Source organism: Stegostoma tigrinum, chromosome 7, assembly GCF_030684315.1.
Source record: "Stegostoma tigrinum isolate sSteTig4 chromosome 7, sSteTig4.hap1, whole genome shotgun sequence".
Lineage (NCBI taxonomy): Eukaryota > Metazoa > Chordata > Chondrichthyes > Orectolobiformes > Stegostomatidae > Stegostoma > Stegostoma tigrinum.
Window position 1 is genome coordinate 30,469,191 of NC_081360.1, and position 288,358 is coordinate 30,757,548.

Below are 288,358 nucleotides of genomic sequence, written 5' to 3' on the forward strand. Positions count from 1 at the left end.
TCATTGAAGCACGACTTAATGTGAGATCATGCTTTTTTAAAAAAAAAAGCAAATGCTTTCTGAAACCTCAACCGGTTTAAAATATTCCTTTCAAAAAAATATATACCGAAATGTTGTATCGAAACGGTATGACCAATACAATAACATTCACGCCGGGAGTTTAGCTCTTCTGTACTGTAACCAGGTTACAGCTTGTATTTTAAATACTTGAAATATATTTAAGAGCGTCCGCTCTGAGACACCTTTTGAATGGGTTGTCGCCGATAAACGGGATGGATCGTTTTCCATAGTCGGGTTTCCGACACAACACAAACCGGCAAACCGGATGGTTTCCACAGTCAGTTGTTTCCTTTTGGTTGTAATTTGTATTTTCTTGCAATCTGTAGTATTTATTGATCCTGTTCATTTAATGCGCGGTGACATAGTTGGATCCACAAAAGCGAATTTACTGTTTTTTTCCCCCCAATCGAACATTCTGTTTCTAATGTACCAAGAGTTTTTTTTTGTTTTGTGTCCATTCCGTTGCTCACGGAGAAGTAACATGGACATTTCAGGGGAATGCCTGTTATATCGTTTCAGGGCCATTTCTATCGAGTCCCGGGCAATGACATCTTTCTGATTTTGTTTCGTTCACTGTGCCACAAGTGGGAAGGTGAACGACCCGCCAAAGAAGTTTTCGTTTGTGAATCAACAGTTTTATAATGGGAGCCTGTCGCTTTTCATGCTAGTCATTAGGCTAGTGCCTTGATGAACATAGAAAAGGTTGCATCGATATTTCCCTGTGCAGGCGATAACGCGGTAATGTTTGAGAGTATTACTGAATCCTAACTCTCCTCTCTGGACATAAATAAACCCATTGCAGTGTCCCAGTCAGTATTTATAAAAATAAGTAGCAGGTCGGTAATATTTTTATGGCATATCATTAAGTTTAAATTCCGTGTTATTGGTCGTTGATATAAATAACCTCAGTCATTTAGTGAGTATCGTGTGATTCATTAAAGTTACTAAAAACAATAATCGCTCACCGGCTAAACTCCATTCGGCAAAAGTGACCTCTTTGCTATTTTGTGTGTGTGTGTGTGTGTGTGTGTGTGAGACAACTCAACTTTGCAGGATCGTATTAATAATTTAAACATCTCCTCCCCTCACAGGTTTCGCCACGGGGACGCATCTTCACCGAAAACATTAAACGTTGTTTGAAAGTAACGCTATTTGTCGAAGAGATGCTTCATTCTGTCAGAAACATACACTGACTCCAATGATGTTCTGTGCACATTCGCTGGTCAAAAAGATATGGCGAATAAAGATAACCTCCGGGCATATCATTGTCTTCACGGGCTTGATTACAAAAAAAGTAAAATTCCAAACAGAAACAAAAAGAATTAATTTGAAGCTCAGACTTTGTACAATGGTCAGAAAATACTTCGTTTATAAAACGCGCAATTGAATGGCATGGGGTGTCAGTGGATGGATACTTAATGGGGAAATGGAATTGAATTTCTTGGAGTAATGTGCTTATATACTGTATATATACTTGGATAGGTGGACAGATATAAACAGATATTAAGTAGAAAGATTAATCGATATAGAAATACTGACCCTGCCAAATGCTAGAAGAACATATACAGAGCAGAATGTCGTCGGTTAAAGAGTACGATTGTCCCATGTGTCACGTATAAACGAGAAAAGAGTGATTCCGATCAGCGCTTTTTCCTAAGCATGGTCAAATACTGGTGTTTTGTTTTGACATTCGGCGGATGTGTCGCTTCCTCTAAGATTGTGCGGCTTTAGGCCTCAATTATAGTCTGACGGGTTTTGTTGTGGTTTGATGGTGATATAGAGGGACGCTGGCTAATCTGTGCACACCGCACTACCCCGACTATCCAAACTGCGTGGAACTCCTTCGGTCTCTGCCATGGATACAGGCCAGTCTTTACCGTCCCGAAGGCAGGGGCTGTTGGTAACTCGTCGATTGCGAACGAAAAGGATCCATTCGCATTGTGAATAATTTACTGTAACAAGAGGATCGACTTGGTGCGAAAAAAGGATCTGAAAATCATTTGAATGGCTTTAAAGGAACGTGTTATTTTAAAAAGCATTTGCATTATTGTGTATGTAACATACAAATGCATTGGGTTAATAGACTACTGCTTTGTCATTCACTGTGACTGTTGAGTTTTACAAAAAATGAAACCTTGAGTCAATGAAGGTCGCATTTTAACTTTATCGTAAGTGAAAATCCCTTTTTTTTCAAAGTTCCATATAACATTTTAAGGATATTCTGTGGTTTTACAGAACATGCCCTAAAGTGTAATAATTTGTACAAGCAATGATTTGGAACTACCTTAACTGGCCTTCTTTAAAGAAAGATCATATTTTACAACCTTAGCCAGGCTTGTTGACAGCTCTCCCACGCCCGGGAAAGCTGCGCGCCACATTTTATACAGGCCTATTTAGACAGAAACACTTTCGTTAGGTTGAGTGGAATGATTTAAAACAACACAATGGTTTCCTTTTGGTATGATTTGTGCTTTATTTGAAGTGTTTCTGACATCATTAGTAAAGGTGGTGTATTTACGGTATGGTCCACTGGATGGCGCAGAGAGTAACACTCAGCGATAACGACTGCAACATCTTGGGACTGTCAGCAGAAGGAAGCTCAAACTGGGCACAGTGCTCAAAGGGACTCTCAGACCTGAATACTGCGCTTCTGCACAGACTTCTACCGAATGTGCTGATTTTAGTCGGGCTTTTTAACAGTTCAATAGTTAATTCTCATTGAGCTTCAACGATGGAACATCCAGGACGCAGAATTATTTCGTTATTTTTTTCAAAATAACAATATTGATGCGTACTGGGGAACCCAATACACTATTAAAACCATCTTCCCACATTATTAGTTCCGGGCACTGTTCTCGAAATGGACTTAGGCAAACGATTTTGCCTTTGTCCATATCAAAGAAAGCGATTAAACTAAAAAAAGTGATAAAGCTGGCGTTAAAAAATACTCGTTTACACTAATTTATTGGATATTTTGAAGCAACCAAATTAAAGTTCAAATGTGCGAGGGGCTGGGGAGGTGTGTGGAAGTGGTGGGGTGTGGGGGGAGACGGAGTGGAATGCCTTGTATTATGATCCGCATTCTGCAAAGTGTAGGCAAACAAGCTGTAGTGGAACTGAAGCGTGCGGGGTCCCGATCGCCCTGATAGTTTGATCGTGTCTTTGCACGTTTTGTGGCATGTGCCCGAGTTTGTTATGACAGGTCCAGCAGACGGAGCCAAGGCCACCGGCTGAGATGATGGGCGGGGGTGGGTGTGGGGGTGGGAGCGAAGTGAAGCTTCCCTTCCAGTTCTCTAAGATAATCTGCGCACCGTATCTCCAACTTTAAGGAAGATACTGGTAACAAATCGCCATAGGCCGCGACTAAAAGGAGCTCCCATCCCTCAAAATAACCGCAAACTCAGTTCTGGAGGCACTTAGAGTCACGCCAGAAATTTTAAAGAAAACGGATTTATTAGCTTCGTGAGCTGAAGGCTTTAGGTATTGAGTTGGTTCCAGTGCGCCTCGGAGCATTCCGAAATTGATATTAAGTCAACTGGTCACAGCGTGAGCTTAACACATTCTAATGCAAAAGTTAATAAATAATTTTATAGGCCATTTCTGCAGCTTTAAGTTCTGTGCATGACCGCCGATTTAATTAAGCGTATTATTCGATACAGTATTAACAAAATTCAACGGAACCTGTTGATCTGAGAGCTTTCCAGATGGATTAAATGACCCGCTGGAGCTGACTGTGAACGCCAGACTCTCTTTAAGGTACTAATTTCAAACAATCCCAAGAACATGTTGAGAATTGTCATCTTTTTTCTTTGTATTTCTTTTTAATGGTAAAAAAACCAGTAACTAAATTATACACTGAATGTTAAAAGTAACAACAGAGGCTGTAGAAGCGATTCTTAAACACGGAATAAATGTGTGCAACTTTGTCAGATACAGCAGTGAAGACTCGACTAATGTTACTAAAGCAACTATGATTCACGGTAGATTTAAACATACTATATAATATACATTATCACCGAAATGTAGATATTTATCCACGTGAATTATGTCTCCACTTATGAATAAATACTACGAAGCTGAGTAGATTTAAGCAGATTCATATATATTATGTAGCGTCTATTATTCCATACCTCCAAGGTAAGCACTATTTTCACAGCAGACAGACCGCCCGTTTACCTCTCATTTAACACAAGTTGAGTATTACCCCCCACCTCCTCTTCCCCCGTTCACCGCCCCACTTTATGTAGACACTATTCTGGACAGTTAATACACATGTTAGGCCTTTGCAAATTGAGGACAAAGATCCACTATAAGAGAGTCCATTTATAGCCAATCTCACGGCCCGGTCTGTTTGTACTAGAAGTCACTGGATAACGACAGCTTCATTTGGAACAGCAAGTTCCCTACAAACAAACCGAACCAAAAGGCTTCCAGCGATCTAGGGGTGATGTCCCGGTTTTGTTTTCCTTTACCAGTTTGATATTAAGTGTCGCGCGACGGAGAGAGACAATTTAGCATGATCTGAACTTCACATCCAGGTGAATTCTTCAAACCCTTTTTTGCTGTTGTAATGCCAACGATAAATGTGAGGTGACACAGATTTAACGTTGAATAAACCTGGTCTTATTAGGGAGGGGGTGTGTGAAAACGAAATGGACCACAGATTCTAAACACTGATTGCAACATCAAAATAAAACGAGAGAGAATTCCCGGGCCTACCGCTCTATCAAAAGAGCACCTATTGAAAAACGATTTAGGAGTCTTCTACATTTCAGGGGCCTGGTAACAAGTCGGTCACCACTCAGCCCTCAGTCATTCCAAGCACCTTTCCATTCCCGAAGTCGACCAAACGGGCCTTCAATTTACAGAGACAGTAAGAACTGCATAGTATATCTGAACCTGCCTAAATCTAACGAGGTGGGGACGTTAGGATTTGCTGCACAGGCCTTGCCCCTAAGACACTTCATGGGTTTGTGTTTTGCCAGCATGTTTTCTCTGCTAATTAGACTTGCCCTCGAAAGGCTGCAACATCACTTCTCCTCGGCGAGATCTCATCTCCAGCAACCGCCCAAATCAAACTGGCCAGTGCCTTCGCAGATTGCCCCGAGACAAGGTTAAATAATTGTTTGAAAACCTTTCCTGATACTCTTTCAAAATTTCTTTCGTGCGGGTACATGCGGAAAATGCCTGCATTTTGTAACTTGCGGCAGTGTGATTTACAATAAAACGTTTCTTTGTTTTAAAAGAGATAAATCGCGCGGTATGTACGACAAAAAAAAACACGAGGCGGCGGGTGTATTTCAATCTCTTGGTAGGTTTTGGCCCGTCCCGAGTTCTGATAGTTTTTTTTTAACAATACAGCGCAGCACAGGCCCTTCGGCCCTCGATGTTGCGCCGACCTGTGAAACCAATCTGAAGCCCATTTAACCTACACTATTCCATTATCATCCATACGTTTATCCAATGTCCATTTAAATGCCCTTAAAGTTGGTGAGTCTACTACTGTTGCAGGCAGTAATAGTGGACAAACTGTTAATCGGAGGGACCCGAAAAGGGAAGAGAAGTGTAGCTTTCCTTACAATTGTCATCTTTGTCTCTCTCCAATGAAAGATCTATTTTCAAAACTGATACATCAAGTCTGACACAAAATAGTCATGTTATGCTTTTCTTAAAAAAACATAAACGTACAGTCCACTCCGATGCAATTCACTCGCCTGATTTCTCAAGTATTATCGACTGTCAAGAGATAAGTTTAGGATAATTTGAAAGGAAGTATCTCAGCGATTTCACAAACATTCAGTGAACTGGGTCTTCACTTGCGACAGGCCTTAGGCAAGGAATCAAAGTCTCTGCACATATGTGTCTCAGTGAGTTGGAATAGATTTTAGTCTAAATTGTTGCTCCTTTTTGCAATGGGGCGGGGAACAGACAATTGAGGTAGATCTCACTTTCCTAATGTCTGCCCTTCTGGAAGTGGCAAACGCAGAGCGAGTTTCACTTTAGCTGAACAACACAGCCCAGTTAAAGCAAGGGAAGCTGATGCTGGTTTGGGGAGTCGGTGGTGGGGCCGGCGGGGAGGGGTAGGGGTGATAATGTGGTGAACCGAATCTGTCCCGGTTTCGGGGGTCGTGTGGGTGGGGAGAAATAGAGAAATCCCACTTTTCTGTCACGATCTGGGGACATGTCAGTTTCAACGACTTTTCTGGATCGTCAAACTTCCGCCACTTCACACGCCAAAGAAACGTCTGTGATTAATCGTCGGCCGTATGAAGACAGCCGTCATAACTGATGCATTTAAACGGTTAATACATGATACTGTACGTGAGATAAACATTCCGGCTTGCACTCCCGACTTTATATAAAGGAAGAGCGTGCGGGTTGGGGGGCTGGGTGGAAGGGGAGGGGGGGATGAAGAGAGAATGCAAATCACAGTGAGTTTCATTGGAAACTACTCAATATCCAGTCAATGTGCCGGCAGATGCAATCCGATGGCATTAGGCGGCAGATCTATAAATAAAACCAATTAGAATGTATGAATATCGACCGAGACCGGATTAAAGGCAAACAAACTTATCATTTCGGAGATAGATATTATCAGGCTATTGGTGTGTACTTTTCTGAGCGCTTTACTCACTGACTTGTTCAGGGGTTGAGGCCGGGCCACTTCACACAACTCTCCGGGACTCGCTGATACTCATTTTTGGAGGATCCTCGCTTGCTTGCAAGTTTTCTCTGTTTTTCTCTCTCTCTCTCCCTCGGTCCTGCGTTTGTTCCAGCTGGATCGTCCTTTTCCGAGAGGTAAATGCTTGCTCTTTCTGCTTCTTTTGTGCGTGTGTGTGTGTGTGTGTGTGTGTGTGTTTATGTCACCCCCACTCTCTTTCTTATCAACGCCCCGGTTGGCTCGACTTTTATTTTATTTTCGAGGTGATGAGGGGCGACTGATATGCGAATGGGGTGGTCAGGTCAGGCCAAAGCAAGCAGCAATTTCGAGTTGCTGCTGCGATCTGGTTACGCTTTGCACTGCTGTGTGGCACAGTGGCGCCACCGTAAGGGCGGCCCTCTCTCCTTTCCCTCCCTTTAAGGAGGAATGGTGCTTCAGGATCTGGGGCAGGGAGGAAAGGCTCATTAATGATCACCTTTTAATTGAGCAAAAACTGCAACGGGCCAAGGCTGGAGGAGAATGATAACAGCGAGCACTCACCGACATACACAGAAAAAAAAGCTTCAGTCTAGCCCCAGGGGAAGGGAGTATTGTCTTGCTTTCTCTTGAGATAGTCACTTTGCAGCTTTACCTAGGCACAGCTGCAGTGTTACTGTGTGCAAGATGAACCAAAGTTAATAGATAACACATTTTGTCGGATTTCTTTCCGTATCCCGAATCATGGCGGTGCGAAAGAATGTGACTAGGTGATTAAGAAGCCCCAGCGTTATAGTTGGAAAGCTTCTCACAGACAGACACTGAGGCTGAGCCCATCGCGATTATTGATCTTCTTCGAAATTGGTGCTTAGCCTGAGGCAAACAGAAAAAAATCCAGCCTAACCTCCAAACCCCGTGTCCCCCTCCCCCAGGTTAGTCTTGAAGATAGAAATGGCTTTAACCCTTTACATCCTGACAAACACTTGTTCAATAAACCGTTTGGGAAGGAGTTACTCAATGTGGTCGCAGCCGTTTGGGGGTCTTTAGTTGTTTTAATGGGGATTTGTTGTGGCTTTTCTGGTACTTTCTGAAATGAGGCATATTTGGTTTTCCGGGCGTATGAACCACCTTAAAACGGTGCGCTGTGGATGGTACAGCATTAACGCCAGCAAAGTTTGGCTATTTGATTAGGGCGAGTGTCGCGACGTTAGATCGGCTCCAGCCCCAAGTTGCACAATGTGTGCCTCAGGTATCCCCCGTGGTAGATCACGGTTCGGGAATAAGACTGGGATGTTCAGAAATGTCTACCTCTGTCCCCACTTCCGGAGGATTTTCTGCACTGGCTGTTAAGAGGACAGAGCCAGCTCAGTTTGAGGGCAGTGTGAGAAAGCGAAGAAGCACCGAGAGCTGGAGAGCACCCCGCTCCCATTTGCCCTGCAACCGAGCTCTTGGAGCGGGCGGGCAAAGGCCAGAGACCCCTGGTGCTCTCCTGGTACATTCTAGCCAACCCCTTAACCTCCTGACCACGTTGACATAACCAGAATCCTGTTTCTAGATATTGGAGCTCAAATTGGCACGAAACGTAGAAAGACGGGCAGTGAGGAGAGAGAAGGAGGGAGGGAGGAAGAACTGTTGACTTTATTAAATATTCAGCAGAGGCTCCTGGACAAATTTACGTTCGCTCTCATAAATTATTAAATGCCGAAAGCATCTGTCTATCAAGAACGCAGTTTATTATTAACTCATTTTACATGACAAGGCACTACTTGCTTTACTTTTACAGCGCCGCTCTGAAAATATTTTTTTTCTAAAAAAATAGTGAGATGAGTATGATTGTTCATTAACTCCCCAGAGGACAGACTCAGTGCAATAAAGGCTTCCTCCCTTTCACTGGGACTTCCAATGTGCGTGTGTACAATATAATATCTGTTGCGATTTCACACTCTGGATTTGCAAGGAGTGTGTCATTCAGCATAATATGTATCTCTGTGTGTGTGTCTGCGAGACAACACATGTATAGCTGGTTGGTGTATCTCTGTATGTTTGTGTGTGCGTGTGCTTCTGGGTGTTGTGTGAAGATTTAGCGGGTTGCGTGCAGCTATTCAAAGGGTTCGGCCAGGCATCTGATCATGTGGCCTTATTATCTGTAATAAATGCGAACCGTCTTATAGTAATCAAGCTGATTAAAAATTCTTGCGCGCCAAGGAACGGAAAGGGGGAGTGTGTGTGTGCGTGTGTGGGTGCTGAGGGAGGGATAGGGGGCTCTTCAGCTGAGCGCTATCCGCAGCAACACGGAGCTGCCTCACCCCCACCCCCCACCCCCTTCACTCCGTCCCTCCCTCACCTTCGAAGTTCGATCACTCTTCCCGTTGAATGCGAGAGAGAGCAAAAAAAAGTCTCTCCCCGGACCAGGAACGGAAGCGAGCAGTGATATGAAGAAAGGACACCCCCGAGGAGTGCTGATGAGTCAACGCAAATAATAATTTCTCTCTCACTCTGTCGCTGTCAGCCCCGGCGTTTCGACTGTGGCCAGAATGTGATCAAAGTGACACGCGTTATCCTCCCCCCCTCCTCCTTTATTAGTGCGGCAGCTCCCCTGGAAGGTTTTTTTTGTCCCGAAATTTCTTATGATACGGGATCTACGAAGTGATAGCCTTCACCTATTTTCTCTGTTTTTAAAGGCAGTAGATTTTTTTCCCTTTGGCTTGAAATTATCGATTTGTGACAAGGGGTGACCGCCTGAAAGAGAAACGCCGGGAGTTGAGTGTATGTGAGTTCCACTTTCTTTCGCCAACCCCACCTCCCTCTCCGTCCAACCTCACAACCCCTTCACCACCCCACGTTCCCACCCACCCCCCCCCACCTAACCCCCATCCCCCTCCCCAACTGCGGGCATTAGGTTACAGCCTCAGCACCCCAGCGGAAGACTCGGAGTGTCTGAGTGGGTGACCACAGCCGAATTTCCTGGCTTAGACCTCCGCTCCTGACACACGGCTCGAGACAGTTCTTCTGCACATCCAGTTGTCAGGCACATCCTGGGCAGTGAGGACACAGAGCGGAGAAATTCTCCTCGAAACTGCTGGATAGAGAGAGGGAGACGGGCTACAGCGCCAACTGCTCCTGCTATAGCAAAACAGAACAGTTGTTAAAAGTTGGATGTGAACTAAGGGAGATAGTGACAGAAACATAAGATATGGTTACGATGTCACATTAAAAAACACACTTTAATCTTTCCGAGCGGGCTATGTATGACCAGGGCATGATGCAGCCCAATGGTGTTAATCCCGCAAGTTTAGCAGAAAACAAAAACTGCCCCTCGTCAGAGCTAAGTGACCAGACAGTTGTTGGAAGCGTTGTAAAGTTCGTTTAAGTGAAAGGTTTAACATTGCGGCAAAATGTTCGAATCTCACAGCCCATTGCATATTTAACGTGTGTTTAAGTCGATAAAGTGTTATGTATCCTCATCACATTGGCAGCATGTGAAATCATTAAGTGCAGATTTGTGAAGATATGCAGTTATAGAAACGGCCGCGGCTAGGGCTAATCGATACGTGTTCCTTGGGCATGTTTTAAGTATGAGTTGTGAGAATAGCTTCAACGCCGCTTCTACGTTTTATTACCGCTGTTCACAACTTTATTTGAAGGTCCCACTGGATAACGGGCATCACGCCTATGTGTGTGTGTGTGTGTGTGTGTGTGTGATGCAGTGTGTGTGATCATCCGGGGAGACACTAGCAACGACAGGTCGGGCGCTGTCATTGTAACAAACTTGACACATGCTCTTGTTCTGCTGACTCTCTCTCCCTCTCTCTCTGTCTGTCTGTCTCTCCCCAGGTCTATGCACTCTCCACGGTGACCTGTATGCAGGAGCTCCCACGACAAGCTGCTGGTGGAGAATGGAAACGAGAAGCGCGAGCCCTCGTCCCTACCCCCGGGACAGCCCGGAAAGAAAGAACAACAGCCCCGAAGGCCAGGGTCCACCTCCCGGTAAGAAGGCCAGGCTGGAACCGAACGGGAGCCCGACGGACGGAGGCAGGGGGAGATCCAACGGCTCCCCGGTCAAGGCGCTGGGAGGTAGGATGCCCTGTTCGGCGAACTGACAGCGCTGTCCCCCCCCCCCCCCCCCCCCCGACGCACACACACAGGGAGCCAGGGTTCATGTTGATTAAACTTTCTGTGTGCTTGGTGTAGGATTACAGGAAGGAGCTCGGCAGATTTCCAGCTCATTGATGCCCTGCCCAGCATGAGTAGTACCTATCACCACCCCCACCACACATACACACCCGCCCCTTGTTCACTAGTCGGCAGAAAACGCCAGGCTTTCCCCGGAGGGCCGACCGCCTGATCCGTCTAATAGGCTCTCAGCAACTTCCTTTGCATCGACACAGCTTCAGATCCAAGCTGTCTTGCCCCGTCTCCTCGGCTTTCTGTTCATTTTTAGTTAAAAAAAAGACGCAGCAGAAGTGATTGGCTCAGAACGTGCTCAGGCTGAGAGAGAGTGTCGGAGTGCAGCAGATGAGAGCCAAATCCAGCTTTGTTACAGCGGCGCTGAGGGGCAGAAAGGACGGGGGCTACGGTAAAAAAGAAACGAAAGGTGTTTGCAAAGTACAAGTGCGGCCTCGTGCCTGCCGAAGTTGTACAACCTGTCCTGAGCTTGTAGCTGGGAGCAGGGAGCAGATCAAAAGCAGGACACAGGCTCCCGTTTGGCTTTGCAACATTTACACCCCACTCTCCAAACCAGGACAGTTACCGAATGCATAGATTAGTTACATTATCCAGGTACTGATGTGACTATCTTGTCACCACAACTTCTCCATTTAGCCTTCCGTCAATATCCTTCAAAACACATTGTCGGGTATAAGCAGCTATTTAGAACACCTTACAGTTCTCAATGAGCACAGATAGTTGAGTTGAGCAGTCCCAGCCCCTCTCCTCCCCTCCATCCTACCCGTTACTGTTCAATACAGAGTGAAATGTCTAATGACTGGCCTACTATCCTTGTGTATCCGATGTGCCCAGGAATGTAGGTGCGAACATTATTTATTTATTGGGTGGAATCGTTTGTATATATATATTATAGCAGATCAGCAGGTATTTCATCCCCATATTTAGAAGTCGAAAAGTAGATTTTACTAAAAGCTGTCATTTGAGTCATGAAGTTACGTTCACTGTGCAAAACTATATCGAGAACACGAAGTAATTTAAAAGTGAACATTACTTCTGCTGGTCCTGGTCACTGAATAATTGATGCCATCTGAACGCAAAACTCAAAATGTCATATAAAGAAGCCACCGGGTCGTTACTGTAACATCCTGCCAACGGCCCCGTCTGGCCTTAAAAGCTGCCTAAAATATTATTCCTGCGCGTGTAATATTGTTCTTTGTGAATGTGATCAAGGAAGTTACTAAATCTCCTGTTTGCATGAGTTGTCATTAGGGAGTTTATTTGTTAACAGTTCCTTTATATCTCAACATATCCTTGATAATCCAGGATATTCAGATGTCTGCGCTGCTGGGTGGCTTTCTTAATTTAACTGTCGTCCCGGTCAGATGTCTCTACAAGTGAGATGTTGATTTGATCCCACAGTAATGATAGGTTCAAACCATAACTTATTAGAGCAACGAAAAGATTACCATCCTGTTGCTCTTAACATTACTCATGTTAAAAGGAAGAGGAAATAACCTTCATATTCTTAAAGAATCAAGGTGATTACGGGAAAGAAAGTTACATGCCAAGGTGACAATTTGATCATCAGACTTGGCGAAGACTAGGTGTATAGATGGCTAGGGACTCCCGGATAAAGGAGCTGTTGTGTCTGATGACTGTGCTGTTAAGAAGTTTGAACTGGTACACTTGTAATGAAAGCATTGACACCGCTGTTGTGAGTTGGGCCTGCGCGGTATGGATTGTCCTTGCACTTGCTGAGAGGACACGCTTTGTTTTGCGTTGTAAAGTGTTATGGATATTAAAAATGAGCACTTGCAAAATCGGCAATAAATATTCACGAGGGACAAAGTGCATGTAAAACCGAGACTCTGTAATCGAAGCCCATTTGTCACTAAAGCGTGGTATCACCGACATAGGTCAACCCAGATCGTCATCTGGCACAAAGCGTAACATAATGGCAAACCAACAAGCCTGGCGGATTACCAAATTGTTAACGTTTTACTAATCAAACGTCGGGGTTTGTCTACTGTCACGCTACTGTGAAGTTTGGTTTAAATACAAGTTTATATTTATAGTGGGACCTACCCGCAGAAGGCATTTATTACCTTCCAACCTGCAACATTGCCTGCGCCTTCCCCAGTCGGAATAGAATGGAAAAAAAAGAGAATGATTGGAAACCAAAGAACGAAAAAAGGTCTTTTGCTATATTAAAGTTCATCCCCTTCTAACACTTCCACTCCATAACTAAGGGATCTCTTTGTATTTTGTATCTCAGTGAAGACTAATTTATGGAACAGGGAAACTGTATTGAGCACTTGTAAATTTATTTGCTGAGGATAAAACATTTATTTGATGAAAATACAGCCCCACTCATTGATTGAATGGAGCACCCTCTGCAAACTGAGCGTGGCCAGGAGCAATAAGTAATACCGACCTGACTAGGATTACCTATTGCCTCTGATCCGATTTCACTGCAAGTTTTCGTAACTGGCATTTTAAATTGAGTCGATATTTAGAGAAGACTGACCAATCCTTAAAAATCAGACAGACAAAGAAGAACATTTACAGTTTAAATTCATCTTGCCTTTCGTCACTGTCTGTTCGGTAATTTTTTTGTACATTGTTTTCTGAGCAGTGAACAATCTTGAAAGGATGTGAGCTTGTAGGTTAATGAGTCCGACACCGTGCGAGAGCAGTGCGAACATAGGTTAAAGATACTGTCAGAAGGTCAGCCTACGAAACACTTAACGCCTTGATTCAGTTTCCGGTACAGACCAGTAAAATCAATAATACCACAAACCAAATCCTACTCCCAAGCCCCCTAGCAAATTCTATTGTTGCAAAGAGACGTTGTTTAAAACAAAAAGATACAGGAGTAAACTGACTGAGAAGACTTTGCAACTGTTTGATTTTCTTTTAAAACGAGGAAACAACCCTGATCACTTCACATTAGAAAAACAATTCCTCTAAGCTTGAATTTCTGGGAAGTGTAACGCGATTTTTTTTGTTTTGTTTGCAGCGGAATCTATCGGGTTTCTGCTTGCTGGAGGATGTTTACATTTCCAGGTCCGTTCTGAGACCGTATGCACCTCATGTGCTTGTTTGTGCGCGCTGACAAAGTTATAGACGAAATTGAAAGAGTTTTTACTTTTGGTAGTAGGAGAACGAAAAGGTATTTAAGGCGATCCCCCCAGTGACTTTTTCGAACTTTCAACGGGGCTAGGCAAAAGATAATAGCGGTGGTGCTTAGAGCTGTGGTAGACAATAGATACAGACTTTTTGAGTTCTGATGCGTGGACTGTTTACCAAACCCAAACGGTGTACAGTCAGCATGAATAAACAAGTCAACGAGTAAAATCTAGGTGCTGTCAAACAGCATTACCAGTGGCTGGGCTCTGATCAAGTCTGACTGTTGTCGAAACAAAACTCCGTGTATTATTTGGATTTTCTCTTGTCTCCTCGTTCAGGATCAACTCTGCCAGTGTTTTGTGTGGTGGAGCAGTCGGACAATCCTATGGAATGCGAAGGCAAAGAAGAGCATGCAGAGTTTGTGCTGATCCGCAAAGACGTGCTGTTTAATCAGCTCATCGAGACAGCCCTTTTATCCCTTGGATATTCCCACAGTTCTGCAGCACAGGCTCAAGGTAGGATCCAGTTTTCTGCATTTGTCTTCTGATTTGGAGGGAGAGGGAAAAGAAAGAATCACCCTTATAACCCAGAGTCAGAAACTTGCTGTGCACTTAAAGGCAGAAATTGCAAAAGGGTTGGACAGTCGGTTTGCATTGCGATGTAAAAATGTCCCAACAATGAGAGTTTGGTCACTGTTTCTGTGAAGTGTAACCTCACAATGGTAACATTCCACAGAACTCATATCAATAGGACCTCAAATGGTTTGGGGATGACAATGTTGTAATCGTTACAATACTATTATGTTTTATGGCATCAGAAATCATCTGTTAGTAATTTGATGTGCAAGAGTTACTAATTTTATACTTTTAGGTTGGGAAATAAATGTGCAGTATCACGAACAGCAAGTTATCATGACATTTCACTGAGGCATTTTTGTTTCCCAAAACTTGTGAAATTAAGCAATTTTTTTATTGGTGGTGCATGCGATGTACAGGAAGGTGCTATGAAGTGTCTGCAACCATACAATGATTCATGTTTTGGAAATAGTCGGTGAGGGCTTTCTGAGAATCCTAAACTCAATGGTGCTGCAGGGCAGGTCAGAATATTTGCACTCATTATTCTTTTCCACCACCTTCACATGGCCTTGAACTGGAGTGTCAGTGTTGTGGCCTGAAGTCATAGTGTGAATAAAATCTGAATGGAGGTTTAGTATTCAACTAATGCAGGAGCAAAAACCCCGTACTTTGGAATTATTTGGGGTCTTAAAAACCAATATATGTAGCACAGATTTGACAGCTGTGGGAAGTCAGACTTTGTTTCAATAGTCTAAACACATTTAAAGATGTATTGTAATATTTTGTGCATTTTGTTTTGTTTTTAATCATCTAACTAAAAATCAAATTTTCCAATTCATTGTTACCAGGCTTAATCACCATTGGTGTAAGAATTTAGCATTTAGAAATCAATTAAATGCATTAAAATGGGCTCACAGAGATCAGTCTGTCTACAGAAATACATGCTTTGCTCCTTCACTATGAGAATTTAAACTGGGCAGGATTGTGTGGGGTGGTCATTTCATGTACAAATTGTGTTTTTTGCTATGGATGGAGACACAACTATGCCATTTGTAACAATTTGCATTAATAGATTGGAAAGCAAAAATAAAAACATTCACAACAGTCCCAATATTTTGGTGGTTGAGGACCTGAAGAGAATTAAAGAACTTCAGTGTATTTGTCTCTGAAAGACCATGTAATTATTTGAACTGCAATAGGATTTGAGGTGACCTGTAACTCCAGCAATGATATTTTGGGTGAGCTGATGGACTTTTTGCTGGTCGTGCTGTCTTATGCTCAATAAAGTACTGATCTGCCATTTTCAGGGCCTGAAATCCAGTCTGGACCCCAATCCAGTTCATCTTAATGAAAGAGTTTCAGGGATTTCACCTGGGTTTCCAGATGGAGTTTTCGTCTGGTGTTAGGCTCTCCAGTTTGATGGGAGGAAACCCCAAATGTGGTGAGTCACAGGCTGTAGAAGCTGGTGTTCAATGGGTGATGACATCAGCTACATAGATTTCCACAGCCTCTGTAGTCTGTAGTAAATACTTCCCATTTGTGTAGCAGCTTTAATTAAGTAAATTCACCCAAGGGTCTTCAAGAGAGCATAATCATTGATAAAAATTAACACAGAGCCAAAGAGAAAATGTTAGCACGGTGCTTGAAAGCTTGGTTAAAGAGGTAGCATTCCCTCTTGTAAGAACTGTGAAACCCAACAGTAATAAGGGATAAGGAAGATAAATGGGGAAAGATTTTAAAAAAGGGTTCGTGGCCCTGTGCTCGTAAAAGAGATCCACTAGTAAGGTTGGGTTCCAAGAAGAATCCATCCATTTCCAACCCCATTCCATTCCATCCTAGATATTGGAAGGTCATTTGCTTTTAGAAGATCACATGGAAGAGTATTGGTCATCTTGGGGAGTGAGGAGTTTTGCCTGGAAGGGTACCACATGCATGGGTTTTGTCTGAAATCTGCATCTCCTCGAGGCCTCTGACCTGCTAGGCTTGCCTGGTCCTGACTCAGTTCCTGACTTTGCTGACATTGGGAACAGTCCACATGGACCAGTTATCTGCAGTGTATTAGTCCAAGAGCTTGGTCTGCCTGGACTGAGCAATGCTTTCAGCTGGATCTTGTTATTGTATTTGCATCCACCTAGATTCCCTGGCTGGATCAGGGTCCTGTTCCAGTTACCTGTGTTTCTCTGCAAATGTGGTGAAAACACAGAATACATGTAATCAAGAGTTGGAATAAAGAGTATAAGGGAACAAGCTTGCGTTTCTAAATCTAGTCAGTTTGAAACTTTGATTCCTGCCGGTCTCTATATATTAGCCTTATGAAACTGATGTCACACTGAACCAGCTTTGTTAAGTCAACCACTGGATCTTATACTATGTGATAGTTTTTCAACTTTATATTGCAGCGTGGGGTCACCCTTTCTGTTGAGCAGTAGCTCAAACATTCGGGTGTGTACTTCACATTTTCCCAAGTGTTAATTAATGTTTGGAGAATTGTGAACAGCACATGTGCAAACTGCCAATATGTACTTCCAGTGGACAGGCCATTAAGGTCAGGGACAAGCGCCAAGACGTATCATCCTGTGAGCTTTATTAAATATGAACTATATTGAGTCAGAGGACAGGCAGAACCAGTCCTGGCGTCCTACGGCTGGTGCTCCGTAACCACTGAGCTTTCATATGGTTGACACATCATCTATTGTGTAGAGCAAAATCCTTGCTTTCTGCGTCTTCTCCAAGCAGTGTACCCTTATCACTAACTGGTAGCCCCCACATCTTGACTACTGTCTCAGGGTGAACCAGCCTGTTTACAATCTCAGCAGTCTACTCAACACAGAACTTGTAGATAATTTCATATTCGGTTTGTCACAACGCTGTTTAGATCTACCTCAGCTTAATTCTAATGCAAACCATCATCCATTTCTGACCTTCAGACTTGATTATTTTAATGCTGTCAATTCACCCAAAATTTTGCTGCTTACATCCTATCAGACATTAAGCCTCCGTCATTCATTTATTCTATCCTTGCTGACCTGTATTAGTCCCTGATTCTACAACATCTCAAACTTACATTTTCATTGCCCTGTTTGCATCTCTTTGTGGTGTTGTTCTCCTTAACACCCACCAATACCCATCCAGAACTCAGTGTTTCTCCGTATGTTGCCTGTTGTACAGCCTCCATTCCATGGTCCTAGCATTAGTGGTGATGCCCCCCATTGCCTAGGTCTCATGATCAGGAATTTTCTGTCTAAAACCCTTTCCTTCCCTCTTCATTTTATGACACTCCTTGAAACGACTTTTAGATTTACTTTTTCACACCACTGTTAATATATCTTTTATTGGTTTGGTATTTAAAAACAAATCATATCTGTACAAACCTCTTTGAAACATTTTTCTACAGTAAAGAAAATATTGAAATCAACTATTTTTAAGATATGTGATTATCTAATGATACTCCTTTACCCTGATTTTCACCCTGAATATTTATTTTGAACAAATAAGTGCTAAAGCAGAGTTTAGAAATGGGGTTGGAAATGGATGGATTCTTCTTGGAAGTTTTAAGAGTCGTCTTTTATTGAAGGAACTTTGTAGCTATATGTAGCTGTTGCCTTGTTTTAAGATTAATTTACATAAAGCCTGGCTGCAGTCAATGTGTTGAAACCTGTGAGGTGTCTTCTTCTGTAAATGCATGATTCACTGTATATCAATATGCTTGTGGTGGCACTTGTAGACAAGTCAGGGTTTGGAAATAAAACAAGTAGTGTTATGTACGTGATGAGCAGTTTTGATTGCCTTCAAAATTATATTCACATTTGGGGGGAATTTCTTTTCAGACTGCCTCACATGCTGCTGCTTCCCAGGCTGCCAATCAAAGGATAGCGTGACATGTTGGGGGATGTTAATAAATGTCTCAATTTCCCCTGGTGGTGTGAGAGGGCCTCAACGTACGAAGTAGACTGTATGGCTCCTTGAGCTAGCTTTGCCATTCAATAGGATCATGGTTGATTTGATTATTCCACATTCCCATCCACCCCCAAAAACTTTTCAGCCCCTTGTTCATCAAGAATCTATCTATCTTGGTATAAAATGTTCAGAAACTCTGCTTTCCCCTCACATTAAAGTGCTAAATGGAAGTCAAACCATATAAAATATTTGGGAAGATGAATGAGGCAAGAAACTGGGCGATTATTGGTAGGATGGTGTAGAGAACATAGAACATAGAACATTACAGCACAGTACAGGCCCTTCGGCCCTCGATGTTGTGCCGACCCGTCATACCGATCTCAAGCCTGTCTAACCTACACTATTCCATGTACATCCATATGCTTGTCCAATGACGACTTAAATGTACCTAAAGTTGGCGAATCTACTACCGTTGCAGAAAGAGCGTTCCATTCCCTTACTACTCTCTGAGTAAAGAAACTACCTCTGACATCTGTCCTATATCTTTCACCCCTCAGTTTAAAGCTATGCCCCCTCTTGCTCGGCTTCAGATCGATATGACAGGTCGGCACAACATCGAGGGCCGAAGGGCCTGTACTGTGCTGTAATGTTCTATGTTCTATGTTCTATTAAGGTGTAGAGCTCCAAAGATGCTCAATCTACTGAGTTAAAGACATCTCCTAATCTTTGTTTTAAGTGGGTCAGACATTACTTTAAACAATGACCTCTAGTTCTAGATTCTCCCAAAACAGGAAACATCTTTTCTACATTCAACCTGGCAAGATTCTTCAAGATCTTATATGTTTCATTCAAGCCACCTCCAACCCTTCTATTCTCCAGCAGATACAAGCCTGGCTTGTCCAAATGTTCCTCGCAAAATCTTTCTCCGAACTGCTTCCAGTACATTTACAACCTTCTCTAAATAAAGAGACTAACACTGTACACAGTACATTTCCTTACCCTATCTATATTTGTAACTTCTTTGTGTCTTTTTTCACAGCTTGCTTTCTTCCAAATCTTTGCATTATCAGCAAATTTAATAGCCATACGTTCCATCCCTTCATCCAAGTGGTTTATATAAATTGTAATAAATTGAGGTGCCAGTGCTGATCCCTGTGGCACACCACCCATTATACCTTGCCAGCCGGAAAAAAATAACAATTTGGGCCTAATTTGTTTCTTGTTAGCTAGATATTCTTCTATTAACTCTGATATGTTACCCTCTATCGCATGGGCTTTCATTTTCTTTTTTGTGATGCTCTATCAAATGTCTTTTGGAAATTCAAGCTCAGTGCATTTGCTGATCCCCCTTTCTCCACAGCATGTGTTACTTCCTCAAGAATTCCAAAAAGTTCATTAAACTATGCCAACCTGCCCATTTACCTTAAATTTTTCTCAGTGTCCTGCTATAGCTTCTTTAATAATAGATTGTAACATCTTCCCTATGACAGACGTTAAGCTAACTGGCCTGCAGTTTCTGGCTTTTCATCTCCCTCCGTTTTTAAACAAATGACTTGGGTTTGTTATTTTCCATTCTATTTGGACCTTTCCAAATCTAAAGGATTTTGGAAAATTAAAATCATTGCGTCAGGACCCAGGACTTGTCAGCCCACTAATTAATCTACAATTAACTCAGTACCACTCCCCTAGTGATTGTAATTTCCTGCAAGTCCTCCCTTCCATTTCCTGGTTTACAGATATTTTTGGGATGTTCGCTATATCCACGAAAGTGAAGAACAACTTATTGTTGTCTCCTCACCAGCAAGTTAGCCCCTTAACATTTAGCTGCTCAATGCTTCCACCTTGGTAGAGGCTAATATTCAAGCCTTGACTCTGATCCTCAAAATGCTTGCAACCTCATTTGATGATGTAATCACATCCTCAAACCAGCATTATGGGAGCTGCCCTGCAACATTGGCAAGTTTCTTTTTCATGGCATGAGCCCAGCGGGAACATGCAATGCATTTGGAGTGGGCACCAATCCAGGAAATTTGATCAAGATAAAGGTGTTAGAGAGGAGTTGGCTGAAGTGCCATCCCATTGGATTTCTGACCCAAAGAGCAGAATTGCAGCAAGCCATATAGAATGTACAGTACAATAACAGACCATCAACTGCAAGTAACAATTTTGTGATTCTAAACTGATTGGAGTTAGTTGTTGTGCTCTATATGAGACTACTTCTATGTTATCTAACCCCATAATAATTTCTTCTTGATCCTTTCCTCCTTATGTACTTACCTAGCATCCATTTAACCAGATCCATGATATTTGTCTCATTCATTCATGCCTTTGCATGTTCCACATTCTAACCATTCAATTTCTCCCTTACACTCCCCAACTTAAATGCATGATTCTACAAATATTTGCCAATTAAAAATGTACCCATTAAATAATAATTTTAAACAAATAGCACTCTCATTACAGTTTGCAGCCAGCCTCATCATTTTCAATTACCTTGCCAATTTTTGTGTTGTCTGCGAAATTTCAACTTATGCTCCCCACATGTGGGCCTAAATAATTAATATATATTGCATTCAGCAAGGGACCCAAAACCTGTGGAACACTACTTGAAACCACCTTCTATTCACAAAAACATTCTGGCCATCACCCTATGTTTCCCATCACTGAGGCAATTTTGGATCCAACTCATCACATTCCCCTGCATCCTATGAACTTTAAGTTTACATAGCAATCTGCCATTTTGGACCTTGTCAAATGCCTTACTAAAATCCAGGGAGACAGTGTCTACTGGACTATCCTCATCAATCCTCCTTGTTAATAACTCAAAAGATTCTGTTAAATTAGTAAAACATGACATTCCTTTAACAGCTATTCATATTATCCTTGATTAATCCACGCCTTTGCAAGTAACAGATAATCCTGTCTCTCAATATTGATTTCAGCAACTTGCCTACCACTGAGGTCAGACTGACCGGCCTATAATTATTTGGACTATCCCTTGCTCCCTTTTTGAATAATGATGCAACATTTACAGACCTCCAATCCTATGGTACCTCGATTGTATCTAGTGAAGATTAGGAAATGATCCTCAGAGCATCTCTTATTCCCTAGCTGGCTTCCTTTAACGGCTTAGCATAAAATTCATCCAGGCCTGGTTCTTCCATTGATGCCAGACTCTCCAGTGCTTCCCTTGTTATTTTGCTTCTTTTATTGAATATTTCATACTCTTCCTCTTTACCTGGAATCTTCCCACCATTCTTCTCCTTTGCGAAGGCAAGAGACAAAATATTTATTTTGAACAGAAACTGCTGCAGAAACTCGAAAGGTCTGGCGGCATCTGTGGAGAGAAATCAGAGTTAACTTATTGAGTCCAGTGACCTGTCTGAAGATGTTTCTCCACTGCTGAGTTTCTCCAGCAATTTTTGATTTTTGTTTTAGATCTTTAGCATCTGTAGTTCTTAGTTTTATTTATTTTGAATGCTGCTCTCATCTTCTGTGCCATGTGCAAGTTATCATGTACATATTTAACACTCCTAATCATTTTTAAAAAGTCATCTCTTTCTCTAAATGCACTGATTAAGCATCTTTGGGTATTGTTTATTTTGACCTGTCAATTTGTTTTATATCTTCTTGCTTATTTTGAGGCTATCATAAGTTCTGATTTCTGGTTTATCTTACCCTGTATGCATTGACATAAGCAGGGGACAGGGGATTCTAGATTTGGTAGGACCACCTTTTTTTTGGTGTCAGGTCTACACAGTGCCAGTGCCAGAATCTCACTTCTGAATGTGTCTTTTTGATTCGACATTGAGTTTTTTTCAAGAATCTGTAACAAGTCCACTTTTGCCAGATCATCTCTCACTTTGTAAAGTTTGCTTTCCTTCAATTTAGAACTTTTATTTCAATTCCATCTTTGTCCCTTTTCATAGTGATGCTGAATCTGGCTGTTATGATCGCTGTCTGCAAAATGGGAACCCACTGCTACCACATCCTCCTTACCAGCTTCATTCGTTTTGATTAAATCTAGAATTGCACCTTCTGCCATTGCACCTTCTTTCACACTGGCTTAAAAAGTTTTCTTGAAATCAGTTCAAGAATTTTGTGGCCCCTGTGCCTTTTACACAGAATGTATCTGAGCTGATGCTTGAATGGTTGAAGCCCCAACTACTATTCTGCTGTTCAGAGAAGTGCCCTTGCATTTGCTCCTGTGGGTCTATAATAGACACTTCGCAGTATGGCTGCCCCTATTTTGTTTCTGACCTCAACCCATATGACCTCATTTAATGGTTTATTTAGTTTAATATGCTTCCTCACAGCTATAATTTATGATTAGCCAATAATGATACACCATAATGAGGGGGCTGTTATGGTGCAGTGGTACTACCCATGCCTCTGAGCCAGGAGGTCCTGGTTCAAGTCCCACCTGCTCCAGACGTGTGTAGCAATGTTCCTGAACAGGTTGATACACCCCCACTTTATTATCCCTTTCAGTATCCTGCCTGGAAACTCTTATGCAGGGTACTGAGTTGCCATCCTTGCCAGCTTGAAGCTAAGTTTCCTTCTCACAATGATATCATGCTGCCATGTATCTATCTGTGCTCTCAGCTTATTGGCTTTACTCACAGTACTCATTACATTTCCATATGTACTTTTTAGTGCTGCCACTTGTCTGTGCTGTCCCTTTTTTAACTTCTGCATTATCTGCCTTTCGGAGTTATTCATTGAGTTTCTGAATGCTGTTCCCTGCTCGACATTTATTCTCAGGTTCCCATCTTTTTGCCAATTTTGTTTTCCCCAACAGCTGTTGCAAATTTCCCTGCAAGGATATATTATCCCAGTCCCAGCATCCCTAGAACAGGTTCCAAAGTCCCAGAAATCTGATACTCACCTCTGCCTTCAATCACTGTTAGAACTGCAGGTCCCTTTGAGGGTCAAGAAGAACAGATCCAAAGTGAGAACAAGTGATGTGCATTAGATTTTGTTTAAGGGCAGGGCTCAAGGCCTCTTGTGGTGCAGTGATGGGTTCAGGTCTCAAATGTTCAAGAGCTGTGGTTGTTTAACAAGTTTAATAAAAAAAGAGCAGAACTCACTTGGCCTGGCCAAAGCTACCATGAACAGATTCAGACAGTGGGCTATGGAGGGGATTATTGTTTCCCCACTGCCTTCCCATCTTCCATATCTACAATTGCAACTGGGTGTCCTTGGAAATGGTGAATGAAGTGTCCACCTACATTGTTGAAGACATTTGAGAGAGGTAGACAACATGGGGCTAGAATGCCTTATTTCCCCTCCAACTCTATTTCAATTTTGTCTCCTCCCTCTCTCCCTACCTTTCTCTCACTTATGTTGTCGTTGCATTGCCTCTTTGTGTTGTGGAGTTTGTGCTAAACTGTAGATTTAAAATAAAATCCTTGTAAGTCTCTGAAAGCCTTTTGCTGCCTAATTCAACTTGCTGCCTATTAAAACACTTTACAGCTTTCAATTTCTCAGTTCTTCTGTTTCTATGCTGAGAAGCGTATGGAGCTGACAGTAATCCTGAGATGACTGACATGTAAGTTCTGCCTTTCAATCTCCTACCCCACTCCCTGAAATTTGCTTTCAGGACCTCATTCCCATTTTGACTTAAGTCACGACCTCTGGATGCCTGTCCTTTCCCAGAAGAATTTCCTGTAGCTACTTTGTAAAATGCTTCACCCTAGGGAGGAAGCAAATCTGCCTTGGGTCACATTGACAGTCACAGAACAGTCTGCCTGATCCCCTGACGATGGAATCTTCTATCTCAATTGCTCTCCAATCTTTTTGCATTTGCCCATACAGATCTGCCATCTGGAGTGCCACTGACTTGGCACTTGCTGCATGCTCCTGAGAAATTATCATCCTTACTGTTTTCCAGAATGGAATACCAATTATCAAGCACAATAAAATCAGGAGACTCCTGTGCTGTCTCCCCAGCCCACTGAGTCTGGCTGGTGGTTTCCTGTTTCCTCATTGCCTGTATGCATCTAACCTGAGGTTTGACTGCCTTGCTAAATGTGCTACCCACGTAAGGCTCTGCCTCACTGATGTACAATAGTGACTCGAGCTGCTGTTCAAGTTCCCAAACTTGAAGATTCAGCTTTTGCAGCTAGTGACACTTCTTGCAGATGTGCATCTGGGGCACATGGTGTGATCAAGACTTTACATGCACCGCTGCATGTACACTCCACTTGGCTGTGCTGACCTGCCATAAATAAAACTATTTATTACAGTTAGAATAGTAGAAACATTTAGCAGCACTCACAAGTCAGCTTCTTCTCCGTCTTGGGGTCCTCACCTTGCCCACTCTTCCACGTGATGCTGACTGCTTGCAATGCATCCTCACCTTCCCCACTCCTTAGGCTCTTCATTTCTGACTGTGCAAACTGTGGCTATTATTGTTGCCTACTGTGGACTTGACTCTTCCATAGAAACATACAGTATACTGATAACATCAGCAGGGTCACAGTCTCTAATTCATTTGTCTCTACAGCAACCCTTATGCAAATTTCAGCAACACTTTAGCCTGTGGTACTTCAGTGGATTGCTCAATGCAAGGCGGGAACTGAATTTTATTTGTTTTCCATATTTAGTCACACCATTGTGGAGTAGCGTATACTCAGAAGTAGAAGCTAGCTTTGGCTTTGAGATATGAATAAGGAGCAGGAGTGACGATCCCTCTGAATGGCCATGCATTATTTCAAGTATTTCATGCTGATTAGCATGCTGACTTTGTGCGGATGCATTCACTTCTGGTTTCTGCACTTTTGCTGTGCAAAAACATCATTGTTGCGGCTAGAGAAATTAGGAGGAATGTAAAACAGAAGTATGCCATTCAGCCCTTAAATCATGCAATAAGATTGAGGCTGATCTGATTGTAATCACAAATTAATCTCTCCTACCCTGATATGCTTTGCGTCCTTGTTTAACAAGAATAGCTCTCTGCCTTAAAAATATTCAAGAACTCTGCTTCCACCACCTTTCAGGAAGAGAGCTCTAAAGACTCACTACTCTCTGTGGTTGACTATATTGTTGGGTGACCCAATTTTTAGTCATTTTTAGATGTTTGATGCCTCATTTTTAAATAGTGACTCCCAGCTCTAGATGCTCCTATAGAAATCAGCTTTCTGTTTAATCATTCTGCCAAGCAGAAGGAGAATGGAATGCAGTCTTACCTGCCAAATATGATTCACCTTTGAATCAGCTAATTACACGTCATCAGCATTGGAAATTACAAATGCTAAAGGGGAAAAAAATAGTGTAGTAGTGATGTGGACTGCAAGGGGCACCTATTCTAGTTAACCAAAAAAAGTGGGATATGTTTACCCCACTAGGAAAATAAATCTATGCACCCTGTCTTGCAGAGGCACAAGTAATATATAAATGGAAACAATCAATTCAACCAGATGGACAATTTGTAAACCAGAGTTATTAAATTATTGTCTCTGGACAACACATGCTCTGTTCATTGTGGTAACATTGGTAGATGTTCCATGTTCCTTCTCTGGGACCAGTCACATGAACTGGATCACAGAGGGGATGCAGGCAGTCAGGACCCATCTCCCTGTTGAGCACTCCCATCCTGGGAAAATTGCCATCTTTGCCAGTTAGAGAAGTCACAAGAAGCCTCTGCCAACAGTTCATGCCACTTTGCGCTGATAAGGGTGTAGAGCTAAGGGATGAACTTGCAACATAGCTCCATGATTAAAAATAAAATCTGGGCCTCATTTGAAAGTACGACTGGTACCCAGGGAGTCTGTCCCTAGTCCGAGGAGGAAAGGTTGGCTGATTGCATCTTCCTGTGTGATTGTATTTAATTCAGTACCTTTCAGATGATTAAAAGAAAAACATACAAAATAACTAAGTTCTCTATGCAATATTTTTGGCAATGGGATAGAAACTGGTGTCAGGAACACAGCCAGGCTAAGTTACTTGTCAATGTGCACATGGACTGGCAATGTTAATGACTTATTCATTTTATTTACTTCCACTCAACTTTTGTTGGGGCTTTTTTGGAAATCTAACCTGTTGATTAGCTTGGATTAGGAACTGCAGACAATATGATTCGCAGTATCAGGGTTTGCTATAAAACATGTTAGTATGGAATCTGTAAAGGAACTATGGCCAGTGACAATCAAGAAATGGTGAAGTCATGTTCATCTTTCTAACAAACTAGACTCATTCTGTGCATGAAGTACTTTGACTGTGTATCTATTTTCACCATGTTTTGGTCAAATAGCTGGTTTTACTTACAGGAATGCATTGAACTCTTGAAAATAGTCCTTGAAATTGAAAAAAAAACTCGGTAGTCATTCCATGAACAAAGTCTGCACTTTACAAGGGTCAAAGTTGATGAGTCGGAACAAGGAGTCAAAACTGCGGTGTTCAACACATTGGTTTCAGTATTGTCTGGAAAATTATCTGGATGCTGTACAACACAGAGTTTTGGTGGTTAACTTCATTCTGTCACAACTGGGACACCTAGGGCTGAGTTTCACCAATCTGGATACAAATTAATCGAAGCATATGTTGATAAATGAAATTAATTAAATAGAGTGAGAGGAGCATCACATGGGACATAAACATTGGAACAGAATGGCTGTCCTTAATAGCCTATATCTATGCTGTAAGTTCTATATGATTCAATTTAACTCAATGAAGGCCATTGATCATATCATACAGCATTTTGGTCTTTCCCTTACAATGCTGTGAATTGGTATACAATAAAATAATTCATTTTTGTCACAAGTTGTTTGGGAAAACAATCAGTTGACTTCATATCTTTGAATTCTTGATAGGTTCCAGACAATGATGGTCTTTTATTTTTAAAAATTAGAAATGAGAGTCACTTTAAAGCTGTAGCCGTGGCAACTTTGGAGTCACTAGGAGTAACATTAATGGCAGGAAAGGTATATAAAGAAGCCATTGTTTGTGGAGATGGGTGTCTGAATTCCATGTGAACTTCTTCTTGCTCTTGCTGGGGAATGAATGGCACTGTGCCAAGGCAGTGGTATATGCAAGTTTTGTTGATACCAACATGAGGACTGTTTCCTTCTGGAAAATGAGACATCTTCACATATCAGAAACCGAATTTAGCTGATGGTGTTGAGACTCATTACAAAAACCATTTGATTTACTTGCCCATTCTTATCAATAGGCTGATAACCCATGTGACCTACAGGTCTGGTCCTTTATACTGCAGTGAGAATTTGAAAATGATTGCGTCCCTTCCTAACCCACTTTGTGTCATCATTAAATATACTTCATGACTAGGTATAGCACTAGTTAGGAATAGAGACAAGCTGCAGTTCAATTGCAAACTGAATGATGCTGACGATGTGAGATACAACTATTTGAATGTGAATTTGGACAAGATAAAGATATTGCCTTTGCCCATCACCCATTTCCTTCCGGGAATCAACTGTGATGGAAATGGTAACCCCAGCACCAGTGGAATTAAACACAATTGGCCTACTTTAAATCAGTGTTGACCAAAATAAAGGCACTACTGGACCATATGGTTACTCCCTCATTAAAGAGAGACAGTTGATGGTGTTTTAACCTAAGGGTCAGCACACCTCAGGCAATGGCAGAGTTGAGCAGGTGGGTAACCTCAGCCAGTACAGGATTTGCAAAAGGGAGGGGCAACAAAAAGTCTGAAAACTTCCTTCCCATGTTTTCAACTTAACATAAAACAATCTTCATAAAAGAATCAAGTCAGTTCCATTCCTGTGTTACTTCTGTAACCTTGCATGATTGTTTCTCTCACGTGCCCATCCAATTCATGTGCAGAAGACCCACAGGATCAGTAGGATCACCAGTTTCAAACTCGTCAAGTGCTACAATGCATTGACTTACTTGGATGAAAAATCAGGGGATTGATCCTGTCAATTTCCTGACAGATGAATTAATCTACAGTCACATCCCTGCCCAACTTGAATGGTATGGTTGACAGGGACATTATTCCCTTAGAGAATCTGACCTCTTGATAAAAATCCTAAGACAGGTTTAAAAAGGTGTCCTGCATCCTAGTTGTTATGGAAACAAGCTTCCCTTCCTTTGTTTGCTGTTGGAGCCTTTTTTAAAATTATGTACATGTTGTGGCAAAATTATGTTTTGTTTTATACTAGTGTTACATCACAGAAAGAGGACTCTGCTGCTGCTGGAGGTGAGATGACAAACACATGACTCATCATTATGCAAACACTAAAAGCAGACTTAATTTAGAAGTTAGAATATTTAATATGTTAGTAATTGTATGGTGGATAAATACAGCTTCTGTCAGGTCTCAGTTCAGCACGGTGAATTGTAACTCTTCTCAATGTTAATTTGAGAATGAAAACATGTCTGGATGTGACCAACGTGCATACTGGTGGTGGAACACTGTGTTCTGTAATGAGGGATAAGGCGGGTAGTATTTAGTCCAATGAATGTCCCTGAGAAGCCACAGTCTTAAGTTGAAGTGGTGTCTTTGCTGTTTATAGAACAAGGTAGTGCACAGCAAAAATAGAGGTCAACTTCTCAGGGACTGTCTACAACTGACAGACGGAACAGTTGGAAGGAGTACAACTGCCCAATCATTCATGAGAAGACCCTCTCCAAAGAAATTATATAATTAGAATTAAATTACAGAAGTAGATTGTGTTGTCCTATATGTCTATAGCAACTCCTTGAAAGGACTGTCCAGTTACTCCTCACCATTGCTCTTTTCTCACAGCCAGACAAATTATTCTTTTTCTTAACTCCATATCCAATTTCTTTTGGTCAGTTTTTACTGAATTGGCTCTCATCAACATTTTAGGCAGTGCCCGCCATATCATAGTAACACACAGTATTAAAAAAAATTGAGATGCTACATTAATATAAAGGGTAAACAGAAAACCGAAGGACTGTGGATATTGAAAAACAGAAAAAAAATTCAGGAATTGCTGGAAAAGCTTAGCAGGTCTGGCAGCATCTGTGGAGAGAAAGCAGAAATAATGCTTTAGGTCCAGTGAAGGGGCAGTGGACCTGAACCATTACTTCTGCTTCCTCTCCACGGATGCTGCCAGATCTGCTAAGCTTTTCCAGCAATTTCTGATTTTGTTTAACATAATGGGCCCTTTACTGATGTTCCAACATGGACATTTTCTCCATAATCTTACAGGTATAAGTTAAACATGGTTTTAGTTAGCATCAGGATATTATTCAAACATTTAACATTCAAAGAGACTTGACATGATAGATGTTGGGAGGATAATCCCCATCATGGGGAGGATGTAAAACTAGGTTTCACAGTTTTAAGGATAAGGGCTCTCTCCTTTAACAAGGAGATGAGGATCACTTTCCCCACTCAGAAGGTCATTACTTTGAACTGGCAAAAGGCAAGGAGCATTCATTCCATACAAGTACCAGGCAATGATTATCACAGAATTGTTATGGTGCAGAAGGAGGCCATTTGGCCCACAATGCCTGCACTGGCTTTTCAAAAGAACTTCATTACCTAGTGCCAATCTCCACATAATCATTCAATGCCATCGTGAATGCGTCAATTGAACATGCCTCCACCACATTTCCGGGCAGTGTCCCCTTATGCTAACTACTCATTGTGTGAAATCACATTACTCCTGCTTTTTTTGCACTTCACTTTAAATCTACATCCTCTCATCTTGCTTATTTCATGAGTGGAAGCAGCTTCTCTCTGTCCACTCTACTCTGTCCAACACGCTCATGATTTTGCAAACCTATATCTTCTGATCTTCTAAGATAATAAAATGTGAGGCTGGATGAACACAGCAGGCCAAGCAGCATCTCAGGAGCACAAAAGCTGACGTTTCGGGCCTAGACCCTTCATCAGAGAGGATCTTCTGATCTTCTCTCAGCTTTGTTCTCTCTAAGGAGAAAAATTGCAACTTTTGCAATTTATCCAACAAGAGAGAATCTAACCATCATTCCCTTTGACATTTAATGGCATTACCATCACTGAATCTCCTGTGATGAACATCCTGGAGGTCACCATTGACCAAACTGAACTGAATTAGCCATACAGATGGCTACAAGAGCAGTTCAGAGGCTAGGAATTCTGCAGCCAGTAACTCACTTTCTGACTCCACAGAGCTTGTCCACCATATACAAGACATAAGTCAGGAATGTGGTGGAATACTCCCCCCTTGCCCAGATGAGTACAGCTCCCATGACACTCAAAGAACTTGACGCAATTCAGGACAAAGTGGCTTGATTGATTGGCATCACAGTAACAACTATTAACTCATGAACCCACATCCTGTGAGTAGATAAATTAAATCATTAGCCTTTGAAATTTTCTTCCACAGAGAATATTAGAGTTTGGGTCATTGTACATCATCGAGGATGAGTTGGACAGATTTTTGATTGACAGGAGAGGTGAGAGATATAGAAGGACAAGCCAGAAAGTAGAGTAAAGCCACGATTAGTTTTTTGCCTATTGAATTGTACAGCAGCCTGCAGGAGGTTGCCTGGCCTACTCCCACTCCTTATGATCTTAAAGTGCTTTGATATGGATGCTTCAAACTTGAGCCAATCCAATGCTGTCTTCTTTAAAGTTCTATAATATTAAAATGTAAGAAATAGGACAGTTCATCCAGTGTTTCATAATTAGCATGAAATGTTCCCCTTTAACATCATATGTTAATGTTTTGAGTCTGAAGCTCTGAATGAAAGCCATATCAGACTTGAGACGTTAATAGCTTCTCTCTGCCGAGATGGTGCCAGAACCTGCTCAGCTTTGCTAGCATTCTCTATATTTGTTTCTTAATCCCAAAATTGGCTGGAAAACAATAGTCAGATGTTGGGAAAACAATAAGGCAAACTGGAAAATATTTAGGGAAGAACGGCCGAACTAGTGGAATGAACAGACTAGTAGAAGGTATAATTTAATGTGAGATAGTACCATTGCAGGGTAAAAGGAAGAGAACTGTGAGTTTCTACTCAATATAAGATGAGTGGATGAATAGAGAGATCTAAGTGCTTAAATATTTAATTCCTTGACATGCAAATTCAGATAAAGTAAGCACATCATGATTAGTAGAGTTCAATGTCTTATAGCCAGATAAAAGGTAACATTAAGTAAGAAGTTTGATTAGGCCATAGTTGGAATACTGAGTGCAGCTTTGGGCATCTTGTTCTGGGAAGGACATTAAAGCCATCAAGTAGAATCTTCTGATTTTTGATCTGGGGTGTGGTGGCAGGGGTAAAATCAGACAGAATATCCATCAGCAGTGTCAACTGCAAAACAGTTCGGATAATGTACCGATCAGGCATGTAAGTGGTTACCCATTGGGCCTTCTGCCAGGACCACTCACTAGGACAGTGATGTCCACTCCCACTTGAAGCTGCTTGATAATCAGAGGCAAAGCCATTGTGGAGCCACCGTACTCCATCAGAAGTTGGAGCTGCTGGTGGCACTGTATACTGGAAATCCAGGAACAGTTGGCATGAGAGGTACTTTACTCTGGGGGCAGCGGTGAGGGTCGTGGCTCCCAGTCATGCTGCTGATGTCCTAAATCGAGGCAGATCTAGGACGCAGTTTGCTAACTGGCTGGGAATAGAGCCAGTCATGGCCTTGGTGTGTAATGTTCCTAAATTAGTTGTTAATTCACAACCTACTGGTCTCAATTGGTGGAAGAAGGCTTCGCTGTTCAAAAAGTAATTCCTATTGTGGTGGCAAAGTGGTAGAGGATCTCCCTGAAAACCACTCATCTGATTATCTTTGATTATCTCTGTGACTCCCTTGTCTGCTCCACACTCCCCTCCAGCCCCACCACACACGGCACTTTTCCCTGCAACCGCAGGGAGTGCTACACCTGCCCCCACACGTCTCCCCTCACCCCCATCCCAGGCCCCAAGAAGACTTTCCACATCAAGCAGATGTTCACCTGCACATCCACCAATGTGGTATACTGCATCTGCTGTTCCTGTTGTGGCCTCCTCTACATCGGGGAAAGCAAGCGGAGGCTTGGGGACCACTTTGTGGTACATCTATGCTCGGTTCGCAACAAATGACTGCACCTCCCAGTCGCTTTTCGAATCCCCCTCCCACTCCTCAGACAACATGTCCATCCTGGGCCTCCTGCATTGCCACAAAGACGCCACCCAAAAGATGCAGGAACAGCATCTCATATTTCACTTGGGAACCCTGCAGCCCAAGGGTATCAATGTGGACTTCACAAGCTTCAAAATCTACCCTCCCCCGACTGCATCCCAAAACCAGCCCAGCAAGTCCCCACCCCTCTAACAATTCCTCCCACCTCAAGCCCCATCCCATCTCCTACCCAATAACCTCATCCTGCCTCCTTGATCTGTCTGCCCTAGAGTGACCTATCCCTTCCCTAATTCTCCACCTACATTCACCTTTACTCGCTCCAACCCCACCTCTTTGACCTGTCTGTCTCCTCCCTACCTATCCTCTCCTTTATCCATCTTATATCCACCTCCTCCTCTCTACCTATTTATTTCAGAACCCCCTTCCCCTCTCCCATTCCTGAAGAAGGGTCTCGACCCGAAAAGTCTGTTTTCCTGCTCCTCTGATGCTGCTTGGCCTGCTGTGTTCATCCAGCTCTACACCTTGTTATCTCAGATTCTCCAGCATCGGTAGTTCCTACTATCTCTGATTATCTTTCTATCCTGCCATCATCCCTGAGTATCTCAGTTGGGAAGATTCCATTGATAGTTGGTATTCGACATTGATTCACCAGGATGGGGCCTGGATAGGACACTGTAGTTATGAAGAGAGATAAATGATAGGATTCCTAAACCCATTTAAGGAGAAGAAATTTAATAGAGGTTTTCATAAGTAATTTGTTGTTTTAGAAGTTTAGTAGCGAAAGTTATTTCCTTCAATTTGGGTGTCAGTAAAGACAGGGTTTAAGTGAAGTTTCTCCAGACAAAGTTTGGTACAACATTGAAGACCTTATCACAGAGAACAGTTAAAGCAAAGGTTTGAAGTTTATTTATGGGAAGATTGGACACATATTTGAAGTTGAATAAGATACATGGTTAAAAGCAGAGATTGAGTGCTGAACTAGTTTCACATTTCTTTAGCAAAGAGCTGACACAGAACCAGTTGGCCAAATGGCTTCCAGTTTTACTGAAAATGCAGTCATTTTAGAATAAGTTAATCAACTCCACCCCCCCCCCACCCCACCAACTCCCTGAGTTTGGTTACAAATACCGGCTAAATTAGAGGTTTTTTTAAGCTTTTAAAGGGTGGAATTCTGAGGGTTACTTGAGAATTTTCTGGCAACACCTTGATAATGTTGCTGAAGATCGAACTGAGCTCACCCATTCCCACCCCAGCCAGTAAATGGGTGGACCTAAGAAATAGAGCAGAATCCTGATGGAACCGGCTTGCACATCATTTTCCACACACTGATCTGAAGCTCAACAGGCTTTTCCTATTGGCTACGACTCATATGTTGGGTTCTATCTCTCTCTCAGTTAAAATTATTTAAATTTGGGTTGCCTCTGGCTGATAATTGCAATTGAAATCTGATTTCTAACCATTCTAAGGGCACACTGTAAGAAGTGAAATGCTTCTTTCTCCTGTTTGTGATCAAGTGTTTGGCAATCTTTTCATCAATTGAAGGAAGAAAAGGTAAAGCTGCTCCCATAGATACACATCGTTTCACCAGAATAGGATCATTACCATATGGCAAACTCCTAGAGTTCAACATGGTTCACATCTGTGTGAAGTGTGTTTCCTGACGTACACAAGCTTCGCTAAAGAGTCTTTCCTTAGGATAAGAGACCTTTTAGACATTTGTGATGCAGACCTATCCTGTGACAGAAGTGCTCCGTGTGTTATTATTCCAAACTGTGATGAATAGAGAAAATTTTAAAAACTGCCAAAGTCCCATAGTGAACATCCAATTCACATGTTGGGCACCCAGAAATCTCATGCCTGGGAATGGTTACTCGTTAATTCATAAGATCCAAAGTTGGAGAATACCATACAATTGATGATCAATAGAATGCTGATTGATTTTGCAATTTGTAATATCTCATATAAACCAGTGTCTTCAAGCCAAGAACTGAATGGAGTGCGTGGTTCTGTTCTGTACTGTTATTATTTGTGGATAGCCAACTCCACAGAGCAGTGTAGAACTGACAGCTGTCCTCTTACAAACACCAATTGTCCAGCACTTACTTGACTACAAGTGATACAATTATAGCCAGAGATTGGTTGGAATGAGTGGTTAAAGTGAATAGTTTAAGAAGAAGCTAGTCAAGGGGGAAAGGATATAAATTTATGCTAATTAGGTTAAATGAGTTAGGAATGTTGGTATGCAGCATGAAGACTGGCATAGATCTGATGGGTCAAATGTAATGCTTCTGTGATGTAGATTCTGTGTCACTGTATTTACATTCAATGGCATCACAAAATACATTTCCTGACTGCATAAATCATCAGATGTTTAAAAATGTATGACATACTACAAACATTTTCACCAGTCTCCGGGAGGTGTTTCCTTTCTTCTACCAATCTACCCACGTAGATTGGATTCAGGTGGCTGACTGCTTTATAGAACTTTATGGCAAGGACAGCTTTACAGAACAGTATCTGGTTATCTCATTCAGCAAGGAAGAACAGAAGGAAATTAGTGGCTTTCTGTATTTTAAAGGACGTTTAATATTTGCAAGTAATTTGCGCAGTATCCCCGTTTCCTCTTTGAACTTGTAACGATTTGGGAACCCTGTGTTTTTCTGGTTCTGGTTCATCATGCCTCTCTGATTTCCTTCTCTTCACCATTGGCAGCCATGCTTTCGCCTGTCTGGAATGTCCACAATTTTAACCCCAAAGCTCTCTCTCTCTCCTTCTTTGAGAGGCCCTTTGAAACCTACTTTTTTAATCAAGCATTTGATTGGCTGCCTTACAATAGTCATTTTTGCCTGAATACAAATTTTTGTTTACAAATGCTCCCATGAAATGTCTTGGGATAGTAGTGAAAGTAAGAAAGAGGTAGCTTTCATCACACACCCAGCTTCCCTATGTCCATTCCTCCAACTGTGCACAAATCAATCGGAGGCTGAGGAGCTTAGAGACTGTCACATATCTCCTTCTGGAATGTGACTTTGAAGTCTGGAGACAGATGCCGTAGATATGTTGAGGTTCATTCCAAGCAGCTCCGTAATGTCAGACTTTGTGTTCTTGGTCTGTTCTGTGGGACACACCCCAAGACAGGTTTCGCCTGCACCTGGGGGGCCATCAAATCAGTGAAAGATTCTTGGTCTGCCTGAAACTTGTTGGTCTTCAAGAGCAAGGAGTTGACTTGGACTGAGCGTTGCGGACTGGCACATTTCAAGGTCCAGGACCATGTGCTGAGCACACCCTGAAGCTTGGGGCAGCTGCTGCCAAGGTGAACTGGGGAAAGACCACCATCTAATGTCTTTCTGTCAAAGTAACAAAGGGATTCGTTCAGTTATCGGACCCTCCTGATGGCTCAAATATATTTAAATAGTATCTTGCATGAGTAAAAATGCCTTTGAGTTTGTTGGGAACTGTTGGGAGAGTCAAACTCCCATATTTGTTTGTTCTCCAAATGCAAAGGATGTTCAGAACCAAACTGTTCTAGTATCAATGTATATATATAAAGATTTTTTAATGAGTAAAGTACATTTTTAGAATTAAAAATATCCCACAACTGATAGCCTGCCTGCACCAATTTGCTGGACAGGTAGGCTGCCTTGTTTGTTGGCCTGCCTGAAGCTGAGATAATTGCAGCTGAGGTGGGAATTAGCTTCAAAGTGGTCATTCATTGACTTGGTCCCAATTGGAAATAGGGTGGATGGACTGAGTCTGGGCCAGGATTGAATTCTGGTGGAGGCAGGAAGATGGCAAGGCTCTGAGATGCTACTAGTGCAGTGAATTAAGTTGTCTTCCTGAAGATTCCAACCCCCAATCTTCTGTGCATCTATTGTCATATCATTTTGATCTGGTTCTGTGGCAATAAACTCGCAAAGGGCATCTGCTCCTGGAAGTGTATTGGGAAGAGCAAAGAGAAGTAACGAAATTGAGTCACCAAATTGGTAGGTAATAAAGTAATTAATTTGTTTAATGTGGTAAAAGAAATTGTTGAATTCAGACTAATTTAAACTTACATATGTACATACGGCCTCGAAGCAAACTAATGGCCAGTGCTTTGGATGTGTGGGTCACTCAGCCTTGATTGTTTGAATTATTTTGTTCAATGCATAGAATATGAAAGGATAGAAAACGCTATTGTTGTGACTGTACAGCTATCTGACAGATAACTGCTTGGGAGAGGGAAGCTGATGACCATGTGATAAATGTCTGTCAGGTCACGTGGTGGGGTGATTTGCATTTGTATTGACTAATAACCCAGAGACCGTCAGTCCTCAATGACAGTTTTGAATATTTGAATTCATTGTTTTCTTTTAGAAAAGCTCACTCTGCAGTGGATGTGAGTATGTCATTTACCTGGCCATCAAAATTCCTCCATTTCGTTTCCATCCTTTAGGGCCACCCTTAAAGCCTACTTCTTTGGACAAGCCTTCGGTCATCTGTCCTAATATCTCCTTATGTGGCTCAGCGTCAAATCTTACTGGCCTGATTCCGGGGATGACGTGACTGTTGTATGAGGAGAGTTTGAATCAGTTGGGATTTTATTTGTTGGAGTGCAGAAAATGAGGGCAGTCTCAGAGAAAGCTATAAAATTGCCCTCTAGGGGCAGGCGATGGCCTAGTGGTATTATCGCTTGCTTATTAATCCAGAAATCCAGTTAATGTTCTGGGAACCCGGGTTCGAATTCTACCACAGCAGATGGTGGAACGTGAGTTCAATAAAAATACGTCTGGAATTAAGAATCTACTGATCACCGTGAAATCATTGCTGACTGTTGGGAAAACCCATCTGCTTCACTTAATGTCCTTCAGGGAAGGAAAATCTGCCATCCTCACCTGGTCTGGTCTGCATGCGCCTCCAGACCCACAGCAATGTGGTTGACTCTCAACTGCCCTCTGAAATTGTCAAGCGAGCCACTCAGTTGTACCAATCGCTATAATGTCTCAAAGAAATGAAACCGGACAGATCTCCTGACATCAACCTAGGCACTGGAAAAGACAATCACAACAACAGCCCTGTTGACCCTGCAGAGTCCTCCTCACTAACATCTGGGGGGTAGTTTCAAAACTGGGACAGCTGTCTCTCGGTCAAGTCAAGTAACAGCCTGACATAGTCCGACTCACAGACTCATACCTTACAGACACTGTCCCAGACACCCCCTGCACCATCCCTGGATATGTCCTGACTCATCAGAACAGACCAGCAGAGGTGGCGGCACAGTGATATACAGTCGGGAGGGAGTTGCTCTGGGGTACTCAACATTGACTCCAGACCCCATAAAGTCTCATGACTTCAGGTTAAACATGGGCAAGGAAACCTCCTGCTGATTACCACCTACCGTCCTCCCTCCGCTGATGAATCAGTACTCCGCAATGTTGAACAACACTTGGAGGAAACACTGAGGATGGCAAGAGCACAAAATTTACTCTGGGTGGGGGATTTCAATGACAAGTGGCAAGTGACATTCACACCACACAAATGCCAGGCTGTGACCATCATCAATAAGAGACAATCTAACCACTGTCCCTTGACTTTCAATGGTGTTGCCATCACTGAAACCTCACTATCAACATCCTGGGAGTTATCATTGATCAGAAACTCAACTGGACTCACCACAGTAACACAATGACTACAAGAGCAGTTCAGAAGCTAGGAATACTCCTGACTCCTCAAAGCCTGTCCACCATCTACAAGGCACAAGCCAGGAGTGTGATGGAATACTCCCCACTTGCCTGGATGAGTGCAGCCCCAATAACACTCAAGAAACTTGACACCATCCAGCACCAAATACCCCACTTGATTGGCACTGCATCCACAAACATCCACTCCCTCCACCACTGACACTCAGTAGCAACAGTGTGTACTGTCAACAAGATGCAACTGCAGAAATTCACCAAAGGTCCACAGACAGCACCTTCCAAACCCATGGCCACTTCCATCTAGAAGGGCAAGGGCAGCAGATACATGGAAACACCACCACCTTCAAGTTCCCCTCCAAGTCATTCACCATCCAATATATCACTGCTCCTTCACTGTCGTGGGGTCACAATCCTGGAATTCCCTCCCTAAGGACATTGTGGATCAGCCCATAGCAGGTCAACTGCAGCAGTTCAAGAAGGCAGCTCACCATCACCTTCTCAAGAGCAACTAGGAATGGACAAGAAATGCTGGTCAACAGTGACGCCGCACCCCACAAATGAATAGAAAAATAAATTTGAACAGTAAAAGGCAGGATAGATGTAGGAAGGATATTCCCAAGAGCAGTAGCATTCAAAACCAGGCATTACAGTCTGAGGAAATGGGGTAAACCATTTAGGACTGAGATGAGAAGAAATTTCTTTGCTCATACAGTAGTAGTCTGGAACATTTATTTTTACAAAAAGAAGTCAAGGCCAAAACATTGGTATGATTTCAAGAACGAGTTGGATATAGCACTTGGAGCTAAGGGGATCAAAGGATATGGCAGGGAACCGATTTGGATGACCAGCCCTTATCATATTGAATGGTGGAGCAGACTCAAAGGGCTGAGGGCTCAAAGGCCTACTGCTCCCATTTTCTATGCTTCCATTGTTTGCAGTGGTCCTGTAAAATACCATACCATGCATTACCCTGTTAAAGGTACTGTATAAAAGTAAATTATTGATGTACAATAGATAATGATGCACGTCCATATGATGGATGTGAATGTACTTATAATGCTTATATAATGGGAAATGGTGTGTGCCCCTCAGATGGGTTGGTATCACGTCATGCAGCGTAACTGTGAGAATGTTATGACAAGGTTCAATGTTTTAAACTTATTGCCAGTGTGGTAGAGTTTTAGAAGAAAACAATACTTCTAATCATTGTGACTGGATATTGACAGTTGCCAAAGAGGTCATTCGAAGGGTTAGACTATTGTTATTAGAACAAAATAAAAACTGAAAGAACTGTGGATGCTGTAAATCAGAAACAAAAACAGAAGTTGTTGGGAGAGCTCAACTGGTCAGGGAGTGTCCCTGAGGAGAAGTCAAAGTGAATGGTTTGGGTCTGGTGACCCTTCTTCAGTTCTAAAACATTAACTCTGATTTCTCTGCACAGCTGCTGCTAGATCTGCTGAGCTTTTCCAGCAACTTCTGCTTTTGTTGCTATTAGAACCAGTCTGACTGCTTTGATGTTAGGAGTGGAGCTATTGGAATTTATCACAACATTACTTTCTCTTTATGTTGGCTGCATTTTAATTTGAACCAGAAAGCTTTTTCGATGAGTTAAAGATTTCTGAGAATTGTAGTTACAAGTGCATTTCGTTAGTATTAGCCTCTGGTTACTTGTAGACAGCAGATGCGCTCTCAAAATTTAGATATCCAAAAAAACATTTTCCTTTCCTGAAAGGAGCCTTTGGCTGATGTCCTTGCAGTTGTTTATTTGAAGTTTTGTTTTAAAGATTTGTTGTATCCTCTTTTTTGGGAGAAAGTGGATATTCTCTGGTATGAATGCAGGCACAGGTATTATGCAAGCCCTATATTGCATACAGAGTTGCCAGTGTTTGGAGCCATAATAAACAGCAGGTTTGGACTGGTGATGAGTTTTACTCACTTTAAGAAAAACAATGAGAAACTAAGGTTCCCATTAGATTAGATGACAGTGTGCTAATATGCTGAATGATAAACATCAGTGACTTGCTTATGGTGTGGGAGGTGGGGGTGAAGCTTTTGTGTTTTGGATACATTACTTAACTCTGCAAGGAATTTTGATTTCCTAACACATGCTGTCTTGCAAGAGAGAAGGCCTAGAAGGCCTAGAACCAGAGAGGATACATAACAACAATTCACAATGTATTATATGAAAGATGCCTTTTGAATGTCCCAAGGTACTTTACAGAGGCATTGTAAAACTGAATAGAACAGCAACTTATGTACAGCATTATTGGGGTGTATAACCAAGAGATTGGTCAAAGAGGTAACTTTTAAAGAAGAAAGAGAGAGATAGAGAAGTTTAGGAAATGAATTCCAGAGAGATTAGGCCCATGGCACTTAAAATTACAGCCATCAATGATTGAGCAATTGAAATTAGGGTTGGTAAGTTAGGGATGCTTAAAAGGCCAGAACAGAGGAATGCAGATATCTCAGAGGGATGTAAGTCTGGAGGAGATTTTGTAGATAAGGGCTTTCAAACGAATGGAAGGACTTGGAAGTAACAATAATGTTAAAATCAAGGTGGTGTTTAAGTGAGAGCCAATAGACAATAGACAATAGGTGCAGGAGTAGGCCATTCGGCCCTTCGAGCCAGCACCACCTTCATTATGATCATGGCTGATCATCCACAATCAGTATCCTGTTCCTGCCTTATCCCCATAACCCTTGATTGCACTATCTTTAAGAGCTCTATCTATCTCTTTCTTGAAAGTATCCAGAGAGTTGTCCTCCACTGCCTGTAGAGCCAGTATAGATTTGCAAACACATGGGCACGGCTAAGACACAAGTAGCAGTTTCTGAAGTTCTCAAGTTTAGAGAGGGTGGAACATGGGATGACAACCAGAGGTGTTTTGGAATAATCAAGTCTGAAGGAAGCAGTGGCATGACGGAAGGGGTTCAGCAACCAGAGTGCTAAGGTAGGGGGCAGAGTTGGACAATTTTATGGAGGTGGAAATTTTCACATTGACATGGTTTGCAAGGACATTTTGGTGTCAGTGGCAGCCCAATGTTGTGAATAGTCTGATCCAGCTGCAAACAGTTGTCAGGGAAATGGCTGGAGCTGGTGCTGAGGGAGTTGGGCTTGTGTCAGGAATCAAACTCAAAGGCTTTCAGTCTTCACAACATTTAACTGGGGGAAAAAAAATGTTCATCCTGTATTTGATGTCAGTTGTGCTTCCTGACAATTTAGAGACAGTGCAGTGGTAGAGAAAGGTGGTGAGGAGCAGTTGGATGGCTTTAACATACATGTGGAAACTGACATTGTGTTCTCAGCTGATGTCACCACAGGGCAACATGTGAATGAGAAATAGGATGGGTTCAAGAGTAGATACTTGGGAGAGACCAGAGAATGTTGCAGAAATGGGAAAATAAGTCATCGCTGGCTACAATTAGATAAGAATGGAACCAGGTGAGTCCTGTCCCATCCAGATGGATGATGGTGGGGAGGCATTGGATAAGGATGGTGTGGCCATCGGTGCTAAAGGCTGCAGGCAAGTTGAGGAGGGCAAAGAAGGAAAGTCAATCTTTGTCACTATGTAGTTTTTGAATTTAATAAGAGCCACTTTGGTTCCCAGCGGGAAAGAAACCTATTTGGAGGTATTGAAACATGAAATTCTGGAAAAAGTATGTATGAAGTTGGGGGAAGTTGAAAGCACATTCAAAGACTTTGGAGAGTAAAAGAGCTTAGAAATAGGACAGTAGCTGGCAAGGATGAGGGTTTCCTGGGTTGATCTTCAAGGGATAATGAGACAGAATGACAGAGAAACATTAACGATGCCGAGTAACACTGGAGCCAGGACGTGAAGTTGAGAAGTTGACAGCTTCATATGAATAGGGTCAGGACAGTTGGGGATGGGTCATGAGCGTGCGCGCACACGTGTGTGTGTGTATGTGTGTGTGTGTGTGTGTGTGTGCGCGCGCATGTGTGTGTGTGAGACGACAAGATAAAGTCAGACTGACTTTTGACAGTCAGACAAACAGTGTAAGCTCTACAGGGATGCACTGATAACAGTGGACAGACACTTCAAACATTCGTGTCAAATTCATCTGATTGCATCTTAAAAGTGTCACAAGCCCATCTATTTTAAGCAGTTTAATACCTCACTTTAAGGTGTAGGTAAAGGAATGCCACACAAAGCTATTTAGCTTCATTCATTATTGTCATTACCAGTAGTATCTAGTCTCGTGTGTATTAATGTTTTGAAAACAAAATATGTCTGAAATGCAGAACAGATTGATTAGCATCTAAAAGATAAAAGGACAGGTTAATTTTTGGGTGTGTTCCTTCATTGCATGGTAACTCTAATATTTTGTTTGGATTATAATAACTCACCATTATCCTTCTTGAAGCTGGTCAAAAATATTTTTGTTCCATTTCTTCACGACCTCGATCTATTTGCAGCGGGACTTTGGATAGCTACAGAAGAGAAAACAAACTCCTTTTGACTTACAAATGAAGGCTCACCCGTCATGTGCTGAGATTACTTTGGGGATATTTCAGACAAGACCTCACAAGTCAACATGATGGGGATCAGAATTCATCAGGGATTCTATTTGTCAGATACTTAAACTCTGGTGCACGTCGCTGCCATTTTTGAGAGTTTGCTCTTCACCCTGTCTTCCTTGCATAGACCCAGGGGGCAGACCCAGCAATTGTGACTTGCACTGCAGGAAGTTGTCATTCTAATAACTCACTGGGGACAGGGAATATGAGTGGAGGTTGGTTCCTCGGAGCTGTGAGGAATGTCAACCTCTGCATCAGTGAATGTGGATGTCTGTGCCTGAGTGCTTGAAGCCTTAGGAAAATTATTATTCTCTTCTCTTCGAAGCTCCCCATGTCACCAGTGTCAGCAAGTGTGATCCAGCACTCATTTTGGATGTTCCTGTGTTAATGTTGAAGGGCCCAGCTTGCTTGATGGTAAGCTGGCTGGCTCAGCCAGGCATGCCTGATGAACTGGCCTTTTCGTTGTATGCAGATCGTGGATTTCCCTGCGCTTGTAATCAAACCAGTCCCCGTTCATCTTAGTGCTGGATCTGATGAACTGTTGGAAGTTCTTTTTTGTCATGGGACGTGGGTGTCACTGGCTAGACCAGCATTTATTGTCCATCCCTCAATGCCCTGGAGAAGGTGGTGGTGAACTGCCTTCTTGGACTGCTGCATTCTATTTCTCGTACATAGACAAAAAAATGTCAATTAGGAGGGAGCTGCAGGATTTTGACCCAGCATGGTGATATATTTCCAAGTTGCGATGATGGGTGGCATGGCAGGGATCTTGCATGTGCATCTGCTGCTTGTGTCCTTCTAGGTGTTTGAAGTTGTGGGTTTGGAAGATGAGGTTTACTGGGCGTTGACTTAAAATTTATCTGCTGGGTTGCTCCTCGGTCTGTTCTTGGGCTTAGGCTTGTAATTAAACTGAAGGTGAATAGTCTGATGGTCTGTAATGCAGTCATCATAGCACACTTACGGAACAGAAAGAGGCTATTCAACATTATGTTTGCACCAGCTGAGCAAACTCGCTGCCCATTCCAAACATGTTTTCCAGAACATAGTCTTGGTATGTACGACATCCTTTCATCCTCAGCTGATGCACCAAGATGTAGTTCTATCAAGTGCTAGATACAGCAGCAGGGATATGTCTAGATAGCCTCAAAGTTATCTTTTTTGTTGAAAGAACATGTTGTTTGTAGTATACATGTCCAGTTTCTGAGCATTCCGTTCCCTGCTAGATTGTCTTGACCGGCTATTGTGTTGAAATCGTCAAGGGTGTGTCCTTAGAAGGGTCATTCTGGAAGAGTGCACGGAGATCTGTGCAGAGCTTATCATTGTTCAGCTGAGTTAACCTTCCAGTTTGGAGAAGCAATGCTGATGGGACTTGAACACTGCAGGTCTTGGAAGGAGAAACACATTGACATGATTCGTTCGGAATAGCTGATTAGCAGGCTTTAGGCGATCATGTGCCTTGCTATAGTGCTGATGCGGAAGAGGCCTTGTTCATCTTGACAGGTATAGCTAGTGTTGTGTTCTGTCAGATTGCGTTGCTGCAGGAAGCAGGTCTCACTCCAGGTTGTTATATTAATATCTAGCCTGGCTAGCTCATGGAACACCAGGGCTAAGGGTACCAAGGTAACTGTTGTTTACAAAGTTGTGGATGGCTCCCCTCTCAAGCAGGCAAGTGTCAGGATTTTTCTTCTGTTCTCAACTTTTGAAATGAGGTTAGTGGATTGTGTTTTCTTCTCTGGTGCAATAAGAGATGCTTGACTCAGACAAGTCAACTGATGGTGGAGCGATAATATTTGTTGAGAGCACCATTTCTAGGCAATCTTCTGATTCAGAGCAAGCAGGATGTCCTTCAAAAAGACTGCTTGGTCACTCTGCTTGTTCTGCAGAAGAGTCATTGATTTTTCTTTCTTCAGATGCTGCCGTACCTGCTGAGTTTCCTGTGCATTTTCTGTTTTTATTCAATTCAACATTTCTATGAAAAGCACGATCGCAAAAGTTTGAGAAAAACGGATAGTTCTTATTTCGAATAGAAAATATGAGGTTTAAAATGCAGGTAATACAAAGTAATGGTTGTAAAAATAGAAGGATATAATCAAAAATGAAAGTTACTTTAATCCTTAAATGTGAAACTTGTGGGCATCAAAACAAATCTAAAACTAGGTTTGAATATGTGGCGTTGTGTTTTTACATTGATAGTTGTTTCCTTAATTTATAATGAGACCAGTGCTTTCAATTTTGCACAGTTGGTGAGAGAGCAACGCATTACAATGAAGATATCTGTTCAATTCTATGAAATGTTTATTTTGATCTGTTCTTAAAAAGTGAGACCTTATGAAACAATTATGTTGGTCAGTGCTTGTGGTCCTTACTTGGAGTAAATTTTAAATGAGGTAAAAAGACTTGGGGCCTAATATTCTTCTGCCTGATAATGATTTTAATGATCAGGGCTTGCATTATATGTTTATGAGCGAGTGCAAGAGAGAGAACCATTGACTACTGATTGTTGGGTTGTGTATTTTCTTATCAGTAAATTCACATTGTTGTGAAGGGAGTCAACCAAATTATGTTTTGCAAGCAAGTTTGGATCCTTGTTTTTAAAAAATGTTCCTCTGTGAATTTTACAGAAAAGTAATTTTCTAATGTGATATTCTCGTGGTGTACAATACCATTTGACCCTTATTCCTTTACAGCCCTAATTCAACAAAAATAAAGTAACCAATTATCCAAAGAAACTGAAGCTATTGTAGCAAAATGTATTTAGATTAGATTCCCTACAGTGTGGAAACAGGCCCTTTGGCCCAACAAGTCCACACCGCCCCTTGGAGCATCCCACCCAGACCCAACCCCATCCCCCTATAACCCACACAGCCCTGAACACTACAGGCAATTTAGCATGGCCAATCCACCTAGCCTGCACATCTTTGGACTATGGGAGGAAACTGGAGCACCCGGAGGAAACCCACACAGACACGGGGAGAATGTGCAAACTCCACACAGACAGTTACCCGAGGCTGGAATGGAACCCGGGTCCCTGGTGCTGTGAGACTGCAGTGCTAACCACTGAGCCACCGTGCCGCTTATGTTAGTTTGCAAAGAAATGATCAGCTAATAATTGTTTACAAATAGTCACGTAAGAATAAAATGTAGAGCTCAAAAGTCTCAAGATGCTGTGCTCAAGGTTAGTGGTGGTTAGCTAAGTCGACAGACTGATTTCAGGGCGGGGCCAGAGGTTCTCGGGGACCCGAGCTTGTGAACCTAGCTCTGGTGAAACATTTGTTGCTTACTGCATTTGTACCAATATTTCAGGTTAGATGTCAACTGATGGCTTTTTGAGTCTGTCTGCTAGCCCATGGGCAACAATCTGCCTAGTTCTGGTCCCACCCTTTAGCACAATTTCTGGTTAAACCTCTCAACAATAATCTCTGTTCCACTTCTTGAAATATCTTCCTGTACTTCCCTACCGTGTCATATGTGATGTGGGGAGGGAGAGATGCTAATCTGAAATGGAAACAAGGCAGGAATGCCACTTTAAACAAGAGGGGAAGCACCCAATGGGAGCCAGGATAAGCTTGGTGGACAGGGATATTTAATTCCAGGGAGAATGGTGGGAGGGGTGAAAGATTAGCATCTGAACAATCTAATACATAGCTACATCTGTAACAACATTAATATCCCCTTGGGGAATAAAGGGAAAATCCTTCTTAATTGTTGAGGTGTCTTTACAGAATATGAAGCAGAGAATGTGGATTACAGAATGTGTCAAATTTCACTTTCACCAAGAATAAGGGAGTACTTCCAACTTTGGCAGATGTGAAACTGCCAGTGGTGAGCTGGCTGTCTGTTCTATACCATGCTTACTGATTGTAACAGAACAGAACATTGGATGGCCTGTTTAACAGGTGGCAGATCTTTTAGTGCCATTGTTACACCCACGCTGAAGTTAGACTTCATTCTTAATCTACCATAGTCCTACGAAGGCTCTCAGGCTGTTTGATTTGCTTTTTTGAAGCAGTTGGACAAACTTTTGCTTGTTTTCTATTTGGGCAAGATGTCCATTGTGACAAATGTATTCTGGAAACATTTCTCAAATCAAACTGATTTTCTGTTTTTTAATTACATGTTTTTCAATGGCTCACCGACAAGCATGCATCACACAAGCTCTACAAAGTACAGTAGGGAATGTGGACCTAATAAAAACAAACCGATAAATATGAATGATTTGAAGTTTACTTAAGGGTCTAAAATATTCTGAGTAACTTTAATGTTCAGAGTGTTCGATTAAAAGGATTATAAGCAGTATAATAAACTGAAAGTACCTTTATTGCCTTGTTCAATGAGAATATGCACCTATCTGGTATGACTGAGATACAATTGATAAAGCAAAGAATGTGTTAACTGTGAAGCATTTCTCTTGGGAAGGGATCTGGAAGATGGTTAAATTATTTTATTTTGTCATTCCTTTGTGCTGACTCACACCTATTGATGACCTTTATAAGACCTTTGTTATAAATCAATGCAGGGATGATCAAGGTTGGGAAGTGGAGTCCGCTGCCCCTGAATTATCTCACGGAAGCACCAGATGCCACAGTAGCTGACATGTTACAAGATGTCCATCATGTTGTGACACTGAAAATTCAATTACAAAGGTGGGTGCTTTCCAAACATCTGTCAATTGTTTCAGCCAGTGACACTGTGTGAAATGACTTTGTAGCTGTACAGAATCCGGAGGATCAGTGCATTTCCCTGATATTTTTCGGTTCCCTTCAGAAAGCAAAGAAGTTTTCGAGTGAAGCAAAGTAATTTTAGAACGAGCTTGGAGTGGGAGAAGCTCATCAACCTAAAACGGGAGGGCTTAAGCAAACAAAGTATGATGCAATCTGACAGCTTGAGCCTGCCCCATTGTGCTTCTGGCTGGTTTTGTGATCTGTAACAGACTGTGGAAGATGTATATCCTCTGCATTTCCAGGCCAATAGCTTGGTGTGGGTGCGGATTTGTTGTTTTTTATTTCTCACCCCCTCAAAAAAAATCCTTTCCTGTTTTGTGTTTCACAGCTGTGCAAAGTTTGAGGACCTTCCGGCAGAGCAGTGGAATCACGCCACTGTCAGGAACGCATTGAAGGAGCTGCTTAAAGAGATGAACCAGAGCACACTGGCCAAAGAATGCCCTCTCTCCCAGGTTGAACTTCCAGATTTAAAACTGTGTTATTTAACGGTACAACTGCAAAATAGTGCAAATCTGAAACCAAAACCAGAAAGGGGAATGCTGGAAACTCTCAGCTGGTCAGGCAGCGCCCATGAAAGTGAGAGAAGCAGAGTTAACGTTTCAGGTCGGTCATCGAGTTGTATAGCAAAGAAACAGACCCTTCGGTCCAACTCATCCAAGCTGACCAGATATCCCAAAATACTGAGGGGGGAGGCAATGGCCTCGTGGTGTTATCACCAGACTGTTAACCCAGAGACATCAGTAATGTTCTGGGGACCCAGGTTCAAATCCTGCCATGGCAGATGGTGGAATTTGAATTTAATAAATATCTGGATTTAACAGTCAAATGATAACTGTGAATCCATTGCCAATTGACAGGAAGAACTGACCTGGTTCACTTATGTCCTTTAGGGAAGGAAATCTGCCAACCTTACCTGGTCTGGCCTACATGTGACTCCAGACCCACAGCAAAGTGGCTGCCTCTGGGCAATTAGGGACAGGCAATAAATGCTGCCTGCCCAGCATCCTGTGAGTGAATAAAGGGAAAAAATGTCTAGTCCCATTTGGTCCATAGCCATCCAAATGTCTTTTAAATGTTGTAATTGTACCAGCCTCCACCACTTCCTCTGGCAGCTTGTTCCATACATGCACCACTCTCTGCGTGAAAATGTTGTCCTTCCAGTCCCTTTTAAATCTTTCCCCTCTCACCTTAAACCTGTGCCCTCAAGTTTTGGATTCCCCGACCCTGGGGAAAAGACCTTGGCTATTCACCCTATTCATGCAGCTTGTAGGAGAAGGCAGAGCCAGGGAGAAGGCAGTAGCAAAAGAACATCAGGGATATATTTGTGAAAAGATGGAGGGCAGGGTGCTTCACTGACACAGGGGATGATGGTGCAAGGCTGGAGGAAGTGATAACAGAATACATGCAGGAACAAAAGATGAGCCTCGAGAACACAATATGTTGATAATGCCAATTGCTCCAACTCTATTTATCTGGAGCATGCTCCAGTTTGAGGACCTGCAACTATCAACTGCAATGATTTAATCTGAGAGAGAAAAACAATATTTTAACCAGGCACAAGGTACTGCCAGAATTTTAGTATTGGATGAAAAATTCATTCAGGTGGGCGAATTTCATGTAGGCAATGAGAGTCTCACCTACTGGCTGGAGAGGTGGTGAAAGTCCTGCACTGCCACTCTTTAGGAAAGTTTGCTCCATTTAGTGCCGATCAAGTTCTCCGCTGGACAATGGTGGGCTTTTGCCTGGGGCCATAAGTCTTGCCAGCCACGAGCTGCTGGCTTGCGACAGATCAGGGGTTGGAAGCTCTTCTTTGATCAGCAGTGCCACTTGACTGTGATGGCTGCTGCTGGTACTGCACCTACCCAAGGTTCAGGATTGCCAAGGGATCAGCCACACCTGTGTGATTGATAGTGGGAGGGAGTTTGGGAGGTGAGATTTGTGGAGGGCGGTGGTTAGCTATCAGTCGGACCCCTCTGGATGCTTTCAAATAAGAGGCAACCTGCAATTCCCCTTGCCTCTCCCCACTGCAAATCCAACAAGCTTTGCTTCTCAGGCTTCAGGCATCATGCATCTTGCTGCTGGGTCACTATAAACCGTAGGAGGGATAGACTCCATAAGCAGGCATTCACAGTCCACTGAAGGGCCATAATTGCTGGGAGGAGGAGAAGGCAATTCCACCATGGACTGAGTTGAGGTAGAGGCTGGAAGTTGGAGGAACCCTCAGCATGGGACTCCCCACCCACCCCCAACACAATTAAATGCACCTCCTCAGCCAATAAGCTTACCACAGAGGAAGGCATTTAATTCCAGTTAAGGACAAGCAGGTAATGCCATTTATCAGCTTTTCCAAACTCACTCATGCAGTTTCTTATCGACAGAAAGGTCAGTTTTGATCATTTGCAGATCCAGCTACTTCAAAGTCCTAATAACAAAATTCGATTACCATCTCTTGATGTTGCTCGGGATTTTGTAATACCTTGACGCTGAATATGTTTCTCAGCTTTCAGACTAAGCTTGTCGGATCTGACTAACTTAATGCTTGTCACCATTCTAACCATGGGTGCGCCAGCTACAGAATTGGCTTCACTGAAGCAAGACTGCTCATTCGGTTCTGTAATGGCTAATGCAGCGTGGGCTGTAGCTGGACAGCGTAGATGCTACCACTACGTAGTTAGGAATAGTCACTGCTAACATTCGGGCACAAGCTGATGAGGGAACTAAATGCGATATTGTCCAAGTTTGCAGACAAAGCGGAGTGGGAGGATGATGCAGAGAGACAAGCTGATTGAATGGGCAAATTCATGACATATGAAATGCAATGTGGATAACTGTGAGATTATCCATTTTGGTCGCAAAAGCAGGAAGGCAGTTTATTATTTGAATGGTGGTAAATTGGGAAATGGGAGGTGCAGTAAGACCTTGTACACTGGTTGCTGAAAGTAAGTGTGCAGGTCCAGCAGGTGGTGAAGAAGTGAAATGCCATGCTGGCCTTCATAATGAATGGATTTGAGTACAGGAGTAGGCATTTCTTGCTGCTACTAACAGCATCTTGGTGAGACCACACTTGGAGCACTGTAAACAGTTTTGGTCTCCTAATGTGAGGAAGGATGTTCCGGCTATGGAAGGGAGTGCAACGAAGAATTACCAGATTAATGCCTGGGTTGGCAGGACTGAGGTATGAAGAGAGACTGGATCAGTTAGAATTACGTTCGCTAGAGTTCGGAAGAACGAGGAGGAATCTCATGGAAATGTACAAAATTTGAACAGGACTAGTGAGGGTTAATGCAGAAAGGATGTTCCTGAGGACTGGGGAGTTTGGAACCAGGGGTCACAGTCTGAAGTTCAGATGTAGGTCAGTTAGGGTTGAGATGAGGAGAAATTTCTTCAGCCAGAGAGTGGTGCCACAGAAAGCAGTTGAGGTCTTTGAATGTTTTCACAAAGGTAATAGACATAATTCTTGGAGCTGAAGGGATCAAAGGGTGTGGGGTGAAAGTGGAAACAAGATTCAGTGTTGAATGATCAGCCTTGATCATATTGAATGGTGGACTGATCTTGAAGGGCTGAATGGCCTATTCCTCTTATTTTCTCTGTTTCTAAGTTAATCTTAGCTCCTGCAATTGAGCATTGGCTGCTGGCAGCTGAACTCATGTGCATAATTGAACACTGTTGTCTGCTCGTGCTGTCTGATCTCAAACACAATTGCCTGTTCTGCAAAGATTTATCCTTATGAGATTGAATTTGCAATATGTGAATTTCCCTCCATCTCTCATGAAAATATCATCTTCACCTTCCATCCTTCAAGAGAATCTTTCATTCTTGGTGTGCAGCCGAATCTATGAAACTGAGACTTTCTCTTCAGTGGAAATGATTTATTTGACTCAGTTTATCAGCAGCAATAAAACAATGACATTGAGCTAACTTAGACCAGGTGTTACCAGGTTACACCATAGATTTTAAATGCTATTCTTTCAATATTATGGGTAATGCTGGCTAAAATAGTATTTACTGCCCATCCCTAATTGTCTGGAGCAGGTTGTGGCGTTGAGCCACTGCAGTCTTTGGAATGTAGGAACTTGCTGTTCAGAAATGAAGTTTAAGGATTTTGACTCAAACTAAAGTATAGCATATGAATTGAAAGAGAACTTGCATGTGGCATTGTTCCCATATATCTGCTGCCTTCACCATTCTTGGTGTGAGATGTTATGAGTTTAGAAGGTGCTGTCAAAGAGACTGGGTGGGTTGCTGCAATGTACCTTGTAGATAGTACAACTGTTGCCACTGTGTGAAAGTGCTGGAGGGAGTAAATGTTTAAAGTGGTAGTTGATATGTTAATCAAGCGGACTGCTTTGCCTTGGCTGGAGCTTCATGAGTGTTGGAGCTGCACTCATCCAGGCAAGTCAGGAGTATTCCATCATGATCCCTTGGACGGACAGGTTTTGGGGGATCAGGAAGTGTGTTACTCTCTGCTGAATACTCAACTTCTGACCTCATCTTGAAGCCGTTGTATTTATATAGCTAGCCCAGTTCAGTTTCTGGGAAATGGTAACCACCGCTGTTGTCAGTAGTTGTTTCAACGATAGCAATGCCATTGAATGTCAATAAGAGATGGTTAGATTCCATCTTGTTGGAGATGGTCAATACCTGGCATTTGTGTGGTGCAAATGCCACATGCCACTTATCAGCACAAGCCTGAATAATGTTCAGGTCTTTCTGCATTAGGTCATGGATTGCTTCGGTATCTGAAGAGTTATAAATGGCGCTGAGCTTTGCACAATTATCGGCAAACATCCCCAATTCTATCTTATGATGGAGGAAAGGTCATTGATGAAGCAGCTGAAGACACTACCCCGAGGAACTCCTGCTGAGGTGTCCTGAGACTGCGGCAGTAATTTGTCTGTTTGGATTTGTTCTACGTTTAGCAGACAGGACATACCTGGACAGTTTTCCATGTTGCTGGGCAGATGCCAATATTTGTGACTGTTCTTAGCTAGAGGGATGACTAGTTCTGGAACACAAAACCTTACAGTCATACAGCCAGAATATTGTCAGGATCTAAAGCGTTTGCGGCATCCAGCCCCTTCAGCCGTTTCTTAATATCACATGGAACGAACCAAATTGGCTGAAGTCTGGCATCCACGAGGCTGGAGACCGAAGGACAAGATTGAGATAGATCAACCACTTGACACATCTGGTTGCAAATGCTTCTGCCATGTCTTTTGTACCACACATCTGACATGTTGAGTGCAATATGTCCTTTTCCAGTAATTTATTGAACTCTCCATCGCCATTCACAACTGAATATAATAGGCCCACAGGACTTTTGTCTGATTTGTTCATTGTGGGACCACAAGGCTCTGTGCTTAGCTTGCAGCTTCTGCTGCTCAACATGCATCCACTCCTCTGTTGTACCTTTTATCAGTTTGTCACCTCAGTTTTTGTACACTCAGTGCTGCTCCTGACATGTTTCCTGATACAGCTCATGGAACCTGGGTCATTAGCCGGAAGCACAGTCTGGCAAACTGTACTACACCACTTAAACAGCTTAGTCTGCATCGCTGCTGCTGAACCACTCTTGGTGACGGATATTGAAGACCCCCACTCAGTGCAGAGCCTCCATTCCTGCTATTGTTCGTGTTTCTTTCAAATGGTGTTCACTGTAAAGCAACGCAGACTCATTGGCCAAGAGGTGATGGGAGACAGAGTGCAGGGTGGGTGATAATCAGCAGGTCTCCTTGCTTACGTTTGACCTGATGTTATGAGATGGCATCAGGTCTGGGGACAATGTTGGTGACATCCAGTGCAACTCTCTCCTGACTGTATTCCACTGCGCTGATACCTCTGGTGAGTCTGTCCCATTGATGAGTCAGGTCGCACTGTGGGGTAGCAATGGAGGAGTCTTTGATGTTGAACGTTTCTGTGATTATGATCAGGCTGTTGTTTGTCTGTGCAGATCAAGCTGAGGCAGGTACTAATAAAACACTCCTCCATTAGACAGAATCTTCCAATTTGGCATAAGCTTTTACCAACACAAAATCATAGTTTAAAAAGACATTTTTTTAGCAACTTGTTTGGCTATTTAGTCTCATGATGAACATTATACTGCAAAGCTTTACTCAATTGTCACTCAATAGTCTTTGGATTCTTTCATTCTCCATGCAAAAGAAATGCTGCTTTTTCTCCCCCCGCCTTCAGATAATACTCGTTAGATCATGAACTGTTTCTTTTCCACTTGTGACAAACCACCAAAACAGGAGCAAACCAACCAAATATTATGTTCGAGTAGATTTGGTAATGGATAATATTAACTCTAAAGCAATATTATGGATTTTCTGCAAACCTAAAATAAAACAGTAAATGCTGCAAACAGTGATAATGGGAACTGCAGATACTAGAGAATCCAAGATAATAAAATGTGAGGCTGGATGAACACAGCAGGCCAAGCAGCATCCCAGGAGCACAAAAGCTGATGTTTCGGGCCTAGACCCTTCAACAGAGAGGGGGATGGGGTGAGGGTTCTGGAACAAATAGGGAGAAAGGGGGAGGCGGACCGAAGAGGGAGAGAAAAGAAGATAGGTGGAGTGAGTATAGGTGGGGAGGTAGGGAGGGGATAAGTCAGTCCAGGGAAGACGGACAGGTCAAGTAGGTGGGATGAGGTTAGTAGGTAGGAGATGGAGGTGCGGCTTGGGGTGGGAGGAAGGGATGGGTGAGAGGAAGGACAGGTTAGGGAGGCAGAGACAGGTTGGACTGGTTTTGGGATGCAGTGGATGGAGGGGAAGAGCTGGGCTGGTTGTGTGGTGCAGTGGGGGGAGGGGACGAATTGGGCTGGTTTTGGGATGCCGTGGGGGAAGGGGAGATTTTGAAGCTGGTGAAGTCCACATTGATACGATTGGGCTGCAGGGTTCCCAAGCGGAATATGAGTTGCTGTTCCTGCAACCTTCAGGTGGCATCATTGTGGCACTGCAGGAGGCCCATGATGGACATGTCATCTAAAGAATGGGAGGGGGAGTGGAAATGGTTTGCGACTGGGAGGTGCAGTTGTTTATTGCGAACCGAGCGGAGGTGTTCTGCAAAGCGATCCCCAAGCCTCCGCTTGGTTTCCCCAAATGGGTCACCTCCCCCCACTGCACCACACAACCAGCCCGGCTCTTCCCCTTAAATTAAATAAAGTGAATTATCAATCAATTAGCACCCTTTTCTCGTACAATATAAACTGTTACTCACATTGAAAATTGGCACTCTTGCATTTGTCCTGTTCAGTGCACTTTTCATTTCTTTCAGCAGCAATAACGTTCGTAAACTTCTACTGCTCATGGAGTAAGCTGAGGTTTGACACCCACAGGCCAGAAACAGTACCCACTTCTGCTTAGTTAGCTATTCCCTTGCTTAAGCTGTTATCTGCAATCAGTAACATTGATGCTGCAATTCAATGAAGACTTTAGTTGAATCCTCCTCCTCTTTGTTGACATCTCTGTATTTGAAAGTGATGGTGATACCTTTCCAACTGAGAAAAAGTCTGGAAAGTGCATTTAATGATTATGGATTTAATTTAAAATATTTCTATTGCATATATGGCAAACTATTCTTTAATTATGAAGCAACTTATGAGAGAGGGTTTGAAATAAAGGGCAGGCCAAGAGAGGTAAGGAGCTAGGTATTCCCATCCCAAGTTTGAATGGAATGGAAACAGGATGGCAAAAATAATAGCTCTTACAGCTGGCTCATCAGATCTACCCCCTCTTTCCATTCCCAACTCTCCTTTCCCGGGTAATCCAGCAAGTCACTTTGTTTCATGGACATGAACAATAGTCATTCATGTCTGTGTTAGAAATGCAGGTCCCTTTGGAGGGTTGAACGGAATAGCTGCAAAGTGGTTTGAGATCATATGATGCTGATTGGACTTTGCCATTGGAGCTTTGGACGTCTTGTGGCAGAGTAGTATTGCCCCTGCCCCTGGAGCAAGAAGACCCAGGTTCAAGTCTCACCCGTTCTAGAGGTGTGCAGTAACATCCCTGATAGGTTGATGAGGAAACTTAGGTTAAACTTTAAAAAGGAGGTGGAATTTTGCACACGCGTCATTGAGCTCAGATGTTTAGAGTGTGATGTTAATCACAGCTCCACTGACCAATTCAGTGCTGGCTTTATTTATGTTGGAGAAAGAAAAAGCTGTCCTCTTCCCCATTGTGGGGTTGGCTACTGGACAGGGAAAGGTGGAACTAAGTGTTTATGCTAAGTTGTCGATTTACAATAAAACCCTTGTAAATCTCTGAAAGCCTATTGCTTCCTAATTCAACATTTGGATGTCAGTCTCTTTACGAATTCATTCCCTGACAATTCTCTCTTGCCAGCTACTCATTTTCCATGCATCCCACTATGTTCAAATCAAGACCCAATGGCTTCAACTTCTGCTCAGACATACTGAGCTGCATCTTTCGAGGAATGGCGATCACAGTCAGGTTGCTGTTCTACTCTAATTTACTTACCACCAGAGCTCCCCGTCTGAGCCATTCCAGAAACGTGGAGCACTCCTGTTCAGAAAGCCTTTCTGCGTAGCACCGGATCAGGACTAGAGGGCAAACTATGCCCCCTTGTTACTGTGGGAACTGTAGTATTCTAGGGTTCAATGGTTCCAAAGGCACTTCAACCAAGCTGTGGAGAGAAGGTAAGAGTGGACTGTAAGTAGTTGAGGAGAGAGTAGTTGCAGGACAGTGGGTGAGGGGTTAGGTTCGAACCTAAGTGAGTGAGGGGGTAGGAGAGTAAATGGGGGTTAGGTGCCAGATGGATAATCAGAGGTCCATCTGATAGGCCAGTGAAATGATCGGGTGACAGGTCTGTTGATGTGGGAGAGATAATGGGAACTGCAGATGCTGGAGAATCCAAGATAACAAAATGTGAAGCTGGATGAACACAGCAGGCCAAAAGCATCTCAGGAGCACAAAAGCTGATGTTTCGGGCCTAGACCCTTCCTCAGAGAGGGGGATGGGGAAAGGGTTCTGGAATAAATAGGGAGAGAGGGGGAGGTGGACCGAAGATGGAGAGAAAAGAAGATAGGTGGGGAGGTAGGGAGGGGATAGGTCAGTCCAGGGAAGACAGACAGGTCAAGGAGGTGGGATGAGGTTAGTATGTAGGGAATGGAGGTGCGGCTTGAGGTGGGAGGAAGGGATGGGTGAGAGGAAGAACAGGTTAGGGAGGCAGAGACAGGTTGGGCTGGTTTTGGGATGCAGTGGGGGGAGGGGACGAGCTGGGCTGGTTGTGTGTTGCAGTGGGGGGAGGGGACGAACTGGGCTGGTTTTGGGATGCAGTGGGGGAAGGGGAGATTTTGAAGCTTGTGAAGTCCACATTGATACCATTGGGCTGCAGGGTTTCCACATTGATACCATTGGGCTGCAGGGTTTCCACATTGATACCACTGGGCTGCAAGGTTGTGGCAAGTTGATGTGGGAGGGTATAGGGTTTCAATGGGTATGGAGGCTGAGTGTGAGGGGGATATAGCTGGCAGGTAAGTGGATGATGGGTAAGATGGGTCAACAGCAGTGGAGGTTATGGGTCAAGATACACAGTCAAGAGTTGGATGGGGGCAGTTGGGTCTTAGCAGGTGCTCAGGTTATTTGGTGGGTCAACAGTCAGGAGGGTGGTTGGGAGTAAGGTGGTCCAAAGGTAATAGGTGTCATGCATCAGACAGAGAGGGTTAGGGAGTTGGAGTGGTCGAGATGGGGAGGTGGGTTATTGCAAGGAGTGAATTAAGCATTGGGAGTTCTCAGGGTGAAAGATTTGGGGTGTAAGTTTGAGAGATTGCAGAGTAGCCAGGAGTAAGAGCAGGTTTTAATTCCTCTCCATCTTCTGGGTAACTATTCAAGTGAGTAAGTCAGAGCCTGTTGCGATTGCAATGAGGTCAGCCAGGTGGACCTCATAGAATATGAGCTCCCTGACTGGGCCTGTTAACCTCATCCAATCGGGGAGCCTTGGTTGACAGATACAAAGAAGAGTGTCAGGACATCCTGTTTGCTCTGAGAGATGACTCTGAGGGAGTTGGATCAGTGTGTAAATAAGAGGTGGCTCAGTGATGGGAGACCAGTCTCTGAGGAGTCATGTCAGAGATCTCTGTAGGTTTTGACTCAAGCCTCAAGCTGGCAATGTTTTTGATGGTTGGTCATTGCCTCGAGGTCAGCCTAACGTCCTGAGCAATTCTCATGCAGTCACTGCTTCAAGACCTTTGAGTGGTTCTGTAGCGCAACCTGCAGGGTATGCCTGGTCTCCATATATCTGGATTTTAGATGACCTGGGCCAACCTTTCCCAAAACAGCAGTATGTAGGAGAAAAGACTGTGATTAAAAAGCACGCTGAGGGTGCTGCTTTTTCACAGCAGTGACCCTTTCTTCTTCCTCCCACTAGACAGTGTGGGAACTTTTATTTCAGGCATGTCAAATAAGTTTGTTGCTGTGGACTGTCTGTCTACACCTCCAAGCTCTCTTCGTGGTGTCAACAAATATTTTGGATAGTCCTTTTGTTATAGACCTTCTGGAACATTCTATTGCTGACTTTTGAGGTGGTATGGTAAATCTGATCTCCCCACTTCCCCCGTTTTGAGGAAAGGATGGTGCAATTAGGCCAGATTTCAACTTCTATTTTTATGTATACTATCGGCTAAATCAAGCAGAGCATTGCCCATGACTGTAATTTATGTGTCTACAATTTTACAACTGAACATGCAATAAAGTATGAAGAATATGAAGAATTAATCATACATAAAACTTTCTCTCTGAAATTACAGACAACCCACTGTTAATCAGATGGGTGGTCTGAAATGTGTTTTATTTTTACCCATCTAAAAGGATTTGAGCCTTTGCTTCTCTGTGCTTGTAGTGGTTAGAGAGGGCAGAATGCAATTGCATTTATTTATGTCTCCTTCTCTTGCTAATTTTCTCTGATTTCTGCTTCTCCTGCAGGGCATTGTCTGTCACTTGGTTATAATTCCAAGTGGCCGGTAATGATCCTTGAGCCTTGACAGTGATTGGTTAGATTACTTGGACACTGCAAATATCAAAGCCGACTGTGAGTTTGAGCTGAACTAAGATTCAGTCATCCGTCCTTTAATAACAGCCAAGAGGAGACAGCCCTTGTCTGATTTCCCTCGGTCTCTGACCCAGGGTTGCATAGGACAATTTATTCTTTCATGGGACGTGGGTATCACTGGCAAGTCCAGCATGAACTATCCCATCACTAACCAGCCTTGAACCGAGTGGTTTGTTGTTTCACAGGGTGATTAAAAGTAAACTACATTGCTGTGGGGCTGGAGTCACATGTGAACCAGACCTGGTAAGGACGGCAGATTTTCTTCACTAAAGTGAATCAGTTGGGTTTTTGCACCAGTTGCTGGTAGTTTTATGGTCACCATTACTGCGACCAGTTTTATGTTGCAGAATTAAAGAATTCAATTAAAATTCCAACAGTTGCTTTCGGGTTATTTGAAACAGTGCCCCAGAGCCATTGGTCCAGGCCTCTGGATTACTAGCCCCGTGACATTACCTTTATGTCACTGCCTCCCGAATTATCACACTCCCAATATCACCCAAACTGAGATAGACTAGCGTACACAGTCAGCGAGTGAATGAAACGCACTCCTAGTCAGCTATGAGTTGAACAGTAAGAGGGTGTTAGCATTTATTGTGAAAGATTTGCTCACTTACACCAGGCCTATGCCGCTATCTGCAAAACACAAACAGACACAGAGACATAAACACGTGTGCAGATAAATGCAGACATAAAGACAGACATGCACATGCACATAGATTCAGCCAAAGCACAGACACTGAAACATGCACAACATTAACAAATGTGGCAAACAAAGGAAGCACCTCAACATAAGATATACCCACAAAACCAAGACAAAAACACACACAAAATGAGCTTCTCCACGCACAAATACACATGTACATACTTAATGTGCAGCTCCCTCAGTACTAAATATTTTAGAAAACTGTAATTAGATCTTTAATTGTGTTATTTAATCCTATTTGCTGCTGATTTTTTTTTAGTCAAACCTTAAAACACACATTTGTGAGAGGGATTTTTGGATTAGAACATTTAACTTCTTCAAATTCTATCTGTGAAATTACTGACACACTAGTTGGAAGATTTGTATTGTAAATGAGTTCTGATACAAAAATTGTTCAGGAATTTTGTTAGTTTGGCCACTCCTTCACTCAGATGATTGATAACTGGCATCACAAGCTGCCATCTTGTAGAAAAAAGAAAAATCAGTATTTGTTGGAATTACTCACTCAACCTATGAATGCCACCACTATTCAAATAACTGCCTGTAACGAATACTGTCAGCACGAGTAACATTCAGAGCTTCCAGTTCTTTTCCTCAGCATTTTAACAGGGACTGAGATTAAAAGCTAATCGTCTACAAGTCTTGATATCCTGGTTGATTGCACGCTCAGAAAAAGTGCTTGAAGGTTGGTTGAGGGACGGGTTTCAAATTCACTTCTTTTCCCAAGGCTATACGGGTTAAAACACTTATTGCATTTTCAAGTTTGTGTATACTGGGGATGAGGAGAAGGCAGGCCCACACAGCATGTGTTTGTGGTTGATTGACATTCAGGGAGAACAGTTCCTCTGTGTCCTCTTTGCAATAAAGTAGTAGGCTCATCAATAAAGAGCAGCATTACGATTTTGTCATGCTAAGAAGATCATTACACTCCCCCCACTTCCCAAACCCATATGATAACATAAACAGCAATTATTACCTTCTCAAAAAGGTCTCCAAGTGTTTTGCCAGAGCCTATCAAGGAAAAACTATATGTTGTGTTTTAACATGTTCCTCAAGTATCATTTGTTAAGATTGGATTTTGTAATTAAAATAAATAAGGGAATCTTGGTACCAAGACTGTAATTAATCATAACTAGGCAGGAGCTCGTAACAAAAACATAGGGGAAGATCATACTTAAAAGGTTTCAGTTTATATGAGGATACAATTCTCTTCCCAAATACATTTGCGCAATTAGGATATTGATCTCTCTTGCCTATTGAGATTTTAACTTGTTGCTACTAATTCATTGTGCTCAGGACGTTTCTCGTTTTTAATCCTTTTGTGTGTCACTCTCATTTGTTGATTTATTTTTGGGCTCTATCTAATTTACAATTTTCCCTCTTTTCACTTTCTGCACCAGAGCATGATTTCCTCCATCGTGAACAGCACTTATTATGCTAATGTATCATCTGCCAAATGCCAGGAGTTCGGAAGGTGGTACAAAAAATACAAAAAGATTAAAGGTAATTCAATTTGATACAGCTGCAATTTTTTTCTTATGTTCAATAATAATAGAATTGCACTTAGAAACATGCCACCTGCTCATTCTGTGGCGCAAATGTTGGCCTCATTCACAAGAATTAGTCACATTTTATTTACATATCCATGTGAGTCACAAGGACAATTGAAATAGTTCCTTTACAACCCATGTGCTGTCATGAAATTCTGGTTCAGTTCAATATTTAAACAATAAAAGACCACGCAGGTAAATTTTGACAAATTAATGACAGGTGAATTGTTGACAAACCAGATCTTTGTTCTTGCCTGTCAATCTTGTCACCTCTCTAGAACTTAGTTAGACTTGTTGCTAGGTCCTGCTGTTGCTACTATTCAATTGTGCCACAAAGATTTTTCATTTAGGCTTTCAACTCCTGTTATTGATCATTTTGCTGTTAACACACTTTGCCCTAATATATCATCAAAGTATTCTTCCTCAATCTCAAATCATTCCCATTAACAATCAGATTTCTTCAGTCAGTGAACAGGGCTGTTAAGAAGGTGTACAGTGTTTTAGCTTTTATTAATAGAGGGATCGAGTTCCGGAACCAAGAGGTGATGATGAAGCTGTACAAAACTCTGGTGCGGCCACACTTGGAGTATTGTGTACATTTCTGGTCAGCGCATTATAAGAAGGATGTGGAAGCTTTGGAAAGGGTGCAGAGGAGATTTACTAGGATGTTGCCTGGTATGGAGGGAAGGTCTTACGAGGAAAGGCTGAGGGACTTGAGGCTGTTTTCATTGGAGGGAGGAAGGTTGAGAGGTGACGTAATTGAAACAAATGAAATAATCAGAGGGTTAGATAGGGTGGATAGGGAGAGCCTTTTTCCTAGGATGGTGACGGCGAGCACGAGGGGGCATAGCTTTAAATTGAGGGGGGAAAGATACAGGACAGATGTCAGAGGTAGTTTCTTTACTCAGAGAATAGTAAGGGAATGGAACGCTTTGCCTGCAACGGTAGTAGATTCGCCAACTTTAGGTACATTTAAGTCGTCATTGGACAAGCATATGGACGTACATGGAATAGTGTAGGTTAGATGGGCTTGAGATCGGTATGACAGGTCGGCACAACATCGAGGGCCGAAGGGCCTGTACTGTTCTATGTTCTATGTTCTATGATGTCTGCTACAGTCTAAAGCAACTTCTGGATTTTTAATGACAGTACTGCCTGTAGGAGCGAAATTTGGAAATGTACGCAGTTGAATCTGACTGATATATGCTATGTTACAGCCCGAGTATACATAAAATGACATGTCCACATTATTTGTCTCATAGCAGGTTTATGCTACAAGCAGGGTTGCTGTATTTAGGTAAAAGGTTACTGATCAGAGTGTTTGTAAATTTCTATGGCCAATGGTGAGGCCATCAGAGTTCCCATCAGATATAGCCCCCTAGAAGAATGTCATACACTTGCACTTTACAAGTAGCTAAGTTGCAACGTAATCAGTATAAAAAGTGAGACGTTGACAAGTTCATGCCAGCTTACACAATGAAGTGCAGACATTTCCAATATTCACAAGGCTTCCTCTCCCCAGACGCTAAGTCCAGATCCTTGGTACATTTCAGCATCCTGTTTGACCTAAATTTGTGCTGTTAGGTACGTTGTTGGATGGACAGAAACCTACAGGAGTGGATCGCATTCAGAAATCACCAACTTTCCAGGCCTCTTCACTATGCAGATTCACTTTCATGTTGTAAGCCCAGTGAAAATTAGATATTTTGTGACAGAGATATGAAATCCCAGTATTGTTCCACATTTGCTGCAACGCTGAACATCTTCAATATCTTAGTCACAATATGATGTGCTCAGCAGACTACAATGAAAAGAAACTGCCTCCTAAATCTTTTCTGGTAGATCAGCCTAGAACAGACTACAAAGTGCGGATGTCAGGCACCACAGTGTCTCCTTTTTTTGGGGAAATGCAACAAAAGACCCTGAATTCAATTAAAAATAGTGTACTTCGCTTGATACTCAGCAGCTACAAGAGGTTTCCAGGTTTTGGGACCAAATCTCCAAGGGATTTGTCTCAAATTTCCATGTGTCCCAAGTTCACTGGCACTACACACACCATCGGCTGTGTAAATGACATCCTTCCGATTGATGTTAATTATGGATTGGAAGGATGTCTTGTGGTGCACTGGCCAATTGCTTTCTGTCTCTGAGCTGGAAGCTCCAGGTTTAGGGTTCCTGCCACCCCTCAACCAGAACTTAATGGCCACAGATAGTGCAGCATTGATTATCAAACGGAAAATCCTTTCAGTATGGCTGTGTCACACAGTAAGAGTGGGAGAGTGTCCGAATTAGCCAGAATCCCATGTGTGGTAGCTGCATGTCTCCTCACATTAAAGAGCTTCGTGCACAGGTTCTCACCACAAGTGGCCTACATGGCAAGTACCTTCCTCATGCCGACAGATTACCAGAACAATTAGAATATTCAATTGAATGCCTGTTAACTGCAAATTGAAGTGGAGTCAATCACTGCCTTCCCTTCACATCAGAACCACAAAGCAATTGCATGTGTTTGATTCTTGTTCAATGACTACATTGAATTACCAGAACTCAATAGAATAACAGATGTTAGCAGCAATAATAACCTCAAAGCAAAAATACCCAATAATGATACAATATTAATATGATATAAATGCATTAATTTTTACTGCGGATTTTCGATGAGCCGATGTGAACAGAACAAATTTTAACTTAAAAAAATCTATTGTCATTTACTGCAGAAATGTATTAAAACAAGTCATGTAAATAATTTAAACCAGCTCCTGTGGATTCCTAAAACTACTTTGAATCACTTATTCCCAGATTTTTTATGAATTCTTTTATTTGCTTTATATTATTTCCTTCACAGATATAAACAATATTTCTTTTTTCCCATTTTCATTAAATATTGAAAGTGCTTTATTTAATTTTACCTCAAATAATAAGTATTAGTCATAACTAATATCATGAATTATTTAGATAATGTAGCAGGTGATGGCTTCACATCTAAACCAAATGTCTTTACCATGACCATCTCTTTAAGAATTTATTCTGAAAACATTGTCAATATTTGATAAACAATTAATATTTTTGTAATCTTGCCTTATCAATGACAAGTGGATTAGACTTGAACTGTGAGAACTAAATCTACCACTGAGGCAGAATGTTCTATGATTTTTTTTGATAGAAACTAATTTGTAGTATTTATCGTCTTTCTCTTTTACTCTCCCAGAATCAGCACAAGACTGGGTTCCCTCAGTGTTTCAATCAAACAGACTATTCAAAGGTATACTGGTCCCTTCTCCCACTGTCTGCACCCACATCCCCACCCCCCACGACCTTATCAGTATCCATTTGTATTCTGCAGAAAATTCTGCTCTTCAAATTGTTTTTCTACGGTTTTTAAGATGTAACAGGTATGGACATTTAATGAACACCACACTTAACTTATCCCTATTATATAGCGGCTACAGGTGACTGCATACTCTGAATCAATCATTCCAAACAGCAACATGCCAATGACCCCTGGCTTAAGAAGTACGGTGGTTGTGACATTGATGGCTACTCTGAGATGCAATTCTGTACTCAGTCTTCTTTTAGAGCCTGCTCTGTGTAATTGTGCTGCTAGTTCTGGACAGTGTTTTTGCAGGCAAAACACTCCCCTAACTTTTTTTTGTGAACATATTTTATAGTAAAATGGGAGAGAAATTCACAGAAAGATCGAAGTCAGTGAATAATTTCTGTGGGCTTTGACCCCTCTGGTTGGTGATGCTTCTTGTTTATTTTATCAATTTCAACATGCAAGCAAGACATGTATCTCCTTTAGTTTGTACAAAAGCATCTGCAGATTATGTCTAACAGTATTGGCATCAGGACTGACTCTTTTAATTTCCAAAAAAGTGGCAAAAAGATGAAACAGACACACACGCGCACACACACACACACACACACACACACACACACACACACACACACACACACACACACACACACACACACACACACACACACACACACACACACACCCCGGTCTGGTTGCCAGTGGGTGTGGCTTGAAGATATGGTAGCTCCAATAAAATAGCTTGCTGAGAAAAACAATAAGGATGTGGTGGTACAGTGGTTAATACTGCCGCCTCATACTGCGAGGAACCTGGGTTCAATTTCAGCCTTAGGTGACTGTCATGGTAATTTGCATATAGTGTCCCAGGGTGGGGAGACAGGTGGATTAACCATGAGAAATGTGGGGATTTGGAGAGTTGGTATGGACTGAATGGCCTGCTTCCATAGTGTAGGGCTTCTATGATTTTCTATCTGAGTCAAAGAAATGGAGGAGTCACATACATAATCCCAAGGTTGTAAGGAGCATTGCTTTACCCCTGGCCCATCCAGATTCCATTCCCACCCCCACCCTTCATTTTCAGAAGGACATAGATGACAATATAAACAACTTCAAGTACTTGTAATCCTGCCCTCATGGGCTCATGCTTTTTTTATCCTTGTTCCCTTGTAAAACTGGCAGCAATTTAAGTTGCAGCCATGCCAGCTGAGCAACCGAACAATATTCCTTTCTCTACACATTTATTAAATGGTTATAGCCAGTACCATATAAATGCACAGGCAGTCAGCACCCAGCACACACTATTCACCTTGTCACCTTTAGGAAATACATTAGGAACTATCGCAGGAAACAAATGCCCTATTAGTGTCCTCCTACAGGCAAGAAAAGTGCATTTATAAAGGGAAAATATACATTTACCTTCACTGCTGGCTTCCATACTCAGCTGGTATTGAAGAGAAATGTTCCTCATAGGATCCTGATTGAGGAGCCCAGGGTCACGCACATGAAAACCACTAACTTCACCTGTGCTGAGGTAGCAGGCCTTTGGGTGACTGTTTTTATTTGGACCCTTTAAATATACAAGGAGTCCCACTGCCAATCTGTAAAAATGAACACTATGAAACATTTTCATTTCTGAAGTATATTTCCAGAAGTGCAACAATAAACTTGTTTGGACTCTCTCTTTAATGCAGCAGATTATTTACAATTACCTTCCAGGTAAAGTTATTTGGAGTAATAGTGCCTTTATTTTTTTCTGAAATAGTTTAGGCTTGCACTGAAATCCATTTTTTTATTTGTATGGTGTTGATAACAGTCACTGAGACCACTGCATGTTCACCATTTCTGTTTCTCAATTTTAGTCGAAAGAGAAAATCTAGCCGAGTACTGTGTCCTAGGGCAACGGCCATCACACCTGACGAGCATCAATCAACTGGCAAACTTAGCAAAGAGCAGTGAGCAACCTCCTCACAGCCAGCTCCATCACAGCCCTCCCATCAGAAGTCAAGTGCCAACACTACAGCCGATCATGAGCCCGAGCCTACTGTCGCCGCAGTTGAGCCCTCAGTTGGTGAGGCAGCAGCTTGCGATGGCCCACCTGATCAACCAGCAGATTGCCGTCAGCAGATTGCTGGCACACCAGCACCCCCAATCGATTAACCAACAGTTCCTCAATCACCCACCTATCCCCAGGCCTGTAAAACCTTCGGAGCCTTCCAGCTCGTCAGTTGAGGTCGCTCCAGAAATCTACCAGCAAGTTCGGGATGAGCTAAAGAGAGCCAGCGTATCGCAAGCGGTGTTTGCACGAGTTGCCTTCAATCGTACACAGGTGCTTGTTTCCTCTTTGCCTTTGCCACAGAAACAAAAGTAAGGGAAGTGTCAGTCGGATGGGGAACGAACAACTATCGTGTCTGTTGAGTAAATTAGCTGAACAGGCTAGGATGAGCTCACTCAGTACAAGCTCCGTAAATACTCTGCCTGCCAAAATAATAATCTAACAAATGTTGAGTTTGATTGTTAACAAGCTCCCCCACAATAAATGATGCAGTGTAAGCCGACATTGCCTGTGAGGGACATGGTTCCCATATATTGGAATTGTGCAATTTCATCGTCGCATAGGATCATGTAGAAAGTTCATGAAATTGGAAAACATGCGGAAATGAAGGAGTGAAACTGGATGAAGTGCTTTTATCCTAATTTTTCTTTCCATTAAAGCTGCATTCATCAGGACAAATAGGGAATCTCACAAAGGGGTCAAATCATTTATTTAAAGATCTCATCCTTTAGAGAAAACCAAGATCTTTTTAATAAAACAGCAAGTATTTTAAGAACATAAGAAACAAGAGCGGGAGTAGGCCATTTGGCCCCTCAAGCCTCCCCTGTCAAGTCCTCTTTTGTACCTTCTCAGCATAGCCATCAACTCCCTGTTGTTTGAAAAATCTTCTCTTTATGTACTTTCAGTGATCTAGCCTCCACATCACTGGGGTACTTAATTCCAGAGATTCAGTATCCTGTGGGAGAAGAACTTTCTTCATATCTCAGTTTTAAGTAACTATCTTTCTACTGTGTAACGATGTCCCTTAGTGCAAGACTCCCACACCAGTGGAAACACCGACACTGTCAAGCCGCTCAGAAACTTAAATGTTTCAATGAGAGCAGCCCCATTCTTCTCCATTCTAATGGGTAAAGACCTAAACGATTTAGCTGTTCTTGATAAGTCAACCCCTTCATCCAAGGAATCAGCCTGGTGAATCTCTATTGAACTGCCTCCAAAGCCAGTATTTACTTTATTAAAATTATGGTGAGGAAAACTATACGCAGTACACACATGCACACTACTGCCTCAGTTGTAACAAGACTGCCCCATTTTTAGACTCTAACTCCCTAACAATAAAAGTGAAATTTCCCTTTGCTTACTTAGTTCCTTGCTGCACTAGCATGCTAACAGTTTGTTTCATGCTCAAGAACACTTAGCTCCCTCTGTGCTGCACCTTTTTGGAGTCTTGTTCCATTTAAATAAAAGTCTGCTTTTGTTCTTCACAAAGTGCATGACTCCACACATTGACCCTCCATACTGAACTCCATCAGCCATGTTTTTGCCCACTCATTCAAACTGTCTCTATTCCCTTGCAGATTCCTTATTTCCTCATTCACAAAATATTTTTATGTTGTTCGCAAATCTGAATACATTACATTCTCCCTTTCCTCCAAGTCATTAATACATAGTAAATAATTGGGGTCCAAGGACTGATTTTTGTGGCACGCTACTAGTTACATCTTTCCAGCCTGGAAAAAAAGTCTTTATTCCCTGTCTTCAGTGTGTTAACCAATTCTCAATCCAAATTAATATATTAGTTTAGAACATAGAACATTACAGCACAGTACAGGCCCTTCGGCCCTCGATGTTGTGCCGACCTGTCATACCGATCTCAAGTCCATCTAACCTACACTATTCCATGTACGTCCATGTGCTTGTCCAATGACGACTTAAATGAACCTAAAATTGGCGAATCTACTACCGTTGCAGGCAAAGCGTTCCATTCCCCTACTACTCTCTGAGTAAAGAAACTACCTCTGACATCTGTCCTATATCTTTCACCCCTCAATTTAAAGCTATGCCCCCTTGTGCTCGCCGTCACCATCCTAGGAAAAAGGCTCTCCCTATCCACCCTATCTAACCCTCTGATTATTTCATTTGTTTCAATTACGTCACCTCTCAACCTTCTTCTCTCTAATGAAAACAGCCTCAAGTCCCTCAGCCTTTCCTCGTAAGACCTTCCCTCCATACCAGGCAACATCCTAGTAAATCTCCTCTGCACCCTTTCCAAAGCTTCCACATCCTTCTTATAATGCGGTGTCCAGAACTGTACACAATACTCCAAGTGCGGCCGCACCAGAGTTTTGTACAGCTCCATCATCACCTCTTGGTTCCGGAACTCGATCCCTCTATTAATAAAAGCTAAAACACTGTATGCCTTCTTAACAGCCTTGTCAACCTGGGTGGCAACTTTCAAGGATCTGTGCCCATGGACACCAAGATCTCTCTGCTCATCTACACTGCTAAGAATCTTACCATTAGCCCAGTACTTTGCCTTCCGGTTACTCCTACCAAAGTGCATCACCTCACACTTGTCTGCATTAAACTCCATTTGCCACCTCTCAGCCCAGCTCTGCAGCTCATCTATGTCTCTCTGCAACCTACAGCATCCTTCGTCACTATCCACAACTCCACCGTCCTTAGTGTTGTCTGCAAATTTACTAACACATCCTTCTACGCCCTCATCCAGGTCATTTATAAACATGACAAACAGCAGTGGACCCACACCGACCTTTGCGGTACACCACTAGTAACTGGTCTCCAGGATGAACACTTCCCATCAACTACCACCCTCTGTCTTCTTTCAGCAAGCCAATTTCCGATCCAAACTGCTATATCTCCCACAATTCCATTCCTTCCATTACCATTAACTAACTAAATTCAGCAGGATGATACCCAATTATTCTCTATCATCTGCAGTTTGTCTTCTGAATCTGAATGCCATTGCAAACCCAGAAGTACAGATCTGATTCTATCAATGGGATGAGGGAATTATGTAAGAACAGAGAGCTGGCCCTGTCTTTCCTGCCAGTAGAACTTGGAATAAAATTATAGCCCAGTGCCTGTAAAGACAAGCTCCTTAGGCTAAATGCAAATGTGAGAATGTGACACTCAAGTGTCTCCTTCTTGAAATAGGATCAAGTTAAAATATAGAGATAAATGGGCTCAAAAGATCTCTCCCCTACCTCCCACCCATCACCTCCCTCAGGCAAAATGGTTAAGAGTATGTTGCAGCTATTTTAAGGGACATGTTTCTAATTATGCTCAGTTATGGTGGGATTCAGTACATCCTAATGCTTCAAATACATATGTTACCAACTCTTTACCATCCTACAATTTAAGATCTTTTTGTCCATTGAACCAAGCCTTTCTTTTGGGAGTTACCCTCATTGCCTCTTGATGCCTTTCAGAAACTCTGTTTACTTATGGGCTTAATATCTAAATCAGTTCAACAGTGGAGTTTGTACTGAGATTGTCAATGAATTGATGAGTAGCCTGTTTTAGAAAAAGGATGACAGTCTTGCTGAGAATATCTGTCCACCTATCTACAGTATCAAAACTAGATAGCTAAGTCTAAAACACAACTGTATAAGTCTCCTCTAACTGATAGACGTGTAGATAGTGGATAGGAAAGATCTGATGTCATTAAATCATGTCTGAGCAGTTCGGATTTGTAGTTAGTCACACAACTGAGTCTCCAGCATCTGCAGTTCCCACTATCACTGTGTTATAACCTCACCAGTTATCTGTTAGTAACCTACTTCCTAATTTGCTTTCCAATTGCATCTTCTTCCTAATCTGGTTTAATGACTCCAGTCAATGTAGATCCTGTGCAATCTTTATTAAATGCTTCTGGTTTAAAGAGAAATTTTCACCAAAAGCATGTTATTAAATAATAATACCTGCAGAGATACAAGAGAATGTCAACATCTTTTTACACATACTTCTACCTTAAATATTCTTCAAATCATCAGGTTGTTGACCTAAAGTGTTGAGTGAGCTGGTGTTACAAGCACATGTAAAAGGAGCAGTAATAGACTATTTGGCCCTTCAAGCCTACTGTGATATTCATTGGCATCATGCTTGAAATCTGTCAGTGTTTCAAAATCCTCATTCCCATCTATTCCCAATAACCTTAGATTCCCTGTCTAACAAGAAACGTACACACCTTTGCATTAAAACATTTCAATTATCCTGCTTTTGGCAACTTCTGAGGCAAAGAGTTCCAAAGTTGCACAATCCTCAGAGAAAAATAAGTCTCCTCTTGTCTGTCCAGAAAGGGTGATCCTTAGTTTTAAAACCATGCTGTTTCATTCTGGACTAGTCCACAAGAGGGAAGATCCTGTCCATATCTGACTGATTAAGATCATTCAGGAACTCATGCACTTCAATCAAATTTCATCCCCCCAAACACCTCACTGATCTGAACTTCAGCGGAAACAGCCTAACTTGTTCCAAACTTCCCTCATAAAATTATTTATTCCAGGTATCAAGCGAGAATCATCTTCTGAATCAGCGTCAACACATTCATGTTCTTAAATAAGAAGACCAAAATTGCATGGAGTGTCCTAGATGTGGTTATACCAGTGCCCTGTATAACTGAAGCGCATAATTCCTTACCTTAATGTTCAATTTCTCTTCTAATAAAGGAAAGTGCTCTATTAGCCTCCCCGAACATGCTGGATCTGCATATTCCTGTTTTGTAACTCATACACTAGCTCACCTCAATGGGTCTGCATCTCGGAATTCCATAGTCATCTGTACTTAAGTAACACTTTGCTTTTTAATCCTTCTTGCCAGAGAGAACAACTTCATGTTTTTCACTTTATGCAACATTCATCAAATTTTTGCCCATTCCTTCAACTTATCTGAATCAGTCTGTAAAATCCTTTTGTCTTCTTAATGTTACCATTTTATTATCTGTGAATTTAGCTACCATATCTTCATTCTCCTCATCAAAGTTTAAGATGTAAGTTGTAAAAGGTTGAAGCCGGAGCACAGACTTCCCATGAGATTCCATTCATCACATGTTGCCCATCAAACAAAGACCCTTTTTATGCATACTCTTGATTTTCTGCCAGCCGGCCAATCTTCAGTTTGTGCTAATATGGTATCCACCACACCATGAGATTGTACTTTCTATGGTAAACAATGATGTGGCACTTTATCAAATACCTTACTAATCTACAAATAGTATGTCTACAGGCTCTCCTTTATTCAAAGCACAGGCTGTGCCTTTGAAGAAGGCAAAACATGATTTCTTTTTCATGAAATAATGCTGATTATCTGCTTCCCTCTATTCTTGAATTGAGGCGTCATACATTCTCCTTTTCAGCCTGATTAAATCTTTCCTGAACACAGGGAATTTTACAAAATTAACACCACTGTATCTACTATGTTATTAGCAACCTCCTTTCAGACCCTAGGACGAAGTCTATCCAACCTGGAGATTTGTCAGCCTGTAAGTGTATCAGCTGCTTAGATACCACTTCCCTCATGATTTGCAAATGCATCCAGTCTCCCTAGCCCTTCTGCCTCTGGATTTACAGCCAATGCTTGAAAGTATTTTTGTAGCTTCCACGATGAAGACAAAGGCAAATTATTTGTTCAATTTATTTGCCATTTTCTTATTATTTGCTATTAACTCACAATTCTTGCTCTGTCTAGAGCACCAACGCTTACTCTACATAATCTTTTGCTTTTTAGATACTGTAGAACCTCCTGCTATCTGTTTTTACATTCCCAGCTAGCTTCCTTTCACACTGTCCTGATTAACCAGTTCATCTTCCTGTAACCTCTTTGTCATTCTCAGCTTTTTTTTATATTTTAACCAATCATCTGACCTGCCACTTTGCGGAGTGATACGCTTTTTGCTTGTGTTTGATGCTAATGTTTGAACCTTTTTAGTTAATTGCAGATGGTGGATCCTCCCTTTAGAATTTGTTTTGATAGCACAGCCATACTTATTCTAAGTATTCTGAAATACCCACTTAAATGTCTGTCACTGTGACTCGATTAATTGATCCCTGAGCTATGTGTGACAGTTCACTTCTGCTATCTCAGCTTTCATGCCCGTATAGTTGCCCTTATGTAAGTTTAAAAAAATAGTTTTATATCCAGTGTTGTGAGGGGAATTAATTGAAATACATGAGATCAGTAACTGTACAGATTCAATAGCTGTTCTGAACCAGCTTCCTGATTTGCCATTAATAAAGTTATGGGGCCTTTTGGCCCATTGAAAATTCACCATTTGGACAGAAAAGAAAATTGAAGCTAATAAATATAAATGCAGGAATATAAAGCTAGTTACAAAGAAATTCATCAGGTGGCAGATCAGCTGCCTCAATATCCTTAATGTGTATTTTTAAATCTACGCCCATGTGTCATTTGCTACAAGGTTTCACCAGGAGGCTTCATTTAAGCAACATTTTCATGAGTTGATAACTCTAACTCATTACAAAGGAAGGGCAGAAATTACTTACTAAAGGTGTAGCAGCAACTCTTGGCTCAGGGGACACAAGTGACCTCTTAAAGAGCCCCAATAATTAGCCCCAATTATTGACTAAGCAGTAGCACCGGGAGTTACTGAGAGTCAAAGCCATCTGCTAAATATTGTATTAAATTTTAGTCCTCCAATATGGTTTCAAACTATCCCATATTCTTCAGTCATTGATTCTTACATGACTATGTTAAGACTTGTTAAGATCTGATTTAGTCCTGTTTATTCAGCTATATGAGTAGGTGTTCTCTGATTAATAATTTCCTGTGTAAAGTGAAGGTAAGTTTATCTTTTTAATCTTCGTTTAGTCTTGTACCTGTCTTAGCCTTTTCTTTAGTTGTTTCTGAACCCTGGCCTACCTCACAAGTTTATTCCCTTCAGGAAACTTCTCTTTTTTACACCATAGGAGTTTGATCCCTAGATTTTAGTCGTTGCTCTCCTGCTCTTATTTTGCTGCCCCTTGCCGGCCTTTTATTACTGCCCGTGTTTATTATTTCCTGGTCTTATGTGCAAATATACGTTATACTTCTAGATATAATCAACTACACAAACAAAAGTTGCTCACCTCTGGTTTACACACGGGCAGACAAACATATTCAAGGAAGTATGATAGTCATTTTGCTGAGATACAATTATATCCTCAGTTATTTGACCCTTATACCTAGATTTGCAATTTAAGGTGCATTGACCTGGTGGTCTGTTGTCCTTCTCTATATTCAGGCCAAGATTTATTAAAAAAATTAAGTTCTATTTTTTCAAAAAATTGCCGCTAAGGAAAGGGAAGAAACTGAATGCCAACATCTGCAAGTTTGGGATCAGAAATCCACTTCACAGAATTTCCTGAACACGTACTTGATACAAGTCCAGACTATTACCAATTCGTACATTCATAAAATTAAATCTTTTATCTCCCATTTCCTTATTACATTACCTACCCTCCTCACCCCCCCCCCCCCCAACCATGTTTTCTTTCTGATCAATGCCTTTTCCTGGCTATCAGCTCTGCATTAAAGTTTTCTGCCTCCTTCCATGATAGACAGGTGGCAGAGTTTGTTTTGTTTGTGGTACTTCTGACACTTCCATTCCTGGAGAAGGAGAGGGGCACAAGCAAAGGAGCACGAGCAGTCTGCCCAGTCTGGAGGCTGGCAGTACCAGATTCTTAGGGAAGCGCCGAAACAAAGATTTCCAACAGCAGACAGCTGCTGGAGAATTAGAAACAACATCTCGCAGGCACAGATGTTCCTCAATAACCTCAGCATCGCGTGAAATGATTGCAGCAACACGAGGTCAACGCCTACAAAAGACAAAGCCTGTGACAATTAACTTGTGTCTAAGTTTGAAACTGACTAATTCCATAAGTATATGGTGTTTTTTATATACAAGTACTTAATATTCCAGGAGTGGCAGTTGGCTGGTAGAGGAGTCACTGACGTTTGCCATTTATTTTGTAGGCCAGGCTGTTGCTAATGTAAACTATACAAGGCACCAATGCACCATGCACCTGGCTATTTAAAACTAAATTGCACCTCATTAAATCAGAATTAAATGGAATCCTGATTTTTTGAAAAAAAAAGCCACGTGAGTTGTTTTGCATATTGAAATCCTAATATTTTCCAGGTGAATAAAGGCTGTGTATTTATTTATCCAGATGTAATATACTTAAAATGAGCTTAATTTATTTCCTACTGGACGCAGCACCAGGCTGAGTTATGCCTTTTTTTTACAAATACAGACAACAAAGTAACTAATTTCCAGATGAGTTAGTTGCAGTGGATTTTTTTGTTGTTACGCAGTTTGACCCTGTGTGTACCAACTTACTTTCGCCTAGGAAGAGAGGACAAGCCATTATTGAGTGATGGTCCTTGCATATGTCGAATGAACAGTACTACCAGCACACTTGGAAGTGAAAATGATTGCGTCTAATAGGGTTAACACTCAATGTCAATCCATTAAACTGCTTTAATTGTGAAAGTTTTGAAGCTGATTTATGAGTTTATTTTGCTGTTGTCAACACGACACTTGGCTGCAACAGACTGAAAGCAAATTCAGAATTTGAGCAGGGGCTCTCTGCCTACTCCCTAAAGAATTAATGTCCTGACTCTTAGCTGCTTCTATTGTGCTTCAAAATACCAAAAGCATTACTGCATGGAAATATTGGATTGTAACGTGGGGCATGTTGGGGACAGGGGCATTCACACTTGAATTTTTTTAATGACATTGGGTGCCTTCTACACCAGGGCTTGCTATCAGAGATCCTCCGCAAAGAGGAAGATCCTAGAACAGCATCCCAGTCACTCCTTGTAAATCTAAGAGCCATGCAGAACTTCCTGAACCTTCCAGAGGCAGAACGTGACCGAATCTACCAGGAGGAGAGAGAACGAAGTATGAACCCTAACATCTCCATGGTCTCGCCTTCAGCAGGCAGCCCAGGGTCTTCTCGAGCCTCGCAGGTACTCAAAAAGCAAGCTTTGTTTTTATTGATGTAGAAACTAAAAGCAGACTTGCATACTTTTTAAAATGAAGATGGCAGAATACATAAATGTAATTCGGCATCAAGGAAATTAAACCATCAAATCAGCTGCATTTCTTTCAGTGTTCCATGAAATTTACAAGTTTTCATTTACAGTGATTTCCTATGTGAAATTATCAACATCCATGGCCAGCATAATAATGATAATGATGGTATACAGTACGTACCGGGTTGACATATGTAATGTGTTAATAAAAGATGAGCTAGACTTTTGGGAGCACATTAAATTGAGTAATAATTTATTATTTCGGGGTCTCTACCCATTTATTCCTTCCTTTTCTCTCAGAGAATTAAATCTTCCTCACGAAGGCAATTTTGTTTTATCTTTTCATCTGTGCACTGCTTTATCAGGTTTCTTTCTCTCTCCTCGCAATGAAATGTTTATTATTTCTGGGCATGATTTGCACAGCCTACCTTAGTGATTTGGTAAACAGCATGAAAAGTGCTTTACTGTGTTTGCATGTCCTATAGGAATGCTCTGTTCCTGAACAGCAATTATTTCTAATCACAATTAACCTGATTAGAATAATGGACAGGAAGTGTCCTCCATAGCTAATGCAGTTTGGCATCAGCTGACTGAAATCCACTGATGATTTGTGCACAGATGGCTGGCTGAAAGCAGGTTTTATTTTAATTTTTTTTAATGTTCTCTCTCTCTCTCTCTGTCTCCCTCCCTCTCCCTCTCCCTCTCTCGATAGGCCAAGAATTCTGCGTCAACATCAGATCTCCTGGTTAAGGTGGAGAGCACGAATCTGAATATCACATCAGCTATTTACGATGACATCCAGCAAGAGATGAAACGAGCCAAAGTGTCTCAGGCATTGTTTGCAAAAGTGGCAGCAAATAAAAGTCAGGTGAGAGGACGATGAACCACATTGCTCTTAACAAACCTTGTCATTGACATAAAAAGATACTGTTCCTTCTCTGCCAACTGATCTCTGTATGTTGACTAGTTTTGGTAAATGTTAGTTTGTACATAACATCAGTTTATCCCAGTTATATTATGGAAAGTACCATCTGTGTCACACAAAGCAAGGTAAAATCCCTTCACAGGATTTCAGCTCACTTCTTTGCTGCAGCCACAGTTGTCAAAGTCCGTATCAAAAGCATTTGCTGCACGTTTCTGAAGGAAGTCAATGCAAGATCCTTGGGCCTTGCATGGTTTCTGAAATCTGGTGTGGTGCAACAATCTCAATCTCTAATTTTTACAGTCCACCTGCTTGTTCAGCTTAAGTTGTGTGTGTGTGTGGTGTGTTGGTTACAAAAAGGATAAACTCATATCATAAGGAAAAGAACTGTTGGGATTATCGATTTCAGAAATGTAAACACGAGGGAAGATTTGTTTAAACTTTTGATCTGGCTAAGTGATGCTGCACGGTACACCGTGATGTTGTCCAAAACTGTTAATAGTGCTGTGGTAAGGCCACAAATCTTGTACCTTCTTCCAAACAGTGCAATGTATGCAAATAAAGAACATAGGGCTGTACAGCACTGTAACAGGCTCTTTAGCCCATGATGTTACGCTGAACACGGTAGCAAATTAAACTAGTCCCTCCTGTCTGGCCTTGGTCCATATCCCCCCATTTCTTGCATATTCATGTGCTTATCTAAAAGTCCCATAAATGCCCCTATTGTTTCTGCCTCCACCACCATCCCTGGCAGCGCGTTCCAGGCTCCTACCACTCTTTGCGTAAAAAGCTTACCCCTCACATCTTTTTTGAACTTTCCCTATCTCACCCTAAATGTATGCCCCCAGTATTTGACATGTGAATTCTGGAAAAGAGGTGCTGACTATCAACCCTATCTATGTATCTCATAGTTTCATAGGCTTCTGTCAGGTCTCCCCTCAGCTTTCGTTGCTCCAGGGAAAATAACAAACTGCTACATTACTCCAAACTGGGGAGGCAATGACCTAGTGGTATTATTGCTACACCATTAATGTTCAGGGGACCATGAATGTGAATTCAATTAAAATCTGGAGTCAAGAGTCTAATGATGACCATTAAGCCATTGTCGATAGTTGGAAAAACCATCTGGCTCACTCATGTCCTTCACAGAAGCATGTCTATCATGCTTACCTGGTCTAGCCGACATGTGACTCCAGACCCACAGCAATGTTGACTCTTAACTGTCTTCTGGCAATTAGGCACAGGCAATAAATGCTGGCCTGGCCAGAGATGGCTACATCCCATGAGTGAATGAAAAGTCTGTTGATTGACTGTGCAGTCAAGAGCCACTTTGCTGTCAAATATCATCAGTAATCTGGGTTTGACACCTCCCTGTTGTGATTTTGGCCTCATTGTTCCCATTGTGAAGTATATTTATTGGAGAAATTCTAAGATAAATACATATCAAATGGGAAAAATTCTATGAAGATTGACTTTGAATAACAACACAGCATTCACTTTCAATATGCATATCAACATCCATCAACAGCACAGTTTATACTCACGATGATCGCGTAACTGAACTAATCCACTTAAAGAATTTGAAATATGTATTATTTTAAAGAAATTACAATCATCTTTTATTCTGAATTCAGATAACAATTATAAACTGCTTCAGCTGCATATTTTGTGGCATTTGACATAAACCAAATGCCTTGAATATATTACCAACTTGTAATCATTTTGAGATATCTCTTCTTTGCTATTTATACCACAAATGTATTCTGTAAAGTGATGTTTTATTCAAGCTATGTTATTGCACCAGTACAACTATATTCAATGCTTTGGCTTGAATATTATACAAACATATAAGTTATAGTATGGTCCATTGTCATATCTCACTACTATTGACTGTATTACTTGTGCAGAACCCTTTCACACACCTTATCGGACTCTGATGCTCTCAAAACTCATGCCACGGAAGCTACGGTGAAGTCAATTTAACTAAATCCATTCACTGCCAAACTGCTGATAGCAGACAGGCAGTCCTACATCAGATAGTCCATCCATCCCGTCCAGATTTAGATATATCCATTTGATTCATGTTATTTAAGCCTAATATGAATTTACTGGGTGTGTAAAATGAATATAGACAACATTGAGATAATTTATGAAGTATATGTGTGAATTGGGAAGATGCATATATTGAACTTTTGGTAAATTGAGTGGCTGTGTAAAATAAATGTGAGATAAATTGGGAAAGTTTATAAATTGAGCCCAGTGTGATTTGAGTGGATGTGTAAATTGAGTGGCGTGTTACTTTGGGGGAGAAGTGGGGATGCTGTGCAAATCAAGTGCCTTTTGGAAGTTATCACGTCACCATCATTACACTTGTCAAGTCTCTCCACTACCTCTGTCAGAAAATTTCCAGCACATTAGTTAGCATGGATTTGTCAACGACAGGTCATGTTTGGCTTTCCTTAATTAATCTGTATTTGCCTTATTAGTTTCAACTACATCCAGTACCATCTCCTTATCAATTGCAAACTTCTTGACTGATAATATTGCCTACTATTTCCACCATGATCTACGTAGCATCTTCTTCCTTGCTAAAGCTAAATATAAAACATTAATTGAATACCTTTGCCGTGCTCACTGCCTCCATGCATATATCCACTTTTTGATCAATAATTGGCTTCAATCCTCTCTTTACCACTTTGTTACTATTCATACACCTATGGAAGATTGTTGAATCCTCTTTTTATACTCATTGTCAATCTCTTTCTTACTCTCTTTTTTTCTTCTGTCACATGCTTTATCACTTTCTCCGTGGTTGTCAGTCGTGTTGCCCCCAAAATTATTCACAGGCAGTTTTTGTTCCTTGTTTTAATCTTTTGCTTGCATTCCACTTTGTGGGAATGTATAATGGTTGTGATTGAATTATGCTTAACCTGGAGGTAGCCCATTGTGCAGATATGGCTTGGTCTGCTAGCCTTTGGCATTTGTCCAGATCAATTGCAATTATTCTCACCCTACACTGAAGTTGACTTTCCCCTTGTTAATCATTCTTACTGTGGATTGTCTCTTGTTCTTTCCATATCAAACCTAAATCTTATAAAATGACAAACAGAGACATGCCAGGGATTTCAGAGAGACCTGGCATTCCAGCCGCAACTTTGTCAACAAACACATTGAACTGGACCCGATATACAAACCACTGAAGAACAAATCTGGAAGTAATATCAACCATCCCAGCAAACTGAGGCATATAAATAACAAGTGGGACAGGACACCAGAAGCGCATTGATGATGTTACCGAGCAGGGTGACAAAACGTCTGCAATCAAACTCACTGGCTCGGCGAACAAGTTCACAACCTCATCCACAATCTGAGCTACAAATCTTCACAAAAATTTTAATATCAATTGAGTACAGTGTAAATATGGAGAGTGTATAAATTGAGCATGATGCAAATCAAGTAAATAGGGAAGGTATATAATTTCAGTGTGATGCAAATTGTAATAGTGTGAATATTGAGCGTTTTAAATTGGAAGGGGTTTAAATTGAGAGTAGTGCAAATTCAGATGGTGTAGCAAATGATACATTGGACGGGTGTGTGAGCTGAAGATCATGTAAATTGGGAGCATATATTATTGGATGTGGCGTATGTTGGGTTGGTATGTAATAAATCCGGTGTGGTGGAATTTAAGTTGATTGCAAAGATAGCACAAGGTCATTTGAATTGAGCATGTTGAACATTGTTAGGGATAAAAAAATCTATAGATGCTGGAATCCAAGGTAGACAAACAGGAGGCTGGAAAAATACAGCAAGCCAGGTAGCATCTGGAGGAGAAGTCAACGTTTTGGGTATTACCCTTCTTCAGAACATTTGTGTCTGCTGTTCAGAAGTGTCTATATCAGAGTATCTATATCAGTAAATGTGGTGTAAATTGTGAGGGTTGTGCAAGTTTGAGTGAAGGGTATATTTCACATATGTCCTATTTGATTGTGGTGTAAATCGGTTCATTTGTGAATTGATCCTGATGTAAATTAGTTAATGCATTAATCAACAATTGTATGAACTGGAAGATGTGTAAATTGAGTGTGATTGGGTAGTGTGTGTATTATGGGGAGGTTATAATTTGGAAATGTGTGTTTTGTGCAAATTGAGAAGATGTAAAACCATTGAGAGACTGTGCAAAACAAGTGTGGTCTAAATTGGGAGTGAATGTAAGTCAGGCATGCGGTCAGTGTGTAAATCAAGTGTGAATTAAAATGGTTGTGTATGAATCAAGTGTGGGTTAAATTAGAATGATGTTTAATTGATGATGTTGTGAACTGGGAGTCTGTCGTGAGAGCGTAATATATGTTCAGAGTGTCTGTGAATCAAATATGTTTTTAATTGATAGGTGCATGTTTTGAGAGTGCTGTAAATTATTAGGGCTTGTACATTGGGCATGGCATTATTTGCTTGAATGTGGTGTAAACAGAGAGCTGCGTAAATTCAGTAAAGTATAAACTGAAAGGACCCATACATAGATCAAGGGATAAAGTGAGAAGATGTGTCGATCAATTGTTGTGAATTACTAAAGCGTTTAAATCAACAATAGTCTAAATTAGGCAGATGTATAAATTGAACCTGATTTAAATTTGTGTTGCTGAGCTTCTTGCTTGTGGTGTAAGTTGAGAGTTTGTAATAATCTACTGTGATGGAAATTGTGAGTATGTGGAGTAATTTGCCTGAATGTGTTACTCAATGATGTAAATTAGATGATGATGTAACGTGAGTTATTCAAATTTAAATTGGGCAGGAGAGCAAACTGCATATGAGGTAAATAGAGAAGGTGGGTAGTGTATCAATTGGAATGGTGTATACGTCACCTTTGGTATAATGTGGCATTGTGTGTAAAACAAGCTTGGGGATCATTTGTAACTTGGAAAGGTGTGCAAATTGAGTCTGTTGAAATTAAATAGAAGGTGGCGTAAGTTGTGAGTGTCATTTATTTGAATAGCTTGTAAAATGGATAGCTGTATAAAGTGGGAGGATGTTTTATTCAAACAACGTTTAAATTGAGAGTGTAAATTATTCAAGTCTACAGTGAACTGTGAGTATGTATAAATCAAGAATAGTGTAACTTGGAAGACTGCATAAATCCACTGTTGGGGTAACTGGAAGGATGTTTAATGGAGTTTGTCCCTAGAGCATGGTGTGAATTGGAGTGTGTGTAAATTGAAGGTTATGTACATTAAATGTGCTGTAAATAGGAATAGTGGGCAGAATCTGAAAGGGATCTGATCATGGGCTATGGTGAAATTCAGAGCAGAATCAGATTAGAAGTTCAGTGAAGCTGATCTCAAGGTCAGAACAATTTGCTCCATCTTTTATGATTTTGACAAACAATGTGGCGAGTTTCTTGCTAGGCAGCAGAGAGCTGCCAGTTAAAAGGGATTATTGTTTGCTAAAAGTCTTGTTAATAATGCAGTTCATGTCATCAGTGTTCAGCTTTCTCGGCAAACAAATTAGCCGTTGAGAAATCTTGACATGGAAATCAGGGCGTGTACCTGGCAAATTCAGCTCGCTATTTGCCCACCAACATCTCAGCGCACATTCCGCAGGCACTGGCTATGAGTCCACACGTCCAGAGAGGTTGGCATCCAATTAGTGCCAGCCCCTCACCATCATGCCACATCTCTGTTCACTTACAGTATGCTCTTTCACTTCAATGCTGCACCTCAGACTGCAGTGGCAGGTTTCATTGTAACACTGCCCCAAGGACACTCTGCTCTCAAGGACACACACCTAGTTCATTGAGCGGACCAGATCCATCTCTCAGCCGCTTTGCTCACTGACATTGTGCTCATAAAATCTGAGCTCACCTGGATGTTCACGACATCCTGCCTTGCCTTGCCTCTTGGTGTCTTGCCCCCTCAGCACGAGACGTTAGAATCACATTACTTGTGCCGTGCCTTACTGTTTAGCGCAGACACAAAGGCAGGAAGCTTGTCATGGTTGCCAGCTGTTCATAGTCAAATCAAGCAGGGTAGTGTTCACTCGGTCAGTCCTGACACAGTAAGTCAGGGGTAGCTTTTGATAGCAGCCACTTCAGCAGTCAGAGACACGATGGTCTCCAGATAAGCCCACCTCCTGTCTTGACTCACCCTCCCTGATTGTGGGCTGTTTCTCTTCTGGAATGAGACAGAGGCAGGTATGATGAGAGATAGAAATGGGTGGTACAGCTATTTCTGTTGGTACGGGTGGGAAGGCTCCCGAGTGAGTGGTTAGGCAGTGCAGAGGGCATGCGTGGTTAGCAATGTTGGGTTTTTGGGTTGAAAATGAGGAAAATAAGATGTTGCATGTAACAGTAAGAGCATTTGCCTTGGTGGGAGATGGGTAGCATGGCAGAGAGAGATTGAATGTGAGGTTTTGGAGAAAAGATGATGGCGCAGTGCTGAAAGGAATTGGCATGCTCTGCAGTGATGGGCGTTCCTCCAAGATGGTTCAGACTGCTTTAACTTGAGAAGCAACCTCAGACCAGGTAGGCATGGACTGGTGTGTCCTCCACTGCCAGTACTGGGAAAGGAGAAAGTCCCACCTGTACACCACCCCATCTGGACCCAGTGATCCTTCTTCAGGAATAATCAGCATCCTCAGTAATCACAATCATTTTGTTAAATTTAAAATGACCATAAAGAAGAAAGACATGAACCTCCTACACACAATTGTATTTAGATGAGCAAAGAAAACAAATATAAGTTAGTAAATAGTAAGTATAAAAAGCTGACGCAGCTTTTCTATACAGAAAAGGCTATCAGCTTGAACACACTCTCCATAGAGTGATGAAGCTATTGCTGTTGTTGGTTTTGAACACTGTCATCGAAACTCTAGTAAAGACAGTTATAGGAGATGCTTTGAGATATTATACTAAAGTGCAAAATTTTATGAAATGAAACAGTTCAGTGTTAAATCATCTAGTTGACACATTACAGCACCACATTAGAATCCGTTATATTTTCCCCTATTTGGTAGCTCCTGGATTCCTGGAAACTTAAAGTTAGATAATCCATCTTCATTTGCGTCAAATTAAATCCCATAAGTTTTCCTGGTTACCCGTTTGCTGAGAATTCCTTTGGGAAAAGGTTTCAAACTGATCTCTTCCCATTGTGGTTCATTGTCCCTCACTGTCTCACTTTGCAGACCCTTTCCCCGATCCCCTGAATTTTGCCTTGTTCCATCTCTCTCACTCTAAATACCTTCCACCACCTTGCAGGCACTCCATTCCTTTTGCAGCTCCTGTCTCCTGTGTCTGCAAACTCACATCCTCCCTGACCCACCTCCATCCTTCAGCCTTGGATTCACCAGCCTCACTTCCCTTTCCCTCAACTCTCTGGCCTCCTGGCCTCACTGTCACCATCCTGGAAGCCTTACTGTAGCCCATCTCCCCCTCACTTCATCCTGTGCCGGCAGTCTTGCTATTGTCAGCCCAGCAGCCTTGCTCCCTTGCCAACCTTGTTTCCTATTCTCCACCCCATCACCCTCCCATTACCTGCAGCCTTGCTGACTGTAAGTGTGTACGTTAAACATGCTGTAAATTATGGTGGCGTGTAAATCACTTGTGTAGTAAGTTGGGAGGCTGTGCAATTTGAGTGTGGTGTAGATTGTGGAGATATGTTGTCCAAATGGTGTGTAAATCAGGAGTGTTATAAATCACTAAGGCAGCATGGTGGCTTAGTGGTTAGCACTGCTACCCCACAGTGCCAGGGATCCGGGTTCGATTCCAGCCTTGGGTAACTGTGTATGTGTAGTTTATGTATTCTCCCCGTGTGTTTCTTCCCACAGTCCAAACATGTGGAGGTTAGGTGGATTGGCCATCGTAAATTTCCCTGTTGTGTCCAGGGATGCACAGGCTAGGTGGCTTAGCTCTGGGAAATGCAGCATTACAAGGACAGGGTGGATTTGGGTGGATTGTTCTTTGGATCGTCAGTTTATACTCAATTGGCTGAATGGCCTCTTTCTGCACTGTAGGGATTCTATGCGTATCAAGTGAGTTGTGAATTGGGAAACAGCATTATTCCAGTTTGGTGTAAATTGGATGGGTGTATAAATCAAATGCTGGGAAGGAGCATAATATGAACTGCGGAAAACCTGAGAGGTTGTGTCAGACATGTTTATTGGAAATGAATGTTATGTGAGTATTATGTTGCATGTGATGTACATTATGAAGGTGTCTACGGCAAGTTTGGCCTAACTTGGGGGTGAGGCATTAATGCAGTATGGTGCAAGTTGGAAGGATGGGTATTTGATTGTGATGTGAACTGGAGATTTGTTTTATTTGACTCTGGTGTAACTTGGGAGTATGAATAAATTCAAAGTGGTGAGAAAAGGAAGGATGTTTGTTATGAGATTGGTACAAACTGGTCTGGTGTGCATTTCACTCTGCTGCACAGTGGGTAAGTTATTTCAGAGCGATGCAAATTGTAAGGGTGTATAATCAAGTGTGGGCTAAATTGGGAGGGTGTGTAAGGCATTTTGCAAATTGGTCAGGGGTGTAAATTGAGCATGGTGCAAATTTTGAGAATCTTTTGGATGCAACTTGGTGTATTGAGCATGGTGTTAATGGGAGGTCATTATTCAAACGAGCCTGTGAATTTGAATGATGTATAACTTGAACTTGCTTTAAATTGGGAGCGTGAGTAAACTAAACGTGGTGAAAGTGAGTAGTTTGAGAAAACTGAATGTGCCACAAAACAGAGAGTATATTTTCAGCGCTTGATGATAATCAGGATGGTGTCTAGTTCAAACATGGTGTTAAATGGAAGAAAATGTAAATTGAGCATGGGCCAAATTGGGAGAGTTTATAAACTGAACTAGTTTATAACAAGCAGGTGTGTAAATTGAGTGTATTGATCATGTGGAGGTTATATTAATCAAGCCTTGTGTAAATTGGGAATGTACGTAAATTGACTGCTGTAAATTAGGTGGGTGCTTTACTTATTAATGAGTAGAGTGTAAATTGGGACATGGTGTAAATTGGAAGGAGGGTGGTAAAAATAGAAAGAGTCTATTTAGTCATGCATGGTGTCAATAGCGAGGATATGTAATTTGAGGGTGTGTAAATTGCGATGGTGTACTAAATGGGAAGGCAATGTTCAAATGGTATTATTATCATCAGACTATTAATCCAGAAACTCAGCTACTGTGCTGGACATTCAGATTTGAATCCTGCCGTGGCAGATAAAAATTCAATAAAAATCTGGGATTAATCACCTAGCTGTTGTTTATCAGGGGAACACTCCATCTGGTTCACTGATGTGCTTTTCCTTTTGAGGGAAGGAAACTGTCCTTACCTGGTCTGGCCTAGGTGACTCTTGACTGCTCTCTGGGCAATTAGGGATGGGCCATAAATGTTAGCCCAGCTAGTGACATTGTGCAAGATTCAAAAGAAAAAGTTGTAAGTTGAGAGGCTGCTTTGGTGTAAATTGAAAAAATGTAGTATCTCAGCATAATGTAAATTACTCAAATATGTTGAACGGCATTCCACTATAATTCCATGAGGAAGCATCCAAACCCAGTGGGATTGAAAATCTTGAAGATTCACAACACTTTGAGTGAAGACATTTTTCTTCATCACAGTTTTAAATGATCAATTCCTTATCTCAAGACTTAGCCCCATTTTCTAGGTTCACAGCCAGGGGAAATAGCCTCTCACGTTCAATCCTGCCAACCTCCTTCAAAATTTTGGACATATCAATAAGATTACCTTTTCACCCTTCCAAACTTCACAGAATGTAGGTCATATTTATTCACCCCATCATTGTAGCATATCCCTCGTCTGTCAGGATCAACAAAGGGACGCTTCACAGCATTGTCTCCAATACAAGCATATTGTACTTTATATTTGGAAACCCAAGCTAGATATAGTTTTCCAAGTGCAGACTCAGCAGATTGCTGTAAAATTTAACAACACGTCTTTACTTTTGTTCTCCAAGTGTCTCACATTAAAGGCCTACATGCCATCTCTCTTCATAATTGGTTTTTATACTTGTATGATCATTTTCTGCACACCTTGTAGAGGCACACTTAAATTTCTCGGAACATTAACATTTGCAACTTCCAAAAGTACTCCACTTTTCTATCTTGTGATCAGAATTAATAACCTTACGTTTCCCTACATTATACCCCATCTGTCATCTTGTTGTTCACTCACTTAATGTGTCTAGATTGTTTTGCAGTGTCTCAGTGTCCTTCTCATAGCTTACGTTTCCAAATAGCTCTGTAGCTTCAGCAAACCTAAATAAATTATCCTGTTTCTCCAAGGACAGCCAACCTGAAAATGACCTATTTATACCTACTCTGTTTCTAGTTCATTACCCAGTCCTGTATCCATGCTGATATAAATTGCCCTCAACTTGGTTTGCCCTTCTCTCACCGATTATCTTTAGTGCACCATGTTGTAGAATGCCTTTTGGAAAATCCGGTATTCAATTTTTGCTGGTTCCCATTTAACTAACCCACTGGTTCCATATACAAGAAGCATAATTATTTTTGTCAAACACAATTTCCCTTTTGTCAAACGATGTTGAATTTGATGAAAATAGGAGTTTCTACATTTGTTAAGCATCCTTAATGATAGATTCCAAGGTGTGATGTAAAATGGGAACATATGTAAATCATCTACGGTGTAAACTGAGAGTTTGTCAATGTCAACTGTGATGTAAATTGAGTGTGTAAATCAAGTTGTGGCTAAATTGTATCAACGTGTAAATCAAACAGGATTGGATGATTGGGCAAATCAAGTTTGGTGTAAATACAGAGGGTGCATAAATCAAACCTGGGTTAAATTTTGGAGGGTGCCTAATTTAATCCTGGTGTAAATTAGGAGGGTAAGTGAACGAGTACATAAAGCAGATGTGCGCGTTTTGAGCGTAGCAAAATTGGAAAGATTAGATTAGATTCCCTAAAGGGTCGAAACAGGCCCTTTGGCCCAGCAAGTCCACACCGCCCCTTGGAGCATCCCACCCAGACCCATTCCCCTATAACCCACACACCCCTGAACACTATGGGCAATTTAGCATGGCCGATCCACCTAGCCTGCATATCTTTGAACACAGAGGAAACCCACGCAGACACTGGGAGAATGTGCAAACTCCACATAAACAGTTACCCGAGGCTGGAATCGAACTCGGGTCCCTGGCACTGTGAAGCTGTAGTGCTAACCACTGAGCCACTGTGCCACATTATTTGCATTATTTGTGTGTGGCGTAAGTTGACAATGAGCATTTTACGAGCATGATGTAAATTGAAATATTGCAAACTGGGAAGGAATATTTTTCAGAATGGTATAAATTTAGAGGGTGTGTAAATCAAGCATCGTGTAAAGTAGTCAGTTGCTTGAGCATGTTGTAAAGTGTAACGTGAGTTACTTGAACATGGTGAAAATTGAGTGGTTGATATTCAGCATTTATGTCATACAGGGGTTATGTTAATTGAGTCCAGTGTAAATTTCTGGGTGTAGGCCGTATTTTCTAATTACCAGTTCAGAGATGCTATTGGAGTAGGTGGAACTTGAACTCAGACCCCCGGGTTCAGAGGCACGGGCAATACCACTGCACCTCAACAGCACCTCAATTCATTTGGCAGGCACATGTTTCAAAGTAGCAGAGATGTGGACCATCATTTATGGTGTAAATTGTCAGCCCATGTTATTTGGGATAGAAGTTAATCAAGTGTGGTCTAAATTAGGAGTGTGTGTTATGTATAGATGGTGTAAATTGAGAGGATGCGTAAATTGTTCATTGGGTGAATTGTGAATGGGTGTAATTTTGAGTGTGGTATAAATTGGGTTGGTCCATTTCTTAATTGTAGGAAAATGTGTTTTTGCAATGACTTGAAACCGTGTGCTTTCGAGTGGAATTCCATGTAAATTGAACCAAAAGCGAAATTGCTGCCAAAACTCAGTAGGTCTAGCAGCAAAAGTGGAGAGAAAGCAGATTAATGTTTTGAGTCCGGTGATTGTTCAATTCTGTTTCTATTCAGCAATTTTGTTTCTGTTTCTGATCTCCAGCATCCACAATTCTTTGTTTGAATTTATTGCGTAAATTTAGTTTAATATAAATTAGCCTATGGAAATTGCTCAGTGTAAACTGAAAGAATGTTATCCGAGCCCCATATAAATCAGCAGTTTTTCTAACTGACTGCGTGTAAATATGCTAGGTTTTCTTCAAACGTAGTGTGATTTTGTTTGGGTGTGGGTCTGTTTTGAGTCAGATATAAATTAGGTAGTTGTATTATTTGGGTATGGTGTAAATTAATCATATTATTTCAGTGTGGTGTAGGTATTTTTAATCAACCTCTCCAGACATGTTATGACACAGCTCTGAAATAGGTAGGCTTTGAACCTAGATCCTTCAGTGTGCTGTATGTTGGGCAAATGTTTAACCTGAGTGTAGTGTAAATTAGATAAGGGTATTTTTAATTGTGTCAGTTTTAATTAAATCATCTTTAATTGTTAAAGAAAGTTCTTTTACCGGGGTATTGAATTTGGAAGGGTATATTCGTCAAGTGTGGTTAATTTGGGAAGATGCAATTTTTTTTACGTATCAACCTGTTCAGAGATGTTATGAGACATCTGTGGAGTAGGCAGGACTTGAACCTGGGCCTCCTAGTTCAGAGGTGGGGACAATATCAATGTGCCACAAGAGGGTTTTGGTTAACTGCATTTGATTATATGTGGAAATTGCGAGCAGGTGTGTAAATCAAGTGTGGCGCAGACTGGGAGCGTGGCTTATTTTTGGAAGGTTGTATCAATTGAGCATGGTGTAAATTTGGTATAGATTTAAGTACGCTGTAAATTGGGAAGGGGTGCAAAATTGTACATGATGAAAATTAGCTGGTTGCATTATTCAAATAGGTGCCAAGTTGGCAATGTGTCTGCTATTTAATTGTGGAGTATGTTGAATGGGTGTCTGAACTGAGCACAGTATAATTTAGGAGCATGCACTTTTCAGCATCTGAAAATTGGGAGTTTGTGTAGGTTGAGCAAGTCGGCTGATGTGTTTAAGCTGGGCTTTGCCTAAATTGGGACAGTTTTTTTATTGGAATAGAGCGCAAATAGTCTATATGTGTGGAATGTGGTCTAAATTAGGAGCTCTTGGATGTCAAGGATGTTGGAAATTGGTTTTTTGTATAAATTTAACGTGTTTCAAACTGGGAGGGTGTGTAGATCAAGAATATTATGGGCAGAATAGGGGCCTGAAAGAGATGAGGTATGGCAAAAAATCTGGGAGAGACATGTGAGAATATGATTTAGGCCTTTCTCAACATTGGTGCAACTTGTATTTTCAGAGTTCCAGACTTTGAAATGAGATTCTTGCGAGGCAACAGTCAAATACCTACTAAAATCAATTATCTCTTATTCCTGCCTTATTAACTGCCAATATCACCTCATTAATATGTCAGTTCTTATCCTGGCATTGCTGCTGGGCAACTAGATATCGGCCATTTCCAACTGTAGTCATTGTAATGAGGTCCAGGTGGACCTTTATAGAATATGAGCTCCATGAGTGAAGCTGTTAATCCGATACAATCAGGGAGCCCTCAATGACAGGTATAAACAGGACTGTCAGACATCCTATTCACTCTGTGAGCTGGCTCTGTGGGAGCTGGATCAGTGTCAAGGACTCTCCCTGAGTAAACAAAGGGTGAGTTGTTGATGGGATACTGGCCTCTGAGGAGTTATTTCACTGGTATGAAGGTCAGAGTGGATACTTGGCAGTTCCAGCTCCCTGCCTATTCCTCTGGACTGCCATCTTGGACTCCTGGCACCAACATCTTGGAGCACCTTACAGGGCAACCATCTCATCCACACATGCCCACGAATGCTGCAACGCAACACTTGCCATCTTCTCAGGAACTTCACGACAGCTTTACAATCCACTTACAGGATGCTTCTGCACTTTTGGAGTGCACCAGCAATGGGTATCATATGGCTGCTGCAAGGAGCCAGGGGCAGGGGCCCCCAGTTGACAGATTGGACAAGGCTTCATCTCAGGCCTGCTCATTTGCTCTATTAGCAATCACACACCTTGAGACAACGTGGACACTCTCAGCATCCCTGCCGTGCCTTGCCAAAGCTAACAAATCACACTACTTCTGTCTTGCCTTGCCATTTAGTACAGAGATAAAGTCAGAAAGCTTGTCATGATTGTTAGCAGTCCTCAATCAAGTCAATAGATATACCCTTCCCTTGGGTTGGGGGAGGTCCTGTCACAGTAAATGGAGAGCATCCTCTGATATCTGTCCAGAAGCTTGGGCATAGTTAGTCATCCACTCGGGGTGGTCAGGGTGAAAACCCACTCTGCATAGGGCTGAAGAACTGAATATTAGGTGCCCCATCACTGCTCTTTCCATCCTTTTGTGGGCTGTTTTCCTCCTGGAATGAGAGAAGGGGAGGGATTGAGTGAGATGAAAGCGAGTGCCACAGCTATTTAGGATAGGTCAGACAGGGATAACGTGGTAAGGTGTCCCAAAGTGACTGAATAGGCATGGTAGAGGGCATGCAGGGTTAATAGTGGGGCAAGAGGTGGATGAATGCAGCTAAATATGTTTGGAACATCATAGGCATTAAGTGGGAGGAGAAATAGATATTGAGATGGACTTGAAACATTCCTCATCAGGGCTTAACTAAGACGAGTGGACTTTACAGTATGAGCAATGATAAAACCCCTAAGGCAGTCATGCATTCACAACTTACACTTGGATTCAAAGATGATGTAAACGTGATATCTTTGCCATGGACTGGGAGAAAAATGCACAAATAAGTGACAATGCTAGAAGTACAGGTCCATCTAAGAGTAAACTGTGGCAACTCCAGAGATAATTGAAAGCAGATCATGCTTATTGGGCCTTGTATTTGAGAGCAAGATTAATTTTTCTCTCCAAAAGAATTGTTGGCTTTTGGACAGGGAAAGGATCCAGTAGGGAAAAATATAAACTGGTGATAAAATATAGATTTACAGTAAAACCCTTGCAAATTGCTGCCTGATTCGACATATGGATTTCATTCTAATAAATGGAAATAACTGCCTGCAGAATAATCTCAAGTCATGGCATGTACCTTTTGAACAACCAAGACTGTAGATAGCTAGGGCCAGAATACAAATTAGAAGGCTAGGCAGCCCCAGTAAAATCAGACATTTCATCCTTGGGCCCCTGGCCTGTAATTGGTCTCCACTACCACATTAGAAGCGCATAGCATCGTCCACCATGCAGTGAAAAATGATCATCTTTGATAACACTGGATACTGATGACAACATTTAAGTTTGGACAGTGTGTAAATTGAGAGGATGTGTAAATTGAGCACTGTATAAATTGGAAAATGACTTTATTAGAACATGTAGGAAGGTGGATTATTCAACTATGGTGTAAATTGGGAAAGTGAGTGAATCAAATGTAATGCAAATTCAGAATGATGCTATGCAGGTGTATTGTAACTGTGAAGGTGTGCAAATCTAGCATGCTATCAGTTGCAGTGTTTTCAAGTGTGATGTCAAATAGGAGGGAATATTTGTGGTGTGCTTTGAGGATGTTTTATTTGTGGTGTCATTGAGGTGAATCTTTGCTTTTCAAAGTTGTTGTAAATTTGGAGAGCGGGTTCAATGATCATTGGTGTAAATTGGGGGGATGGGGTAAACAAATCAATTTTCCCTTTTTTTGTTTATTCTTTCATGCTATGAGTGTCACTGGCTAGATCAGTAACTACTATCTATCCTTAATTCCACGGAAAAGGTATTGGTAAGAAGCCTTCTTGACCCACTGCAGCCCATGTGCTGCTAGGGGGGAGTTCTAGAACTTTGACCCAGTGACTGAAGGAATAGTAATATAGTTCCGAATCAAGATGGAATTATGGTTTGGAGGAGAACTTGTAGGTGAGGCTGTTCCCATGCATGTACTGCAGTTATCCTTCTAGATGGTGGAGGCTGTGGATTGGACAGTGCTGCCAGAGAAGCCTTGGTATGATGTTTTAGTGTACCTAGTGGATGATACACATTGCAGTGACTATGCATTGGAGGTGAAGACAGTGAATGTCGAAGGTGCTGGATAAGGTGCCATCTAGTTGTCTGCCTCATCCTGCAAGGTGTTGAGCTGCTTGAATGTTGTTGGAGCTGCACCCATCCAGTCAAGTGGAAGGTATTCCATGACTTTCCTGACGAGTACCTTGTAAATGGAGGCTTTATTGAGTCAGTAAGCGAGTAACTTGCTGCAAAATGCACAGGGTCTAAACTATTCTTGTAGCCACAGTATTTAAATGATTGGTCTAGTTGAGTTTCTACTCAATGCTAACCGCAGATGTTTGAAAGCAGAGATTCAGTGATAGTATTGCCATTGACTATTATTAATACCATAATATGTTATTAGACTTTCTTCGTTTGAAGAAAGTTATTGTCTGGCACTTACATGGCACAAATGTGACTTGCCACACATCAGGCGAAGTCTGGATGTTGATATTTAATGGCAAGGGCTGAGTTAGTATCTGTAGAGTTGAAAATAGTGCTGAACATTGTGCAATGATCAGTGAGCAGCACCACCTCTGACTGAGTGACTAATGGAGGGAAACTCATTGACGAAGCAGCTGAAGATGGGAAGCCCTCAGAAACTACCCTGAGGAATCCCTGCAGCAATGTCTAGGGACTGAGATGATTGACCTTGAACAATAACAATCCTCGTCATTTGTGCTAGGTGCGATTCCAGCAATGGAAGAATTTTCCCCCTGATTTCCATTGACTCTCTTGATTCCGCATTCTGAGTCTAACTCTTTTGTTCATGTTTGGACCAAGACTGTAATGAGTTCAGGAGCTGAGTGGCAGTGATAGCCCAAAATATGTAGGCTATTGCTGTTTAAACGTCACTGGAAAGCACTGTCAATGATACTTTGCTGATGATTGAGAGTAGACTGATGGGGTGGTCATTGACTTGGTGATGTGTCCTTTTTTTATGGACAGGACATGTCTGGACAAATTTCCTTGTTGCTGGGTAGATTACAGTGTTGTTACTGTGCTGGAACACTTTGCCCATGGGTGTGGATAGTTCTGGAGCACAAGTCTTCAGTGCTATTGCTTGAATGTTGAAAGAGCACATCCATTGCTACCTGCAATTTCTCAATTTTGAATTGAATTGACAGAAGAGTGGGACCTGTGATGAAGCTGAGATGGATTGTCAGTTGGCACTTCTGGCTGAAGATAGTTGTTAAAGATGGTGTGAATTTTGTTGGTATGTCTTTCAACTGAGATGTAATTTGGGACGGTAAGTTGAGTGTGTTATTGATTGGTGCAGAAACCTATGTACTCCTGTCAGATGTTTCCGAATGGAGCACCTTTTCAATTTCTTAGAATAGCCTTTAAATGGACAATTATTTTGAGTTTGGTGAAAATACAACAGATTGGAGGAATGGTAGGGATAACGTTTCAAAGTTGTGGTGAAAGAGATTTTCCATTCCTGATCCTGCTTCTACATCAGGCAACCTGATCTCTGTTCCCACCAGAGTGAATCCTGCCTGGCCTCTTCATCAAGACCTCACACCTTTCCCCATCAGGCTGGTTGACAGCTCTTAGAGGCAGGACATTCAATCGAGTGTTAATGTCTGTTACCCCTGCGAACTCACCAGAAATGTGTTCCACACTCTCTCCTCCATAAACCGCAGAACATGTAATCTTTCTGCTAGCAATATGTGTACCTTAAAAATAGGGTAAAATGAAAGTGTTTGTAAATTGTTTGATCGTAAATGTTGGAAATAACGTTTTTTGAAAAGAGTTCAAATCTAACATGGTGATTACTGAGTGACAGTGTGAAGACAGCAAGGTTTGAATTGCAAATCTGTATAAATTAAGCATGGTATAAATTTTTACATGATGGTGATATAACCTGGCTGTTTGTATAATTTATAAGACAGATGAGTGTGCTATTTGATTTATTATTGTCATATGTACCAAGATACAGTGAAAAGTATTGTATTGCATGTTATTCAGACAAATTATACCTTACACAAGCACATCAGGGTAATAGAACAGAATGCAGAATATAGTGTTGTAGTTACAGAGAAGGTGCAGAGAAAGATCAACTCTAATATATGAGAGGTCTGTTCATATGTTTGGTAACAGTGGGGAAGAAGCTGTTCTGATGGTGGTTCAAGTTAGATGTGAGTGTTCATAGAGGTATAGAGTCATAAAGATTTACAACACAGAAAAAAAGCCTTTCAGCCTATTGAATCTCTGCAGTCATCGAAAACAACCACCTAACTATTCTAATCCCAGTTTTCAGCCCTGGCCCATAGCCTTGTACGTCTTGGCATTGCAAGTATACATTGAAATATTTAAATGTTTTGAGGGTTTCTGCCTCTTCCTCCCACACAGGCAGTGAGTTCCAGATTCCCATCACCCTTTCGGTGACAAAGCTTTTCCTCACATCCCCTGTAGGCTTTCTGCCCTTACCTTAAATCTAAGCCCTCTCAGAATTGATCCTTCCACCAAGGGGAAATGTTTCTTCCTGTCTATCCCATCTATATCCCTCATCATTTCATACTTCTTAATCATATCCGCCTCAGTCTCCTCTGTTCCAAGGGAAACAAACCCAACCTGTCCAATCTCTCTTCATAATTACAGTTCTCCATCCCAGGCAACAGCCTGATAAATCTGTTTCAGAGATTGTAGGAACTGCAGATGCCGGAGAATCTGAGATAAAGGTCCGAAGAAGGGTCTAGGCCTGAAAAGTCAGCTCTCCTGCTCCTATGATGCTGCTCGGCCTGCTATGTCCATCCAGCTGTACACCTTGTTATCTTAGCCTGATAAATCTCATCTCCAGTGCAATCACAGCCCACTTGTAATATGAATTGCAGTACTGCACTTCAGTTGAGGCCTAACCAATTTTTATACAGTTCAAGCATAACCTTCCTGCAGTTAAACTCCAATTTCCTAGCTAATAAAGGAACATATCCCATATGCCTTCTTAACCACCTTGTTTACTTAACTCCTACTATTCCAACCTTGCCGTTTTTGTTCTGCCCAAGTGCATCGCCTCAGACTTATCTGTTCTTTCATGATGGAGTAAATTAAGCATGATGCACTTTTGGAGTACGTTCTAAATTGACTAACAGGCAAATTGGGGAACATGATCTTTGAATGAGTTACAAATTAGGTGTCATTCATGCATTGTCAATTGGGAAGATGTGTTATGGACTACGAGGTATGTTGGGAGGGAGTGCAAATTGAGAGATTTGTAAATTCAGAGTATTTAAGTTGAGGGTGTGTATTTTGTGTATTTTGAGTGGGGTATAAATTGGGAGGATGTGTAATTTGATTGTGAACTAAATTGGATGAGGGTGCAAGTCAAGGGAGAGCTGAACTGGGTTGGGGTGTGTATTAAGTGTAGTGTAAATTGGAAGAATATTTTATTTCTAGCAGAATATTAATTGGAATAGTGTGTGAAGTGAAATTGCAATGAACAGATTGAATATAAAATGAGAGTGCAGAGTTGACTAAGAGGAGCCAACTCAGATGGAGGATAAAGGGGACAGGAAATAACATGGGCAAGAGTGCAAATGGACAAAGCAATTTGACATAAAGATTGCAAAAGATCAGTGGATAAAGTGTAAGAATGGATGACATGTAAAGAAGACAGGGCAGTGTCAATAGGATGATCCAGCCTAAATGGCATATTGCTATGTGATTTTGAGTAATGTTAGCCCTCACCTCTCTTTACTGTGTTGAAGTGTCACAAGAATTCACCCAGCAACTATGAGTTGTGGAGCATAAAAGTCTCCTGTGATTGGTCTGTTACAATGCCAGAAATCGACAAAGTTCATTCACTAATTTGTGACTTAGAAGAAAAACTATCATTTGATTGTTCATTCCTCATCAAATCACCACCCTCATTGGCATTAGAGGTTACATGGGGCTCAAATAAAGCAATTAATTGATTCGGAGCTTCAAAACATTTCCCAGCTGGAGCTGCAGATACCAGCTCCAATAGATGAATGAAAAAGGACATGAAGACTTTATTATTATGGTAAACTGCAGTGATAAGTAACACAGAACGCCACGTATTACAATGCTACAAATTCTCCAAAGCATACGGCATTTTCCATAAACTGTTAAAAGGGTTTTTATATTTTAGTGGAAAGTTATTAGGTTCGTAGTTTGCGCCTTTAACTGGAACTGAACTGTAGAGAGAGAATCTTAAGGGAAATAGCTCAATAAACTCCAACGTAGTTAACACAAGGCTATGCGACTCATATGAAGAGTAGAAAATAAATCACAAATGGGAGATGACTCAGATTTTAAAACACAAAAACTGTTCAATGAGGAGAAAATTAAGTTACTGCCCAAAGCATGGCATTTGACCAGCTAGAAGCCAATCCTTTTTCAGTTGAGCTGCCTGATCCAGCAACAGATCAAAAATATGCACTCCACATACAGCTTTAATCATGGTGGGTAATTGATGGACATTTGTTTATCAGGTGATATGTCAATAAGGAGTCTTTTACCGTCTGACTCTCCATATCATTTTAATCTGTCTCATTTGGACAGACCTACACAGGCAGGCAGATGTAGTCCTCAACTTAAAGAGCCAAGCTGTGATTATTTAGTTAAGTAACCAAGCAAGCAGTCATTTATAAAGATCTGTATCAGTATTATTACCTTGTATCCGGTGTCTTTATCAACCATTTTTCAGCTATTGGGTAACACCAATCAAGTAAAATTTACTTCAGAACAAGTTAGCTTTTGTTCTGGCGAATCTGTGGAGAAATCTCCATCATTTTGCTGAGCAATTCACTTCTGTTGAGATTGTGTACTGAAATTTGGAATACATTAATGGATGGGGGCAGAGGAAATGGGTGGCCAAAATGGCAGCGGTTAACAAACTCACAGATTTACCTTTGTACTGGTTAAAATGAACTTGTATGGAAGGAGAATCTTTCCTTTTACTTTTGTTTTCTCATTTTCTCCACTCTTTTCTCCTAAAGACATGCCATGTGTGGGAATATGGTCCTGCACTACCCTGGCACATCCCTGCCATCTAGTCCAATGGACCTTTCTTTGTATGTGTGAACATAAGAGATTGAAGGGTGGATTTTAACCCAATATGTTTCAGCTTGAATGGGGCCAGTAGCCTGTCAAAATCACCAGTGCAGCAGGAGCTACTGGAGGGAATTCTTGTGCCTGCTTTTATAATCCATCTCAAAACAGTCACTGGATTGCTACTTTACATACAAAAGTCTTTGCTCAATGATGTGATTGGTGCTGTGACACAACTAAAGCTCAGAATATTAGGAAAAGCCCAGCTCCCAAACCATGGCAAGAACCAGTTGGCTGGAAGAGGCAGGTTATTTAATTATATTTGAGTTTTATGAGCGTTTTTTGCATCTGGAGAAGCACTTTTGCTCTTGATGAGCTTCAAGGTAATATTGAAACACCCCAGCTTTGGCCTTACCTCTTTTTAGCATCAGAAGCTCCTTTCAGATCAAATATACATGAGCTTTGTTCTGAGGATTCTTCCCTGAAGTCCCACATAGCTTCAGACTGTGAATTCCTACTGTTACCCACTGCCTTTGGCTTTATTCCTACGGGTTTTGGCTTTTGACAAATATGTTCTTTATTGTATTCTTTCATATGATGTAAATATCACTAACAAATCCCATGCCTAATTTCCCATAAGACATTGGTAATGAGCCGCCTTTTAGTGGTACATCCACAATGCTGTTAGGGATGGACCTCCAGGGCTTTCGTACAATCGTAGAATTCCTACAGTGAAGACGGAGAATGTTCAGCCCATCAAGGCTGTACCGGCCACCTGACGAGCATCCCACCCAGACCCATCCTGTCCCTGTAGCCCCACACTTACCATGGCTAACCCAACTAGCCTGCACACTATGAGGCAATTTAACATGGCCACATCTAATGTGCACACCTTTGGTCTATGGGAGGAAACTCATGCAGACGTGGGAGAATGTGCAAACTCCAAACAGACTCAAGGCTAGAATCAAACTGAGGAGCTGTGAGGCAACAGTACCAACCGCTGAGCCACCGTGCAGCCCTACAAATTTTGACCCAGCATCAGTGACAGAGCTATAAGGTAAATCCAAGTCAGGATGATGTGTGACTTGGAGATGGACTTGCAGGGCATTCATGCACAAATGATCTTATGCATTTACTGCCCTTATCCTTCCCGACATTGTGGGTTTGGAGGGTGCTGTCCAAGGAGCAATCAAGGTAGATTGTTACAGTGCAGTTTCCAGCGATAAAGGAGTTCATTTTCCTGTAGGGTTTCCCTCTCACTCCACATTTCACTTTACTCACTCTAATATAAGAACCAAAAATAAACACTGGAAAAACTAAACAGGTCAGGCAGAATCTGTAGAGAGAGATAGTGTGACACCTCAGGTCAATGACACCAGTCATTTCTGTCATCCTGATCATTCCCAAATGTAAAATTGATCTCTTAATGTCAATACCTAATTGATAAAGAAGATTAAGACCATCATTTTGGCTGCCTATGCTACAATGTACACCAACTTACATTTCTAGATATTTTTGATAGATATGTTACGATACATCTGGACTAAATGGGACATGAATCCAGATGTGCTGGCCTAGAGGCAGGGTCACTACCACTGTGTCATAGTACCTTGCATGTTATAAAATATCACAAGCTGTTTCACATGCTCCTGCTCCCACAGCTCTCTTCTGTTGTTCAGGTCAGTGATGGGCACACCCTGACCTGTTTCCACACAACCGATCCGGTCAAAGCAGATGGCATTTTTTCCTGCCCTTGCACCACGATCTCTGCAGAACCCCGTGGATCTACCCTTGTCTCCCCCCACCCTTTTATTCCTCATCTACATGCTGTCTGTTGGAAACAGCATCAGAAACACACCAGCTTACCCTGAGTTCACCCAGCTCATCACGATCTCTCTCATCCTTACCACTGTTGCCTGTCCAGTATTTAGCTTTTGATGAGCTGCAGTTTGCTCCAATTCAACATCAGGAAGACAGAGTGTATTGATCCTGCCACAAATCCAGACTATAGTCACTGAAAGCAACTGCCCGCTCTGCAAGCCACACTGCCCACCTCCCACCGGCCACCCTGTGCCCCTTGACCGGTGGTTGATACCATGACATGGGAGAAAAGTACTGAGACAGGCAGGAGATCAGAGGTGAAAGGAGGAAGTGCTGGAGAAACTGAACAGATCTGATGGCATCTGTGAAGAGAGAAACAAAGTTAAAATTTCAAATTGTCGCTTCTCTACAGCAATGCCCACCTTCTGTTCACTCCCATCAAATTTCTGTTTGAATCTTTCACCTTGTTCATCTTCATTGCTTTGCATTTCTCTTAGCATGATAACTTTGAAGACTCTCTCATAACCTATTTGAAACTGTGCTGATCTTTATTTAAATTATTGTTTGCAGGAACTTGCTGTGTGCAAATTCATAGAATCATTGGATCCCTAACCGTGTCCTGTGACTCAGGGTCTTTATCATTTCAGCCCATCAAGTCCACACTGACCCTCCAAAGAGCATCCCATCCAGATCCACCCCATCCCTGTTACCTTGCATTTCCCATGGCCAATCCACCGAACATGCACATCTTTGGACTCTGGGAGGAAACTGCAGCACCCGGAAGACATCCAAGCAGACAATGCTGTCAACTTATATTCCCATCATCACAAGGACAACCAACTTTTGCCTCTACTGTTTTGCATGTCCAACCACCTGCCATTAAAATGCTCATCCATGCTTTTGTTACTCCCAGGCTTGATGATTTCAGTGCTCTCCTGTCTGGCCTTCCATCTTGCGCTATCTATAAACTTGAAGTCATCAAAGCATCTGTTCCCCATATATTCAAGTCTTATTCACCACTCAATCCTGCGCTCTATGAACTAAGTGACACCCTGCCCATAACATCTCAATTTTAAAAATTCAAATCCTTGTATCATAATTCTCTGATAGCTTTAACTGACTAAATTTCTCTGACCTGTTACAGACCTCCAAGACTTATACATTCCTCCATTCTGCCCTCTATGCATCCACATTAGTGATCACACTTGCAAACTCCTTAGCCATAACAAATGGAATTTCATTCCTCAACATCGCTGCCTCATCAGCGTTTCTCCTTCTTCTTAGAACCTCCCGAATAGTTATCACTTTGACCAAGTGCTCAGTTGTACCTCCTTGAACCTGTAAAGCACAGGAGGTCAGATGTTTGTGCGTAGGCAAAATGATGGAGAGTGAATCTTGCACTCCCTCACAGGGAGGAAGTCCTCCCTGGCCCTGGCCACTCAAACTGGAGGACAGCTCCCAGATGGATGGAAGTTTCAGGGAGTCTAGAGCAAGCTAAGCTGGCGGATCTTTCAGCAACTCATCAGGGCACTGGTGAAGGGAGTGGCAGAGTAGGTTTTGAAGTATAGATGGTTAGGAAGGTGGAGGCTATTATCATTCTCAGTGTAGGTGTGTAGTGGGTGTTCCCATTGATCATTTTAAACACTTTGTAAAAAGTTGAACCGCCTGCTGTTAACAAACTCAGTGGATCTTCCTTTTTTGTGTTTCCAGTTGATGTCAGTTTCAGAACCTGTGTAATGTGGTGATCTCAGAGTGGATGGGAAGTGGGTGAAAGCTACATATGGCAGGAGCATGTAAGATCCAGCCTTGCATCTCCTCCTGTGGCACACGCGCTTTATCATGTTTCCAGTGAGGTGCTTTGATGACATTTTTCTACACCTTGATACCTGTTGTCAGCTTTGGCTTAGCGATAATGCTCTCACTTCTGAGTCAGAGGTTTGTGATTTCGAGTCCAACTGGGGTCCTCATGTATCTCATTCTCCATTGCGGTACTCAGGCGTTGTAAAATCATTGATAACAAGGTGTGGAGCTGGATGAACACAGCAGGCCAAGCAACATCAGAGGACCGGGAAAGCTGACGTTTCGGGCCTCCACCCTTCTTCAGAAATGAAGAGGGGTCTAGGCCAAAAACATCAGCTTTCCTGCTCCTCTGATGCTGCTTGGCCTGCTGTGTTCATCCAGCTCTACACCTTGTTATCTCAGATTCTCCAGCATCTGCAGTTCCTACTATCACTGTAAAATCATTGTCCTGTTGGCTGCCCCTGGAGGAATGCAAAAGATGCCATGGCACTGTCGAAGAGAAGGGGAGTTTTTCCTGATGGCTTTGTCAATATTTGCCCCTCAACCATTACCACAACAAAACAGGTTCCTTGTTCATTATCTCATTGCTGCTTTTAGAGACCGTGCTGTGTGTACGCTTAATCACCTTTAATTCCTTTTGAGAAACACTGAAACTGTGAACAGGACTATAAAAATGTATGTCTTTTAAAAGGCAATATATTCCTTCAAAACTTAAAAATTACTGCTGAAAGGGTTAACACACAAGCACAGTGAAATCCTAATATTTCAAACATTTTAGCTACGTCGATGGGTGTCTGAATCACTGGTATCTTTGATACAATGGCACTAAATATTCCTGCTAGGTTTTATTCTGTAGGTGACAGCAATCATTCACACCACTAAGAGAAGTATTTCACACCAGTGAAAATGGCAAACATTCAATCACAGGTGTGAAATGCCATTATACTGTTCTGCATGAGCCACCTAGCAACACCATCGGGTGCTTATTCAGAACACCCCATAGACTAAACAGAGTGACTCATCCAGAGCGATTAAATATGCCACTCTTTGATGCGCAGTAAAGATCTGCATATTGTGCTTGTGCCCACAGCCCTGAGGGGTTAAGGCTCAGTCCCATCTATAAATGAGGTAGCACCATTCAGCATGCTGTGGTGAGCTTTCGGCTGCACAGCTTGTCTCTTGTTCCTAGACTGTCGACTTATTCAGGAATGCCTCTGCTTGCAAAGCATTTTTAATTATTTTTGAAAATGAAAAAATAAAGCAGATCAGTAAATTAATACAGGTGATTAGAACACCAGCTGGATACACAGAGCGCAATATGTCAGAGTCAATGCTTTGTCACAAATTTCACCAGGTCTGCTGGGAAGGGCATGTTGTTGAAATGTAGATCCTTTAATCGGATCAGTCATGCAAATACTTTAGGGGAAAACAGGATTAATAATTCTCTAATTACTGTGAATCCACTTCACCTTGAATATTAGACTTCTCAAAAAGATGCCATTAGGCTTCCCTGTAGGGAATTCCTTGGATATCATGATGTCATTGAATCTGGATCCTGGCTGGCGCCTCTTGCCAGAAATTAATTTTGTTTACACACGTCTGCACACATGGTCACACTCGCACATAATCTGCCTCCTAATAGCTCCAAGGTCAGGACCTGTCATGTTGGGGACAAATTGAACACTTTCTTACTTAAAAGTCAGTTGAGAGAAGACACGCAGTACATAACGAGACCTGCAACAAATTCTATTAAAGAGGCATTAACGAACACAGATTGCAGCCAGTTTATCGCAGATTTAGCAGTGAATGTTAAATTAAACATGCAACCTTTTCACAACGGCGTCAGCAGAGGCCCGCTGTGAGATCTTCTCCTTCTCCACCCCTGATGACCTCCACAATGGATAAATCTCACAATGCATCTGATCCTTCAGTCAGATTCTGGCGCACTTCCCACCTTGTGTGTTGCACCTGGTGTCATTGGTTCAGGAGAGAAACTTCTGAAGTAGCCACGCAACATTTGGACTAATGTGGATCTGCCCTTTCAAAGGATGTATTGACCACTGGAGAATGGAAAGTAAGAATTGAAAGAGCGATTGACTAATGCACTGGTTTGCTTGCGCCAAACCCCACACAGGTTCCAGGGCAGGGAGAGGAGGGGGAGGGTTAGGAAGAAGAAGGAAGAATAAAGTACCGTGGTAATTTGTTGGTTTCAGGTTGTTAACGGCGATTGTTTCCTTGCCCCGTTCTTTACCGAAAAGAGAGAGAGAGAGGTTCAGGTTTGTGTGAATCTGGCCTGTGCATGTAAAAACAAGGCAGTGTTGTATTACAGATTAGTTTATAAATCCCCAGTGGCTTCACAGTTCAGTGCCTACAGCTGCTGCAGATGGAACAAGGTTTTGTCTCTTCGACGTGCTGCAGCCGGCAGTTGAAGGAGAAAATGGAATGATCAGGTTATTAACATGTAGGCTTTGAGGATGAGGCTGCACAATGAGAACAGCTGGTGTTGCTATCTTGGCCGCTGCAGTGGAGATAATCAAATCTCTGTATTCCTGGTGTAGGGAGAAACAAGAACAAGTCAAACAAAAAAAAGGAGGGGGGGGGGAACCTGCTGATGCTGGGATTAGTACTGATATTCCATAAGTTTTTTTTGTCACACTGTATCACAGCCGCACAGTCTCTCACATAAATGGCCACTCTGTTCTCCACGCTGCCCAAGCCCACCCCCAAACCCCATACAACATTATGCAATGGTAGACAGGGCACCGTGGGCAGAGTTTCTGGGACCTGGCGGCTGTGGAAATTGAACTGGTAGCAGCGTAAGTTGGCATTGCCACCTGGCGTGTTGGTTTGCCAGCACCATCGAGCTCCAGAGCCACTCTTGGAGGCTGGACTGAGAGCAGAACTGTTTCCCACCCACAAGTATCAGGTAACTTGTTAACTTAATTAACAGGCCAGCTTTAGGCCCCGTCCACCCACACCCCCTTGGGGTTGAGGACATAAGCATGGTGACCTACTCTTGCTGGAGGAGAAGGTGTAGAAATGAAGCGGCGTGGACAATCACACAGCTAGGGTGGGCATGATGCCGGGGGAGCTCAGAGAGGCCATACCGGTCTCAAAATATTATCTTTTTCTCTCTCCACAGATACTGCCAGAAGTGCTGAGTTTCTCCATCATTCTGGCAGCATTTTGCTTTTATTTAAGTGCAGGCAGCAGGGTGGGACGGTGCATGTGCATTCTGCACATGTGTCAAGGATCAAAAATATGTGACAAATAGCATTCCAACAGCATGACTGCTGCCTCACATATGGGACAGTCCTGTAAAGCGAGGTATTCCCATGGGGGCTGCCTGGGAGGGCTCCGACTGCAGAATGGCTTTGGGCATCTACATCAGCACCCCCATCCTCCTGCCCCGCTCCCCCCGCCAAACCAATCACCCATTTTCTCCAAGTTTACGTTGCTTTACCTGTGACTAAAGGCAAATCTGCGGACCGTTTCCATTTCATGCAGTTGTAACTGTTTGTCATTTTAAGTACTCCAAAACACAGGGGCGCCATGTAGAGGTGATGAAATGTGAGTGCAAGATTAACACGTGTTAACGTGGGAAATTGGTGCACATGAGGGAGGAGGCATTGCTTTTAATACCAGGAACAAAAACAGAAGTTGCTGGAAGCTCAGCAGGTCTGGCAGCATCTGTGAAGAAAAAAAATCAGAGTTAATGTTTCAGTTCCTCTTCCTCAGAACCGGACCTGAAACATTAACTCCCAATTGTTTCTTCACAGATGCTGCCAGACCTGCTGAGCTTTTCCAGCAACCTCTGTTTTTGTTCCTGATTTACAGCAAAGTTTACAGTTTTCAAAGGTGTTCAGATCTGTCTTTGGTTGGTTGTATCTCTCTAAATAGAGGCAGTGTTAAACTATTGCTGGTTAGTTATAGGTATTACATTACATTTTTGCTTAACTAGTTTGACTAGTTAATATAGTTCTGATCTTACGTTGTGATATTGCCAAATTCAAAGTTTAACTAGTTAAAGTTAAAGATATCAGGGCAGGTGATGTTTTGCAGCTGCAGTATGTAGGAGCTGGTAGTTAGCAGTGTATTCCGCTGCAACCTCACCTGCAGTAAATATCTGCCACCAAAGAAACTTTGGCTCAGAATTGATGAGTTATAGTCTGAGCTTCAGACATCGTGATTTATCAGGGAAGAAGAAAGTTACTTGGAAACTTAGGTTCCTTTGATTGAGGTCCCCATTGCAGGGAGGCAATGGCCTAATGGTATTATCATTGGACTATTAATCCAGAGACCCAGGTAGTATCTTGGGGACTTGGGTTCAAATCCTGCCATAGGCAGATGGTGGAATTTGAATTTGATAAAATACCTGGAATTAAGAATCTAATGGTGACTGTGAATCCATCGTCGACTGTTGGAAAAGCCCATCTGGTTCACTAATGCCCATTCGGGAAGGAAACTGCCATCCTTACCTGGTATGGCCTACATGTGACTCCAAACCTACAGCAATGTGGTTGACTCTTAACTGCCCCTTGAGCAATTAGGGATGGGCCTCATCCCGTGAATGAATGAATGAATAAAAGAAAAGTACTAAAGGTTTGGTCTGTGCTATGGGACAGGCAGGTCTAACTGCAAGTGAGACAGACTTGAGGTCTGAAACGGCAATAATAAAGGAGGTTCAGCCCCTGCAGTTGATAAACAGAAGAAAGAGGTCCTGCTGAGGAGGTACGAGCTGTAGGGGCTAAATTAAAAGCAGAACCACAAATGTAATAATCTCTGTTTACTACCTGAACCATGAGCAAATTGGCACGGGTGAACAAGGCCAAAGAATTGAATGTTTGGTTCAAAGATGCTGAGAGAGAAAATGGTTTCAATTCATGGGGCACTGACAGAACTGGACCATCAATACTGTTTTCACCTGAAACCCAGGTCCTACCTTGCCATTCAATAGGGATGTGTAGAAGGCATTAAACTAAATTAGTAGTGGCAGGAAGGTTCTGTTGAGATTTGGACATTTAAAAAGAAAGGAAGAGGCAATAGGATAGCAATATAGAGAATAAATTCTAAAGTGTGACAGGAAGGAAGTGAGATTACAGACACATGAGTGCATCTACTAATGGTCAGATTAGGGAAATGTGGCTTTAACCTAACAGAGGGGGTAGTAAGGTACAAGTGAAGGGAGATTAATAAATGCAAAGATAAATGGTGATTTGATAGAAAAGTGTAACAATGTGGGAAAGACAAACTGAATGAAGTAGAAAGGGACAGTGCACAAGAGACTAAGGAGTGTGAAGGGAATAGTCGTAAATAAAAATTGAACTCACTTTATCTGAATGGGTAGAATGTTGGTAGTATTATAAATGAGCTAATGGCACAATTGAGATAAATGGGTTAGATCTGATTGCAATTTCAGAGACATGGTTGCAAGTTGACCAAGGTTAAGAAATAAGTATTCCAGGGTACATAATATTTCAAAATTCAGTCAGAATGCAAAAGAAGAATGAAGTAGAACTGATATGAAAGAACAACATAAGGGCAAAGATGAGAAAAGATCTTAGTTTAAAGAATCAACAAGTAGAATTGGTGCGGGTGAAGATCAGGAATGACAAGAGTCAGAAAATGCTGGGGGAGTAGTTTAAAGGTCCCCTAACATTGTTATACCATTTGGATAGAGCAATAAACAATAACTTGTTGGACCTTGTAACAAAGTCAATGTAGTAATTGTGGCAATTTTAACCTTCATAAAGGCTGTACGAATAAAATTGGCAAACATGGCCTGGAAGATAAGTTTGTAGAATACTTTTACAGTGGATTCCTGAATCAATATCGTGTGGAACCAACTGGACATATTAACTGTTTTAGATCTAGTATTGTCAAGTAAAGCAGGATTAATTGGTAATTTTGTAATAAAAAAATCCTTGGGAAATAGTAATAATAATACAATTGAATTCCACTTTTGTTTTGAAAATTACATAATATTAAAACCACCAGAAAAATCTTAAATTTTGATAATATGGACAGCAGTGGAACGCTGGGTGAGTGTGACTGGATAAATAAACAGAATGGTATGGTAGTGGATAAATAGTTCGGAAACATTTAAAGAAAAATTCAAAATGATAAAAAAAATTCCATTGAACAAAATTATAGCAAGAAAAGTCCTCTCATTTTACTACAAAAGTTAAGGACAGTATTAGATTGAAAGAGGGGAATTATAATATTGCAAAGCATAAAAGTATGTCAAAGCATTGGGAATATTTTAGAAGCCAGCAAAGGGGAATCAATGTGTTCAGTAAAAAAGGAACAAAGTAGAATATGAGAGTAAACTATACTAGAATGCATGTAGATTGTAAGAGTTTTTATAAATGTAAAATGGGGAAGAGAGCAGCTAAAGTAAATGTTGGTTCCTGAGAAGCAGACAAGAGGAAATTATCATGGGGAATGAAAGAAATGGCAGATACATTGAACAAATATTTTGTGTTTGCCTTCACAGTGGAAGACAAAAGCTACATAACAGAAGTAGAGAATATCCTTGGGGCTAATAAGTATGTGGGTGTTAAGATAATGGATATCTGCAGAGAAAATATTGAAGAAATTTAAGGGATGACTGTCTTCTAAATTCTGATTACTTGTATCCCTTAGCTCCTAAAAATGATAGCTTCTGAGTCATTGGATCCATCAGTTATGATGTTCTATTCTGGAACTCCTGGCAAATTGAAAATTAACAAATGGAACACTGATAGTCATTTTGGTAGAACACAACTTGAGTATTGCTGAAAAGGAAAGACATACTTTGCCAAAGCTTTTCATTTTGCAATCATCAGGACATTCTGCAAGAATACCAATTCAAGGCAAATGCCAATATTTCTGCTGCATGAGAGGATAGTGCTGACTGGCTAGCAAGTGGTCTCAGATTGGTAAAGACACTGCCATGAAAAATGCACCAATTAATGATGATTTATGGGTTAACTCCAGGCTTTATTAAAAATTTACACCAAACTTGTCTTCAGTTGCTCAGGACAATGCCCTGAGAAATGAACAAATGAATGGCTGGCACATATTTGCTTGAGTAGAAACAGGCACGTTGTGTGTACCTGCTCTTTCTTTCTTTCTACAAAGTGTAGAGATCTGTGTATTAATGCACATAGCTACCAGTGCACACAAATGCACCTTACTGCAAACCCAGTATTAGCACAATGCATTCAGAAAGGATTGTCAGTCATCTCCACAATCCCATCCACCAAGACATTCATATCTCTGCCCACAAAGTGGGAAGTGAGCTTTATTTTCTTCTCTGCCTTGTGTTTGGTGAGAACAGTCAAGCACCATTGTGTGAGGATGCATTCTGGGCTTGTATCATTGGAAGTGGGCCTTACATGTCACTGATGTGTATGACTGCTGAATGCTCCTGAAAGTGGTGAGCACTTCCAGCTCTCTGCACCTGTGATTCCTGGATAAATGTGCCCAAACACCTAGCTGCATCATTCAAGGAGTTGAAGAACAGACAATTGCATGAGGAAATTGCTCCAAGCCATGATGGACCAGGCTCAAAAATCTCACTCACTAAAACACTAACTGAAAATGGGAAAATTCCAGCCAAAAATGTAGCATGCAGGTACAGCAGGCAAATAGGAAAACCAATGGCATATTGGTCTTTATTGTAAGAAGATTGGATGAATAGAATAGGAAACCTTGCTATATTTGTATAATGCCTTAAAGAGACTACACCTGGAATAATGTGTGCAGGTTTGCTCTCAAAATTTGAGGAAGGGACATACTTGAATTGGAGGTAGTACAGTGAGGGTTCACTAGATTGATCTCTGGATGAAAGGATTGCCTAGGAAAAGCTGTTTAAATTGTCACTGTATTTCTTGGTACTTTGAAGATTGGGAGGTGATCTCATTGAGGCATTCAAGATTATGAAAGGTGCTTATTAGGATGGGTACTGAGAGTACAGTCTCAGAATAAAGGCCTGGTCATCTTGGAGATGAGGAGAAATTTCTTCACACAAGTGGTTGCAAATCTTTGGAATTCTGTCTCCCACAGAGTTGTAGATGCACCATTGTCGAATATGTTTAAGGTTGGGTTAGATGGATTTTTGGAGTCTGAGGGAATTGAGCGATATGGAACGCATGTGAGAAAGGGGAATCAAAGTCCAAGATCAGCCAATATCATGTTGAATGATGGAGCATACTCGATGAGCTATATGGTCTTCTCTTGTTCCTATTCCTTATATTCTTATGCTGAAAACGTGTTTGTTTTCATCCTTACCAGCAATAGTAGACTCCAGTCCAGTCTATGACAAAGACCTGTCTATTGACTCTCCAGCTTCAATGCTATTGATGGCTCACTGGGGACCTTTGAGAACAATGTGTCGACTGAACAAAGTTGTCTCCTAAATCAATTAGATTTAATAATTGAGAAATAAACACCATAAGGGCTATAAGAGATCCAATTAATATTTGAGAATTCAATGTCAAATCAAAAATGGACAAGAGAGGAAAGAGGGAAAACGAGATTGCGAGATGGACACAAATTTAAAGTATGGAAAACTCTAAGTCTAAAATTTAAAATTTGGAGAAATCTCCTGCAGAAATTCACAATCTGGGTGAGTGAGATTCCATGTACGTATTTTAGGCAAGAGAAGTTGATTGGTAGTTTTTAAACACAGTTAATTACTATACACTTCAGGAGAAGAATTTGATCAGACTTCAAACATTAATTATGTTTCCAGCTCCACAGATGCTGAGTTTTTTCCAGGATTTTGTGTTTGTTTCAGATTTCCTGTGTCTACAGTATTTTGCTTTCGTCCAATTGGAGGCTAGTTGCTGATAGACTACTGTATTGTTGGAGATCACAGTAGCCTGTTTTCACAAGGTTTTTTTAAAATATGTCTTTTTAAACCAATTAGAAGTGAGTTTTTTGTGTGTAGAAAAGCTCTCTGTACATTGGAAATAATTATATTTCCCTCCCCTTTTCACATTTAATTTTAAAATCTTACGCAGAAATTGGCACATGTAACAGTGTGAAATTTGACATGTGAGGGACACATGTGGGAACATTTACACAATAGGTAATCTCCCTTGGTATTGTACGTTGGGGATTCCAAAGCAACTGTCCTCCAGATGAAGCAAGTTTAGTGAGCACAGATAATTTGATCACTGCATGGACACATAATTGAGTTTCCAACGTAAATTCACATATTTTGCCTTTAATGACACCATAAATTCCTATTTCTACATGAATAATGTGAACTACTTGTCTGAAGTTGTCACATTGCTTGCTGGGAATGTTGTCACAGTGTGACCATTGTGTATAGACAGTTACTTTTATGAATGTATATGTGGAAGTTTATAATGGAGATAGTTGACTATATGCGTACATCACTAGCATCTGGACTCATTTTGCATGTTGCTAAAACATACATCAAAATAATTGTCACATTTTTATCATTCGCAAAACAATTTCCATACAAGAAGTAAACAGCTCTTTAACTCCAATTCAGAGAATGCCGGCTTCTGATCAACTATGCTGAATTTTCCCAGCACAATTGGCACAGAATTGGTTAAGCCATTGCAAAAGTTTCAACTCAAGTTATGTCCAGCACATCTCTGGTGTCTGTAATCTCTGGAGCTAGTTTAGAAACAATTGTACTGGAAGATGGCCTGCCCAGAACACTAGACATGCGCTGTGGCTGAAAATTAGGAAGACAATTTTCTGCTCATTGTGGCTTTGTGGAGTCTCTCATAATTGATTTGTTTTAAGTATAAATCTACTAATGGATACCTTTTTAAAAATAAAGAAGATTTACTTTACTCAGAAACTGACTGCTGTATGGCAATGAAGCTAGTTAATATGAAACAAAGAAACCTACAGCACAGGAACAGGCCCTTCGGCCCTCCAAGCCTGCGCCGATCAAGATCCACTGTCTAACCTGTCATCTATTTTCTAACGGTCTGTGTCCATTTGCTCCCTGCCCATCCATGTACCTGTCCAAATATAACTTAAAAGACGCTAACGTGTCTGCGTCTACCACCTCCGCTGGCAACACGTTCCAGGCGCCCACCACCCTCTGTGTAAAGAACTTTCCACGCATATCTCCCTTAAAATTTCCTCCTCTCACTTTGAACTCATGACCCCTAGTAATTGAGTCCCCCACTCTGGGAAAAAGCTTTTTGCTATCCACCCTGTCTATACCCCTCATGATTTTGTAGACCTCAATCAGGTCCCCCCTCAATTTCCGTCTTTTTAATGAAAATAATCCTAATCTATTCAACCTCTCTTCCATACCAGGCAACATCCTGGTGAACCTCCTCTGCACCCTCTCCAAAGCATCCACATCCTTTTGGTAATGTGGCGACCAGAACTGCACACCGTACTCCAAATGTGGCCGAAACCAAAGTCCTATACAACTGCAACATGACCTGCCAACTCTTGTACTCAATACCTCGCCCAATGACGGAAAGCATGCCATATGCCTTCTTGACCACCCTATTGACCTGCGTTGTCACCTTCAGGGAACAATGGACCTGAACACCCACGTCTCTCTGTTCATCAATTTTCCTTAGGACTTTTCCATTTACTGTATAGTTTGCCCTTGAATTTGATCTTCCATATTTCAGTATTTTATAGTCATTTTTCAGTTATTTAAAGTCAAGTTATTCACAGCTTGTGGGCTACACTTGAATAAAAATGTAGTTTATTCCCGGTGATAAACGCATTTTTGGCAGTATGAACAAAGCTGCAATAGGTTAGTACTCTAGTACATCAAGGAATATTTTAAAGCAGGGAAATAAACAGTTTGAAGCACTGGCCAATTGCACTGGTTCATGGGACCCTTTTACATTTGTAAATATATGAATGATTTGTGTGGAAACTTGAACCACAATTTCCCTTTACAAAACTAGTGCAATTTTGAGTATAATTTGCCCTCAGATCGCCAATTGCACTCATTGCAGATACTCTTGATCCCTGTGTATTTCTTTCTAGGTTATTATATCAGTGGCACCTAATTGAGAGGGGTAAGTTCAGTAATAAAAATGTAATCCATGGAAGAGATTCTGCATCTTGATAAAATTCTATCCAAATATTTTTGTAATCCTGGCAATTTTAAATCTCGAGGCAAGAACTGTGCAGTACATTCATGCGCATAGAATCCATCTGTTGGAATAATTCACTTGGGGAGTATGGGGAACTCCACAAATAACTAATTACATGAAGGTTCCACTAACAATCAGCAATTTAACTTAAAACTAAGGTTCATTCATTTCAGCAAGCATGGCTAATTTGTCTAATAGACCTCATAATATTCCTTTTTTAAGCCCTCCCATTTCTTATTTAGTTCTTCTTTGTGATCTCTCTGTCGTAATCTATTTGTTCTTCTTTGTCCTATTTCACCTCTTGCTCTGCAGGTGCCTTGATTATGAACATATACTGTTCTTCTGATGAACTATTGCTTCTCAAAGAGAAAAGCATCTCTGCTGCTTTTAGTTCAGTACAGTCCCTGAGTCCCCCACAGCAGAGATGAGTTAGTTTGTGACAAATCTGGATGTTGGCCTACTTTGCGTGTTAACTGAATGCAAAATTTACTTATTTGGGACATGGTTTACTTATTCAATGCCTTCTTCATTAAGAGAAATTGAAGAAACTGTAAAAAAACTTCTATCTTAAGAACGAAGAATCACTTTTGAATTATTTCATACCAGTCCACTTGTTAGTGCCACTAGGAAGTAAAGAAATAGAAAGATTTGAATTTATATGGCTTGTTTTACAACCTCATGATGTTCCAATATATTTTATGCCAATGAAGTAATGTGGATGTGTATTCGCTGTTGTATTGAAGGAAATGCAGTGACCTTTTTGTGTACAGCAAATTTCCACAAGTAGCAAGATCATAATAAGTAAATAACCTGCTTTAAGATATGGATTGTTGAATAAATATTGACCAGGGCATTGAGAGAATTTCTGAGCTTTCCAGCATAGCCTGATGCAAACTTTTACATTTACTTGAAAGGGAAGATTCCGGTTTAATATCTGTTATAAATGAGGCTGGAAATGTGCTCTGAAACTACTATGTCTCACTACTTTGTGGTCCCAACACAAAATAAAAATACTTTTATCTAGTTACCAAGACATCCAATTAAATACCGTATTTATATCAGATTTTAAACAAGATAATCTATCAACCAGGTTTGTTAATAAATATGATTAATAGTTTATTATCAAAACAAAACTTATTTAATAAAGGTACAATAATTGATTAACATAGTGAAGTATAAATGCTTATCCTTCTAATATCACACACACACACACACACACACACACACACACACAAGCAATTTGCTTTCTGGAATAAAAACACTTTGGCCAATGGGTTATTCATGAAGTTAAAAGAATAAAGTTTAGTATGTTCCCAAATCTGATGTTATACACCCTGTGGTCAGGTCACTAAACATGCCCAGTTGCCTCTGAAGTCTTGTGGATACAGCTTGCTCACGAAATATGATCTTGAGATGTTCTTTCAATCACTTTTTCAAAAGAACAGTTGAGTTTAAGGCTCAACTGATAGTTGATTTTATTACCTGATAAGGGAGAGATCAGCCAGGTACCTTGACCATAGCAAGTTTCCTCCAACTCAGTTTGTTCTTTTGCAGGCTTGCTGCAACTTTACCAGATACAGCTAGAACATCTCCAACAAAAACAAAGTTGCTGGAAAAGCTCAGCAGGTCTGGCAGCATCTGTGGAGGAGAAAACAGAGTTAACGTTAACATAAGCTGAAGTTCTGAAGAAGGGTCACCGGACCCAAAACGTTAACTCTGTTTTCTCCTCCACAGATGCTACCAGACTTGCTGAGCTTTTCCAGCAACTTTGGTTTTGTTCCTGATTTACAGCATCCGCAGTTCTTTTGGATTTTATTATAGAACATCTCCAAACCAGGTATACAACAAAACATGCAGTTATCACCAGTCCTATGATTACTAGGAGCCTTGTTTTTTTTAAAAAATCCCCATAGTCTGCAGTGAATGTTCAATCATGCTTCTTCAAGGAATGTCTTCAGGCTTGTCCACAAGCACGAAATACATTCCCTTTTCCACAATACTTTGAAATGTCAGTCCTTCAGGCAAATTTAGTATGAAGTATTTTGATAATACATTTCATTCAAAAACAGTACGTTTGACAATGCAGCATTCCATTAGGATTGCACTGGAGCATCAGCCTAAAATGTTGCCTTCTGTCTTTCGAACAGAATTTGGACTCTCAACTTTCTGAAGCAGAGGTAAGTGTGCTACCAATTAAACCCCACTGGAATTTGCCAAAGAGTTTTCCTACCTAGTCCTGTTGCCCCTTTCACAGTGAGAACTGTTTGGATTCTAGTCAGCATTTCCAGGATTAGACCAGAAGTTAAGCATCTCTTGTTCACTGACCCATTGAATATACTGCTGATTCATTTTGACTTTGAATACACTGCACAGCTCCTGAAAAACTGACCTGGTTTCAGATCCAAGATCTAATTGTGACACATTTTGAAATAATAGCTCAAAAAAGCCTTCCCTTCTTTTTGCATAAACTACAAACCCACGTTCAAACCCAAGTGTAAGATAACAAAGTGTGAAGCTGGATGAACACAGCAGGCCAAGCAGCATCTCAGAAGCACAAAAGCTGACGTTTCAGGCCTAGACCCTTCATCAGAGAGGGGGATGGGGTGAGGGTTCTGGAATAAATAGGGAGAGAGGGGGAGGCGGACCGAAGGTGGAGAGAAAAGAAGATTGGTGGAGAGGAGAGTATAGGTGGGGAGGTAGGGAGGGGATAGGTCAGCCCAGGGAAGACGGACAGGTCAAGGAGGTGGGATGAGGTTAGTAGGTAGGAGATGGAGGTGCGGCTTGGGGTGAGAGGAAGGGATGGGTGAGAGGAAGAACAGGTTAGGGAGGCAGAGACAGGCTGGGCTGGTTTTGTGATGCACTGGGGGGAGGGAACGAACTGGGCTGGGTTTGGGATGCGGTGGGGGAAGGGGAGATGTTGAAGCTGGTGAAGTCCACATTGATACCATATGGCTGCAGGGTTCCCAAGCGGAATATGAGTTGCTGTTCCTGCAACCTTCGGGTGGCATCATTGTGGCACTGCAGGAGGCCCATGATGGACATGTCATCTAAAGAATGGGAGGGGGAGTTAAAATGGTTCGCGACTGGGAGGTGCAGTTGTTTATTGCGGACCGAGCGGAGATGTTCTGCAAAGTGGTCCCCAAGCCTCCGCTTGGTTTCCCCAATGTAGAGGAAGCCACACAGGGTACAATGGATACAGTATACCACATTGGCAGATGTGCAGGTGAACATCTGCTTAATATGGAAAGTAATCTTGGGGCCTGGGATGGGGGTGAGGGAGGAGGTGTGGGGACAAGTGTAGCACTTCCTGCGGTTGCAGGGGAAGGTGCCGGGTGTGGTGGGGTTGGAGGGCAGTGTGGAGCGAACAAGGGAGTCACGGAGAGAGTGGTCTCTCCGGAAAGCAGACAAGGGTGTGGATGGAAAAATGTCTTGGGTGGTGGGGTTGGATTGTAGATGGCGGAAGTGTCAGAGGATGATGCGTTGTATCCGGAGGTTGGTGTGGTGGTGTCTGAGAACGAGGGGGATCCTCTTTGGGCGGTTGCGGCGGGGGCGGGGTGTGAGGGATGTGTTGCAGGAAATGCGGGAGACGCGGTCAAGGGCGTTCTCGACCACTGTGGGGGGAAAGTTGCGGTCCTTGTAGAACTAGGACATCTGGGATGTGCGGGAGTGGAAAGCCTCATCATGGGAGCAGATGCGGCAGAGGTGGAGGAATTGGGAATAGGGGATGGAATTTTTGCAGGAGGGTGGGTGGGAGGAGGTGTATTTCTAGGTAGCTGTGGGAGTCGGTGGGCTTGAAATGGACATCAGTTACAAGCTGGTTGCCTGAGATGGAGACTGAGAGGTCCAGGAAGGTGAGGGATGTGCTGGAGATGGCCCAGGTGAACTGAAGTTTGGGGTGGAAGGTGTTGGTGAAGTGAATGAACTGTTCGAGCTCCTCTGGGGAGCAAGAGGCGGCGCCGACAGTCATCAATGTAACGGAGGAAGAGGTGGGGTTTGGGGCCTGTGTAGGTGTGGAAGAGGGACTGTTCCACGTAACCTACAAAGAGGCAGGCATAGCTGGGGCCCATGCGGGTGCCCATGGCCACCACCTTAGTCTGTAGGAAGTGGGAGGAGTCAAAAGAGAAGTTGTTGAGGGTGACACCTCTTCCCTCACCCCATCCCAGGCCACAAGATTACTTTCCATATTAAGCAGAGGTTCACCTGCACATCTGCCAATGTGGTATACTGTATCCATTGTACCCTGTGTGGCTTCCTCTACATTGGGGAAACCAAGCGGAGGCTTGGGGACCGCTTTGCAGAACACCTTCGCTCAGTTCGCAATAAACAACTGCACCTCCGAGTCGCGAACCATTTCAACGCCCCCTCCCATTCTTTAGATGACATGTCCATCATGGGCCTCCTGCAGTGCCACAATGATGCCACCCGAAGGTTGCAGGAACAGCAACTCATATTCCGCTTGGGAACCCTGCAGCCCAATGGTATCAATGTGGACTTCACAAGCTTCAACATCTCCCCTTCCCCCACCGCATCCCAAAACCAGCCCAGTTCGTCCCCTTCCCCCACTGCATCCCAAAACCAGCCCAGCTCGTCCCCTCCACCCACTGCATCCCAAAACCAGTCCAGCCTGTCTCTGCCTCCATAACCTGTTCTTCCTCTCACCCATCCTTTCCTCCCACCCCAAGCCGCACCTCCATTTCTTACCTACTAACCTCATCCCACCTCCTTGACCTGTTTGTCTTCCATGGACTGACCTATCCCCTCCCTACCTCCCCACCTATACTCTCCTCTCCACCTATCTTCTTTTCTCTCCATCTTCGGTCCGCCTCCCATCTCTTCCTATTTATTCCAGAACCCTCTCCCCATCCCCCTCTCTGATGAAGGGTCTAGGCCCGAAACGTCAACTTTTGTGCTCCTAAGATGCTGCTTGGCCTGCTGTGTTCATCCAGCTTCACACTTTATTATCTTGGATTCTCCAGCATCTGCAGTTCCCATTATCCTTCAAACCCAAGTGGACTGCCACCATTGTAACTTGTTGTGTTCAGACTTGAAGGCATTCTGAGTTATAGTCAGAATTGTCTGTGCAGCAGCACTGAAACTTTCCCATATTCGTTTGATTTTTTTTCACTTTTAATCAATGTGTTGAACATTTCTAAACTAATATGTCAAACCAGGATTTCCAGGCTACAAAACCAAAACTGAATGCAAAACTCAAACAGTAAATGATATAAAATGTTACCTGAAGACAAATTGATGTTATGTGAGTTAGACTTTATCAGACTTCAAGCATTATGCTAATTATATGAAATATCTAAATATTTTGGAATATTTTAAATCAAATGTAGTTTTCAGGATAAACACTTCTCTCTTGACCATCATCAGTGATGCAATGTGGGACTGGTATAACCACCAAAGTTAATTATGTAAAAAGCTTGTATACATTGATATGAAATTTGCCTAATGGGACAAAAACAATTTCTCTTCTTGGCTTGTTCCCAATATCTAGGATATTGTGCAGGTGAACTTGTTTCCTCCAGTGCACAGGATCACAGTAAATTTTCACAAACCACAGAATGTTATTCTTATTTTTGAAGATATTTTAGTTTGGGCTCATCAACTTAAACCTATGTTTTATGCTGATATATTCAAATTTCAAAATTAACTTTGTGCTTGAAAATTTCAAGATGTTTTCAAATGGAATTTTTTTTCCATGGTACTTATGAGAATTACTTTTCCTGTTGGAGCTGGGACCATATATACCATTTGAATAATTTTTTTTCCCAGCTGTTCTCTAATTGAATTGCTGAGATTAAGCCTTTGAAGTGACAATATATTCACAGTGTCTCCAATGTAATACGTTTTTTCTCATTTTGGACACTCTTGCTACAGGTTTAGAAGAACCCAGAAGTTTGCAGCCTTGGGCTGTACAAAATAATACTATCACAAAACATATTATGTAGTACCTAAATATCACATAATGAAAATCTGAAATGCAGTTTAAATTCATAACTGCACATTTGGAAGAGAAACTGGCAAATCCACGCACACATTATCACAAAAGCAGCAAATCTACCTTCATGTCGTGGATCTGAATAAATTGTTGCCATGTCTAATTTTGGTTTGTATGCAGTCTGTTACATAAATGTTTAGTCAAAGCATTTATGAGCATTTTCAGTTATCAGCGGAGATACAACTCTGAATATAGTTTTTCTAGTACAGCAGAGCTGCTTAGATTATTATTCCTGAACGTTTTATGGATAATGGTCATCCTCACTAATCCCTTGAAAACTGAGAATGCAAACAGGAAGTTCTTCATATTCCTTCCCTTCTCTGTTTCCTTACTATGTTGAAATTGAGCATCATTTCATTACTTTGCTTTTTTTCCCAGGATTTGAAAACTTCGAAACATCTTAAATTGTGGTAGGTAGTAAGACAGAAATACTGTCTTTTAAACCCAAATTTACTGTCATTCAAGAGAGTTGGTTAGCTCAGTTAGCTGGATGGCTGGTTTCTTATGCAGAGTGATGCCAATGGTGTTGGTTTAATTTCTGTACTGGCTAAGGAAGCAATGAAGGGCTATCATGGCCTTTCCCCTCACCCGAGGTGTGGCAACCCTCAAGTTAAACCACGATCAGTTGCCTGTGTCAAATAAGAAACAGCCCTATGGTCCTGTAGGATGATGGTGACTCTATCTTTCACTGCATTTTCTTGATATACTTAATTTTTCTTATCTTCTACATCATTTATGTTCTGCACAATGATGCTGGTCCTTCATGAAAATTCTCATTGAGAAAGAAAAGAGCTGTGAGCCAGTTATAATGAGAGAGATTGATTTTGCTCTTAGGAAGATGATAAAATTAGTTATTTTTATAGTTACTCAATGTCTCAGTCATTATTAATCCAATGTTATCTGATACAATCTTGCTTCCAGACAATTAAAAGAAAAGATTATTCTCCTCTCAGTTGACATCTGTAAAGTTATCTGAGGACTTTGCTCAGTAACCATCTGAGAAAACACTGATGTCCAGTTGCAACAGTGGATCCTGCAGTGTAACCTTTTATTGCTAAGTTGAATTGAGAACGTGAGCCAACTTGGAGGGAATAAAGTTAATTAAGAGGGAACATATCTGTCCATTCCTTCATAAATGCACCCAAAATGCACTACTTATTTGCCTGGCATGTGAACAGTGCTTGGTCATATTTCTTCACCTCTCATTGATCATATTGCAATCATATCATTTGTTACCAAATGTTGAGAGTCTATCCAATTTTGTGTTTGTTTACAGAAAATGAAGGATCTCAAGAAAGGCTAGTTATCTCATTCCTGTCTGCACACTGTGCTGCACAATGGTTCACCCTGCATTTCCTAAATTGCTGCAAGCATAAAATGGAAGTTTATTGATGCTGGCATTGAAACAAGTTACCTGTTTGTTGAAGAAGTGGTCAGGGGGTGGCCATGGTGGTACGTGGGTTAAGTAATACTCTAAAGGGGCAAACTGCATCTCAGAAAGGAGCTCATAGGCCAGCAATTAGTCTTGTGAATTTTGGAGTTGTGGAGCACACCATTTTCAAATCCATGGCACTGCTGCAAGATTTGTTCTGAATCTTCTGATCAGTGATAACATTGTGCACATTGCCGCCGCCCAGAAAGATTTTCCCGACTGGACGTTACTACCCATTTCTTATGGGATTTTTCAAATCCTGACTTCAGCAGAAATCAGCGGTATAACATTTCTTGGGGAACTTCATCAGATTGCATTAAAGTCAGGGGAAGAAAGGACAGGATCCCTATTTATGGCACTAGCTGCCGTAGTCAAGTAAGTTTAAAGGTCCCAAAGCAGGTGTCACTGGAAAAGCTCAGCAGGTTTGGCAGCTTCCGTGAAGGAAAATCAGAGAACAGTGTTTCAGGTTTGGTGACCTGAAGAACTCAGTTCTGAAGAAAGGTCACAGGACCCAAAACATTAACTCTGATTTTTCATCACAGATGCGGCCAGACCGGCTGAGCTTTTCCAGTCACTTTGTTTTTGTTCCTGATTTACAGCATCCACAGTTCCATCTGATTTTATTTAATTTTAAACGTCCAGTTCATAACTGAATGGGCATTTGTTTGAGAGTCCAAGTGAGTAGCTGGTGAAGTTCTGATTGAGCCAGTGGATCAGTTAGGTAGGTGGGCAGTTGGATGGGTGAGTGAGTGACTCAATGAGTGTGTGGGTGTTGAGGGGGGTGATTAAGGAGATGGGTTGGTGAGTAGGTCAGGTTGTCAGGGAAATTAGTTATTTGGAGAGATAGTTAGTTGGCTGGAAGGCATGTGGTGATTGTGGATTTTACACCCGATTTTAAACTGCCTAATATTTTCCTGGATATCTATCAAGGTAAATTGTGTGGGTCTGTCCCAAGTGGGGCAGGTGGTGGGTTGTTGGTAATGTCCCTGGAGTAGTATTCCTGAACCCCAGGCAAATGTTTTGGTAGTTGATGGTGAAACACGAGATTTATAAAGCCTGGAATTAAAAGATGAAAGATGGCGACTGTGTCTACTGTTGTAAAATCCCATCTGGTTCACCAGTTTTCTGTAGGAAAAGAAAGCTTCAGTTCCTACCTAGTCCGTCTGACATGTGATCTTTGACCTACAACAATGTGAGTTGAATGAACTGCCTCTGGGTAATAAGTGCTGATCCTGTCATCCTGAGAATGAAGAATAAATGAAAGCGTTCCAATGTAGCTCAGAATTGGAGCCTTATACAGAGGGTTCCAGGCACATAGGAAGTTTAAACTTCCCAAGAAATTCCAATGTATGTCCCAGTATCAATGCCCTCTAGTTTTGGACTGCACCACAGGGATTTGGTGCACATCTTCCAACATAAGTCCGATCTCTGACAATAACAAAGTGTGAAGCTGGATGAATACAGCAGGCCAAGCAGCATCTCAGGAGCACAAAAGCTGACGTTTTGGGCCTAGACCCTTCATCATCGGATGAAGGGTCTAGGCCAGAAATGTCAGCTTTTGTGCTCCTGAGATGCTGCTTGGCCTGCAGTATTCATCCAGCTTCACACTTTGTTATCTTGGATTCTCCAGCATCTGCAGTTCCCTTTATCTCCGATCTCTGACAGTCTGATGACAGGAAGATTTGAACCAATATGCAGGCATTCAACATGTTAGCTTTGCTGAATTCCAAGTTCAAAACAAGGCAGCTTGCATTGTCCTTTGCAGTGTTACAAAGCCACCCGCAAAATTTCCTAGAGAGATTTGACAGGTTGCTGATCCTTTGTTGTTTTCGGGTCCAGCTGAAGACAACATTATTGAGAGCTCCTATGCATATATAACGCATTGGAAAGAATATCATAAAGACTCAAAACCTTTACAGCAATTTTAATAAGTCCACCCAGTAAGGCCTTTGCTTCACGGCTTATCTCAACAAATTTAACAGCAATTTGCTAATATTCTGCTAGATGAGTTGGTAAACAGTATCTACAGTGTTAGCAAGTTGTAAATTCTGTAACTTGGCTACAATGAAGAATCTTATGGGTGCTAAAGAATAATGAAGACATAGTTACGAATGTAACCTATTTATGTTCTTACATAAATTAAGAATTTACGTTGTTTGGCTCCATTCTCTTGTTTTTTTTCCTGCAATGTCTGTAATATGGTTTTACATGGGCTGGTATTCCTCCAGTATTTCACCTAGATGGCCAGATTTTATCAGTTTAAGTAATGCATTACTTTTCACCAAAGATCACTGGATAGCAGTCAGAAATAGGGTGCTGCTTGATTTTCTCCTTCCCTAACCAAGCCCCTGGTCCATTTCTAATACACCATTTCCTAACTTGGATGACCTAGAGGCATAGAGATGTACAGGACAGAAACGGACCCTTTGGTCCAAATCGTCCATGCTGACCAGATATCCTATATAAATCTAGTTCCATGTGCCAGCATTTGGCTCATATCCCTCTAAAGCCTTTGTATTCATTTAACCGTACACATGCCTTTTAATTGTACCAACCACCATCACTTCTTCTGGCAGTTCATCCCATATACGCACTACCCTCTATGTGAAAAAGTTGCCCCTTAGGTCCCTTTTAAATTCTTCCCCCCTCACCTTAAATCAATGCCCTCTAGTTTTGGACTGCACCACCCCAAGGAAAAGATCTTTTCTATTTACTCTATCTATAACCATCTTGATTTTATAAACCTCTGTAGGTTACCCCTCAGCATCCAATGCTCCAAGAAAAATAGCCCCTCTCTATAGCACAAACCCTCTAATCCTGATAATGTCCTTGTAAATTTTTTCTGAAACCTTTCTAGTTTCACAATATCCATCCTATAACAGGGAGAGCAGAATTGCACTCAGTATTCCAAAAGTGGCTGAATCAATGTCCTGTACAGCCTCAACATGATCTCCCAACTCCTATAGTCAATGCTAATAGACTAGTAAAGGCAGGCATACCAAAAGCCTTCTTCACGATCCCATCTACCTGTGACTCCACTTTCAAGAAACTATGAACCTGCATTTCAGGTCTCTTTGTTCAGCAACACACCCCAGGACCTTACCATCAAGTGTATAAGTCCTACCTTGATTTGCCTTTCTAAAATGCAGTTTATCTAAGTTGAACTCCATCTGCCCCTCCTTTGCCCATTGACCCATCTGATCAAGACCCTGTTATACCCTGAGGTAACCTTCTTCACTGTCTGCCGCACCTCCAATTTTAGTGTCATCAGCAAATTAACTAACCATACCTCCTATGCTCATATCCAAATCATTTATATAAATGACAAAAAGCAGTGGACCCAACACTGATCCTTGGGGCACAACACTGGTCATAGGCCTCCGGACTGGAAAGCAACCCTCCACCACCACCCTGTGTCTTCTACGTTTGAGCCAGTTCTGAGTGCAAATGGCTAGTTCTCCCTGTGTTCCACGTGATCTAACCTACTAACCAATCTACCATGAGGAATCTTGTCAAACATCATACTGAAATCCATGTAGATAACATCCACCAGGTTTCCCTAATCAATCCTCTTCGTTACTTGTTCAAAAAACTCAATCATATTAATGACACACAATTTTCCATGCAGAAAGCTATGTTGACTATCCTGAATCAGTTCTTTCCTTTCCAAATACATGTGAATCCAGTCCGTCGGGATTTCCTCCAACAACTTGTCCACCACTGATGTCAGGCTCACCAGTCTATAGTTCCCTGGCTTTTCCTTACCACCTTTCTTAAATTATGGCACCACAGTAGCCAACCTCCAGTCTCTTGCACGTCAGCAAGGGGTTCAGCAATCTCTTTCCTAGCTTCCCACAGAGTCCTGACCTCACTCAACAAAGATGGGAAATCTGGAGTAGATTTTACTGGCCTCCATTGGTAGACTAGACTGCAGGGTGTTTGGGGAGGGGGTGGCTTGAAAAATGTCCCTGGTTAATTTCCTTCTGCGCTAATCTGTCCACAATTTTACAAGGTTGTTGAGGCCTAGGGAAGTCTGCCTACCCTTTTGCCATTAGATGCCTTAATTGGCCAATTAGAGGTCGCTAAGCACTGTTTCCCACTGTACCCTCAAGTGTGACGCGTTTTAGGGATTTTTTGAGGAAAATTTCCAGCATGCTGCTTGTTCATTACTTCTCTGTTATTGGCTCCCTTTCAAAATCAAGTGCCCCAGATGTTTTCTTCCTGCCCAGCCTCCAGATCAAAGCCATGCAGGCCCATCATAGCTAAGTGAAACAAAACATCAGCTTTTCTGCTCCTAAGATGCTGCTTGGCCTGCTGTGTTCATCCAGCTTCACACTTTGTTATCTCGGATTCTCCAGCATCTGCAGTTCCCATTATCTCAGACCCATCATAGCCATCTGTTCTTGCCATAAGGTTCCTAATATCTTTGTGTTCTGGGGTTATGGCACTTTTGAGTTAGGGAGACAGCTTATACTGTCTTAATGGCCATCTGTCCCACGGGCACTGCCTGGAAAACAGAAATGCTGACCAATCAGATTGGCCGGTAGTGTTCTAAGGCAGGACGTGTACCAAAGTGGAGACGGAAGGCTCATCTCCAGCCAAGTCCCCTTGGAGCGTTAAACAGCTGTGGGCCACCTGTGATGTCTCCATAGGTAAAGGGGTAGGGAGGAAAACTAGGATTCTGCCCCAGGACTTTCCTGGTCCATATGACTGCACGTTCAATTGTGTGGTGTATTTTATGCTGCATGATGCATTTCATAGAAGTATTTCATTGGGAAAAGTTACCTTTCATTTTAACCTTTCAAGTTATTTGAGGGGATCATCAGACTCAGCTGCATTATTCATAATGGTTATATAACTGGCAATATGACACTGCCTTAGGTTATTCCAAAGCTTTTGGAAGGCAATCCAAACAGGGTTACCTTCCTCCACCAGACAGCAAAATGGGTGCCAACTCGTATCTCTCAGCCACGTCATTTGGAATTGTATGGCACAACACGAATAGCAATTCCTTGCTCACAATTTTTGAAACGGCGTGTGGCTACATTTAAATATGGTGATCATAGCATGAACTCCAGACAGTCCCGGCACCAGTGAGCGCTTCCACTGCTCCTGAGCACAGGGCTGTGTGAGAACGGCCTCCTGGGCTCACGGAGTCAACCCTTCCAATGAAACTCATTATTGACATTGTCAAAATATGGAAAATCCAGCCTGCAGAAAGTATTTGCATTTGTAGTGAATGCAGGACAATACTAAAATTAGATCTGAGCTCTTTAAATGGGAAAAGAAAACACTTTTTCCACATGAAGTGTAATGAAAATTTGGAACGCTTTCTCCAATATTCAAAGAATATGGATTCTTGGTGAAAGCTCCATGACAAATTAGATACATTTTATTTCGTATGTATATCATAGGACATGGGTCAAAGGTATGGAATTGAGGTAACATCAAGTATGATCTAACTGGATGGTAGAATAGTTTCAAGGGATGAATGGCCTCTTCTTGTCCCTACATTCCTAAACAACAGAAATATGACTATCCCTTCACATAACTTCACATAATGAGTGTGATTGTGCTTGGAACAAATCTTTCAGTGATCTCTGAAAAGCAGTCCTAAAATCTAATCCTATCTCCTGGTCCAGGGCTACTCTATAACAAATATTGTTGAAGCTCTGCTGTACAGTTAACAATAATTTGTGGGTTACTAAAACTTACAGTCATTACTCGCAAGTTTGCAAGCAAACGTATTTTTAAAGCCTCGTAATCATATTCTCAGTCTAAAAATAGGCAGATTAACCAGGGAGGTGCTTTACAACCATAGCCAGCATGGAATTAAAATAAAAAGGTTAACCTTCATAAGCCTGAATCCTGGTTGGGAATGATTAAATGTGCAGTGGTTAAGATGATTACAATATTGTGACAACTCTTTCTTCTAACAGAAAGAATACATACAGTTTATCACAGCATACAAATCAATGTAGTACCAATGAGAGCTGAGCAACAAAATCACCTAATATTATGAACAGAAGACTGTAATGACAAAAAAAAGAAAATTTGTTCTCTGTCTGACTGATAAGCATTTTGGATGGTTTATGTATGGAAGCAATGTGATAATTGAGGAAAGAAGTTTTATCATCTTGGAAACCTATCATGTGAGCCAGAAACTATGTAGGCCTGGGTACTGCAATAATTGCATCTTTTTGAAACAGCTCGTAAATACAGTTATTATGAAAATTACAACAGACTCAATGGCCACCACCATGTTGGATTCCCTCCAAAGGCCTTCTGCCCTTTCCATCTTGCTAGAATCATGCTTTAAACTGATGCAACCCCATTATAATTTATATTTCAATTTTGTCTTGCTATCTCCAAAGCATATCTATCCAATTGTCAAAAAATGAATGCTTTCATTGTTTTAAGACTGATTGGGGAGTATGCCCTATCAATATTAAGCTATTGAAGAAAGCATATATCTTGGATCAAAAACAGTTGATTTATCTTCAACCAGACAGACTTCGATGTATTTCTGAACTGAAATATTTCCATAACACTAAAATTACAATTTAGCCATTTACCTATCTGGAACCTGTAAATGGTGAGATGCAGAGCAAGACTTTGTTTAATTTTTTCACAAAGCAGATTGAAATGTTTTTTCATTTTTGTGAAAGCGAAGCATTATAATTTCCCAACTCAGCCTTGACTTTGTCTGTCTTTCTTCCTGCTACAGGGATGGTTGTGTGAGCTGCTACGTTGGAAAGAAAACCCAACGCCAGAGAACAGGACCTTGTGGGAAAATTTGTGCACTATCCTGCGCTTTTTGAGCCTTCCTCAGGCTGAAAGGGATATTGTCTATGAGGAAGAATCTCGGCACCATCACAATGAACGTTTGCAACATGTTGTTCAACTGTCGCCAGAACCTATCCAGGTAGGATGAATTTTTTTTGTTGCTTTAACACTCATTAATTCTTTGCAAGAACACCTCAAGGAACTTGAAGCAACACAAGAAATAAGCTGATGTGGTTAACGGATAACCTTCCCTACAAATGATGCCACTGATGGGTTACCTGCAGTGTTGACAAATGGGAATGTAAGTTATCCTAGCATCAATGATGCAGGTGACTCTCGGTGTGTTATGAAGTCACTGTGATGTGTACATCAAAAATCTCCCATTGGAGAAAAGGAATTTTACAGTAAGATTAGGCATGATCTTTCTCCTCTGAGCCATGGCATTCCGATGGGGTGAGAGATTTGTCTGCAGCTTCCGTAGATTTTATGTTAAATTAGTTGAGTCTGCCTTATTCCACTGTGCCTTCTGGGTAAAAGCTAATAGCACACCCATGCGATTACTCTATATCAAGCTGCTCTTTGCCTGATGTTGCAATAAAGTTCCTGAGGTGACAGAGATTCATTCTCCTCCACTAATATTCCCTCTGACCATCAAACAGAAAAAGAAGCAAGAAAAAATGTCTTCCATTTTTCATCAAATTTCTTTGAGTAGAAATTTGCCTTGGATGGTTGCAATAAATGGACATTATTGGCATCAGCTGCCTGTTAGACGGCCTGGCCAATATTCAATTCTGTTTAAGCCACTGGAACTGAACATGGAGCAACGACTGTAGCACACAACTGATACGACATCCCTCAGTCTGTGTGACTGACTGAGATAAGTTTCTGTCCCTACGTCCCCACAAAGGTTTATTTTCACAGAAGCATCAATCACCCTGTTTTGTTTTCTCAATCAGAAGATATAATAATGAGGCAAGGTCACAGTGTTACCAAGTCTATGTGTGGCCATCATTTGTCTGAAAAAGTACTGTACTTTACTTTGAAGAAAAATACCACAAGTAAAAATAATTCTTATGTGGTATAATTTAGAAAGCTGAGTCAGATGGTGGAAGAAATTTGTGGTCGTGTTTCAATGTAAATCTTCTTTCTCAAACCGTATTCCATTTAGTGAGCCATTATATTTGTTACACCAATCCTGAAATTAGTGATAAATGAGATGGTGAAACAGAGTTAAAGTGTGGAATTTAATGGGGTCTCAGGAGAGGCAGTGTGGACTGCTCCCACACCTACGCTCCTACCCCAACTATCAAAGGAGAGTCATTGACAGAATAATATGAAGTCAGCCAAATATGCTGTGGGTGGGCTACATTGGTGTGGAGTGGAATTTCCATCCCTCAGTGGAAGGGAGTCCCCCCTTCTAGAGCTATCAGCCAATCTGGTTGTCTGGCACCTCTAAACAGCACCAAGGGCTCAGAGGTGGTTCTGAGACAAAGCCACCAATGGATTCCTGGACAGAGGCTATTCCAGACAATTGGGCTGGGAGGATTCATACATGTTATGATTGGGGGTGGGTGCGAGGAGTTTGAGAGGCAGAGAGGAAGGCAGGAAGATACCCATCGGGTTGTCCTGATCCAGTGGTCAGAGGGTTGCCCCTGAAAGTTGTGCCGGCTGTCTTCAAATCATTGTCAAAGCGTACGAGAATCAGACTGCCACTCCTGCCCACCTACTTAGACCAACCAGATTATGGTATGGGCAGGAGAATGGTGAAGCCAACTGAATTTTAACAAGCTCAATTGACCCTTGATTATTTATTTTAATATGCTGATTTGGACAACCACTCACCCCCTGTATTATGGGGATAGGCTTGGCTGTAGTTGGGAAGGTGGATGCCTAGGGAGCTGCCCTATTTTGTCTGCTGCCCCTCACCGCTCCAGCTGCAAACACACCCAGTCAAAAGATGCTATTTCCATGTCTTCATACAGAATCTCACAGGAGCTGCTGCTGGTCTGTAATGTGAATATTTAACAATGAAGAAGTCACTGCCATTCTGTGACCCAGAAAGGTGTAGCATGCAGTCTGATATTGGACCAGTTATACAAAGCCTAGAAAGTTGAACAATGGAAACTGAGATTATTTATTGGTGAAAACTTTGGTTAAGTACTGCACACTCTGTTAGTAAAACTTCCTGTGTATATGATGAGAGATGTAGATTTATTGTTCAGTGACAAATGCAGGAGGGCATGTCTGGAACAGCAGTCTGCACTCCCAAAGCAGTGGTGTCAATGTGGTGAGGCTGCGGCACCGGGCTGGATGCATGCTAAACAGCAGAGGCAGCTTGCTTTGGCTGAGCTACATAATGTCACAAACAGCTCTGAGTCCTGCTGCATCTAACCATCAGTGATATTGGACAATTAAATAACTATTGGGGAGAACAGCCTTTGCAAACTCATCATGTGATGGGGGCCCCCGTCAGTGTAAAAGACCAGGCTGAAGCGTTTGCCTCAATCTTCAGCCAGAAGTGCTAAATGGATGACCCATCTCAACCTCCCCCTGAGGCGTCAAACAATATCAGTCTAGACTCAATTCAGTTCACTCTGCATAATATCAAGAAACAGCTCAGACGTTAAATACTGAAAAGACAATGGGCCATGACAACATTCGGCATTACTGAAGATGCATGCTCCAGAATTTGCCGCAAACCAATTCAATGTGGAGCTGGAGGAGCGCAGCAGACCAGGCAGTATCAGAGGAACAAGAAAGGTGATGTTTCGGGTTGGGACCCTCTTTCCCGATCTGAAACGTCAGCTTTCCTGCTCTTCTGATGCTGCCTTGCCTGCTGTGTTCATCCGGCTCTACACTGTGTTATCACTGATTCCAGCATCGGCAGTTCTAACATTCTCACAAACCAATTCAAGGTGTTCCAGTGCAGTTACAATTCTGGAAAATACCTGACAATGTGGAAAATGGCCCAGCTAAGTCCTGAAATTCAAAGGCCGTAGAAACCACGCCAGCCAATTATTACCCCATCAATCTACTCCTAATCATCAGAAAAGTGACAGAAGGTATCATTGATAGTGCTATCAAGAAGCACTTGCTCAGCAATAACTGATCATTGACTGTCAGTTTGGGTTCTGCTAGGTCCACCTCAGGTCCTGCAGCTTTCATTCAAGCATGGACAAATGAGCTGCATTTCACGGATAACTTGAGAGTGTCTTCCCACCACATCAAGGCAGTATTTGACTGTGTATGGCATTAAGGAATCCTAAAGTCAATGGAAATTGGGAATAAAACTCTCCACTGGTCGGAGTTTACCTAGCACAAGGAAAATGATTGCTGGGAGCTAATCATCTCAGTTCCAGGACCTGTGAAGCAGGTTGAGCCTGAACCCTGATCTCCTGTCTGAGGTAAGGACACCACCACTGCAAAACCAGAACCCTTTGTTCCTCAGGGTAATATCCAATCATCATGAACTGCTTCATCATTGACCTTCACTCCATCATAAGGTCAGAAGGAGGAAGTTTTCTGATGTTTGCATGGTGGTCGGCCCCATTAGTAACACTTATGATACTGAACCAGGCACATCCGTATGCAGCAAAGCCCGGACAACATTCCTGTTCAGATTGATAAACAGTCAGTAGCATTTACATGCCCAAAGTGCCAGACGTTACCCATCTGCAAAAAAAGAAGAACGTAACCATCACCTTTTGAAGTTCTGAGGCATTAATATAGCTGAATCCGCACTGTCAACATCCTGGAGTCAAATCAAATAGATGAAATTCCATTTTGATTAAGACATTGCAGATTCAAAATAGTTATGGTGCTAGTGGTATTCATATTCTGTTGAATTGGTCATTTATGAATTTAAAATCTACCTGAATAGTCGCCTTCACCATTCAGGCCATTAAATACATTAACTGACCGCTATTTGAGTGCCAACTCCAACCAATTCAGAGGGCTCTTGTGGTGATGTGGCAGTGCCCCTACTTCTGGACCGGGAGCCCTAGGTTCATGTGCCATCTGCTCCAGAGGCGTGAGGTAATATCTTTGAACAGACTAACTGGAAGATTTTTTTAAAAAATGTGATTGGATTACTGGAGAAGCCAAACAATTGGCACAGTGGTAGTTTTATTCTCCTGCACATGGGATATGCCAAAGTCATTGAAGTTTAAACCGTTGCCCAACATTGTACAGACCATTGTTGCAAACTTTCTCTGCTTTATCCTGAACAGTTAGTTTTCCAGAAGCTGGCTGGGTGTCTGGAAGACTTGACAGTGTGAGTGGGATGATAGGGAGGGGTGTGTTAATGCAGGAAACTATGGAGGAAGAAGGGAGGCCAGCAGGGAAGGTACTGATTTATGGGACTTACCGGGGGTAATGTATAGGAGGTAACTCACGTGGGAGCTGCGAGAGAATCAGCCTCAGGAAGCCATCAGAAGTCTCACCGCAAACCACAATTGAAGAGACAGCAAGAACTGCAGATGCTGGAGTCAGAGACAATACAGTGTGGAGCTGGAGGAACACAGCAGGTCAGGCAGCATCAGAGGAGCAGGAGAGTCAACGTCTCAGGTTTACAGTCCTGATGTAGGGCGTAAACCCGCAACATCAGCCTTCCTGCTCCCCGATGCTGCCTGACCTGCTGTGTTCCTCCAGCTCCCACACTGTGTTGACCCACAATTGAAGAGGTAGCTGATGGCACCCATTGATAAGCCACCAATCAGCATTGAGCCAAGTTCATTTGAGCTGAGGCATGTTCAAACAAACGTCTCATTAAACAGTTGCCCACATTTTTGCCTGTGGCTCTGGGTGCAAACAAAATCTTGAGATATATTTGCTGGTTTAAAATCCAGTTTCTTGCTGAAAAAAATAAGCAAGACTTTAAAATAAAGATTTGTTTTTCCGTTGCACATCCTACTGTAAAGGCAAAGTGGAATGCAAGATTCTGGTTTAGACTTCATTCATTTCTTTCAAGAAAATGAGGCAGAAGTGTTAGTGAAACAAAAGTGTGTGGCTTGCAAATCCTGCCTTCAATAATTTGATGTCTTGTTATGTTCGCCATTGTTCTGGCTGGAGATATTCTGGGAGGCATCAGCACATGTCCTTCAGCTGTTGCTTCTTTGACTTTTGCAGTCAGCCAACATTTCAATCACTTTTTTTCATTTATATGGTGTGGGCTTTGCTGGTTAGGCCAGAATTTATTGCCATCTCTAATTGCCCTGTTGAATGGGATAGTGAGCAGCCTTTTTGAACTACTGCAGTCACTAGGGTCTCTATACATCTGCAGTGTTGTGGCATATGGGGTTATGGGGATGGGGTGTGTAAAAGGTATTGAAGTGCTCAATCAGCCATGATCTTATTAAATGGCTAGGCAGCATTGATGGGCTGAATTGCCTGTTCCTATTCCTGTGTTTCTACGTTAGGAAGGGAGATCCCGGATTTATTGAAGCAACAATGGTATAGTTCCAAACCAGGATCATGTGAGATGTGGAGGGAAACTTGCTAGTGGTGGCACTTCTGTTGCATATGCTGCCCTTGCCCATCTAGGGTGGTAGAGGTAGTTGGTTTAGAAGCTGCTTTCAAAGGAGCCTTGGTGACTGAATGACATGCCCCTTGAAAATGTTATGCACTGCTGCCACTGTACGTCGGTGGTGAGGGGAGTGAATGTTGAAGTGGGTTGAAAGGATTCCTATCAGGAAGCTACTTTGCCCTGAGTGGTGTAAAGTGTTGTTGTTCTTAACAAAGCCCCATATTTCCAAAGCTTTTCAATGTGTCTTGTTTTGACATTTGAAGGCTTAGTCGCCTTACAGCAAGGTGCTGTCTGTCATCATCACAAAAGACCATATGATGCTGTTCTAAGATGATTAGATGAATTATCCTGATATTCTGGTTAAAATCCTACCCCCTCAACAAACACCTAAAAAAGGACAATTGACGTATTGCATTGTTGTTTACGGGAGGTGACTGCGCAGAACTTAGCTGTTGCATTTACTGCACACAACAGTGTTTACACTTCAATAGTACTTCATTGTTTGTTAAGTGCTTTTGGCCTTCTTAAGATGGTGAAAGATACAATAGAAATTCAAGTCTTTTAAAAACAAATTGACTGGCAGTAAGACAAGTATCCCGAGATAGTCATACTCTCTCTCACCCAGGAGTAGTGAGGCAGTTAGTTATATTGCCTCTCTTTACCATCATAGTCTTTGACTGAGCAAGATTTGAACCTGGGCGCTTCAGATTCAGTGCAGTTTAGCCAGGGACTGAAAGTGAAGCTGCTGGTCTAAAGTCGCAAGCACTATGTGGAAATTTCCAGAGGAAGTGTGAGGGTTTACTCTGGGATGACTGCATCAGTACTGAAAAGCATTTTGATGCTCAGTGACAGAGGACTATGTTTGAACAGAGCTGGTAGTATAAACAAAACTTTAGTGTAAGGATTCCAGGTTTGAACACCATGCCTCATAAGAGATGGTTAAAATCAGAAAACTATATTGTTTACATGAGCCACAGCTGGTATCCAGCCCATTGACTAATGTCATATACCAATAAATCCTGGTAGAGACTTGACCCAGTACTTCAGGCCTGGAGGTAAAGATACTACCACAAAGCCACAATAATAAATGAATTAACAACAGTCAAAATATTTAGTAATCTGCAATGCCCAATGGCCATGTTACCTCTTTGCTTTTTTCCATTGCTATATTGAAATGATTTTCCAGTTCCAGAATCTCCTCCCAGCAGCTGGTTAGACAGAACTTTCACAAAGCCCTGAGAGTAGATTACTTCCCATTCCCTCCTTTTTCATGGTGTTGAGTGTTTGGCAGAAATAAAAAAAACATATTTTTAATAACGACAGGGAGGGGTTCATTCAGAAACAATTTTAAAAGTGCCTCAATTGATATTTTATTGCAGCCACTTTGAAACTTGCATAGTTAGACTTAAATGCTAAGTATTTAATGAAGAATTGTTAAGTCCTACTTGGCTGCTAAGGAATTTTTTTCATATTTATTTCTTGGTTAAATGTTACTTAAATAGTCTTGAAACCCATCCTTCCAAATTGTGGTTCTTGAGAATTTACTTCAGATAAATGATACTTCAAAGAGCAAAATCATTCTGCAGAATAGGCCCAATGATCATAGTATGTGCTGTATTTTCTATACTTTTTGTTCAAATGCATAAGTCCTTTAATTTACAGCAAGACATTATGTTGTTCAGAAACCACATATAAGGAACACATGTTAAAACCCATTGAGATCAGACTATAAACAGCCAAATGGTTGAAGTCTTGCATGCATCAGAGAATGTAATAAGATTGAAAAGTGTCTTTACAGGGCAAAGTAGTATTAGCATCGCAGCCTGTCCAATTGGTGTTTCTGCTTACTGTTTTGCCCAGTTGGAATTTATATGGCACATATTCTGTGACTGTTGCTGACATAGCTCACAACAGGGTGATGTGAATCAAAATGTCTAAAGATTCATTCTGTCAGTGAGCAACATTTTCAGTGCAGAGCACCATCTTGAACTTATTTTGTTAAGATCTACAACTTTATAACCGTTATTGGCATTTTTAAATTTCAAGATGAGTGGCAATTTGCAAGTAATTCCCAAAGCTTATGGTACAATGATCCCAGTCTTCTAAGTATTCCCCCACTGACACTTGATCTACTTAGCTTACCTCATTTCCGAGAACCAGGTCCAACATTGCATCCTTTCTTGTTGGACTGGCCAAATACTGCTGTAAGAAACTTTCCTGACACAGTCTGTGAATGTTTGCCCCTCTCTGCTTTTAACGCTGTCACTATCCCAGCTTCCACCTGGGTACTTAAAACCTCCTATTATAACTGCTTGAGAATTTTGGCATCCTTCTGTAATCTTTATGCAGATTTGTTCCTCTACAAGCTTCCCGTTGGCAAGTGATCTATAGATTATGGCAAGCAATGCAATTGCACCCTCATTCTTTCCCTTAGCTCCAACCAGATTGATTCTGCCCTTGAATCCTTTGAGACATTCTCTTTCTCTAGCAATGTAATGATCCCCTTAACCAATACTGCCACGCATCTTTCTTTCCTTCCTTTCCTACCTGTTCCAAACACTGTCTTCTTTGGAATATTTAACACCAGTCCTGCCCTTCCTTGAGCCATGTCTCTGTTAAACTGCATCATATTTCTGCACAGGCAATCAGTGCCTGAAACTCCCCTATGCTATTTTCTATACAGTATGCAAGTAACCCTGATTGAGACTTAATTGCTATTTCCCTTTCACCAAGTTCATCCGTATATTTTCTGTTCTCCATAATGGTGACATTTGTCTCAAGCATTTTGTGCACCCTGGTATTCCTTTCTTATGTCCGGACTTCGTTCCCACACCCCTGCAAAATTAGTTTAAAGTTCGCTCAATCAAAAATAGGAAGTTGAAGTTGTGTTGGTGAAGTAGAGATTAGTCAATGAGGTTTTTGAAGTGGGTGAATAGTGTCCTAACACAGCTTTGTTTGTGGACATTGGGATGATCGCTTTGGTAATTGAGGATTCCATACCTGCAACACACCTGAATTTCGCAAAAAGGAGGAAGAGCACCCATACAGGGTCTTCAATATCAATGGATACCCCACTAACTTCATTCACAGATGTCTTCTAGGTAGACAACACCAACAGGACACCATAGGACCTAATGCACTGGCCACATTTCCATCTGTCGGAACTGACAACCCGACTCCTACTAGGAATCAGGATAGTGTACAAACCCACAGCCACACTACAACAAACACTTACAGGGAACAAAGACCCAATACCCACGACATGCAGGATCAACATGGTGTAAAAAATGCCGTGCAAGGACAGCACAGTGGCTCAGTGATTAGCACTGCTGCCTCACAGCAGCAGGAATCTGGGATCAATTCCACCCATAGAAACATTTGGGCAACTGGCTGTGTGGAGTTTGCACATTCTCCCCGTGTCTGCGTGGGCTTGCCCCGGGTGCTGCAGTTTCCTCCATCAGTCCAAGGATGTGCAGGCTAGGTGGATTGGCCATGCTAAATTGCCCATGGTGTTCAGGGATGTGTAGGTTAGACGGCTTATAGGGCAGGGTCTGGGTGGGATGCTCTGAGGGTCAGTGTGAACTTGTTGGGCTGAAGGGCCTGTTTGTACACTGTAAGAAATCTACGATCTATCTATGGTTACATTGGCCAAACAGGATGGAAACTCGCCATCAGGTTACACAAATGCCAGCTAGCAGCAAAACATCATGACAAATTTTCCTTCATTTCAGTACACTCAGACAACAAAGGCCATCAATTTAACTGGGATGACGTGACCATCCTAGCCCAAGCCAACTGTAGACATGCACAGGAATTCCTAGAGGCCTGGTTCTCCACCCACAATGCTATCAATAAACATGTGGAATTAGAGCCCACATACAAACCTTGGCAAAAAAGAATCTGGAAATGACACAAAACACTAGACTAGACTGGATCATGTAAATACTAAGCGGAATAGAGCTTCATTGGAGGCTGTACTGATGATGTTACCGAGCTTGGCGACGAAACATCTGAAATACAACTAGCCAGCTTGGTGAGCAAGTCAACAACCTCAGCCACAACTCAAGCTACAGATCTTCACAAGAACCTTAAATCAGTCAATGTTCAGAAGCTACTATAGTGAGATATGAACATATTGCCATCATTATCTTGTAGCAAGGCATAGTTCTTGTTTTGACAGAAAGGTCTTATGCTGTTTAGAAACACCTATTCTGAGTGTTATGAAGATTTAAAATATGTCCTTATTATCTGAGAACTTGGGTAATAATGTAATGGTAATTTTTGTTTGGTTTTTTGGTTCTATGAAGGTGACTTTAAGAGTCAGAAGCTAACTTTTTAACCATTGACTTAAAAAGGCTTTTCCAATAAATAGTATGATTTAAGCTGGATAGATGGGGAAGCTGCCTGATGAGATAATTACTGAAATATTTATTAAGTTTAGATTTATGACCCAGAACAAGACCCAATGGAGAGGGCCTGAAGCAAGTCCAGTTCAGAAGAAAAAGCTCACGTTAGCAAAAGAGTTGTTTAGTTTGGCAGTCTCCAGGCCATCAGAACTGGAAAGGGGTCTTAAGCATTTTTTTTACCAGTCCAAGTGGACAGGAGCTGGGGCAAATGAGATTGTTTTCTTGAATTCAGTGAGTTAGGTTGTGTCTGTTTCTCTCTTGGAAAGGTTAACATGGAGAGATCACGTGGTGAATGTGTAGAAATTCACCAAAAAGAAAACTTTGTGAGTTGAGTAAGAAAGTAAAGAGTGAAGATAGGAGTGATACTTTCTTGAGCTTGAGTTTCTGTAGAAGATATTGCTGGGACAAAAGGTTGAACTTTTCTTTTTGCTGTTTATGATGTAATCTTTCTTAGATACAGCTGTGATTCTACTTTTATGTAATAACCTTATATATTGTTAAAAGTCCACTGGCAGCCTCTTGTGAACAGTTTGATTACTTATAACCATGGTAACCAAAATAAAAAAGTAAAACGTATGCTCTTTAAACCAGATTTCATGCTGGAATTTGACTTGTGTTGTATTAGCATCAGCTGGGATCATAAAATGAGGTACAGGGCTATTTTCAGTAAAGAAATGCTTATGGCAAACTACATATCTATTACTGTACAAGTCTACAGCTGACTGGAGCTCCTTACAGTGAAAGACAATTGTATAAATATCCAAAATCTTCTCCAGAAGTCTATTCATTTCTGGTTGCATAGAAATATCTGTAATGAAGTGCAGATTTATAGTTTTGGTAAACAATTATATTAAGGTTCAGGCCTGTTGCTGTATAGAAATACTTGTGGTGTACGGATTAATAATCAAACAAAGTTAGTTATAGTATAGCACAGGTATATAAACATATTAAACCCTCAACACAGAGGGATGAGTCTTAAGCTGTGCAGAAACGCTTAAACAATATGTCTGATTGTGATGCAGAGGTCAACAAGAGCAAATCATGATTGTTTTGTGTGTGTGGGAGTTATTACAGGACAACTCCATTTACATATGTATCACCAGACTGTACTAATTTTACAGGAAAGCTACCTGCCTATTGATGAGGCTTCTAATGTAAAGATTAAACCTCAGTCTCCTTGTTTCTGGAATTGCTTATCACCGAAGAATTTTTCCATTGTCAGTATTTAACATTAGGCAATAGTTTAGAAGGAAGCTTCAATTGTTTAACCAGCAACATTGATGCTTGCTAATATAAGTGCTCAGAGATAGTTCTTGCAGTATTTGCCCACTAAACAGATTATTCATGTCACTTTTGCCTGTTCTGTTTAAAATTTCTGCTCTGATTATAAGGATCCACCAAAGTTGCGCAGAGTTCCAACATTAACTGGCATCTCCCCTTTTTTTATTTGAATGTATAAAGTACTCACATAGATAGCATTATGTACATGGTGTAACTGATTTAAATTGGCAAAGAGTCCCTTGGTTGTGGGCCATTAATAGTGCAAAACTTTAAAATTAGAATTTCTAGTTGCTAAATAAACTTGGCTTGTTTAAAGTTCTTCTATGTGCTTTGGTTTAATGCAATCCTATTTGACAGCATTTTAATTAAAGTGCCCTTTGCTGTTCAATTAATTTTAAACTTTTGGAGCCATTTTACAATCTGTTCAGCAACTGTTCTAATGGAGCTGTAGGACTTTTTTTCCCTGACAAATTTATCTGCATTTCACTTTGTAAACTGTTTATTAGATTAAACTGAGATATTGCTTTTGTGGAGTCTATGAGGAAATGCCACATTCTTGGAATTGCTCCCCATTACACTTTCTTTAACTCTTTGACTCCCAAACTTCCTTAGCAGTGAGCAGCACAGGCAAGTCTTTACCATGTCTCAGATCGGTGAATCTGTGTCAGGTCACTCTGTTTAACACAAGAATCAGAGGCGATGCAAAACGGGATGTAACGTTGAGCATGGAGTTAATTGTTAGATTCTAATGATTAAAAATAAATGCCAGTGATGCAGTTTTTAAAGCAAAATGTATATATAAAGTATTCAAGATGATTGTGAGAATCTGCTGAAAATTTCTCAAATCTTGGCTTTCACAAAAGGTCACTTATCAGAAATAAATGAAGGGAAAAATGTAGGATGAGGCTGAAGAATTGACATAATGCCAATCTCATGGAGCTCAAAAATGTATGTTTTTTTAATGAAAGCTTGTACAGTGGATTTTTTCATCCAGTTTTTCTAAGCACTATCGGAGTACATCAGCAGAACAGATATCAAGAAAAGCTGCCTTGCCTATGTTAATGTTTGCATTTTGGTATGTTTAATCCAAGTGATCTTGGCCAAATAAATTTACATTTTGAAGTTAGACGACTAAACGTCTATTGGCATCTTACAATGACCATTTGGAACAGGATGAACCCAATGCTGTTGTAATGCCAAATGAGTTAATATCTTTTCTATAACACACCCTTGTTAGTAATTACTAGTTTTGCTCTGTATACTTCAGTCATGAAATTGAGTTTTCTTTTAATCTTTCGACTCTGTTTGATCAATGCGATGCATCCTTTCTGCCTGCAAATCAGATACCTGGACCACTGTGTCCTGATATGTTTGCATTGTGTTGACTATTACATAAAACACGTAAATAGCTGAGCTGGAACAGTTGCATTTAATTCTGAATTTGTGAGTTTATTTTGGTTGCATGTACACACTTGAAGATTTAAGACTTCACATTAATTGTTTCCTCTTTTGTATGTTCTTTGCACCATTGATATTGCTCCACATTCAACACAAATGGCTTTTTAGAACAAAATAAATTCCATGTTTTTTTTGTATGTGGTTTACACAGCCCCATTGGCTTGTCCAAATCCTGTTATTATGCAGACTGGTGGCTTTTAAGTAAGATTTGGAAAACATGCTGAGAATAGCTTTATTGGGGAGAATTTGTTTCTCACTAACCAGACTAGTCTACAATGACACAATTCCCTGAGTGCCTAAACAGAGCCTTTGTTAAGAGTTAATTCCAAACATTTAATTGCCATAAACCAAAGAATGTTGAGTAATATCAAGCTAATTGAATGCAATCTTAACAATACATGGGGCTGTAATGAATCATATAGTCTGTTAGGATTTGCTGTTGACACCATGTTGGAAGCAAGCTACTTCATTGCACTAATTACTTGATGCCACTAATCAAATAGCCGCACCCAAATTCTTTGGGATTCTTATCTAAATTCAATTTCTGAAATTAAAGATTATTTTTGTTTATATATTGTTAGTGTCTGAATGTAGTGTGTTAACTTAGAATGGGCAGGGGAACTAAGAGCGAAGGCAAAAATAGGGTGGTGTAGGCTCGATTTCAGCACAGCATCTGTACATTGACTCAGTTGGTTAAGATGAGTGTTATGGTTGCACCTTTTAGACAGGCTTTATATGCCAGCCACTGCTGTTAATGTTAAATTTACATTTGTAACTGATAGATTTCAATAGTTTATTCACAAATTACGGTATATGGCAACATTTGGAAGCATGTCCTTATATTACGAGGACATAGTTAATAATTCGCCACCTTCTTCCTTATCCAGAGGAAACAGAGCGTATTAAATTCAGCAATGAGCAGAGAATAGGTATGATGGTTAGGTACTTCAATGAACAGGTTGTGACGAGTACTGTCCCAGCAGAATCTGCTTTGAGGTTTCGACTATTCACCATACATACTATTGACATAGATTGAAGTTTACCAGTATGACAAAAAACAGGAGTCATTGCAAGCAGTATAGATGGAAGCATGAAATTACAGGTAAGTATTATAAGCTGAAGCAAATAGGTACAACTGTGTTAATCGGACGTCAATATAGGCAAATGTGAGATTGTCCAATTAAAAATCACAGAACAGGGTATTTTCTACATGAGAAACAATCTAAGTCTAGCAAGACAACGAAATGTGAGGCTGGATGAACACAGCTGGCCCAGCAGCATCTCAGGAGCACAAAAGCTGACATTTCGGGCCTAGACCCTTCATCAGAGAGGGGGATGGGGTGAGGGTTCTGGAATAAATCGGGAGAGAGGGGGAGGCGGACCGAAGATGGAGAGAAAAGAAGATAGGTGGAGAGGAGAGTATAGGTGGGGAGGTAGGGAGGGGATACGTCAGTCCAGGGAAGACGGACAGGTCAAGGAGGTGGGATGAGGTTAATAGGTAGGAGATGGAGGTGCGGCTTGGGGTGGGAGGAAGGGATGGGTGAGAGGAAGAACAGGTTAGGGAGGCAGAGGCAGGTTGGACTGGTTTTGGGATGCAGTGGGTGGAGGGGAAGACCTGGGCTGGTTGTGTGGTGCAGTGGGGGGAGGGGACGAACTGGGCTGGTTTTGGGATGCGGTGGGGGAAGGGGAGATTTTGAAGCTGGTGAAGTCCACATTGATACCATTGGGCTGCAGGGTTCCCAAGTGGAATATGAGTTGCTGTTCCTGCAACCTTCGGGTGGCATCATTGTGGCACTGCAGGAGGCCCATGATGGACATGTCATCTAAAGAATGGGAGGGGGAGTGGAAATGGTTTGCGACTGGGAGGTGCAGTTGTTTATTGCGAACCGAGCGGAGGTGTTCTGCAATGCGGTCCCCAAGCCTCCGCTTGGTTTCCCCAATGTAGAGGAAGCCACAGCGGGTACAGTGGATGCTGTCTAGCAAGACTTTGGTTCAAATGCACTTAAATCATTAAGATGTCTTAGGCAGCAACAATAAATATGAAAAATAAGGCCAATGGAACGCTGACTTATATCAAGGGGTCTGGAATAAAAGAAGATACAAGTTGTATTATAATTGTGTAAGGCCCTGCTTAGACCACACTTGGACTACTGTGTCTAGCTTTGGGCATCATACTTCAGAAAAGATGTATTGGCCTGGGAGGCAGTGCAGTGTCAATGTATCAGAATGATACTTGGAGTCCAAAGATTAACTTAAAGACAGATTACACAAATGAAGCTTGTACTCATTAGAATTTAGAAGCTCAGTGAGTGATTGGACCAATTCTTTAAAAATAGTAAGAATGATTATAATAGGAATAAAGTATTTCTGCTAGTTGGAGGGTCGAGAGCAAGGGAACAAATTTGAAAAATGAGAGACAGATCCTCAAGGAGTAAAGTTGAGAGATTTCTACTTTTAAAGGTTATTTGAAACTTGGAACTCTCTTCGACAAACTGCAATTCTTGCTATATCAATTGTTCATTTTAAATCTGAATTTGTTTTTTATGCTAATGGTATTTAATGACACATTAAATTGTGAAGGATGCTTTAGGGGCTTAATGGCATTTTCTAGTCTTATGTTCCTATGCACAGCATCCCCCAAAGTTAAAAATGGCCCCATTGTTTACAAGAGCATGGCGTCTGATTGTTGAAGTTTCATTCAAAGCTCATAAATAGCTCCTAAGAAGTTCTGTTTTGTACTGTTTTACACCAACATTCTTTCATTTAAAATGCATGACTTAATTACTGCTTGTAAAATGCAACACAGAGATATCCAGTGTATTTGTATGTGAGCATTGACGATCCAAGAATATAACCTGCATTAAAATTCTGTTTTGTGTCTAACCACAACCTGCAGAAACTTAATATGCTATACGCACAGCCATTCTGTCCTAAATTTTAGTGAAAACATAGAAGTAAGAGGTAATGTAAATATAATTGCAAAATGCTCTGCATATCCCTGTGTCTGAAAAGAAATGGATGGATATTTAGTTTAGAAATATAGAGCTAACCTGCTTTTGTTGCATACTTGATGGAGTCATTAAAGGCACTAGGAGAATGGTATAAGTTGAAAGGTTGGATTTGATTCACAGCTAGGTGCAATGTTAGTGAGTTTCTAGAACAGGAAAACTTATTAGCACAATAATAAGACAAATGAATTATACTGAACAGTTTGATGCAATGGCTCAGGAGGCTGAAATGCATTTCTTAAATTAACTGGAGTTCGTGAAAAGCAAAAATAGGTGAACCATCAGAGAAAAGGAACATGTCGCCTTGCACATTTTCATTTCTATTTTAATTAATGTCAATACTGAGTAGCTTTATCATGCCCACAGTCAGTTTTGCACTTAGAGTTGGGACCTGGCCAGCCAGGTAACACATGGCGCAGCAGAGAATGGAATATTTGCTGTAGGAATGTGGAGGGAAATGTTTGTGGTAAAAGGAAGAAAAACCTGGAATTTGTACACTTGTGTTCATGTCCTGAGGGCATCCCAAAAATGTTCCAGTGAAGTACATTTTTGAAATTCTGTCATGGCTAATTTTTCTTAATACCTTTTGCTATTTACCAGATGTTTTCACATGACTGTCATTGTCGGGGTGTTTTCCCATGTGGTTAAATGTGCCACAAAATGACCTTGTAGCAGTACCAGTAGTCAATGTTCTTGCTAGGTTTCAGTCACCCATACCGACTCAGAGGATAGAACATAGAACATTAGAACATTACATTACAGCACAGTACAGGCCCTTCGGCCCTCGATGTTGTGCCAACCTGTCAAACCGATCTGAAGCCCATCTAACCTACGCTATTGCATGTATGTCCATATGCTTGTCCAATGATGACTTAAATGTACCGAAAGTTGGTGAATCTACTACCGTTGCAGGCAAAGCGTTCCATTCCCTTACTACACTCTGAGTAAGGTGTTAGAAAGGATTCTGAGGGATAAGATTTATGACCATCTGGAAGAGCATGGCTTGATCAAATACAGTCAACACGGCTTTGTGAGGGGTAGGTCATGCCTTACAAACCTTATCGAGTTTTTTGAGGATGTGACTAGTAAGGTTGATGAGGGTCAAGCTGTGGATGTGGTGTATATGGACTTCAGTAAGGCATTTGATAAGGTTCCCCATGGAAGGCTCATTCAGAAGGTCAGGAGGAATGGGATACAGGGGAACTTAGCTGCTTGGATACAGAATTGGCTGGCCAACAGAAGACAGCGAGTGGTAGTAGAAGGAAAATATTCTGCCTGGAAGTCAGTGGTGAGTGGGGTTCCACAGGGCTCTGTCCTTGGGCCTCTACTGTTTGTAATTTTTATTAATGACTTGGACGAGGGAATTGAAGGATGGGTCAGCAAGTTTGCAGACGACACAAAGGTCGGAGGTGTCGTTGACAGTGTAGAGGGCTGTTGTAGGCTGCAGCGGGACATTGACAGGATGCAGAGATGGGCTGAGAGGTGGCAGATGGAGTTCAACCTGGATAAATGCGAGGTGATGCATTTTGGAAGGTCGAATTTGAAAGCTGAGTACAGGATTAAGGATAGGATTCTTGGCAGCGTGGAGGAACAGAGGGATCTTGGTGTGCAGATACATAGATCCCTTAAAATGGCCACCCAAGTGGACAGGGTTGTTAAGAAAGCATATGGTGTTTTGGCTTTCATTAACAGGGGGATTGAGTTTAAGAGTCGTGAGATCTTGTTGCAGCTCTATAAAACTTTGGTTAGACCGCACTTGGAATACTGCGTCCAGTTCTGGGCGCCCTATTATAGGAAAGATGTGGATGCTTTGGAGAGGGTTCAGAGGAGGTTTACCAGGATGCTGCCTGGACTGGAGGGCTTATCTTATGAAGAGAGGTTGACTGAGCTCGGTCTCTTTTCATTGGAGAAAAGGAGGAGGAGAGGGGACCTAATTGAGGTATACAAGATAATGAGAGGCATAGATAGAGTCGATAGCCAGAGACTATTTCCCAGGGCAGAAATGGCTAGCACGAGGGGTCATAGTTTTAAGCTGGTTGGTGGAAAGTATAGAGGGGATGTCAGAGGCAGGTTCTTTACGCAGAGAGTTGTGAGAGCATGGAATGCGTTGCCAGCAGCAGTTGTGGAAGCAAGGTCATTGGGGTCATTTAAGAGACTGCTGGACATGCATATGGTCACAGAAATTTGAGGGTGCATCCATGAGGATCAATGGTCGGCACAACATTGTGGGCTGAAGGGCCTGTTCTGTGCTGTACTGTTCTATGTTCTATGTTCTATGTTCTACACTCTGAGTAACGAAACTACCTCTGACATCTGTCCTATATCTTTCACTCCTCAACTTAAAGCTATGCCCCCTTGTGCTCGCCGTCACCATCCTAGGAAAAAGGCTCTCCCTATCCACCCTATCTAACCCTCTGATTATTTTATATGTCTCAATTAAGTCACCTCTCAACCTTCTTCTCTCTAACGAAAACAGCCTCAAGTCCCTCAGCCTTTCCTCGTAAGACCTTTCCTCCATACCAGGCAACATCCTAATAAATTTCCTCTGCACCCTTTCCAAAGCTTCCATATCCTTCTTATAATGCGGTGACCAGAACTGTACACAATATTCCAAGTGCGGCCGCACCAGAGTTTTGTACAGCTGTAGCATAACCTCTTGGTTCCAGAACTCGATCCCTCTATTAATAAAAGCTAAAACACTGTATGCCTTCTTAACAACCTTGTCGACCTGGGTGGCAACTTTCAAGGATCTGTGCCCATGGACACCGAGATCTCTCTGCTCATCCACACTACCAAGAGTCTTACCATTAGCCCAGTACTTTGCCTTCCGGTTACTCCTACTAAAGTGCTTCACCTCACACTTGTCTGCATTAAACTCCATTTGCCAGCTCTCAGCCCAGCTCTGCAGCTTATCTATGTCTCTCTGCAACCCACAGCATCCTTCGTCACTATCCACAACTCCGTCGACCTTAGTGTCGTCTGCAAATTTACTAACTCATCCTTCTACACCCTCATCCATGTCATTTATAAAAATGACAAACAGCAGTGGACCCAACACCGACCCTTGCGGTACACCACTAGTAACTGGTCTCCAGGATGAACATTTCCCATCAACTACCACCCTCTGTCTTCTTTCAGCAAGCCAATTTCCGATCCAAACTGCTATATCTCCCACAATTCCATTCCTCTGCATTTTGTACAATAGCCTACTGTGGGGAACCTTATCGAACGCCTTGCTGAAATCCATATACACCGCATCAACCAATTTACTCTCATCTACCTGATCCCAACTGTTACAACTGAACAGAGGATAGACAAGATACACCACCAGGCAATGTACGGCATCTGTGTCCAACTAGCAATTGGAAACCTTACAATCGGGACACGCCCAGCATTGCAGCTATGTGCTTCAGGTAGAGTGTGATCAATTCTGTGTGTGTATGTGCACTTGTACGATAGAGAGGAAGTGAGCTAACAAACAAAGCTGAGGAAAGAATGTAAAACTCTATAATTCATATGTATTGTTAAATAGACAAAGCTAAGAGTAAGGACAATAGTTAAGTTGATGCACTTTCCGAGAAGTCATGGTTAGATGACACTATCATTGGTATTTCTGAATGATTGCAGCTGTTTTGAAGCTGTGCTTCTGAAGGTCAAAGGTGATGAAGCAAAGGTGACATGAGAAAATACTTCACACAATGAGTAGTACTGATATGGAATACACTGCCTGGAAATGCAGTGGAGGCAGGTTCAACTGAGGCATTTAGGAAAACATTGGATAATTGCTTAGAAATACTGTGCAGAGATATGGGGGAAGGGCAGGAGATTGACACTAGGTAATAGAATCAGTGTTGGCATAATGGGCCAAATGGTCTCTTTCTGCATCGTAACAATGCTGTGACTCTCTGGGGGTATTGTATCTATCTTTGGTTTATAAAGGAACAGCAGGAAACTAATGAAGTTTTACAGTCATGGTTTTAGGGGTTTCTTATTCAAGGCCAAAGTAATTAAAGGATTGAAAAAGAGAGACAGTGTAGATCTGAAGAAACATTTAAATGTAACTGGGAAGAAGAAAGTGAAACAGGATAGATTTTTTTAAAAAAGGAGCAAGTTCCAGAGATTCTCATATTCCATCAACAAAAATCAGTGTGCTGTTTAAACATGTATCAATATATGGTCATGCTGCCCAGTAATGTGCTGGTTAATCGATTTGTATATCACCTTTCCCAGCTCCACCACATCTCCTTTTCACACATCTCCTTTTCACGCAATTCACAGCTAGTATATATTTTTTAAAACATGCCATCCTATTGATAAAGTACTACATAATAGACTCGTTCACAAATTTAAAGTGCATCTATGAATAAAAGAATAATGCTAGGGCAGATACAAGGTCAACCAAGGGACAGAGAGCAGACCACGAGGAGAATGGTTGTTTTTCCCAGTGAAAGTAAGTTTACAGCAATGATCCCAAGAGTGAATAAATAGGGCCACTGTTGCTTTTGATATATATTTGTGATTTAGATTTAATTGCATGGGGCACTATTTTAAAATTTGCATATTTTCCGGATTTGTTGTAAGTTTTATGTGCTTAGACAATGAAGAGTTTAGTAGTAGAATTCAGGTGAGTATTGAGGACTGAGTGAAACAGGCACACACGTGACAGATAATATTTAATGCAGAGATGTATGAAGTTTTACACTTTAGCAGGAAAATCTTGGAACATAGAAACCTTTGAAGCGATAAGTTGAGAAAGATCATAGAATCCCGACAGTGTGGAAGTAGACTATTTAACCCATTGAGTCCACACCAACTCTCCGAAAAGCATCCCACACACACCACACCACCTCCCCCCTCCAACAGCCCCATCTCTGTAACCTGGCATTTACCATCACTAAGACTCCTGGCTGCACATCCTTGGACACTATGGTTAATTTAGCTTGGCCAATCCACCGAACCTGCACATCTTTAGACTGTGGGAGGAAACGAGTGCACTGAGCACAAACTCACACAGACACACAGAGTGTGCAAACTTCATTCAGACAGTTTCCTAAGGCTGAAATCGAACCTGGGCCCCTGGCATTGTGAGGCAGCAGTGCTGACCACTGAGCTGCCATGCTGCCCCCAGATGGGGAAAGAATTGAAGTCTTTGGTTTTAATAATAGAGGTATAGCGTACAAAACCAAGGATGTTAGTAAAATGTTTCTAAAACATCCACTCTTTACTGTGCTTTCAGTATACCTTTGAGCTTCCCTTTTCTGGCCCCTAATGGACAAAAACGAGCAAAGTTTCAGATTTTTATTCCTCAAACTCAATTAATTTCGAGCTCAGAGTGGTTCGGATTTTTTTTTTCTTCTGCCACTTTTATCTCCATTTCTTTGATCAGGACAGTGGATCCTCTCTCCTGTCCTCAGAATTCCCATTTCAGCAGGTCCCCTGTCAACATTAAGAACCTGTTCTGAGATCATAGAATCATAGAATCCCTGCAGTGTGGCAATGAAAGGGAACTTGAAATAGAAGGGGCAGCAGTGAGATGTCACAGTCTACATTTGTACCAACGACATAGGTACAGTGAGAAAACAAAGTTCTGCTAAGGAATAATGAGTAGCTTGTGGGTAAATTAGAAACCAGAACCATAAAGGTAGTAGTGACTGGATTACCACCTGAACCATGAGCAAATTGGCATTGCATAACTAAGATCTGTGTAGAATTTGTAGCTTAGAAGCTGGTATGGAAATAAATGGGATTTGATTTGTGGGTTACTCACATCAACATGGGAGAAAAGAGAGAGCTGTACATAATGGCTTTCACCTAAATTGCTCTGGGACCAGAGTCCTCATGAATTATATAACTGGGGTTTTATAAAGGACTTTAAATTTAATGCTGAAATGGAGAATCTTGGAGGGGAGGTTTACCAAGTTAAGAAGGAAGGTTAAGGCAATAGTGCAGTGTAACAATATGAGTAATGGCATCCAGAGTGTGACAGCAAGAGAATTTTAGAAATACAGTAGCAAACAAAATCAGAGCTGCAAAGTTAGTAAATAGACGGAATTCAAGGCTTTTAATTAGAATACCCTCAACATTCATAACAAGGTGGATGAGTCAATAACAAAAATATTCATAATTTAGTATGATAGGATGTCCTTTACAGAGACATGGTAGCAAAAGTTACCAAAGTTAAAGACTGAATATTCATGGGTATTTGATGGTCATCAAGGTCAGAAGAAAAAGCAAAGAGGTCGAGAAGCTCTATTAAAGAAGAATGAGATCAGTCTGTTACTGAGAGATGGTCTTGGCTCAGAGATCAAATGAATCAGATTGGGATGGAATGAGAAGATAGCAAGAGAAAGAAATCACTGGTGGGAGTAATTTGTAAACCCCCTATTAAGGAGGTACACTGCAGGGCAGAGTAGATATCAAGGACAACTAGGATGGGCAATGAATGCTGGCCAGCCACTGAGACCCACGTTCCACCAATCAATCCAAAACAGAAAGGGAGAATGTAAGAAAAGTACTGAAAAAAAGTTGAGAGCAATTTTAATCCAATAGATTGGACAAATCACAATGACAAAGGTTGCCTTGGGGATGAATTCATAGATTGTATTTGGGTTAGTTTCTTAGAATATTACATTCTGGAACCAACCATGGAAGAGGTTTTAGAGCTGGCATTCTCTGTGGAGGAGATTAATTAATTGTTTAATTATAAAGGATGCTCCAGGCATCACTAAATGGCCAGGAGGGCAATTTTCACACCACAGATGTAATTGGGGCAGATGTGGGACGGTAGCAGGATCCCTACATGCCACCTTGCCATCAAATAAATTGGCCTCCCACTGGCAAACACGCTTTGGGATGGGGTGGGTGGTCTTTAAATTCCTCCCATAGAGCCTTCAAAGGGATATAGATAGATTAAATGTGTGGGCATAGATTTGGCAGATGGTGTGTAATGTGGGAAGATGCGAGGCGGTTAATTTGGTGTGAAGAATGGAAAAGCAGAATATTGTTTAAATGGAGAGAGACTGCAGAATACTGGCATACAAAGGGATCTGAGTGTGATTGTACATAAATCACAAAAAGTAGTGATGCGTCTGTAGCAAGTAATATGAAAAGCAAATGCAATTTAATACAAAGGTAATAGAGTATAGAGGTAGAGAAGTTACATAAGTCTTATTACGCTGTACAGAGAAGTGAAGAGGCCACAGATGGAGCGCTGCACAAAATTTCATCATCTTTCATTGTCTGAATGAAGGAAGGTCTGACCTGCAGCTCCATGATGTCCGCTCTGGGAAGGGATGGAAGCAGGTCTCAAATCCATCATAACTGGAACAGGGAGTGAACACTATGCTGTTGGCACCTATCTGACCCATCTTGCTTGTTTACACCTAACTGATCATTTTTTGCAAGCACAATCTAGTCCAGGAACTATGAGTAGTGATTATAGAGACTTCAGCTTCCTTCCCATCATATATTTGTTGATCAGGGTTATCTTGTAATCTTTACATTTGGCAATAATGAATGTTGCAAGATTTTTCAGTGGGTTTGACCATGTTATGAATGTATCTTTCTTGCCCGTCAACTACTGGAAAGGAATTGAGCTAGAAGCTACTGGCAAAAAGGCAGCGATGCTATGTACTTCACCATGAGATCTTCTGTATGTAGTTCGGATCTCTTCATTTAAGAAGGGTTATATTTGCACCAGAGACAATTCAAGGCAGACTCAAGTGGTTGTTGTATGACAAAAGACTAAATAGCTTGGTTCTATTTTCTGTTGAGTTTGGAAGAATGACAGCTGCTCTTATTGCAATGTATAACATTCTGAGGCACTTTGACAGGGTAGATGCTAAGAGGTTCTAGCGACCCGTGAATACAGTGGTGTCTCAGTGGACTGCAAGAATTGATAGGCCCATTGGCACTCCAGGTGAGCCATCTGTACAGAAGGGAAGAATGAAGAGTAAAAGAGCAGTAATGACAGAGGATTCATTAATCAGGGGAACAGGCTGGTGATTCTCTGGCCACAGATGATACTCCTGGGTGGTATTATGAAATTGGCTCCAGGGATGAGACATTTCAGTTACTACAAAAGATTGGAGAAGTTGGGACTGTTTACTTTGGAGCGAGTAAAGCTAAAGGGAGATTTGATAGAAATTTTCAAGTTTATGAGGAGTCTGACACAAGTGATAAGGAGAAGCTGTTCACACTCTCACTGGATTTTCCAAGCAGCGTTAAAGGGTCTTGCAAAAGAAGCAAATATGAAGTGACAAAAAAAAGACTTTCCTCTACTAAGTGGTTAAAGCCTGGAATACACTGTCTAAAGGTTTGGTGGAGGCAGGAACAATCAAGGTATTCAAAAGAGTATTGGGGGATTATTTAAACCGAAATAATGTGCAAGGTTACAGATAAAAGGCAGGAGATTGACACTAAGTTAAAATGTGCAAAAAACCACAATGAGCTAAAGGGTCTCCTTCTGCACATTAATAATTGTGATTCTGAGAAATTTCTGGGACACTGGGCCTGGTACTGGGGAGATTCTGTGGAAGTCAAATGCACCTGAACTAAGCCAGGGCTAACTTCTTTTTCGGTCTTTGTCTAGTGCGGCTGGGAGCCTTTAAACTAGCTTAGGTCCAGGAAGCAGCAGGGAATATCAGTGTGAAGCATTAAAGTGCATAAAAACACTGGAGGAGGCAAAAAGCACAAAAATAGTGAATAGTAATTTAATCACTGACTTCTGAGTACGGGAGAAATTAAAACTTTCTAAATCAGGATCATGCTGCATATATATGAATGCATGGAGTATAGTTAGTAAGATTGGGGAGTTACGGGTGCAGATTACCACGTAGAAATACAATGTTGTGGTGATGGCGGAGTCCTTTCCAAAGGAAAGCCAGAACGAAATGTTAAATATTATTGGGTAAAAGGTGTTCAGGAAAGGAAAGAAAGAAGAGGTGATAATATTGGTTAAGGAAGGCGTTGCAGTGCTGGAGATGGGGGAAACTACAGGGTTCAGGGACGGAGTCAGTTTGGCTGTAAATAAGGGTCACGGAGGAATTGATCTTTTGATCAGACGTTTTACACCTCTCTGGACTCGGCATTGAGTTCGACAACTTCAGATCATGGTGACTGTTCCCATTTATTCAGTCAGTTGTTGCCTGTACTGATGCAGGTATTATTAAATACAACTCAGCTGGACCCATTTTATGTCCCTTATTAATTACAGTTATACCTTTTTGACTTGTACCAATCATCCCTTTTGACAATTAGTCACTCTCTATTCTGCCCTATTAGAGACGTTCCCTTCCTTTCTCTCCTTCTCTCTTCTTTCCCTCTCTCTGCACTTGTTTAAGACTGCTCCAGCTTTTAACTTAAGCGGTTTTTCTGAAAGGTCGCTGAGCTGAAAGTTTGACTGTTTCTTGTTCCCGAGTTACTGTGGGATCAATAGCATATTAATGGGCGTTTCCTGTCTTGTCTTCAAGTTTCCAGCCATTTGTGGCAATTGTTTTGGTTGTTCATAAATTTCTGATTTGGCCTAAGATGGTTAATTGTGCACAATTCTGAAATGCCAGTCTTTGGGAAGGATGTTAACATTTTGGAGATACCACAAAGAAATGTACTAGAATGGTACCATAGGCAATGGAAAAGCTAGAAAAACTCAGCATGTTCTCATTAGAACAGAGAAGGCTAAGAGTAGCTTCAATGAAGATGTTCAAAATTGTGAAGGATTTTGATGAGCGAATGAGGAGAAACTTTCCTGTGGCTGAAAAATCGGTAAACAAAGGAAACAGATTTAATATGGTTGACAAAAGAAGAAGAAGTGGCATAAGAAGACCTTTGTTTTCACAGCAAGTTCTTGTAATCTGGAATGTAAGAGCGGTGGAAGCAAATTTAATAGTAACTTCAAAAGCAAATTCACGACATATATGAATGGAAGCGATTTGCACGGTGAGTGGGGAATAGGGTCATTTGGATAGCTCAGCATCAAAATACTACAGTAGTTGAAAGACTATCCTCTGTGCTGTATGATTACAGAAAACACAGCAATCAATCAGTGCTTAGAAAAGTCTCACTAACAGCAGTGCAATAAATGCCTACCTAATCTGTTTTGATACGTTTGGTTGAGGGATGAACATTGGTCAGTACTCCTCTCCAGTCTTGCAAATATCCATCTGTGACACACTGGTTGGACCTCGAATAAACATAGTGTCCTCTGAAGGACTGCATCTCTGTCAGTGCAGAACTGTTCCAGTACTATCAGTACTGCACTGATTGTATCTTCAGCCCTAAGAAATGAACAACCTCTTGATTCAGTAGTGAGAGTGCTACTATTGCTGAGTCAAAGCTGACTGTTTGACCTCTGCAGCATTAGTTTAGTGTTTGCACAGCTTAACAAATGCAGCCTTTGGAAAGGATCTGTCTAGGTGTGATATGCTGATTTGTCGCAGAAGTTCTAAGTCTTGCTAACTCTTGGCACACTACCAACATATTTTAACTGGAATTTTTAAGGTATAAGCTGTTTAATGGCTTTTTAATGCTAATATTCCTTTAGGCTCAATTGTTTGAAGGTGTTTAAGCCTTGAAATTATTGCTTGCGGTGCAATTTAACCTTAATAATGCCAAATCAATGGAAATATATAATTATTAGTTAAACTGAGAGGCAAACTTTTCCATTTGATGGTGTTACTGTGGGATACTTTGTGTTGAAAACTTACTCCTGTACAGATAACAGTTGCAACCATCTCTGGGACAGCTGAGGATGTGCATTGCTGCTATAAACCAGACAACGTGATAACTAATGACACCATGCGCGACACATAAATTACCAATGACTTGACTCTGTACAGTCAAATAACTAATTGCAAATTCTTAAAGTTCAGAAGGATAAAACATGTTCTTCATTAAAACTATCTGACTATGTGTAGAAGTGTAACATTTTGAATTTTATTATTAGACTTTCTTTAGTCTCCCTGCTGTAAATGACCTGTTTATGATCAGCCACTGGACTTTCACATCGTAAATATATGTATGTGATAAAAGTTCACAGTTTATTTCTAAATGTAATTTTGGTCATACAATTTAATGTCAGAGGCACAATTTACTTTACAGAAGTACTCAATGATCGAATTAATTTAGTTAAACCTTGAAGAAGCCTAAACTTGCCTCATAGTGGAGAGATAATGGGAACTGCAGATGCTAGAGAATCCAAGATAACAAAGTGTGAAGCTGGATGAACACAGCAGGCCAAGCAGCATCTCAGGAGCACAAAAGCTGACGTTTCAGGCCTAGACCCTTCATCAGAGAGGGTCTAGGCCTGAAACGTCAGCTTTTGTGCTCCTAAGATGCTGCTTGGCCTGCTGTGTTCATCCAGCTTCACACTTTGTTATCTTGCCTCATAGTGGAGGTCATTTTTCATAATCGTAACAATAAACATTGAACAGTTTCAGAGTAAGGTATTGTGTTCAATTTCTTTCACTTCTCAGTTATGAAAAGTTCATAAAGATCTAACTTAGTAACTTGCAAAACATCAAATCATTTTTCTAACCCAGGCTTAGCAAGTTGAGCTTTCCAGTTACTACCTGCTAAGGAACAGTTGTATGTCAGAACAAGAGAGATAAAAAGAAAAGGAGATGATATCCTTCCTTAAAGACTGTAACATAATGGATGTGGCTATCCACTGACCTATTTGATTTTAGAACAGGAGTGTTTTAACATCTGTCCCAGCCAAGTGGCTCATTGTATAAATGAAATGAATTGTCACCTGGTTTCTCAAGTACTGTGAAGACGATAACTTTGCGTACTGGCAATGAAAACATTTCCATTCTCTCTCAAAATTTCTCTGTTTCATGTGCTACCAACAGCTAAGAGCATAAGTAGCTGAATCTCATACCTGTATCCCTACTCTGCTGAACTTTATTGCTCAGAGTGTGGGGGAGTGGGTGAAGGTGATTTGCTCCAAATTTTCCCAACATCCAATCATCATTCTCCATTCTCATCAATGGTGTAACTGAGATTGGATACAAATGCAAACATTGAGAGTATCCCCCTCTGTGACAGCCTGCTGCATCGATGTGTTTTACTTTTATCCATTCAAGTCCAAAAGAGGGAGATACACAACTTTAAATGTCTGCAATTGAATAAATTGATTATACACAGGATGATATGAAATAAAAGGTATGTGTGCTGGTAGATTTGCTGTGGCATTGAGTGCTGAAGTTATTCAGCTGATAATTGTCATTGTTACATTGCATTAGTTGGCTGAACCAAGTTTTAGCTCTGACTGCTGACTGGAAAGTGCAAATGATGACCTACGACCATCTCTGACTGTCAGAAAATCATAGTTGAGGAATATTTTTGTCCAGCCTAGTCTACTGACTGGAAAAGGGGATGTGAGATATCTTAAGCTGGAAGTGACATGCAAGGGGCATCTTCAGCAGCAGAAAATATGGGTGACAGAGAGACATCATTTCATGTGTTATAACTCATCATCAAAGGAATCTACCTTTATTGTTAATTGGTAATCAAAACCTTGGGGCTATCATTGGTACGAAATTGAACTAGTCAATAATATAAATACTGAGGCTGCAAGAACTGGTCAGAGACTAAAAATACTAAACAATGAGCTTATATCCTGACTTCCAGGGTCTTTCCATCATCTATAACGCGCATGTAAAGAGTGCAATAGGATACTCACCACTTTTCTGATTAATTGCTACTCCCAACAACACCCTGGAAGCTCAACTGCATTCAGGACAAACCGCATGCTTAATCGGCACCCCATCCACCAAAATAAACATTCACTCCCTCCAACACCCATGCACAGTGGCAGCAGTGCTTAGGATCTGCAAGATGCACAGCCGCAACTCACCAAGGTCTCTTTGACAACAGTCAACACAGTGTGGAGCTGGAGGAACATAGCGGGCCAGGCAGCATCAGAGGAACAGGAGAGATGACACTTCGGGTTGGGACCCTTCTTCAGAAATGGGGAGGGGCAAGGGAGCTGGGAAATAAATAGAGGGAGGAGGGCTGGGAGTGGGGAAAAGTAGGTGGGGTGGTGATAGGTGGATGCAGGTAGCGGGTAGTAGGGGTTGGTCAGTGGGAAGGGTGGGGCGGACAGGTGGGAGAGAAGATGGACAGGTTGTGTCAGGTCAAGGAGGCGGGGATGAGAGAGATGTTTGGACATGGGATGAGCCTGGGGGTGGAGAGATTTTAAAACTGGTGAATTGTTCGTTTAGGCCATTGGGCTATAGGCTCCCAATGCAGAATATGAGGTGTTGCTCCTGCAGTTTGCATGTGGCGTCATTGTGAAACTGGAGGGGGCCCAGGATGGACATGTCATCCAGTGAGTGGGAGGGGGGAGTTAAAGTGGTTGCCGACCAGACAGTGTTGTCAGTTAGTGAGTACAGAGCACAGACACAGTCCCTGAGACTGCAATTGGTCTCACTGATGTAGACAAGCCGTGAAAAGTTTGTTTTGGGCCTGGGATGGAAGTGAGGGGGAAGGTGTAGGGACAGGTGCAGCATTTCCTGCGGTTGCATGGAAAGGTGCCAGAGGTCGTGGGGTTAGTAGGGAGAGTGGAGCAGACAAGGAAGGCACAGAGAGAGTGGCCCCTACAGAAGGCAAGTAGGGGTGGGGAGGGAAGTATCTCTTCGGTTGTGGGGTTGGATTGTAGGTGGCAGAAGCGGTGGAGAATGATACGCTGGATGCGGAGGTTGGTGGGGGAGTATGTGAGGACCAGGGGGATTCTGTCTTTGTTTTTATTGGGGGGGAGGGGTTTGAGTGCAGAAGTGCAGGAAGTGCAAGATATGGTTGAGGTCACTTTTGATCACCAGAAGGTGGACACTGCAGTCCTTGAAATGAGAGGACATCTGGGATGTCTGTAAGTGGAACAGTCCATCTTGGGAGCAGGTGCGGCCGAGGCGGAAGAGTTCGGAGGAGCGCATCGAATTCTTGCAGGAGGGTGGATGAGATAGGGTGTAGTCAAGGTAGTTGTGGGAGTCGGTGGGTTTGAAATAGATGCCGGTGCTAAGATGATTGCCAGAGATGGAGACGGAGTGGTCCAGGAAGAGGAGGGAGGTAGTGGAGATGCCCCAGGTGAATTTGAGGTTGGGGTGAAATGTGTTAGTAAAGTTGATGAACTGTTCATGGGACCTCGAGGCAGTGTAGGAAGAGGTGGGGGATAGCGCCATTGTAGCCACGGAAGAGGGGCTATTCCACGCATCCTATGAAGAGGCAGGCCGAGCTCAGACCCATACGGGTGCCCATAGCCACCCCTTTAATTTGCAGGATGTGGGAGGAGTTAAAGGAAAAGTTGTTCAGAATACGGACAAGTTCAGTTCAGTGGATGAGGAGGTCAGTGGAGGGGGACTGGTTGGGCCTGTGGGAGAGAAAGAAGCGGAGGGCTTTCAGGCTTTCTGCAAGGAGAATACAAGTTTACAGAGATTGAATGTCCATGGTGAAGATGAGGCGTTGGGCACCAGGGAATTGGAAGTCGTGAAGGAGGTGGAGGGTGTGGGTGGTGTCCCGGATGTAGGTGGGGAGTTCCTGGGCCTGGGGGAAATGACAGAGTCAAGATAAGCAGAGACAAGTTCAATGGGGCTGGAGCAGGCGAAGATAATGCGTGAACCGGAGTGGTCAGGTTTATGGATTTTGGGAAGGAGATAGAAACGGGCGGTGTGGGGTTTCAGGAACGATGAGGTTGGAGACTCTGGGTCGGAGGTCACCTGAGGTGATGAGGTTACTGATGGTCTGAGAGACGATGGTTTGGTGATCAGGGTGGGGTCATAATTGAGGGGGCGGTAGGAGGAGGTGTCAGAGAGTTGGCGCCTGGCCTCCGCGGGTTTGTTGGTGATGTTTGAAGTTGGAATGAAGGGAGCAGAGGGCTGCGCATTCCCTGGAGGAGAGGTTGGAGTGGGTGAGAGGGGTGGAGAGATTAAGGTGATCGATGGCAGATGGAGATGAAGAGGTCAAGGGAAGGTAGGAGGCTGTGGGCTGGTGTCCGGGTGGATAATGTTTGTTGGAGGCAGGAGAAGGGCTCAGCAGAGAGTGGGTTAGACTCCTGGTCAAAGAAATAAGCGGGGAGGTGGAGGCGGCAGAAGAAGAGTTCGACATCCAAATGTGAACGGAATTCATTGTTGTGTGGGCGCAGGGGAATGCAGCTGAGGCCTTTGCTGAGAACTGACCATTTGTCCTCAGTGAGGGGGAGGTCTGGGGGTATGGTGAAGACTCGACACCTTCCATATGCATAACCAGTACCATCTAGAAGGACAAGGACAGCAGATGGGTGGGAACACCATCACTCACAAGTAGCCTCCAAGCCACACATCCCCCTAACTTGGAACCATATCGCTATTCGTTCCCTGTAGCTGGGTCAAAATCCTGGAATTCTCTTCCTAATAGCACTGCGTGTACCTATACTCTGAGAACAGCAGCATTCACGATGACAACATACCAAGATTTCCTTAAGGATGATTAGGGAGAGGGGGAATAAATGATGGTCTGACCAGTGACACGCACAATCCACAAAAGAATAAATTTTAGATAATGATGTTAAGTGGCTTTGGGATATTGTTTCAGTTTGACATGTTTTATTCTTAATCTCTGTCTGTTTGTATGTACTGTAAAGCTACATCAGTTCATTGAGGCTATGAAAGGTGAAAATGTTGCTGATGTACCTGGTAAAGGTCTCAAATTCATTTTTAGCTGAGATGTCTACTTCTGCCTGTCTGATTGGGCTGAGATTTGTTCTGTTCCAAGCCAGGCTACCTCATGGATTGCTTCCTAAAGAGCCAAGTATGTCACCCCAAGGGGAAAACTTGACTTTGTCTGTCTCGTCCTGCAGCAAGCCCACATCCGATCGACTGAACATGGAGTTGCACTGGGATCAGCAGTCCTTAGAGAGTCTGTGACCCGTTCACCCACACACCCGGCTGAAGGAGGATGCTTGAAGGTGAGCAAGCTTGTATTAGGTGGGGAAGAATGGTGATTCCAGTGAAAACTGGGACAAATGAAGCAAAATATTGAAAGCAAAGCAGTAGAAAAATGACTTCAAAAATAATAACTGCATCAGCTGGGAGAGGAATAAATGGATTGTGCAGAAAGCAGATATAGATACAGACAATCTCTTTCAAGGTAATCTGGTCGGAGGGATACAGCTGTGGTACCTGCTGTCTCTGTCCCATATGGAGGCAGGCAAGCATGTCATATGCAATGGGTCTGTTTCCCGAAAACTGCAGGATCTCACCCTGCAAAGCACAGCTGTAAATTAACAAACAGTTCCAGTGCTACAGGGCCACATACAACAATAGTGAGATCGAGAGCTTCATGCAAATGAAAGCACTGATCATTTTCTTTGCTAGCTCAGGCACAACGATTAAATTCACACCGCTCGTGCAGTAAATTTTTTGCTAATCTGTGGCTGATCATTTGCATAAATTATTCAGCTGCAGGGACATGGGCCACATTTCTTACATCTCCATTTAACCCTAACTCTGTCCGAAATGCCAAATTCACTACACTGCGAACAGAAAAGCATTTTAAAATCAGCAAGTTCCACCTGAGAATGAAGTGAGGGGCTCATCCCTCAGTCTTATAATCAGTCTTAAACTGGCACATTGTTAATGCTCTGGGGGTAAAAGATGGCATATAGTTAGAACCAAAAATGCATATCATAGAATTGAATGTAGTTCTGGAGAAAGATAATCAGGTATTGTATTGCAGGATCTGCAAATTTAACTTGAAGTATCCACTATCCTGATTATGACAGAAGGTTTTTGTACATTGCCCTAAATTAGACATGGGTAATGTCGACAAAACTTTTGCCTTTCATTTGCACCCGGATTAATGTAAAATGAGCAAATATAATATTGTTTCCAAACTTCATGATACATTTTAAAGTATAATTTAATTATCATGTATAAGAATGGTTGTGATCATTTCAATCAAACAAATACCAGCACAAATATTCCAGTAAAATAGCCTCCTACTGTCTCTAACAATCTATGATTCAATGATTACTCCATCTCTAACAAGGATAGACACAACTCATATACTCATATGCAGGTAGCATTAAATTCAGTTACAGTTGCTGGCTAAATGCCCCTGTATCCAGCCTGTCTTCATTTATATCCTCTATGTATTCATTTTGTCTGTCTTTGCAAACCTGCGTGAGAAGGATATAACTAATTATTTAACATTAACTAGCAGCTTTCAGCTGGTGCCAAGTTTTACCACATTCCCTTACTGCAAAATGGAACTGGATTATTTGAGTAGATAAAACTATCTATGTGGGCACATATACAGACTGCTGGATAGACACACAGATAAATATACAGGGTCAATTTTATCATCATTGTCTGGACCAAAAGCAGGAGCTAATCCTATGCCAGCAGGTGATGGGAAACTAAGACGACATTTTCTTGGCTGTGGTCATGCCGAGACCACTGTGCAGTTTAAGTTTTCTTTTAATGAACCATTCCTGCTGGGGACCCTTCACAGGCCAACAAGTGACCATGACGGGCAATCTATCAGCTCTGCTTGAAGATCATTGCGAGGCAGCCAGGGTGTAACATGCGCATGCATGCACACACCTGCACACACCAACACACACCCACACACACACCCACTCGCCCCCCCAACAACACACACTGACACTATACACACACACACACACACACACACACACACACACAGACACACAGAAACACTTGCTCTCTCTGTCACGCACACACGCTCTTACATATTGACTCTCACACACTCACAGTAACACACTGTCTCACACTCTCAAACGCTCTCTCAGGTACATGTTCTCATATTCTCGCACATGCACTCACCCACTGTCTCACATGTACACTCTCACACACATTCCCATTCTCACACACACGCACATGCTCACATTTTAATTAATTTAGCCCATTAGACCCCGCATTCCAGTCATTAATTTGATGACAAAAAGATCAGCTGATACTTCAAAGCTTCAAAATTCACCATCATTTCATGTGTTAGAAAGAAACAGCTTCCCAATGCACCTTGAATATAGAATGCCAATCAAACATTACTAAGTTGGTCAATATAAAAATTTAGAGTACTTGGAAGATTAAAGTGAAGCACAGTAATGTTAATTCTCAAACATCGAGTCACTTTCATTCACCCGATAATAGACAAGAAGCAGGCATTGGGCCAAAATTTTCTTCCAAAATAACAGCAAGTTCACTTTAATGTGCAAATCATCAAGCAACTTATGTCAAAGAAGAGAAACATTGCCAATTATAAATGAACATAAACTGCTGGATGATTTGCTCTGGTAATTTCTCAAAAATGGCAGCTGACCATCAAATTCCCATGCTTTCAAGAAGTTGAAACATTTTCACTTCAAATAGCAATTAATTTTGGAATTTAGGGCTGGTATTTAAATGAGTAAAGATATTCTTTATTTGTGATATGTATAAAAAGAAACAATTTGCCTCCTGGAGTCTCATTTCTAAAGCTTTAACTTTTTTTTTGCTGGGGATTTTTACACTGCAAAATCTTCTAGTTTATTTTCTTGCTTTGCTTTTTGCTGTCTCAGTTCTTTCTCTCTCTTTTTATCCAATTTTTTTTCACTCTCTCTCTTCCTGAACTTGAATTGACTCTAATTAATCTTCTGCCCTGCTCCATACTCCCTATTTTTTTCTATTTCCACAAATCTCAGTGGTTAAATAGTCTTCCATCATTTGCCAAAAACCCATGTGTCCTCGTGTTACTCTCAGGTTGTCCCACAGCAGATGGCACTTCTTTAAAAATTCACTTGCAGGATGTGGGTGTCGCTGGTTGGCCAACATTTATTGCCCATCCTTAGGTGGCCTTCAGAAGGCGGTGGTGGTCTTCAAAATTAAGAACCTGCCTTCTTGACCTGCTGCAGTCCAGGTGCTAAAGGTAGACCCATAATGCCATTAGGGAGGAATCTCTAGGATTTTGATCCAGTGGCACTGAGGAATGGCAATACATTTCCAAGCTAAGATGGTGAGTGACTTGGAGTGGACCTTGCAGGTAATGCAAATGATTTTGGAGTTGACTAGTAAAGGAAAATGTTGAAAATATTAACCCAGTAAGCCACCAACTTTAACAAGTTCTCTACCAATGCTTCACCTACGGAAGGTTGCCATTGTCTACATAGAATGCAGTTGATGTTAAAGACTGTGATCCACCAATGATGATCGCCATATAGTGAACCAGATTTATGGGGCTTAAGGCTTAATTCAGAAACTATCCCACTTTGAAACGTATTCCATTTACATGTGATTCATTAAAACAAATTAAACATAATTGGGTCTGTTAGATTTTAATTGAACCACAAATGAATGTTGAGTGGTTTAAGCCATGTGACTAGGAAAAGTCAAATTGTACCAATCAAAAACCACCACTAACGACCAGACCACACACATGTGCAAGGAACGCATGAGGTTGCAATATAAGGCAGTCATATTGAAAGTGTTTCAGGAATCTTCCCCCATCGAAGTTTAAAGCAAGTTATCACCTGAATCTAATTTAGCATTCAAAGTTTTGCATGTTGAAATCTAGGAGTGAACAATCCCACCTGCAAATAAAACTGGAAGTTAATCCCTGAGTTTTTTTTATTTCATATATAAAATTCCATAAATATCCATGAAAAAAATTCCAGAGCACTACCATAACACCAGTACATATTACAACTTTCCTAAACATGATCATTCAATATCTTACTTCCTTCCCTGCAGGCTTGTATTGCAATATTTCACACATGGCTCCCAGCTGCTTTTAATTGTGGTGTTTAGAACATTATCCCCTTTATCTTCTTTGTTTTTCCTCTTATCTGGTTTAATCTGTGTACTCCTGAAAAATTATTATTTATAGAGTTGCATTTCATTTTTACCAATGGATTTAAGATACGATGTCTGCTGCTGGAGAAGTTGCACTTCTTCAACCCATCATTTGCCTTGATGTCTCCCATACTTTATAAATAATTTGCTAATTATTACCACACCCATGACTTAAGTACTAATAAAATGCGTGGAGAATATCATCAAAACTATAGCAGTTGTCCTTAAGAAACAAAAAATATCCTAACTGTCTGTGTCAGGAGTGAATTCTTTGTCTTCAATCATGTAACACCTTTTCTCTATAATTCAGATAATTCTGATCTTGCAACAATTCCTAGAGTTATTCTATTAATTTTCCAATGCCCACTTTATCTTGTTGATTGCTTGAAGATGTAGCAGGCATCCCTTTGTCTCCATTCAGTTGTTTTCTTCGCTACTGTCACCACAGGGATTGAGAAAAGCCATGTTTTATCGAAAATCATCCAGCAAATTTGGTTGCAGTCATAAGCATAGATTGTGAAGCTTTGGTGGATTTTAAATTGCAGCACCTTAAAACAAATCCCTCTAGCTTTTATTTGATTTGAAATTATAATCCCAGTACTATAGCTAGATAAATGTCGGTGTTTGAGTTTATGGATCACGCAAGGCATTGTAACCTCTTTCCCGTTTGCTTTCTCCCCTAACAATCTTGATCTCCCTGTGTAAGTGTTCTGCCAGATGCCCAAAGTGAGAGGCAGGTAAAGTGAACAGCCATACCCCATACATAATGATGGTGAAAACCCTCTATTATAACAATAACTTCCTGAATTTTTGAGTGCTGCTTCAGAAGCAATAAATGAATGCATAGCTCTGACTCCATCACCAACACTTCCTCTTTTTCATGAGAAAATAAGTGACCATAGTTGCAAATTCCTCAACAACATATGTGTAAAAACAACAAGGAAATACTGAAACAGGGAAAGGCATACAGATAAAACCAGATACGACTGAGAAAAATACATTAACACCATGTGGGTATCTGCTATCGCAGACATGATGGATGTAGCTTGCCATTTTTGGCCACATTTTTATGGTAAATGGAAGGTAAAATTGAGAATCTTACACCAGAGATCTGATCAATAGCACACAAATAACCGACTATAAAACTAAATGCCCCTCAAACATATGAAATTCTATTAAATATTAACCATTTCTTAAGTGATTGTGGCCTGCCTCATGGTTTAAGTTCCTGTGCATGATGGCTGAGCCCGGAAATTTGCTATCGTGAATCATTAACATCAAGAGTGGCAGAAAATAGGAGTTGACAACTACTCTTCAAAGTTAGGTTGTTGCACATTTTGTCATCAATCCGGAAAGAAAGTACAATTTATTTAAAACAAATCATACCACCTGACTCCTGGTGACTTATCGTTCTCAGAACAGTGCTTTACCTTGTTCTAACCCATCTTAGATATGGTTCTCCTAAGGGACCTGACTTTGTCTGGGACATGCTATGCAAACATATAATTCTCCATGAGATACCAAATCATAGTTTTCTTTAAAGGCCTTGTCTGTTGTTTGTATATAATTCATTTGAAGATGCTAACTTCTTGCAGTATAGAACTGATTTTGGTCTTCAGATCATTCTCCTAAGGATGACTTATGTTGTTCACTTGAAAGCATTAAGGAAATAATTAAGAATCTGCTGGTGACAATGAAACCATAGCCAGTAGTTAGGAAAACCCCTATGACTCGTTAATGTCCTTAAGGCAAAGAAATCAGCCATCCTTACCTGGCCTGGCCTATGTGTGACTCCAGAGCTACAGCAGTATGATTGACTGTAAACTGCCTTCTGAAATGGCCTACCAACCACTCAGCTCAAGGGCAGCTAAGAACAAGCAATAAATGTTGGCCAGTCAGCAATGCTCACATCCCAAAAAGGAACAAGAATAAAGGCAGTGCTTGCAATTCATTGCTATGCTAATGCCTGCTGCACAGCTCGACAACTTCAACCAAGGCCTCATCTGCTGTCTTAGATGGATGCAAAAGATTTGTTTAGACAATTAGAAAATTACGTAGAATTATACAGTTTTTTCCAGCCTAGCAACAGGCACCATGACCTACTGTTCTCTGCTGGTATTAATATGCCCCACAAACCTTACCCAGCCTTATTTCAAGATAACAAAGTGTGGAGCTGGATGAACACAGCAGGCCTTACTTCATTCTGATTTATCAACATGTTCTGCTGTTTCTTTTATCTAGTATTTCCTTGAATGAATAAATGCTATTCACCTCAGCCATTCCAGATATTATTTTCCTCATTTCACAACTCTCTGAGTAAAGGGCTTCCTCCAGAATTCAGTATTGAATTTTTAATGATGAGCAAATAGAGTTAAAGAGATATATAACATGGAAACAGACACTTCAGTCCAACTTGTCCATGTCAACCAGATATCCTAAATTAATCTAGTTCCATTTGCCAGCACTTGGCCCATATCCCTCCAAACCCTTCCTATTCATATATACACCCAGATACCTTTTAAATGTTGTTATTGTACCAGCCTCCACCACTTCCTCTGGCAGCTCATTCCATACACACACCACCCACTGGGTGAAAAAGTTGCCCCTTAAGTCCCTCTTAAATTTTTCTCCTCTCACCTTAAACCCATGCCCTCTAGTTTTGGACTCCCCTACCCTGGGAAGAAGACCTTGACTATTTACTCTAGCAATGCTCCTCATGATTTTATGTACCCCTGTAATGTCACCCCACAGCCTCCGTTGTTTCAGGGAAAATAGCGCCAGTTTCTCCCTATAGTTCACACCTTTCAACATCTTTGTAAATCTTTTCCTTGCCCTTTCAAGTTTGCAGCGCCCTTCCTATAGCAGGGAGACCAGAACGCAGTATTCCAAAAGTCCTGTACAGTCACAGCATGACCTCCCAACTCCTATACGCTGACCAATAAAGGCAAGCGTACCAAATGCCGCCTTCACTGTCCTGTCCACCTGCAACTCTGCTTTCAAAAAACGATGAACCTGCACTCCAAGACCTCTTGGTTCAGCAGTACTCCCCAGGACCATATCACTAAGTGTCTAAGTCCTGCCCTGATTTGCCTTTCAAAAATGCAGCACCAGAGTTTCCGGTTTTGTACTTCGCCAAATAGGAAAATATTATCCTGATGCTATTGATTGATGTTTTTGAATCTTTTCATAGAAATTATACAGTTTCTTTCAGGCATCTCATGGCTTTGAACAACTTAATCAAATCTCCTGTTAACCCCTTCATTTCCAAGGAGAATGAGCTCAGCTTTTTCAATCTAATGAAGTCCCATATCTCTGGAACTTTTCTCACAAGTCTTTTCTGGGTCCTGTCAAAAAATTAAAGGCTTCACATCTGTCCTAAGGTGATGCTTTCTTCTTTGCTTTTTGTACTCCATGCTTCTATTTAGCAGCCAATGACCCCCATGCCTTTTGAACTACTTTCCCAGCCCACCCTTCTGCCTTCAATGGCCCCAGATCCTTTTGTTTTGGTTTTCTTTTGTTTCTGGCACATTGACAAAAGTCAAAAATATTTAATTGTCTGTAAAGCACATGGGGACGTCGCAAAGGAATGAAGAGCTCTGTATAATTATATGTTCTGCAATGCAATTTGTACCAGACTGGTAATTCAGTACAACGCCTGATTTTGTTTCTGAGAAGTTAGACTGATGCCGTATCTGTGCTCTCAGGTAGATGTAAAAGATACACAATTTCAATGATGAACATGAAAGCACTTACTGTTGATGTGTAATGTCCTCCTGTGGGCACTTTGCAAAAATGGTTGTTTGTTCGACAATTGAGCTTAAGAATGACTCTTTGAAGCTTAATGCTGTTTACAACCAAGATTTATATATTCAGTTAGGAGTTAATGTATACAATTACAAATGAGAAATTTGGCTGATTTTCTACTCTTTTGTGCAGTGTTGAGGAGAAGATTAAAATATGCCGTTCCAAGATCAATTACACTATTTTGTGGATCAAATGTGGAAGTTCGTCTGTAAATCAGTAACATGTCCTCTTCCTATCTTTGCAGTGCTTTACCATACTGTACAAATTTATAGGGTTCAAAATGCAAACATGGAAATTGAAAAGGTCTTTATTTAGTTTGTTGACTGAGCAATGAAAATCTGAGGCTAAATGCCTGTAACAATCATTAGATGAAGTTTGCCTGCTTTCTAGGCATGTATTTTCTGAGTGACAGATAATCGATATTAAATTTAATAGTAGCTTGAACATTATTTGATATTTCCTACAGCCATTCATGATGAAAGAGCTCATTGACAATTCTTCCGAAGTTCTTTGAAGTTTGCATCACATATTGACAGGGTGGTTAAAAAGGCATTTGACACGCTTGCCTTCATTGCTCAGTGCTTTGAGTATAGGAGTTAAGAAGTCATGTTGAGGTTGTACAGGCCATTAGTGAGGCCTCTTCTGGTTTACTGTGTCCAGTGCTGGTCACCCAGTTAAAGGAAGGCTATTATTAAGCTGGAGTGTGTTCAGAAGGGATTTACCACAGTGTTGTTGGGTATGGAAGGTTAGAGTTATAAAGAAAGGCTGAATAGGCTGGGACTTGTTTTCACTGGAGTTTAGGAGGTTGACCTTATAGAAGGTTATAATGAGAGGCATAGGTAGAGTTAATGATAGTTGTCTTTTTCCTAGGATGGGGGATTTCAAGAGTTGGGGGCATATTTTTAAGGTGAGAGGAGACAGGTTTAAAAAAATGAGGCACAATTTTTACACACAGGGTGGTTTGTGCATGGACAGAACTTCCAGAAAAAGTGATGGATACGGGTACAGTTACAACATTTAAAAGACATTTGGATAAGTACATGAATTGGAAAGGTTTGGAGGGATACGGGCCAGGGGTTGACAGGTGGGAATAGCTTAGTTCGGGATTATGTTTGGCATAGAATGGTTGGAGCAAAGGGTCTGTTTCTGTGCTGTTTGACTCTATAGCTCTATAAGAGGGGAATTTCATCAAATGCAAGCAAATGTGAAAATTGCATTCAATTTATGAAAAAAACGTTCAAACTTACTTTTCAGAAGGCTTTTCAGTTTTTGACCAAAATTTGATGATGTTGCATGGCTATCAACCTTCACTCTGTGTTCTATAGGCAGATGCTATGTTTTTTACAGTACTTTCAGAAGTTTTAACCATTCCTCTTACGTTATACCTCAAACACTTCATTACAAAATGTCATATATTTTGGTAATGTAGTATTTGAGTTATAACTTGTAAGAGCAATGCACAAAACAGTTATCAAAGTTACCTCAGCATTTGAGCATTTACTGCAGTCTCTAAATGCAGTGCATGTAATAGTGTTGAGGTTTTGTTTTTGTGTTCTAATGACCTGCCCTCTTGGCCTTTGCCCCATCCATCTTCTCAACACCATTTCCATGACATTCTCCCTCCGTACCAACCATAGTCCCAATCTCTTATCCCTTACCCCCATGTCTCTCCCCCATGTCCCACTTCCCCTGCCCTTCTCCCTCAGTCCCCCTCAATGTCCTTTCATCCAAGATATTAAAATAGATTTTGAATAGTTGAGGCCACAGCACTGATACCTGTGGCACTCCATCTACTAAGGCTTAGCAACCCAAAAAACACCAATTTATCTCTACACTCTGCTTTTACTTAGATAAACAATCCTTTACTCATGGTGATATGTAACCCTGTACACCAGGTGCTCTTATCTCCTGCTTTTTGGAAATCCTAGTATACCACATCTTGTTACTTCCTCAAAAGATTAGCTAAACCTAATTCCTTTTCACAAAGCTTTGTTGACTCAGACTGATTACATTATTAATTTCTAAGTATTCTATACAACCTTCTTCACAACAGATTCTGGTACCATCCGTAGATGTTAGGCTAACTGGTCTATATTTTCCTGCCTTTTCATTCCCTCTTTTCCTGAATAAACATGTTACATTTTCCAACCCACAGAGATCCTTCCAGAACCCAAGAGATTTTAGAAGATCATAACCAATACTTCTACAATCATTGCAGCCACTTATTTTAAGTGGTCCTGGGTACTCATCAGCCTTAGGGTCTGATCTTTTTCCCAACACCATTTCCTTGGGGATATTGATTGTTCTATGCACCCAGCTCCTATTCAGTTCTTGATTTTCAAATATCATTTGGAGGTTTTCCAAGCCTTCAAAAGGAAACACAATCACAAAATATTTGTTCAATACCTCTGCCATTTACTTATTTTCCACAATCAATTCCCAGTCTTATTCTCCAGGGGACTAACAAAAACTTCAGTTCTTCACTTGCTGCTTGAGTACTTGTTGAGATTCTTCCTGTCTGCTTTGATAATATTGGCTAGCATTCTCTTATACTTTACTTCTCATACCAATCCTCCTTATTATTTTCATCATTTTTTTACTGGTTCTTAAAATCTCATCAATCTTGTGACCTGCCACTAATCTTTGCAGATTTGTACAGTGTTTCTTTCAGTTTGATATGATCATTAACTCCCTTATTTAGTCACAGGTCATGTAACTTTCTCCAAGAGTCATGCCATAGAGTCTGAGAGATATACAGGATGGAAACAGACTCTTTGGTACAACTAGCCAATGCCAACTATGTTGCCAAACCAAACCAGTCCCACTTGCCTGCATTTGGCACATATCCCTCTAAACCTTTCGTATTCATGTCCTTATCCAAAATATCTTTTAAATGTTGTAACTATACCTGGATCCACCACTTCCTCTAGCAGTTCATTCCACACACCACTAACTACTCTTTGTGTAAAAAAAAGTTGACCCTCATGTCCTTTCTAAGTTTTTCTCCTCTCACCTTAAAGATATGCCCCTCAGTTTTGAATTTCCCCACCTTAGGGAAAAGATCTTTGCTATTCACCTCATCAGTGTCCCTCATGATGTTACAAACCTCTATATGGTCCCCCTATATTCCAGCCAATCCAGTTTATCTTTCTAACGCAAATCCTCTATTCCTAGCAAACACACTGGAAAAAAACTTTTCTGAACTTTCTGCAATGTAAGAATGTCCTGCCTGTAGCAGGGTGACTGGAACTGGACACAATACTCCACAAGAGGCTTCACTAATGTCCTCTACAACCTCAACATGACGTCCCAACTCCTATATTCAAGGATCTGAGCAATGAAGGCAAGCATGCTAAATGCCTTATTCACCACTCTGTCGAGCTGTGATGCAAATTTTAAAGAACTATGTGCCTGAACCCGTAGGTCTCTCTGTTCTACAACACTTCCTTAGGCCCTATCATCCATTTTCTACCCTTTGCTGAGAGTTTTTAAATATCTCCTTAAAAATTTTCGGTGCGTTCCTTCTGCCTACCATTTTAACCTGGCTTGCTCATTCGTTTGAGCTAGCTCTGCTTTCACATCCTTCTAATTAACTTTATTCAGGTATAAAACACAAGTCGTTGATCCACATTACTTCCTTGCAATCTGAATGCGAAATGCCCTCACATTATAATTGCTGTCACCTCGGAGTTGCATTACCATGGCGTATTGATTAATCGTGACTCATTGCTCAGTATCAATCGAGAATAGTCTGCTGTAATAAAAAGAGAAATTGCGAGAGAGACTCAGCAAGGCTGGCAGCATCTATGGAGAGAGAAACAGATTTAATGTTTTGAGTATTATGACTCTTTTTCATAACTCTTCTTCAGTTAATTTCTTCTATTCATCTCTAGTTTCCACTATTACTGTCTATTACAACACAAAACCGCCAGGATTCAATTTGCCTCAGCCCTCTGATGGACCTTGACAAACAGTCCCTTCACATGACTGACCAGACCCCTGACGTGCAGCACCCCGGCTGACAATACACCATTTCCACCCAACTTCTGGTGATGACCTTATGGGACTGACCATTGCACACTCTGCATTTCGTTGGCTGCAGCCAGATAGATCCCCTGACTATGATTGGTCCAAGTGGATGACTGACTGTGGCCAAGCCCCTGGACACTAGGTGTGCACAGTGCCTGTGACTGACCCCTGATATATAGAGCTCCCCATCTCCTTCCAATCTTTACTGGTTTCTGACGTGTATTAGATTGTAAGTAGTAGACTGGCTGTCTCATTTCTGAAGAGGAAGGTATCCCTGCCTTTTGAAACGGACCTGTTCTGACAGTCATGACGACCAGCTTGTCTGTACGTCTGTATAGGGGAGCTTGACACTGAAAGATTTTAGGTTCTGGCTGAGGTGCCAATGTGCTAATAGGCACGATGGGAAGGCAAGGATGACGCAGGCAAGTGCCGAGAGACCACAGCCCTTAGATACAGCCTGGCTGATTCCATGAGCTGGGTACTCAATGTTAGGTGATGGTGACCCCAGCAATTCAGGTCTTAAACTCCTAAGGGTTGGAGAGGTGTTATGAGGATTGTAAGGGGTTGGCAAATGCTGGATGCCAGTGCCCATGGACATGAGGAGCATGAAGCAGGTGCCCATGGATTGACACCTCAGATGCTGTTTGGTGCTAAGTGACATGGGGGCTGAAGCAGGCTGGTACCCTCTGCCTTTCATGTTGAAAGTTTTCAACGTCAAGATAGTTTGGTGCATTTGATTCGATAGGAAGCTAAATATCCCTGAGGTGAGATGTACCATCAATAAGGCATTTAATAAGGAATAATCCCCCTAATTTGCAACTTGCAACTGCCTAGTGAGAAACTTGCCTCACTGTCTGGCAGATACATAAAAGATGCAGTGAGATATTTTAGATTTACCACAGATTCTCTCACATGATCAGTTTCCCGCATGAGTTAGTTTAGATCCCTCAATCACCCTAACTTGGATAATTCACCATGTGCTGGTCCGAGCATGGTTCAGGTGAAGACTGCGGGACATTACAGCTCCCACTTGACCTGCTCGGTGCCAGTGCCCCATGAATTGAAACGCAGTTGTCCCACACCAGTCTTTGAGTCATCTATTCATATCTTACCATTTCTTCATTGTCTCATTTGCCATGCATCAATTTGCTTTTGATTCAGGTAATAATCCGGAGATTATTATCTTTGAGGTCCTGCTTTTTTATTTTACCCCAGCTGCCTGTAATCTCCAAACCGAATTGTTTTCTCGTCCAGGTTGTGTTGTTATTGTCTTATTGCATAGACCACAGCAGCTATGTTTCCTGCCTCCCCCTGCATGTTCCTCTCCAGCTGAGAAGAGATGTCTTCAATTTTGACAACATGCAAAAACCCAGCCTTCTGAGCTCTCTTTCTCAGCTGCAGAGAACTCTGTCTACGCCCTTGACTATAACTCTAACCTATGAAGACTACATTGCTATTTCCTCCCTCCCTTCCCCCCACCCACTGCTCCATTTGAATGGCTTTCTGTACCATAGTACCTGCTTATCCACCCTTCAGCACCCACTCTCACTTACACAAATTGCAAGGATTTCAGGCATTTTTTACCATTTCAATGTCTGAAACTCCTCCACGTCTCTTATCTTGGTTCCCTTACCTGCTTCACACACAGTAAATCCCTACTATATTTTGCTGTAGACCAAAACAGAAGACCTTAGCACCTGTGGAGCATTTGGCTTCTGGAACAAAACTTCCAGGTGACCTCTCCCCTCTCTGGTGCATCCCAGTATCTCATCAACTCTAAGCTGAAATTTCTCAAATCATGTTATAAGTTGCTGTCTCAGGATCTTTGGTTAAATTCTGCAGTGCATCTTGTAGTTAGTACACATTGTGGCTACTGAGCATCAGTGGTGGGGGGGAGTAGAAACCTGTGGATGTTGTGCCAATAAAGCATTGAAGACACACAATCTTCAGTACTATTGCTAGAATATTGTCAGGCCCCATTGCCTTTGCAGTATCCAGTGCCTCCAGCCATTTCTTGATATAATATGGAATGAATTGAATTGGCTGAAGACTGGCATTGGTTATGTTGGGGACCACTGAAAGAGGTCGAAATGGATCATCCATCCTGCACTTCTGGCTAAAGATTGCTGCGAATCCTTCAGCCTTACCTTTTGCACTGGTGTGCTGGGCCCTTCCATCATTGAGGATGGGGATATTTGTGGAGCCTCCTCCTCCAGTGAGTTGTTTAATTGTTCACCCCCATTCACAACTGGATGTGGCAGGACTGTAGAGCTTAGATCTGATCCGTTGCTTGCGGGATTGTTTAGCTCTGTCTATCGCTTGAAAGTAGTGCTGTGTGATAGCTTCACCAGGCTGACACCTTAGTTTTTAGGCGTGTGTGCTGCTACTCCAGTGTCCTGCTGCAGTCCGAGATGGTCTAAACCTGGTTTGTTGTAGCTGGAATAAAGTATTGAACACATCTGGCAGCTACATTCTAAGCCCACTTGGCTCCCCGACAACGCCCCACCGCCACCGCCCCCCCCCCACCCACCACACCCCAACACAAGCAATACTACAATTAGCAAAATCTTTCTGTCACAGGCGACCATTGCTCACCTTTAACACTTGTTTTACCATTCGTGACAAAGGCACAAGTGGGCAACATAGGAGAATGGTGTAAGCAAATAATTTCTGTCTTTAGCTTTGCTTTCACTCACAGGTTTGAGCACTGTTGGCAAGGAAAGACTTTGCATCCCATCCTTACTTGGCTTTGTGAAAGTGATGAGTTATCTCCCTGAACTGTCACATTCTATATGGTCCAATTAAACCCACTGTCTTGCCAGGAAGTGAATTCCAGGACTTTGACCCACTGCCAAGAATAATGTATGATTTAGAGAGGAATCTGCAGCTGGTGGTGCTCCTGTGCAACCACTGCCCTTGTCCTTTTACATGCTGGAGCTCACAGGTTTGTAAAATGTCAGCAAAAGATTCACAGTGACTCACGGGAGTGAATCTTGTGGATGGTACAGACTGCTGCCATTGTATGTTAGTGATGGAATTAGTGGATGTTTAAAGTGGCTGATGTAGAATGAAACAAGTGAGCTGTTCTGTCCTGGTTGCTGTCCAGTGTCTGGTTAGAACTATATTCATCCACACAAGTGGAGAGAACATTCCATTACACTCCTGGCTTTCTGGATTTTGCTCAAACTGTGGGGAGTCAGGAAGTGAGCTACCCTCAGAATTTCCAACCTTATGTAACCCCAGTATTTAGATGGCTGGTTTAGTTGAGTTTTTAATCAAAGCTTACCACCCCAAGATATTGCTAGTGAGGGATTCAGTGACAACAATGTTGTTGAATGTCAATGAGCAACAGTGAAATGCTCTCTTCTCTGAAATGGAGTTATGACTGAAGTGGGATGAGTGCATTGTCTCCTGCAGTGCCATTACTCCAGAATCACAACATAACTTTTAAAAAAGGTTTATCCAGTTACCAACATGGCCAATTACATGTGTTTATCTATTTGTTTCTGAATACAAATCTGTCATCAGGCTGCTCTAATGAACACCGCAAATTATCGATTTATTGTTAAACAAGATTAATACTGTAAAGATCAAAACTTATTCACACAGTTTGAAATATGACAGCATACAGATAGATCCTCCTAAATAAGCTAATGTGCAGCCACACATGGACACACCCACACACACCCATACGTACGCCCACATATCCACCCATACATACCCACGCGCACACACACTCCTCTGCACACCCATATACACAGACACACACAGACACACACACACACACACACCCCTGCACACACACACACACAGACACACACACCATCCTGCACACCCATATACACAGACACACACAGACACACACACACACACGCACACACACACAGCCCTGCACACCCATATACACATACACACAGACACACACACACATCCCTGCACACCCATATACACATACACACACACACACACACACACAAAAACTAAAGAAAAATTAAAGAAATTTTGTCTACGTAGGCGAGCATGAAAAAATCCCTTTGGCCAAACACTTGTTTATTGTAAGAAAATAAAAGAATAAAATGAGATGCCCAGATGGCTTTTGTTGTGGTGTCCTTGCAAAGAAGACATGCTGTTGTAACTAGGATCTTCTCAGATACTATCTCCATCTGATCAAGATCCCTCTGTAATTTTTGATAACATTCCTCACTGTCAATGATACCTCCTAATTTTGTGTCATCTGCAAACTTACTAATCAAACTTTGTACATTCACATCCAGATCATTTAAGTAATTAACAAGTAATAAAGGTCCCAGCACCGACCCCTGTGGCACACCACTAGTCACAGGTCTCCAGTCTAGAAATAACCTTCAATCACCCTCTGCTTCCCACCATTGAGCCAATTTTGAATCCACTTAACTAGCTGTGCCTGGGTCCCATGGATTGTTGTTTCTCAGAATGTAGGAAGTTATAGAGTTGTCTTTCCTTGTAGAGTTGCCTTTCCTTCATATATTGCAGAGATGTAGACTTATTCATACAGGTATTTTCAAAATTTGCGGACAGTGATGACACAAAGCATGGAAGGAATGTGAACTCTGAGGAAGGTAACGATAAATGTCAAGAGGATATAGGCCAGTGGAATGAATCATGCAGCAAATGAAATTTGCTGTGGATAAAATTGAAGTGTACCTTTTGATGGCTAAGGTAAAAGGTACAATTGTGTAAAAGGGATGGAGGCAAGGGACCTGAGGTTCATGTGCATGAATTATTGAAGGTGACAGAGCAGGTTGAGAAAGTGTTTCATAAAGCATGTGTGCTTTATACACAGAGATAAACAATTATGTTGTTTCTTCATTAATAATAATCAGTGACCATGACCTGGTCTTAAAATAGAAGAAAGAACAGCAGATGCTGCAAATTTGAAATGAAAATGGAAATCACTGCAGAAACTCAGCAGGACTGGCAGCATCTGTGAAGACAAAACAGTGTTAAAATTTCAAGTCCAATGACCCTTCTTTAGTTCTGAAGAAGGGTCACTGGACTCGGAACATTAACTCTGCTTTCTCTCCACATTACCTGGTTGTAGTTCGTAGGCACTGTTGTACAGACATAAAGTGAAATAGATGTAAGTCATTGCACCTTGTCACCACCTTCTGTTCTATAATTTGAGATCTCTGAGCTTCTCAAATTCCTGAATTTCAGTTGCTCCATAATTAATGACCATGTCTTTGGTCATCCAAATTCTAATCTCTGGCATTCCCTCCTTAAACCTCTTTCCATCTTTCCCTCTCTCTCCTCTCTTATGACACTCCTTAAAACTTCTGACCAAGCTGTGGTCATCAAGACTTGTGAAGAAAATTTCAATTAATCTACCCCATACTAGAACGGGATCACTCAAAAGGTGAACTATGGTTTCCAGCTATGATTCATCACATGAGTCTAGTTCTCTGCTCATAGCACTGTAGAATTCAGAATAAACAAGGTTCATCACAACAAGAAAGGCAAGACTGGAGGGCAGAACAAAAAAAAACTGCAGATGCTGGAATCCAAAAGTAGACAAACAGGACGCTAGAAGAACACAGCAAGCCAGGCAACATCTGGAGGAATGGAAAAGTCAATGTTTTGGGTATTACCCTTCTTCAGGACCCAAGACTGGAGGGCAACTTGCCAACTTCCTGTTTATCTAATGAACAAAAATTGGCGCAGCCATAACAATCTGCCCTTTTGCTTGGCTTGAGATGGCATAAAGATATTAGAGTTGTGAGACAAATGAATGGGTAAAAGCATTTCAAAACACAAGGGTATTCTGCTATCAAAGAAATGCTTACAGCAATTAATTTACAATAACTATTCTTGTCAGGAAATATTTAAATCCATTTGACAGTAATTCTCGTTGATGCATCTTTGCTCTGAGTCCTGCTGTACAAGTTAATCACTAGGTTCGGGTATAGCCTCTAATATTGAAGACCGATGATAAAAATAACTACTTATGGTTCTCCGAAGAAATTGGAATTGATTTCTGCTCAGTGTTGAGACAGCCAATTACACCTGACACAATGGGACATGCAGCACAATCAGCTTCAGTGCCTCGGGTGTGTTGAGTAAAAATTGAGTTGTGTTCCTGTCACTTGCTCCAACTTCTGTCCCCCTCTAATTCTGGTCTTTTGTGTGACCCTAGTTTTCAGTATGACACTATTGATGGTCTTGCCCTCAGTTGCCAAGGCCCTAAGTTTTGGAATGCCTTCCTCACATTCCAAATTCCTCGTTCCTCTTTTCCTTTATGAAGTTTCTTCAAACCCACCTCAAGGTCAAGATTTTGATCACCTGTCTTTACACCTTGTGCGAATCAATGTTAAATATTGTATGGTATGGTTGTATTCTCTTAATGCATTTCTACTTCAGGTCAACATTGGCAATGGCAAAATCTTGGACCCAGTTATTCAAATAGGAGATAGTAAAGGTCGAAACTCAAAATTGTAATCAGTACCACTACCATTTTTCAACTGGAGAATTGCTGTGGCTAAAGGAAATATCATGATATTCGGTCACAAATAATCTTCTAATTCAAAATTAATCCAGAATTTCTTTAGAGGAATATTCCATCCTGAGGGTTGCACCATATAGAGTAGCTCTTAAGTAGCATGGAAGCAGCATTGGGGCAGAGGATTAGATTAGTGTGCAACACAGATAATTATTGCTTCTGGAAGAAAATTAAACTTAGCTAAGATCCAAGGATAAGTCTCACTGCCATGACATCAGTCTGTGCGAACTTGATTAAATATCTAAAGCACCAAATGAACAAGACTATCACACATTACGTGTCTTTTCCAACTGACCTTATCCATATTGTATTATTACTGTTCTGAAGTATTGGTTTATTGCATGCTCTCATATATAAACAAATCTTTCGAGAGTTGTTCAACAATTAAAATAAAGCAAATCTAAGCAAATGGAAAGAAAGCAAAATGACTATAAAAAAAATTAATAACATGAATTGGGTCAAAAAGTAATATTGTGTTCTTCAATAATTTAGGCCATACACAGACAACAATCCCAGCCTGCGAAGGACAGTTCACCCCCAAGAGAAGACAAAGTAACTCAGCCACAAGCGGCTGAGGATAATTGTGCCAAAAAGCCCAGATCACGTACTAAGATCTCCGTAGAGGCTCTGGGCATCCTTCAAAGCTTTATTCATGATGTGGGCCTTTATCCTGACCAGGAGGCTATTCAGACCCTTTCTGCCCAGCTGGACTTACCCAAGCATACGATTATCAAATTTTTTCAAAATCAGCGTTATCACGTGAAGCATCACGGCAAATTAAAAGAGCACTTAGGAACCACAGTTGATGTTGCGGAATACAAAGATGAAGAGCTGCTTACAGAACCCGAGGAGAACGACAGTGAGGAGGGCTCTGAGATGTACACCATGGAGGCAGGAGAGGAAAACCTCAGCAAAACCAAAGCCAAACCACCAGAGATAGAACAGAAATAATGTGAAACATACTAACTAATACATACCTTACAGAAAAGAACATTGTTATTTCTATGTACAGCTTTGTGTAATGCATTACATACGTATGGAATACAGCAGTATTGAATTTGCAGGTCCACTCTAATGTTGCCTTGACATAGAATACCAGAATGGACTTCATTCACAGACCTTTTGTGAGTCTTACAGACTGGAAAAGATTAAACTCATTTCCGAGTTTGCTTCACAGCTCAATCCTGCACTAAAAGTTAAAATAAAGAAGCATTGAGGGCAAGTTTAAAAAGGACATTCCCTCAGAACTTTCTTGGGACAAAGCTGTTTTTATAAAGTTCTGTGACTGTACACTGAAATGTAAAATGAAGGTTCATTAGGTTGTGTCCTCAAACCACTTTACGATGACTTGTTTTGGTTTTTGAAAAGCTGCCCACGTGTGTTGGTGGGGTTGTGGGGTGGGGGGTTGGAGGTGTTGGGAGTGAATTTCTGCTTCTAAAATTCCTATTTATTTTCACAGTTTTATTCTGAATTTTGAGTATGGCTACCTGCCAAGTGGCTTTAAAGGTACTTTGGGGTTTGTATTTTTCACAAGAAAGAAACGCCACTGCCAAAAAAACAACCAAATCAGAACGTCAGCAAATGCAAAATACATCTATGAGAACACACACAATTTTCCAGACTTGCATGTTTGCTGCTGTGTGGTTCAATCAGTTGTATTTTCTCATTTTTGTACTGAGTATTAATATTTTGATTTATGCCAAAAAAAGGAGGCAGGTATCAATTTCAGGAATGATGTTGCAAGCCTGTAATCATATACTGGAATCACAATCACAATCACAATGTGGATTTCTGCGACAGGGACTGAGTTAACCACACTAACTGAGAGGAGAAAATAATAATAAAATGGGGTGTGAATGACACAACTATATTCAGGGGTGCACAACAATAAAGCCTGAGGCCTGCTGTCCTCAGGGTGTTTTATTCTGTATACAGGCTGATAAATAATAGTTCATTGCTGTTCTCTATAAGCTTGGTATGTCGTCTTGTATGAGTCAATGTTGAAGTTGGAAAATTGATAGGCCACTATGATTTTGCAGGTTCTTCCACAGTCCTCATCTCAAACAAAACTTTTCTCTGTAGCCTTAAAATTATGCTGTCAGTTATTAGCAGATGAATAGTGTTGGCATTTGAAAACTTAACTCTTCAAATGTGGAATTCCTTTCTTCCTGCTATTTTAGTAATAAAAGTGTTTCAACTAAATTGTGAGAAATGGAATTGAGAGTCAGATGATCCATGATCTAATGGAATGAGCAGCCCTGAGGGTCTGAATGGTTGGTTCATTTTCCTAGTGTTACTAAACGGGTTAATACTTCAGCTAAAAGGGTAAAAAAGAGAAATTTAAGATTGACACGTTGAGTGCTTGTAGGCTAATTACCCACAGCATAATTTCAGGGCCTTGTGTATAGCAGTAAAGAACAAGTCTATTTATTAGATTGCCATTGTTTTCTGATGGAAGTCTAGTAAAAGAATATTTCTTTGTCCACAGCGGAAAACATGTTTATTTGTCTTCCTTTAATTTTTTTTTCTCTTCATCAACATGGTTAAGGTGCAGGCGGTGCCTGTTGTGCTGTTGAATGCTGGTTATTACTGTTACTGTTTGCCAAGCAGCAACTCTGAAGAAAAATAAAACACGACTCCCAGATTTATTGTCTTATATCCTTAGCAGCGTTTCGGATGTGGTTTAGCACCTACTAAGGAAACTAATAGAAATAGTAATTTTCAAATAGGAAGACCTTTAAAAATTGCCCATTTTAACATGGAGTGCAACCCCTTGCTAATTTATCTCAGGATTGCCAACAGGAGACTTGATCTTACACAGAAATGAATTTTATTCAGGGATAAACAGATCTTAATGGAGATAGACTAGCACATTAGAAGAAGCTGCTCTTACACAGATCTTTATCTTTAACCGACGTGACCATTAAAAAACCCTCCATTGTAGCAAAAAGAAACAATAATTAGCTTTTCTGCTGTTTTTTGTAAAGGTTATTGTGACAAGGAACGTCTCTAAAACCAATTACTTCTGTTGAGTTTGTACAAACTGTTCAATTAATAAGGACACAAGTTTTTTTTTGTAACATTTTAACCAAAATATGTACTGGAAATTGTCAACGCTAAGTCTTGCCTATTCAGTTTTATTACACTGCAAGGACTGCAGTGATGTTAAGTGAATCTGTGGGCATTTTAGCCTATGGTCTTGCCAGATTTGAAAGTACAATGCATATATGTCTATTTATTCATTACCTGTCATATATTATCTATTTGGAAAAAAATAAACTTGCTTTCATAGTGCCTCTTGAGAAAGCACAAATTTCTGCCTTTGGTGAAATGAAGAATAATTGTGCTTTTGTATTATTGACAATGTGAATATAAAATTAACATATTGTAAATGTTCTTTTTCATGTGAATCAACATTCTATCTGTATTATCACAAAGTGATAATTATTTTTAAGTTATGTGCATTGTAAAGCCATTAGACCCTTTGTTGTTGAAATAAAAGACATTCAATAAATGCATCTAAATTTGTCAAGTAATGCTTGATATTTGACTGTCTGTGTCTTTTTCATTTTCTTGGTAAACAATTAAGCAACATTTGAGAAAATATTTGCTCCATTACATTTGTGCTTTTTTTTTCTCTTCTAGTTCCTTCGTAAATATTTTCTGTTTATAATTAAAAAACCACAAATTACTGCATGTCAGGAAACTTTTGGAGCCCATATGTCCATGGTTGGTGGACATAATAAAAGGCATTATTGTATCACTAGTTTGTACATCCAAGCAGCTTCGTATAAATATCATAGCTCTTGATGATGGTTCTTGTGTGGCACTACGGCTGGCTGAATGCCACACACACATAAAAAAGAAACATTTCAGGGAGGAGCGAGCCAGACAGAATACGAAGACTTTGCACACCATTCAAATCTTTCCTCAACTCTTAAAAAGCCTAAAAGATGGAATTATTTGTTCCAATTAGAGAAAGAGGATAAGATGCTTGTTGGAAAAAGGCTGAAAGGAGAGCTTTTAGACAACAAGAATAATGATCGTGATAGATATCAATTTCTACTGTATGTGACATGGTTTAAGCTGCAGATTGCTGGGCAGTCCCATGGGGATGCTGTTAAACGTTCACAATATATAGTAATATAGTGCTAGAGGAGCAGAATAAGGCTACTACAAGCACTATGCATGCATCCTTCCAGTCTGATACTCATGTATCTGAATTTGTAGAGTATCTGGTTTCCATCACAAGTTACAAAAAGAATTAGGTCTTTCTAAACTGAAGCTTGTGGTAACAAGAAGCTTTTATTAGATTTACAGTAATTGGGGTTTTCCACAAACTATAATCTATGAAATTTAAAGTAACATCTGAAGTACTGAGCAAAGTTTTGTGTGCTTTTTAAAAACATGTCTATAATAGTCTTGTGTTTAAATTGCAATTGTAGAAAAGTGATTTGGGAACGGTGCAAACATGAATCATGGCACTGGGACAAAGGTCTGTGAGTTAAAATGATGTGTAATTGAATCATTGTGTTATTTCTTGCACCAACATCAACGAAGAAACAAAGGTAACTTCGTTGTGCTACATAGCGTAGGATTTGGTAATTACTTTGGACTCTAGTAGAAGTAAGCAAAGGTCCAAAAGAGTTAAGGTTTCAAGCAACATTTGTAGCTGTTTAGCGAAGTAGCAAGGCAGGGGAGTTTAGCAAGTCAATTCCAGTGTGCTATGGTACACTGATGAAGACTCTCCCACCAGCAGTGGAATGAGAGGGATTGGGTTGTGTAGGGAAAATCAGACTTGGAAGGGTGCTGGACAAAAGCAATGGAAAGATTTGGAATCAGCATGCAAAATTCAGGATTAAATTTGCTGGAAGAGGAGCAATTAAATTTGGGTGTGTAAAGGACGAAGGTAAAATAGGGGTTGTTGCAATTTATGAAGTGATGACATTGAATAATCGTTCTGCTAGTCTGTAAAGCATTTTTAAGTTTGCAGATGAAGACTTTTTTTAAAAGGTTTGTTTTTTCCTTCTATGAAGCACTTTGGGATATTTTGCAACACTGAAAGCACAATATGAAATAAATGTATATTTATTAAAGAAATTTTCTTTGCCTGTTTGAAACGGAATAGTGAAAGACAAAGACAATTGCGTCAGTTTTGTCAATTACCCTTAAAGTGACTTTCCTGTTCCTTCCTACATCCCTTTGGTTCCAAACAGGATAAGCAAGATAAATTAAATTTCAAAATGCTCAACAATTTAGTAATGAAGTATCACAAACATTAAACTGAACCCCAGCTGTTTTGGGACGACAGTCTGATCAGCTGTGAGAAGCAGGAGCAGCCATTCAGTTTTTCAACGTTGGTCCACCGTTCGGTAAGGTCATGGGTGATCTGTTGTCATCTCAATTTCACTTTCCTATTTGCCCCATAACCCCTCATTCCCTTGCGTATCAGGAATCTAAGTCAGCCCCAAATGAATTCAGTGACCCAACCTCCGTTGTGTTCTGAGGAAGAGAATTCCACAGACTAAAGACACCTTTAGTAAAAACACTTGCTCTCATCTCTGCCTTCAAAGTGAGACCTCTTAACTGTGTAACCAAGTTTTGGTCTCTCCTACAAGGTGAAATGTCTTCTCGTGGTCAATTTTGTTCAGATACTCAGGGTCTTCTATGCATTAATAAGATCACCTCTCATTCTTCTAAATTCCAATGGGTAAAGTCCCAATCTGTTTACTTTTCTTTGCAAGTCCTCATCCCAGGAATGAGTTAAGTGAAACATCTCTGAACTGCTGCAAGCATAATTTATATCCTTTTTAAAAGGAGGCCAAACCTGTATATAGTGCTCCAGATGTGGTCCCTCTGAAGTCAGGTACAGCTACAGTAAAGGCTCAGTGGTTAGCACTGCTGCCTCACAGCACAGGGACCCAAGTTCAATTCCACCCTCGGGCTGTGTGGAATTTATACATTCTCCCTGTGTCTGCATGGGTTTCCTCCGGGTGCTCTGGTTTCATCCCACAGTCCAAAGATGTGCACGATAGGTGGATTGGCCATGCTAAATTTCCCATCGTGTTTAGGGATGTGTTGATTAGGTAGGTTATAGGGATGGGTCTGGGTGGGATGCTCTGAGGAAGGGTGTGGACTTGTTGGACCGAAGGGCCTGTTTCCACACCGAAGGGATTCTATGAGAAATACAATGGGACTCTCTCTATGAGAAATCATCTACTGCTTCATTAATGAACTCCCTTCCATCACAAGGACAGAATATGGATATTTACTGATGACTGTGCAATGTTCAGTACCATTTGCAATTCCTCTAATTATCTGTATTCATGCTGTGGACAACATGGAGGTTTGGGCTGGAAAGTGGCAAGTAACATTCACATTACACAAGTACCAGGCAATGACTATCGACAACAAGAGACAATCTAACAATTGTCTGTTGACCTTCCATTACTGAATCCCCAACATACTGAGGGTTACCATTGACCAGAAATTGAACTAATCCAGTCAGATAAATAGACAGGTCAGCAGCTAGGAATTCTGTTTCCATTTCTCATTTCCCGGAACCTGCCCAATATCGACAAGGCACAAGACAGGAGTGTGATGGAATACTCAATCCACACTGTAGGGAATCTAATCTAATCTAATCTATTTACTTAGATGACTGCAGCTCCGACAACACTCTAAAAGTTTTGCACAATCCAGGTCAAAGCATCCTTCGTGATGGCCTGGTTGATTTTACTGACACAACATGAATGGATAAAGAGACACTCAGAGCGTTATGGATGTTTAGGTATGCAGGTCTGGAGGTATGTTCAAGACTGAATCAATAGATTTCTGTGTATTAAAGGTATGTGGGGGAAAGTGCAGGAAAATGGTGTTCTCAATGAATGGCTCACTCCTGCTCCTTTTAGGATCATAGAATCCCCATAGTGTGGAAGCAGGCTATTTACCCTATCAAGTCCATACGATGTCTCCAAAGAGCATCACCTCTGCACATCTTTGGGCAGTGGGACAAAACCAGAACAAACCCACGCAGACACAGGGAGAATGTGCCAACTCCACACAGACAGTTGCCCGAGGGTGGGATCAAACCCGGGTCCCTGGTGCTGTGAGGCAACAGTGTTAACCACTGAGCCACCGTGCCAACCTTGTAACTAAAAAGCGTGGGATACTACAGTGTTTGGCATCAATAATTTCATAGTTGGTGTAGATGTACACACTAGTTAGCCATCACACTTAAAAATAAACAGCTGTCACAGTCTGCATAATAGTACTGTGTCCTTGTATTAGCGTGCCTGAGATTTTTAATGGTGGTGTAATCGCTATTTAATTTCATTCAGCTAGAAGGTTGTGCACTTTTGAGGACCCTATGTATGCTACTTCATAAGATTACATTTGAGGCCATTACCGTGGGTGAGGGAGTATCTGTCATAACTTTGAGTTAAATTTGCGAGTCCGGAACATGAGTGTTGAATTTTATAGAACATAGAACATTACAGCTCAGAACAGACCCTTCGGCCCTCGATGTTGTGCCAACATGTGAAACCAATCTGAAGCCCATCTAACCCACACTATTCCATTATCATCCATATGTTTATCCAATGACCATTTAAATGCCCTTAAAGTTAGTGAGTCTACTACTGTTGCAGGCAGGGCATTCCACACCCTTACTACTCTCTGATTAAAAAACCTACCTCTGACATCTGTCCTATATCTATTACCCCTCAGTTTAAAACTATGTCCCCTCGTGCTAGCCATCACCATTGAGGAAAACGGCTCTCACTGTCCACCCTATCTAATCCACTGATCATCTTGTATGTCTCTATTAAGCCGCCTCTTAACCTTCTTCTCTGTCATTGCTGGCTGGAGAGACCCTGGTTACTTCCTCTAGAATGACCCTCTGGTATTAATGAGCACAAGTGGTCCAGGTCAGAGAATGTATTATCAAACGCCATATATTGCCAGTCATACCATTAGCTTCAGACACTTTACAGTTCTCTGTACCCTTATCATTCACTCACTGACAATCTCTGTCAATCAGGACTGATACCTGACATTCCTATATTTCATCTCATCCTTGTGTGCTAAACATTATTACATGTCTCAAACTCATGTCTCAAGGCTTGCAATAATTGCCAGCTATTCACCGAAGACAGCCAAATTATCTACACTGACAGCCTGCTACTCACTGACACACTTTCCTTCCTTTCACAGGAGAAGATGGTGCACAACATGAGGCAGAAGAAACAGCCTGCAAGAGAACAGGAGCACTGTTATGTTCTAACCCTCATCGGAGAGAGGCCAAATTAACAGTGTGTTGAAGCCTTTAAAGATGAAGCTATCCGCTTGATCCTTTTTCTCTCCTATGACTTCGCCCACATACTTCAATTTTGTCTGACAAAGGTGCAACCATGCATCTTTTAGTTTGCCTTCTGCTCTCACTGAAATGCTAACCTTGTTCGTCTCACTTATCCAAGAACTACAACCTACTGGGGCAGTGAGGAAAAGCGAAAAAGACAGCGAATGTGAAGAGATACTGCTACTTAATTTCAGAGTCACAACTTCAGTTCAGCTCCTGACACTGCACATGACTTAGGAAGCAGAATAGAGGTGCAATATGAACATTGTGGGATACCAGGCACAAGTCCTCTGCAGCCCAAGTATTGGGTAAGGATACCTCATGTGTCACCTTTGCCATGGGCAAGGTTATATACCGGTTCGGCTACAGAGGACTCAGCTAATAGCTTGGATGTATCAATTTACAGAGGAAAACTGATGGGTGCATGTACGCCAATGTTTTGGTCACTGAGAATTTTGCTGGAGAGTTTGATTTCAATGTGATCAGATGGTACAACATGATATTGCACAGAACTTGAAGCTACACATGTCCAGCCTGAAATGGATAGTGACCTTCATCAACACACTTATGGAAACAATGCTGATGGAGCATCTGATAACTGATTTCTCAGTCCCCATTAAAGGATTGGCTATCTGAGAGACACCATGGAAATACAGGCTGCTGCTAGCATGGTTCTGGAAACTCCTGTTCAAAACAACCTCCAGTGCATCAAAGCATGCTAACGTTCTGTTGTCTGACAGATTTTCCTCGAAAAACCCTCCACAGGTTATAGGTTTGCGTGTGACATTGTTTGATGCTGTGAATTTTACAGTGTCTTAACTTAACACTTGCAACGTATTGAAAAGGATGATTGATGATAGCAGTTCTGGCAGCAACAGTTGTTGGGTTGCCCTGGTTTCATGAGACCTGTGTAGGAGAGCAAAGTCTTATTGTACAATTGGATGCATTGAGAATAACATTGTGTCTGCCACCATTTGGCTGAGGATGACCAGGAGGAATAGTAATTAACAGCCATTGAGATATTGTGGCAATCACCCAACTCCTGTTAGCAACCAATGCGTTGGACATAACGATCCTAAGATACCTGTCCCTATCTTAAATTTGCAGATGACCCTAAGGTAGGTGGAGTTGTGGAGAGTGCCGAAGGATGCTGTTGGTCGCAGAGAGACATAGATAAGCTGCAGAGCAGTGCTGAGAGGTGGCAAATGGAATTTAATGCAGACAAGTGTGAGGTGATGCACTTTGGTAGGAGTAACCAGAAGGCAAAGTACAGGGCTAATAGTAAGATTCTTGGTAGTGTAGATAAGCAGAGAGATCTCGGTGTCCATGTGCACAGATCCTTGAAAGTTGCCACCCAAGTTGACAGGGCTGTTAAGAAGGGATACAGTATTTTAACTTTTATTAATAGAGGGATCGAGTTCTGGAACCAAGAGGTTATGGCGAAGCTGTACAAAACTCTGGTGCGGCCTCACTTGGAGTATTGCGTACAGTTCTGGTCACCGCATTATAAGAAGGATGTGGAAGCTTTGGAAAGGGTGCAGAGGAGATTTACTAGGATGTTGCCTGGTATGGAGCGAAGGTCTTACGAGGAAAGGTTGAGGGACTTGAGGCTGTTTTCATTGGAGGGAGGAAGGTTGAGAGGTGACTTGATTGAGGCGTGTAGAATGGTCGGAGGGTTGGATGGGGTGGATGGGGAGAGCCTTTTTCCTGGGATGGTGACGGCGAGCACGGGGGGGCATGGCTTTGAGTTGGGGGGTGGAGGGTGTGGGACAGATGTCGGAGGTGGTTCCTTTGCTCGGAGAGTGGTGGGGGAGTGGAACGCTTTGCCTGCGGCGGTGGTGGATTCGCCAACTTTAGGTACATTTGTGTCGTCATTGGATAAGCATATGGACGTATGTGGAATAGTATCGGTTGGATGGGCTTGAGATCGGTATGACAGGTCGGCACAACATCGAGGGCTGAAGGGCCTGTACTGTGCTGTAATGTTCTATGTTCTATGTTCTATGTTCTATCTGAGAAGCACAGCAGAATGGTATGGCGAAGCTAGGTAACTGTGACTTCATATGCAGCTGATCCCTTTTTCCAGGCCAGCAAATATCAGCTGTCTTGCTGTTCAAAACAGTGGTAACAAAGTACTGTTTAAAATGCAGCAATAATTTTTTTTTCAACGCATGTGTCAAGATGCATTGCAGCAGTGAAGTATTTTATGAAATATTGTCATTATTTTACTGCAGAAAATATGCTGAGAATTAAACTCCCACAAACAGCAATGAAATACTGTCTAACCTGTCCATCATTTTGGACTTTGGTTGAGGAATTTATGTTAACTAAACTCCTGTGATCCTTAAATTGTGATATTGGATCTTTTACATTAGCATCTTTCTCAGTATGGCACTGAAGGATCTGTCTAGATTACATGCTGAAGTCGCTAAATTGGGACGGGAAGCTATGACCTTTTAATACAGAGGTCATAGTACTGAGCTAAAACTAAGTCTTTATAACCCTCATCATAAGGACTCTGCAGGCGAGAGAAGCAAAGGATTGACTTTCTCGCAACTGCTGAAAGGCAGCTTGCATAACTGTTTCCGAGTTGCATAGCTGCAAAAAAAAGTGCTACTCATTTCAGTCAAAGTTAATATACCAGACAAGTTTATGAACATAGAACATAGAATGTAGAACGAAGGTTAGTACGGCACAGTACAGGCCCTTCAGCCCACAATGTTGTGCTGACCTATTATCCTACTAAGATCAATCTACCCTGCATACCCTACATTTCATTATCCTCCATGTACCTGTCCAAGTGTCACTTAAAAGTCTCTAAAGTATCTGACCCCACTACCACGGCCGGCAATGCATTCCACGCACCCACCACTCTCTGTGCAAAGAACCTACCTCTGACATCTCCCCATACTTTCCTCCAATCACCTTAAAAAGTGATACCTTTTGAACTCAAGCTTTAGGAATGGCATCGCACAGGTTTAATGCAAGTCAAATCCTGGTGTAAAAGGTGAAATTCCTGGAACAATGGCTTTTTCCTCATTAGTCTGATTTACCAACTTTGGAAATACAGTTGGTATTCCCCCATCAGCTGCTTCTACCACAATTTTCTACATGTGGTCATAAAGCACAATTGTGTACATATGAATAATGCCTAAGATACAATCTGCCAAATCCAAAATAATACATCTTTTGCAATGGAGATAAGACTGAAATTTGCTTCAATATGAGTTTTAAACATTCCGGTTGCTCTGTCATCTTGAGACATTAGGCATGTTATTGCAAATCTAAGGCTAGAGATCCCTGTTCACTGTGCTGTCAGCTTCATAGGGGCTAAAACAATCAATGCTTTACTCCTTCCCTTTGTAATTTTTTGCTCACCCCTTGACTCCTCCCCTCCCTACATTGGCAATCACACCTTCAGTCATGTTAGTTCTGCATTTTGAAATTCTTTGCCAAACCTCAACCTCTCCACACCTTGTGCTGCTTAAGAGTGCACCCTCCTTAACTACAACATTACCAATGTGTAGGAGGGTTTGGAGAATATGATGCTGCAGGAATGGATGGTAAGGTTATCTTGTGTCCAAAAAGGCAGACAACAGCGTTTGACACGGTAGAGTTGAAAAGGACGATTTGGCCTGTAGTAAAGGAAAACTGAAACCTCCAATGTTTGACTTAACTCACTTGCCCTTACCCAAAGCAATTGCTTTGAGTAAGATTTTGGTCACTGATCTTAATATCTCCATTGTCATATCATAATTCTGGGAAGCACTTTATGATGTTTTCTACATTATAGATTAAATTTAAGTACAGGTTGTTCTTAGTGTTGTGATCAGTGAGTTTGAGAAAATGCCCCAGAGACAACTGAAGCAAAGACCTTCGTCAATACTGAACGAAGGCAATTTTTATTGATAGATTGTAGTGCAACAATGCTGATCAAAATGATACATGTGGCTTGTTACTGCTTTTATTTTATTAATCGACATTTGTGAAGGGTTCTGCATGCAGTAGGGATTGTGTTTTTCCATTGCAGAAGTAATCTGAACGCCACTGAATTTATTTCTCCCATGTTGATTTCACTACCACAGAAATACAGGTTTTTAAAAAATTGACACGTAGAAATGTCACATACAATTGCAGAAGCCTTTGTTGACTGCCTTTTCCTTAGGAATTAAGTATGACAAATAATCTGATAAATTAGGAATTAAAATAGTTTCCTCAAATGTACATTTTGGGTTGATAAACTGCAGTTTAAAGGTGAACCTGTATCGCTTTCTAGATTAATTACAACTATTTGTGTTCAGATAAGTCAGAAGTTTCCTGTTGTGATTGTATTAACTACCTTATTTGATGATACATGTAATGTATCCGTATGCCATGTAATTGTAGAATTGTGAGGGTTAAAAATGAAACAGATTGGGATTAGAGTATTTAAGATTTTCTTTACATTAAGAAAATAGACATTAAGATTTATGCTCCAACTTACAGCAGATTCCAAAATGGCATAGCATTAGAAAAGAAATCTCCTCAAATGACCCCTCACCTATGCAATGCTTCATTTCTCCCTCCCAGTCTGAGGAATTAAAGCCTTATCACTCAAATTACACTTCAACAGTTTCAGAATCTTCGAACTCCTCTTTTGAGTACTACAATAAACATAAATAAAATTATGAAGCATGACCTGTCACTAGGCCCCTGACCCAATATAGTTTCAGTTAACTCATTGGCTTCATATGTCAGGTGACACATATCCAAGTTGTTATTGAGTCGTCAATTGTCAAAGTTTGTTCATTTTCTAAATTGGCAATACACCATGGAATTCAAGAACTGCTGATATGTTGATTTTTCTCTTATAATTCAACATTATCTGACTCAGTCATTTGCGCTCCTTGGCTTTTATAGGTGGAGTCTATTTTATCTTCTTATTATCCTTCCATTATCTCACTCCCTGGATCAGAGTCTCAATCACCCGATCATTAAATTGGGACTTCTGAACCTCTAACATTCCATTCCCTGGAAGACAGCTGTGTTTTGGTGACACCAGTGATCTGAAAGCCTAAAGTTGCTGCTTTGCAACTGAAACAGGTGTTGGATAGAATTTTGCAGCTAATGTTTCAAACAGTTGCCTGATAAATATGAACCTGACAGTGTTTTGCTTTAAAGAGGAACATTAAAGTATTAGCATCGTGTTAGGATTAGGTAGCATCCGCAATGCTTGATTACTGGGAAAAAAGTGATTTCGCCCAAAATGCTGAAATCAAGCAATTATGTAATTACCTTAGTGTCCAGCAGAGGGGCCCAGTCTTGGAGGTGGCAGAGTTTTCATTTGACTTGGTCTTGGTTCAATGAAGCAGGAGAACAATTAAGGATGTGGTCAATGAATAAGGAAATAGCATTCTAATTTTGTAAAATCAGTGGTTTCTGTTGAGCTTTATATCAGCCTAGTAATGTGCACAGTGCTTGAGGCTGGCTTTCATTGGTGTTGAGTTGTTCATATTGCCATTTACTTGACGGTGCTGCCACAAACAGAGCTGCTAAAAAAAACCTCTCAGGTCAGCAAACCAGCAAAATGCCCAGTACGTATCTAAACAGATTGTGGGGAGACAGAAGTGTAACTTCATTGATTCTTAAGCAATCTTCTCATTTGCCAGCCTCAGAAGATGTGGTAATTTAACAAAAAAGTAGAGAAAAATTAGAAGCAATTAACAAGAATGTTTCAGGGTCTTATTGCAGACAAGACAATCTTGCAAACATTGTAAATGATGAGGAGAACATGGTAGAACATCAAACATACATTTAAAAACTGATGGAGTGGATGGAGAGGTGGCAGGTGAAGCTCACTTTGGAGAAGTGAGAGTTGTTGCACTGAGATACAAAGAACATGGAGAGTTAGTATAAAATAAATACTACTGCCCTGAACTGTGTGCAGTAGTGGAAACACCTATGTGTTTATAAGCTTAAATCATTGGAACTGGTAGAAAGCGTGGGTAATAAAGCATATAGTGTGCTCAGTTTTATTAGTAAGGACATAGAGCAGAGTGTCAAGGAGTTGTGCTGAACTTGTACAAGACATTAGTTTGACTTCAGTTGGAATATTGTGTACAGTCCTGGGCATTGCACCTTGGAAAGTTGAGACTTGGAGGAAGTGCTGAAGAAATGAGAATGGTTTCAAATGTAAGAAACTTTAGTTATGGAGATGTTAGAACTGTTTTCCTGGGATAGATGAAGGTGAAAGTTTTCAAAATCTTGAGAGGACTGGGTGGAGCAGAAAAGGAGAAACGGTTTCTGCTTGTAACGGGATGAAGAGCAAGGAACCACAAATTTAAAGTGATTTAGACCATAAGATCAAAGCATAAAGGAGCAGAATTTGGCCCATCAAGTCTGCTCCACTATTCAACCATGGCTGGCATGTTTCTCAACCCCATTCTCCTGCCTTCTCCCATAAAAGAAGTAAATGTGATGCAAGAACAACATTTTCTTTCAGAACGCGAGTGATTTTATTCAATTTGATTCAGTTTGATTTTATTGTCATGTGTAGGAATCGCTGCCTGGAAGGTTGCTTGAGGCAAGCTCGATTGAGGAATTCAAGAGGCATTATTTAAATGGCAATAACATGCAAGGATATGGAAAGGGCAGGAGAATGGAACTCAGCCACAATGCTCACACAGAGAACCACTGCAGACACAATGGGCCACATGGCTTCCTTTGGTTCTTAACAATTCTGTAATTCTGTGACATACGCCAGTGTCACATCCTCAAACATAGATCTGGAATGGGAATCATTACAGCCAAGGAGGGAGAGTAATAGACTGATCGTGTTCTGTAAAATATAGATTGATGGGAAGTGATAGATACTGACAGTCTCTCGTACAGATAGTGACTTGAAATCTTCAAGACACATCTTTTGGTTATTTCCATTTATTCCATTCCATTTAAGTCATTATCATCAGGACTGCTGCCTCAGCAGCTCATGCCCGATTTAGTGAGAAGCACTACTGATATAAATGTTGGCAAAATATAGATATTAGTTTGTAATGCTGTGCAACTAAAACAGAAGCATGCAGGCTGTTTGCAACCAGCAGCACAGCAAAATAATAATAATTGAAACCCTGCCAGCTGTCATAATGTAAGATAATAAAATGTGAGGCTGGATGAACACAGCAGGCCAAGCAGCATCTCAGGAGCACAAAAGCTGACGTTTCGGGCCTAGACCCTTCATCAGAGAGGGGTTGGGGAGAGGGAACTGGAATAAATAGGGAGAGAGGGGGAGGCGGACCGAAGATGGAGAGTAAAGAAGATAGGTGGAGAGGGTGTAGGTGGGGAGGTAGGGAGGGGATAGGTCAGTCCAGGGAAGAGGGACAGGTCAAGGAGGTGGGATGAGGTTAGTAGGTAGATGGGGGTGCAGCTTGGGGTGGGAGGAAGGGATGGGTGAGAGGAAGAACCGGTTAGGGAGGCAGAGACAGGTTGGACTGGTTTTGGGATGCAGTGGGTGGGGGGGAAGAGCTGGGCTGGTTGTGTGGTGCAGTGGGGGGAGGGGACGAACTGGGCTGGTTTAGGGATGCAGTAGGGGAAGGGGAGATTTTGAAACTGGTGAAGTCCACATTGATACCATATGGCTGCAGGGTTCCCAGGCGGAATATGAGTTGCTGTTCCTGCAACCTTCGGGTGGCATCATTGTGGCAGTGCAGGAGGCCCATGATGGACATGTCATCTAGAGAATGGGAGGGGGAGTGGAAATGGTTTGCGACTGGGAGGTGCAGTAGTTTGTTGCGAACTGAGCGGAGGTGTTCTGCAAAGCGGTCCCCAAGCCTCCGCTTGGTTTCCCCAATGTAGAGGAAGCCGCACCAGGTACAGTGGATGCAGTATACCACATTGGCAGATGTGCAGGTGAACCTCTGCTTAATGTGGAATGTCATCTTGGGGCCTGGGATAGGGGTTCTTTAGCTGTCATAATGTGTTCACTTTAAGCCAATTCAGCACATGACTTTGTAAAGGAAGTTTTAGGATTATTCCTTACTGATCAGAGCTACCTCCCACATCTATAGTTAATGGCACTTGTATTGAGGCTGAGGATAACAGCCAAGCAGGGATACAAGAAAGCCTTGTACCAAAATGAAAGTGGTACCACTTAGATAAGCTCAAATTTCGGAGATCAATCCTCAAACGAGGGTCTCAAATATATCAAACTAAAGTTGAAAACACATCAAATTGCACCATAAAACCTATCCAACTGTGCATTGAAATTCATGGACAAACATATCCTGAAATGTAACAAAAATATAATCATCTCAACAAACATATATTCAAAATGCATAAATAAATTAGTTACAATAGATCCTCATATTCTGAATGACCCTATTTTGACAGTTTTAGGGTGCCTTACTTTTAATGTTTGAGGTGATGTTTTGATGAGTTTGAGGATATGTGTTGAAGATGCAGTCTAATGGTTAAGAGTGGCTTGGTGGCTCAGTGGTTAACGCTGCTGTTGGTTTCAATTCCAGCCTTGGGTGATTGTCTGTGTGGCGTTTGCACATTCTTACTGTATCTGTGTGGGTTTCCTCCCAGTCTAAAGATGTGCAGGCTAGGTGGATTGGCCGTGCTAAATTGCCCATAGTGTCTAGGGTAGGAAACGCGGGGATAGGGTAGGGGTTAAGTCTGGGTGTGATGTTCTTTGGAGGGTCAGTGTGGACTGAGTGGCCTGCTTCCACACTGTAGAGATTCTATTATGGCTCTGAGATTTGGAGTGAATTTTTGATGGATTTGGAAGTGTGGTTTAATAGGTGTTTCTGATGCCTTTGAGGGATTATCATGATTTAATAAAGAAATTTACTGCATTTCATTGTGAATCTTACATGACTAGACAAAATACTTTTAAAGGATTTGGTGGTATATTTTAAGGATTTTGGACTGTGTTGTGATTCATTTGAGAATTCAACGTGTAATGTTGTTGAGTTTGAAAATGTGCTTTGCTAAGTTTGAAGGTATATCTTTGAAGGCTTGTTGTATGAGTTTAAGAGTATTTTGATGGTTTTCACAAATATTGAAATGAAGGTAATAAGTTGATTTCCTATGAATCTGGTGTTTACCAGATTCTTTTGATCATTTCTAGAATGTATCTATGTGAATTTGAGTCTATTTTGAAATGTTTCGGAATGTATTTGATTAGTTTAATGACTATTTGAAATTTTGCATGTGTAGGTTTGGGACAATGGTGTTAAAACTTGGTGATTACAAACCTACATTTTGACAAGTTCGGGGCTTGCCGTAATTAGTTCAGTATTATTTTTGTTGGGAGCGGCAGTTATTTTTAAGCTCTGCTTAGTTGAGTTTGAGAGTACATTTTCAGAAGCTTATGGGTCTTTTTGCTGAGTTGGGGACATAATCTAACACTCAAAGAATTTTGCTGAAACTGAGACAATGACTGAGATTTAGCATAAAATACATGAAGTATTGGGCAGGCACATCCAGTGACAACTAATACACTGTCTCCACCTGTGAGAAAGCCCACTGAACCAACTCAAATCTGAGCGCTGACTGGTGAGCTCCCTAACCAATCATGTCTCCTTCAGTTAAAGCAGCTAATGTCTCGACAAATCAGATCACCTACCATCCAATCAGTACTCTCCGATCTTACAATATGAATGTTGTTTTCCCTTTGCTTAGGTAATTTTTGCTTGTCGTGCTAGAGTGCAGGATAAAAAGCTTCAATAAAAGTTGTCTTTTTCAGGAATACAACAAACTTTCATCATAGAATCCCTACAGTATGGAAGCAGAGCATTTGGCCCATTAAGTCCATGCTGGCCCTCCAAAGAGCATCCCACCCGGATCCATCCCCCTGCCCTATCCTTAAAACCCCACCTTCCCCATGGCTTACCCACTGGCCTGTACATCCCTGGGCTTAATGGACAATTTAGTATGACAATCCACCTGGCCTGCACAACTTTGCACAGTGGGAGGAACCTGGAGCACTCAGAGGAAACCCACACAGACGCAGGGAGAATGTGCAAACTCCACACAGACAGTCAACTGAGGGATAGGATTGAACCCAGAACGCTGATGCTGTGAGGCGGCAGTGCGAGCCACCATGACAACCCGTAAACTTTATTTTAGCCGGCATCCTATCAATCAGCCTGCTTTATAAACCAGTAAAAAGTGTTATACCTCAAAAGCCGCAATTATTGTCCAAGTATTTATTCTGTAAGTAAAATATAATGGTGAAGTGTATACTCCCTATTTTATATTTCTAACACTAACTGTGTGTTGTTACATTGATTTTAAGGGGTATATTGATACTTTTACACAGTTTTGTTGAGGGATATTGATGCCCAGAAGCTTTGCTTGGTCAGGGTTTACTGCGGTTATGTGTACCTCTTGTTCATCCGGGATATTTGATCAACCAGCATACTCCTGGTCTGATTTGTAAATGGTTTGCTGTACTCAAGTTCTGTCATACGAAATCAATAGAAACTATATTCTCCTGTTGGAACAATGCAGTTTGGGGTGGAGGGAGGGTTGACCTGCATGGATAGAAGCAACGGTTGCCCACTCTACCATTTGATAAGATCATGGCTGACCTGATTGTAAGCTCGACTACACATTCCTGCCTCTCCTAAATAACCTTCCACTCCCTTGTTTATTAATAAGCTATTCACCTCTACATTAAAGATATTCAAAGACTATGTTTCCATGGCCTTTGGAGGAAGAGAGTTTTTGAGAGAAAAAATTGCTTTGATCTTAAAAGTTTCCCCTCCCCTCCACACCAAAACCCGTCCCCATCCACCCACCACCAGCTCTAGATTGTCTCACAAGAGGAAATATCCTCGCCACCTCCACTCTGCCAGTACCTCTTTGGATTTTATATGTTTTCAATCAAGTCACCTCTTTCTTTCCTCAACTCTAGGGAATACCACCCCTGTCTGTCCAACCTTTGCCCCAGATGACATCTCGCCCTTCTAGAAATTAATGCAGTAAACCTTCTCTGAACCGCTTCCAATGCATTTGTATCCTTCCTAAAATAAGCACTCCAGGTGTGGACTCACGGGGCTTCTACATAACTGAAGCATGACCTCCACACTTCCTTCACATTCATGTGCAATAAACAATGACATTTGATAAGCTTTCCTAATTAATGTACTATTTCTGCACATTAGTCTCTTGCCATTTGTGCACTGGGACACTCCGATCCACTTTGTATCTTGGAATTCTGTAATCTCTCACCATTTTGATCATGTGCTTATTTGTTCTTCCTGCCAAAATGGACAATTTCGCATTTTTGCACATTATTCCCCGTTCACCAGATCTTTTCCCAGTCACTTAACCTATTTCTGTCCATTGCAGCCTAATAATGACCTCTTCTCAACTTACTTTCCTACTTACCGGTGTGCTGGCAACAAATTTAGCTCCCGTACCTTTGGCCCTTTCACCCAAGCCATTTATATTAGTCGAACAATGTTGCGGCCCCAGGACTGATCTCTGTGGTAAACCACGTGTTATCTCTTGCCATGTCTTTACGATTAAGAGGAAATGGATACAGTCAACTGCTTTCAGTAGCTGAAGGGCCAAGACTTATGCATCATTGATATGAGATTGAATGTATGAAGTTCAGAACATAGATAAGGAGAATGTTCATTATCGCAGGAAGTAATTCACCTCTGTGTTGCTGGTTGAGGCAGAAACGATTCCAATATTCTGGATTTGGTTGGATGGGTTGAAGAAGAAAAAGCTTCAAACGATTTTTGGATAAATATGATGGGCACTACCTAAACATTTGGAGGGTAAACCTGGGTACAGAATGGCTGGACTAAATATTTTGATTCCATACTGTAACTTCAACAACGACAACTATATTTCTATAGCCCCTCTAACAAATGAAGTATTCCCAATGTGCTCGAAAGGAGTGTTAGAAAATAAGGTATGACACCCAGCCACTTGAGATAGTAGGTCAGATGACCAAAAGCTTGGTGAAAGAAGTAAGCTTTAAGAAATGCCCTATAGGAGTTAAGCAAGGTAGAGAAATGGAGAAGTATCAGGAGTAAATTGAAAAGCTGAGGCTGAGACCATTCATAGCACAACCATTTTTAATGGTAGAGCAATTATAATTGTGAATGCACAAGAGGCCAGAAACAGGGGGGTAAGATGTTTCAGTGAATTGTGCAGTGAAAAGAAATTCCAGGGGGCCTCCAAGTATCTTGAAGTTTCAGGCTTTTTCAATTGATTTCTTACTGTATTCTTGTATTTGATGTTGTATTGGATAATTTTCAAATGTATATTTTTGATAACATTATGCAAGTAAGTTTAAGACTTCAGGGTTTGGATTTGATAAATTTCAAGATGTCTTTTGATGCGATGAGGCATATGTATTGATAGCTTTGTGGCCGTGTTTGTTTATGACTTTGAAAACAACGTGGGTTTGCTTAACTATGTTTAAGTGCCTGAATTTTAGTGACCTTGGAGTGTAGTTTTGTTGATTTTGATCAAATATTATTTTTATTCAAATTTGGTAGGCTTGGAGTTTATTTTGACTTGCTTGAGAGTCCAATGGTGCTTTTCAGGGTGTAATTTTGCTGCATTTCAACATTTCATGAACATATTTGTTATTTCAATCAGCTGGTTTTTCTTTATTGTTCAGCCTTCAATTTTTAAGACCAGTATGGCACAAGGTTCCACAGGAACTTTACCGAAACTTTGCACGTTCTGAGAGGTTAAACCTATACATTTGGCTAAACGACCCCTGCTATTCTGGTCTACTACATATGGTGGGCAAGAAATGCAGACACATTTCTGGTGAAAAGCAAACCACCCTACCATATTTTTGGGAACCTTTTTCTTGGAATTCGAGTGGTGCTGGCGAGGCCAGGGTGTCGTCCATCCTGAACTCTCCTTGAGGAGGCAATGGTGAGCTGCCTTCTTGAACTGATACGAGCTGTTTTCTGTAGGTGTTCCCATTGCGTCTTTAAGAAGGGAGTTCCAGGATGTTGACCTAATGACAGTGAAAGAACAGTGGTATATTTCCAAGTCAGGATGGTGTGCGGTCTGGATCTTATAAGGACTTTATAGGTGATGATGATGTACCTATACAACAAAGCCCGATGGTGCCAACTTTTGTATTCTCTCACTCGCTACAGGTAGAATTACCGGCCACAGCCCAGACTTCCCAGGATTTCTGACTTTGGTGCCATCTTTAGAGTCCAGGCGGGCATGTGGTCAATTGCTGGGAGTCCGCAGCTGGCCTGCACGGTCCCTGTCAGTTGCTCCGGACATGTCAGACAGAGAGAAGCTTGCAATCCCAATGGGCACTTAGGCATCCTGATGGCTGGGGGGTGTGAGCAATCATTGCCCACGAAGTATGCCCTGAGGTATCGGTGGCTGGTGTCCAGGATGGAGGAGAAAGCAGTGAGCTGGAGTCGCCAGGTAACTGTCGTGACTTGTTTGTCAGGAATAATCAGAGTATAGTTCCCAGTGGGAGAATGGGGAACGGCATGTCAGGAAGGTGAAATGGTACAATAATGAAGACATTAATGCACACAAGTGCATCCCAATAGGCCTCTTCCTGTTCAGTAGCAAGAATCTCATCTTGCAGTTCGACACGCTTGGGAAATTAACTTTTTACTCTTGATGTTGGGAATCTCTTTCCTGCCAAAGACGTGAGGTTCTCCCACCTTTTCTACCATTACCCACATCTTTCACAGGCTAGGGAGATTCCTGATAATGTCACACTTTCTCCCAGTACGGTAATTATTACACTTCACAAATACTTCAGGAAATGTGAAGCGCTTTGGGAATCCTGAGATTCTGAAAGACACCACATAAACCTTAGGACTGTGTCACACTTAAGGGCAGTGCTTTGAAAGAATTCCCTATTCATTCTGCTGAAGTTACACTGAAAGCCAAAGTAATTGAGGCAAAACAATCTAAGCCGCCAGACCTGAGAACTAGTTCAAACCACTTCTCTATTTAATTAATGGTAAGTAGTGACCTATTATACTGCAACAGCTGCAAGGAAGATAATGCTCCAGGTGTTTGTCTACTGTCATCTGTGTACTAAACATTTCTCTTCCCTTTTTGTGAAGAAAAGGGAGAAAAAAAAACATGACAAAACTAGTTAACATACTTACTGAAAACTATTTGTGTTATAACTTACAAACATGCTTTCACAAAGTCTTTTCAGAATCCCCCAGTAATTATCCATTTACTGTAAACCATATTTTGTCATTTTTTAAACTGGTTTACTTTAATTAAACAAGCATGTTTATATCTAAACATAGTTCCTCGACTTCAGTCGAGGTTTGATCAGTCTGTCTCTTAATGGTCGCTCCTCTTCCGTTTGAGATGATGGTTCCTGTCTCTCAGCTTGTTTAGTTAAGGAGTGCAAATTGTTGTCTCCTCTGTGATTCAAATTTTGTATCCAGTTTTACTTTTAACTCCAGGAATTGATTCGGATTTAAATAACTTGCCTGATAAAGTCCTGCATGTTTTACAAGATGGATTTAGTTTTAGTCAGGAGGCCGCTTTGTTTTCGCAGATCTCTCCACCCGACTGTATCCTTCATTAATATTCTTTGTTAGTTTTCACATGGCACCAGCAAATAAAACATTTCTTGGTGTTCATCGCCAAGTTACCAATGTCTCCCATTTAGATTTCCAGCCTAGCTTAATTTTCCTACCCCAGTATTGGCAATTGTCTCAACCTACTTGTATGAATGTAAATGCCAGTACATCATTTTGAGACTGCTTACCATCTTTCTTGACTTCATCTCCTGCCACTGTAGGATTTCTAATTTTGATGCTTTGCCCCTCAATCTTTGCAGAAGAGAAAGTACAAAGCCTTTCATAGCTTCTTTCAGTCTAACTGTGCCAATTAAGGATCTCGATTATCTTCATTGCTTTCTTTCAAAATATTTAATTCCAAGAGCAATGCAGAACAGATCATAGACAAGGCTAGTGTGAAGGCCGAGCTAGGAGAAAAGTCGTGTGAAAATCTGTTGTGCAGGCTATACAATGGATTGCCACTTTACCGATCCTCTGGTGTGTTGGACTGGATGTAGAGATGTCACAGCTCTCATTTGCGTATTTGTACTTTGATACTTTATGGAAATGACTAATTTTGTAATTTCACAAAGAATGCCATTGGCCACATATGCGACTAGCTCCATATTTGCATGTTGTAGAGCAGTACCATGGAAATGGTGATGATCGCAGTCTTCAACCTTTACAAGTCCACAATGCATAGGACACCTACACCGGATCAGTCATTGGGTAGTGAAGGACAATGGGGGCTGGATTCCCTATTTCAGAGCTAGACTCTTCCTCAAATTGGAAAGTCTGTATAGGAGCGTACAGAGACAGAATTGAATGTCGACAGAATTCTCCGCTTCCCAGTGTGTTGAACCAGATTAACAGAACAATCAGAACAGAACAGGCAAAGTTATATGAAAGGAAAAAGCTTCCGTTGCTTCAGTCTGCGCTGCTCAGCTGTACATCTTGCATGTGAACATAGAATATGTATCCATGTGAACAATTTAATAATAGTTTGCAGGGATGGGTACTGGACACTGGGAGCAGGATGGACAAGGGTTATCTCTGCAGCTGTGGCTGAAGAACAACACGTCCCCTTCTCCCCCTTTACATTGATCAATGGAAGTAGAAGAGAGGTGCAAGCTAATGTATACACCATCAAGTTGGTCATTGGGACAATCATCGAAGTGCCTTTGGCTATTCAGAGGGCTGGGGAAGCAGTTGTTGTTCCATCTCAAGGTAAATAATCCAATCAAAGTGATGAAGAGCCATGTCAATACCAGGCAGGCTCAAAGCTGCAAAGCTTATCATAGTTCTTCACTGTGATGTGAAAATCTGAGTTTCTACATGCTGGCAGATAAGCCAATGCAGCCGAAGACCTAGTGCTGTAGGAGCTAGGGCTAGATGACAGGGCACTGCGTCTACCAGAGGGGCATCTCTTTGCAGGTGGTAAGGGTGTGACCTGTGAAACAAGCTGTTGCTCAACAAACAAAACCTTCTCCCTCAGAGCTCGCAACTGGAAGGAGGTTGAGACTCTGATCTGCTCAAGTTCCAACAATGTTTTACTAAAAATGGGAAAGTGAAAAATGTTAATAATAAATAAACTGGTTATATTGAAAAGATAAGCCTACCTCTAATTTTCAAAAAAAATTATACAGTGAACGATCTATTTAAATAACTGAAGTGCTTAAACGTAAAACATTTTAGAACTTTGTAAAACAGATTTGCAAAAGCGGAACTTTTAGGAAGATCAAACATTCAGGCAGCTATAAACCTGAGTTCAGGCAGTCCAAAACCTCTGATTTTTTTTGGATAACATTTTGCAGACTTTTATAAATGTAAATAACTATTGAACTGTTTTATACATGTAGCTTATAATTATCATAAAGAAAACTGGTACTTTGGGAGAACAAATGAAGGAGTTTCTGGTGATCAACTAGTCAGGCGCAAGGCAGATTGAGGGGTCTGGGTCTTGCTGACAGAGCGCTAACCACCTTGTTTTGTTGTGTGTAGTGACCCACACGGGCACATTGTCAGTTTCTAACCACTCTGCTCAGGTCAGCTCAATGCGTCAATTTTTTGTGGCACTGCTCCAGCACCCCGTGGGCAATTGATGAGTCTGTGCCTTCTCCTTCATGCCCACACAGAGAACTGTGTGCACCATTCCACTGCCTCACCCAGAAGCAACAACATTGAATGCTCTTGTGAATCAGTCATCCACAAGAAGGGAAAGAGGATTGATGCAGTTTAGATACAACTGAGCAATTACAGTGGATTATTTTTAATGTGTCCAGCTTATCTTGCATTTTCCAGCTGATTCTGAAAGAAATATTATTTCCTTTGACTTTGATAATTTTCCAACATGGCTGTGTTTGGCCCTATTTCGATCTCTATTTCTATTACATTTCAGCCACATTGGAAATTTACATGCATTTTTACGTCCATTAGGTTTCTTCTGCGTATTCAACTCTGTTTGTGAGAAAACGTGCCTATAATTTCAAATTGCCAAACTGGGAGCAGTGTGTACATGAAGTCCCATTTTAACTCCTGGATTCTGCTCATGGAGAAAATGCCTTGCTATTGATTTCTGAGGATCTTCAATACAGTCAGCGATTATTTACTGCAACTAAGATGTTTGATTGAGTGGACACCATTCCATTAAACATGGGCAGAATTCATTCGGTTTTCGTTGGTTACAGCTCTTCAGCAATGCACAAACAAACAGTACACAGTACTTCTGCAAACCACAAGTGCAGCTACTTCTTACTCACTGATCTGCTCACCAGTGGTTAGTTTGGATTCTGCCAACTGTTTATTTCACAATGTTCAACATCATTCACAACACTTCAAATGGTGAAGCAGTCCACACCAGCAGGCAACAAGACATACACAATACTCAGGCTTGGCTGGTAAATGCAAATAACATTAGAGTTGTGCAAGTGCCAGGTGATGACTGTCCTCAACAAGAAAGGTTCGAACTAACTCCTCCTTCGGTGTCCATGTACACAGATCCTTGAAAGTTGCCACCCAGGTTGACAGGGATGTTAAGAAGGCATACAGTGTTTTAGCTTTTATTAATAGAGGGATTGAGTTCCGGAACCAAGAGGTTATGGTGAAGCTGTACAAAACTCTGGTGCGGCCGCACTTGGAGTATTGTGTACAGTTCTGGTCAGCGCATTATAAGAAGGATGTGGAAGCTTTGGAAAGGGTGCAGAGGAGATTTACTAGGATGTTGCCTGGTATGGAGGGAAGGTCTTACGAGGAAAGGCTGAGGGACTTGAGGCTGTTTTCATTAGAGAGAAGAAGGTTGAGAGGTGACTTAATTGAAACATATAAAATAATCAGAGGGTTAGATAGGGTGGATAGGGAGAGCCTTTTTCCTAGGATGGTGACAGCGAGCATGAGGGGGCACAGCTTTAAATTGAGAGGTGAAAGATATAGGACAGATGTCAGAAGTAGTTTCTTTACTCAGAGAGTAGTAAGGGAATGGAATGCTTTGCCTGCAACGGTAGTAGATTCGCCAACTTTAGGTACATTTAAGTCGTCATTAGACAAGCATATGGACGTACATGGAATAGTGTATGTTAGATGGGCTTGAGATCGGTATGACAGGTCGGCACAACATCGAGGGCTGAAGGGCCTGTACTGTGCTGTAATGTTCTATGTTAACTCCTCTTAACATTAAATGTGCCGGTAGAATCTCCCACCATCAACTTCGTTAGTGACACCATTGATGAGAAACTTAACCGGAGCATGGCTACAAGAGGAGGTCAGGGGTTGGCAATTGTAGAGTCAGTTTTACATCTCTGAGTTTCACAAAATCTTTCCATTATTTCCATGGCACAATTCGGGAATGATCCAGCGTTAGTTCAAAATCCTAAGTGAGTTTCTGTCATCCCTCAGTCACGCTTTTTGTCCATCAAGATCCTGCCTTCAACAGCTTAACATTGCGCTTGAGCAGTTGTTCACTCCATAAGACCACAAGAAATAGGAGCAGGAGTAGGCCATTCAGCTGCTCGAACCTGCTGTGCCAGTTAAGAGGGTGATGGTGGATCCAATATTCCTCACATCCACTTTCTTGCCTTCTCCCATTACGCTTGATTCCCCTCCTGACCAAAAATCTATCTATCTCAACCTTACATGTACACAAGGACTCTGGCCCCATAGCTCTCTGTGACAAGGATTTTGAAAGGCTTAAAATCCTGCAAGGAGAGAAATTCCTTCTCTTTTCAGTCTTAAGTTGGTGCCCCGTAGTTCTGAAACTGTGCCCTCTGATCTTAGATTCTCCCATGAGGGTAAGCATCCTCTCAGCATTTACCCCATCCAGTCCCTTAAAAATCCAACATGTCTCAATGAGATCATCTGCAATTCTTCTAAACTCCAAAGATTAGTGTCCCTACCTGTTTAATCTTTGCTTTCAAGGTAATCCATCCAAAGTCAGGGATCATCCCAGAGAGCCTTCCCTGAACTGTCTCCAATGAAATATTATCCCTTGATTTATTTCAATGATTAAAAGCAGGAGATTTGCATATTATCAGACCAGCCATAAGGTGTACTTGGCCATTTTGGGTCACTGTGCTGCCTCTCAGCCCGATCAGATTTGCTTGAAGGGAGCCACCATAGTCCAAAGCATTGATGTCCTTCAGTACAATGGGTCGAACTGTTGTAGAAAAGGTTTGGCAAATATGTCAGATTGCCTCCCTGGTGAGACATAAATAGCAAAGACTAAATTCTTCAGGTATTCCCATGTTATTCTCCCAGTGTTTCTTGGGAGCGGTGGATCCACTGAACCTATACTAACATATGCTCATCAGCCTCTGTTCATTGAAATGTAAGTTGTCTTCCTCTTTTTCCAGGTCCCTGAGACAGAAGGAATTTCTACCCATTGACAGAGGGAACAATTGACAATGACAAGAAGAAACTTTGAATGGGAACTATCTAAAAGGCAAAGTGAGAACTTGGTTTCACCTTGCGTCAAGTGAAAAAAAAAACAATGCTCCAAAATTGTTGCAATGGACGACATTCATAGTATCAATTTAACAAGATGTGAAATTGAAATAAAATAAAATTAAATGTTCTCACAAAGGATCACTGGACTTGGAACACTAACTCTGTTTACTGCTAGACCTGCTGAGCTTCTTCAGCCATTGCTGTTTTTGTTTCATTACTTTTCTGAAATAAGACAACAAGCCAACTTTATCTATAACAGGAGGTCTCTTGCCTGCACCTGGCCTTTAAAGAAATAGATGATTGACATTCTGCAATGTTTACAGTAGCACAGAAAACAAGACCATCTGCCTTGTTACAAATACTGCAGAGCCTGAATGTTCAATAAAATTTGGACAATGGTTCAGTGCCACTCTCTGGTTCAAACTGCATTTCCAGTGCACATTCCCTCCAGGATCACTCCCACACAGTGTCATCACCAAACTCAATATCAAATGCTGTGACTTGGGAGCCCTTTAAAGCCAACTGCAGTTAGTTGATAAGCCACTACCTTTGATTAAAATTTTCAAGGTTTTGCATTAGGTTTCTAAGTTTATATTGTAATTGTTCAGTCAGTTTGCATCTTTCATTCAGCTTTTGTCAGTAGTTTTAAGGCATCTGACGCAAGGTCATGATATCTCCTCTGCACAATGTATACACTAATTTATTTTGTAACCAGTGGTTTCTTTATTTCACAGAATACTCAACCTCAACAATGCTTCAGAAACAGATTGTGTACTTAACTAATTGAATGTGGTAACCCAACATCTGCTAAAATGAACACAAGTGAGCCCAAGTATTTCTTTTCTTTCATCAGCTATTTCTATTCAGCTATTGCAAATTCTCAGTAAGACCTCTGTATCCAAATTGTGTTACTTAGCTTAGTCAGCTGGTTTGTGATGCAGTGTGATGCCAACAGTGAAGGTTCAATTCCTGTGCTAGATAAGGTCACTTTCTCAAAGCTTGCCCTTTATCTGACACACGGTGACCCTCAGGTTAAACTCACCGCCAGTCATCCCTCTCTAATGAGCTAGCAGCTCTTTGGTCCTCTGGGACAAGGGCCACTTCCACCACTTTAACACTTGGGGCTGATCACATAGATTTCATCAGCCATGACTGCATTGTCTGCTATATGCCAACAATATCTTTTCTGCCACAGAATATGTTGTGTTCGATTGCACAGAATTCATTGTATGATTGCATTACTGGATGCATTACTTCCTGTGATTGCCAATTATAATTGGCATATATGGAAGAATTCTTCCTTCGGCAAGCCACAGGAATGTTGAGTGGCTTTATACACTATATATGCTTCCCTTTACCTTGTGGAGATAATATTCAAAAACAATTTGTTTGCTGTGCTGCTGGTGATTGCAGCTTAACCATAGATAAGTAAATGGTTCCAGTATTTATCTAGAAGAAGTAAGGCAAGACAAGCCCCTTCTCCATGTGATATCCTCAAGGTGAATGGTAACAACTGGAAATTGCGCAGGCAGGCCTGAGACTTTTGAATTACTTTCAGATTTCCAACATTTGTATCTCTTTCCTCTCATTCCTACTGTATCAGCAAACTCTGTACCTGTCTCTGTGAGCCACCAAATGAGAATAGACAATGCACTGCAAAAGAAAAGTCCTGAACACAAGGTTGTGTGCTCAATGTATCTGTTTCATTTTTACATTCTGATACCATTTATTGCAGTGAGCCGGTGATGCTCATTCATTGTAGCGCTATTGGTTTGGTTAGGTGCTGAATGGAGCTATTATGTGAAAAATGTGCTGGTACTGTATATCTGAACAATGCTGCCAGGATCCATTCTTAAATTATGCAAGATAATACTGCTGTAACCATTCACATACTTTACATGTTCAATTAAAGCATTGTGCAAACTTCTTAAAACTGTATTTCTCTACCTTCAGGCTGCGCTCAGTGGTGCTGTACCTGAGGATAGATTCTGCAGTAGCCCATGAAAGTGAAAACAAACTAAAATGGGCTCAATTTAAACAGAGGTCAGTTGTAAATCCCAGTGATATTGTAACCTCAATTTCTGTTTGACATTCACAAAAATCAGTAAAACATCCAAAGACACTTCTTGGAAACATTATCAAAACAAAATTTCACACAGGGCCAACTAAGGATATTTTTGGACAGAAAATCAAAAAGGCTTGGTCAAAGAAACATGCTTTTCAAAAAAAAATCTTAAAGAAGGCAAGAGAGGTAGTGTGGCAGAGAGATTTAGGAAAGGAATCCAGATCTTAGTGCCTCAGGAGATGAACACATGGCCATGAAAGATTAAACAGGGACTTGCCTAAGAGACTTGAAATAGAGGAATTCAGAGATCTGGAGGAGTTGCAGGGCTGGATGAGGTTATAGAGATGGTGTGACGGAATACACGTGGAGTCTCAACCTGCCCAGACTGCCACTCCGCTCCATCTTTTCTTTGTGAAAGGAAGGAGCTCCGTATTTCGGAGAGGAGATTCTGCGCAGGGCTCCTTCCCAAATATGGAACCATGCTTTCATTTTGAGAGTACTTTCTGAGCACAAACTGTCACAGAGAAAGCAAACTATGCCCCATTCTCACTGTGGTCAGCTGTAGTCTTCCGATACTGAAGGCTCCTGACAAATTCTTTGAAAGGACCTGTCAAACCGTAAGCACAATAAGTTAGGTGTGATAGAGATAATGGGAACTGCAGATGCTGGAGAATCCAAGACAACAAAATGTGAGGCTGGATGAACACAGCAGGCCAAGCAGCATCTCAGGAGCACAAAAGCTGACGTTTCGGGCCTAGACCCTTCATCAGAGAGGGGGATGGGGTGAGGGTTCTGGAATAAATAGGTAGAGAGGGGGAGGCGGACCGAAGATGGAGACAAAAGAAGATAGGTGGAGAGAGTATAGGTGGGGAGGTAGGGAGGGGATAGGTCAGTCTAGGGAAGATGGACAGGTCAAGGAGGTGGGATGAGGTTAGTTGGTAGATGGGGGTGCGGCTTGGGGTGGGAGGAAGGGATGGGTGAGAGGATTTAATAGGTGTGATGTTAGGGTGCTCGGACTACAAAGTGTCAGATGAGCAGGGTGGGGTAAGGTGCCAGATTACCAAGGGGACAGGCAAATAGAGTGCCATATGGTTTGGAGGTTGAGTCTCAGGGTAGGTACCATATGAATAAGATGCCAAATGGGAACTGGGTAGGGGCCCAGGGTGAAAGGTAATAAGAGGGCCAGGTAAATGATGCGACAGAGAGGGTAAGTGGGGATGGGTGGGAAAAATTGGATCCAGCAGGGGATAGAGAGGGTGAGGCTCAGGTCCAGCTGCACGGGATGGGGTGTGGGTGCAGATAAGGGAAAGTGGGAGGAGCATGTCCAGTGGTGAGGGAAGATGGAAGGGGGTGGGGCCGGGTACCGACAAGGGATGTTTGGTGGATTGGCAGGGGGAAAAGTGTCACGTGCGGAGTGTAGGGAATGAGGAGTCAGGTTACGATGGGAAAGAGGGAAGTGTCAGGTCAAGGTCTAGATGTGCGTGAGATAAATGTGGCATCAATTGAGTGGCTTCTCAGTAATTGGATATACCCACAATGCTGTTAGGGAGGGAGTTCCAGGATTTTGACTTGGAGGGGAACCTTCAGGACGTTTTCCCGTGCACTTGCTGTCTTTGTCCTTCTGGGTAGTTGAGGTTCTCGGTTTGGAGGTGCTGCCAGGGGAGTCTTGCTGAGTTGTGCAGTGCATCTTGTTGATGGTATCCACTGGTGCCATTGTATGTAACCCCACTATACTGCAAACTGCTGTTTAAAAATGAGAATGGAGAAGATTAGCCTAACATCAATGACAGGGCAAATGTTGGAGTCTATTACAAACAGAGCACTTGGAAATTACCAACAGAATTTCACAAAGTGAACATCGATTTAAGAAAGGAAACTATATGTAACAAACCTATTGGAATTTTTCAATATGTGGCTAGTAGAGGAGATGACGTAAAACTGATGGATGTGCTGTATTTGGATTTTCATAAGGCTTTTGATAAAGTTCCAATTAAGAGGCTAGTGGGCAAAATCACAGCACATGGAATTAGGATTGAAAATTTGGTGAGAAGACAGGAAACAGAGAGTAGGGGTATTTGGAAGGCAGTGATAGGTGAAGTACTACTGAACAATGCTTGATCCCCAGCTATTCACAGCCAAGAAGGATAAGCCAGTGAAATTGGCAAATGAGATACAATGGCTCAAATTGTACATTCATTCCCAATTATTATTGTTTTTATCGAAATTTCCCTCTGGGATTACGTATCACTGATTAGGATGAGGGAATTAAATACTATATTTCCAAGTTTGCTGATGGCATGACAGACACACTATAACATGGCTAAGTGTGAATATGTCCACTAAAGTAGGAGAAACAGAATTTCATGGTATTATTTAAAAATGATAGTTTGGAAAATGTTAACGTACAAAGGGACCTGGGTATCATTATACAGTACACAGGTCACATAGGTGGAATGAGCAGTTAAGAAGGCAAATGTACATTGGCCTTCATTACAAGGGAGTTTCAGTACAAGAGCAAGGAAGTCACACAGCACAGGGCCATGGTGAGACCACACCTGGAGAACTGAATGCACGTTTGGTCACTTTTCATAAGAAAAGATACACTTGCCTTCCAGCAAGGTTCAATAAACTGATCATTCATTTCGCAGGGTTGACATACAGCAAGAGTTTGGGTTTGTATTCACTGGAGTTTAGAAGAATATGAGAGGATCTCATTGAAACATAGAAAATTCTGACAGGATTGGAAAAGCTGGATGCAGGGAAGATATTTTGCTTGGCTTGAGCTCCAGAACAACTGGTAACGGTCTCAGGATACAGGGCATTTTGGTCTGAGATGAGGAGAAATTTCTTCACTTGGAGGGAGGTGAGCCTGTGAATTCTATAGTATGGAAAGCTGTGTGGGCAATATCACCGAATATTTAAGGAGGAAATAGATTTCTGGGAGCTAAAGATGCCAAGGGACATGGGAAGAGAGTAGGAGTATAGCATTGACATAATGTTGTGATAATGATTGTGTAGAATAGAAGAGTGTCTTAATGGGGGTTTCCATTTTGATAGCGAGGGTAATGAATTTCAAAAAGGGTGAATGGGGACCATATCAAACAGGCTGCTTTATCCTGGGTAGAGTTGAGAGTATTTAATGCTGTTCAAGCTCTACTGACCCAGTCAATTGGGGAGTATCCCATCACATTCCTGATTTGTGGACAGGCTTTAGATGAGCCAAGAGATGACTTACTTGTCACAGATTATTCTTGTAGTCATAGTATTTACTTATTTATACATCTGGCCTCAGATTAGTTTCTGGTTAATGTTAACCCTCATGACAGTAATAGTGGGGATTCAGTGAGTGCCATGCTATTGAACATCAAGGCATGTTAGTCGGATTCTCTCTAGTTGTTGATGGTCATCACCTGACACTTGTGTTGCTACCTACAATCCCAAGCCTTTTTCATGTCCAAGGCATACTGTTACGGACATGAACAGCTTCATAATCTAAGGTGTTGCAAATGGTGCTAAACGTTGTGCGGTCATCAACAAAAGTGATGACGTGTCAACAACAGTACTCTCAGTTGGCATTTGCTCAACACTACTCATTGATGCTCAGAGATGACGGGAAGTGCAAATGCTGGAGAATCTGAGATAACACGGTGTAGAGCTGGATGAACACAGCAGGCTGAGCAGCATCAGAGGACCAAAAAGGCTGACATTTTGGGTCTAGACCCTTCTTCTAACCTGATGTTGGGGGGACGCCATTGATGAAACGGCTGAAGATAGTTGGGCCTTGAACACTACGCTGAGGAACACCTGCAGAGATGTCCTGTGGCAGAGATGACTGACCTTCAACAATCACAATCATCTTCCTTTACAATAGGTACGAACAGTGGAGAGTTTTCTCCCTGATTCCCATTGACTTCATTTTGCTGAGGTCCCTTGATGCCACACTCAATCAAATGCTACTTTGGTGTCAAGGACAGTCACCCTCACTTCCCTTCTTCGGGTCAGCTCTTTTGTCCATGTTTGGACCAAGGCAATCATGAAAGTCAGGAGCTGAATGGGCCAGGTGGAACCTGAACTGAGCATCAGTGATAACAAGGTGTAGAGCTGAATGAACACAGGAGGCCAAGCAGGGTCTCTGAAGAAGGGTCTAAGCCTGAAACGTCAGCCTTCCTGCTCCTCTGATGCTGCTTGGCCTGCTGTGTTCATCCAGCTCTACACCTTGTTATCTCAGATTTTCCAGCATCTGCAGTTCCTATTATCTCTAAGCATCAGTGAGCAGTGTTGAGTAAATGCCAATTGACAGTACTGTTGGTGACACGTCATCACTTTTGTTGATGACTTAGCCAAGGTATAAATTACTTCCCTGATCCGAGATTAAATTACTTCCCATTTCAGAGGAAACATAGATGTAAAACTAACCAGCCAACCATTTACTTATCACTTAACTTATGCCTCTAGGCATCATCTCTTAGTTCTCATTGTCTCTTGTTTCCAGCCTTGGATCATTTCTGGTTTGTAAAAGACCAGATCTAATCCTCCTCTCCTGTCTGGATTGAATTCTCACTAAACTAACCTGGCTTCTTGTGCAAAGGACAAGATTTCGAAGCATCAGCAGAGTACTGGCAGAAAACGATAGTTCAGAGGTTTCCACCTCTAGGCCTTACGGCTGGGAGCCATTCCTAGCTTTCTGTGATTACAGCAAGAGCTGGGAAGTGTGTGTGGACTGTGAGCGCAGAAGCCAGTGGAAAAATTTCATTCATGTTACAAATGGCTCCCAGCAGGGGAATATCGTGTAACCATAGCTACCTGTAAGTCCCAATGTAGCAATACATTATGAGGTTGAAACTCAGTAGGTTGGCTCTGATTGAAATATATTCAATGGTTTTTGACTATAGGAGCAATAACCATCTACATTATGCTACTAGTGCCCACCAACATTACCAAACAAATGTGCGTCTGACAGAGAATAGATAGATGAACTTTTCAGGTGTACATGTGATTCAAATAAATATATATATATAACTTGTCAATGAATCTTTTCACAGATATTGATATGCCCGGTTTGTGTTTTCAACTTATTTGTTGTTGCTTGCCAGAACTATTCATATTTATACAAAGATCAACAGATGAAAACTACTTTTCTGGCTCTGAATTATTCCACATGGATTCCAACTGAAGTTCTACCTTCATGCCTGGATCTAGCCATGATTACAGACATCCCTGTGAACACAACGTTTCTCGAATTCTTGCTGTCACCATTTCCTGAGATCCATAGCCAGCACCAGGTGTTACCACAGGCATGCACTTTACTTCTCTAGTAGAGAGATTCACCCTCTCCCCCCCACAGTTCACATTGACATTAATTTAGCTTTATCTCCATTGATGCCACACTCAGTCATATGCTGTCATGATGCCAAGAGCAGTCACTCTCATCTCACCTCTTGAATTTAGCTCTTTTGCTCATATTCTGATTAAGGCTTTAATGAGTTAGGAGCCAAGTGGCCCTGGAGGAACCCAAACTGAGCCTCAGGTTATTGCTGAGCAAGTGTCACTTGATAGCACTGACACCTGCTACCATTTGTTGTTTGATCAAGAATAGGCTGAAAGGACAGCGATTGCCTGGGGTGGGTTTGTCCTGCCTTTTGTGGACGGGATATACCTGGACAAATTTTTATATTGTTATCAGTGTGGTAGCTGAACTGGAACAGCTTTGATAGGGGGGCAGCTACTTCTGGAGCACAGGTTTTCAGTATTATTGGCAGAATGTCAATAGGCTCCCACAGCCTTTGCAGCATCCAGCGACTCAAGCTTTTTCTCAGTACTGCAAGGGATGAATTAAATTGGCTAAAGACTGACATCTGTGGTGTTGGCAATCTCAGGAGGAGTCCAGAATGGTTATCGCCTTGCACCTTGGGCTGAAGATCAACTTCTGTAATCTTGATCTTTACACTGACATGCTGTGCTACCCTATTATTGAGAATCAGGTTATTTGTGCAACTCTTTCCTTCTGTCAGTTTTTATTTTAATTGTTATTTTCTGCATGAGATTTCCACAATGCTTGTCATTTTCACATTGCTAAAATGATGGCCATTTTAGGCACAAGTGAGGAACTTCCGGACAACTTTAGGAATTGAGGATAATTTTAGGAACTGAAATCCCGCAAGCACATTACCAATGGCTTTCTATCAGATGTGTAGTGGCGATCTGTCTTTTCTATTTTCCCCGTATTTTGGTGGCACCAGCATTGGACATTATTTACTGAATTAAGTGATAATGTCAGTACAATTGCTACCCGTTCCCATTGGAATTCTCTAACCAGCTGCCAGGGCAAATGTCCATTTTCAGGGAGTCACCAATTAAACCCCTCAACCTGGTCAGAATTACATTGTGGTTTGTGGGGTCTTGCTGTTTGAAATCGGCCAGAGCACTTCCTGTGCAGTAAATTGACAGCACATAACTGGCTGCAATGCATTTTGGGACATCCTGAGATTGTAAAAGGCGGCATGTAAGTGCAATTTTTTTCCCTCTCTCCACAGCAACACCTGCATTTCTGACACAGACTTCAACCAATGACAGATAAATGACTGGGATTATTCTAGAACTAGCATCGAATTGAGCTCTCCAGTTATTCATACTTAAAAGGTTGCTGGAACTGCTTTAAATCAAAAATTGGAATATAAAAATCTGTCTGATGAATTCACTACATGTTCCAGCAGAAATTTGAAATGTCAAACTCGACATCAGGCTATGAATGGACATAATATATCATGAGAGAAACACCTTCTGATTTCACAAAAACAATTTCCATTACAGGAAATAGCTTCAATTACCGGCCTCCAAAAATATGTTTATTATTGATCAATTTGTCCATCAGGATTTTGAAAGACAACTGACTTGCTCCAGCTTTTCGTTTTTCTCAGGCTGCCATTTAAAGTGGGAAATTATGCCATGAATTTTGCCAGTTGGATGGATGGCCCAGTATCAGGTTCGAAGAGCACGTCTCACCTGCTTCAACAGTATGGACAGACAGGAGCGGGACATTTTACTAGCAAGATCCAAGTTAGTGCCAGCAGGAGGAATAGCCAGACACCTCTGCAGGGTTCACAGAAGTTGAAGATACAGGCAAAATTTGTGAAGGCTTGGTTGGTACAAGTGTCAATGTCATTAACGGAGGAATGGTTTCAGAATGCGGTAGGGTCACTCTACTGTTCAGAGACATTTTCCGAGCCTTGCTCTTGCAGGCAATCAGGGAGAGCACGGTTGTCCTGCTTCCAGAGGAGAGGTAGAAGTGGAGGCCAGAATGCATCATCAGGAGCACATAGCAGGGCTGAAGGGAAGTCACAAGGTCCTGGATTCAGTGCAGGAAAAAGCTATTTGACATGCGGCCATCTGGAAAGTTGAATGTCATTCAGAATTCCAAATTGGAAAGCCAGCAAGATATAATAGATGCCTATGAAATATGAGGCCCAATGGTAGAGCCTGTAGTGAGCAAAATCAACATTGAGGCACTCAGTTCAAACACTGAGCCTCACGGTTACTGATGGGTGAACACTGCACATGGAATAACTTGTGGTATTTATATGAATGCTCAAGTTTACTGGTAACTGATTGGATGGATCATATGGAAATATGATGGACTTATCCTTACAATGATAGAAGACGTTGCTATCTGGTGCAGTTAGGAATAAGGACGTTTAAGGATCTCATAGAAAAGGCCAGCAAGGCCGTTTTGTTTCAGTGGCTCTGTACACTTGGCCTCATTTTTTGTGCCTCCTGATCAGGTAATCCTGGGACTCCTTGCTATGGGCCACTGACTGGCTTCTTGGTCCTTGTAACACTATCCTCATGAACTGGCACTTGTTGAGAAACATCAAGCCCATTCTCCCCCTCTTAGGGTTCAGTTTCTTCAGTGCCTTTCTCTAGCTTCAGTCTATTCCCATCTGCTGCACCACATTGTGCTGTGCACAATGGATGCCAGGAGGTGGGATACCCTTGAGGTGGTATCATCTTCAGGATGCCAATGGCTGCCCTTGTAGTCATCGTTGTTGTTGTACAGGGGCCTCTCTGAAGCTGTGTCTTGTCTAATGTGTCTAATCCTTCTCTCCTGGAATCCAGCTGTGAAAGTATCCAGGTGGCTGGGAGAGCTGAAGCAAACAAAATTGTCCAAGGATGTAGGAGACACAGTAACTTTCCAGAAGCTCACTGACCTGTAAGATCTGGTTTCAGTGGTTGCTGATGACTTCAATAGTCAGGGGGTGGATGTTGTCTTCTCAAAGATGCCAAGAAGGAGACTTGATGGCCACATAATTACAGTCAGTGACTGCCTACATCTGGGGAAATCAGGGCATGGCCCAAAGCTCATCACTGTTCTTGCCTGATTGAGTATAAACCTGGATACATTGGGCGCCTCATGGTACATGGTGTCTGTGACCTACTTTACGCAGTGATGGGCTGCTGACTGAGAGAGGCTACACCGACCTCCTGATGATCCCTTGAATGAACGGCAAGTTAAAAACATTGGGTGCCCATCTCACAGTTAATGTTTCACAGGCATTCACTCATTGCTGCTTCCCATTGAAATTAAGTCCAGCTTCAACGTATCACACACTCACAGATCTCCTTGCCATCGGACCCCTGGAATAACGCAGCTATTGGTGTTCAGACATCTCAATGGTGCTGAACCTCCGACAGTAAATCCTTTGCATTGGGCAGTGCTTTATGAGGCCAGAGGCTGCCCTCTTTCCCTCTCACGCTCACCAAGTGCCTCCTCATCCATTCGAAATAACCTCTTTGGGCAGCCATTGGTGCAGTTGCTGCATGGTATCATCTCTAGGCATCACAGGAGCAGCCAGATTCTGCAAGCATTGACTCCATGCCCATCTGAAGCCTCCCGCATGATAAGCTTCTTGAGGGCCTTGCCCAGCTTGCAGTGGCTTGGAGCAAAGCAATTTTCACAAATAGTGTTTGACTCTGGCCTCATCCACTTAAGGGCCTCCTCACCTGAGACCATCACTTCTTCAAGTCAAGGCCTGCAGCAAGCCTCCAGATATGGCTGTCAGTTCCCTCGACAGCCAGGCTGCATCTATGACGTTAGAGATAATAGGAACAGCAGATGCTGGAGAATCCGAGATAACAAGGTGTGGAGCTGGATGAACACAGCAGGCCAAGCAGCATCTTAGGAGCTGGAAAGCTGATGTTTCAGGCCTGGACCCTTCTTCAGAAAGGGTCCAGGCCTGAAAAGTCAGACTTGCTGCTCCTCAGATGCTGCTTGGCCTGCTGTGTTCATCCAGCTCCACACTTTATTGTCTCTGCTTCTATGATGTTGTTTCGTTTGCAGTGCGCAGGACTCTGTGCTTCCTGTGCAATGGCCATTAGATTGGAAAAAGGTAGGAAAGCCTAAGTCATTGTTTAATGACCTGGTTTATCTGCCTGCCAGCGCTCTGCCTACATCCCACAGACAGTGAAAAGCCAATCTGTCAATGGCTCACTCCAGACTACTGGCCCCACCATTGTTTTACCAGGTGCCTCCACTTCCACAGGGCTGGAAAAACTCTACACCTAATACAGTTGAAATAGTAAAATTATTTTGAAAAATCCTTTTTCAGCAACGCGTAGTTGACTTTTGACATTTTCAAAGATGACCACGGAGCTTTTTAAGTTTAATCCTTGGTCTGGGATGTTCATCTCCAAAGCAAACAAGCACTGTATATTTCTTTCACCACAAAATAATCCCTCAGGTTGCACACACGTTTTACCATGCACTTAAATAATTGTATTGTCTACACAGAGGTTGACTTTATTAATGCACTTTGGAATTTGAGATATTTGAAAACAGTCTTTTTCTCAAAGACAAACCACATCACTGCACAATTGTTCTTATATCTAAGTGCCTATGAAGCCAAGCCCTGCATTTAACTCATCCCTGTCACTGGTGGTCTCTCCAGCAACCAGTGTTTAGAAAGCCACATCCGTCTGAATTTTTCTTGCCTGCTGAGCAGACCCCTCCAGGAAAGCAATTTTTTTTCAGCGTCAACTTATTTATTGTTAGTGCCAATTGCTGCTGTTTGTAACTTTGTATTAATGAATGAATTAAAGGTTTCCACCCACTTTGCTAATAGTGCTGGTTTCCCAAACAGCCACCATATGTTGCAACCAAAGCTCTTGGCAACGTTTTTTCATGTTTTCTATTAAAGACAGAAGATGCTGAAATAAGACGTATTAATAGAAACAGTCTGAGTGATTAAAAGAAGATTACCAGTGCTATCATCTCGGTGGGATTGTTCTAACCACAGCAATACCATCGTCCCATGTCAGGTGTCCCACAAGCTGTTATGCTCAGGGCTAGCCCATAGCTGTGAGATCAGGCTCTTTTTGCCATAATACTTTTTGACATCTACAATGTGATAATGGACACACTGCATCTACAAAATTTATGGGCACTTGAAAATGCCAATGTACTGCTAGTGTGAACTGTACATGAATGGCTGGCACAGATTTCTGGGGTGCTGCCAGAATTAAGTTCCTTCATTTTCCCAGTGCACCATTAAAGTTGAGTACTAGTTTGATTGAATTGGGCGAATTCCTATAAAGAATAGAGCAAGACTCATTTGTAAGGGTGGCCTCAATGAGAGACTGAACAAGACTAGAAGAAGTGAAAAAAAAATTGCCCCAGCCATTCACCCACAAAGATTTCCGAACCTCTCACCTTTCTTCCAAAATGCCATTCTTTCTTTTCTGTTTTCAAGTGCTGAGGGTCCTGCTCGGTAGTTCTACTACTTTCTGCCAGAAATATTAAAGCAAGTTTTTGTCCGACCTTTGTGTCAATACAGTGTTCCAAACAATATGTACATGTAGCATCTTGAGAATTTTAAACGCAGGATCAAAACAATATGCTTTAGTATGTTTCTTCCCTCTAATATTCATTGCTTTATAATAAAAACTATTTATTTACCATCCTTAACATAGCAATCATAGGCCAATAATAACAATAGACCAAGGTAATTCATAGATTGTTATGAAATAAAATTCATTGCAAAAACAGGTATTTTGACAGATGACCAAAAAATGTAGCCTTTAATGAATGTCTTAAAGGAAGAAGAGAGGGAGAGGGATTTAGGGAAGGAATTCTAAAGCGTTGGCTCTGGATAGCTGAAACCACAATTGCTAATGGTGGAATTATTAACATCTGAGATGCATCAGAGCCCAGAACTCAAGGAAGGCAGAGGTCTCACAGGGATGTTGATCCGGAAGGATAAAAAGTTGTTTCATATTAATTCACACGATGCGGGCATCACTGGCTGGGCCACCATTTATTGCTCATCACTAGCAGCCCTCGAAAACGTAGCGGTGTTGCAGTCCATAGAAGGTGGGTGTACCTGCAATGCCCTTAGGGAGAATTTTGACCCAATAACAGTGAAAACATGATGATATCATTCCAAGTCAGGAAGGTGCATGACTTGGAACAGGGCTTGCAAGCAGTGGTGCTCCCATACATCTGGAATCCCTGTTCCATAGGTTTAGGGTGTGAAAGATACTATTGAAGGAGCCTTGATGAATTACTGCTGTGGACCTGGGGCCAAATGGCCTGCTTCCACACTTTAGTGATTCTGTAATTCCATAATTCTAGGCAGTACACACTGCTACCACTGAGGAGAGAGTGAATATTAATGGTGTTGGGTGGGATGCCTATCAAACGGGCCACTTTTTCCTTGATGGTGTGGAGGTGCTAATGTTGTTGGCACTACATTCATCCAGGCAAGTGGAGAGCATTCTATCATATTCCTGACTTGTACCTTGACGAGCATAGGCAGGACCTGGATAGTCAGGAGGGGAATTACTTGCTGCAGAATTCCTAGCATCTACCTAGCTCTTGTGGCCACACTATTTGTGTGACTGGTCCATTCAGTTGATGGTGAATATTAACCCCCAGGATGCTCAGCAGTGGTAATGCTATTGAGTATGTAGGGAGATTGTTACACGCTCATTTGTGTGACATAAATATTACTTGACATACTTCAGCCCAAGTCTGGATGTTTTCCAGGTGTTGCTGGATGAGGACACAGGCTGCATTGGTATCTGAGGAGACACAAATGGTGCTGAACATTGTGCAAATATCAGCAGACATCCCTACATTTTGTTCTTATGATGGAAAGGAGGTCATTGATGAAGCATCTGGAACTCTACCCTGATGAAACCCTACAGTCGGTGATGTGCCATGACGGGGATGATCAGCCTAGAATAACTGCTCCCATCTTCAAATAAACCTGTTGGATTATAACCTGATATCGTGTGACTTCTGACATTATTTGACTAGCTTTTAGTTCTAGATATATGAATTGAAGTCAAATTTCTCCATGTTCTCTCAACCTGTGCCCCCTAACCCACAATTACTCATCCATTATTACAACATCACCTCTTCCCATTAATATTGTCTTGTATTAAGTAGCAGCTGGACATTCATCTGATTCTTAACATTGTTGCGAATGTTTTACAGTCAATCCATCCCCACACTAGCAATAAAGATCACTTCAACTTAACTTTTAAAATTACAAGCAGCAAAAATGATTTGAATCCAAAACTTAATGATCCAGTTCAGGAACCAAGACTTAGAAAGACTTTTTTGAGTGACTGTCCATGCTCTATGATGCAAAAAGGATCTTTCAGCTGCAAATATTAATATATTGAAGCTTAGTTAATTTCTGTTTGGATTTCATTATTACTGTGCATTTGCTCACAGTCTCATTGGAATATATTCCAACTATATCTGTCCCTGATACTCCTCCAACTGGTAAGTTGATCATCAGCCTGAGAGAGAAGGATGACTGGACTCGCTGTCTCTTGGGCCTTTGGATGACATTTCTGGGTATTTGGAGAACCTGAACAATGCGGAGGAGGAGGTGTGTGGCATGTGTGAGCATAGCCAGCAACGTCCTATCTCTTCAGCCAATCAAATTGAAAAATTGACTCTGACCCATACAGAGTCAGCTACAGTGACATAGTTGTTCCATAATGCACCAGTAATTCCAAAGCCGGATTGCATAAACTCTGGAATCCCGAGTTTAAGCTCCACAACAGCAAATAAAAAAATAAATTTAATTAAATTGGGGCAGCGTGATGGCTGGGTGGATAGCATTGCTACCTTGTAGCACCACTGACCTGGGTTTAATTCCACCCTCAATTAACTGTCTGTGTGGAGATTGCACATTATCCCCATGTCTGCGTGGATTTCCTCTGGCTGCTCTGTTTCCTCTTGCAGTCCAAAGACATGCAGGTTCAGTGGATTTATTCATGCTAAATTGCCCATAGTGTCCAGGGATGTGCAGGCTAGGTGGGTTAGCCGTGGGAGATGCAGGCTTCAGGGATTGCAGGGGTTTTAAAGGAATGCTCTTCGGAAGTTCAATTTATGTTTGATGGGCTGAATGGCTTTCTTCCACGCTGTAGGGATTCTATGGTAATTAAAGATAGCTGGCATAAAAAAAAACTGGTGTCAGTTTTTCATGGGCCCACCTGATTGTCACTAAAACTCCAACAGGTTCACTAATGTTCTTGAGGCAAAGCAATCTGTCAGCCCATGTGGCCCACATAAGACACCAGACCTACAGCGATGTGAATGACTCTTAACACCTCTTTGAAATGACCATGCAAACCATTCAATGGTTTTCTGAAAGGCATTTAAGGTTAACAAACTCTGACCTTCTTAGTGATGCCCAAATCCTGTATGAAAGAAAGAAAGTGCAAAGTGTAAATTAGGTTATTTAATTCAATGTGAAATCATAAACAGAGAATGAAGAAAAATGGTACCTTGTGAGAGATGAGAGACAGAAAAAGAGAAGAACAAATGAAAAAGTGTCTAACAATTATTGAAATTGAAATGAACGAGGCTGTAATTTTCAGTGGCAGTGAGGCTGTTTGGCAGAAGTGGTGACTTACCATGTTGTTAAAATTCACTTACACCTAGATCCTGCCTCCCGGTCCAATGGATCTGGACTGTTGGCTGCTATTGGATTTGGAAATGGTTTGCTTCTGACTTAAACTTTTCCATTTTTTAATATATAAATAAGAAAAGAAGACCCCTCTTTTATAATTGATGCAGCCCACTTTCTTGAATCTCCAGCACCTACATGTCAACTGTTTTCATAACAATACCATTGTCCCACACATTATTTCAAACTCCTTTGTACGCAGGAGTGATCTTCTCTCGTATTTTATGCCCCTTAGCATCTACTTAGCAATGAAGGCAATCAAGTGAGCTGATGCCAAGTTTCTGGAAGTACTGTGGACATGCACATGAATGTCCTGAATTAGCCTGTGCATTTATACTCCTCCATTTCAGCAAGAGCAAAGAGCAAATCAATGATTCCTGCCCAGACCACTCTCGTAAGGTTGGACAGCTTGTTGTGTAAGTGTGTGGAAGGACTTATAGTCCACAACAGAGAGTTAGCTTTGCCAAATGTTGGACCTGGTTTACATTTGGACTACATGTACCCAGGTTCCTAAGTGAATCTGTTCAGTCACTTCAAACCCAATGAAAGCCCCAAGCTCTCTAAAGTGATAATTGCAATCCTTTGGATGCATTCATGAAATGTTCTCAACGAAAATGTTGAGCAAATATCTTCATCCAAAGCATCAGCTTGATGGTTTTCTGTTTCCCATCATCAATAATGATTTCTGAGCATGACAGGGCTTGAACCATTTAAATTGGCAGCAAATCTTAACAGCTCGATAAAATGGTCTGAATTTCTATCCTGATAATGCTCCTGATTGCTGGGGGTCAGAAACGGCAGCTGGCAGAGAGCAGCTTTAAGTGATATATTCACGGTTGGATTTACGTTATAGAGTATTGTACAAATTATTGCCAAATTTGAGGTTAATTTCACTTAGTTCTGTCCTTATGTTCAATTTGAGCTAGGGTGAGACAGTACAAGCACGTTTCACTTAAGGTTGATCGCAGTTTGTGGAGAGGAACCTTTTATCTCTGCTGCCTGGGCTAAACTCCAAAGCAGGTCCCGGAGGTGGGAAGGACAATGTTCTAACAGCTTGTGCCACCCAGTGCACCTGCAGGCCTTATTAAGTCTGCATGTGTGGAGAGTGCAATAATTCCCAGTGCAGATGCAGAATAACTAATGTGACTTACTGGCAGGGACAATGAGTTCAAGTGCTCATGTCTCATTAACTGTGCACGATCTTTGACACACCATAGCACATTCTGTTACTTAAGTATTTGCTAAACAAAACAGAACTAAATTAGCTATAAGTTCTGTCTTTTTTTAAAAAAAAATCCTGCCTCTAATAAGTCTCAGAAGACTACTGTGTTTCTACTTGTAGAGATGTCAGAGCAAGCTGGTTATTTATGTGAATTACAGAAGAAAGCAGATGCTTACAGATGTTGTGCAGGTGATAAGGCAGAGGCCAGGTGTTTCATTACCTCTGGTTGCAGATCCATTCATACTGTTTATAAATATACATACCCATCACACTTGAGTTTTGGTTAGGTTTTGCTGTCTCTGGGAGTCATTAATTGACCACATATAATAATATATGCAAAGCAAAGTACCTGACAACATACAGTTAGTGCAAAAATAAGATTTCTCGGTATTTACTATATGGTGGGCTTGACCCGTGGGCTATACACACATCCACGTGGAAGTTTCTGCAAGGAGATGAACTTTCCATCAGAGGCCAATTCTCCCTCAGGTTTGCTGTGAAATGGCTCAGCAGCAGCAAATGTGGGGACAAAATAGCTTCTGATTGAAAGGTCAGTGAGCTCTGTGCAGGTTCGGACTATTTCTCTGCCTGAGACCTGGATATCGGGAGTGACAGAAAATCAGGGATAGGAAGTCTGCTGTGTGGGTGAAGGAAGCAGATCTGAAGAGGGCAGGGGGGAGGGCTGATGGGCGGGATGGAGGGGAGAGCTACGGAGTAGTTGGGGGAAGTACAGGCAGCTGTAACGGGGTCAGGATGCTCTGAGAGGCTCAGGAAAGCAGTGATGAATGTGGTCACCACATTGTCCTTTGCACACATGCCATGACCATGATGTGGAGGCGCTGGTGATGGGCTGGGGTCGACAAGGTTAGAAATCACGCGGCGCCAGGTTATAATCCAACAGGTTCATTTGTAATCACAAGCTTTTGGAGCCTCACTCCTTCTTCAGGCATTAGTGAGAGAGGTAGTATTAGACACAGCATTCATAAGTAAAAGATCAAAAGGTCACAACGCTAACGAGAATGTAATAAACAAACCTAAGCTGCTGTTAAATTTTTAAACAGTTAGAAGGTTTTAATTGATTAATATGTTTACGTAAATCTCCACATTATTTTCAAGTCACTGTCCTGAGAGATGAGGTGACATTTTAGATCAGACAAAGCTTGTTAGATGTGAGAACTTGTTTAGAATCCGTTTGTGTTTAGGTTTTGCACGTGTGCAGGCGTGTGTGTGTGTGTGTGTGTGTGTGTGTGTGTGTGTGTGTGTGTGTGTGTATGTGCGTGTGTGTGTGTGTATGTGTGTGTGTGTGTGTGTGTATGTGCGTGGGTGTGTGTGTGTGTGCGTGGGTGTGTGTGTGTGTGTGTGTGTGTATGTGTGTGTGTGTGTGTGTGTGTGTGTGTGCGTGTGTGTGTGCATGTATGTGTGTGTGTGTGTGCGTGTGTGTGTGTGTGTGTGTGTGTGTGTATGTGCGTGTGTGTGTGTGTGTGTATGTGTGTGTGTGTGTGTGTGTGTGTGTTCAGGGATGCAGGTGCAGGTGGTGTGGGTGAGAATGGGTGACCAAGAGGGAGGGTGTGTGAGGAATTGAGAGTGGGAGGGCAAGTGTCAGGGGATGAGAGGGAGGGATTGTACCAGTGGATAGGAGGGAGCAAGATTGAGGGTGTAAGAGAGGGGCAGTATTGGTGGGAGGGAGGTAGAGTGAGTGAGAGTGTGGGATCTAGGAATGTGTATTGATGAGAGCATGTGAAGTCTTGCTGCAAGTTTTCAGGGTATTAGTGGGACCATGCTGTGTATAATCTCCTTAGCTAAGATGGCAAAGAAACAGTTTTGTTATTTCTGCTGCTTAGCAATTTTAATGGCCATGTTTTACAAATTACTCATTTCATTTATCACCATTGCTTTGGCACTCTTCTGTTTTTGAAATTCAACTTTACTGTTGTGCTCAACTCTCTCGTTCTGAAATTTGCTCAGCCTCGTGAGAAAACATTGCAAATCCAACTCTGGGTAGTAAGGATGGAGGTGATATGTCAGTATTGATGGAAAGATGATTTTTTCTGGAGAAGTAAAATTTGTTTTAGGTTGAATAAAGGTTTGGTGAGGATAATTATTTTCCCCTGGCTGAGGAAGCAGAGCCTGAGTCTGGCCGATTGTAAGACAGGCCATTCAGTGTTGGCGCAAGGAAACACATATTCATCTTAGAGGGAAATGAAAATCTGACCTCTGTCTCCCAAAAACCTACTGACCTTAAGTCAAATTTAAAAATAATTCAGACATGGGATGTCAGCATAGCTGACAAGGCCAGCATTTGTTGCCCATCCCTAATTGCCTTTGAGCTGGTTGGTTGGCTAGGCCACTTCAGAGGGCAGTTAAGAGTGGATCACATTTTTCTGTGGATTTGTAGTCACATATAGGCCAGACCAAGTTAAGTTTGGCAAATGTCCTTTCTCTAAAGGCCTTTCATGAACCAGTTGGGTTTGTGCAACTTTTGAAAATGATTACATAGTCACCATCAACATCAAAACAGCAGCTCAGTGGTTAGCACTGCAGGCTCACAGCACCAGGGACCTGGGTTCGATTCCGCACTTGGGAGACTGTCTGTGTGGAGTTTGCACATTCTCCCTGTGTCTGTGTGGGTTTCCTCTGGGTGCTCCGGTTTCCTTCCAGTCCAATGATGTGCATGGTAGGTGGATCGGCCATGCTAAATTGCTCATAGTGTTCAGGGATGTGTAGATTAGATGGGTTATAGGGGAATGGGTCTGGGTGGGATGCTCTGAGGGGAAATGTGGACTTGTTGGGCTGAAGGGCCTGTTTCTACACTGTGGGGATTCTATGATAAAAAATAGAAGATAGGAGCCATTTGGCCCATCAAATCCCCTCTTGAAAATGATCATGGCTGATCAACCTACTCAGCATTCTATTCCTATTTTCTCCCTATACCCTCTGATACCCTCAATCCTAAGAACTAAATCGAATTCCTTGAAAACATTGAATGTTTTGAAGTCAATTGCTTTCTGTGGCAGAGAATTCCACAGGCTCACCGCTCACTGAGTGAAGAAATTTCTCCTCATCTCAGTCTTACTTGTCTTATCCCATATCCTTCAATTCGATCAGAAAAGATTTTTCTTTAGGTTCCAGATTTTATTGGATTTATGTTTGTATGTCAATTGAAAATTTCAGAACTGAGGTTGGTAAAATTTTATTCGGTAAGGGTACTGAAGAACGTGGAACTGAGGCCGGTAAATGGAGTTAAGATACAGATCAGCAATGATCTAATTGAACTGGTTGCTGGTTGGTCTCCAGTGCTCTCAGTTTGCACTGTGGAATTCATTGGAAAATGCTGGTCCATTTGGTCATGACTGAATTAGAAGACAGGGAGGAATGGAAGTCTGCCTGCTGATTGTAATGGAGAACAATACCATGGATCTGCTCCCATAATTAGAGAGAATGACTTACAGAAATTTATGAGGAAGGAGAAATTATTCATGGAGTGACAGCCGAATGCCACTTCAGTAACATAGCTAGTAACAGAGATTAATCTTGTTTTCTGGTTAATGTTCCTTTTTTGACTGTGGTGGGTTATCTGTTATGACAAGGTAAAGAGCATTTTAGAGTAAGGAGGTTATAATAACAGACTACAACTTTGAGTTTAAATGGCAAAACCCTGTATTTTTTTTAGAGAAATAAAACAGACGTCAAGTGATTATTCAGAATTCTGAAATCATGGAAATGGAGGGGGTGGGGTTAAGTTGACTGAATATTCTTAGTGTTCCTAAAAATAAGAATAATTGGGATGAAAACCAAACTTCGACTTTGAAGCCTGAGTGCACTGTGGTGGGAATGCGAACATGGGAATACACCAGGTAAAATGGTCTAATGACATAGGACTCATTAATATTAAAGGAGCTTCATAGTGAAGAACCCTCTAGAATAAGAGTGATCATAACATCTTGAATGTCACATTCACGTTAAAATGAAAAATTTAGGTCTGAGTCCATCATTTTAAATCTATCCAAAGGCAACTATAAGGGTATGAAGACAAGGGTTGCATAAGTTGAATGGAAAATAAGTTAAAAGTCAAGACAATAGAAAAGCAACGGCAGAGAGTTAAGGGGATATTTCATAACTATCAACAAAGATATATTCCATTGAGAAAGAAGGACACTGCAGTGCTGTACATCTTCTCTTTCTGTTTAATACTTTCCTTCAATGCCATACTTCAACAGAATTGATGCATCTTGTCACAAAGTTACATGATTGCTCAGAGATTGTGGATATTTCAGAAATCAACAAAGAAGAAAAAGCATAGAAAATAGGGGATATGAGACAAATCCAACAGGAAACATAAAGACTAGTGAAACTTTCTTTTAAAAAAGAGGGTTAGCTAAAATATGATATGGTCCCTTAGGGGATGAAACTAGGGATTTAATAATAGGAAATCGTAAGACTTTGAACAAGTATAATGTATCTACCCCCATAGTAGAATACACAGAAAGCATCTCAGGAAATGTACAAAGTCAAGGGGTATAAAGGTTGGAGGAAATTGAAACAATCAGGATAACTAGAGAAAGAAAAATAGGAAAACTAATGGGATTAAAGGTTGATTAAAGGCTCTGAGCCTGATGACATGCATCCCAGCATCTTAAAGAAAGTGACTGCAGAAATAGTGCCTGCATTAGTTTTAAGCTTTCAAAATTCCATAGATTCTGAAAAGGTCCCAGCGGGTTAGAAAATTACAAATGTGATACTGTTATTCAAAAAAGAGAGAGACAGAAATCAGAAAATAACAGGCCGCTTCGTTTAACATCCATCATTGAGAAAAACAAGAATTCCCACCTGTAGCAGGATGGTTAAAAAGCCATAATGCAAACAGGCAGAGTCAACATGGTTTTGTGAAAGGGAAGTGCTGTTTGAATAACTTATTAGATTCCTTTTTGAATTTGCCAGATGAGATAGATAAGATAGAACCTGTAGGTGTAGTGTATTTGAACTTTCAACAGGAATTTGATGAGGTGACACAAAAGTCGGCACTATGCAAAATAAGACATCATGGTATTAGGAATGATATATTAGCACGGGTAGAGTATTTGCTAACTAACAAGAAATAGAAAAGTTAAATAAATGAGTAATTTTCATGTTGTCAAGCTAAAACTAGTGGAATACTGGGAGCTGAACAAATTATGGTCTCTATTAGTGCATTGGATGAAGAAAACAAACTGTATTTTAGCCTAATTTGCTGATGATACAGAAACAAAGGTGAGTGGACAAGATATGAGATGCTACAAAAGGACATAGATTGGTTAAGAAAGTGGCAGATGGAGTATAAAGTTGGTTGTTCACATTGGCAGAATAGAAAAACTGAATATTACTTAAATGGATAGAAACTGCAATGTGGAAGAATTTGGGTACAGCTGTATAATAAATCAAAAAAGTTAGCTTGCAAGTACAACAACTAAACATCAAGTAGCCACAAAACGACACGACCCACTATCACTCGTATCCTTACACACAGATGAGGAAGGACACCACTTTGATTGGGACAACACATCCATCCTAGGACAAGCCAAACAGAGACACGCACGAGAATTCCTAGAAGCATGGCATTCCAACCGGAACTCCATCAACAAACACATTGATTTGGAGCCAATCTACCATCCCCTGAGAAAAATAACAGGAAATGACATCACCAACACAGGAAATGACATCAAAAACCCAAGGAAACCTAAAAACATAAATAGAAAGCAGGACACAACACCAGCGCTTCATCGGAGGCTCACTGATGATGTTACCTAGAATGGTAACGAAACGTCTGAAAACTAACCTTCCAGCTCAGCGAGCAAACTCACATCCAGTACAGCAATTAGTTAGGAAGACAACTGCAATTTTGGCCTTTATTGAAAGGGTGATGTCATATAAAAGAAGGGAAGTCTTGCTGCAAGTGTTCAGGGTATTAGTGAGATCGTGCTGTGTATAATCTCCTTACATAAGGAGGGATACCCTTCCATTAGAATTGTTTAGTGAAGATTCACGAGACTGATTTCTGAGACTGATGGATCATTGTATGACAAAAGCTTAAGTGTGTTGGCCAATGCTGATTGGAGTTTGGAAGAGTGAGAGGAGTTCTTAATGAAAGATATAAATTCAGACGGGGCTTGTCAGGGTGAATGCTGGGAGGATGTTTCCATTCAGGAGCACATCTAGAACTAGGGGGCAGAGTGCAAAAATGAGGTGTCTCCCATTTAGAGTGGATATGAAGAGGATAAAGCTGTTAATCTTTGGAATTTTCTTCCACAGAGAGCAGTGGAGCCAAGGCCATTGAATAATTTCAGGAATGTATTGGACAGATTTTTAATCAGGAATAAATAATTCCGGTGAACAGGCAGAAAATTAGAGTTAAGTTCATAACCAAATCACTATGACCGTATCAAATGGCAGACCATGCTTGATGAGCCAAATAGCCTAGTCTTGCACCTACTTCATGTAACTTCAGTTGCACATTGGGATACTTTAAAGTAATGGGTATCTTTACTGTGCTGGAACAAACTTCAGGGTCTTCAGTGTGGAGGGAGATCCTGAGGCGCAGCGCAAAGAAACAGATGAGGAACAAGAAAAGGAGGAAATGGACGGGGCTTGGGGGGGGGAGATATTAGCCAGTGCCTTCCCATTAAGCCTGTCCGTGTTATGATCCAAGCTGATGTTAGTACAAAGCAAGTCAGGTCCCAGAACGAAACTTGGTTTGATAGGTCTTTTCTTTGTATTTCTCTGGAATATAAGCACACAAAACTGTAGATTTGGTTTTAACAATAAAACAGAAGCTATTACATAAAGCATTTCTTCAAAACAAAACCAAGTTATCTAAATATAACAAAGTTTGAAAGATTTCAAAACACATTTATTCTGAAACACTATCACTTTGTAGGTCATCAAAATCCAGATTAATTTTCCTTCATTATCAAATCAGTAGGATTGACATAACTGTATGTTTACAGTCCTGTTCTGCATGCTGCAAAGACTTCAAACTTGAATATTCTCAAAAATGAAAGCTTAAACTTTCTCAGCATTTAATAATCTACAGCATTCTAGCCATATAGTCCTAATCTGGAAATTTCACAAACTATACTCTTTTGCTGAGGTAGCTGTTTTGAACAATCACCTTTTCCAGGTGAAGCCATATTTGTGTCTGACTCCAATCAAGTTCTCCTGGAAATGGAACACAAGAGTAAACTAGAATTTTACAAAAACAAAACTTACTCATTCTAGTTTGTGCTACAACTAATGCCTTAATATTGTCTCTCTTTCCTCCCAAACACCCATGGTAGCGATAAATTTCCATTTAAACTCTAGAAGGTTTTGCATTATGTGCTCTGAAACATACTGCTTTGAAGTCTAATTTCTGGAGGGATTGACTTAATGTATCTTGAAACTTCTTCACAGAAACAGAACAGCAGTATTGGCCACCTTTTTGAAACCAAACTCTTAAACAAATTATTTAAGTATCAATATAAATCATACACCTTTCAACATACTGTCTGTGTGGAATTTGCACATTCTCTCTGTGCCTGCTTCTGTTTCCTCTGGATGCTCTGGCTTCCTCCCACAATCCAATGTTGCGCAGGTTAGGTGGTTTGGCCATGCTAAATTGCCCATAGTGTCCAGGGATATGTGAATTAGGTGGATTAGCCATGGCAAATGTGGGGTTACAGGGACAGGGTAGGGGAGTGAGTCTGGGTGGGATGCTGTTTGGAGAGTTGGTGTGGACTTGTTGGGTCAAATGGCCTGTTTCCACACTGTAGGGGTTTTGTGAAATGATTCCAATGCAATGCCAATCACATCAACTTCAATTTCCTATTCAACAAACGTACTACACACTTTACCTTGTCTCTCACTGTCCATCACATTCTCCTCTTGGCCACAATGCAAAGCTAATAGTCAACATAAATTAAGCAGTTCAAACCAGATGTACCAATGAAACCACACCCTATCACCCAGAAAGATTATCATCAATTTGGGAATTTCTATACTGCCTGTCTTTTCTATGCCTTTGCCAGTCCTAATACTGTTACACAGAGTTACCCTATTGACTACTGTAAGACTGGTGGAAGGTTGCTTTAAGTTGGGGAGACAGTAGATGGCTTTGTTGGATAACATTGAACAGTCCTTAGGTTACATAGAAATGTAAAAGATTGGAGCAGGAACAGGCCATTTGATCCCTCAAGCCTGTTCCATCATTCAATTTGATCGTCCTGCTCCATACGTTAATCCTGTCCTCCACCCATATCTGTGGATACCTTTAATTGCAAGAGCTATATCTACCTCCTTCTTGAAAATACAATGTTTTGATCTCAACCACTTTCTGTAGTAGTGAATTCCACAGGCTCACCACTCTGGTTGAAGAAATTTCTCCTCATCTCAGTCCTTAAAAGTTACCCGGTATCCTTAAACTATGAGCCCTGGTTCTAACTCCCCCCACCATCTTGTTAGAATTTTGTAGTTTTTTATGAGATCTCCCCTCATTGTTCGAAACTTCAGTGAATAAAACCCTAACCGACTGAACCTCTCCTCTTACATCAGTGCTGCCATCGCAAGAATCAATCTGAACATTTTTCTCATGCAATTTACAGCCATTCAAACAATAATCTACCTTCATATATCTGCTATCAAAGTGTATTACCTCACATTTATCCACATTATGCTGCATCTGCCATACACTTGCTCACTCACTCATCCTGTCAAAATCACACAGTAACATCTCTGTATCCTCTTCATAGCTTGCTCTCTTGCCAAGCTTTGTGTCATCTGCAAATTTTGAGGTATTACATGTAGTTCCTTCATCAAAATCATGAACATACACTGTGAGTAGCTGGACTCCTAGAATTGTGACTAGTACCAATCCCTACAGTACCCCACAAGTCACAGCCTGCTATTCAGAAAAAGACCCATTTAATTCAACTCTTTGTTCCCCGTTTACTAACCGATTTTCTCTCTATGTCCATACATTACTCTCAGTACCATGCACTTTAACACATTAATCTCTCACAAGGGATTTTGTTGAAAGCCTCCTGAAAATCCAGTTAAACCACATCACTGGCTCTCCCGATCAACTCTACAAGTTACATCCTCAGAGAATTCCAGTAGGTTGTTTGATATAAGCATCCAAAGTCATGATGGGGGCAATCTGATCATGCATGGCAACAAGGTGACCTGGCACGAATTCATTCAGAACTTTGACTCAGACCTTTGATGGAATCGCTTTGTGCTTTAATTGAAACTGAGACATTGGCCATCATGTTCGATCCCTAAGGCGGAGATAGTCATCACTTCCTGGCTGTTTCAAGTTCTGCTCAAAATCTTATGTCAACTTGGTGCATGCTTCCCCTAAGCTCATTGACATTGTCTGCAGGCTTCCCAATGCACCAAGCGTTTTGTTGTGTACATCCATCAGAGTTATTTTGTAACTGTGTCCTGCTCTGGGAACACAACTATTCAAGTTATACATAAATGAACCGCACAAAGGAACTGAGGCATTGCTGCTAAATTTCCAGTTGGCACAAAAATAGACAGAGGTACAGGTTGTTTTGAGGGAGCAGGGATGCTGCAGAAGGACTTAGACAGGTTGGGAGAACAGGCAAAGAATTGCCAGATGGAGTATAATGTGGGTAAGTGTGAGGCTATGCACTTTGGTAGAAAGAATAGGGGCATAGATTATTTTCTGGGGAAAGGTTTTGGAAATCTGAAGCATAGCGGGACGTGGGAGACCTGGTTCATGATTGTCTTACTGTTAATATGCAGGTTCAGTTGGCAGTTAGTAAGGCAAATGCAATATTAACATTCAATTCAAGAGGGCTACACTACAAGAACGGAGGTATACTGCTGAGACTGTATAATGCTCTGGCCAAACTGCCTTTGGAATATTGTGAGCAGGCTTGGGCCCCATTCCTATAGAAGGACGTGCTGGCATTGGAGGGTTTCCAGAGGATCACTACAAGAATGATCCAGGGGTGAGGGAGCTTGTCTTATGAGGAACAGTTGAGGACTCTAGGTCAATGCTTGATGGAGCTTAGAAGGATGAGGGGGGAATATCTCATTGAAACTTACAGAATACTGAGATGCCCAGACAGAGTGGACATGGAAAAAATGTTTTCAAAAGGACGACAGACTGGAACTTGAGGGCACAGACTCAGAATGAAGTCAAGACTCTTTAGAAGTCTAATAAGGATGAATTTCATTGACCAGAGGGTGGTGAATCTGTGGGACCCATCGCCGTAGGAGGCTGTGGAGGTCAAGTTATTGAACGTATTTAGGACAGAGATGAATAAGTTCTTGTTTGGTAAGTGGAATGAGGGTTACAGGGAGAAGGCAGGAGAATGGGGTTGAGAAACATATCAGCCACGATTGAATGGCAGAGAAGCTTTGATGGACTGAATGGCTTAATTATGCTCCTATATCTTATGGACTTATAGTTTAATCAGGCTCAAATGGATGTAAGAGGAAGGACTATATGTGAAGATACTGTTGTCATTGATGATTTGTCATTGATGATTTCAGGCCCACCACTAGACATGTCTTCAGTAATGACACTTGTGATCATAGCCAGCCATAATTCCTCCATGAGTGTTAGAATGTACAAAAGCACCCATTCCCCTTAAGTTGGTTCCTGCTGCCTTCAGTTGTACACCATTGTCTACAAGAAATGGGGAACTTTGTGCAATCTGTTCGGGTAAATAAGCCCTTATGCTTGTATAGTTAGCCGTGTGTACAACCCGTGAGGTGTGAGTGCAAAGCTTGTACCATAAGCGGTCTGTTAGGTATCCGAATTAGTCAGATAGAAACTGCTGGTAGATTAGTGATGTGGAGGGATGAATTGAACTGTTGGAATGTGGCATTCATTTGACTACTCATGTTAGGCTATTACATTTCGTATGGCAATGTCATCAGGTCCTTGGGCCTAAACTCCTGGCATCAAGTTTCATCACCATCAGCTTTCACTGTCTGTTCATTGTGTGTTTGGGGGTTCACTGGCTAACAATGGATCTTCTCTTTTTCACTGCCTCCTCCAAGGGCTCCAGTGCAATGTTGGAAACCCTGAGTGCCTGCACTTTCCCACATTAAACCATTCTTTGGTCTTTCCTACTTCAGATTCAATTCTGAAAGGGCTCCTGCTCCAGGTCTGATGCACTTCTCCTTTAAAGTAGTCCTGTAAAGTTTTGGTTTTGGATCCCTAGTTGCTTGCTTGTCGTCAAGGACTATCTAACATAGACCCATCATCTCAACATATCTCCTTATCAAACTTCTTCATGATTGTAAACCAACTGTTAAGTCAGTCTCAGTCTTCTCTGTAAAGGAGTAGAAGCCTATTTATTTCCTGTGACTTTCTGTCAATTTAAATGTCATGACTATTAATGCGAAATGAATAGAAAGCTCTGAAAGCCTCCACGTGCACTGTTATTGGTCTCTTTTCCTACATCTCAGCATAACCTTTCTTGTAAATATATCATTTTGAAATAAACCCATTTCTCCAGAAATGGTCAGCAACTTTCAATTGCTGTGACTTGCTTTTAGATGAAGATGTATCCACTGTGCTCCTAGTTAGAGCTGTTGGGAAGCCCTATAAAGAAGGGTGAGACTATATCAGTGAAATGTGGCTGCACCATAACCTGCTTCAATATTCTAGCCTGAGGACAGAATATCACTTCATATGTAACAGCTGATAAGGCAGGCTGCAGTTTGAAGCATTCTAAATGCACAAAGAAACAGGGAAGAAAAAGCCCAACGCTGGGTCTCTGTCACCAGTTATAACCATCATGTAATTACATGATTCACTTAATTACAGCACTTTTAAATGGCAGAATGTGTTCTTAGGTAATGATGGTGGAAGCCTTTCACATTTATTTTTAAGCGAAGGAAGTACGGTTTATGCATGGGATGTTTAAAGTTTCCAGTTAAAGGAATACAAAGGTAAAATATTTGGGGATATCTGTGAGATAAAAACAAAAGACTACTGCAATCTTTGATCTTGGTTTTCCATCCTTGTGTAAGTTGAGAGCAGAGAGTAGACATTGATAAAGTATTAATGTAATTACTCACCATTGTTCATTTGACCAATAAGACCTCATTGATTCATAGCCTCAGAATGGTGATGCTTTTGTTGAAACATAACTAATCTGCAACAATCTATAAATATTTCTGCATTTCATACATATGTTCCAACAAATAAATGATTATCTACGATATGTTATTTATCTCTCCAGGTTATTTTCACTGTATTCATGTTGTGTTTTGAAGGATTTGCAAGCTACTATGAAAGTTCCATCACCCTCATATGCTAGCCTACACCTTCAATCTTATCACCCTTCTTCAGCTCACTATTTACAAGCATTAACGTGGCAATTTTCATGAAGTCCTGTACCCCTGCCTCTGTTCATTCCCCTTGTAAACTGCCCTTCACCATTATACAGGTTTTTCTTCCTCCAATTACGTTTATGTTGCATTCATTCCAGACTTTTTGTTCAGTCACCAGCTCTAACTGAAAAGTGCAAGTTTCATAATAAAATAAAACACAAACAGTCGCACCACACAATGTGAAACGTGAGTTTAAAAAAAACAATTATTGATGGTGATTTGCATTGTGTGGAACTTTGGTTAGACTACACCTGGAGTCCTGGGTGCAATTTTGGTTCCCTTCCCTGAGACAGGATATTACTGCCACATAGAGACTGGAACAAAGGTTCACCAGAAATTTTCCTGGGACAGTGGGAAGAGAGATTGGACAAACTGGACCTGTATTTGCCAGAACCTTGAAGACAATGAAGTGTTCTCATTGAAACTTATAAAATATTTAAGGAGATTAACAGGGAAAACTGTTTTCCCTCATTAGGGAGTCTAGAATGTGGGACACAATTCCAAAATAAGGGGAAAGCCGCTTGGGCCAAAATGATGGGAAATGTTTTTATTCAGAGGCTTGTGAATCTTTGGAATTCTGTATCCCAGAGGGCTGTGATTCCTCAGTGTGTTTAAAGTAAATTTCAAAATACCAATGTCACAAAGTGAAATAGAGATGGTTTGGTCAACCATGATTGCATTGAATGGCAGAGCAGCCAAGATGGGATCCTATGTTCTAAATATAATTTAAGACTAAGACTTATGTACAAAAAGCACAATAGATTACTGTGAACCTTATACACATGCATGGCAATTTCAGTTGGTGACTTATTTTTCAATTTATAGATTATTTTTATAGTTCATCTATTGTTTTTAAATATTGTGTTTGTAGGCATGGGCTGGTGAAGCCCAGAATGGGACTCTGGTGGCGGAGAAAGAAATGTTGCACTCTGTTTAAGTTATCTTTCTTTACTTTTTATTTTAATTTAATGAGAATAGTTTCGTGGTTGGTTGGCTCACCGAAAATAGTGCCTATGTATGGTGATGGTATAAGCTTTTCACTGTATTTTATGTTGAATACGCATTATAATAAATTCAAGTCACTATGAAGGTTTGCAAGTTTGAAGGCTCTTATACGCTTTATTGTGTAAAATTGTTTTATTGGCCTCCAAGTGCAATCATTTTTACCTTGATAATAACTTTTGCATCAGCACTATGTCCTTCCCATAATGAGGTAAAGATACAATTTTGGCCTTAATTTTCAAACTAAAAATCATGCTCACCCTTTCTGACTCAGTGGTAGTACACACATCTCTCAATCAGATTGTAGACTCAAAAGCTACTCCAAATATTTGAGCATATCAATCCACAGACAATTTAGTATATCGAACAAACAAGACATGCTAGTAAAGATGTTACAGAGATAAGTAGGAACTGCCGATGGTGGAGAATCAGAGATAACAAAGTGTAGAGCTGGATGAACGTTGCAGGCCAAGCAGCATCAAAGGAGCAGGGAAGTTGACATTCGGGCATTTTTTTTCTAAAGAATGGTCTTGACCCATAACATCAGCTTTCCTGCTCCTCTGATGCTGCTTGGCCTTCTGTGTTCATCCAGCTCTACACCTTGTAAGGCCAGTAAAGCTTTTTGTTTTGTACTCATCGGGAAAGAGGCAGAAATACCAACTTGTAAAGGGAACAACAGTTTCTACTGCATGAGAAGCAGGGTGCTGACTAATTAGCAAGTGGACTGGAATTGGTTGAGACATTGACATCAGGAGGGCACCAAGAAAAAGTATTCCCAAAGTTATTTATTGGAAAAGGCATAAAACTTGGACAAATTACTTTCCCTCAAGAGGATCATATGAATTTATGTTGCTTCCAGCAAGAGTGTATGATAACATTTTACACCTGACTTTTAATTGTAACTGAGTTATATGTGTAGTTCTTGACATAATAGAATTGCTAAGGTGCTGTCCAATTGCAAAATCACTTCTAATGTGGCCACGTTAGGAGTTTTGCAAGCACAGACTAGTTGATCTAGCATGAACCTATCGCAGGATACCCAATGACTTGTCTGAATTTCAAACAAACAAAAACGCAGCATAGTGACAGATTGGATAAGGAGCAGTTATGAGATCCGAGCTTAGGTAGCCATTCATCTTTTGGTAAAACATTGTTCATCACCATTTATTCTATATTCAACTCATGATTATTAACATCATTTTCTCCACTCCACTCCATTGCACACAAATGAAATAACGTCATAATAATAATGATTGGGCACACTATGAACCATGATACAACTTGAAGCAATTAATTTTATCCAAATCCAGCATTAGCCATAACCGTTGAGATTGCAGTATTGTTGTAGATGCCTGGCTAGAAACTAAGCCAGTAAACCCATCTTTTGGGTATCATTTGCAGTTTGGATTGTTTGATATAATACATGTAATTGCAATAGATTTTTGTGAAGAGGAAAAGAGGTTGCCAATCATATTTTCCAAAATTCTTAAAGTAGTATTGTTGAAATAATCTTACCGCATCAATGAATAGTTTTAATAAATGATGTATCATGTGCCATTGATGGACCAAAAGACCTCATGTCTTGATTTAACAATGAATCACATCTCTTTGTCCCTCCCATATACAGAGAAAAGATTAGAACATTTTCAGTTGAGAATGAAAACATCAAAAAAGGTGTACTCTGGAATATCAAGAAAGAATTGTCTTGAATGTAAACAAAAATCAGTGTGCAAAAACACGTGCGACTATGGTCTCATTTAATAATTTACTCAAGACTCAACATTCATGAGCTATAATAACAAGGTGTAGAGCTGGATGAACACAGCAGACCAAACAGCATCAGAGGAGCAGGAAGGCTGATGTTTCGGGCCTGGACCTAGATCCTTCTTCACAGCTATCTTTCTCACTCACTCTGAAAGAATGTGGTGGAATTCAAATTGGAAGAACAGCCTGTATGCTCAAGTACAATTACAGTGGAACAGGCATAAACACAATTGAACGACTGATTAACTCCTGACATAGTTCCTGAAATAAGTTGTCATAACTCTAATTTATCATGCAAGGTAATTCATCATAGAAACCCTACAGTGTGGAAGCAGCCCATTAAGCCCATCAAATCTACACTGACCCTCCAAAGAGCAAAGCACCCAAACCCACTTTCCTATCGTATCCCTGCAACCTTGCGTTTCCCATAACTAATCCACCTAACCTGCATATCCCTGAGCACTGTGGGCAATTTAGCATGGCCAATCCACCTAGTTCATCTTTGGACTGCGGGAGGAAACCCACGCAGACACGGGGAGAATGTGCCAACTACAAACAGACAGTTGCCTGAGGGTGGAATTAATACTGGGTCCCTGGTGCTGTGAGGCAGCAGTTGCTAACCACTGAGCCACCATGCCAACCATAATTCATGGTATCATCAGCCTAGATTTTGGAAACTTTTCTATCTATCCTGGCCTGTTGGCATGTGTGAAAATTCTGGAGTAAGGCAAAACCATCATGAAACGTAAGACTTAAACTAGGCGTCTATTAAACTAGTCTTTAGAAAGTAAATGACTATTTTGAAAATGATACTTTTTCACATCAGAATCCCAGGATGAACTGGTCTTATGGAAGGCACTTTGTCATCTGGCTACGGACAGAGTGGTGGCGAAAGCCACGGGCTATGAAAAGCGAAGGAATCAAAATAAAACAGCAATCTCCCAAGGTGTTTATACATCTCCATATTTTGGCCGCAGCCCATCAAAGATGAGGTAGCACATTGGTTATATTTACTGGACTAATAATTCGATGCCTGAAATATTGATCTTGAAATATGAGCTCAGATCTTGCCATGCCAGTTGGGAAATTTCAATTCAGACAATTAAACATGTCTGGAATAAAAAGCTAATATTGATAATGGTGACCACAAGATGACTGGTTTATTGTAAAAACCTAGTGTGAAGCTAGATGAACACAGCAGGCCAAGCAGCATCTCAGGAGCACAAAAGCTGGGAATTGCAGATGCTGGAGAATCCAAGATAACGAAGTGTGAAGCTGCTGCAGTTCCCAGCTTTTGTGCTCCTGAGATGCTGCTTGGCCTGCTGTGTTCATCTAGCTTCACACTTGGTTATCTTGGATTCTCCAGCATCTGCAGTTCCCATTATCTCTTATTGTAAAAAATCTTTCTAGATTACTCCTTCCATTCAGAAGTATGCTGCACTTACCTGGCCTGACCGACATCTGATAGTAGATTTCCTCCAACAGTGTCAGTATTTATTCAGCAAGCCATTCAGTCGTACCAAAACACTAGGAGAAGGCCTGTGATAATGGGAACTGCAGATGCTGCAGAATCCGAGATAACAAAGTGTGGAGCTGGAAGAACACAGCAAGCCAAGCAACATCTCAGGAGCACAAAAGCTGACGTTTCAGGCCTAGACCCTTCATCAGAGAGAACTAGGAGAAGGCCTAATAAGAATTAAACTGGACAGAGCTCATAATATCAACCCACATAGAACATAGAACATAGAACATTACAGCACAGTACAGGCCCTTCGGCCCTCGATGTTGTGCCGACCTGTCATACCGATCTGAAGCCCATCTAACCTACACTATTCCATGTACGTCCATATGCTTGTCCAACGATGACTTAAATGTACCTAAAGTTGGCGAATTTACTACCGTTGCAGGCAACACTGTACATTCCCTATCTTTGCATTGTTCCGTGGTTTTGATTGTGGACTGAAAGGGGCGAAGGACTGTTTTATAGGCAAAGGATGGCCGAATGTTTGGTGCACTTTTTAAAAACAAGTTGCCAACTTTAATTCTGAGTATCTTTTCCACTGCTATTTGTGGAATCATATGATATAGAATTTGCCCTTCAGCCCTTTGAGACTGCCCCAGCAAAAAGAACATTATGACCAACACTGGTCCCACTTTCCTGCAGTAAGCACAAAGCCTTGAATGCTATGACACTTCAAGCGCTCATATAAGTACTTTAAAAAATATTGAGATTTCCTGCCTCAACTACCCCTCAAGTAGTGCATTCCAGATGTCCACTGCTATCTGGAAGAAAAATATTTTTCTCTAAACGTACTGTCTTTCATTTTAAAAGTGTACCCTAGTTTTTGACCCTTTGACTAAGGGGAACAGGTGCTTCCTATCCACTCTGTCCATGCCCCTCATAATCTTATACACCTTAAAGAAGTCTGCCTTCAATCTTCTCTGCTCCAAAGTAAACAGCCTGGGCTTATTTGTTCAAGTAGTGGGAATAAGTCTAACTGCAGGTAAGCTGGACCTGAAGGATCTGTATGAATGGAAATACGGTCAGCAACAAGTGGCTGAGTGGTATGTGGACTAACGGCCAGATACTGAGGACAAAGGGCTTCTGCCAGCCAACAACCAGGTGATGAGCTCCCAGGAAGCTGAACAGCTTGCATGTATGAATGTTTGAGGGAGAAGCCATCAAGCCTCCGAATAGTTATGTCCTGCTTCTTTCCAATAAAAAAAAACACGTCAAATGTGAAGAAAGCAAATGAATTTTTCTCTCATCAATTTGGACATGAGTATGGTTTTAAACCAATAAATCAGAGACTTTGTAAGTGTGAACTGGCCACCTTACACCTTGTGCAAGCAAGTTCCTAGTGAAGCACGATCACGGGGCTATATGTCCAGACAAGCTGAAAAAATTGTCTCAATTGAACCCTGTGAACAGTCTTTCCCTCTGCCCATAACACTAATGTTTTCTTTTTTCCAGTCTATATGTGTGTGTAAAGGGTAGTTGTAAAGGTGGCTCAAGTTTTAACTAATAGACTTATATGTTGACAGTTCAAAATTGCTTATCTGTAGTTAGATTATTTATTTGTTATAAATATTACTTATTGTCAAGTACAGAAACCTGGCTCATGTTTTTGATTAACCTTGATTTAAAAAGAATGCAATTTGGTAAATTCTGCATCTGTTAAAATATTTTTAACTTTTGTGATGGATTCCAGGATAGTTGGTCTTGATTTCCAGTGAACTATCCGAATGAGGCCTGCTGGACATGATAAAGATACACTTTGCCCTTGACTTTGCAAAATCCTTTTCACTAATACTTGGCAACATAAGCCAAGAGTGGGATGGCTGTTCCACAGACTAGTACCCCAGCCTGAAATTATCAGAAGAACATGGCAATCAAACAGAACTGCCAGTTTTTGACCCACCTAGCAGTCCACTCATTACCTATCCAAGGCATTGTATTCTGTCAGGAGAGAAATAAAAGTATCAATACTTATCTCATGATTTCTTTATGGCTCATAGATGATGCCTCTTGCATTTGCCTCTCTGTTAAGAATGGCAGCCAAATGTTTGAAACTGCAGACCCAGTCAGTGGGTTACAGCTTTGGGACCTCTTCACCTTTACTCGGACCACATAGATTAGATTCCCTACAGTGTGGAGACAGGCCCTTCGGCCCAACGAGTCCACACCGCCCCTTGAAGCATCCCACCCAGACCTGTCCCCCTATAACTCACACACCCCTGAACACCACGGGCAATTTAGCATGGCCAATCCACTTAACCTGCACATCTTTGGGAGGAAACCGGAGCACCTGGAGGAAATCCATGCAGACATGGGGAGAATTTGCAAACTCCACACAGACAGTCGCCCGAGGCTGGAATTGAACCTGGGTCCCTGGTGCTGTGAGGGTGCAGTGCTAACCACTGAGCCACCGTGCCACCCCATAGACACTGCACTGAGGCAATTAGGGACCACAAGGGCACTTTGAAATGGATGTGTGCTCACTGCACTGCTCTGCAGTGTAGAAATATTCAAAATTTAAGGTGTTACATCAGTTGGAATGTCAGGAACACTCCTTCATAGGATTAGGTTTAAATACCTTTGAGGTCTTTCATCACTGCAGCCTTGTCAATAGGACAAGCAGCCACTGGCTATAAGACCATAGACCATAACACAAAGGAACAGAAGGTAGGCCATTCAGCCCATTGAGTCTGCTCCATCATTCAATGAGATCATGACTGATTTGATAATCCTGAACTCCACTTTCCTGCCTTTTCCCCACAACTCTTGATTCCTTGACTGGTGAACAATTTGTCTGTCTCAGCCTTGCAAATGTTTATTGATCCAGCCTCTACAGCCCTCTACTGCAAAGAAATTCACACATTCACTGTCGTCTCAGAGAAGAAATTCCTTTTCATTTGGCGACCCCTTACTCTGAGATTAGGTAGTCTAGTCCTAGACTATTCCACAAGGGGATTATAACCTCTCAGCCTGTCAAGCCTCCTAAGATCTTATATATTTCAATACAATCACCTCTCATTCTTCTAAACTCCAAGAGGCACAAATCCATATTACTCAATTTCGCCAGACCCAGGATCAAGCTATTGAACCTTCTCTGGACTGCCTCCAATGCCAGAATATTTTTCCTTCAATAAGGGAATCAAAACTGTTCACAGTATTCTAGCTGCAGTCTGTCTAGTGCCTTGTATAGTTTTAGCAAGAGATTTCTTTTTTTTTACTCTATTCCCTTTGAACTGAAGGCCAACAGTTCATTTGCCTTCCCTATAATGTGCTGAGTTTGGATGCTCGTTTTTTTTGTGATTCATGCACAAAGACGCTACTTTTGTGTAAACCACAAGGTTGGCTATAGGCTATTTACCACCATCATGCAAGTCATTAATGTATATTGAAAATAATTACGTCCCCAGCACTGACCCCTGTGGAACTCCAATAGAAACAGCTTGTCATCTGAAAATGCCTCCTTAATCTCAAGTCTCTGTCTTTTATCAGTTAGCCAATCTTCTTTCAATGCTAATGCACCTCCAGCAGCATGGCCTCTTGTCTTATTAAGCTCTGTTGATCTGTTAACCTGCCACAGAGAGTCAATCTTCACTGAGCTGGCAGTAAGCACATTTGGTAGGGCAAGGGGGCCCAACTGAGGCCTCAACGAACATAATGGGTTGTCTGTCTCTGTCGAGCATGTAGCTGATTGAATTCTGTCTCTGGAAAGTTCTCCTGCAGAAGGAATGCATGGAGCCATCCCAACATGGATCTCCCTATTTTTCTGTTTCCCACATACCAACCCACCGTTAAGGGCCCAGGAAATTTAACTGTTTTGGATCTGATATTAAGTCATTCAAATCGATTTTCTGTCCAGTTCAATCCTAATTGATCTGGACTAACATTTTATCCACATGGCCCATTCAATGAAAGCATTGTTGCATTATTCCTCTGATGGTGTGGTCTTACATGGTGGCATGGGTCTCAATATCTGGTCTTTACTACTTTAGTTATTTTGCATAATGGTGTCCTTGGTCTCTCATTAGAAATCTATTAGTTCAGTCCATAAAGGTCAAGTGATTCAAAAACCATAGAAACCTGAAGAATAAAAACAGCATGGATTCTCCCGAATAATGGCATTTAATGCACAGGATCATCCCTGTCAGGAGCAGTCCATTGATTTGAGGATGATGTCTACTCAGGATCCCGTGGCATAGGTCTTCATGTGACTGAACAGGCTTGACTTCACATTATCTTTGGACACAGGAAGCAGAATGTTACACAGGGTAGTGGGCTTCAGACTGCAGAATTTGCTCCCTTTTTTTCCCTGACACACTTTGCCTCGTCATTAAGATGTGAATCATACATGATGCAACTTGATGCACAAGTTGTCACAATTCAGGACAGTGGGGTAGCAAGCTCCTCCCAGTCATTAATGTCTATGCATCAAGGATAGTCCCAGAGTGCCTGAGATGCATCTTCTCTGTCCTCCCTGGAACATTAACGTGTGAGGGATGCGAATGGAGGCCCTCACAGGGAGAAAATGTTTTTGGCTTTCCGATATAATACCCACTTCCTTGCAGTTGAAATAGTAATTTTTTCTGAATGCTTAGGCAGCTGACTTGAAGGACACTGGCATATATTAGATGGTCTACCCATTGATTTCAGGTGATTGAGTGGGGGTATTGCTGATAGAGATTCCCAATAGAGGTCTTACACTTTGCTGATATACAGACCTGGGTCCACTGCACCGCAAGAGTATGGTGACAGCAACTGCTCTGTATTCTTGGTCGACTAGTGAAGGTTTTTGTTGTGAAACACTTGCTGCCGTCTTTTGGATGAGGTTGACCAGTGTTGGATCACCTCGCTAACAGTGACTTGCTGAGAGAAGTAGCTGTTAAGTTACGGGAAGTGTTAAGCATATTTTTTCTCCTTCAACATATCTGGTGGTGGAGTACCTGGCTTACCAAATATGGGTTGATATGAGAGATAATGGGAACTGCAGATGCTGGAGAATCCGAGACCACAAAGTGTGGAGCTGGATGAACACAGCAGGCCAAGCAGCATCTTGGGAGCACAAAAGCTGATGTTTCGGGCCTAGAAAAGGTTTTCTGATGAAGGGTCTAGGGCTGAAACGTCAGTTTTAGTGCTCCTAAGATGCTGCTTGGCCTGCTGTGTTCATCCAGATCCACACTTTGTTGTCATGGGTTGAAATGAGTTTTGTTTGGGCAGCATTCAAGCGCATGTAAAATGAAAGAAACCTGGCACAGGGTGGGCAACAGCACCACAGTTCGGAGCAAACTAAAAGACCATGCATTTCTAGAGTGATCAATTATGCCTTCAAAATCTGGACTGGGATCAAGCAAAGCTGTGTAATAGCCCCAGAGTCACATACACTCTACCTGACAGCAGTGACTCACCTCAAAGATCATCTGCCCTCTGATGCCAGCATTAAAAGCCATCTGACAGAAAACAGTTCAAACCTCGTTGCCAGACTTAGGTTGTGGTTCGTTATAATCCATCCCAACATGCGTATGGAGTCGAGAGCCTTTTTGTTCACGTATCTATTTGGATTACAAACTCTGTGGTCAGTTTAGTTGGCATCTTCACTGGAGAAGTGATAGAGTCTTCTGGTTAACGTTTTGTCAGTCACAGTTGTACATACAAACAGCTGGTCTGTAAGGCAGGGAAGGATCCTGATGTATGGGTACTTTTAATCCCTCTATGACTTTCAGAGCGACAGGAAGTGTCATTTGACATCTTACTATTTTCTGCAAATCAGCTGGGTTAGTAACTCTGCGGCTGTTATATAACTAAATAAAGATGCTTGGAGAGAGTAACTTAAATACAAAATGCCTGTCTACAGTATTTTTTTTGAAAGAAACGATAAATACACATTTTCCTTCATGGATCAGAAGCTGCTCCAATGACTTGTATTACAGGGTGGTCCCTATTTATCACCAAGTGGTTGTTTGTAAATATCAAAGTCGTTCTCCAGACTAGCCCAGAACACAGACTCATAGAAATGAAAGGAATCCCTTACAATCCATGTAAGGTACCCTGTGACATATGTTACTGAACAACTCCTGTAGGGAACAGAAATAGTGAGTTACCATGGGAGAGAAAATACTTTACTAAAACCATGATACCTCCCAACAGGCAAGTAACCCTGTAATTTATTTTTAAATATTGCATGTAAGGGTTTGCTTGGGACAAAAATGCTCAGTCCTGTGGCTTTCCCTTCTTGTTTACTGACAAATATTTGAATATGGATCACTAATATGGTGACATCGAAGGAGAAGTGGCAACAAAACGATTTTACCATTTGTCTTCACGCTATCTGCAATGATAAATTCACTAATTTGAGATCACTGGTGCTTAATCAACTCATGCAGCCTCAAGCAATCATATTTCTCGTAAATAAAACCAATCTTTAAATTATGGTTTGTTATACTATAATCTTAGGAGCCCCTCACAAACCCTGCCCCCTGCCCACCCATGATTCTTTATTGCTAACTGAATAAACATAACAGGAAAGGGAAGTTAAACTTTCTTGATTCATGTTGATTTTAGGAAGGAAAGACAGTGACATTGTCTGAAGTATGGAAGGAATGGTGAGGGTAAAGGAACAGGGAACAATTATCCACTTCATCAATATTTTCGGGACAGTTGACAAACTCATGTCTAAACAGAACACAGCTTGAGGCAACTCTGAAAAAAGTTCTGATTAATGAAGTGCTGATGGGAATGTGGATTAAATTGCAAACTGCCAATAGGAAACAAAGCAGAATAACTAAATGAATAGAATACTAAGTGATCGTAGCGTCATACAGCACAGAAGCCATTCAGCCTATTCTATCTTAATACAATTAGCCCCACTCCAGTACTCTTTCCCCAAAGTCCTGCAAGTTTTTCCTTTTTAAGTACCCCGATTGCCTTTTGAAAGTTACTATTTAATCTACTCCACCAACCTTTCAGTGCTTTGCAGAGCAGCAAATATTCCAATTTCTGCTTTGGCTCTTTTGCCCTAAATCTGGAACCTCTGATTACCAATCCTACTCCCAATGGAAACAATTTCATCATCTCGAAGACCTCAGTTAACTCATTCCTTGATCCTCTCTGCCTCATGGACAACAATGTTGACTGATCTGGTCTTTCTTCACACTAATCAGTGACTTAAACTTCAGAAGAAGATATGAATATAAGGAATAGGAACAGAAGTAGGTCCTTTGGCCTCTTGAGCCTCCTGCGGCAGTCAACAAATCATGGCAGATGTGATGGTTCCATCACTCCACTTTCCTGTGTGTGCTTCATAACACTACAGTGCTTGTCAATCAAAAAGCTGTCTAAATCAGTGCTGAATATTTCAATGACTCAACTTCATTGCTTATTGAGGGAGAGAAATGTGTGAATGAGCATCTGACAAAAGAAATCTTTCCGTGTTCCTGTCTGTAGGGACAGCCTGATATCTCATGCACCTACACTGGAAGATTTTATGCTGAGATGGACACACTCACTCACTTCAGTGGTTACTTGGAAGCTGCCAGCTCCTGTGTGGGTGACATTGCTTTCTCACCTTTGCTTACAAGCTGCCAGCTCTCCAGTTCAGCTTGCTGATTGGTGCAGAGGGAGAGGCAGGCAGCTGCTGACAGTGGGGAGCACTGAACACTCATCCATCAGTCAGTATGGACATGTTGATGTGTGGCATCAGTCTATGGTAGTGTCGGATCTACACTAAATGCCAGCAGCTAATGCAGGAAACATGCTGCATGTTCTTCCAGCAAATGATGATGTATGAAAGTCCAAGATGAACAGGAGTTAGTGCAATGAAGAGGAAAGACAGTCAGGGGTACAGCCACATTCAGTCAGGGGCTTGTCTGATTACCTAACTGAAGGTTGAGTACGGTCAGTAATGTGCTAGATCCTACAGGAGTCTGGGAATCCATGTCCTGGAAGTTCAGGTATTGAAGTTCTACAGGTTAAGTGCACACCATCTAGAGATTACAGGCAGGTACGTTGAGGTACTGTTGAGACATCAAATCAGGGTGTGGGCAATGGTCATTTTGAGTTGTCCTGCTAAAGCAATCCCAGAATGTAGAGCACAGCCAATAATGGTAAGTTTTGTATTAAGGCTCATAAATAAAGTTTATTTTAAACATTGTTGTAATAAACCACTCTTCTGTTGTTAAAGAAACTGTGCAGCCATATGTGATCGTTTTTCTGTGAAAGCCCACCACGTTCACACAAATAAACAAAAGAGATTTATCAGGCTAGAATTCATTCTGGGATCGCACTTGTGCAGCAGTACCCATCAGTTGGAATCATAACAAGTAGGGAGTCTTGACCAGAATTTGAAGTAATTGAATTTAAGTGGGACCTGTGTCTATTTCAATCAAATGGCTATGTAGAGGGGCTGAGCATAACACAGGAGCATTGTAGTGAATTTTGTTGCACACATTGGGTTTTCAAAATGGCTTTGATTGTTGCTAACGATTTCTGGGAGTAGAAGAGGTAACAGTAGATTGTTTGAAAAATTTGAATAAGCGAAATTGAGAGATTTAGCAGAAAAATTGAATTTAGAAATGAAAGCAAGAACACATAAGGAAGAGATGCTTAAAATCCTTAACCAACATTTAAGGATTTTAAGCATCTCTTCCTTATGTGTTCTTGCTTTCTTGCTTTAGATTTAGAAAGGAAACGTGAAACTGAAATTTCACAGGTAGGAGTTGTTAACATACAGTTTGAAATATAAAAGAAGTGAACTAGTGATAGAAATACAAATAAAAAAAACTGAGTTTCTCTAATTCTTTTATGGGACATCAATATTGCTAGCTAAGTCAGCTTTTCTTGTCCATCCCCAATTACCCAGACAGCATTTAAGAATCAACCATATGGCTATGGACGTGGAACCAGGGTAGCAAATTTCCTTCCCTAAGGAGTTTAGTGAACCAGTTGGGTTTTTTCAAAAGTTAACAGAGGTTACATATTCACCACTGGGCCAGCTTACTGAATTCACTTTTCATCATCTGCCATGGGAAGATTTGAATCCATGACCCAAAACATTACTCCATGATTCTGAATGATGAGTGCAGTGACATCACAGTTATGCCATTCTCAGAAAAAGGTAAAAATAAAAGAGAAAAAGACTTCAATTGGAAGTTAGGAGAAAAAAATGAGCCACAAAAAAGAAAGAGAAAAAGATTTCAATTGGAAGAAAGAAGGAAGAAATGTGCAATGAGAAAGGAAGAGAAAGAAAAACAAAATGATAGGAAAAGGGAGGAGAACTAAAAGAAAGAAAATAGTGGAAAGGGATAAGGAATTAAAAAGTTTGACACCAAAGAAAGAGAGAGAGAGAAGTCAGACAACATGAATTGGTCAGAGAACTGCTTAGAAAAGAATCAAATGGAAGCTTGGAGGATGATTCTGATTCCAATGGAGGATTCGTTTTAACTAAGTATCTATGCTTAATGCCTAGATTTAATAAAGACAAAATCAAAAGATACTTTACCTCGTTTTAATATACAACTGTGTAGATGAAGTGACTAAAACACACTTGGATTTTACTGTTACAAAATGCTTTAATAGGTACATGTATGACTATGTACACAAGTATATCAGAAGTACAATGTACAGACTATGAAACTCTTATAAAACACAATATTAATGCTTTTGAGCAATTCCCTAAAGCTTTCAGTTAAAATTTGGACTACAAGAAAGAAACCTAATCAGACATTTAAAGAATCTACAAGAGAAAAAGAAACACTATGTGATCAGTGGTTTCTTTCAGAATCAAATAGGCCTTTATTTAGAATAGAAGTTCACTGAACTTAGAAAAAAAATTTAAATGTAAGAGAAATTATGATTATAGTAAAAATTCAGAAATAGCATTCATGCAAACATATTTAGATGATCATCAAGCATCAAAGATTCGAGAACCAGATACCTATGATATCTCAGGCAGAGGCCTACAAGTGCAGAAATGGTTATATGGGAACTCGGAATGAAACTGGAGGAATAGACGTTCTATTGAAATAGAAGAAATACTAGTTTTAGGAAACAAAAAAGGAAGCAAAAGTAAGAAATGAGGATGTCTAGAACCAAACAGTGAAAAATGCGCATAATTGTAGTAAAATGGACATGCCAAAGCCAATTGCTGCAAGTTCAATGAGAGACCAATTGCATGAGGAATCCTCACGAAAGGGGGACATGGAAAGGAAATGGATATCAGTACTACAGTGGTAGTGCAAAGAGAACATGTTTCCTTCTAAAGTTAAGAAGGGAGAGACAATCATTAAAGTTTGTTGTCAAATATGGATAAAATGAATCAGACCACTAGAGGTTCTCAACATTATATTTCAAAAGGTAAGTATTTCCTTGTGCTTTAAATCATGGAGCAGAAATCAATAAAGATACGAAAAGACACTGGAGCAAGTCTGTGACTGATGATGATTGCTGATGCTATTTGTCTTCCAGGGAGGTCAGTGAAGGAGAAAATATTAATTGGATATATACATGGAGGTTACAGACCAGTTTCCATTATACAAACTTGGATTAAAGGGTGATTCAGCAAATGGAGAAGTTGTAGTTAGACCAGAACAAATCACTTTGGAAGATATTGATTTTGCCTTGGCAAGTGACCTGGCTGGTTCAAAAGTAATGGCTTCATACAGGGTGGAACAATAGGTAGAACTAAACAAACTGAAGTGCTACAGGAGCAATATCCTGAACTGTATACTGACTTTGTTCTGTCTAAACCTCAGGACCATAACATTAAACAGATAGAAAAGAAGTCTCTGATAAAAGGAGTGACTTAGAAATTCAGTTATTGGATACAGTCTTCAAAATTTTTAATAAAAATGTGAAGATCGATAAAACAAGGCTGGTATATTTAGCAGTGATAATGGGAACTGCAGATGCTGGAGAATCCAAGATAATAAAACGTGAGGCTGGATGAACACAGCAGGCCCAGCAGCATCTCAGGAGCACAAAAGCTGACGTTTCGGGCTCTAGGCCCGAAACGTCAGCTTTTGTGTTCCTGAAATGCTGCTGGGCCTGCTGTGTTCATCCAGCCTCACATTTTTATTATCTTGGTATATTTAGCACATCTTTAATAGAAATGTAAAAATGCATCCTACTTGGAAACTGAATCAGTACCTATACCTGAATTTTATTATATGAGCAATAAATTACTAATGAGGAAATGGAAACCACTTCAAATATAAGCCGATAGGAAATGGGCTGTGGTCCATCAGGTTGTAGGTCAATCCTGGTATCATAATGAAATTTGACAAGTGGCTCACAAAATTCTAATTGCAGCTCAGTTGGTGTTTGGGTAAATACAACCTAAAACATTAAATTTTTTATTGGCCCAGATTACTTAAAGATGTGGTAAGGTTTAGGTAGTTGGAAAATCCCCACCACCAATTCAACCTGTGCATTTAATCCAGATACCAGGATCAGAAAGCCAGCAATAGGAACCACTATGTTCTAATGATTACAGATGTTTCAACAAGATTTCCTGGAAGAATAACTGCAAAAATGCAAGTGGAAAAGTTTATTTACACTATACAGATTAACTACAGAAATACAAGTCAGAGCAAAACTCATATTTAAGTCATAAATATTCAAAGAAGTGGTGACTGGTTTACGAATAAAATAATATACCTTCTCTGCTTGTCATCCAGAATGAAATTTGTGTTGGACAGGTGGCATCAAACTTTAATACCGTGATTGCAGTTTATTGTCAGGAATATGCTTATAAGTGAGATAAAGAGTTTCCACTTTCCAGGGAGAATGCACCTAATGAATACCAAAGCATTTGGTCCTTTTAAATATCTTTATGGAGGTGAGAGCATTATTCAAGCTGTTTGACAAAAAATTGATAAACCAAAACTCAGAGATTATGCTTCCAGGCTCTCTTTTGAATTTCAGAGAGAATTTGATCAAAGCATGTGAGTTGACCAAAAAAGTTGATGAGTTTTCTACAAGCATTGAAAACGAAAGCAGATGAAATGAACAAAGTTTAATATTTTGGGACAGGAGCAGCAGATGCTAGTGTTATCAATCTTGGGGGATTATTAAGAACAGAGTTTAGGGCAAACTTTCGGAAATCAAAAGAACCTCAAGGTAAGTAATGACTCAGTTCTCCAGACAGGAAAATAACATCAGTGGCTTCACCATGCTTATATGTTAAAATAGTTATTATGATAAGAAGGATAGTCAGGAGAAAAGTGAAAGAATTAGGGAGTTAATTGAAGATATCAGAATAATTGTAGAATGAATCAAAAATTGGACATTAAAAAGTTGATCTTCCAGAAATCAGATCGGATAATCTGGAGATGCTGAAAGGTTAGATTGCATGACATTTTGTATTCTAGAGTTTTACAAACACTTTGATGAAGATTTGTATGAATAGGCCAGGAATAACATCTTTGGCTAATATTCATGAAACAAAATTTTTGTAGATTCAATTTAAAAAGTTTAAAGGCTCAAGTGAGGAAAGCCCATCGTTGTCAGTGACATTATTGTTGAAGCTGTTATAGTTGCTGAAGCTCACTTATTGTGACGTTGCCAAAATCACAGATTCACAAAGGTTCTGAATTGGTTATCACAAGGTCAACGTGGTAATGAAAGTGGAATCATATTCAATTCCAATATTGAAGAACTGTGTTAAAACAAATAGACTTGTATGAGTCATCAACAAACCTAACTTGTTAAGAAGAGATTGTAAAGTTTTACTGATTAACAGGGACAAATAAATATCAGCTTTTGTAACATTGGATAGACTTTGTCAATGCAAAGCCATGCCATTTGGAAAGAAAAATGTACCAGCACATTCTGATCAACCAATGAATTCGCTAAGCGACAATGTCACTTTGTGATATACATCGATGACGTGGTTGTATTCAACCAAACCTGGGAAGAACTTTTAAACCACTAGGGTGAATTTTCAATCAGCTATGAAGGGCCAATTTGATTACAAATCTGGCTAAAAGTGACTTATTTGAGCCACAGTGAATCACAGCACATGAGTGAAGAAAAGCCAAAGCCATTGCCATTGGGCAGGTAGAAATCCAGTGAAATTTCAGGAAGAACTTCAGACAATATCTCACGAAAGACTGTTATCCTATGAACACAGCCACAGACCGAAGTAACTGATGCCACAAAAAATGTACTACATGCTGGAGGTGGGAAGGTAAAGGAATCCATCAACCATATACATGATCTTCTCCAGATAGATGTTTGGGGCTGTAGTCTAAGGCAGATCAAGCTGTTAGAAGTGAAGAGTGACATATCTTAACCATAAGTTAGACAATTTGATATAGAAATTCCATTAACATAAGTTTTTAAAGGAATTTGTCAATCAAAGTGAACAATGTGCAGAATACCTGATGACCTGGACTTCAGCATTCAACTATGACATGTTTTCTATTAGTTCAATGATGACCAGGCCGTATGAGATGATAATGCAGCAAGAGAGACAAATTAATTATTTTTTAATGTTCAGAAATATTCAAAATTAAGATTGGTGAACCTTGCTCCAATATTGAAATGCTGTCTCAAATAATTCAGCTTGAATTAAGAATCCTTCAACATAAAGTTGGGTGGTAAAATGTTGAAAGTACACTCTTATTACAATGTACTTGGCTCAGGTAATAATATTGCACTGACGATAATTATAGCCAAACCACGCCCGTCAAAAGAGCATAAATTTGGATTTGGATGTGTTTGTTTGGATGAAATACTTGAGCCTTAAACAACGCCTCTATAATTATAATTATAGATAACTTAAAGATCATGTATTAAGTTGGTTGTTTTTACAGTCCACTGAATGTTACACTATGGGCCTCCCTGTATGTGAAGACTGAGGTGATTCTTCATTACCATTTTACAAAGAGATAATGTTGTAGCCTTCTTATAATGTATTTTTTTTTGTAAACAATTTTGTGTGTATAATGAGTAGGAGTAAGCTGATCCCATTCAATTTCGACTGGTAACCATGTAATAGAATATTGATATTTGATGAAACCAGTTGTTTATTCAAATTCATAATGAACCACCCTAAAACTTGCACTCTTCATTGTCTAAAAGGATCGGAGTGGGTCATCTGAAAGTGGTCACTATACAAGAAGGCAGCTGACAATCAAGGGTTTTGTAGTGATACCAAAAAAGTCATGCGTTACTGATAATTACTCATTTTAACAGTGACTCAATCTCACTGTTACTAACGATCTGTCAGAATTATTAATCTTTCTCTTATGATTTGCTTAGTTAAGATAATGGTAATACATAATCCAATCGAGTCAATCACCATTAATGAGTTTTGAGAAGATTTGTAGCTCAAGTTGAGGTTCTGGATGTGAGTTTGCTCGCTGAGCTGGAAGGTTCGCTTTCAGACGTTTCGTCATCATTCTAGGTAACATCATCAGTGAGCCTCCGACGAAGCGCTGGTGTTATGTCCCGCTTTCTATTTATCTGGTTAGGTTTCCTTGGGTTGGTGATGTCATTTCCTGCATTGGTGATGTCATTTCCTGTTCTTTTTCTCAGGGGATGGTAGATTGGCTCCAAATCAATGTGTTTGTTGATGGAGTTCCGGTTGGAATGCCATGCTTCTAGGAATTCTCGTGCCACCACATTCATCGTGCCATCACCATTAAAGCAGACCTCTTGAAGGATCTGACAACTCAGATTGGGAACATCCTCATTTCCAATGTAATTATGTTCAAAAAACATGTTATTAATTTCTCAAATAAAACTTATAAATTGTAATGAGTAGGTGCACAAACCTATGAGGACTTCAATGAAGACATGATGAACATTTCCTCGATGTGAAGGTAAAACAACTTAACCTGTTTCTGTTCTGAGGAAATCTCACTGGACCTGAAACATTAACTCCGATTTCTCTCCACAGCTGCAGCCAGATCTGCTGAGCTTGTTCAGCAATTTCTACTTTTGTAATCTGTTTTTGATTGGTTTTGTCCTGGGTTGGCTGTAGCCATAGAACCCTTACAGTGTCGGAACAGGCCCTTCAGCCCAACAAGTACACACTGACCCTCAGAGCATCCCACGCAGACCCATCCCCCATAACCCACCTAATCTACACATCCCTGATCACTATGGACAATTTGGACATGGCCAATCCGCCTAGCCTGCACACCTTTGGACTGTGGGAGGAAACCAGAGCACCCGGCAGAAACATGGGGAGAATGTGCAAACTCCACACAGATAGTCACTTGGGGGTGGAATCAAACCTGAGTTCCTGGCCTTGTGAGGCATCAGTGCTAACCACGGAGCCACTGTGCTGCCCCTATTGCTTGACCTGTCTTGTCCTAGGTTTGTCCTGCTTGACAGCCTTAAATAACATTGGTTTACAGTACATTACTAGGATTCATGGAACCAATGTGAGCATTTACTATCACATCTACATCTGTAATAAAGGTTGAGAACTTCATTATCAATTCTGCAATCATCTGAGTTATTAGTGTTTCAGATTTAAGGTCTCATTTTTATATGCAATTAAATGCACATTTTTAAAGAAAGTTCCAATTTCACCCAAAAGATAAGCATTCCATTAAACAAGTTCCTTATTCTTAAAGTTTGATATCAAGTGGATTACTTGTCCTTATTTTTTCCCATAATCCCTTAATTATTAACCATTTATAAACAAGTCTAATAACACTGGCCATCTTCAAACTCTGTGTTCCCAGATTAGCCACCTGTATCTTGTGACCTCAACATCTATGCTCAAATGAACCCAAACAAAACTAACCATCACTGTAAATGACCTTTGGATTTATCCACTACTGAGATGAAAATGTTCTTCAATACACATGCTTTTCATGGTTGGGCCACTTGCATAGGTCATTTCTAGCTGGAGCCAAAGCAAACTAGACTTTAATGTAACACCTAATTGTTATTTATTAATCTTTCTCTAACTGGGTGTTAACTTGGGAATAAACCCAAATAAATGAGTGTCAGGTTGATTGCAAGAGGTATGGCTGATAAATGGATATATTTCACAGTAAATGGGAGTGTTGATTTGAATCATTAACTCACTTTCAGCTCATTAAATAAAACAAATACACACTAATGTGAAAGGATCCGGTCAAAATAGCGCAGATATCCCAGTCTATTTTCAATGCTGGTTGGGGAAAGTGTGAACTGATTTCACAAGGATCACAGAAAATCCTAAACCTTAATCACTGTAAATATTGTTAACCTTGGATTCCTGTAAATTGCAAGTCTTGTTCATTTGGATGGACCAACTCAGTAGTGCTGAATTTACCTTTCACCTTCTGTCATTAATTCTCCCAAGCATCCCTATGTTCAAAGGAGACAGCTGTAAGTGATTTCATGTTAAGCGAAGGCTGATAAGTGAATACTTGTATTTAGTAAATAGCAATTCTGACCCATTTGCTATTTACATTTTCTCTCTTCACTTGGAAGCTGAATACGTTTGTAGTTAAGCTTTTTTTATTTAAGTCCTCACCATTCACAACATACATTCAGGTTTATACAAAGATCTTCAGTGTAATACTCTGCACATCTGTTTCTTCTAAACTCCCACAAGTTAAAATTAAAAGAACTATCACAGTCCAAAAAGCCTCTTACAACTAAAAAGCATTTAGTTAATGGTACAATGGAAATTTTTTCATAATATTTATTGGTAAATTATTAATAGATTCTCCGGACTAAAGAATAAATTTTAAAAGTACACAGCTCCTTCACTGAACAGAAAGTGTAAAAGTTAATTTTTCACTTTGGAGAGAAAATGGTTCTATAGCATGGATTGAACTTCACTCAGATCTTGGAACACTTTATAACGAATCTCCTGTTTATTTCTGACAGGAGCTTGCTATGTCCGATCTAAACTGAACTGGACGTGTAAGATTTCTGAAAAAAATAGAAAGAACTGCAGATGCTTGAAATCAGAAACCAAATCTGAAATTGCTGAAAAGCCTCAGCAGGTCTGGCAGTAGCGGTGGAAAGAAATCAGAGTTAACATTTCGGGTCCAGTGACCCTTCTTCAGAACTTCCCAGACTTGCCGAGATTTTTTAGCAATTTCTATTTTTATAGGATTTCTTGGTACAAATACTATATCATGTATATGTGCACAGTTTTGCCACTTCATGAGCATGTGTACATATTATAACATAGTTATAATTCCAGTTGGCCAATGTGAAATGATTTCTTTCCTGTGTTATGATCAGGAGTCGGCTGGGACCTTTTATTAATATCTTTTCCAGAAGTAGTTTAGGGCATCATGAACTTTGTTTGCTTAAAGGCATTTTCCTGTACATCTTCTCTGTATGTCCCACCCTCCTGTCCTTTCCCCATTGCCCGGCAGTGTTTCTCCCCTTCAGTTTTGATTTGCAAGCCATGATTGAATGAAACTCCTTCACCACTCAGCCAGTGCCATCCAGGTTCACTTGTAGCAAAAGGGTTTTCCTCATGTTGCCCAGGCTTCCTTTCCTATTCACCTGAAGTCAGTGTACTCCAGTTGTCAATCCTACTGCCAATGGAAATGGTTTCTTGAAAATAAAAAAAAACAGGAAATGCTTGACATACTCAGCAGGCCAGGCGAGATCCATATAGAGAAAACAGGATTAGTATTTCAGATCTGCGCCCCTTAATTAGAACTGATTAAGTCAGAAATTAAATAAGTTTTCAGCAATGGAAGGTGGGAAGAAGAACAAAAGGACAGCTTTGTATTAAGGTGAGAACAAGGACAGATTAAATGGCAAAGTATTTTTCATAGTACAAAAGCCAAAGTAAGTGGTAAAGGGGCAAGTAAAGAAACAAAAGCTGTATGAATCATAGGATAACAACTACCTGTAGGCAAAGGTAATAAAATGTGAGGATGGATGAACACAGCAGGCCAAGCAGCATCTCAGGAGCACAAAAGCTGACGTTTCGGGTCTAGGCCCGAAACGTCAGCTTTTGTGCTCCTGAGATGCTGCTTGGCCTGCTGTGTTCATCCAGCCTCACAATTTATTATCTTGGAATTCTCCAGCATCTGCAGTTCCCATTATCCCTGTAGGCAAAGGAATGGCTTTACAAAAGACACCAGCATAAAAAAAAACACCAACTAGAATGGGGCAGAGATTATGACTGAAAAGTATTGAGGCGACTGTTGACTCCAGACAGCCAGAAAGTGCTCAAGCAAAATGTCCTCAAGCTTGTTTTGAACTTCGTTTAAAACCTGGAGTAGGCCAGGTTAAATCGATAAGAGTGGGAGTAAGGTGGAGAATTGGAAAGGCAATCCACACAAAGCTCAGAGTAATGCTTGCAAACTGAGTGGAGGCTTCTGCAATGTCTGTGTTTGGTCCCTCAAAGTGAAAGAGAACACGTAGTGAACAATGGATCTAATATACTAAATTAGAAGAAGTATAAGTCATTCACTGTTTCCCTAAGAGAGGAGTGTTAGGAGCAGTGAAGAGGGCAGCTATTCAATCTCATTAATATGCATAGAAAGGTGCCATAGGACAGAGAGGGTATGTTATGGGTTACTGAGGAGTGGACCAGGGTCTCGTGGAGGGAGGCACAATGATTGATGTTTTTGATGTTGGCATCATAACATGATAGCGGACTTACTCAGTATTTGTAGCATTTTCTGTTTACGTTTCAGATTTCCAGCATCTGGAGGGATTTGTTTTTGTCACAATTTTGCAATATCTACTCTGTCCAGACCATTTGTGCCTCTATTAAATATTGTCTCACCTTTCTAGCTTTAAGGAGAATAATTCCAACTTCACCAATCTGTTCATAGCTCTGAAATTTTTTGTTCACCATGCCTGAAACCATTTCCATGTATCTTTTCTGCACCTTCTTTTTACCCTTTCTAAAGTGTAATGCCCAAAGTTGGACACAAAATTCCTGATCCAGTGGAGTCTGGCTGGGAGGCAGGAGGCAGGCAGCACGGTGGCTCAGTGGTTAGCACTGCTGCCTCACGGTACCTGTGACCCAGCTTTAGAGAGGGTGCAGAGGAGATTTACCAGGATGCTGCCTAGATTGGAGAGCAGGTCTTATGATGAAAGAGTTAGGGTTTTTCTCATTGGAGCAAAGAAGGGTGAGAGGTGACTTGATAGAGGTGTTCAAGAGGATGAGAGGCATAGAGAGAGTGGATAGCCAGAGACTTCTTCCCAGGGCAGAAGTGACTATTACAAGCGGCATAATATAAAGGTGATTAGAGGAAGGTATAGGGGAGATGCCAGAGGTAGGTTCTTTACACAGGGAGTATGTGGAATGTGCCGACGGCAGTGGTAGTGGAGTCAGATAGTTTAGAAACTTTTAAGCAACTCTTGGATAGGCACATGGAGGATAGTAAAATGTAGGGTATGCAGGGTAGATTGATCTTAGTAGGATTGTAGGTCTGCATAACATTGTGGGCAGAAAGGCCCGTACTGTGCTGTACTGTTCTATGTTCTATGTTTTATGTTCTAGTAGGGCACTGCTGAACTGTGAATCATTTGACTGGGTAAGCTACCACCCTCAACTGGATGGTGAGCCCAGCAGCAGCCTCTAAAACAGTCACTGCCTGGCAATAGGCTGCTCCTGGGGTCTCCGTGTTCTGCTTTCATTCCCTCCAGCTGGAATTCCAGCTATACTGAGAAAGTCCAGGCGGCCACATGGCTTTTTAACCTCTCGTCCTACCATTTCAACAACCTATGCACACATACCCACGGACTTGCCTGTTATTGCGCCGTCTTTGGATTTGAGCCCTTTACTTTCCATTTCCTTCCTTCATGCTTTCGATCTAAATGCAACACTTCACACATTTTGTTGCACATGTTTGTATGTTCAGCGGTGACTTTAGTAAGCTCTTTCAAGTACTATTCCTGTACCTGGCAGTTGTTCATGGTTGGTCTAGTATGGTTGGAGTAGCTTTGCTCTTAAGAAGGAATCCTCTCATCTCCCTTTCCCTGGCTCAAATAAGGAACAACGGGGGTGGGGTGGGGTAGTAGGGGGTGCAGATGTTGAGCAGAATGGTCTGAAAATCAAGACATTGGCATGGATGAGATTTAGTGCTCTGTACATGAAGTGTGAGCCAGGCAACTGTATGACTGGCTAGCTCCCTGTCCCCTCACTGAGAATGCCTGCTGGTTCAGGCAGTGATTAGATACTTAAAGTGCTGACGGATGAGCATCTCATCCAATTGGTGTCCTGTCCCCGAAGTCCACCCCCACCTGAGGATGGCAGCCAATTAGAAACAGGATGCTTCAGGTCCCTTAAGACCTAGGCTGTGAAACGGGGAGTGGCTGAAATAGGAAGGTGGTAAGTTCTTTGTGGTGGGCAGAGCGGTGCTGGTGTTATGAGACGGTGTTTGTCAGGAAAGGGCATGTCAAAGACAAAGGTAAAGATCTAGTCATTATGGCCTTCAGCAGCAACCTCTTTGCCCTGTATTCTCACCCTCAATTGCTTCTAGACCAGGTCAACTTGAGGCCTTCCAAAATTGGCAAGTCAGGTTTCCCAAACCATGTATTTGGGCCAACGGTGAGCTAAGGCCCCTAAAGTAACCAGTAATTGACTGACTTTACTTGTACTTCACATTATACATATTGGACTTCTTTTATAAAATGAGAAGAAATGGTGTCTACATAAATATGATGCCAATGCTGTCATTACTATTATAATGGAGTTGTTGTCTATTTCTAATGTTTGTGATGAGCCAATCTGGATATATAGATGTATGTGGAATGAACTGCAAAAGCAAGTGGTAGATGCTGGTACAGTAACAACATTTAAAAGACATTTGGACAGGTTCATGAATCGGAAATGTTTAGAGTTGTATGGGACAAGCGCAGACAAGTGGGACTGGTTTAGTTTGTGAAATGTAGTTGGCAGGGACGAGTTGACCTGAAGGGTCTGTTTCCACGCTGTGTGACTATATGTAAGATTCTTCGGTGGAGATCAAATGCAACTGGTCTGCACCAACATTTTTTCTATGTATAACCCAATCCTGTTTATTGAAGGTATAATGGAAACTAAATAAAGTGCTAATATCTTAATTTAGTAATTTATCTCTTGCAGAGAGCTAACACAGACACAATAGCTGAATAGCCCTCTTCCATGCTGTGATCATCCTGTGATTCTTACAACATAGAGCATGCAGATGAAGAAAACCATGAACAACAGCAAGCAGGCAAACTAGGAGAAACTAAGACTGAATTGTTAGCTTCTAACGCATGTTTGATGTTAGATATATTTGCTGCCCTCTCATTGAAGAGATTTCTGAATTATCCTTCCAACAACTGGAAGAACAGACTTCCCTGCATCTTCCCCAAATCCTCAAATGTATAACTTCACGTGCAGCACCTTTAGCTTCCACTGAACTGCCACCTGCTGAACAATAGACAGAATATTCTGCAGACGTGATACAACTTCAGAGTGAATAGATGTTATTTCCACATATACAATTTATGTTGCTATGTTTAGCATACTTATGCTTCCCTTTCGTTAGCATATGATTTATATACTTTACAGCTATGATTTTGCATGCACTGATGATTTGACAGGCACTAATTAAGCAATAACTATTTCTTAATTATTTCAACTCATGTTACTTGTACATACTCCCAAGTGGCAGGACCTCTGAAGATGGGCCTGCACCTTTCTGACCAAGGGTGTGCACTGCTTCAGCAGTGGGCTTCATTGCTCAGTTGAATTTGCATTGTTTTGTCCACATTCTGTCACATGTACAATGATTAATGATGTATTTTTCCAATGCACATCAGCCAATTTGTGCCCCAGGCCTTCACACTTGCCCTTACTCAAATGTAATGCCTTTGCTACAGATTGAAACAATCTCATTGTCAAACGTAATGGAAAGTTCTATAATATGTAGATATTTATCCCTAAAATTTCCTTTTATAATTAACTGATTCTCATTGCACAATATGTAATCTAAAGTAGCCTGTCCTCTAGTCGACCCCTCAATATACTGCTCATGAAAACCATCCCTAACTCCAGGGCCTCATCCTCCACAAATTTAGTGCTCAGTTGGTTCCTGAAAGTGTATGCAGATTGAAAGTCACCCATGATAATGGTGTTTCCCCCATTACATGATTCTCTCATCTCCAGATTAACCCCATGTCCCACATTGCCACTACTATTTGATGCTGTATCAATAATTCCAAGCAATGTCTGATGCCCCTTGCTGTTTCTTAGCTCCACCCAAATAGATTCCACATGTTGTTCTTCTAATCTGAGATCATGCCTGAATAACATCCTAATCCCAGCTCATGTTATCAGTCAGCTCTGCCTCCATTTTCTTCTCATCTGTCCTCCCTAAACATTGAAAATCCTTACTAATACACCGAATCCTACATGCTGACCACGCAATTGTTTCTAATTTATACTTTGGGCAAAGGGACAGATAGGGGAGCCCCCGTAATTGGAACATTGATTCTGTGTCTGCAAGTTAGTGTTTTTTTCTTTTAAAATCAACCTGTTTGGGCTCATTGCGTCACATACCAGGACAAGTAGAGCTTGACTTCTTAAGCCGGGGTAGGGACACGATGACAATGCCACAAAATTCTTCCCTCACTATGTAGAGCTGTTACGGACAGCAAGAAATAAATCAAATGAAATCTACAAAACAATAGGAACATCTTCAACTTGTCAAATCAGCAAAAGGCCACTTTGATCCTCCATTAAAACTACAAATGATCTCTTGTGGGCATGACAGCCTTGCGAAGAGACACCTCTTTAGGATAAGGTGATCACTGTTCCTTATAAAAGCAACTCAGAATGACAATGAGGATGCCATCCGGATGCACAACTCTGTAAACTTGATGCGGTGCCTTATGAAGTTTTAATGACCTCAGAAAACTTTTTAAGGTTAGACATCTGAAGCTGAGCTTGCATTAATGCTGTGTGCTGGCCAAGCTCAGCAACTAAAGCAACATACCTGCCCAGTAGTTAAAGTATTGAATGTTGCTGTACACCATCATCTGCAAATTCCCCTCCAAGCCACTCACAATCCTTGGCAATATATCACTGTTCCTTCACTGCCGGTGGGTCAAAGTCCTGGAATTCTATCCCTATTGGCAGTGTGGGCCTATAGCAGGTGGACTGCAGAGGTTCAAGAAGGCAGCTCACTACCACATTCACAAAGGTATCTGGGGATGGGCAATAAATGCTGGCCAGCCACTGGCGTCCACAACCTACAAGTGAATGAAGGGAAAACAAGGATCCATTGGTCAGCAATAGAGATAACAAGGTGTAGAGCTGGATGAACGCAGCAGGCCAAGCAACATCAGAGAAGCAGGAAAGCTGACATTTTGGGCCTGGACCCTTCTTCAGAAATGGGGGAGGGGAAAGGGGTTCTGAAATAAATAGGGAGTGAGGGGGATGCAGATAGAAGATGGATAAAGGAGAGGATAGGTGGAGAGGAGACAGACAGGTCAAAGAGGCGGGGATGGAGCCAGTAAAGGTGAGTGTAGGTGAGGAGTTAGGGAGGGGATAGGTTGGTCGTGGGAGAATGAACAGGTCGAGGGGACAGGATGAGGCTGGTAGGTAGGAGATGGCAGTAGGGCTTGAGGTGGGAGGAGGGGATAGGTGGGTGGAAGGACAGGTTAGGGAGGCAGGGACAAGCTGGGCTGGTTTTGGGATGCAGTGGTGGAGGGGAGATTTTGAAGCTGGTGAAGTCCACATTAATACCATTGGGCTGTAGGGTTCCCAAGCGGAATATGAGTTGCTGTTCCTGCAACCTTCGGGTGTCATCGTTGTGGCACTGCAGGAGGCCCAGGATGGACATGTCGTCTAAGGACTCAGTGGGGGGAGTTGAAATGGCTCGCGACTGGCAGTTGTTTAGTGCAAACTGAGCGCAGGTGTTCCGCAAGGCAGTCCTTAAGCCTACGCTTGGATTCCCCAATATAGAGGAGGCCACAATGGGAACAGCAGATACGGTATCCATTGGTCAGCAGTAGCTTTCCCTCAGCTGCAATACTTCTCTGTCATGCTTACCTGTTTCATACCTCGACAATATTTTGTTTTAGGGTGTCTACAAAATGTTTTCCTTATACCCCACCCACTGACTGTTGTACACAGATGTGTGTTTCATGTCACTTTAATTTCTCTCTTTTCCACATTGTTTGCAGAATACTGCACATAAAAAAAGAGAGAATCTGAATGGAAGAAGCACTCCACCCCAAAAGTCCCCTCCATATACTTCTTTGAGGAGTTGGGGATCACTGGCAAAAGGACCATCAATGTAACAAGAAATATGCTAAGTCTTTAATGAAATATTAGCAATTGTACTTTCCTTCAAGGTGCGAAAACTCATAGAAGTCACTCAACCACGGCTGACTACGGAAGAGATTAGGCAAATAGGACCTGCATTCTCTAGAGTTTAGAATAATGAAGAGAATTGTTTTGAAACTGTCAAATCACGTAAAGGGAAAGACAAGATAGATGGAGGTAAGATGCTTCCTTGATTGGGGAGTCTAGTCCTCGGGACTAATTTAAACATAAGGAGGACCAAAATGAGGAATTTCTTTTACTCAGAGGGGAGTGAACCTTCTAAATTCTGTACCGCAGAGTACTATGGAAGTTCAGTCTTTGACCATGTTTAAGATAGATATTGAAAGATTTCTGAAAATCAAGATTACCAAGATTTTGTAGATGGACTGGGTTAAAGGAATTGGGGTATTCAATCAGCAATAATCATATTAAATAGAGACGTAGGCTCAATGAGCTGAATGTCCTACTGCTATCCCTATGTTCCTACAGATGCATGTTATCAAAGCTCTATCAAACATACGCTTAAAAACGAGATGCAGGTGAAAACTGGAGGATGTTACTTCACTAAACTGGAGCACAGTTTTAAGTTTCTCACACCTAATGCTGCGAAGGATCAATTTTCATAATTGGTTTCAGCTCTTTCCCAATTCTGTGTTTTACTGAAAATCACATACATTCCCTCACTTGAATGATCATAGAAACCTTCATATTGTCTCCTGAAATACAATGCTGGTTAAGTGATTTCATTTTATAATAAATTAGCAATCAGTTTTCGTAATGAAACAGCAATTTCATTTTGAAGCTAACAGAAATGTTTTACATTAATTGGATTATGGGAGATAGTGGCATGGTGATAAGGCCACTGTAGCAATAATCCAGAGGCCCCGGCTAATAGCTGGTTCAAATGTTTTCAAATCCAACTAGGCAGTGGTGAAATTTAATTGGAATTGATTTTTAAAAGTTGGAACTGAAAGCTAGTATTATTATAATTTTGTTATTGCCTTTGCGCATATCCTTGGGGAAGGAAAAATGCAATTCTTTCCTGATTTGAGCCACATGTGACTCCAGACCCATAGCACTATGGCTGACTCTTAACTGGCCTCTGGGATGGCTCAGCAAGTTGTACAAAACCATTATGGAAAAATTAAAAAGTGGCATTAAAAATGGATGGACCACGACACCAATTCACTGACATATAGCAGAAGTTCAAGGAGATGGTTCACCACCACCACCTTCTCAAAGATAATTAAGGATAGCCAACATTTGCTGGAGCACTGTCCATGTTCCATAAACGAATAAAACAAATGATCTAACCTTCTATTCTAGTGCCGGATAGATAAAATGTTTTTGACCCAGATTTCTCACGTAAACTGTCCTTTCCTTCAAAATCAATTACACATTGCAAATTCCCCATTGAGTAAACTTATGTCAACATAAATCAACACCTTCCTACAAAAATAATTATTAACTTCAATACAAAATCATCAACATTTTTCACAGTTACATTGTCAATACATATTTGTGCACATTTGGGTCCTTTCTTTTTGGCTTGAGGCACTAACATTTCTCTAAAGTGAAACAACTCTTTCAGAATCTATATTAGATGAATATAATTGATCTTTGAATTTCTTAATACTTTGATCATGGAGCATGGATTGTTTAAATATATTTTCTTTACATATGAATACAAGACATTTCATTAGATCCCAGCATTTCTACAACAACGTGTTAAGCTTACAAGCATATTTTGAAATATTGTAACATCCCCTTCTGATGAGCCAAATTTCTTCCAATTAAATTTTGGGAAAACTGATACATTCCCATATGTTACAATTCCTCAACAAGTTTATTTCTAATTACTTTATCAATTCATATCAATCAATATAATTGTTTCCAGCCTTCCCTGAGGCATATCTCCCTCCAAGCCATTCACTTTCCAGACTTGGAAATATATTGCTATTCCTTCAGTGGTATTGGGTCAAAATTTTGGAATTCCCTCCCTAATGGCATTGTGGGTGTATCTATATGGTAGTATCCCACCTTCTCAAGGGCAACTGCACACAGGCAATAAATGCTGGCTCAGCCAGTGACGCCCTCATCCAATGAATGGAAAAAGAAAGAAAAATTCATTCCCTAATTGCTGAGTCCATCTCTCTCCCTGATGACAATCTGAGGCTCAGCCACAGCTTTAGTAATTTAATATTAGACCCATTCTGCAACATCAAGTTACACTTTCTGATAAAAGTAATAGATGCTATATTTCACCAAATGCCGACTTTCCATTTTGGCTCATGTGGTCTTCTTCCTTTTCTTATGTCAGTTTTAATTCTTTACCAACTAATCCAAACTTATCTGACATTAGTTTAATTATTACTGTACCTATCTATTTCCTTTTACTGCCAGTTTCTATTATCTATTTTGCATGCTAGGCTAATGTGCAAAAACTGAATTTCAATTAGTTAAAGATTACAATCATGTGCAGGTTTTCCAGCCAACTGTATCTCAGGATTGGTCGGCTGCTACTACAGAATTAAACATGTCTATGAAAGCACAATTGGGGAACTGTGTACAGTCCCAGCACCCTGCTTTAGAAAGAATATATTGGCTTTGGAAGTAGTGCAGTCAAGTATCATGTGAATGCTACTTAAAGGCCCTACAGTTTAGGTTATGAGGAGAGGTTATATAAACAAAACATTTATCTCTTTACTATGGAGTAGTGGGGGTTATGTGATTGAGGCTTTTAATTATTTTAAAAGGAATTGATAAAGTTATTAGAAATAAACTTGCTGAGGGATTGTGACATATGGGAATGTAAAACCTTAGAATGATGGCGCATTATAAGGAATCCAATCAGCCAATCATACCTGTGCCAGTTCCTGGATAGTGACTTCAATCAATCCAACTCCACTGATTGGTCTCCAAAGCTCTTTCTCCCCTTTCAGACAGCGCATTCCAAATCACAAGAAGTTGCCTCGGGTTCTTTTGCCATAAATTTATGCCCTTTCGTTACCATTCCACCTGCCACTGGAATCATTTTCTCTTTATTTACTCTATCAAAACTATCCATGATTACCCCAGTATTAAATGTGAATGCTCTCACTCAAAAAGCAGTAGGTGACAGCTCAAATTGAAATATGGGAGCAATCAATTTTTGACCAGTGGTATCATCTTGATGAAGCTATGATAGACTTGAAGGGCCGAATGGCCTATTCCTGCAACCATCAAGCAACTTTTACATTAATCTTTATTTTCTGTTGTGCATTTCCTCAATATTTTTTCCTGCTTTTTGATACCATTGATAAAGTGACTTGGAAACCTGGTGCTGTTCTAGCTTTTATATATACCTCAAGTTGGTTATCCACCATAGAACCTAGAAGAAAAAAATTGCAGGGATGGAAAAAGGCCAGTCAGCCCATTTAGGCATGATTCCAGAGCCTAGTTTGATCATCTGTCATCTTCTCTCTGTGGAATCAAGAATTGATCCAATTTGTGTTCTGAATTCCTTCAGCTAGTTAGTAATTACTACACTAGATGATAATCTGTTCAATAAGATACAACTCAAAGAATCAAGAAGTTATTCTTTTAAGTTAAGTTTAGCCTGTGGCTTTTTTAGCTTATAATCAAGTTCTCTGGCTCTCATATCCTGGTTTATGCAAATTATCATCCAGATCCATATGATTGGCTTCATTCATTTTCTTTTGAAAACGTGGACTATACACTCCTTTAATCTTTCTTTCCAGTAAGAATGCATTGAACTTCTTTGGCTTTTTTTTTGATGACTCAGAGATCTAAAATGGTAAACAATGTTGACATTCTCTTATTCTTTTTAGCTGTTCAAATTTCTTTTAAAAATGCACAACTGGACTTTGCATGTGATCTCAACTGGCCAGGAATGTCCTGAGTCACACATGCACATAAAATAGCAACTAATCTGACATAATCCATGAAGGGCCACAGTTATTTCCTTCTATGAGAGAAAGAAGGACAAAATAATTTGAAGAGGAACACTCCACGTCAAATATAAGGTAAGGGAAAGAGCAAGTTTCCATGAGAAGTGTGTACAGTTCTGGTCGCCACATTACCTAAAGGATGTGGATGCTTTGGAGAGGGTGCAGAGGAGGTTCACCAGGATGTTGCCTGGTATGGAGGGTGCTAGCTATGAAGAGAGGTTGAATAGATTAGGATTATTTTCATTAGAAAGACGGAGATTGAGGGGGGACCTGATTGAGGTCTACAAAATCATGAGGGGTATAGACAGGATGGGTAGCAAAAAGCTTTTTCCCAGAGTGGGGGACTCAATTACTAGGGGTCATGATTTCAAAGTGAGAGGAGGAAAGTTTAAGGGAGATATGCGTGGAAAGTTCTTTACACAGAGTGTGGTGGGTGCCTGGAACGTGTTGCCAGCGGAGGTGGTAGACGCAGACACGTTAGCGTCTTTTAAGATATATTGGGACAGGTACATGGATGGGCAGGGAGAAAATGGACACAGACTGTTAGAAAATAGATGACAGGTTAGACAGAGGATCTTGATCGGCGCAGGCTTGGAGGGCCGAAGGGCCTGTTCCTGTGCTGTAGGATTCTTTGTTTCTTTGAGTTACCACAGATGCCATTGGAATTGAACGTATGCTGTCAGCCTCATTCTACTTTCCACTTTAGCCACCTGGTCAACCAAGTTAACCAACCCTCCCACTAGAAAATACACAGAAATTACAACAAACATTTATATCAATTTTGCGGCTGATGCTGATGACCAGAAACTGTTTACAAACTTCGCAAGGACCTCATTTGCTCAGAAAGGAACCCAAAACCTGTGTTAAAATAAACACAAATTAAAGAATATTATCTCCTTTTACTATTACCGTTTTCTTAAAATATATTGTGGATGCTGGAGCCTGAAATAAAAATAGGAAGTGTTGGTAAAACACAATAGGTCTGACAGCATCCATGGAGAAAGAAACAAAAGCCAAAATTTCTTTGGAACTAGAGCTAGACTTAACTGAATGGTTGCATTTTGTTGTAATAATATCGACCAATATTATACAACCTCATTAGAGCATGTTTACTAAATTGTATATTTCTTCAAATAACCCAGTTATTGGGACAATGAATGTGGAGAGGATATTTCCTCTTAAAGGAGATACTGGAACTCGGATTCACTGTATAAAAATGAGGGGTCTCCGATTTAAAACAGAGATGAGACAAAATGTTTTCTCACAGACAGTTGTGAGTCTTTGGAACTCTCTCCCTGAAAACATGGTGGAAACAGTTTGTGAATATTTTTAAGGAAGCTGCAGATAGATTCTCAGAAACCAAAGTTATCAGGGATAGGCAGGCCTGTGGGTCAGTTTACAATCACATCAGCTGTGATCTTATTCAATAGCAGAGCAGATTCTAAGGGCCAAATAGCGAATTTCTGCTCCAGGTTTGTTACGTTTCTCATTGTGCTAATGCTGAATAAATGCAAAAAGCTTGAGAAAGCTGAAAGTAAGTAGTTAGTAAAACACATTTGATAAGTAGCTGCTAGTGGGTTGTTTTATAAAGCTACCTTTATAGAAATGTTGTGGAATCAGATGAGTATTTCTTTGTTCTGATATACATGTTGTCCTGCCCAGTCACATAATAATGAAGCATATAGTACTAAGAACTCTGCAGTCATGATTTGGTGTTTAGAAAAAGATAGCATAATGAAATCATGTGCCTAATGACCTTTCGGAATTGCATGTGTTCACATGCACACTAATGCTCTGGATTTTGCAGTTTATTTTTTCAGTTGGATGTTCACTGAAGTAAGTTAATAGTGTCCTAGAGGGAAACATGGAAAAGATTTGAATCTTTCTGACACTGCAATTTTTAAGTTATTTACATGGAAGGAAATAAAAATCTTATTTTTGAATAAGGAATCACCAATGCTCATAAAAGTGTTGTCATTCTAAATCATTTATTTCTGGTAAGATCATCAAGAGGAATTTGTTCCATTGTGTGCATTATGCTACTTTCAGAGGAATTGTTCATCAATTTGTATAATTGTTCAACAGCAACTGGAGGAATCCTCACCATTACTGATGCTAAACAATGACAGAAACCTTTCCCGAGCATCTACTACAACATAGCCTCAGAAAATCTCTGCTGATCATGACAGTCTTTCAGGATGGTTGCATGCCTGGCTTTCGTTGTCATATCTTTCTCAGGTTACAGCCTCTGAACTGTAGGTTGTGTGATCCTGGGTGTATGTACAAACTATGAATATTAACTTACGTACATATCATTCTATGATGGCGTCAAAAGGGTAAGAAATGAATACAAGATCTCAGGATGATCACAGCATGGAGCGAGGACTATCGACCTGTCTTAGCTGTGGAGGTACAATTTACACAGTGCCACTCCTCACCTCCCATAGCTCTATAAATTATTCGTTTTCAAACAATAATCCTATGAATCACGAATTACTCAGTTGACCCTGCCTCCATCACACTCACAGAATTCTGTTCCCCTTGCCGAATGAGAAGGTTTTTACTTCAATGATCACACAAGGAACTTTTTATTAAAATCCCAGGTGCATCTGTGTTGTAGAGAAGTTTTGCATTACTGCTGAAGTTCTAATTTTTTTGCACAAAGATGGGAGAAGTAGTTTGATTTCCAGTGACTTTATATGCAAGACCATGAAGTAAGAACCATTAAAAATATCCATGATGTCAATATAGCTGCACAGTAAGCTAGAACCTGTCTACAGTTGCTCAAATTTGACTACCATATTCCACTCGAAGTGGACATTGCAGAATACTGAGACAATTGACTATGAAAACTGGATCAACTTTTCCTGATATTGCTTGATGTGACCAAACTAATGTGGATTATTCTTGGACAGGAACTGTTGCAGCTGATCATTGTGTTCACTACATATTCACCTGGTTTCTGAACTCATAAAAGGTACAGCCCTTACAAATGCCCAGAATTGAGATTTTTCATAGAATCCCTACTGTATGGAAAAAGGCCATTTGGCCCAACAAGTCCACATGAACTCTCGAAACAGCATCCCACCCAGACTGAACCCCACGCCCCAGCCCCCACCCTATCCCCATAACCCTGCACTTCCCATGGCTAATCCATCCAATCTACACATCCCAGGTCACTGGGCAATTTAGCAAGGACAATCCACCCAACCTGCATATCTTTGGACTGTGGGAGAAAACCAGAGCACCAGAAGGAAACACACGCGGACACAGAGAGAGTGTGCAAACTCCACACAGACAGTCGCTTGAGGGTGGAATCAAACCCAGGTCCTTGGTGCTGTGAGGTAGCAGTGCTCACCACTGTGCCACCGTGTCGCCCTCACCCAACTTGGTTGGTCGAGCAAATTTTCAAAATTAAAAATACTGTTCTTATTGAGAAGTGAAACATTCTGGTAGTGACTGATCTATGTAGAATGATTAATGTGGCAACTTGACTGTGAACAAAGCACCAAGAAGAGCAGGGAATGAATTGCAGAGTTACTGCAAGACTAAGGGCTGTTGGAAGAAAAGCTCAGATGCCAAGCACTGTTACAGCTTCTTGGCAGTCCAAATCAGTTTCATGAGAAGTAATTGTCAGATTACTTTTCTCATTATAATGAACCCTATGTTAGCATTTGTTTAAATACTACTCTATTCTTTGGTTTGTGGTGATGTTTCCCTTTTAGCCCATAATTGGTATTAAGTCCAGCCCTGAGTCTTCTTTCTTCAAAGACACAAACTCAGAGTTGCGTTTGGTGATGAAATTTAGCAAAGATTTTCTTGTTTTACTGATTTACATTACACTTCAGGCCATATTATCTATTTAAATATTAAATAAATCCTGTTGATAAGGATAAATTTTTAACCTTTATTAAATGAGCTAGAGTAGAATTGCTTCAAAAGATTAAGGCTTAATATAAAAGTACTGTTTAAAATAATTGCAGATTTGATATAATAAAAGGAGCAAAACTGTTTCTTCTGGGGGGAAATGTTGATGCCAAAACCTTCAGATTAGAGATATAACATCAGAGGTGATGTTAGAAAGCACCTACAACACAGATTACTGGAAATCTTAGACTTTCTTTCCAAAAATTGTAGCTGAATAAGTGTTAACGAAGTGTGGAGCTGGATGAACACAGCAGGCCCAGCAGCATCTCAGGAGCACAAAAGCTGACGTTTCGGGCCTAGACCCTTCATCAGAGGCAAGAAACTGGTCTGCACCGTTGGTCGTAGACACAGAGGTTGTGATTCACAAGTTAACTGTTGCTTCCTTATTTAAATTATGAGAGTGTTCAAGGCTTGTACATGTCCTGGCTAGTCTCCAACTCTTAAAAACAGTCTAACAAGGGAAGTTACACTGGAGGACAGAAGCCTTATCCTGATTGGTATTCACACAGATACAAACAAAGAATTTAGAGCATCATGTCATAGAGGGGGAGCTCCCAAACTGCACTCTAAATATTATTACTTCGTTATGCACATTACGGACATTCAGATATAGAGTCATTAGTTTGTCTTCTCGTTATCTTTGTAACATCTAGTCTTGATCGTTGGTGGATTCCTAATTTTTCTTTCTGGCCCTTTCCACCATTCTCTGTCTCTGATTTCCCACATTACTACTTTGCTCTCTTACCTTGCCGTGACTCTTTCATACTTCATACCTTTGATTTCTTGACCCAGTTGTATGATATAAAACCCTCCCTATTTCCCTAATTATTCATCATGGGCAAAACACTTATCTCAGTATGGTTTAGAGCAGTCTGTTCACCTCATTTGGAACCTCATTTTTCCCAGTACTGGTTCCAGTGGACCACAAACTCAAACCCATTTCTCCCACATAAATTGACAGTATTCATAATTTTAGAGGTGAAAGACTTCCTGTTTGAAACATTATCTGAATGCCACATGATGTTGCTGCCTGCAATGTTGTTTAAATGCAACACCACCCCTAACTCTCCCAGCCACCCACCACACCTTTTACTCTTATAATTGACCTCCTTTCTGCTGGACATCCGTGAGCTGGCTACTAATGCTTGGTTGAATGAACAATGATGACAGTGAGTGGACCACCCTGCCACTCTACCAAGTAATGTGAAATCAAACCCTGGGAGCCCTTAAACCTCCATCCAGGTACCATGTACAGCATAGGACTCTGATTGGGATACCAGTAACTCAAGCCAGAAACACAAGAGGCAAACCAGCAGCAGACCCTTTGGACTATGGTATCTGCTACATCGTCAGTGAAAAGGTTTGTCCTGACAGCATCATAAGTATAATGAGCAGAAAATCTCACTCTGGACTGTTTTAACTCTGGGATCCACACTACATCCCCACAGAGTTCTCCCATTTCTTCGATAAGTGCTAGCAACACCATGCCCTGATTTAGACTCAAATCATCAACCAAGTTTAATGAGCAATAAATGAACACAGTAATATAATTCACACAAAATTGCAGATGGAAACTTGTTGTGCATAGGCAATGATCAAAATAATTTCTTTATGTACCCAGACCCTACCACTTACACCATCCACAATCAAAATGGGCAGCAAGATTATTATGAATAAATACTGCTAGCTACTCAATGATACCCAGGATGCCTCGTAAACTGTATTAACAGGACTGACTTCTCTGGGTTTAGTAAATATATAAAAATTAGCAATGGCAGAAATACCCATCAGGCCATTCAGCATGTATAAACAGAAGCAGAGCTAATGTTGCAGGTTGGCCACCTTTCAATGGAATTGGAAGAAATGAGAGGTTCGAAAGTTTTAAGGCAAGTACAGAGCCATGAGGAAAAAGTGGTGAAAGGAAAGAACAAAAGGTAATGTCTATGATAGGTAGAAAGCAGCAAAGGTTTACTGCCAATAGTTGTCAGGATCATGTCTTATGCTTGTTGAACTTGACAGCTGGATACTTTGCTTTTAAAAGCAGTATGGAGTATAGCCTGTTACAAGCTTAAAAGACAAGAATCTGGCCTGTATTGTGACTTGATTGATACCGGTGGCAAGATGAATGCCACCAGGTCAGTGCCTCACAAGGTCACATGACTGTTACAAGCCAATAGGCACCCTGGCACATTGTTGCATTTTATAATAAACATCCCCTTTTTCATATAAAAAAAGGAACATAACTAAATATGTATGCTTTGTTATTTACAGTTTGAGTTAGCTAAGTTATCCACCAGATATCCAATTCTTCTCATACATCATTAATTAATTATTCTTATTAGTACCTGCTCTACATTGAGCATGCAGCCCTTAAATCATTCCACTTTTTTAACGGTATGTGTGTGTTGTTATTGTCTGTTCTTCAAGGGGATGGTCTTTCCCCATCCTGTGTCATTCCCATGACAATTGCTGTGGTACAAGTTGTTACTCCATTTCCATTGTTCAGGTCTTGTGGACTGGGCATTAGTTAATAATTAGTTATCTGTGTTGGTCCGGATCTGATCATTTCCCTGGAGTTAAGGAACAGCTTTACTAGACATGCATATGTTCCCCAGATTGTTTCTTTGTCATTCACGGGATGAGGGGATCACTGGCTAGGCAGCATTTATTGCCCATCCCTAGTTTCCCAGAGGACAGTTAAGAATCAACCACATTGCAATGGGTCCGGACTCACATGTAGGCGAGATAAGGCAAGGATGGCAGCTCCTTCCCTAAAGGACAGTAGTGAACCAGATAAGTTTTTCCAACAGTTGACAATAGATTCATGGTCATCATTAGATTCTTAATTCCAGATTTTTTAAAAATCAAATTCTACCATTTGCCGTGGCGGGGTTCGAACCTGGGTCCCCAGAACACTATCTGGGTATCTGGATTAATAGTCTAGCCATCACCTCCCCTGTAACAGTATATCTGATTGTTCACTTTTACCCCATACCATTGAGATGACTATTGTTGCATTGTATAGATCTAAGAAAAGCACTATACCTTTAACACATGTTATGGACTAGATCAAATCCCCTCAAAATATATTAAGGAGATAGCCTAGCCCCTAACTTTTTATCATTTTAAAGACAAGTAATGGACGTTGCATTCTGGATACAATTGGTCAAACTACCAGTCTTGAAGCAAAACACACCTTTCTCATACACTATAGTTGAAATACAATGCAGGAAATAAGAAATTGGAATAACAACTCTACTGAAAAACTTAACAGAATAATAGATTATTTAACTACTAAACTGTAATTGTTCCAATATAATAACTTCCCATAAACACACCCATGGCAAAGGCAAATTCAGTTAAGTAGATTGTCTCACATGCATTTTCCAGCCGGAAGGAAAACATCAAGAGAAATCTCTGGGAGAGACGTACCACTGCTTCCAAAGCCAACTTTGAGACCTGAGCAACTGCTACTGAAAACTAAAACTAAAAATCCTGGCTTGAGGGAGATTGACCCCACCCACTCAGGCTGCTTTTATTGTTGTAACTTTAAAAAAATCCAAGGCCTCATAAGTTGTTTACTTTATTGGGTTCAAATAGACAGCTTGTCATCTATGTCTTAAAATCACTCCTCAAACAAAAGGAAAAAAATACACCTCTTAAAGCCATAGTCTTGTCACAACAGCTAGATAACATCACAGCATCTGACCTTCTAGTCTAAGAGATCTTAGTCTTACTCACTCTGCCTTCAGGTATTTTTCTACAATCTGTTTAGAGATGTTGTTGCACACATCTGGACCAGATAGAACGTGAACCCACACCTTCTGGTGCCATTGTACTATGCGAGCTCCTGCTCTCTGCATTCATTCAGTTAACCTATCAGCAGTTAAGCAAGCAGTCAGCCAGTCTATTATTCACCCAATCAACTACTTAGTAAGGTTGAAATCTAAGTAAGCATATAGCTCAGGTAACTGTTTATCTAGGGTCTGAAATCCCACACTTTGGTAACTTCAAAGGAAATACAGTGTTGGATCTGAAAGATCATGTTCAACCCAATGTTGACTCACCTCATAAATGCAGCTTCGCACTCAGGGAAAGCTCAAACTAGAATTGGACTCCATGATACAACACAACATTGTTCTGATTGGTGAAACTCCATTGCTTATCTTTTGAATAAAGATAGCAGCCTACATTAATGTTTAGATTGAAGGCAACAGAACAACACACTATAAAGATGTCTTCACAGAATTTCAACCCTGGAAGAGCTTAATTCTGAGTTTTCAAGTCCAAATTATTTTTTCAAGCCTGTTGCCAAGAATGGATATTAGTCCATATACAGCTTCTCCAAGAGTTATGGAAACTGACAATATTTAAAATATCTCTCATCAGATACGGCTTCCTCCGATTACCATGTGGATTACCCAATGGCTAAAATATGTCCCAACAACATAACGTTCATATCATGGAGACTCTTCCAGATTGTTCCTGTATTACAGATAACATTGTAGTTATTGGAAAAATTAAACATGCGCATGATATAAACTTCCACTGGCTCTTGACAAAAGTAAGGAAACATAGTCTTGTTTTCAACAGTAAAGGATATCAAATTAACATAAGCCAAGTCAACCCTTCAGATCAATGTACTCTTCGAATGATATTAGATCTGATCCTACCAAAATAGGAGACATCCAAAAGATTCCATAAGACAAACATGATATACAGAGGTGCTCATACATTCCAAATTTTGTCACCAAATTATTTCTTCTTAGATACATTTTATGCCTGACAAGAAGGTCACCGACGTATGTTTCCATTTCTCAAAAATGCATTAAATATCAGGAAACATGGTCTTCAATTTTAAGATCCCTCCATGCTTACTGGCATTAGAAGTAGATACATCCCAGAAAGGCCTCAGAGCACACCTGTTCCAGAATTACAAACATAACACATTTAGTTCTAAAGTCCTTGTGATATCTCACGCATATCACACCAACTTCGAAAGAAATATTCTCCGTTTAGCTTTAAAAACACACTAGTGCTAAGTTTACCTACTTGACAAGATTTCTTTGTTCACAAACCACAAACTGAAGAAAACAATTTGTGAAAAACTTCCTTAAGCGCACTTCCATAACTACATTGTCTGCTTGCAAAGCCACAAGAATATGATTTTGAATTACAATATGGACCAGGCTTACAGTTGATTATTTCTGATTCTTTTACCAGGCTTCCAAATTCTACTAAGAACAAAGATATCCTTCTAAACGCAAAAGTGGATATTGGCACTTCCAAGTTTGAGGGTATTATCCACATTTATCTCATTATTTTGGCCGTAGTAAAGCAGAGTAAATTTGGGAAGAAACATCAGATTGAAGTCCAGGTACAACAGTTCAAGAAGACCATCATCAGTGAATGGCTTAGACATATTCGACACACCACTAAAAACAAGCACATTCTTTTTCGTCATTCAGAGATAAGCTAGGACTTGCTAGGAATTTAATTTTTAAAAGCAAACAAGGTCCACAAGCTCTGTATGGAGATATGTTTGACTACATACATTGGGAGGGCCCAACCAAACTCCAGGGCCAATGGGCTCCACTGTTCAATGGGCTCCCTCCACCACAGCTGTGGAACAAAAGGCTGTGAAAAGAGAAAGAAGAAAACTTATTGAAGGAATTTTGTGGTGCAGCTGACATTGCACTGAACACTATTTGATATGTTCTCCATTTCATTGCACAATTTTGACCACATATCTCTCTGGGCAAATCTGAATGTAACTGTGCCAGAATGATATTTAACTTCACAGCCCCACAGGGTGTACTATGGATTAATGTCAGCGTTGAAGGCCTGCTGCAGCATCTGGAAACAAAATGAACACTATTAACTCCAACAACATCCTTTTCTTCCCCAGCCTCAATGTCCAAACATGTTAGTGTGAATGAGTTAATCAATGATGCCTGTGGCAGGGAGTTGGTCAACAAGCAGAGGGTCAATGCATTAGGATGGGAAGGGATCATGCCTGTGTCCTGTACAGTGTACAGAACTGTATGTAATGTTGTTTCCTTTTGAAAGGCCTCTCATTTGCAGTTTTGTAGCCTCTCCCTCACAAGTCGAGACACCCCACCCACTCTGAGTGTGGTCGCTGTCATTTTCTTTGCCCTAGGGTACTTTCCATTTCCAGCATGAAGGAAGGTGACAGTGAGCACTCTTTAGCCGATAACTAATAGCCTCTAAGTCTATTTGTCGGAGAGGCCTTAGACTTACAAGTCCCTTTCCCGGTAGTCGTTCCAGTGAACCCCACAGACTTAGTGCCTCCCCATGTCTCCACCCAAACCATCTACATGAGCCCTGCATCTGCCCATCTTTTACCCAGTTTCTCCTGGCACTTGAGTTGACCAGATGCCAATGTCTGTGGATGAGAGGCGCATGCAGCTGGTGCCCATGGATTGTGATTTGAGATGCTGCTCGGACCTAAACAACAGGAAGCTCTTCGGAGTAACTGGTCACCAGGTACTCACTCTGATTTCCAAGGTGAGATTTCTCAACATCTAGCTTGTTCAGAGTGTTTGGTGAGGTTGGAAGCTGAATATTAATAAGGCAAGTAGCAGCATTAAAAAGACGTCTGACAAACTGCAATCCCTCTCAATTGACAACTGCCTGCTGCATAGTGAGAAACCTGCCTCACTGCTCTGTAAAAGCATAAAAGGTGGAATCAGATGTTTTCAGTGTCAAGATGGGCCTTGCAGGACTTCTTATTGATTCTGCCACAAAGCCCGCTATAGCCCACATTGCTTAGACCCTGCAAAATTCTGCCCAGACTGTCTGAATAGAACATCTGATGAAAATCAGCTAACCAAACACTTCCGTATCTGATGAGAAGTTATAGAACAATTATATATGTAAAAGTTAATTATAGCTATACAGTCTGCAAGCTAGTCATTAGTTTTCCATATATTTTGCATATGTATAATCAAAAATTATGTATAGGATGTGCTGTTGCTGTTCTGAATCTTTCCTTTAACATAAGCTTCTGTCTGTCTTTTTGGTCGTTGTTTATCAATGTAAATTCTAAATTAGTGTTTTGTACCTTGGTTTCTCATGTCAGCTAAAATGGTATCATTGCAGAGGATGGCCACAAGCTACTTCTGTGGAGCAAGATTCTGAAATGTCTCCTAGTCCTGCAGCCAACTAATATGCCATCCTCCCCACATGCCCTAGATTTATTGTATGTATGTTGATGTTATTTTTACATTTTCCCAGTTTTTTAGTGGGTTTTGGTAAAACGACGAAAGATAGGTAGCTAACAAGCATTTAAAACAAATCAGGCAATCTCCTTTTTGTAATAGTCTGTCCTAATACTTAGCAGCTGCATCCAGAACCTCATTGCTCAGGGGAATACTTTAACTCAAAGTGTGAATGACAGATCGAAAGTCCTTCACGATCTGACTTTGCCAAAGGTAGGCAAGGGATAAACATTTAGCCGAAAGCAATCTCAAGCGTCAGCAATGCGCCTTTCCATTAGACACTTCACACTGTACTGACGTTAGCTCACAAACTTGAGGTCAGCAATTTTCTGAAGAGTAGGAGCTGGCAATGATTCTGCTCTTGCCATTTAAACCTCCTCTGAACTCATCTGTGGTTATTTGCTTGTCCCATCACCACTCACTTTCTCCTTACACTATGAGTGAGATGTGTGTAAAATTTTCCCCTTTTCTCACTCCATCAACCCAGCACAGACATTGAACCTTACAGTCAAACATCTCACTCCAATTAGGTGAATTACCCAACAAGATGCAAATCTGCTACTGTGACAAGAAATAATAATAAAGGCATCTTCTGAGAGCATCAAAAACATAGCTGTTGCTTTAAGAGACTGGTAGGCATAGAGACATGCATTGACAGTGCAAGGTGTCATATTGCACAAAGCAAATAGAGTCATTATCCCTGAGTAGCTGATCATACTTGAAGGGCCAAAAAGTGGACCGCTCTTAATTCTATTTTCTATATTTGTATAAGTGATGCTGAATCACATCTGTGCAAGCCACAGATGAATTAAATCAGTGCTTATAAGGAGCACCAAGCTAAGAAAGCTTGAGACACGTTATGACACAGGGCAATCTAGCCAGGCCATGGGTGAAATTGGGAGTAGATCTCTTCGCTCTCGCAGAAAACAATGATCTTGTCACTGTTGATGACTATTGAAACTATGAAAAGGTGGACCAATTGATTCCAGTGATGAGATTGTCAAATGCCTGGATGTACATGTCAGCCATTATAGCATTTCCAATATTGTGATGAGTGCAAATGGGCTTCAGTTCATGACTGAAAAATTCCGCTGCTTCATTAATTATTGGGATCATCATCTCCACATTATCCTGAGGTAGCAATGAAAGTCACCAAAGGAATCATAAAGATATGATGCAAATCCAACATGAAGATGGATACAAAGTAATCCTTGGGTGGAACAACACACCTACTGAAGACATGGAAAGCATCCAGTCCAAAGACTAGTGTCATGCTACACCCAAACCATTCTTCTTAAAGCAAAATCCCTACAGTCAGTAGTAACATTAACCACTGACAGATTCAAGGTGAAATGGCAGAAGATCAAATTTCATTTTGACAAGACTACTGAACTGCCAGAGTTGAGAATTGGAAACCCAGTCAGCATATGCTCTCAACAAGAATCAGTCCAAGTGGTAATGTGGGACCAACTTGTAGGGTTTCACTGATGTGATTGTGATTTTCCATACATCAGCGCATGTAACATATACCAAAGAGGATTGGTTCTCATTGAGACAGATATCTCAAAGTGTGTTAACAACTAAATATGAACACTAATGTGACATTTCAGGCTTACATTTCTATTCTGGGCTATTTGCTTGCTTATATTATTATTGTCTGGGTAGTTGATGGATTATTAACAAACTAACAAACTGGTTGTTTCATTACTAACAGGCTAACTGAATGACTATACAGAGAGAAAGATAGAGACTTCCTATATTAGAACTTTGCTGTTACAATGTCACCTAGGGCCCTTAAAGTAATACTGTCTTTCTAAAATCTGGATAACAATACATTCCTCTTTTTTTCCCTTTGAAGAATAAGAAATCTGATCCAATAAATATTTACAAGGGCACATATTGGAATATTATATTCATACATTAGGATAACGCTTTGGTGGACATACAATAATTTAGTTCTGATACAATTTTCATGACTTAGCTGTGTAGCTTCTCTCTGTGGTGTGCTGTTTGTCACTGTGGTGGATGTGAATCATGCTTCATTGAAGGATGGTTGCTTTCTTGTATGATACATTCAGTATTAAAATCATCATATTGCATGACAAATGTTTGATCATGTACAAATTTAATACATTGTCTGTTTTATCATAGGATTTGACAATGTTTGTGTAACTGTTGTCTGACCAGGGCTTGACACAACACTATAGGATCCCTCCACCACCCTATGTTTTTAAACAACGATCTCGAACTCTGATGTTTTGCCCTCGTTCAAGTTGGGATAGCTGTTTGCATGCTCTTTGATCATACTCATTGCTCAGTTTTCTCCTTTCTTTCCAATAGTGAAACATATACATGTGGTTGAGTTAGAAGAGTTTGTGAGGGAAGAACTGTGTGAGAATGTCTTCAAACTGTGAGAGCTTCTGTGAAGATAAGTCATTGTTTTGAGGTGTGGTGCATTTCTCTGCAATGCTGGGGGACATGCTGATTGCTACCTGCAAACCAAAGAGAAAAAGGAGGCATTACGGCCAGTGATTTGAAGTGGTGTACAATGAATGATACTGACAGCAGGGTTACTGTGAGAATTTCAGGGGAATGAAGAATGGCACTTACTGTCTTGGTGAGGCATGGATGTCTCAGCACTCCCAATGGAGCAGTCCCAGTGTTGCCCTGTGAGGACCACGTTTTTATCCTGGTATGGAGTAAGGAGCACTCACCATCCAAATGGGCTCACTCGGCACTGTTGCGGTCTGCCTTCACCTGTAATGACAGAATGGGAGGTATTGGGTGATATGAAAGTGTGTGGCACTGTTTTTGGTGCTAGAACAGTTGGGCAAAAGGTGGTGAGGTGTAGAGTGTGGGAGAGAGAGAAGATGTTGCAGGTGACAAATGGTAGAGCATGAGCCTTGTTGGGAGGTGGGTAAGGAGCAGAGAGAGGATGGCAGACAGAGGATTGTGGCACACTACCTGTTCTGCGAGATGGCAGTGGCTCAGGTGGTGATCTCAGATCAGACTGCCAGAGTCTAGGCCACGGCATCCTCTGCGAGTCCTCTGGGAAGAGGGCACCTCTCCTTTACAACATTCCCTTGCCCGGGATCTCCAGTCCCTGTCAGACAATCACAGTGACATTTTCTGCTTCTCAGATGTTTTCAGAAAACCCCCTTGATTGAACAGAGCATTTTCAGAATGCCAGTGCTCACCTCAGTGACAGGAACGCTGGTCTTTCGGAGCAGTCTAGTGAGTGGCGAGTTGCTCTGGGAACAATACATGGCAAGATAGGATTAGAATTGGACATAAGGAGCACCATAGGAGTGGGGAACGGAGTTAATGAAGTTGGTTTAGTACAATATAGTGATAAATAGCACTTAACCACAAGACATAATTTACTATAAAAACCTGAACATGACTCGCACTTAAACTCCGTGAAAAAACATTAGGTCCAGTCCGGGTCATTCTGTAAGATCTTTGATGCAACACAAAATACTAATAACAGAATGTGCATAAACCATTCAGGTTAAAAATAAACTGATAATCCTACTTGTCCCTGAACCAAGTGTACAGCAATCCTTGCTCACTGCTGAATTATACTTGAACCATTAAGGGTTCTTTTTACCCTGCTGCCACCTCAGTTTTGCCTTGAAAGGGTGGCAGTGGTTTGTGAGATTCAGAATCTAATGCTGCAATCACAGACAAGGTGGCCTGGCTTGTGAGTACAGGCCACTTGAACAAGCAACACCGAAGATGTGATTTGGAATTCTGCTTGAAATATTGTGCCACAATTATTGAGGTATCACAGAGCAGAGAGCGTGCATGCTCTTTGCCAGTTGCCCTAAATTTCATTTCTTATAAATAAATACATAATACTCTGGAAGCACGGGTCTATTGCCATTGATTTCCTGGGGTACGGAAGGGGCAAGGATGTCCCTTTGGCTCCACCAAAGATACCTTACCTCTGCAGGCAATTCAATGACTTCTTGCTCCGCACACCAAGGTTTGTTTTTTCACTCACTGTTAACGTCTGCTTTCCAACTTGATTCAGCAGAAGAGCCATTGGAGAGGGGCGCCCATGTGTTAAATGGCTGACGGAGGTTCCAGAGATGGGGGAGAGGAATAAAGTGCAGAGATTTGAAATCAAGTATGAGAAATTTTAAAATATAAATGCTGCCAAATCAGGACCTAACATGGCTCGATTGGATTAAAATGCTTATTTCTCCCAGTGTTATACTGGGTGATGATTCTTAGTGAGACGAGGCTCTTGTTTTTACCAATAAGTAGTTTATTTCACAATAGCAATCAGGCACCAATCAAATTCATAAGCTAAACACTGTTCTTAGGACTCCAAGGAAACCAAGGATGCAGCTCTGAGATAACACGGTGTGAAGCTGGATGCACACAGCAGGCTAAGCAGCATCAGAGGAACAGGAAAGCTTGATGTTTTGGGCCGGGTCCCTTCTTCAGAAACTTAGGATATAGCTCTGTCTTCTTTGAGATGCTAAGATCATCGGCTTAACGTAATGACCCCAGCTGATGATGCCATTGGACAGGTCAGATCCCAGAATAAAATCTGGCTTGTTTAGTCCATTAACGCAGTGTTTAGTCATGAGAACTTATTTACATTAGGCTGCAAATTTCTTTTAAGAACAGAACAGAACTTTATTGTAAAATAAGAAATAAAAAGAGTTACTTAAACATAGAAGGCAGTTAGCAAGATCTAAAATACGCAGCACGGCAAAGTTTCAACACATTTCCGGGCACTTTCAATTGCAGAACCTCAAATCCAGGGAATTTACACCCCAATCTCAACTCTTCAAGACTCTACTTAACTGGCTCTGTACAATTTCTTTGTTGTGCGCTGTGGAGATAATTAAGATGTCCTCTTGAATTATTCTGATATGAACTTTTTCTCTAATCTGAGAGTTTAAGCTTTGTCAGTTTTAATTATCTGAAGATTTCTAACCAAACTCCTCTGGAATGATCACAAATTGAAGCTTATTGCTGAGGTGACCTCTTCCTTGAACTGCTTCTAGAAGAGAAACTGAACAGACTTCTCAATTCAACATTAATGTCGTTTGAACAATGTAAATAGATTGTTCTGAACTAGAAACAAAACTAGTGACCTTACATGATAATCATACCTCTCATAACCCAACAGTTTAAGCATTTTTCCATTAACACGGTCACCTGATCGCTAACAAAATGTTGGATTCTTTGACCTTGTCATTTTTAAAAAGGAAAACTATTCAGAGAAGTAACAAACAGCTTGCTACATCTATTTTGAAATATGACTTTCAAAAACAACATTAATATAAATATATAAAAATTATACACCTTTCTTCACATTTTCCTCACCCAAGTCCTGATCTGATATCATCAAATTGGATGAAACTTCATGCAGTCACCAACATTAACCATTTCAGAGCAATTACCTCATTCAACATCTCTTTTCCAAAAGGGTCTTGACTGTCTGGACCCCAAGCTTGGCAATTCAATTTGCCTATGGGTATCGAGGTGACCTTGTTCCATTCTCAAACCCCGAACTAGCTCCAAATTGGTTGACAGACTCACAAGCAGACTGTGGTTCGTTGTTTGACATGACCACATCAGGGATCTTTTACATAGCCGACATGTCATGCAAGACATTAGCAACTGTAACTATGCTGGTGTTAGATAGCTCGTTCACCTTTGTCAACCATGAAGGAGTCAACAGAATTAAGGTAAGCTCACCTGTCAACATAAGTAGGCCCGTTTCCTGCCTATTCCCACAGTCTGGTGGTGAAAGTGTAGTGTTTGATGCTCAGGCTTGCGAATTATGAGGTTTTAAATCTTCTTTGACAAGCCTGGCTACCACACTGATGACCGAGTCCTGGCTCTACATTCAGTGGTCCCAAGCACCCCTGGTGTAACTTGTCCATCTTGCTGCAGTAAACTTGGAACAGCCAACTTCTCATTAAACACCAGTAAATTATTTACGAGTGTGAAATTATGTCAATGCTTAAAATATGGCCAACCCATTGAGAATTTGGTCTGGTGGCAATTGGCAAAACAACCTCAGTCTTTCTTTAATTCCGGTTGTATTTCATGTAACCTGTTGTGGCTTATTGGTCCCAGTGTATGACAAACTGTATGCTGTCACTCAGGAGAGTTAACCCACCAATGTCTGTCACTTCCCTTACACATATCAGTCCTCATATTTAAAAGCCCATAAGGGAAAGCTGGAATCTTTGCATCTGTGGAAGCTCAGGAAGGCAAATGGTTTATAGTTCATCTGTATGAGAACTTCCAGGCTAAGGGTGTAATCCGAAAATCTATTGCATGCACATTGAACCAAGAAACATCCCTTCTCTTTAACTGTACAATGTCCATGTATAATAATCTTGTATGTAAAATAATAAACATCTGGATAACAAGGACACCTACATCTAACTCCTGTTTATTGACTTTAACGCTGTCTTCAATTCCAAAAAAATTCATCTCCAAACTCTGAGACATATGACTCTGATCTCCCAAGCCCCTGCAACTGGAACTTCAACTTCTTCACCCGCACACTGTAATCAGTAATGATAGGTGACACTTGCCCCACAATAATCTTCAAAACCGGTGTCCCACGAGACTGTGTACTCAGCACCTTACTGGTCTCCATACACATTCATGACTGTGTGGCTAAATTCAGCTCTAACTCTATTTACAAATTTGCTGATGACACCACGGTAATTGGTTGGATCTCAAACAATGATGGGGCAGAGTAAAGGAAATGGATAGAGAGCTTGGTGGCATGGTGTAAAGACAACAATCTCTCCCTCAATGTCAGTAAACATCTCAAACCTTGTCACTGAATTCAGGAAGAGGAGTGGACAGCATGTCCCCTGTTGTATCAATGGTGCTGAGTGGAGGTAGCCTAGAGCATCAAGTTCCCAGGAGAAAATATCACCAGTATTTTGTCCTGATCCATCCACGCTGCAGTCAAGAAATCACACCAATGCCTCTACTTCCTCAAAAGGTTCAGGAAAATCCACATGCCCACATTGACACTTTCCAATTTTTACAGATGCACCATAAAAAGCATTCTATCTGGATGCAACTCAGCATGGTATGGCAACTGCTCTGCCTAGGGCCACAAGAAATTACACAGGGTCATAAACACAGCCCTGTCCATCACAACAACCCGCATCGCCTCCATTGATCCCGCCTATACTTCCAGTTGCCTTGGGAAAGCAGCCAACATAATCAAAGACTCCTTCCACCCTGGTCATACTCTCTTCCAACAGGCTCCAAAATCTGTCTGGGTGTTCCTGAAAACACATAGATCCTATGCCTTATTTTCTGAAGCATCCTCCTATAAGATGGTTGAAAGGATGGATCATAGAGGGGCAAAACATCTATAGATGTCAGCATGTCCTCGATCTTTTGGAAAACTTCCTCCTCGTCTGAGTTCCAACACTACCCTTGTTTTCAGTTAAGGATTGACTTCAAGGCTGTTGTCTACCCTTGAAGGCAAGAACTTCACTAACTGGTTTACCATGCCTGAAAATATTTGCAGGTCATGAAATGATTCCAGTTTGGGAAGACCCTAAACGGCTTTCGTTCTCTGTGGGTCTGGCATTCTCCCAGCCTTGTGAACAATATGCCTTGTGGTGTGAATAGATGCCTTGGAAAATTGACACTAATTGAGGGTAAGCCCTTCAGATTGTAGATGGATCATGCAAGGAATGAGAATGGCAATACACTCCTCCAGTCACAGCTGTAAAAAGGGAGTCTGGATATCCTCATCAATAATCCACTGAAGTCTAATGTATAGGTGCAACAAAACAATTAGGAAGACAATGGTGTGTTGGCCTTTCTTGCAAGAGAAGCAAAGTCTATACAAATCTGGTTAAACTACTCCGGTGTACCATATTCTTTACTTTAGGGACAATATGATTACCGTAGAGATATAACAATGAGGTTTGGCCAGAGTTGTTCCTGTGATACTGGGAATATCCTATGAAAAGAGTTTGGGGAAACTTGGACCTGTGTTCTCTAGAATTCCAAATAAAAATTTCAGTGAAATCTACAAAATACTTAAGTGCAGATGCGCCTAAGATATTCTCCTGGTTGAGCAGTCCAGAACCATGGAACAATTTGAAAATAAGGAGGAGGGGAGTTTTTTTGGAACTCATCAGGTTATGAATCTCTGAAATTGTCTACCCTGGAGGACAGTGGAAGCTCAATCTTTGAGAGTGTGTAATGTGGATATTCACAGATTTCCATATACCAGTGACGTAAAGGGATATAGTGAGCGTGTGGGGAAAAGGCACCAAGATAAATGATTAGCAATGATTGTATTGAGTGGTAGAACAGACTTGCTAGGCTGAAAGACCCACTCCTGATCCTGTGTTCCTGTATGTATACAGGAAGGAAGAGGAGCTGCTAGCTTCTGGAGGGGTTAGTGGGTGGCAATTGCACCTTCATGCATTAGCGACACTCGCCCAAAAGACAATACGCACTTTCCTTCCAACTCCAGCCCACACTCTCAAAAACCTACCCAATACTCCAAGTCACCAACACTGCGCTGATCTATCAAGGTCTTCTCTGTGCTCCTTCCTGCAGTCCCAAGGTGTCCTGTGCCAAGCTCTTGTTGCTGCTCCCTCTGCTGCAGTTTCTGGTCAGTTAAATTGGTCAGCAGATCCGGAGGGTGGGACATCCTCCCGCTGAGGGGCAGAAGTCCCACTCTGCACCAAATTTAACAACCCACAGCACTTCATGGCTGCAAGACGGGTTCTTCTCAGTCATCGGTTGGCCACTGACTTTCCCTCGAGGCGATTTAGCAATTCACCCACCTTTAAAATTCTGCACTTGATATCTGAGATACAGAGTAATTACGGTGAGGGCTGTTCTCTATCCTGTTCATTTTACTATAAAACCAATCTGTTGTATGTTCCAAAATGGATCAGCATCATTTAAATCTAAACATGTATAAACAATACTGATTTAATATTTTACTTTTCACCAATACACAAAGAACAAAGAATAATACAGCACAGGAACAGGACCCTTCAGCCCACTGAGCCTGCACTGACACAGAACGCCTTTGTAAACTAAAGCCTTTTGCTTCTGTGCTGTCTGTGTCCCTCTATTCCCTGCCTGTTCGTGTATCTGTCAAAATGCCTCTTAAACGTCACTCTTTTGTCTGCTTCTACCATCTCCTCTGGCAGCACATTCCAGGCACTTACTACCCTCTGCTTAAATAAAACTTACTTCTCACATTGCCTCAAAGATAACTAGCAGTGATTTGCTGCAAAAAGTGTTTTTCATTTAAGCTGTTAACGTCCTCGCTGAAAATGATACTTTAGTTGATTTTTTTAAAATTAAAATTACAACACTCAGATATATCCTCATTGTATGTGGCAGTGCAGAGACGGGAAGTGGTATTTGTACAAGTGGCATTCCACACAATATTTATCCTGTCATAAGTTTTCATATTTGTTTATTCTAAAAAGCACGTTCAAAAACAGACCTGCAAGTTACATCATATTTCTTTGAAATACTCAGGCTAATCCAAATCAAATTGCTTCGAAGTGCTATTCTTAATTGGGAAAGAGACTGCAGCCATTTTCCCACCAAAAGAAAAGTCAAAAGTTAGTCTGCTATTTTTGTTTTTTGGTGATGTTGGAAAGGTGGACAGGATACTGGCAGTCCTCTCTGTTTCACTTATGACAGTGTCACGACATTTTTCACATTCACCTGAGGCACCAGCTGGGTCCTGAGTTAATGCCTCATCTGCTGGATGCACCTCTAACAACGCAGCACTCCTCAACATTTTGCAAGAGTTCATCAGCTTGTATGATGTTCTCCCATCTTGCACTGTGGCTTCGATTCAAGATTGACCACTGACCGAATCAAGTTAATGTTTTGAAGGCAAGAACTATACTTGCTTGAACTTTGTTTTCTCTCTCTGACTGTTAAATAATAGCAACAATATTTGAAGAGCAGTTGCATATTGAGTGAAGAAGGACACACACATTACAATGTAGCCCAAAATGTATTTATCATTTTAAATATTGAAGAGCAAATGAGAAAAAGACTTCTAATTACGTGCCTACAATACCATGTAATGCCATTTCTTGCATTTATGACATGCCTATCAGTTCTCTTGAGAAACTCGGATTGTTATGCTAACTGAGTGTATTTCCTAAAGTTTATGTTTCTCCCAATTCTGGCACTGAAATCACTATGGAGAAACAGCTTGTCTCCCTTTTGGACACAGCAGATTCATTCATGGGATGAGGGTGATGCCGGCTTGCTCAGCATTTATTGGCCATGCCTAATTGTCCAGAGGGCAATTATGAGTCAAGCACATTGCTGTGGATCTGGAGTCACATGTGGGCCTGATCAGGGAGGATGGCAGTTTCCTTCCTAAAGGACATTTGTGAACCGGATGGGCTTTTCTGACAATCAGCAATGGATTCATGGTCATCATTAGATTCTTAATTCCAGATGTTTTATCGAATTCAAATTCTGCCATCCACCATGGCGGGATTTGAACCTGGGTCCCCAGAACACTACGTGCGTTTCTGAATTAACAATCCAGTGATAATACTGTAGGGCCATTGCCTCCACTCATTGGCAAATTGTAAATACTGGGAAAGAGTGAATCAGTTCAGCAGAATGGACTGTAATAACATTCATCATCACGAAGAGACATGATTCTCCTGTCAGAATAAGAGATAGAATCCAGACAAACACAATAGGCAGAATGTTAACTGTGGCACATGTTCCCAATGGCATCACAGCAAGTGGGCACCACTTCCACCCTCTCACAGCAAGTGAGCACCACTTCCACCCTCTCACAGCGAGTGGGCACCACTTCTGATCTGATTTCTGAAGAAGGGTCCCGACCCGAAACGTCAAGCTTTCCTGCTCCTGTGATGCTACTTGGCCTGCTGTGTTCATCCAGCTTCACACCGTGTTATCTAATCACTTCGAATCTCTTGAGCTTTGTTGCTTCCCACATGATCCCAATTCAGAGTTACAGTGGTATGCATCACTATAATAAAGTAGTGGGGAATCTTTTTACTAGTGAACCCACCATCAGCTGACAATAGCTACAGACAGACTACAAATGAACCTACTGTGCAGGTAGGAAGGCTGTGCATCCCGCACGCAGCTTTCCTGCCCAATTCCATGGTCATTGGCATAAAATTTATGGAAAGAACAATGGTAGCTCAGTTTATTTCAAATTTAAATTTCACTTGTAAATCTTACGTATTAAATTGG

General features: G+C 41.3%; 1 protein-coding gene and 1 long non-coding RNA gene across 18 annotated transcripts; one reads left to right on the top strand and one right to left on the bottom strand.

The window, feature by feature from the left end:
• The first annotated feature begins 3,678 nt into the window (after positions 1–3,678).
• satb2 (SATB homeobox 2) lies at positions 3,679–179,485 on the top strand. 17 transcript variants are annotated; one of them, XM_048535015.1, is made up of 14 exons: positions 8,613–8,720; positions 9,379–9,467; positions 10,532–10,771; positions 14,332–14,508; positions 47,271–47,397; positions 47,804–47,927; positions 60,649–60,751; positions 64,007–64,060; positions 65,974–66,440; positions 74,946–75,158; positions 75,937–76,092; positions 126,081–126,278; positions 157,646–157,753; positions 176,500–179,485. In XM_048535015.1, exons 3-14 carry the CDS (start codon positions 10,594–10,596, stop codon positions 176,956–176,958), a joined length of 2,364 nt encoding a protein of 787 aa, XP_048390972.1. In that variant the 5' UTR covers positions 8,613–8,720; positions 9,379–9,467; positions 10,532–10,593; the 3' UTR covers positions 176,959–179,485. The 17 variants fall into 17 exon arrangements, with proteins under 17 accessions (XP_048390975.1, XP_048390978.1, XP_048390977.1 ...); XM_048535016.1 differs by having other exon boundaries at positions 9,379–9,463; XM_048535018.2 differs by lacking the exons at positions 8,613–8,720; positions 9,379–9,467 and adding an exon at positions 3,679–3,816.
• LOC125454349 (uncharacterized) lies at positions 55,962–103,105 on the bottom strand. The gene is made up of 3 exons (XR_007247970.1): positions 103,004–103,105; positions 102,640–102,872; positions 55,962–56,121 (listed from the first exon to the last, which is right to left on the bottom strand). It is a non-coding gene; the product is annotated as an uncharacterized LOC125454349 (long non-coding RNA).
• Positions 179,486–288,358: the final 108,873 nt, after the last annotated feature.

Bases quoted from the DNA above. Each gene is read 5' to 3' on its own strand.
- satb2 (XM_048535018.2), top strand. From the start codon at position 10,594: ATGGAAACGAGAAGCGCGAGCCCTCGTCCCTACCCCCGGGACAGCCCG. The intron at 75,159-75,936 runs GTACTCAAAAAG...CTCTCTCGATAG, and splicing joins GGTCTTCTCGAGCCTCGCAG to GCCAAGAATTCTGCGTCAAC. The intron at 126,279-157,645 runs GTAGGATGAATT...CTCGTCCTGCAG, and splicing joins TGTCGCCAGAACCTATCCAG to CAAGCCCACATCCGATCGAC.